The 217,033-nt window shown below is 43.6% G+C and overlaps 1 protein-coding gene and 1 long non-coding RNA gene across 6 annotated transcripts; one reads left to right on the top strand and one right to left on the bottom strand.

Moving 5' to 3' along the window:
* Positions 1–10,911: 10,911 nt before the first annotated feature.
* On the bottom strand, positions 10,912–15,989 carry LOC129048008 (uncharacterized). Its single transcript, XR_008509982.2, has 5 exons — positions 15,637–15,989; positions 14,243–14,367; positions 13,153–13,249; positions 11,924–12,057; positions 10,912–11,181 (listed from the first exon to the last, which is right to left on the bottom strand). It is a non-coding gene; the product is annotated as an uncharacterized LOC129048008 (long non-coding RNA).
* A 206-nt stretch (positions 15,990–16,195) lies between these two features.
* CDK5RAP2 (CDK5 regulatory subunit associated protein 2) lies at positions 16,196–200,484 on the top strand. 5 transcript variants are annotated; one of them, XM_009244813.4, is made up of 38 exons: positions 16,196–16,458; positions 20,621–20,688; positions 24,269–24,336; positions 41,556–41,666; positions 46,647–46,723; positions 53,272–53,395; positions 55,922–56,076; positions 62,286–62,448; positions 63,622–63,675; positions 64,491–64,610; positions 67,317–67,409; positions 74,594–74,812; positions 101,272–101,442; positions 105,315–105,458; positions 115,540–115,640; positions 121,094–121,224; positions 122,793–122,899; positions 125,017–125,154; positions 132,358–132,453; positions 134,407–134,579; positions 139,140–139,557; positions 144,860–145,091; positions 149,248–149,370; positions 153,048–153,621; positions 155,493–155,725; positions 166,752–166,800; positions 169,532–169,704; positions 174,216–174,335; positions 177,891–178,007; positions 180,052–180,241; positions 180,900–181,021; positions 182,123–182,359; positions 185,255–185,332; positions 186,295–186,560; positions 188,468–188,611; positions 194,706–194,832; positions 199,570–199,616; positions 200,067–200,484. In XM_009244813.4, the coding sequence occupies exons 1-38, from the start codon at positions 16,400–16,402 to the stop codon at positions 200,121–200,123; spliced, it is 5,679 nt and encodes a 1,892-aa protein (XP_009243088.4). In that variant the 5' UTR covers positions 16,196–16,399; the 3' UTR covers positions 200,124–200,484. The 5 variants fall into 5 exon arrangements, with proteins under 5 accessions (XP_009243088.4, XP_002820202.4, XP_054376515.2 ...); XM_002820156.6 differs by having other exon boundaries at positions 122,790–122,899; XM_054520540.2 differs by lacking the exon at positions 132,358–132,453 and having other exon boundaries at positions 122,790–122,899.
* Positions 200,485–217,033: the final 16,549 nt, after the last annotated feature.

Here is a 217,033-nt window from a genome sequence, read left to right as displayed (position 1 = left end):
AGCAATATTTCTCAACTCATCCTATGAAACCAGCATTACCCAAATAAAAAAAGAAGACATAACAAGAAAACTACAGACCAATGTCTCTCATGAATATAGACAGAAACATTTCTAAGAAAATTCAAGCAAATTTAAGTACAACAATACACTTTAAAAAACAGTACTTCAAGGCTGGGCGCGGTGGCTCCTGCCTGTAATCTTAGCACTTTGGGAGGCCAAGGCGGGCGGATCACCCAAGGTCAGGACTTTGAGACCAGCCTGGCCAACATGGCAAAACCCTGTCTCTACTACAAAAAATACAAAAATTAGCCGGGTGTGGTGGCGCATGCCCGTAATCCCAGCTACATGGGAGGCTGAGGCAGGAGAATTGCTTGAACCCAGGAGGTGGAGGTTGCACCACTGCACTCCAGCCTGGGTGACAGAGCAAGACTCTGTCTCACACACACACACACATGCACAAATAGTACTTCATTACCAACTGGGGTTTATCACATAAATGTAAGTTTGGTATAACATTTAAAAATCAATCAGTGTAATTCACAAAGGCTGAGAAAGAAAAATAATATGGTGATTACCTCAATAGCTGTACAAAAGGCATTTGACAAAATCCAATATTCATTCATGATAAAAATGATGTTGATGATGATGATGATGATGATGATGATGATGATGATACTCTCTTGTGTATTGTGATATAATAAGAAATATAGGCTGGGCACAGTGGCTTACGCCTGTAATCCCAGCACTTTGGGAGGCTGAGGTGGGTGGATCACTTGTGGCCAGGAGTTTAAGATCAGCATGGCCCAACATGGCGAAACCCTGTCTCCACTAAAAATACAAAAAAAAATGGCCTGGCATGGTGGCGAACGCCTGTAATCCCAGCTACTCGGGAGGCTGAGGCAGGAGAATCATTTGAACCCAGGAGATGGAGGCTGCAGTGAGCTGAGATTGCGCCACTGCACTCTAGCCTGGGCAACAGAGCAAAACCCTGTCTCAAAAAAAAAAAAAGAAATATATATTTTGGTCTTTGTCTAGCTCCTAGCTTTTGTACAAATTTCTAAATGATAAGAGCTGTAGTAGCATCTTATGTTATATTTGGTTTTTGTTCCTGGCTCTTGTAATAGGTCCAGGGTGATAAAGGTGAAAGGAACAATTTTTGTTACTTATAATAAGCCCCTGTTGACCACACCTGAGTTAATGAAGTGACTTTGGAAAAGCCCCTCAAGATGAGGGTGCTGGTTGCCAGAGGAATCAACTGTATGTTTGGAAGAGTGAAACGTTTAGCCCAGGAAGTATTTTTTTCGTTTGTTTTTAGAGAGGGTCTCACTCTGTTGCCCAGGCAGGAGTGCAATGGTGTGACCTTGGCTCACTGCAGCCTTGACCTCCCAGGCACAAGTGTTCCTCCCGCCTCAGCTTCCTGAGTAGCTGGGACTACAAGTGGACAGACTATAAGTGGACACCAGTACACCCAAATAATTTTTAATTTTTTTTAGAGACAGATTCTTGCTATGCTGCTAGGGTTGGTCTTGAACTCCTGAGCTCAAGCGATCCTCCTGCCTTGGCCTCCAAAAGTGCTGGGATTATAGGCATGAGCCACTGTGCCCAGCTAAGGCCAGAAGGTCCAGGCTGCAGTAAGTCATGATCTTGTCACTGCACTCCAGCCTGGGCAACAGAGTGAGGCCCTGTCTCTCTCTCTCTGTCTCACACACACACACACACAGACACACACACACACCCCTCACTATATGTTAGTAAATGAGTAAGTGAATCAGCTGTATGACAGTTTCTACACTCATAAGTACAATAAAGATGTGTAAGTATACTGCAGTCTGCAGGCTTTGAATTAGTGCAAACTTAAACCGAAATCCCAATAAACTGTTATTTTGGAAAGCATCAAGTCACTTGTAAGTAGGGATGTTTGTGAGTGACCCCGGGAACAGACAGCACAAACTTCCCTTCGATGGAATGGTGCTGATGAAGCTCATTCCTTCGGTGTAGAGAGAGATCACGCCCACAGACCTGACTGCATGTCCTCAAACACTGCGGCCTGTGCTGACTGAGTAGGAAGCAAACGTAGTCCAATATATGGATGTTTTTGGTGCCCTCCCCTTCCTGCCTTTTTCACTAGCCTGAAGAACCAACAGGCTTCATCTCAGCTTTTTAATTTCACTAAAAACATTTTCTAAATGAGCCATTGTTATCTTTAATCACCATGGCTAGGGGGGATTATCCAGCCTCATTTGAAGAAGCTATTTTTTGCAGAGATGAGATCCTTCCAGACAAGGATAAAGACATTAATATTGTCTATTAAGATTCTGCTTTAGTCAAGATAATAATTTTAGGGTAATTAAGCAAATTGTATAGACTCCAATGGGCCATTAATCCCCAGTGGAATTGTCTGAAATGGAGAGGCCTTTAAATTTGGAAACAAGGAATTTGGCAACAGTTACATTTTGAATTTCCTTCAGTTAAAATGAAAAGGTTTCAATGTTAACAGGTACTGTCCTGGGTAAAGAATTTTATTTATTTACAATCTGTATCTCAACTTTTTGTATTAAAAGGTAGAGATCATTAAACCTTTAAATTAAGAATGAAAGTATCAGTTAAGTATACTAAGGAGGAAGCAGAAACATACCAGAAAACCTAGGCTAAAGGCTAAGTTAGCAATTGGCACCCAGTTTAGCTATGAGCTGCCCAACAACCAACAACATAGATTATTTACCTGTATTACTGTCTAATTAAAAGGTGCATACTGGAACATCAACATAAAATCTATTTTTCTTGGTTCTAAAAGATAATAGCTTACAGTACAAAAAGCATCAGCTTTGAAAGTGATATGGACAGGAGACAGGGAAATACTGACTAGAAGAGGGCGGTCCCTGGCAAAGGCCCCACCCTCAAGCCTGGAGATCTGCAGCCCTAAGTGGGAACGGGCATTTCTGTTTTCGCGCCCAAAAAGTTGCCTTTTTGTCTACCACACCCCCTATCCTGTACCCATATAAACCCCGAACTCCAGGCTCCAGAAGCAGACAAGCAGGTGAGGAGATGAGATAGGCAGAGGAACAAAGGAATGATGCAGCAGAGAAAGAGAGATGAGGAGGAACATCCGAATGCCCAGAGGAGTTTGGCTGGGGGTGGTCAGAGAGGTGTTCGGCCACTGGATGGGCAGGCTCCAGGGGAATATCATCTTCCTATTCCATCCCCCCTTCCAGCTCCCCATCCATCCCTCTAAAAACCACCTCCACCACTCAATAAAACCCCACATTCATCCTTCAAGCCCGTGTGTGAACTGATTCTTAGAGGATGTTAGGCAAGAGCTCACAATACAGAAAGCTATCACACTGGCCTTCTGCCTTTGTGAAAAGGCAGAGGGTCCACTGAGCTGGTTAACACTCAAGCCGTCCACGGATAGGAGGGCTAAAAGGGCACAGTGTAACACATGCCCACTTGGGCTCCTGCAACTGTCTGTCTGTGTGCTCCCCCTTCCCTCCGGGGTTTGAGCAGCGGCAGTGACCAAACAGGCGAGCCACACTTGCCTTCACACGTCCTGCGAGAGGGATCAGGGAACTCTCCCATTTCAAAAGCAGAGAGATATGGGTTCTAGTGCAGGCCTCACAACTGTAGGATCTGGGGCAAGTTAACAGATGGCTCTTCGTTTTGTTGCCATTACCTATAAAAGTAATAACTTTTTAGTTATTACTAAACATGGGGTTTCGCCATGTCGCTCAGGCTGTTCTTGATGCTGACCTCTTAGGGTTGCAGCGAGGTTAAGTGAAAACCTTATGTGGAGCATCGCAGCACATGCAAGGTCTATAATGAATAGTTCGCTTCCTCTCTCCCTATTATTTAAGAGGTCTTTAGGCTGGGTGCGGTGGCTCATGCCTGTAATCCCAGCACTTTGGGAGGCCAAGGCAGGTGGATCACAAGGTCAGGAGTTCAAGACCAGCCTGGTCAAGATGGTGAAACCCTGTCTCTACTGAAAATACAAAAATGAGCTGGGTGTGGTGATAATGTGCCTGTAATACCAGCTACCCGGGAGGCTGAGGCAGGAGAATCACTTGAACCCGGGAGGCAGAGGTTGCAGTGAGCCGAGATCGTGCCATTGCACTCCAGCCTGAGCGACAAGAGAGAAACTCTGTCTTAAAAAAAAAAGAGGTTTTTAATAAAAACTTTACAAAAAATGCAATGTTTTTCTATCTCTAGTGAGTGGAGAATTGGATCAGGTACCAGCTGGTTTGCTTCCTGACTAGAAAACCAATCTACAACCCAGTATTTGAGTAAGGCTACTCTTGGATTTTGGGTATACTTAAATGAAATGAGACACCTCCCTAAGTTGAATTGCTGCTGTTTCTGCGTTTTCAGTGAGTGGTCTGTGGCCAGGACGGCATCCACAGGAGGCTGAAAGAAGCAAAGTGACATGTTGTTGGCATTCTATGGTTCCACAGGGATCCATGAAGAAATGCCATATTTGCCTATGGGAAATGGGTGGGAAGTTGGTATTGTGAAGTGAGGAGAGCACAGGCCTGGAAGTCTGCCCATTTTGGGTCTATTTTTGCTCTGCTATGCACTTGTAGAGTGAACTTGGGCAGGCTGCTGAATCCATTTGGATCTCAGTTTTTCCACTGGTAAATCCAAGAAGTTTAGTTAAATGTTCTCTGTGCGACCTTTTTAATTCTTGTATTCTATTCGGTGGAAAGATAAGGGTGTTCACAGTGAGATAATTAATTCTGGTTAAGATTAATTAATTAATTCTTTCCTCAGTATTTATTAAACACCTATTATCTGCCAGGCACTATAATAGACCAGAGGGTATAGAATTAAAAGTTCCTGCTCTCCAAAGCAGCCAGACACAAGAGTATGTACTGTATGATTCCAGTCCTAAGAAACTGTTGAAAGACAAATCTTGGCTGGGCATGGTGGCTCATGCCTGTAATCCTAGTACTTTGGGAGGCTAAGACTGGAGAATAGCTTGAGTCCAGGAGTTTGAGACCAGCCTGGGTGACATGGCGAAATACTGTCCGTACAAAAAATACTAAAATTAGCTGGGTGTGGTGGCATATGCCTGTAGTACCAGCCACTCGGGAGGCTGAGGCAGGAAGATTGCTGGAGCCCAGGAGGTTGAGGCTGCAGTGAGCTGTGATTGCACCACTGCACTCTAGCTTGGGTGACAGAGGGAGACCCTGTCTCAAAACAAAAACAAAAAAACAAAAAACAAAGGAAAGAAAGAAAAAAACAATTTTTTTGTTGTTGTTTTGATACGGCATCTCACTCTGTTGCCCAGGCTGGATGGAGGGCAGTGGCGTGATCTTAGCTCACTGCAACCTCTGCCTCCCAGGTTCAAAGGATCCTCCTGCCTCAGCTTCCTGAGTAGCTGGGACTACAGGTATGTGCCACTATGCCCAGCTGATTTTTGTATGTTTAGTAGAGATGGGGTTTCACCATGTCACCTGGGCTGGTCTTGAACTCCTGGCCTCATGTGATCTACCCGCCTTGGCCTCCCAAAGTGCTGGGATTACAGGCATGAGCCATCGCGGCCACCTCATGCCCCACTAATTTTTAATTTTTTCTTTGTTGAGATGAGGACTCCCTGTATTGAGTAGGCTGGTCTCGAACTCCTGGGCTTAAGCAATCCTCCTGCTTTGGCCTCCCAAAGTTTTGGTATTATAGGTCAGAGCCACCATGACCAGCCCAAAAAGACAAATCTTTAATGAGGAAAAATAGAACAGTGAGGCCGGGTGTGGTGGCTCATGCCTGTAATCCAAGCACTTTGGGAGGCTGAGGTGGGTAGATCACCTGAGGTCAGGAGTTTGAGACGAGCTTGGCCAGTGTGGTGAAACTCTGTCTCTACTTAAAAATACAAAAATCAGCTGGGCTTGGTGGCGTACGCTTGTAATTCCAGCTACTCAGGAAGCTGAGGCAGAATTATTGAACCCAGGAGGCAGAGGTTGCAGTGAGTCGAGATCGCGCCATTGCACTCCACCTTGTGCGACAAGAACGAAACTCTGTCTCAAAAAAAAAAAAAAAAAGAGGCTGGGCGTGGTGGCTCACTCCTGTAATCCCAGCGCTTTGGGAGGCCGAGGCGGGCAGATCACGAGGTCAGGAGATCGAGACCATCCTGTCTAAAACAGTGAAACCCTGTCTCTACTAAAAAACACAAAAAATTATCTGGGCGTGGTGGCAGCGCCTGTAGTCCCAGCTACTTGGGAGGCTGAGGCAGGAGAATGGCGTGAACCCAGGAGGCGGAGCTTGCAGTGAGGGGAGATCGTGCTACTGCACTCCAGCCTGGGCGACAGAGTGAGACTCCGTCTCAAAAAATAAAAAATAACAGTGATTTCCTGAGGGGGAAGGCAGATTGACTTGGACCGTATCACCAAGGAACCTTGTGGGGTGATGGAAATGTTTCACATCTATGCTAATACAGTAACCACTAGCCCCATGTGACTATTTAAATTTTAATTAAGATAAACATTTTAAAAATTCAATTTCTCAGTCACATAGCTACATTTCCAGGGTTCAACAGCCACGAGTGACTAGTGGCTATTGTATTGGACAGTGCAGATTTAGAATACTGTATTTCCATCATCCAAGAAAGTTCTGCTGGAGAGCCGTGTTCTATCTCTCTCTCTCTTTCCTTTTTTTGAGACAGGATCTTGCTCTCTTGCCCAGCCTGGAATGCAGTGGTATGATCTCAGCTCACTGCAACCTCCACCTCCTGGGTTCAAGAAGTGATTCTCCTATCTCAGCCTCTGGAGTAGCTGGGATTACAGGCACACACCACCATGCCCAGCTAATTTTTGTATTTTTAGTAGAGATGGGATTTCACCACGTTGGCCAGGCTGGTCTTGAACTCCTGGCCTCAAGTGATCTGCCCACCTCAGCCTCCCAAAGTGCTAGGGTTATAGGCATGAGCCACCGCACCCAGTCTGCTGTTCTGTATCTCTTGATTGTGATGATGGCTACATGAGTATGTAAGTTTGCCAAAACTCACCAGAATGTATACTTGAAGTAGGTACACCTATTTTGTGTAAATTCTATCTCAATAAAGTTGATTTAAAATATTAACATTGGCCAGGTGTAGTGGCTCACGCCTGTAATTCCAGCACTTTGGGAGGCCAAGGTGAGCAGATCACCCGGGTTGGGAGTTCAAGACCAGTCTAGCCAATATGGTGAAACCCTGTCTCTACTAAAAATACAAAAATTAGCTGGGCATGGTGGTGCGCACCTGTAGTCCCAGCTACTTGGGAGACTGAAGCAGGAGAATTACTTGAACCTGGGAGGTGGAGGTTGCAGTGAGCCGAGATCGTGCCACTGCACTCCAGCCTGGGCTACAAGAGTGAAATTCTGTCTCAAAAAATAAAATGAAATGAAAATAAAATATTGGCATTGCCTCTCCTAGCCTCAAGGAGTTCACACTGTGGCAGCCAAGTTAACAATTACAGACCTAAATGTCACAATGATGATAAGCTCAGGGTATTCTGGGAGTCCAGAGGTGGGACATCTAGCCATACTGGGTCCCAAAACTTTCTCTTAAACTGTCGTTTAGAGGACCCTAGGACTCAAAGAGAAGGGGAAGGAAGTATATTTTAGACTCCAAGAGTCACTGGCATGTATAGTTCTTTAGTGTGAATTAGAAAAAAGGCATCCCTGCTTTGGGATAAACTCACAGCTTGTCCAGCACAGCACGGACTCAATTTCAGCCTCCACTCCTCCTTTGGGTGGATATGCTTGTGTAGGGCACAGCCTGTGCAGTGTACTTCGTGGCATGTCACACAGACAGGAGGACACATGCAAGGAAAAGGGGACTGTCATTTATCCCTTTAAGGAAGGAGGCACTGCAGCTGCCGCAAGTGTCGTGTTCATCCTTCTCTAGATCCTGCTCTGTGCTCTCAATGTGAATTCACTGCATTTAAGGGAGATGCAAAGTTTACCGTCCCCTCCTACAAGTCACAAGACATTAAGTACTTCTTTTAATCTGCAAAATGTCCAGACAGTTGATTAATTCAATTATCCTTCTCTGCCTAGAGCTATCGCTGCTTTACATATTCAATGTGCAGTTGGAGAGGGTGCTTGAAAGCACTCTCTGGCATCCTAGGATAATTTTTCCAGCAGCTTTTAGATCTCTGTTAGCCAGACCCTGGATTTAAGTGGGTGGGGATGTGGCCATCATACTGAGGATGATCAATTTAGGTAGGAGATCTTGGCGTGGGACATATCTCTGGCTCCTGCAAGTTTCAAAACCTTAGGAGCCAGCTTTTGTGAATCAGGAAATGGAGGTCCAAGCTCCTCTCTGTCACTAGCTTGCTGTGCGACTTTGGGAAAATTGGTTCATGTCTCTGAGCCTCAATTTCCTTATCAGTAGAAGAATGATAACAAACTTGTCTCAGAGCCGTTGTGAGGTAGAATCAAGGGATGAAGAATGTGACATGGGCTTTTTAAATAGTTGCATCAAGTAGGGATTTTATTTGATCTCTGTGGGCCTTCAAACATGAGGAGCTAGTGCACATAATAGTATGTACAGGTTTTTATCCTGCTTTTGCAGGGCATAGGTCTTACTTGTAAAACAACCTTCCCCAACTGCTCAATCAGAATGACTCAATCCCTTCTGCGATCCTAGAATCTCACTGTTCTTTTTCTTTCTTTTTTTTTTTGAGATAGAGTCCTGCTCTGTCGCCAGGCTGGAGTGCAGTGGTGCGATCTCTGCTCACTGCAACCTCCACCTCCCAGGTTCAAGCGATTCCCCTACCTCAGCCTCCCGAGTAGCTGGGACTACAGGCACGCGTCACCACACCTGGCTAATTTTTTTTGTATTTTAGTAGAGACGGGGTTTCTCCATGTTGGCCAGGATGGTCTCGATCTCCTGACCTTGTGATCCACCTGCCTCGGCCTCCCAAAGTGCTGGGATTACAGGCATGAGCCACTGTGCCCAGCCCTGTTATCTTTCTTATATCAACAAAGTATTTAAAATGTTTTGCTTTGTTTCATAATTATGGATGTGCATTTTCACCAGCTTCTTGAGGACAGGTATTCAGTGAAAGGCACTATGGCCTAGTGGTTAAGAACATGGGCTTTTGGATGAATTCTGGGTTCAAATCCCATCTCCACAACTGAGCTACTTGGATGGTGTCGGGGCAAAACTTTCCATTAACCTGTCTGGTTCAGTACCTGAGGGTTCTGTGAATTAAATGGACAAAAGACAGATTAACAGGAGAAAAGGCATATTAATTTTTATTAATAGTTATGTGCACAAGAGTTCATAGAAAAGAAGTGAAACTCAAATAAGTGGTTAGGCTCAAGGGCTTTTACTCCATTATAACAAAAGAAGGGAGTGTTGAGCTTCAAGGCTGATAAATCATGGGGAAGTGATTAGGGAATATATGGGGGAAACTAATGGTAGACAGGGAGGAGGCACATCTTCACAAAGGGGAATTTATGTCCTGCTTCAGGGTAGAAAAGGAGAAGGCAGAAAATTCTTTCTGCATCTGTTGATTCTCAATTGTCTTCAGCTCAAAATAATCCTTATGCAAAAGGGGCATATGTTGGGATGGCATATTTTGATCCCCTTCAATGGCCAGGCAACTCTTTCTTCTCTTTGTACTTCAGTTTTGTCAACCATAAAGTTGGAGCATAATCAGTTCTTGTTTCATAAGGTTATTGTGAGGATTGAATGCAAAGTATATAACACAGTACCTGGCACATAGAAAGAGCTTAATAGATGGTAGCTAATTTTAGTTATTCATGGAACATCACAGCTGAAGGGGCATCAATGTTGTAGTGTAATGCACTCAGCATACAGATAAGAAAATAGGCCCAGAAAGTCGAACTGGGAGGTTGGTATTAACCTTATATCACGTTGATGTGTGTTACCATCCCTAGTCCAATAATCTATATTCTATTCCTTTGATATTTGGTATTTCTCATTCCACTTTCCATCTTGAGAAAAAGTCAGGACTTGGAGTTAATTTGACAAACTGGCATCGAGCATCTACTATGTGCACAGCCTTGGGCTACATGTTGGGCCCAGAAGGCATCACTGGCTTGATCACCCTGCTCTTCAGAGAAGGCAGTGGGTACTAATTGAGAACTGGTCCTAATAAGGACTGCTGGTGTTGAGGGTTGGTTGGTAAGAGGTCTTGGGAGCAAGGGGGCAGATGCGTGTCCCAGAAATACTGCCAACTGTGGGACCAGACAGGCATGGGTTTGCATCTCAGCATGGCCATGGTTTAGAAGGGCAGCTTGGGCCGGGCACAGTGGCTCATGCCTGTAATCCCAGCACTTTGGGAGGCCGAGGTGGGCAGATCACGAGGTCAAGAGATTGAGACCATCCTGGCCAACATGGTGAAACCCTGTCTCTACTAAAAATACAAAAATTAGCTGGGTGTGGTTGTGTGCGCCTGTAGTCCCAGCTACTTGGGAGGCTGAGGCAGGAGAATTGCTTGAACCCAGGAGGCGGAGGTTGCAGTGAGTCGAGATCGCGCCACTGCACTGGGGACAGAGCAAGACTCTGTCTGAAAAAAAAAAAAAAAAAAAAAAAAGAAAAGGCAGCTTGGCCAAATCTAGGACAGTTTGTGCAACAACTAATGATAGTAATGGATTATAACACATAAAATAAACCAATATCCATGACTCCATAATGACGTAAATCAAGAATTGAATAAATGAATAAATGGGGGAGAAGAGAAAGCTCTTCCTTACTTACAGTAGAATTCCAATAAATATAGAAAGGATAATGAAAATAGAAAATCACCAATTGGCAAATACTACTGTGAAAATTGTTTTGGGTAAGAATTATCAATAGATGCTAAAATTAGTGGGTGAAAGTATACAAATTGAATACACAGCTTCAAATATCTTTCCACAAGATTAGTATTAATTACAAAAGGAAAAACAGTAATTTTATTGCAGACACCACCTTAGTCAAGAAATAAGCGTTAACATCACTCATTAATGAGACATATTAACATTCTGTGCCTCCTGATATGCAACCAAGGAAGCGTATGTCACTTTTGTGGTATTCTTGCCAAAAGCACACAACCTGGGTTCAGCATGGTGGCTCACATCTGTAATCCCAGGGCTTTGGGAGGCTGAGGCTGGAGGAGCACTTGAGCCCAGGAGTTAGGGGCGGCAGTGAGCCGTGATGGTGCCACTGCACTTCAGCCTTGGTGACAGAGTGAGACTCTGTCTCTGAAAAAAAAAGTGCATAACTTGAATTTGATCCTGAGAAAACACCACACAAACCCAAATTGAAGAACATTCTACCAAATAACTGGCAACAACATTTAGAAAGTGCCAATGCTGGCTGGGCGCAGTGGCTCACACCTGTAATCCCATTACTTTGGGAGGCTGAGATGGGCAGATTATCTGGGTCAGGAGTTCAAGACCAGCCTGGCCAACATGGTAAAACTCCATCTCTACAAAAATACCAAAATTAGCCGGGCATGGCGGTGCATGCCTTGTATTCCTAGCTACTTGGGAGGATGAGGTGGGAGGATCACTTGAACCTGGGAGGCAGAGGTTGCAGTGAGCTGAGATTGTGCCACTGGACCCCAGCCTAGGTGACAGAGTGAGACTGTGTCTTAAAAACAAAAACAAAAACAAAAAAACAAAAGCATGTCAATGCCATGAAAGACAGAACTGTCAGAGACTGGATGAGAGTAAGGAGATGTAACAAGTAAATGGAATGTGGAATATTGGACTGGATCCCGGACCAGCAAAAGGGAATTAATGGGAAAATATTAAGTTTAAATAAGATCTGTAATAAGTAGTATTGTATCAATGTAATTTCTCATTTTTGACAATTGTGCTATGGTTGTGGAAGATGTTAATATTTTAGAAATTCTTTGTACTATTTTTGCAACTTTTTTCTAAGTTTGAAATTATTTCCAAATAAAAAGCTAAGAAAGAAGGAAAGAAAAAAAAGTGTGACCTTTGGGAAATCTCTGCCCCTCTCTGAGTCTTTAGTTTCTTCTGTAGAGTAGGGCGATCACCCCAATTCACTTCACAGCATCATGAGGATAAAATGGAAGAGTGCAAAGTAGCAGCATTGCGTATATATTGATCCTATAAAAAGTTATTCTTGCTGTTAGTAATGGCAGTTCAAGTGTCTTGATCTGTTAAAGCTTCAGGAGGGTTCTACCCAAATGAAAAACATCTGACTACAAGCTACTTCCTCCCAGCCATTTGATATGACCTTGTCTGAGGAAATAATAATGCCAGCTTTGTGGCTGGGTGGCTGTTGTCAAGGAGATAGCCCCAGATAGCCCAAACAGCTGGTGGTAGTGACGTCACCTCTAGGCTTGGCAGAAAGATCATGGTGAGACAGAGACAGGACAAAGGCCTCTGTCTCTGACCATGAAACCACTACAGTAGCAGGAAAACCAACTTCCAAATAGCCTTTCCTTTGTGCAATTGATTCTATTTTCAGTTTCTAGGTTCACTAAAGGGTTTAGCACGCAACCCAGGGACATGGTCATGCTGAACAAAGCAATGGACAAATCATAATGAGAGCTCCTAGGCTGGGCGCGATGGCTCATGTCTATAACCCCAGTACTTTCTGAGGCTGAGGTGGGAGGATCACCTGAGCCTGGGAGGTGGAGGCTGCAGTGAGCTATGATCACTCTTATTGCACTCCAGCCTGGTTGACAAAGCAAGACCCTGTTTCCAAAAAAAAAAATTAAATAAATTTAAAAAACAACTGAACTCCTCACAGGTTCTTTCTTCTTCAATAATGTCCAAGGTATTCAATTAGATGAGGCAACCATGTGAACTCAGCATTGTCCTCCCCATTTTACACATGGGAAAATCGAGGTGTAGCAAGGGGAAGGAACCCCAGGTTACAGAATAAATGAGAGGAGTTTCCAGAGTCAGAATCCAGGTGTCCAGACTTCCAGTTCTGTAAACTGCCCACACTAAGATTCACCTCTTAGCCACTTTGAAGCAGTTTCCCAAGGAGTAAAGTCTGGTGAACACAACCCTTAAATACTGTTGTCTGGATGTAGACCTCACCTCTTAATACTAAATTCTAAAGCAAAAGAGAAACCCAAATGGGGATGACAGGCTGCCTGAAAAATCAAGGTGTTGGAATTCAAAGGGACCTGGTCTCAATTCCAGCTCTGGCACTTACCAGCTGTAGGACCTTCAGTAAGTAGTTTTTACCTTTTGCAGCCTCAGTCTTCTCAATTGTAAGTCAGATAGCAGCGCCTCCTGCAGAAGGTTGTTGGGAGGGTTAAATGAGGTGGTGCATGTAATATGCCTGGAACAAGTGACATATAAGACATGCTCAAAATGTATAAGTTCTCTTCCTTGTTTATATTCTCAAGAGTTTTCATTGGCTGGAGATGCAAAGTTAGTTCCTTCATGTGGGAAGTGTTAGCCTCCCTCCCCAAGAGAGAGTTGGCTGTATGTTAGTAGCTTTGAAATAAACACAGAAGTTGGGCACAGTGGCTCACACCTGTAATCCCAGCACTTTGGGAGGCCGAGGTAGGTGGATCACCTGAGGTCAGGAGTTCGAGGCCAGCCTGGCCAACATGGTGAAACCCCGTCTCTACTAAAAATACGAAAATTAGCTGGGCGTGGTGGCAGGTGCCTGTAATCCCAGCTACTTGGGAGGCTGAGGTGGGAGAATCGCTTGAACCCAGGAGGTTGCAGTGAGCTGAGATTGTGTCACTGTATTCCAGCCTGGGCAACAGAGCAAGACTCCATCTCAAAAAAAAAAAAAAAAAAAAAAAAAAAAAGAAATGTAGAAATCACCTCCAGAGCAGTAACATCCTGAGAGACCCTGAGAGGTTCAGCCCTCTCATTTAACAGATGTAGAAGCTGAGGTCCACAGAGAAGCGATGGGCCAGGCCGGGCGGGGTGGCTCATGACTGTAATCCCAGCACTTTGGGAGGCTGAGGTGGGTGGATCACCTGAGGTCAGGAGTTCGAGACCAACCTGACCAAGATGGACAAACCCTGCCTCTACTAAAAATACAAAACTAGCCGGACGTAGCGGTGCATGCCTATAATTCCAGCTACTTGAGAGGCTGAGGCAGAAGAATCGCTTGAACCTGGGAGGCAGAGGTTGCGGTGAACCAAAATCATGCCATTTACACTCCAGCCTGGGCAACAAGAGCAAAACTCCATCTCAAAAAAAAAAAAAAAGTGATCTGCCAAAGATCACAGGGTTGGTGGCAGAGCCAGGGTGGGAATCCTGACACCCCAACTTCCCTGCTTTTGGACACACCTATCTCATGGGTTGAACTTACTGGCAAGGAGTATTGGTTCCTGGGCTTCAAGGACTGCCCCTTTCCTGAGGCAGTGCACCAGGTGTGCTAAGCTCTCCCTCTTTTTCATGCTTTCATCATTGCTAATTCTGGGTGTGGTTGAAGATCTAGGGAAAGAAGGGAGACAGGCAAAGAATCGTGGGCTTTGGAAGCCTCACTAAAGCCGAGAGAGAGAGAAAGAGAGAGAATGAATATGAATCTGGGATACACAGAATTACTATTGACTGAGCTCCTAAAAGTATCTCTGATTATTCTCACAAACATCTTGCAGGATAGGTATTGGCTTTATTTCCAGACTGATCGATTGAATCATTCATTCATTTAACATACATTTTCAAATAGCTGCTGAGTGGCAGACATAGTGCTAGGTGTTGAGGATATAGCAGTGAACAATTCAGAATGTAGTCCCTGCCCCATGCAGCTTCCAGTCTAGTGCAAAGAAAGACATTTAAAAAATGATTTTACACACACACACACACACACACACACACACAATTGCAAAATATGGTAAGTGCCACAAAGGAATAATTTGCATTGCTAGGAATACAAGAAGTGGCTTGATTTAGATTAAATGACTAGGGAAGGCTTCTTTTGAAAAGTATCAATAATTGGTTAATTACTTAACTGAAGAATGAGGGCCTGGTGCAGTGGCTCAGGCCTATAACCCCAGCACTTTGGGAGGCCAAGGTGGGAGGATTGCTTGAGGCCAGGAGTTCAAGACCAGCCTGGGCAACATAGTGAGACCCTGTCTCTATTTAAAACAAAACAAAACAAAAAGAATGAGGAAACTGAGGGTGAAAGGGGAATTGTTCAGGATTACTGGGAAAGTCACTATCTATCCACTTAGCAACCATTTCAAGTTATTTTCATCTGGCGCTCTCCCAAGGGCCTGCAGAGGAAGGAGCAACACTGAGTTGAGGACGGGAAGGTTGATTTCGTTGCTTAAGCTCTGCCAAGATTATCTAAGTGTTTGGTGATTGCTATGTGCTTTAAGAAAGGCAGCCAAGGGGCCGGTGCTGTGGCTCATGCCTGTAATCCCAGCACTTTGGGAGGCCGGGGCGGGCAGGTCACGAGGTCGAGAGATTGAGACCATCCTGGCCAACATGGTGAAACCCCGTCTCTACTAAAGATACAAAAATTACCCGGGTGTGGTGACGCGAGAGTGAGGCAGGTGAATCGCTTAAACCCGGGAGGTGAAGGTTGCAGTGAGCTGAGATCGCGCCACTGCACTCCAGCCTGGCGACAGAGGCACCATCTCAAAAAAAAAAAAAAAAAAAAAAATAAAGGCAGCCAGGGTTATGCAGAGAGCCCTCATCTAATTGGCAGGAGCCACGAACCCGTGTTCCAGTTGAAAGACATTGTCAATACTTAATTACTTTGGGAGAGTCCTTTCCTCTTGCTGGCCCTCAGTTTTCTGACCACAGGTGCCTTTGAGTCCTAATGGTAATAAAAGACCAATAGGTGAGAGACTGGAGTTGGGAGTGCTGTTGACCACTGGCTCGTGGGAATGAGTTATTTGCTTCAAACTAAGTCTGCAAATTACTGTTTGCCTTGAGATTCCGCACGTAGGATTTTTCCAAAGCAAGGCAGCACTCAGTTATTTGAGTTTCAACTTAAGGTCAAATCTCAAAGTTTTGGGGTCATTATTCTAGAAAAGCAAACACGAGGTTAGGAACTTTGAGGATTCCTGAGGGGCTGTATTCATTTCCATCTCCCGCGTAAATTAACGGACTAGGGCCCGCTTGGCCCTCAACAAAGATGGCACCCGCCCTCGCCTCTCCCTGACTGCCCTCACAAAAAATGGCAGCCGGCCTTTTTTTTCTCTTATTTTTGCTTGCATAAGCAAGGATGCTCTGCCCTTAGTTAAGATGGCACCTATCCCCGCTTCCCTGCCCGTCCTCTGGCGCCAGCCGGTCGGCTTCACTGCGTGCGCCGCGGTGACCCCGCCTTGTTTCCGTAGGAAGAAGCGCCGGGAAAGATGGCGGCGTCTGTGGTTTGAATTCCAGCGGCGCCGCCAGAGTCTGAACAAGAGCCGGGGTGGAGGGGGCGGGGACCCGGGGAGCCCAGCGGGTCGCTACCGCCGGGGGTACTAGTGGCGCCGCCGCCACAGACACCAACACTGCCGCCACCTCTGTATCCATGATGGACTCGGTGTTGGAAGAGGACGTCACCGTCCCCGGGACGCTCAGCGGCTGCAGGTGCGGCCGGGGCATTGGTGGTCGTGGTAACCGGGCCGGGGTTCCAGCTGATGAGATTTCGCTCTAACGCGGCCTTGGGGTTTGCTCTTGAGGGTGTCTGGCCAGGGGCAGTGTGTGGGGTGGGTTCCTTCGGAGAGGGTCTCTGGGGGCCCCACCAGCTGACACTCTTGGGGGCTGGGAGCCCCGACCTGCACCACAGTTGCCTGTAGCATGGCGCCACGTACTTTGTAGAGGGTGTGAAGAACAGGTAAGGGGTTTTCTGAAAGAGTAGGACGAAGGTGGGGCCGCTTGGAGTATCCCGTTAGTGTGGATTGGTGGAGAACAGGGACCTTGAGGGCACCTGATGGTTCATTGTGGTTTGAGGGTTTTTCATTATGGAGAGTGTGGCCTGTATGCCCAGACTTTGCTTTTTGGGTCACGTAGTAGCCACCTAGGAGGCAATGGAGTGCAATGATTAAGAGCCTTGGCTGGAGTTGAACAAAACTGGATTTAAATCCAGCCCTGTAAACTGACTAGCTGTGTGATCTTGGTAAAGTGATTCCACCGGCTTTCCCATCCGTAAAATGGGCTAGTAATATCCACCCAACAGATTTGGGGTGAGGATTAAAAGAGGTGATGCCTGTCGAGCCATTAGCTTGACAGGTGTAGTGCCTGCCACATAATCAGTGCTTAAAAAATGATCTTGTGTTGCCATTAGTGTTATTATTACTGCTGTCATCAAAGGTGATATGAATCAGGGAATAATGGCCAAGAGTGGCCTCCCATGGATCTGCCCCAGGAGACTGTGGGAGTCCCCATTGCTGGTGGAGCTGGGGTCTGGTAGGAAGGCCTAATAGAGCGCTACTGTGCTCCACGGCTGGCCCCTGTGGTTGTCCTGGACTCCTGGTTGGAGAGTGAGTAGAGGGAAGAGGAGGAGAGCCCTGACTGAGAACCTGCACTGTTTATCCAGCTCTACTATGGACAAGCTGCTGCTTTTAGTCAACAGATCCTGATTGAAGGGGTGATCATGGTATTTATTGTGCTAACTGGGACACTTTTAAGAGTGAAAAGGGCCAGGTGCGGTGGCTCACCTGTGTAATCCCAGCCCTTGGGGAGGCCGAGGTGGGCCGATTTCTTGAGCTCAGGAGTGTGAGATCAGCCTGGGCAACGTGGTGAAATCCTATCTCTACAAGAAATACAAAAATTAGCCAGCTGTGGTAGCATGCACTTGAATTCCCGCCCGCTCGGGAGGCTGAGGCAGGAGGATTGCTTGAGCCTGGAAGGTTGATGCTGCAGTGAGCTGTGTTCATGCCACTGCACTGTAGCCTTGGTGACAAAGTGAGACTCTGTCTTAAAAAAAAAAAAAGAAAAGTGAAAATAATTAATATTTATGCCCGGGCAGCAGACATAAATAGGGCCTATCTTGGGTAAACCTGGACAAATGGTTTTTCTGTTTATTGAGAACCTTCATGTATCAGGCACAGACTAAGATGCTTTGCAGTTCCTGTCTAATTGGGTCCCGTGATATCTCATCATGCCCTTTTCTATTTTATGTCCACTGCCCCCAATATATTGGGATTATGGCTTCTCTCCTGTATTGTCCTTTGCACCTCTAATAGTTTTTTATACTACAGTTTGAAAACTATTTTTTATTTATTTATTTTTTTGAGACGGATTCTCGCTGGAGTGCAGTGGTGCGATCTCGGCTCACTGCAACCTCTGCCTCCCGGGTTCAAGCAATTCCCTGCCTGAGCCTCCCGAGTAGCTGGGATTACAGGAGTGCACCACCATGCCTGGCTAATTTTTGTATTTTTAGTAGAGATGGGATTTCACCATGTTGGCCAGGATGGTCTCCATCTCGTGATCTGGTGATCTGCCTGCCTCGGCCTCCCAAAGTGCTAGGATTACAGGTGTGAGCCACCGCGCCCGGCGTGAGAACTAGTTTTTAAATATAAATCTGCTCTCCACAGTCTGCTGCTTTATAGTTTTAATGCTGCTTATTGCTGTTATCATAACTTCCATTATTATTCTCTTAGATAGCCATTCTCATTTCAGTGCTTTTTGGCCAGACACTTGGGTTTTGGGTCCCAGGCCTAGCTGGGTTTCAATCCCAGTTCTGCTACTTAACAACCCCTTGATCTGGGGCAAGTCACTCATCCTCTGTGAACCTCAGTGTTTATCATCTGTAAAAGGGGTTGGTATAAAGCCCTTGGTATAAAGCCTAGGGTTGGCATAAGGATTAAAGTGAGTCTTAAAAAGTTTAGCTCAGTGTCTGACCCAGAGTAACTGGGTGTGTGTGACCTTGGGCTTCTGGACCACTATCTGCAAAAGGTGATGTTTGAACTTGATTTTAGTTTTTAAAATTCAGTTTAGAAAATTGACTTTGTCCTTTTAGTGATGTTTATTGGAGGAAATTGAGAATTATATAACATTAAAAGGGAAGAAAACCTCTCATTTCCCTACTAATGATGATTTTTAATATTTTAGTGTATTTCCTTTGTCTTGTTATATATCTATAGCCCACCTATTTCCAAAACGGACTTGGGGTGACTTCAGTATTTATGTACTGTATATATTTGTTTTCGTAATTGAGGACATATTCTGTTTACGTTTTTTCATTTACCTTTATAGGAGACACTTTTTTTTCAAAAATTTTTTTTTTTTTGAGACAGAGTCTCACTCTATCACCCAGGCTTGAGTGCGGTGGCGTGATCTCAGCTCACTTCAACCTCTGCCTCCCGGATTCAAGTGATTCTCCTGCCTCAGCCTCTCAAGTAACTAGGACTACAGGCACCTGCCACAATGCCCAGCTAATTTTTGTATTTTTATTAGAGGTGGGGTTTTACCATGTTGGCCAGGCTGGTCTCGAACTCCTGATCTCAAGTGATGCACCAGCCTTGGCCTCCCAAAATACTGGGATTATAGGCATGAGTCACTGCACCTGGCCCGGACACATTTTTTTTGTGATCATTTTCTTGATGTTGGAATTTTATGATATTTCCAATTTTTTGCCTGTTTTTGATCTTGAAGGTACATTCCAACTCCAAAGTTTGGTGGTCAGGCAAAATTGTCCTAGGAGCACAATGAATTTGGATTTAGAGGCATGGAAAGAGCAAATTGCCAAGAAGTCAAGCGGAGTTTCCATCAACTCCTACTTTACAGTGTGGGATAGGGAAGTATTCATGGGGGTTGGACATAAAAGACCTGGCTTCTGGACCTGGCTCTCCACAGAACCGCCATGTGACCCTGGCTAAGACAGTAAAATTGTCTGGGCCTTGGGGCCTTCTTTTGAAAAATGTGTGCACCCTCAGGGAATTAGGCAATTCTAATGATGGTAAATCTTTTATAAATTGTAAAGCACTGTAGGTTTCAAGGCAACATGATATTTTGCTCCCATTTGTGGAGTACCCACAATATACTGGTACCTTGCTGTATCTTGTTTAATTGCCAATTACTCTGTGAGGTAGCTGCTGTTCTCCTTTTACAGTTGAAGAAAGTGAGGCTCAGAGAGATACATGGCAGAGCTTAGAATAGATCAGGGTAGTGTCTTTTGTGTCACACCACACCTCCTATTGTGGGTTAGTTTTCTGTCAATGTCTCCAGATCCTCACTGAATGTATTTATGTAATTCAACCAGGACAACTTCTTGGATCAGTGAATTTTGCATTGTTTGACATTCTTAAAACATCTAAATTGGTGTCTGATTCCCAGAGGTGGTGATAGGCATATTAGTAGTCATAATGATAATAGTAACAACAACAATAGTTGCCATTTACTGAACACTTACTATGTGCTTTGTGTTTATATACATGAACGAATTTAATTTTTACAGAGAGGGCATGGTATCCCCATGTACCAGATTAAGAAGGTGAGACTCAGAAACATAAGTATCTTGTACTTGTCACAGTGCCTGTGCCACTAGCACATATTTGGCACACAGAACATTTGATGTATGACTGAATGAATGACATTACTGAAGGTCACTTAGCTATCAAGTGTTGGAGCTGGAACTCAGCCCCAAAGCCTGAGCTCTTAACCTCTGTGTGCTTCATGCCACATAGGTAGCCCAGCTGTGTGCGTCCCTCCTGGCCATGGGATGATTGTCATGTGCAGTCCAGACGGTCTTAGCAGTCTCTGTTGTTCAAACATTAGCTCATCTCTTATCTCATGTGTTCTCTCCTAGTGGCCTTGTTCCCAGTGTACCAGATGACCTGGATGGCATCAACCCCAATGCTGGGTTGGGAAATGGTGGTAAGTACACAAAACCAGGCATTCTCTTGAGTAAAGAACATGGAAAGTAGACATTAGACCATGAGCATCTTGAGCTTTCATATCTCTGGGGCCCAGAGGCTTCCCTGAACTGGCACACAGTAGGTGCTCAGTATTTTTTGTATATATTGATTTGCTCTCCACCTCCTTTCATAAACACTGGACTAGAGGAATTGTTGTCCTTTTGGCCATACTTCATGAGTTTCATTTGTTGCTACTAAAGCTATAGGGATTCAGTGAGCATTTGCTGAACTGAACAACTGCACAGAGGCTGGACATTGAATTGGCGGCTAGGCCAGTGGCTGGAGGCCCAGGAGAGCTGCCATCTGGACTCTAGCATGCCAAGGCCTTCCTGGCAGGCTGCTGGATCCTGTTTGCCGGCTGAGGCCCCGCATTCCTACACGGGCCTGCCCTTTGGAGACAAATAGCTGGTTAGACCACAGGAGACGGCTCTGAGTAAATAAGTAGCGTATTGTGTTTAAGCTGGATTATGAGGAGACTTTGCAGTTTGGGTCTAGCTAAGCATTCTTCATAATTTTTATTTCTGAAAAAAGTGACTGCTTAAGCGTCTCTGTGGGTAGTGCTAGTTTTTGCAAAATATCTCTAAGATATTTTGACTTGTTTTTTTTTTTCTCTTCTCCACAGTGCTGAGATATGTGCAAAAGGAGGGAGATTTTGGAGCAGACAGGAAAAGAGTCCCAAGATTTATTTCTGGAAAATCCCTTAACTTACAGGGCACCTTCATGTTTTCCTGAGGAACATATTAACTTTTACTTTATTTTTACTTTTTATTTTTTTGAGACAGGGTCTTGCCCTGTCACCCAGGCTGGGAGTGCAGAGGTGCGATCATGCATACTGCAGCCTTGATCTCTTGGACTCAAGCGATTCTCCCATCTCACTCTCCCTAGTATCTGGGACTACAGGCGTGTGCCACGACACCTGGCTAATTTTTGTATTTTTTGTAGGACGGTTTTGCCATGTTGCCCAGGCTGGTCTCGAATTCCTGGACTCAAGCGATCCACCTGCCTCAGCTTCCCGAAGGGCTGGGATTACAGGCATGAGCCACTGCACTCATTGGCAGCTTTTACTTTAAATGCAAAATCCAACAAGTCTGATCTGAGATGGAGTCTCGCTCTGTTGCCCAGGCAGGAGTGCAGTGGTGCGATCTCGGCTCACCGCAACCTCCGCCTCGTGGGTTCAAGCAATTCTTCTGCCTCAGCCTCCCTAGTAGCTGGGATTATAGACACGCGCCACCACGCCCAGCTAATTTTTGTATTTTTAGTTGAGACGGAGTTCACCATGTTGGCCAGGCTGGTCTCGAACTTCTGACCTCAGGTGATCCGCCCGCCTCAGCCTCCCAAAGTGCTGGGATTACAGGCATGAGCCACCGTGCCGGGCCAGCCTATTTCTTAATTTAGCCGATAGTATACATTTGCTTCATGCCAGACTCTGGGCTCAGTGCTAAAATTCAACCTCAAACGTGGTTACTGTTAAGCTGAGAAGACAGACAAACCCTTATGAGAAATTGTATGGTCAGTGTCAGGAGCAAAGATGTATCAAGTGCTGTGAGAGGGGATTAAAGGGAGATTTCCTCTGATGTGGAGGTGGGTCAGGCTAGAGTTTCCCAAGAAATTGATATTGGAGCAGAGACCTGAATAAGTCAGATGTAGGTAAGGAAAAAGGAGGGGATGAGCATCCCAGACACAGGTGAGGGCATGGCCTGTTTGAGGAACAGGAAAATAAACTAGCGTGCCCTTCACAGTCTGCCCTGCCTACTCCTTAGCCTCTTTTCTGCTAAGTGGTTTCCAAACACCATGCCCAGTCCCGCCTCTGTGCTTTTGCCTGGGCTGTCTCTCCTTCCTTTTGTTCCTCATCTGCCCAGTGCCTGCTTGCTCCCACTTTAAGACTCAGCTCAAAGCTCACCACCCTTTTTGGCTCTCCCCAGGCTGACTAAGGTGTACTTTCCTCTCTCAACATTGGGTATTTCACTTCATCTCATCTCATTTCATTTATTCCTGTGGGCTACTTTTAAAGTATCGGAATCAGACTAGTTCTCACCCACCTCTACTCCTTCCATCCTACTCCAGACCACCGTGATCTGCGGCCTAGATTATCCCAATATTCTCCTAACTGGTTTCCCTGTTTCTCTCCTAAGCCCCTTACAGTCTGTTCTCAGAAAGGCAGCCAGAGGGAGCCTGTAGAAACCTAAGTCGAATCATCTTACTCCTTAGCTGCAAAACTTCCAGCAGCTCCTCAGAGTCCTTAGAAGAGCCTAAAAACCGTATATAGTCTGTCCCCGTTTACCTCTCTCACCTCCTGTCCTGCTGTCCCCCTTTGTTTATTGAGCTCCAGCCTATTGGCCTCTTGACTGTTCCCCAGACCCACTGGGGACCGTGCTTCCACCTCAGGCTTCTCCCTGAACGTGGAGAATTCTCCCCCAGGTAACTGGTCCTTTCTCTTCAAGTCTGCCCAGATGTCACCTTCTCATGGAGACCTTCCTTAACCACCTTCCCTAAAACAGCAGTCCTCACCCCATGCCTCCTATTTCCTATCCTTATCTACTTTATTTTTCTCCATAACATTTATCACCTTTTAACATATTATGCAGTTGTTCTTTTGTTTTGTTTATTGTGTTTCTTCCCTCTAGACTATCGGCTGCATTTGTTTGTTTCCTGATGTTTCCACATCCAGAAAGGGGCCTAGCAGAAAGTGGATTCTCATTGCATATATTTTGGAAAAATGAACTTATTCACTCAGTGCACATTTACTGAACACCTACAAAGTGCCACGGGCTTTATTCAGCCTGATAACAGTTAGTTTAGATCTCCATCCTGCCCACTCGATAGGGAACCTCTTGGATGCAGGATTAGTGTCTCCTTCACCATTGTTTCCTCAGCACGCAGGATGGGGCTTGGCACCAAGTAGGTGTGTAATACATGTTCAGTTAAAGACGCTGCGGAGAGATTTGGATATTGCCATAGTCTTTAAAACAGGTCAGCAGTTTCCGGTCCACTGCTTGCTTTTGAAAATAAACTTTTATTGGAACACAACCACTTTGTTTATGGATTGTTTGTGGCTGTTTTTGTGTGACAACAGAGGATTTGAGTAGTTGTGACAGATTTTAGGCTTTGTGTATGGCCCACAAAGCCTAAAATATTGTCTGGCGTTTTAAGAAAAAGTTTGCCAACCCCTGCTGTCAAGTCAGTTTGATGTGCTTTGTTGTAATTACTGACATGAGAAGATGACACTGTTCAGTAAGGTAATTTCATGAAATAAGGAAGTACATATCAGGACAGTCTGCTTTGTAAAATGCCTAAAGCGTTTGCTGGGTTCATCCTCTGATGTGTGCATTGTTACTTTGGGGTTAGTTTAAGTAATTTGTAAATTAATGGTTTAGAGCTTTCCCTGGAGTAAAATCAGTAAATCACAACAGACAGCAAGTACCAGCCGCGTGTACTGTGGAAGCAGTTCGTGTTGTTTTCCTCTCTGGGCTCTATTCCCCAATAGGAACACTGGGCAGTTTGCATGCTGTGACGTTTTCCTCTATTTTACCTTTTTACAGTGCTCCCAAATGTGTCAGAAGAAACAGTGTCTCCCACCAGAGCACGGAACATGAAGGACTTTGAAAATGTAAGTGGAAATACCAAATTACTGTCCCCAACAAATTGTGTCTGCTGCCACTGTCCAGCCAGACCCAGGAAAGCTGTGTTTCTTGAGATCTAAGTTCGGTGATGCCAGAGGCAGAGGGGTGCCATGTCTCATGGACATCTTCTGTGAGACTTTTACATACACATGCAGTCAGCCCTTTATACAAGGGCCAAATATAGGTTCTGACGGGATCAGCAGTTTTCAACTTTGGGTGAAACTTTTGGTTTTCAACTTTGGTTTTCAAGTTTGGTGTCTTTCTGGTGTCCTAAAGGTGAGGATGTTCCCATGTTGCACAGTTGAGGGGAGCTAACATTTGTCAAGGGCCTTACTATTACATAAGGGCACGTTATTTATGGTCCCCTATTTGATGCTCACTGCAACCTTTGAGATATTTTGTATCATTCCCATTTTACAGGTAAGGAATCTTAAGACTAGGAGAGACTTGTTTATGGTCATATAATACATAAGTGTCAGAGTTGGGATTTGAATCCAGGTTTTTATTAATTCCAAAGCCATTATTCTTTCCACTGCGTTGTGCCTCCCTTTGCATTTTGTAGACTTTATCTTTGTTGCTGTTGAATGAAATGTGAGTAGCCTGTACCTAGTACTGTGTAGTTTTCTTTCTGAGAATGGATTACTTGGTGATAGATTTGGCTTCAATGCTTAATGTCTTCCAGCATTGTGTCTTTCATTTATTAGCAGAGGGGGTTTGTTGTCAAGTAACAGGAAAATAAGGTTATTTTCCCAATTCCAATTCTCTTTAACAAGTTACCTGTTCAATGCTCTCATTTATCATGGGAAGAATTAGACCCTTCTTCTTTTGTAAGCAAATGAAATCCATACTATGCAAGACACAAGAGATATTTATCAGAGAGAAGATGGAGGACACAGAGAGAAGGACATTCCACAATTATGTTTCTTTCTCCCCGGTTGTCTTTACAGAACAGAGCAGTGCTGTCTCTAGATTTAATTTAGAATACTCATTACTGCTAATAGTTATCTGCAAACCACCAGTGACCAATTGAAGAAATGACTTGTCAGATCTCTAATGGAAACAAGTAATTTCTGAGCTTTGAGTTGTTGTAATTTCAGCTGTACAACTTGATCTATGCTGTGGGGTCTGGGGCCTCAAACGAATGAGATTTGATTATTCTACATCGTGTATAATTAAAATATGCTCTACTATTAAATGGTTGTTCCTGTTTTATCATAAGAGTAATAACAGCTACTGTTTATTGAGCTCTTGCTCTGAGCTGGGCACTTTAAGTGCTAAGCTCTTTGTATATGTTACTTTAATATTAAAGCAGCTCTGCAAGATAGTTATTTCATTTTTGAAGGGCACTGTTTTACATTTTATTTCTAAATTGGAGAATTTCACAGAATATTAGAATTTTGGTTTCACATCGTTTATCTGCTTATTGAACTGAAAGGAATCCTAGAATTGAACACAACCCTCTTTATTATATATAGGAGAAACTGAGGCCCAGGGATGTGATGTGGCAAAATTGTTCTCAGAGGCAGTCTGTGCTGCCTAAGGCCCATTGGCTTCTGGAGCCAGGCTGCTTGTTTGTCCACTTCTCCTGGGTGCCCTGTGGCCAGTCACTTAACCTCTCTGTACTTCCCTCATTTTAACAATGGGCATGATAACAGTACCTACTTCATAGGATCGTTAGGAGGATTGAATGAGTGAATATTTGCAAAGCACAGAATACATTCTATGTGTTTGCCGTCATTGCTTCTTCCTTTTCTTACTGTTATTGTTATAATTACTGTTATTTTTTTTCCACTCTGCCATGTGATTCAAGTTCCCCTTGTTCAGATGTGTTCTTGATGACCTAAATCCTGTTTTACTTGAAGGTGAGGGAGAGCCTTCTATACCAACATGTTTCAGGATTTATGTTTTTTTCTTTATGACTGTAGTCCTTTGGCTGCTGTTAGGTTTTTATGGCATTAATACTTTTATTGTAGCATTTTCAAGAGCAAATTCTGCAGCCGGAATTGAAATGGCCACACTGTTCTCGATGTCTCCCTTTCAGGTCTTTATGAGTCACTGAAATTTTTCATTTGGCCTGAGTTACAAAATGCATGATCTGTATGTAGTGGTAGTCTGAACTTTCTGTGGGATGCTTATAGGAAATGCTCTTGGCATCTAAAGCTAATTTTAAGAGCATGCATATTAAGGAGGAGGCTGAGATACTTTGGGTTTAAAGTGGAAACTCATGATTCGTCCTATTCTAGTCTCAGATGATTGATACCTAACGATCAGGAGTTGCATTTGGTTGGGGGCTGGCAACATATAGGTCACCTTCTGGTTTTCCTGAGAGTTCATCCATTTAATAAACATTTTTAATATATGCCACTGTGCCAGGCTGTCTGCCAGGGGGCATCTGCAGTGAATTAAGACCAGGTAAGTCCCCTGTCCAGAGGCCCACAGTCTGATTGGGAGGATGGATAGGAAAATAGTGCAGGGACAGAGGTAAGTCTAGGGTGCTGTGGGGCCACAGAGGAGGGGCTATGACTCGGGGTTCAGAGAAGCCTCTGGAGGAGATGTTGCCTGAGTTGGGTCATCAGGGACAGGTATGGATTGGTCAAGTGGGGAGAGCTGGGGAGCATCCCAGGCATGAGGACTCACATGTGCAAATGTAGAGAGAGGCATGACAGGGTTGGATGAGTTCAGGGAGCTGTAAGTTCCCTGAACTTACAGGCTGGAAGGAGGCTGTGTGAGGGGAGTTGAGAGAAGTGAGGCCGTTGAAGCAGGCAGGGGCCAGCTCCTGCAGGTTCTTGAATGTTACACTGCTTTGTTTGGTTTTTGCCCTGAAGATGAAAGGGAACCAGCAATGGATTTTAATCTGGGGAGGGAAATGACCAGAATTGTGCTTTCAAAAGCTTACCAGGCTGGTGACTATGAGAAGAGTTTGGAGGGGAGCAAGGCTGGTGGTAAGGTGATGAGTTAAAAGGCTGCTGTGGTGTTTTGGGCCCAAAGGGAGGAATGTGGAGCTAAGGGCATGGAATGAAGGGATATTTAGAATGGAGTTAATTTGAGAGCTGGAGGAGCTCTAGGAGTCATCTCTTCCAGTCCTTTCATTTGACATGTGGGGACTCTGAAGCCCAGACAGGGGTAGGGACTTATTCAGCTTTGAACCCAGGTCTTCTATCAGAGGAATTCCTATTTCATTTGACTGTTCTGTGCAAGTACTCACTCTGGCATGTGAAAACCACATGTCTTCTTTTTGGTCTTTAAACTGGTAATCCATTGTCTAATATCCTCATTAGCTGTGGGTATAATCACCTGTATGGCAGGCCTTATGGTAGGAAGTAGGTAAATCAGTTGCTCTTCTATGGGAGCCTGTCTTATTGGTCTTCCCTCCCTAGACCAGAGGAGGCCTCACGGAGGCAGCATTTTGTGAAGGCCTATACCTGTTGTGACTTGTTCTGGACACTAGTATCTCTCTCTCTCTTTAAAAAACATGTTTTTTGGGTGAGTAGGGAAGGCCCAGAATCTGGTACAACATATGCTGTCCAAGTAGCTATCTTTGTGAACATATGGAAGAGTTTAATCTTGGCTTTTGACAGGGAATGACATGGATAACTTTCCATTCTCAATACTCATGGATGGCATTATTATTGGCTGTGTAACATTAAATCAAGGCTTACTAAAAGGGATAGATTGAGCCATAATTTATATAACCTTACTGTGGGACATTTCAGGTTGTTTCTAATTTCTCACTTTTATAAACAAAGCTGTGATGAATTTCCTTGTGCATATATCTTTTTATAGTTATGTGATTTTTTTTTTTTTTTGAGACAGAGTCTCGCTCTGTTGCCCGGGCTGGAGTGGAGTGGCACGATCTTGGCTCACTGCAGCCTCCGCCTCCCGGGTTCAAGCGATTCTCCTGCTCTAGCCTCCCTAGTAGCTGGGATTACAGGCGTATGCCACCATGCCTGGCTAATTTTTTGTATTTTTAGTACAGACGGGGTTTCACTGTGTTAGCCAGGATGGTCTCATCATGTTAGCCAGGATGGTCTTGATCTCCTGACCTTGTGATCCGCCTGCCTCGGCCTCCCAAAGTGCTGGGACTACAGGCGTGAGCCACCACGCCTTGCTGAGTGATTTTTTTTTTAAGGGTACATTCCTAGAAATGAGATTTCTGGATGTCGGAGATATTAAGCATAACTTACATGCAATAAACAATAGATACTATGGAATAGGATTTGTTATGTCTAGCAGCTTCCTTTCTAAGGAATTGAAAGAATTCTTAGCCAGGTGTGGCTGAAACAATTGCTTGTATCCTATCCACACCTGGTCTCCTTATCTTTTGCTGTTCTTATCTTATACCCACCTGCCCTGAGATGTTGGCATTCTTGCATTGAGGCCCTTATTCCTGTTGTTGAAAATTCTTGGCCTCAGCCGAGGCAGTTGGTCAAATTTGAGTGTTTTGTTTATGGTTTCACTAGGAGGTTTGCATCTTTAAATTTGCTATAATATGTTGTGGGTTACTTACTACCAGATCATAGCTCCCTCACCTTCCACCCCTGCCCCACTTGTATGGCCCCGAAGCTTTCAGAAGCACCATGGTGTGTAGATACGACATGGATTTGAGAATGATGAGGACTGGGTTTCATGCTTGGCCCTGCCACTTACTGACCTGTGGCCTTAAATGGGTTGCTTCTAAAACCTCATGTGTAAAGTGGGGCTACTGCTGTCTTTCCTTCAGTTATTAATTAGGTAAGGTATGGAAAGCACCTAGCATGATGCTTGGTGCATAGAGGGTACTCATTAAATGCTGATGTCTGCTTTAATCCAAAGATTCTGTTGACTACAACCACTGCCCTGGGTTCTGCCGCCATCAGTGTTCAGTTTCTGTACATCCCTCTGTGATGTTTCTTTGACCTTGGAATAAAATCCCTAACCTTGGTCCACGAGAACCTGCCCTGTGTGATCGGCAGCTTCCTGTCTTTCTGAACTCAGCATACTCCTCTCCCCATTGTACACTGGTCTAGCCACACAGGCTGCTCTTCCTCAGCCACACCCAGCTTGTCCCCATGCCAGGGCCTTCATGCATGCTTCACCCTCTGTCTGGACACCCTTTCTCCCTTTCCTTGAGTGGCAGGCCCCTGGACCTTCTTGCCTCAGCTTGAATGTGACCTTGTTAGAGAGGCTACCCCTAACTCCCTTCTCAACTCATGATTCTGTCTTCTAGCAAGTACTCAGCATCCTGTCTCTCCCACCATGACTCTTGTGACAGTTTGTGATTATTTCTTTATTAGTGTACTTGCTTAACGTGTGTCTCTACTCAATGTCTGGTACTCAACGCTGAACTTAACAATATCGTAGGCACCTAATATTTGTTGGTTGAATGAATGTGTGACCTTGTATGGAATACTAAAGCTCTGAATTTTGGTTACTTTATCTGTAAAACTGGGAAAAAACGTTTATCTGAGGCTTGTGGTGAGGAGTTAAACAACATGCTAGGATAGTGCCTGCTATACCAGATCTTTAGCAAACAGGGCGGCTGCTGTGGTTATTGTTACTAAAGTGGCTGGAGAGGAGATATGCCTAGAGACACATCTAGAGGCAGACAGTTTATAATGAGGATGGGGGCATGCAGGGCCAGAGTCAGGAAAGCAAGCAGTAATGAGGGCAAGGTGAGGCTGAGTGGGAGAATGAGGGTGAACTTAGAACGTGGCAGGAGTGTAAGAATTGTGTGGGATGCTGCTCAGTGGAAGTGGCTGAAGACCAGGTCTGTAGCTGGCAGAGCGAGTGTCATAGCCACTTTCCACGGAGCTCTGTGCACAACATATAGCCTGATGGTGCTAGGGGTTTTTGCAGAGTTGAGTACTTGGAATCAAGTAGGGCTCATGGCTGTTGGGGTAAAAGTGTTAAGTACAGGGGTTCGTTTGTGTACTGGGATGGCCTGCTGGATTGAACGCTCTGAGTTCCCGTACCTCTCTCTGCACGTCCTGGCCATGCCCTCCAAAAACCTGGCCAGATGGAGGGCTGAGTAGTGTAAATTTTAACAATCTTTTTGAAGGCCATTTGGAAAGAGATTTTGATAGTCATAAATATAAAATTACTCTTGAGCCCAATAATCCATTTTGGGGAAATTGATACTAGGGAAACAACCCAGTAGAAGGAATAAAGCTCTGTTGATGAAGGTATTTGTTGCCACATTGTGTATAATTGTGAAAAACTGGAAGGAAGGGAAATTATATTTTATATTTGTTATCTCTTTGCTTTTGACAAGCGTGTGTTGAGGATATTTCACAGATGAGGAAGCTGAGGTTGGAGAGATTAAACAACTTGCCCATGAGCTTAATGTGATTGAGAAGCAAAAAGAAGGCAAAATTCAAGCCTGGTCTTTCTGATTGTAAAGCTGGTCACTTTCCATGAGAGCACACTGAGTCCATCAGTGCACAGCAGAGAAATGGTTAAACAGTTGACTGTGAATCACTTCAGCGCAATGTAGTGCAGTTATTTCAACTGATAGTTTTGTGTAATTCTGCCATAATATGAAAAATACTTAAGAAATATTAAATGAAAGCAATGGAATATGCAAATTCACTTATGTTATAATTCTGCAAAAATGTGTATTCATGAGCAAAGGTTGAAAAGAATATGAAAATAGTTGATTTCATAAGGTAGTTAAATTCCAACTGGTGTTTGAGATTCAGTTTTAAATTTCTGTTATTGAGGCTGGGTGTGGTGGCTCACGCCTGTAATCCCAGCACTTTGGGAGACCAAGGCAGGGGAGGGGGATCGCTTGAACCCAGGAGTTGTGACCCAGCGTGGGTCACAAAGTGAGACCCCATTTCTACAAAAAAAATTAAAAAGTTAGCTGGGCATGGTGATGTGTGCTTGTGGTCCCAGCTACTTGGGAGGCTAAGGTGGGAGGATTGCTTGAGCCTGGGGGGTTGAGGCTGCAGTGAGCCATGAATGCACCACTGCACTCTAGCCTGAGCGACAGAGAGAGAGACCCTGTTTAAAAAAAAAATTCTGTTATTTCTCCAGTATTATTTATAAGATACTTACCTAGTAACAGTTTTCTTGATGATTTGAAGACACCAAGGAGAGTATCAGCATCAGAAATTGATTCCAAAGTATCCTCCCCTCTTTACTACCTCACTTAGCTGCTGTAGACAGTATTATCTTACATGTAGTATTGTTTACTAGAGATGAACTTTGGGTAGCCAAGTTCATGGTTTTTGTTATGCTAGGTGAGGTCTAATAGTTTTTGTACTTTCAAAAAGGTTAAAAAATTCATTGTGGCCCAAAGATCTGCTTATTGAGGGCCTGAGAAGTGAATTTTTTTTTCTTTTTAAAAAAGGCTTTACTGTGTGTGTGTGTATACACATACCATTATTTAAGATAGACAATATCGGCTGGGTGCAGTGGCTCACATCTGTAATCCCAGCACTTTGGGAAGTCGAGGCGGGCATATCTCCTGGGGTCAGGAGTTTGAGACCAGCCTGGCCAACATGGTGAAACCCTGTCTCTACTAAAAATAAAAAAGTTAGCTGGGCATGGTGGCATGTGCCTGTAATCCCAGCTACTTGGGAGGCTAAGGCAGGGGAATCGCTTGAACCCGGAAGGCGAAGGTTGCAGTGAGCAGAGATCGCACCACTGCACTGCAACCTAGGTGACAGAGAGAGACTCTTGTCTCAAAAAAAAAAAAAAAAAAGACAATACCACCATCTATGTATGCAGACCAGAATACTTCCCTAGATGTAAAAATTTAAAAATTGATGACTTCATGGAGGAGAGATGCCATACTGTCTTCAGACTGTGAATGGGCTGGCAAGTGGAGCATAATCACAGGGTCAGCAACAGCCAGGATCGGCACAGACCATTCCTGGTCAATAGTGAGTGGAGAACACAGGCCTTGAGACAGCAATATGGGCGGGTTGGAGAAGATCTCTTCCCTTTAGCGGCTTGGTGTTGCCTTCACTCTACGTGATTTTTAACGCTATCCTGTGTTTCCTGCTTGCTAAGTGCAAGGCTCTGCCAGGTGCTTTAGCTCATTTAGTTGTCACAACACCCCTGTGAGGGGATTGACTTTATCCTCATTTTATAGATGAGCCAACACTGGACAAAGATGTTAAATAATTTTCCCAAGGTCACACAACGCAAAAGTAGCAGCTCTGGTAGTTTAGTCTGTTTCTGCTGGCCTGAGAGGTCTTGCTCTTAGCTCTTGCTGTCTTGGGTGGAAAGGTGATTTGGTAGGGTGAGCCTCAGTTTTGGAGGCCCAGGTTCTTGTGAGCCATTGAAACGGATAGCCAGAGTTAGGTGCACTTTGCTTAGATTTCAGTTGAGGTGGGGTGGGTTGGGGTTGCCCTGATTCCTTTTTCTGCTGTTGGTTTTTCTTCCCTTTTAGATGGAACTTCAGGCTAGACAAGGCTTTTGACAGAGAGAGGGCGTAGGAGGAAGCCAGAATGACTGGCTAGTAGCTCCTGCAAAATTTTTCCTGCCGCTAAGCTGGGGCCCTTCTCCAGTTTCAGAAAGTGCCACCCCATAGTCATGTTGAGATGTTTCCCATTTCAGATGGCTGCACTTCCACGGTAACACATGGCTTCCAAGGGCTGGAACGTGGCAAATACAGCCTTGCTTAGCTTCCTTTTGAGCATTAGGTTTCCAAGTCGTATTTGGTGGGTTTTATGTTTTGGGTATTTATTCCTACTGTATTGTAAGCTGTTTTCAGTTTTTCCACCTCAAGTTTTTTTTTTTTTTTTTTTTTCTTGTTTCTCTTAAAGGGAAAAGTACACATGAGAAAAACAATGTTTTAAGTTCTTCGTTTTGTTTTTTGAGACAGAGTCTTGCTCTGTTGCCCAGGCTGGAGTGCAGTGGCCTGATCTCGGCTCACTGCAAGCTCCGCTTCTCAGGTTCACACCATTCTCCTGCCTCAGCCTCCCGATTAGCTAGGACTACAGGCGCCTGCCACCATGCTCGGCTAATTTTTTGTATTTTTAGTAGAGACGGGGTTTCATCGTGTTAGCCAGATGGTCTCGATCTCCTGACCTCGTGATCCACCTGCCTCGGCCTCCCAAAGTGCTAGGATTACAGGCGTGAGCCACCGCGCCCGGCCTCAATGTTTTAAATTCTTATGTTGTACTAGGCACTATATTAAACATTCTAATTAATTTCTTTTAATTCTTAGACTAGCTTTTTGAGATGGTTATAATAATCCCTTTTTTATAGATAGAGGAACTGAGGCATGTAGGAAAAGTGAACTTCATTAAGGCCATACAGCTAGTAAAGTGGTCTGGGTTGTATTTATTCATTAATTTGTTCACTCATTTAACAATTTGTTGAACGTCTGCTGTGTTCTAGATACTTGTTAAAACCTTGGAGGAAACAGCCGTGAAAGATTAAGTGGATTATATTCATGTAATAAACACGATAATAATAAACGTGCAAAGAGATGAGACATATACAGATTGTGAAAAATTCTAGCAAGAAAGTAAGAGCTGTGCATTAGAGAGTGAGCTGGTTGGGTTCGTAGAGATGGGGCCCACTTTAGATGGTGTAGTTGGAGAGGCCCTCCCCAAGGCAGTGACATTGGAGCTGAGGTGGAAGGGATGAGATCGAGCCACCCTGGCAGACGCTGCAGAAAGAGCTTTGTAGGCAGACAAGGGCTTGGCTTATTTCAGGACTGGAAAGGAGGCCAGTGAGGCTGGAATATTGTGAAGAGGGGAGAAGATGATACCTGATAAGGTTGGAGAGGTGGACAGGGGCCAGATGATACAGCACTTTGTGGCTGTGGCAGGGAGTTTTATTCTAAGAATGATGGAAAAAAGAGCTAATAGAGGGTTTAACCAGGGAGTGATGTATACCAGATCTGTCTGAAGTCTAAGGAGGCTCTTAGTACATCACGCTGCCTTAAAGAAATTCTTTTTTTTTTTTTGAGACGGAGTCTCGCTCTGTCGCCAGGCTGGAGTGCAGTGGTGCGATCTCGGCTCACTGCAAGCTCCGCCTCCCAGGTTCAAGCCATTCTCCTGCCTCAGCCTCCAGAGTAGCTGGGACTACAGGTGCACACCAGTACACCCAGCTAAGTTTTGTATTTTTAATGGAGACAGGGTTTCACCATGTTGGCCAGGATGGTCTCGATCTCTTGACCTCATGATCCGCCTTCCTTGGCCTCCCAAAGTGCTGGGATTACAGGCGTGAGTCACCGTGCCCAGCCTAAAAATTTTTTTAAAAAGGAATTTCTTGTCTGGGCACGGTGGCTCACGCCTGTAATCCCAGCACTTTGGGAGGCCGAGGCGGGCAAATCACCTGAGGTCAGGAGTTCGAGACCAGCCTGGCCAACATGGTGAAAACTCGTCTCTATTAAAACTACAAAAATTAGCCAGGTGTGGTGGTGGGCACCTGTAATCCCAGCTGCTCGGGAGGCTGAAGCAGGGAGAATCGCTTGAACCTGGATGGTGGAGGTTGCAGTGAGCCGAGATTGCACCACTGCACTCCAGCCTCAGCCACTCGAGTAGCTGGGACTACAGGTGAGTGCCACTATACCCGGCTAATTTTTAAAACATTTTTTGTAGAGAAGTGGTTTCGCCATGTTGCCCAGATTGGTCCTAAACTCCTGGGCTCAAGTGAGCCTTCCGGCTCTGCCTACCAAAGTGTTGGGATTACAGGTGTGAGCCACCCTGCCTGGCCAAGAAATTCTTAAATGTGTCTGTCCATCTATTCTGCCAACCGTTGGCTATTTAGTAACCATCTGTTGGGTTATAGTCTAGAGTGCACAAGGTGGTTATGGAATGGGGGTGGTAGAAAGCCAAGTATCCAGCTAGGACAATGCAGTATGGTCATTGCTCTGATAAAGTAGAGAGTGTGTGGAAACATGAAGAAGGATCCCCAGTCCAGCCTGGTAGTGGTATTCAGAGAAAACTGTGAGGGAAGTCGTACTAAGCAGAGAACTGAACTGGCCATGGTGGAAAAGATGGTGCTTGTATTTCATTTTATTCATTTGGGCCTGTCTGTTGTTTGCTGTGACCTTCTAAAGCCGTATTTTCCTTTGCCATATACAAAAATTTCTTTACCTATAAATAGGACAAATATTCTTTCAAGTGTTGTTAAGAATTTTAGCATTGTGTACAATGGGGGCATTCTAAGCAACCTCCATAAATATTTTATTGGTAGCTGAGTAACAGAATAAGGTTTCTCTTTATAGGAAGCATCTGGCGGGTTAGTCCTTTTTTGTTTGAATGAATGTTTTATGTGCTGTTTCCTTAAAAGGAGGTGCTAATGAACCTACCAGTTGTTTCTTGTGCTGTTCGTATTAACCACAAAATTGAAACCTTAAGTGTTAACAAGAGGGCCAAGGGTAGATAGTTTGAAAATATACTTAATGTGAAATATGCTTATTGGTTTCTTTTATTCAGTCATAAAATTTTATTTATGGGCCGGGTGTGGTGGGTCACGCCTGTAATCCCAGCACTTTGGGAGGCTGAGGCGTGTGGATCGCCTGAGGTCAGGAGTTCAAGACCAGCCTGGCCAACATGGTGAAACCCCGTCTCTACTAAAAATAAAAAAATTAGCTGGGCGTGGTGACACACGCCTGTAATCCCAGCTACTTGGGAGACTGAGGCAGGAGAATCGCTTGAACCTGGGAGGCGGAGGTTGCAGTGAGCTGAGATCGTACCACTGCACTCCAGCCTGGGTGACAGAGCGAGACTCTGTCTCAAAAAAAAAAAGTATTTACTAAAAAGAATATGATATGCTATTAAAAATTATTTTTTAAAAAGCTGAAAAAAATATGTGATGAGTGTTTATGTGTGAAGATGTACTAGCATCCAAGTGTAGCTTTTCACATTTTGCCCTATTTCATTTTAGTTATTTTAAAAATCAGCTTTATTTTTACATAAAATAAAATGCACCAATTTTAGGTGTTGGATGAACTTTGACAGATGTATATTCCCTTGTAATCACTATTGTAATCTATATGTATGTATGTATGATTATAGTTTTTTATATGTGTGTGTAGTTCTTGGCACATGGAATGATCACCACAATCAGAATATAGAACAGTTCCATAATACCAACAACTTCCCTTTTTTTTTTAACTTCTTTGTGGTCAAATCCTCTCTTCACCCCAAGCCTGTGGCAACTAATGCCCTCTTCTCTGTCCTTGTAATTTTGCTTTTCCCAGAATGTCGTATAAATGGAATCATACAGTATGTAATCTTTTCAGACTGTCTTCTTTGCCGCAGCATAATGTCTTTGAATTTTATTCACGTTGTGTGTTTCATAGTTGCTGAGCACTATTCTGTCATATGGATGTCTACTGTATATCCATTCACCCTCTGAGGGACGTAAGAGTTTCTCCCAGCTTTTGGTGATTATTAATAAAGCTGCAGTAAACATTTATGTACAGGTTTTTTTGTGTGAACATAAGTTTTCATGTCTCTAGGATAAATACGTAGGAGTGGAATTGTTGAGTCACATGTTAAGTATAGTTTTTTTTGGAAGAAATTGCCAAACTATATCTAGAGTGTCTGTGGCATTTTGCATTTCCATCAGCAGAGTATGAGAACCCCATTTATTCTACATCAGTACTTGGTATTATCAATTAAAAAATTTTATTTTACCAGGCACAGTGGCTCACATATTCCAGCATTTTGGGAGGCCCAGTCCTCTCATTTAACAGATATGGAAGCTGAGGTCCACAGAGAAGTGATCTGCCAGGCCAGGCGGGGTGGCTCACGCCTGTAATCCCAGCACTTTGGGAGGCCAAGGCGGGCGGATCACTTGATGTCAAGAGTTCGAGACCAGCCTGGCCAACATGGTGAAACCTCGTCTCTATTAAAAAAAAATACAAAAACTTATCCGAGCGTGGTGGTATGTGCCTGTAATCCCAGCTACTCAGGAGGCTGAAGCAAGAGAATCACTTGAACCAGGGAGACAGAAGTTGCAGTGAGCCAAGATCGTGCCAAGCCTGGGCAACAAAGCGAGACTCCGTCTACCCACCCCTCCCCCCCCTCAAAAAAAAATTTAGCCATTCTAATAGGTGTGTACGGTATCTCATTTTTTGTAGGGACAGGGTCTTGATTCTTTTTTTATACCTTTGTTTCTCCACTGAGACTTTCTATTTTTCCTTTCATTTCAAGATTGTTGTCTTATGTCTTAGTACATGATTTTGCATGTTGCAAACATTTTAGTCACTTGACTTTAAAAGTTTCACATTTTGAGGCTGAGCGTGGTGACTCATGCCTGTAATCCCAGCACTCTGGGAGGCCGAGGTGGGAGAATCACCCGAGGTCAGGAGTTTGAGACCAGCCTGGCCAACATGGTGAACCTCATCTCTACTAAAAGTACAAAAATTAGCCGGGCATGGTGGCACATGCCTGTAGTCCCAGCTACTCAGGAGGCTGAGGCAGGAGAATGGCTTGAACCCGGGAGGTGGAGGTTGCAGTGAGCCAAGATTACGCCATTGCACTCCAGCCTGGGTGACAGAGTGAGACTCCGTCTCAACAGAAAAAAAAAAAAAAAGTTTCACATTTTGAAATCGTCAAATTCATTTATTTTCTTCTCTCAAAAACCTATGAGATTGATTTTATTATCCCTGTTTTAAAGTTGAGGAAACTGAGGCTCAAAGAAGTACCATGTCTAGGTTGCATCATGAAAGAGAGTTAAGATTGAACTTAATATTGTCTCCAAAGCCGCTGATCTTTCTGCCTTACCATTGAGAACTGAGCTTGAACAGTGACTTTGAGAATGGAAAGAGAACAACAGATGCATGAACTATAATGTGGACAGACACACTGCATTTAGTAAATACCATCAGCACTCGCTTCACAATTCAGAGAGTCTCAAAAAAAGATTGCATTTATCTATTATTACTTTAAATTTATTTTATTTATGGGAAATTTATATGGTACAAATATACAGTGTACTTCTAGATGCATACTATCATATCAAGTAAATAATTATGTATTCACATCCCCTGCCGTTTTAAAAAATAGTAACCTATCTATATAATGTTCCATACTATAGTGTTTTTATTTAACAATGTATCTTGGACTTAATTTCCTATGAGTGCACAATGTGGTCTCTCGTTCTTTATGGTTCTATCATATTCTATTGAGTTGACATACTATAATTTACTTAACCATGGACGAATTGACTTTTAATAATTCACATTAACCATAGACTAGTAGACTATTTGACTTTAACAACTTTAAAAAATGAGGCCAAGTGTGATAGCTTGCACCTATAATTCCAGCACTTTGGGAGGCTTACGTGAGAGGATTCCTTGAGCCCAGGAGTTTGAGGCTGCAGTGAGCTGTGATTATACGACTTCATTCCAACCTGGGTGATAGAGCAAGACCTCATCTTTAAAAAATAAAAAAATAAATAAACTTTAAAAGAAGTGTAACATACATTCAGGCATACCCACAAATCATATGTGAACAGTTTAATGAATTATCAAAAAAGGAGCATACCCTATAACCATCACCAAAGCCAAGACATGGGACATTGTCAGTGCCCTAGAAGTTTGCTTTGTGGCTCATTCCAAGCACTATGCACTTTTCCTCCCCAAAGGTAACCATCATCCTGGACTAATTTAAAGTCCCTTCCTAGCTTGTGTTTCTGTCACTCTCTTTATAACAGGGTAAGGAGAGGAATTTTTTTTTTCCCCCAAAGGCAAAGACTTAAAAATATATGAAACAGAGAGGGAGAACCTGGGGATGTTGGTAGGATTTTGGAGAACATTTAGCTATTTAAACATGGTGATAGAAACATACTAGGAATTGCTTTACTGTGTAGGCTAATATCTGTTCTTGAAGTTAAGTTAGACTGCACAGAAAAATTTAGGGGATGAACCAAACCAAAAAAATCAGGAATTTTCTCTATAGGCAGTGAGGCTGAATTGACAGATCATAGTTACTGGAGTCAGACAGCAGGATAGGAATCCCAACTCTTCCCCTACTGGCGTGATCTTTGATCATGTATATAGTGGAGGCAGTACTTTTGCAGTGTTACTTTAAGAATTGAGATATTGTATATAAATTATCTAGCTTGGTGCTTGTTTACATGGTAGGTTCTCAGTAAATATACTTTTTCTTAATATATTCTTTTTTCCCCCAACTTTTTATTGTGACAGATTTCAAGCGTATGAAAAGTTGCAAAATAGCACAGTGAACAACCATGTATATTCATCTAGATTCACCAGTTAATGTTTTCTGTATTTGCTTTATCTCTTTTTTTCCTGTCTCTACTCATTTAAGTTAATTGCAGACGTCATGACACAGCACTCTTTTTTTTTTTATTATACTTTAAGTTTTAGGGTACATGTGCACAACGTGCAGGTTAGTTACATACGTATACATGTGCCATGTTGGTGTGCTGCACCCATTAACTCATCATTTAACATTAGGTATATCTCCTAATGCTATCCCCCCCCCCACCCCCACCCCACAACAGGCCCTGGTGTGTGATGTTCTCCTTCCTGTGTCCATGTGTTCTCATTGTTCAATTCCCACCTATGAGTGAGAATCTGCGGTGTTTGGTTTTTTGTCCTTGCGATAGTTTGCTGAGAATGATGGTTTCCAGCTTCATCCATGTCCCTACAAAGGACCTGAACTCATCATTTTTTATGGCTGCATAGTATTCCATGGTGTATATGTGCCACGTTTTCTTAATCCAGTCTATCAGTGTTGGGCATTTGGCTTGGTTCCAAGTCTTTGCTATTGTGAATAGTGCCGCAATGAACATATGTGTGTGTGTGTCTTTATAGCAGCATGATTTATAATCCTTTGGGTATATACCCAGTAATGGGATGGCTGGGTCAAGCGGTATTTCTAGTTCTAGATCCCTGAGGAATCGCCACACTGTCTTCCACAATGGTTGAACTAATTTACAGTCCCACTAACAGTGTAAAAGTGTTCCTATTTCTCCACATCCTCTCCAGCACCTGTTGTTTCCTGACTTTTTAATGATCGCTATTCTAACTGGTGTGAGATGGCATCTCATTGTGGTTTTGATTTGCATTTCTCTGATGGCCAGTGATGATGAGCATTTTTTCATGTGTCTTTTGGCTGCATAAATGTCTTCTTTTGAGAAGTGTTTGTTCATACCCTTCGCCCACTTTTTGATGGGGTTGTTTTTTTCTTGTAAATTTGTTTGAGTTCATTGTAGATTCTGGATATTAGCCCTTTGTCAGATGAGTAGATTGCAAAAATTTTCTTCCATTCTGTAGGTTGCCTGTTCACTCTGATGGTAGTTTCTTTTGCACACAGCACTCTTAAGTACATTAGCATGTGTCTCTTTCTTAGGACATTTTCCTGTAAAATCATAATATTATTACCTAATATAAAATTGTTATTCAAGTTTCCCCAGGTATCATCATATGGTTGTTTTTGTAAAAAATTCAAGGTTCTATTGTACTTAGTAGTCATGCCTCTTCAACCTCCATTTATTTAGAAGAGTTCACCAAACATTTTTGCCTTAGGATTGCAATTAAGATTTTTGAAGAGTTCAGTTCTGTTGTTTTGCAGAATGTTCTTCAACTTAGATTTATCTGGTAGACTCTTCTTGATTAGATACAGGTTAAAGGTTATAGACAGAAGCACTTTGGATGGAATTCTTTGCTCTCATTGATTTATTTCAGGAGGAAAATGATGTTAGTTTATCCCTTCAATGGTGATAAGAGATGAATTTTTTTGGTTAAGATGGTGTTCGCAAGTTTTCTAAATTGTAGGGTTACCTTTTCCTTTTGTAATTAATAAGCCATTTGTGGGTGATATGTTATGACTGTCTGAATATTATGTTCTATAGTGATCTTTCATCTAATGCTTTTAGTGTTGCTGATTCTTACCTGAATCAATCATTACTATAGAGGTTGTAAAATAGTGATTTTCTGTTCCTTGTATTCTACATTTATGAGCTGGATTTCTTTTGAAAAGAAGAGATTATTCTTTTCCTTTTCCTCTTATTATCGGTGTGGAGTTTTGAATTCTTTCTTTATTCAGTCATTATTCATTCCTGTCATTATTCATTTTAATGCTCAAATTGTACTAACTTTGGCTAGTGGGAACCACTTAATTCTTCTGGGTTAGTAGAATGGTAGCAAAAATAAGCTTTCTCTAGTATTTAACATTTGAATCAGTTTTGTAGCCTCGTAATGTATAGGGACTAATGTATGTACTATCTGTTGGACCCTCTGTCTTTTGTTTGCTTTTGATGACCCTTCTGTGATATTTTTCAGCAAATCACTGAATTGAAGAAAGAAAACTTTAACCTAAAGCTCCGCATCTATTTCCTTGAGGAAAGAATGCAACAGGAATTTCATGGCCCCACTGAACATATCTACAAAACTGTGAGTGGCCCATTTCTCATTACTGTTCCTTGTGTCTTTTCTCATTGTCATTTCAAGCAGAAATTTGATTAATATTTGTTCTCAGAGTTAGCATGAATAGAGATGCTTTCATTCAATCTGAATTGATTATGGGAAGCATAAAGATATTAGGATGACTTTAATATTAAGCAAAGGGGTACATGATTAATTTTAAGAAAGTCTTTCACTCTCTTTTAAAAATCAGAATCCGGATTCACTACTTTTTACCTCAATTAAGTTTTTATAATTATGTGTTCTTTAGAAACAGGCAGTGGAATGGTGGAATGGTTTTGGAGTTGAATTCTGCTGTTACCAGCTAACTTGTGTAACTTAGGCAAGTCAGTTTAGCTCTTGGGGCTTGTTTCCAGAATTAAGTGATAATCTCTTTGTCATAGGGTAATTTGTGTGAATTAAAATGAGAAGACAGATGAAAAGCTCCAGCACACAGTCAGTGCTTGACAATTATCATCTTCTTGAGGCTTCCTTTGGCAGCCCAAAGTTAGGATTGTCAGTTTTTCTGTGAAAGGACTCTTCGGTATTCCTGTGTGCTTGCCTGTAACTGTCAGAAAAAAAGGCAATGCTCATTTGAAGGCTTGACCTGGAGATCTTTGTCTGAAAACAAACCTTGGTTCTGAAAACTGAAAAAAGAACTTGGCTTTCTTGAAAAGACATGAGTACAAACAATATTTCAGTGCCTGTTTCTTGGCTTTTTCTAGTAGATTAGCCCTTGGCCTGGGAATTATTCTGACTTTTCTCCTTTGAAGTTTGCACCAGTGGAAACTTTTGAAGGAGGAAAAAGAACTCTCCTTGAGTTTCAGCAGGTGAACTTAAATTGACTTGTCTTGAAGAGGGATTGTGCTGTACTTCTGAGCCTTTTCGAGAATTGAAAAGCTTCTTTGTCCCTTATGAAAGTTTTTTTCTTCACTCTGGGGGTGGAAAGACAATGAGGATGTCCCCTTTTCTGGAAGGGAGTGGTGATGCAATTACAATTTTAAAGGAAAACCAATAGCCTAAAGCAGTTTATATGTGAGTCTGGTGGTCATGCGTCTCAGAACCTCTTGGGTGTTAGGAATACAAAACGTGTCAATTGCCAACTCTATCAGGCACTGTCTTGGGCATCTGTACATTTGCATCTTATTGTAATTCTCATGACAGTCCTATGCCATGGAGTTTATCTTCATCTTACAGGGGAAGAAACTGAGGCTTATAGAAGATGAGTAACCCACCTGATGTCATATAGCTACTATGTGAGGTGGCTTTTGAGCCCAGGTCTTCCAACCTCATTGTACTATACCACTTCAGCTGTCTGACTAGATGACTTGATTTCATTGCCCCTTTCTTCAGTGTAAGTTTTCGGGTAGGTGCACATGGTTTAGAATTCAAAAACCCTAAGAGATATACACTGAAAAGACTCTTCCACCCTGTCCTGGCCCTCTAGATCTAATAAATAGTGATTGCTTATGTAGAGGAATTTTATGTATATATAGTACAAGGAAGCGTATGTTTGTGTGTGTGTATGTGTATAAACCCTCTTTTTACATAAATGCAAGCATGTTCTGTTCTGCACCTTATATTTTTCACTTAATGATATCTTTCTTTTTTTTTTTTTTGAGACAGAGTCTCCATCTGTTGCCCAGGCTGGAGTGCAGTGGCACAGTCTTGGCCTACTGCAACCTCTGCCTCCCAGGTTCAAGCAATTCCTGTCCTCAGCCTCCTGATTAGCTGGGATTACATGTGCACGCCAGCACGCCTGGCTAATTTTTGTATTTTTGGTAGAGATGGGGTTTCGCCACGTTCTCCAGGCTGGTCTCAAACTCCTGGCCTCAAGTGATCCACCTGCCTTGGCCTCCCAAAGTGCTTGGATTATAGGCGTGAGGCATTGCGCCTCACTTTACTTAATGATATCTTGGATATCTTTCTTTAATAGTAGTTTAAGAATGAATTTCTTTATTCTTTTTGTTTTTGAGACAGTATCTCACTCTGTCACCGAGCTGGAGTGTAGTGGCATGGTCATAGCTCACTGCAACCTTGAACTCTTGGGCTCAAGGGATCCTCCCACCTCAGTCTCCTGAGTAGTTGGGACTACAGGCATGCACCACCACACCTGGCATTTTTAAATTTTTGCATTTTGTAGAGATGGGGTCTTGCTGTGTTGCCCAAGGCTGGTCTTGAACTTCTAGCCTCAAGCCATCCTCTTGCCTTGGCTTCCCAAAGTGTTGGGACTTACAGGTGTGAGCCATTGCACTAAGATGCCTTTTTTTATAGTTTCATAATATTCCATTTTATGCTTTGAAGGTGCCCTGACTTTTGGTTTGGAAATTACAATTATGTATATAAGTTTATAACTTGGGATATTGGGCTTGAGAAAAATAGCTGAATGGACATGTTAGTATTCATTCTTTTAAATGTATTAAATTGGAGTGCCTGTTGGTTCATCAGAAAGTGAAGCATGTGGAGTATATTATATCAGTTCATAAATAGAAGCTCTCCACCCTTCTGAGAGCTGGAAAAAGAATCCACTGTTTGAAGGATGTTTCTGCATTTTTCACAAAATTACAGTTGAAGATATTATACACTGTCACCCAGTGTCCTTTTTGCAAAGATCACTTTCTTCAAGAAAAAGTTCTGCCTCATAGATGACTTCTTTAATTCTTGTTGTTTGACAGTGAAGAAGATAACCTATTTTGAGCGCTGTCTCCAAGGCTTTTCTCATTTGCTAGCTCATTTAGTCCTTAAAGCCCCCATGTCATGGGAGCTTTTATGTTTTGTTTTTGACACTTGAGGTATTGGAAAGGAGAAGCATTGCTTTCTCACCCTGTGGACTTATATGTCTAAGGACAGTTACAATATTGTGCTTCTAGTTTTGTATTCCACGTTAGCATGTCTTGTTCACTTCAGTGTCTTCTGTGGTTGGTCCTTCACAGGTGCTTGGTAAGTTTCTGTGACATGAAGGAGTGAGTAAGTGAGTAGCCACTGACTTTGTGGTCTCCTCCTGGTAGAGAGTAGAGACAGAATTTAAACCCATGTCCTTTTGTTCACACACCTATGACCTTACTGTCATGGCTGTACTTCTCAACCTGAAGTACTTGCTTCTCTAGGGCTGCTTGCCGGAAAGGAGGGAGGCATATCCTGTGAGACGGTAAATCTTACTGGAAATGATATATATATTTTTTGAGATGGAGTCTCGCTCTGTTGCCTAGGCTGGAGTGCAGTGGTGCAATCTTGGCTCACTGCAACCTGTGCCTCCTGGGTTCAAGCGATTCTTCTGCCTCAGCCTCCCAAATACCGGGGACTACAGGCATGCGCCACCACTCCTGGCTAATTTTTGTATTTTTAGTTGAGATAATGTTTTGCCATGTTGGCCAGGCTGGTCTCGAACTCCTGACCTCAAGTGATCTGCCCACCTCAGCCTCCCAAACTGCTAGGGTTATAGGCATGAACCACTGCGCCCGGCCTGGAAATATTTTTGTTTAAATAATACACATGCGGCCGGATGCGGTGGCTAACGCCTGTAATCCCAGCACTTTGAGAGGCCAAGGCAGGCGGATCACTTGAGGTCAGGAGTTCAAGACCAGCCTGGCCAACATGGCGAAACCCCGTCGCAACTAAAAATACAAAAAATTAGCTGGGCATGGTTGCAGGCGCCTACTATAATCCCAGCTACTCGGCAGGAGGATTGCTTGAACCTGGGAGGTGGAGGTTGCAGTGAGCTGAGATCGCACCACTGCACTCCAGACTGGGTGACAAGAGCAAGACGTCATCTCAAAAAAACAAAAAAACAAAAAACACATGTATTATGGAGTAGAATATAAAATTGGCATGGATTATTAAAATAAAAAGGAGGTGTAAGCCCAGTGCTTTGGGAGGCTGAAGCAGGAGTATCATTTGAAGCCAGAAGTTCAAGACCAGCCTGTGCAATATAGCAAGACCCAATCTGTAAAACAAACAAACAAATGAAAAGACGGGCGTGGCAGTGCACACCTATAGTCCCAGATACTCAGGAGGTTGAGGTGAGAGGATCCCTTGAGCCCAGGAGTTTGAGGCCTGCAGTGAGCTATGATAGTACCACTGCACTCCAGGCTGGGCAACAGCAGAGCAAGACTCTGCCTCTAAATTAAAAAACAAAAAAACAAAAGGGAGATTTCCAAGAAATTGTAGATTTACAGCAGTCTTCCACAAACGATGCACCTAAACCCCCATCTACTACATGAGTTCATCTAATATTCTGTCTGGGATACATTTGTAGATAAGTTTGAGAAGCCTGCCACTGTTCCACTGTCTCATATTGAATTCCATTTGCCCTGGATTCTCACGTGAGTTATAAGCCCAAGGCTGTGTGCGACTCCCTTTGTTCCAGTCAGTTAAGAGGAAGACATTTGGTTGGAGAACATTGTGGTGCTCCTTATAGACACCTTGCCTTATGTGGTTGTAGCTTTAAGTGAGAACCCTGAAGTCTTATATTGAAATGACACACGCCGTGATGTGGCCTCCTGTTTTCCATCCACATGTTGTATTTTTTTTTTTTAAGCTGTAACACGTTCCCACTGCTACAGCCACCACATGCATGATTGTAAACAACCACCAGTAATTGCTTTGGAATGGGAAAAACACACCGCAGAATTGCTGATAAATTTGCTTGGCGGAGGGCATACAATTTTTAAATCAGCCTTTCTTGTATGACATTTATGCCTTGATATTTGAATGCTCTGGCTGTTAGAAGCTTGGAGCATTTACATAATTGTTCCAAGTCTCATGAAATCCAGGTCTTTCTTTTGAGACCACCAGTGTTTAATAATTCCCTTTTCCCTGTGCCCTGAGGCTAATGAGGGTTTTTTGAATCTAACATCTGTCTATTACAAGCATCCTGTAGTCAGTCTGTGCTGGAAGCAGTTTCCCCATTGTTGACATTCATAGGTCCTGTATTTTACATTGTTTCTTTTCTTTCTTAATCTTGTTTTGTAGAACATTGAGCTCAAGGTGGAAGTAGAAAGTCTGAAGCGGGAACTCCAGGAGAGAGAGCGGCTGCTCATCAAAGCCTCGTGAGTACCATCATCCGTTGAAAGCTTGCAAGTCGCCCACACTGGGTTGGTCAGTGAAATAGAGCTGTACACTTTTCTAAGACAGTTGGTTTCCATCTGGACTCTGAGGACTGCGAGGAGGTTTTTGTTTTTACTCAATTATTTACTTTTCAACAAGCTTTTAAGATATACCATGCTTATAGAAAAATGAACAGATCTTAAGTGTACAGCGTGAATGTTCACAAGCAAACTCACCCGTGGAGCTACCATCCAGATCAGGAAACAGAACATGCCAGCCCCCCAGAAGCCCTCTTTGTGTTCTCAGAACTCACCTTTCTCCCCTAAAGATAACTACCATTCTGACCACTGTTAGTTCTGCCTGTTTTTAAACTTTATATAAAAGGAATTATACAGTAGATTCTCTTTTGTGTCTGGCTTCTTTCCTCAACAATATATTTGTGAGATTGATCTATGTTGTTAATTATATCAGTAGTTCATTCTTACTGTAGTAGAAGCCTGGGGTGATTTGAAGGGGTCCTGGTGGGTGAGGCAGGGAGACAGAGGATGGGGCTTCAGCCAGAGTAACTGTCTTTTTTTTTTTTTCTTTAAGATCTATTAAGTGTACTAGGGATCCTCGTAATATTTTACTTGAGAGAGGTTCTACTCCTTAAAAAACATTTGAAAAGTAGTATTTTCATTTATTCAAATATTGAACAACAAGCACAGTTCAGCAAATACAGTCTGTGAATCAAATGATTATTCACTCATTCATAAACATTTATTACATAGTAACTTGTGAAATACACAAGTATTTCGAATCTAACATCTGCCCGAAGATCTGAAAAGAGACAGCCCTCCACCCCTCTACTCCAAGAGCTCATCAGAGACTGGTGAGCTTTCCATCACACCTGTGAAAAATAACATGCCAGGAAGGTACAGTGATGGAGGGTGTTGTGGGTAAAGTGGCGACACCAAAGTGTGCTAAGTTTTGTTCTGTGACAGTGGAATAAGACTTTCCAGGGCTGCCTCACTGAGGATCCTAGCCAGAAGCTTATGTGGAAGTGCTTCATTTGTCCTGGCAATAGAGTTCCTGCTGGGTGTGGTAGGCCAGGACCATGGAGTTCTTGGTTTAGGGCACGGCTGCACTGCTCTGGGCCAGGCCAGTATAATTCCCTTCATTGCCACAGGGTCCAGCAGCTGGAAGCTGGCCTGCTGTTGGCTTTCAGCAGACTAGAGGATGCCAGGCCCAGGCTTCTTTTCCGGGTTATGCTGAACTTGCACACTTGGTATTTTCTGAATGAATGAGTGAATGAAGTAATAAATCTCACCAGATTAACAAGTTGTTGTTATTGTTGTTGTTGTTTTTTGAAGTACATTATTTTCTGGGCAGGGAGGCAAATCTGCTTTATCAAGCTTGAAGATCAGTAATGGAATTTGGTCTGTTTCATACTCAGTGCCCTGCCTGCTGTAGGTCTTGGCTTGGACTAGTTTTTAGTTAAGCTCATACACATGGAAACCTCAGCTCACAAAGGCTTGCGTACACTCCTCAATAGCAACACATGGGATTGAGTATTTTGGAGGCTTGTGCACGTGTTTATATGTGTATATTTCCCAAACTGCTCAGGCTTGTGTGGTCTGACTAGCTTTATTTGTTTATTCAGAAAATATTTATTAAGTGGCTCTTGTGTGCTGCAGTGGACTAGGTTCTTGGGGATATAGTGGTGATGCAAACAGATGCATGAGGCTCACATTCTAGTGGGAGTGATGGTGATAAAATACTTGGAGTAATAAATACATAAACACAAGTTGGGGAAAGAGCTATGAGGAAAAATAAAGTGAGCTATGAGAATTTATAGGTAGGGGAGTAAATATATATTATTATAATTTTTTGAGACAGAGTTTTGCTCTGCCAGGCTGGAGTGCAGTGGCGTGATCTCGGCTCACTGCAACCTCCACCTCCTGGGTACAGGTGATTGTCCTGCCTCAGCCTCCCGAGCAGCTGGGATTACAGGCATGTGCCGCCATGCTCAGCTAACTTTTGTATTTTTAGTAGAGATGGGATTTCACCGTGTTGGACAGGCTGGTCTCGAACCCCTGGCCTCACGTGATCTGCCCACCTTGGCCTCCCAAAGTACTGGGATTACAGTGGTGAGCCGCTGTGCCCAGCCAGGTAGGGGAGTGAATATATATATAGATGTGGCTATGTAGCCGGGAAGGTGTCCCTGAGGAGGTGGCATTTGAGATGAGATCTGAAAGATAAGTAGGAATTAACCAGGTGAATGGGTACAGAAACTGTTCAAGGAGAAGAGACTGTATAGGTCTGAGGGAATATGAGAAGTCTAGAACACTAGAGATTTTGATCTTTATCCTAAAGTCACATAGAAAGCAGTCGTGGGTTTTAAGCAAGTGACACAATCAGAGTTCTGTATCTGAAAAGGTCATTCTGGATGCTGGGTGGGAAGTGGATTGTGGAGAGAGTGCGAGTGGAAGCTGGGAGACCAGTCAGGAAACTAGTCCAGTGGTTGAGGTGAGAGGTGAGTGACAGAGTAGCTGGGTGAATCAGACATTTGGGAAGCAGAATCAACAGGCCTTGGTGATGGATGGGAAGGGAGATGTCATGGATGATTCCTGTCTGGGGTTAAGGTCATGAGCTCTGTTTAAGAATGTTCGCAATGACCCAACTGCTCCAGCTTCCTCTCTACCAACTCTATTCCAAACACAGTTCATGAATGCTAAAATGTTCTTGCTTTTGCTGCTCTAACTCTGCCCCAGCAGACCTCCTCCCCTCTCATCTCCTCCCAGCCCAAATGCCTTCCATTGCTCAGCCCTTTGTAAAGCTTCAGATCTGGAACCATGCGTGGCTTCCTCTAGCCCGCATCAGTCTCTTAACGGACTTCGCTGGTACAGAATGATAATACTCTATGTGTAACACTTTTAGTTTATAAAACACTTTCCATTTACATTCCATCATTGTTCTGGGAGCTGGGAAAATCTTGAGGAATACCCTCATTTCACAGAGGAGAGACTGTAGGCCAGGAAAAGGGAAGGGCCATGACTCCCAGCCAGGAAGGTCACATCCGGTGTTAGAACTCAAGTCTCTGACTTCTGGTTCAGCACTAGGTTCCATGTTCTTTTTAAATTTTTGTATGTAGATAACTGTATATTGGTATATGCACAGTATCTATGTATCTGCTCAATGACAGTATCTACCATGGAACCGCTAGGTGTGCCTATCTCTTTTTTTTTTTTGAGATGGAGTCTCGCTCTGTTGCCCAGGCTGGAGTGCAATGGCACAATCTCGGCTCACTACAACCCGGGTTCAAGTGATTCTTCTGCCTCAGCCTCCCAAGTAGCTGGGATTACAGGCATGTGCCACAACGCTTGGCTAATTTTTGTATTTTTAGTAGAGACAGGGTTTCACCACATTGGCCAGGCTGGTCTCAAACTCCTGACCTCAGATGATCCCTCCGCATTGGCCTCCCGAAGTGCTGGGATTACAGGCGTGAGCCACTGTGCCTGGCCATGCTTTTCTCTTTAACCCTAGCTTCCTAGCACCCAGCAGTATGTCTATGGTGGATACTTGTTGATGGAAAGTATCTATGTTAATATAATACCCTCAACTCCCCTTTTCAGTGTTAGGATTTTTGGTGGGGCGTGGGGACAGGATATGACATCTGCCACAGGAAAATCCCCTGCTTTTTCCTGAAGAACCATAATTAGAATGAAAAGAATCCAGGGGAAATGTGGAGGATTAAAAAGGGTAGTGAGGCTGGCATTTATAGAATCTGGCTTCCTTGTATTGGGTGGAAAGCTAGATGAAACCAGTTTCTCTCAGCCTTTCCTCTCCTCAGGTCTTGCTGCCCACCTTGTGTGTTAGCCCAGATTCTGCAAGGAAATAAAGGGTCGAGGGAGGGAGCTAACAATTATTGAGATCCTTCTCTGTTCCACATCCTGCATCTGGCGCTTGACAGGCTTTATTGCATTTGATCAGTTATGTGGGCAGTCAGTATTCCCATTTGAGTGGAGAGAAAACCAAGGTTCAAGGAGTGGGGAAACGTGTAGCGGCTGCTCTGGTTCCAGAGCGTGCTGTGCCTTGCTGTGAAATAAACATATTTGTTGACTGGTTTTCCATTGTTATATTTATCAGTTACAATAAGGGGACATTGAAAACGAAAGCAGTCGTATTGTTGCGAGTAAATTTTATCTCTGTAGCTTTAAAACACAAACAAAAATAATAATTCCATTAGCAGAGGAAAATTGTACCATACTACTGAGTATAAATTTTATTGCCACAGAAACTGTAAAACACAAAGATGATAAATGAAAAGTTGGAACATTTATTATTGGGAATATATTTTACTGGTATAACTAAAACTCAAACAAACTGAATAGTAATAGTACTTGTTAAAAATTGTAGTCAGCCTCTTGACAATGTATATGATTTAGACAGCAAAACTCAAAGGTTAGATCTGGGCTGATAGCAGGGAGACAGCATATTTGCACTCTGGTGGGCAGGGTGGAGGGGTAAGGGAAAGGGATAGCAGAGATGAGCCATTTTATAGAGGAGGCTGTATGAAGCCCCAGGCCTCAAACCTTGGTGAGCCGGTAGCAGAAATTCATTCCTGGAGAAATCCTGTAGCCAAGGCCCGGGAAGGGCTTCTCATCCAGAATTCTTTCGGCTGTATATAATGCTCCTCAAGGAGTGATAGAAATGATTGTGAATCACTGTGAATTCAAGACAGTGATTCAAAAATGAGCCCCGGGAGTGGGGGGTGATGGCATTCAATGGCGTTAATCAGGAAATGGAAATAGGCGCCTTGGCTGTGGCCAGCGGAGACCCCAGCAGAGGGTAGCATGAGGCCTCTCACAGCAGCTCAGCAAGAGCCAGCGCTGTGTGGGCCTCAGAGGCCAAGGGCTAGCGTGCAGAGCACTCTGATCAGAGAGGAACAGGCCCACATGTGTGAGCACATTAATTCTGAGAGGTAATCATCTCATTTTTCACATGAGGAAACTGAGGTGTGAGAGGTAATTTACTGAGGCTAGGTAATTCACCCAGAGTCACACTGAGGATATAATAGAGTAAAAATTTAGAAGCAGATCTGTCCAGCTTCAGAGCCCATGTTCTTTCTTTCCAGTTGTTCACATTGAATTCCATTAAAATGATATGACCCTGGGGCCTTCTGAAGCTTTATTGGTGAAAAGAAAAAAGATATTAATAAAGTCTTTATTTTCAGGCGACTCATGTTTGAGACTTGGACAACAAGTATGGCCCTCTTGACTTTCCATTGTTCTCAGTAAAAAATTCACATGGCTTGTACATGTGAGTGATCACATGGCTCTCAGTTGGAAAAATTTTATGTATCTTTAAAGTAGGGCACGGGAAGCTGGTGGTGAATAGATTTGTTCTGTTGCAGTTTTTCTGAGAAACCAGCCTTAGGTGGAAGCATTTCCTTTATTATTTTGCCTCCTGGAAACCTGCAATCATTTTAGAACTCTGATGAGGACTGCTTATACAGTCTTACAGAGTCATGTCCGACACTGTTTATCTTCTGGCATCGGTGGTTGTAGTCCTGCGTCTGATTTGGGCGTGCCGTTCCCACCGCTGCCAGTCATGTGGAGAGAATATTCCATGGTGCTCTAGCAGTGTGTACTCTGTTTTATGTTAGAGTAACGCGGAGTACGGGCTGCTTGTGTAACCTCCCCTTTTTATGCCCTAAGTGGTAGCTAGTGTGCAAACAGATTGATCCTGATGCATTTAAAATTCTTTTCCCTTCAGTTGGCAGAAGATAAAGTATACAGACTTCATTGCATACTGCTCCTTTGCACGTTGGTTTGTCAGACCAGCTCTCTGCCCTCCTTGCACCACTGGTGGAAGTCTACTTTGTTGGAAGCCCCTTGCTGAGAAATTTGGCAATAGCTATCCAGAATCTTAGCAGTGGGCTTACCATGTGACCCAGCTATTCCCTTTCTAGAAATCAGTTCTCAGGAAGTCACTGGATAGTAGACATACAAGGATGCTTTTATCATAACATTGCTATTACAGTAAACAGTATCACCAACATTTATTGAATACTTACTTTGTACAAGGCACTGTTCTCAGAACTTTGAGTATCGTCAGATACAGTGTGTTAAATGAGAAACAATTTAAATGTTGTAAAAATAGAGAATTGATTTAGTAAACTATAGTACATTTCATACATTGAATTAATATGCAGCCTTTAAAAATGATGATATAGACTTTTATTTATTGACACAAAAGAATGTTTATAGTATATTAAGTAATAAGATCAATTCACTGATGTGTACTAAATGGTTCTTTTTTGTAGAAAATGTCTGAAAGGCTATATGCTAAAATGTTGACTTAGTTATCCTGAGTGACAAGATTATGGATGATTCTTACTTTTTGCTTATCTGTGTTTTTAAATGATAAATATTAAGCTAAAGAAAAAGAAGCTCAGCACAGGTCTGTGGGAGAAATGACTAACAAATATTCCTTGTCTCTTTGGGGCTGTGAAATGACCATCAGACCATCACCCTAGCATGTTTTACCCCTGTGCCTCTTTTTGCAGCAAAGCAGTTGAGAGCTTAGCTGAAGCAGGTGGCTCTGAAATCCAGCGGGTGAAAGAAGATGCTCGAAAGAAGGTGCAGCAGGTGCAAGATATCCTAACCAAAAGAATACTCCTTTTAGAAAAGGCAAGTCTGGAAATCCTGAGGGCAGTGTATTTCTTATAGTGGGTTAATAATAGGCTGGCACAGTTTTGTTTCTTTTTTTATAAACCATCAGTTTCAGCAGAAACAATAGCCACCCTATTGTTTCTCAATAAGCATCTCCTGGATTGTAGCCCCATTTCAGGCATTTTATATGTATAATTTATAACCCCTTTACCCACAAACTGGCCATTGTGGTCCTCATTTCTGTGTAAGATCACTGAGATACAGAGAGAAGTACTAACTCATTTAATAGGCTTAACCTAATACTAATAGGTTTAATCCTGGGTTTAACTATGTGGATTTTAAAGCCCACGCTCTTCCTACAGCACCACTCTGCTTATTGTCTAGTTTAGCCCCATTATTTTAAAGATGTGGAAGCTGAGGGCCAGAGAAGGGAAATGACTTACCTAACATTAGTCAAGCCTGGAACCAGACTCTGACCTTTAGGCTACCACGTGTCCATCCAGCTCTGGTCCCTGGTATCCGGCTTCCCTCCAACCATTCTGCTGGTGCTCATGGAATGTCTTTTCTCTATTAGGCATTGCATGTCACTTCTTCTATTTACTCTCAGTTAGGTATTTCCTGTCACTGTGATGGGATTCAGGATGTTTCCTGGCTAAAAAATCCTGTCTCCTTATCTATTTTAAGCTAGTATTAAGTAATACTATTTAATTCTTGGTCTTTGTAATCTTTTGTTTTATCACAGTTTCTCTACCTGAAACTCTGGTTCTTTTTAGATATGGAGAGAAATGGCACCAAAAGCCCTTCTGGATACAAAGAGCAGGCACTGTATTTTGCAGTTTACAATTTTCCATTTATGATGTTCATATCAGCCCTTAAATTGTCCTCTTGGGGTTATGTAGCTATTAGGCCCAAAATACCTGTGTTTTAAACAGGATTGGAGAGGGTTAGAAACATAGTATAGGTCAGAAGTGGTAGAACTAGAACCACATGAAGGTTCTCCTGATCACAAATTCTGAATTTTAGCGAAAATGTAATTATGAGATCTAACTCACTGGTTCATTTGTTTTTCCCTGTAAGTGCTTTCCCATGTGTTGGGGTGACAGGTTTCTGCTCTATCACTTACTAGCTTTATCACCTAGGATAAGGTATTTGCCTACCCTGAGCTTCTGCTTCATCATCTGTAAAATGAGGACAGTGATACCTGGTTTGCGGTGGTAATTGTAATAATTGTGGTATTAACAATTTATTGTGGGCTTACCATTTCATTGTGTGAGACATCCTTCTAAGCTCTTTATAGACAGGAAGGTAATCTTTTCAATAAGCCTCTGTGAGTTGAATACTTCTGTCATCCTTTTTCATTCTTTTTTTTTTTTTAAACAGATGATGAAACAGGCACAGAGTGGCTAAGTCACTTGCTCAGGGTCACACAGGCAGTAAATATCAGGTAGTGTGGCTTCAGATCTGCATTCTAAACTGCTATACTGTACTGTCTTAGGATATAACTTTTTAGGGTTGGATGCAGATGGGAGATAATACGAATGAAGCTCCTTGCGCAGAGCCTGGCATTTAGTAAATAACAGGCTTTGCTGTTGTCTAAGAATATGATAAATGATTTTTTTCAGCTTTCATTGAGAGTGACAGGAAGCCCCTTGGGGAGACAGTGGTAGGGGCAGCACTGTGGAGGGCAAGGGCGGGGAGGAGGGAGCCAACATTTTTTTCTGAGCTTCCTGTGATGGAACAAGCATTTGATAGAGACTCATGGTAGCTCTTCGGTGGGACGGTGGTTATCCCTATTTTATAGATTGGGAAGTTCAGGCTCAGAGGGGTTTAGCAACTACCTGAGGTCACACAGCAAGTATGTGGGAGAGCTGGGTTTTGAACCCAATTCTGTTTGATGTTTATCTTTGTGATGTAATTGGAGGCAGTTGGTGTGAGTAGTTGGAGATTCATATCTACTCCCAGGTCACTTTCATGAACACAAGGGCCTTTTTCCCTAACACAGACACTGCCTGCATGATTTAGATAATTTCCTCGTTGGCTTCTCTGACCTCTTGGGAAGAACATACAGTTGGTTTTTTTTTTTTTTTTTTTTCCCAACTAAATCACCTTGGAGATATAGAAAATGTACTTTAGAATTGTTCAGTCATTATCTTAAAAAAATAGGGCGGTGGAGGTGTGTAGGATGAATTTGCATGGAAATTATGGTGACTCTTTGGAATTTACGTATGTTTATTATTGAGAGGAGCATTTCTCCTTGTTCTTCTTGAAGCTGTAAATATTGATCTGATTTTTCAAAACCAAAAATACAGTTCTTACAGAGTTGAGTCTTTTCCATTGGAAATGCCTGTTACGCTTCAGGATGCAAGAGGGAAAAATGGCTGGCAAATGTATTTATTACTGATTCTCTCCATGTATAGTACAATTCAGGGAGGGGAAATGTGCCGGAGAAAAAGTCATAAATATTTATATTTTAATCCAATTTCCTTTCAAAATGTTCCCAATTGTATTGAAAAATTGCATCAAATGCATTTAATTTAACTCTAGGATGTGACAGCCGCCCAGGCAGAACTGGAAAAGGCCTTTGCAGGGGCAGAAATGGAGAAGGCTCTTCGTTTGCGTTTGGAAAGCAGGCTTTCAGAGATGAAGAAGATGCACGAGGGGGACTTGGCGATGGCTCTGGTTCTGGATGAGAAAGACAGGTCTGGCTCTTGTCCCTGTCATACCCTGACATCACATTATCTGGCAGCGTGGGGAAAGAATTGTTCCCTTTTCTTCCCTTTTATCCCTCCCTTCTCCCCATGTTTCCCACAGGACTTGAGTGACTAACGGGAACAAGTCCAACACAGTTAGACAGAAAACTAGGGATAAAATCAGGAGGAAGAGAAAAGGAATAGCATAGTCATATGAGGTCAGAGATTGTCTACCGATAGACATTCATGCTAAAAAGTTCTACTCAGATACTAAAGTTAGCATTTGATTTTGCCCATAAGCTTCCTGGGAGCCAAAGGAAAAAGGGTAGAGACAAGATTCACATTGCAAATGAGGTAAAACAAGCTAGTAACTCAGGAGAAGCCCAGTTTTACTTGGCACTATCAGAGGAAATTTCTCTTGTGGTTCTTCCCAAAGTGAACAGTGAGTGACTGCCCCCACAGGAAATAACAGTGAGTTTCTTGTGACTTATATTCCATCATATCTTTTAATGCAGCCCAAGGCCCAAATGAGTACAGGGCAAGGTGTCAAAAACAAAACAGTGTAGACCAAATACAGAGCTCTTTGATGATCCACGATAAAATGGGTGCCTTCTAGTTTACTGGATAGTTGATATGTCCTTTAGGCAGTCTTTAGTGCCCGTCGTATTTTGCAACCAAACTTTTGGTAAAAACTTGTCAGGAGAAAGTTGATTTTATTCCTTACCATAAACCTTACATTTTGATACTCTTGTCTTATTTGGCAGTCACTAAGTGGAAGGTTAACTAAATATAAGTCCAACTGCTGGCTAACCTGTGACCTATCTGTTGAAGAGCTGAGCTTGTTTGGAGTTTGATAGAAATTGTTCTAAAGCAAATGATCTGTTTCGGAGGATACTGATTGGCTCCTTTTTCTTGGTCATTTGGTGCCTGCCCTCTGCACTGTAGAGCACTACTGTGTTGTTTAGGTGCTTGGCCCAACTGCCCGGTTCCTCAACTGTTGTCTGCTTTTACTTCTGCGTTGGTACCACCTGTGGAGATTGGAGTCTGTTGCTTGGAAAATCAGATGAGCAAATCCTAATCCTTGGGATAGGATTATCTGTAAAAGAGAAGTAAATAGACCCAGAGGGAGAGCCCGTGCCTCCGTGTAAGTGCCCTAGCTTCAGCATTTGGAGGTGCGAGCATTTATTTGGTGCTCTGCAATCTTTTCTTAGCTTTGATCTGGAAAATGAAAGTTTTATGATTCATAATTTCAGGGTGAGTGAGGAAACTGGGTTCCCCATGAACCTCAGTGGAGTGAATATGTATCACCTCAGTTTACCTATTTGAGACCTTGTGTTTTTCTTGACTTCGTGGCTAGGAAGAGAAACTTCCCTGGGATGTGCCCTCCTACTGAGCCTCCCGCCAGAGTACTGACCTTTCCAGGCACCACCCATGGAGCCACTAGACTGTGAGAATTCCACAGAATCATTTCCGTGTTCCCTTGTATCTCTCCCAACCCATCAGCAGTGAAGCCCTTAGAAGGCTTATGGGCTTGTCTTCCTGGAGGAGCTACAGGTCTGGAGCAGTTAAACAGGGAGTAGGGGACCCAGGGAATAGAGTATGTGAGCAGCCACCAAAGAAGAAAAGGCAAGCAGAATTCCTGGCGCCTGTGAAGGGGAAGGAGAGGGTTTGGGATAGGTTTGAAAAGAGGTCCTGGGACAGAGTGAATAGAAAAGGCCCCCTGAGGGTCCTGACAGTTGCTGAGCAGTCAGTTAATTGGTTCTATTGGATCTTTACGCCTTTTATTCAACAAATATTACCTGAGCATCTTCTACTCAGCACAGTGGTGATGAGAATGTAAGAAGGAGTGATACAGCCTGGGTTCCTCTCCCCAGGAATCTCATTGTTTGAGTTGAAGCTTATCATCCAGCAGGGTGGGAGGGGTGGAGGGAGGAGCAGGATGATAAGGGCTAAGTAGGATCAGTGCTGGGTTAACGTATTTATCTAATTCAGTTTAGAGGGATTAGGAAAAGCTTCTTGGGAGAAGTACTAGGAAGAGGAAGAATTACTTGGACAGAGAAAGGGAAGTAAAGGAACAGTGCGAGTGAAAGTCCAGAGAGAAGAAGGAACATGGCAGGATGCAGGTACAGGCGGGTGCATAGCCTGGCCTGAGTGCTGTGTTCTGGAAAGGAGTGGGGAAGAGGTGAGGAGAGGGAAGCTGGGGAGGTGACATGGACCTTATTGAAGAATTTGAGTTTTATCCTAAAGGCATGCAAGAAGCCACTGAAGAGTTAAAGCTGGGGCTTCAGGGAATGACAAGATCAGATTTAAATTTAGAAAGGTCTTTCTGCCTGCCCTTGGGGAATGGATTGGCACTGGGGCTGGGTAGAAGACTGGTTCTCAGGCTGATGCAGAAATCCAGGAAAGAGCTGATGGTGACCAAGGTGGAGGTGACAGAGCTGGGAATGGGGGAGAACAGGCTAGAAGGTAGAGTAGACATGATGGGCTTGAAGGGCTTGGTGACTGACTGTATCTGGGGGATGAGGGGAAAAGCTACAGTGACACACCCTTGCCCAGGTGTTTTTTTTTAGATGGAGTCTTAACTCTGTCCTCCAGGCTGGAGTGCAGTGGCGTGATCTCGGCTCACTGCAACCTCTGCTTCCCAGGTTCAGGTGATTCTCTTACCTCAGCCTCCCGAGCAGCTGGGATTACAGTTGCCCACCACAAAGCCTGGCTAATTTTTGTATTTTTAGTGGAGACAGGGTTTCACCATGTTGGCCAGTCTGGTCTTGAACTCCTGACCTCAGGTGATTTGCCGGCCTCTCAAAGTGCTGGGATTACAGACATGAGCCACTGTGCCTGGCCCTTGCCCGGGTTTTGAGCATGAGCAGCTGTGGGGTGGTGCAATTTATTGAATTTTGTGAGGGGAAAAGGAAAAAGAGGAAATGTTTTTGGGTGGAGGGAGAGGGAAGATGATACCTTCAGTTGGCACATGTTGGGTTTGAGGGCCTGTGAGCCTCAGTGAGTAGAGTCTAGGATGTGGTTGGGTGTATGGATTAAAGCTTGAATTAAAGGAAGTATAGATTCATTCCTTAATCAACTACTGAGTGTGGCCTTGGGAATGCGTGCTGGGAATGCAGGGCTGAACGTTGTCCTGCTTATATGGTGCTCTCAGTGTGGGAGGGGATAGATGTTAAAAAAATATATGTCATGATTGATGCTGTGATAGAGGTGAGCCCAGGGTTCCGTGCTGTGACAAAAGCAAGGTGTGATCAGCTCTGCCTGGGCGTGGAATGGGGAGGGCTTGTCAGACAAGGAGTCCTGCGAGTTGGGTGAGGACACTTTGCCAAGCAGAGAGAACAGCACATAAAGGTACAGAGCCTGGCACATTTTAAGGTGATCCTAGAGGAGAGTGATCCTGTTAGCATGTGCCACAGAAGCTTGATTGCTCATCTTTTTTTGGAAGGGGGATTTTGGGAAGGGTTAATGTGTATCAAGTACTTACTGTGTTCTAGGTGGTAGAGTCTCCATGGATGTCGGATCAGAGCTTTGCTAAAAGGCTGCATCTTCTTGGGATTTCCCATAGGTCTGACTGGAGAGGCACCAAAACCCAACGTGTCAGTCCTATGAATGCAGCTGTGTCTCAGGGATAGCTGAGTCCCAGGCGCACTCCCAGAGACCCGTGCAGCAGTCAGATGCCAGCTCTGGATTTTTGCTCAGGGTGTGGCCCTCTTTGTGGTGAAACTCTCCTGGATGTGTAGGATCAGCGTGTTCCCTCCCTGAAGGCAGGCCTGACTAGGAAGCTAAGTCAAGGTCAGATGGTTAGCAGAGAACTGGAGCCAGAGTCCTTGGTTTTGCCCTGGTGAGATGGATCCAGATCTGCGACACAGATTGACTCACTGTTGGGCAGGGCAAGGTATTGAATCTTTAGGGCCCAGGGACCCCTCACGTGGATGGACTCTGCCAATATCTTTCTGGACTCCCACCACCCTTTTTAAAGGTGCATGCTTTAGCTACTTTATTGCCTTCAATCTGGCCTTTGAGCTGCTCTGTGTCTTTAAGGCAGTTAATACTGGGAAGCCCTGCAGATCAAATATGCCAACAGATATGATCTGTTTGGATTACAGTATTTTTTAAAGTGTGAATTAGTTGCCAATATGTAAAAAATTGAATTTCATGCAGAAGTCTGGATTTCCACCTTCTCTTTAAAACCTAGGAGATTGGCAGCCCTGGGTATCATCTTGCTGGATTGAGGCTACCCCTCCCCTTAGATGGGCTTGGTGCTCCAGCTTGGCCACAGGAGTCCCCACCAGGCCTGCCTACTTTTTCTGTTCTCTATCTAGAACTTGCTTTAAGGTAACTAAAAAAAAAAAAATCAGTTTTATTGGTGTATAAATTACATACAACACAGTGCTTCAATTTTAAGTGTATATAGTTCGGTGACTACCTCTCCCATTGATTATGTGACGATTTCAAAGTTGAACCCCTAGAGGGCAATCTTACACCTCTTTTCAGGTTTTCTGGGGCATTGCACTGGTTCTGCCTGGCACCGTGTCTCCTAGTGCATTGCTAGGTGCTTTAGTTACCTTTGTCTCCCTCTTTACCTTCATCCCGGGAAGCTGTGCTTCACTAGGGCAGCTCTGTCTGCAAAATCTTTGTTCTTTCTACCAAACTAAGTTGCTTTCTAGGTTTAGCTACAGAAAGGCTATTCTGAGGGTCTTCTGACAAAATGCTAATTGTTGCATGTTTAAAAAAAAAGTAATAATTATAACAACTGTCATTTGTTGAGTTCCACCATATTCCAGGAGTGGTGCAAGATTGTTTTAAACAGCTTGTCTCTGGTCCACAATCACAAGTCACCCCTATTTTGTAGCTGAGGAGGCACAGGCTCAGAGAGATGGAATTACTTGCCATGGCCAGTTGATATGGGATAATTTGGTAATTATATTGTGTTATTTGATAACACAGCCCAGAGGGGGATGTGTTCAGCTGTTCCTGAGGGGGCCACTAGGGGTGCAGGTAACAAAGCTTCCTGGAGGGGAGGTGATGCTTAATTAGCTTTGGCAGGATGAATGGGTGTTTGTCAGGTAGAGGTAGGGGTGAGGTGGAGGTAGGATGGGGAAGGGCATTTTAGGTAGAAGGAATAGCATGAGCAAAGGCGTAGAGGCATGAAACAGTTTGGCTTCGGGAGAGAACTGGAAGTGAGGCTACTGAGTGGAGACGGAGAGGGCGATGGTTTCCTGTGAGAGATGAGACTGAAGCTGTCGGCAGGGCCCTCTGATCTGGTAGGCCCTAAGACCTAGGACCTGGAATGCCTGGGAAGGAGTTTCACCTTTTAAAATTTTTTTATTTTTTCCTTTTTTTTTTTTAAATTATACTTTAAGTTTTAGGGTACATGTGCACAACGTGCAGGTTTGTTACATATGTATACATGTGCCATGTTGGTGTGCTGCACCCATTAACTTGTCATTTAACATTAGGTATATCTCCTAATGCTGTCCCTCCCTCCTCCCCCCACCGGACAACAGTCTCTGGTGTGTGATGTTCCCCTTCCTGTGTCCATGTGTTCTCATTGTTCAATTCCCACCTATGAGTGAGAACATGCGGCGTTTGGTTTTCTGTTCTTCCGATAGTTTGCTGAGAATGATGGTTTCTAGCTTCATCCATGTCCCTACAAAGGACCTGAACTCATCATTTTTTATGGCTGCATAGTATTCCATGGTGTATATGTGCCACATTTTCTTAATCCAGTCTATCATTGTTGGACATTTGGGTTGGTTTTATCTCGAAAGTCAGTGTTTTTAAACTTTGCCCTGAGAAGCCTTGGCAAGACATGCCATTTTTTCCACACTCAACTGGAACAGTTCTGCTTCATTGGTTTTGTTTGCTTAGGTTTCAGTGACATTTCTTTTGGAGAGAGGATTTCTTGGCCAAAAAAATTAGTAGTCCACTGCTGTTGGTGGGGGCCGTTGAAGGTATTTGAACAGGAGCACAGCTTGGCTAGAGTCCAGAAGCTCAGAGTTGAATTGACTGGAGCCAGACTGGAGGCAGGCAGGGGACCAGTTAATGTCACACGAATTCTGGCACTTAATCTCCTACCTGCAAAATGTGATTCTGTTTGTGTTCAGCCATTGCATATGTCTACTTTGAAGATATCTGGCCCCATTTCCTTCCTCCTCCAGCTCCACTGAGCTAAGAGAACAGCTTAGAATTAATATTTAAATTTTGTTCTCTTTTAGACTGATTGAGGAGTTGAAGCTGTCTTTGAAGAGCAAAGAAGCTTTAATTCAGTGCCTTAAAGAGGAGAAATCTCAGATGGCATCTCCTGATGAGAATGTGTCATCTGGAGAGCTCCGAGGACTTTGTGCTGCTCCAAGGGAAGAAAAGGAGAGAGAAACTGAGGTGAGGTGACAGGACATGAAGAGGGGACTTTAATTAGCCAACCAGACTCCTCTGTGGGAGATGGAATGCGCATTCAGTACTCATGGTTCACACACAGCCTGCTTCTAAATATGAGTCCCCTGTCAGCTGAGGAGTGAGCAGAAACTGCCTTTGTCAGGGGCCCTGACGTTCTTTTTCCTTCTCAGCCTCCTGTTCCTATAAAGAGGTACTTAAAGAAAACCAGTTCCTACCTGCTTACCTCTGTTTTACCATGTGTTGATTTGTTGTTACCCTGGGGACTTTATTTTCATCCTTTGGGTTTTCTTAGGATACAGTTGTGGTGCATTGTTTTCCATCTTGCCTTTAGAAGTAGGTGTGAGGCCAACTTTGGTCTGCAACTTGAGAGGTAGGGTGGGAAGAGGACTAACTCGTATCGGGCTTGGCAGTACGGGAGGGGTTCAGTATACCACCTCGTTCAATCCTCCCAGCCACCTGGCAAAGTAGAGCTCATGGTCTCCTTGTCAAGTTTAGAAACAGGCTCAGGCTCAGAGGAATTGTTACATTTTTCCAGGTTCCAAGAGATAAGTTACTAGTAGCTGACCCCAAAGCCTCCCTGGACTCCTGCCCCCGCCCTAGGCGGCCTCCCCAGCAAGCTCTTTTGAAGAGGTTGGGCAGGCCAGGAAAGTGCAGGTAGGTCTTAGTCCAAGCCTTCCATTCTTGTTGGAGTAGCTGCTGCATGTGGTGTGTTAACATTGGGGATGTTCTGGTTGTTCACAGAAAGTCTTGGTTTCCTCATGGAGCAGGGCCTGTGCTCCTACCACAGCAGTGAATGCTGTAGCCTTGCCAGTTCGTTTTCATCTGTAATCCACAGTTGTCTCCTGTCCCTCCTCTTAACTCTTTCTCACTTCTGCGGCACGGCCCTCTAGTAGGCCTTCATCTTGTTAAGCAGCACTGTGGTTTACTTTCTGTGGGGCTGGTGATCAACCAGGGTAGGTTGTTGTCTTCACATTTTTCTTCATTCAAATCAGGCGAGGCTTTGGGTGGGGCGGAGAGAGGGAGGGGACGCTTGTTGTAATGAGTTCCACAGTAGTGGGGGAAAGTGAGTAAGTGACAAGGACGTGCTCATTCTAATTGTTCTGGAGAAGCTGTTGGATTGCACGTCCCTTCTTGACACCAATTAATGCCTTTTCTTAGGCTGCACAAATGGAGCATGAGAAGGAGAGAAACAACTTTGAAGAGAGGATCCAGGTATGTTGATACAATTTTAAAAAATGTATTGAAGATTTAGCCTATTCTTGCCTCTTGTTTTATTCTGAGTGCAACAGATAATTCTGTGTCACAGTAGCTGTCATTCATTGAATGCTACTGTATGCCAGTCAAGCATAAGGTACTCTAGAAAGGGTTTCTTAATCTTTGCAATAACTCTGTGAAGTAGGCATTCCCATTTTACAGATGTACCTGAGGCCCAGAGAGGTGAGGTCACTTGCCTAAGAGCACATAGCTAGGAAGAGGTAGAACAAAGACTTGGACCTGCCCATGTGCCGTGGTTCCTCTGTCACAGCAGGAGGCATTTGTGTAGTGCCTGCCAGCTTAGAAAGTGCTTTCATATCCATTATCCTGTTTGATCCTCACAACAGCCCGGAAGAGAGGCGGTGGTGATTATCTTTAGAAATGAACTCAGACTATAAATGTGTAGTTCAGTCTCCATCAAAAGGAATGAAATTAATGATCTGTTATTTCTCCCAAATAACCTGGTATGGTTTCAAAGACTCTGAGTGACTGTATTCAAATTCCAGAAGGCACTGGAATCCTTCCCATAGGAATAGCTGTCATCGTCTTAACTGATTTGATCCCCTTCCCTTCACCCAGCCCTGTTGCCGGGAGCGGTAACACAGTAACTTGGAGCTGATGCCACTATGTTCAGCTCCACTTGGAAACATTAATCACAGGTTGACAGGAATAAGATAGAATAACTGCATTTGAGTGTGCTCTTAAAGATATATTTACAGTGCATTTTGGTTGGAACGCATCAACTTAGTGAATCTTTTTCTAATCTAATTTAGGCACTTGAGGAGGACCTGAGAGAGAAGGAAAGAGAAATTGCTACAGAGAAGAAAAATAGTTTAAAGAGGGATAAAGCCATTCAGGGTTTAACCATGGCATTAAAATCAAAGGAAAAAAAGGTATGTCTGATACACTTGAAGTAAGATTTTTCTTTATTAGCTTCTATGACTGGCCTGTCCTACCCTGAATTTTTAGCTTTAGATAAAAAGCTTATAAGAGAGCTGAGGTAGTATAGAAAGTGGGGGAAATGATCCTCTAGTCAACCGGAAATTCTTTTGGAGTGTCTAATCCAGTGCTGTCCAATAGAAATATCATATGAGTTACATATGTGATTTAGAACTTTCTAGTGGCCACATTAAAAGAAGTAAAAAGAAACAAGTGAAATTAATTTTAATTATATATATCCCCCCAAACATAATCATTTCATCATATAATCAGTAAAAGTAATGAGATAGTCAACAGTTTTTTTTTTCAGAACTAAGTGTTTGAAGTTCAGATGTGTTTACAGCACACCTCAATTCAGTCTAACCACATTTCACATGCCAAGAGCCACATGTGGGTAGTGACTGCCGCATTGGACAATGCAGGTCTAATCTTTTGAAGGATAACAGAAAATTGAGATAAAGGAGTTTTGGGAAGCAAGGCCATGACTGTGAGCCAGTTAAAGAGCTACCTGAGTGTTGCCTTTGTAATCCAAGGTGGTAGCTGATTGTTGCCTTTGTGATCTAAGATGGTAGCTGATGGTTCTGTGCTGTTTTCTTGTCCTTACTATGGCAATCTATTGTGTTCTAGAAGCTATGCAAGGAACAGACAGACAGAAGAAAACCGAGCTCTGCTTGCAAGTCTATTGGGGAAGAAAGAGTGTTGAGGGTGGTGATTGAGGGAAGTATAGGGAGCTGGGGAGGCAGAGGGAAGGGGACCTGATCCAGATTAGGTGTGGATGTTGCGTGTGGGGAGCAGTGCTTAGAGGAGAAGGTGCCTGAGCTGCATCTTAAAGGATAAGTAGGAGTTAGTTGGGAAGGAAGGCAGGGACGGGGATGCCATTTTGGACAAAGGGAGAACATTGGTCAAGGCGTTTAGTTAGGAGAGACCCTATATGCACCACAGACAGTTTGGAGTTGTCAGAGCACAAAGTGTAAAACTTAAAGGAGGTGAGAGAAGAAGGTGAAGCTTCTTCAAGTGGCCAGCCGGTGGGGGTTGGGGAGACTAATCATATTAAGCTGCTTAAGTGGCACTTAAGGACACTGAAAACTCTTAAGCATATTTTCATTTTGGAGAGGTCTCTGGCTCTATCTAGAGAGTGAATTGCAGGAGGGAGAGAATGGAGGCTGGGAGACCAGTAGCCTCGGTGAGAGCCAAGAAAGGGTGAATTAGAGCAGTGGGCACAGCAAGTAGGAATGGAGGTGGAGGGTCTTATTTAAGAAATAAGATTCAAAGTAATTAGAAATAAGGTTGGGAAAATTTGAGGATTAGATGTAGGACTTCAGAGAAGCATAGTGAAGGAAGACTTCTAGGTGTCTGGCTTGCATGACTAGAGGTGTGGTGGTGCCACTGACTCAGTTCAAAGCGTTGATAATGGAGGTTGATGGCAAGATCTGGGACAGTGGTAGATGTGATGAATCTGTTTAGAAAGTGGTGACTTTCAGGAGCCCGTGGACCATCCAGATGAGATGTCCAGGAGGCAGATAATGTGCGTGCCTAAAGTTTGGAGAGAGCTCAATCCTGAAGAGGTCAATCTAGGAATCCCTGTTTACAGGTGTGAGTTAAGATTCTGAGAGTTGACCTACTTATCTAAGGAGAATATAGAGTGGGAAAGAAGAAGGTTGATGATGGTACTGCAGAGGACATCAGAATTTCAGGGATACGGAGAGGAATGCACAAAGGAGACAGAAGGAATGGTTGCAGAAGTAGGACACTAACCAGGAAACTGGGGGTGTTGCTAAGGAGTTTGAATGATCACCAGTGTCAGATGCAGCAGAGATTTGTCTCCTAGTGATAGTAGTCACGGTGGGCATGGTGGCTTACGCCTTTTATCCCAACACTTTGGGAGGCTGAGGTTGGAGGATCGCTTGAGGCCAGCAATTTGAGACCAGCCTGGGCAACAAGGTGAGACTGTGTCTCTAATAAAAATACAAAAAAGTAGCTGGGTATGGTGGCGTGCGCCTGTGGTCCCAGCTACTTGGGAGGCTGAGGTGGGAGGCTTGCTTGATCGTGGGAAGTTGAGGCTGCAGTGAGCTGTCGTCAGCAACTGCACTGTAGCCTGGGTGACAGAGCAAGACCCCATCTCAAAGAAAAAAAAAGTCAACATTGTATCATGTGTGGGGAGTTCTAGGCCTAACTGAGATCGGAGCCCTTCAGTGTGTGAGGACACTGGTGTCAGAGCTGCTCTGGGTGCTGGCAAAGTCCAGGGTGTGGCCACGGTGGTTCATGGCCAACTCCGGGGTATAGGAGAAAGTCACTGGAGGCTGAGGAATTTGGGTAATACCCAGCCTAGGTGTTGGGTAGGTCATCTATAATTGTAACAGTATGACCAAGGCATTGTTTTAGCACTGATGCACATTACCTCATTTAACCTTAACAACACAATAGCTGGGTGAGTGGTGGTATCCTCATTTTACAGTTGAGGAAATGGAGTCTCAAAGATATTAAGTACCTTGCCTGAAGTTATCCAGCTAGTAAACGGCTAAACTGGAAATCCCACTCGAATCTCTTCTGACTACAAAGCCCTTGATTATAAGCACGACACAATTGAGCCCACAATTGTGGGCTGTGCAGAGAGGAGAGCCCAGTTACATACTTGGCTGGTATTTGTTATTTTTCCCCAGGTTGAAGAACTTAACTCTGAAATTGAAAAGCTCAGTGCTGCCTTTGCTAAAGCCAGAGAGGCCCTGCAGAAAGCACAGACCCAGGAATTTCAGGTAAGTCTTCACTTGGCTTGAGTGGCTGTCTCTTTGATCCTGACCCCTGGTGAGGTGAGGACTTTGCAGCTGAAAGAACTTGGGTGATTTTAATAAGGAAAACTGTGGGTGGTCTTCAGTGATAGAATTTGCTCAGTCTAATTAAAGGGAAATTCTCTACCAGATTTGGGAGCTTTTCCAGCCCCCTCCTCAATATGATAATGATAAATACCTCCACAGTTAGGAGTGCCGAGTGTGCTCTGTGCTAAGTAATAATGCAAGATATGTGGATTATCTCATTTAATCTTCACCAGCCTGTGGGAAAGGTAGTCATCATCCCTCTTGTGTTTGTAAATTTTTTTTTTTTTTTTTAAGACGGAGTCCCCCTCTGTCGCTGAGGCTTGAGTGCAGTGACACAATCTCTGCTCACTGCAACCTCCGCCTCCTGGGTTCAGGCAATTTTCCTGCATCAGCATCCTGAGTAGCTGGCATTACAGCCCACCACCACGCCTGGCTAATTTTTGTATTTTTACTCGAGCCGGGGATTCACCATGTTGGCCAGGCTGGTCTCGAACTCCTAACCTCAAGTGATTCACCTGCCTTGGCCTTCCAAAGTGCTGGAATTACAGGAGTTAACCACTGCGCCCGGCCGTATTTGTGAGGTTTTGAGGCTCAGGAGGGTGTGTAACTTATTCACTGTCACACAGTTAGCAAGTGGCAGAGCCAAAATTTTAGTGTGGTAATTGCTAATAATAGCAAGAGACATTTATTGAACACATACTATGTGCCAAGGCCTGCTAAGTGCTCCCCATAGATTATCTCAGTTAACTGCACAGCAGCTCTATGAAGTAAGTACTATTAATATCCTTTTTTTTTTAAACTGCTGAGGAAATCCAAGTTAAGTTTCTAGAGGAAATCCAAGTTAACTTTCTAGTAACTTGCTCAGGGTCCCAAAACTGGTAAGTAATAGAGCTAAGATTTGACTCCAGAGCCAATCTGACTACAAAGACTGTGCTTTTACTGTCATCCCATATCTCCCTTACCTGGCTGCTTTGGTCCCAGCTGCTCCTTTCCAGGTTTCTTTTCCAGACCTTGATGTTTTTGACCTGCCTTTTCCCTCCTCCCTCTACTCCCCAATGTTGTACTACAAGGACTCCTGCTGGTCAGCCCCTCTTTCTTCCTCATTTTAATTTCGTGTTTTAAATTATTTTAACATGTTTCTCCTCATGTTTCTAGTTTTCCTATACAGCTTATACCTATCACTAAATAACTTAATAAATCAATAAAGTTTCATCATCAAAGTAAGTCCGTACTGCCTAAAGCCTCCTCCTCCCACCCCTTGCACTGATGTTGCTTTTGGTTGTAACATAGAAGTTAGAAGTTAAATCTGATTTAAGACTGTTTGATTCCTAAGATTCATATCCCATGCCTTATCTTTTGCAGAGCTTTAGTTCACAATAAGAATAATTGAAGTAATTTGGTTTAAATCATGGTACGTTAGGAACATAGACAAATCTTTGCTTTTGGAATCTCAGACTTGCCTTCTCTCACCGTTTTGACAGTGGTTGATGAAATGGAGCTAAGATTACACTTTAGACTGTTTCTCTTTTTCCTTGCCTGGAAAATAACAAGCTTCAGAAGCTGAATTCTTAGGAAAATTGTGTTTTCCATTGCTTGGGAAAAAATCTGTTGGCTGCTGATAGCCAGAGAGACCGGTATAAACATTGTGATATTTTACTTGTTATGATGGGCCTTAAAGGAAAGAAAGGAATCTTATACATTTAAATGTTACCCAGATTTATTACATACATTTAACTTAATAACCCCAGTCTTAGTCAAAAGACTTTAAGAATGAGTTTTGAGGTCTTACAATGTACAGTGTTGGTCAAGTTCTTATCGTGCAGCACACAGAGATCAGGAACTGTAGTAACTCTTCAGGTCATACGTGTCAGGTTGGCTTTTCAGAGGACCCTCATTTAATCCTTGCCCAACGAGGTAGCAGATTTACAAACCAGCGAGTTTTTGCAGGTCTTGAACTCAAGTCTGTCTTCAAAGCCTATGCTCTTTCCACTCCTCTGATTGTGTGTGAGTAAATGCACACAATACACCTATATTGGCTATCTCATTGTGAGGTCTACATAGTTTGAATGGTGCACAGATACTTGTAAATGCATTTTTTCCCCATGTATTGGGGTCTTTTTGCCAATTGCAGCATGAGTTAAATAGCCAGCGTTCACAGGGTTGGCATCAAGCCTGACACTGAAGCAACAGCAGGTGATATTTAAACTCTTGAAGTGATTGCCAAAGTTCAGAAGCACAGAGGTGTGAATTCTAATCACTGGTTTCACTGTGAAGGTGATAGTGTGGGCTGGCTGCTGCTACCTCCATACTCATTTTAAAAAAAACTTTCAAATTGGAAATGGCATCCTCCCAGCTATTAAAGTAAAAATGCACATTGTAGGAAATTTATAAAGTACTTAAAGTAGTAGTGAGAGGTTGATAGAAATCATCAGTAAACTCACCTCTTGCTTGACTCTGTGCCTTGACTGTAATGCAATGCATATTTATGCATATATACATATATACTTTAAAAAATTAAATAGGATCATAATATGTATTTTGTTCCATGACCATTTTTTAAAATTTAACATTCTTGCCATGGCAGTATATATAGACCTACCAAGTCTTTTATTTTTTAATTTTTATTTTGAGATAATTGTGGATTTTCATATACATTCTTTATACTCTTTACCCAGTTCTCCCAAAGGTAACATCTTGCATAATTGTGATGTAATATCACTGCCAGGACATTGACATTAGTGCAGTCCTTTGACCTTATTCAGATTTTTAGCAGTTGACATGCATTCATTTGTTTATGTATGGGGGTGTGTGCATATTTAGCTCTGTGCTACTCAATCTTTTTAAACAACTGAGTATAGTCCATTATATGGAGGTAACATATTATTTTTACTGGGAAGAACATGGAGTGGGACATGGATTTGAATCTTGACTCTGCTCTTGCTAACTGTATTAGTACATTCTCATGCTGCTAATAAAGACATACCCGAGACTGGGAATTTACAAAGAAAAAGAGGTTTAGGCCGGGCGCGGTGGCTCATGCCTGTAATCCCAGCACTTTGGGAGGCTGAGGCGGTTGGATCACGAGGTCAGGAGATCGAGACCATCCTGGCTAACATGGTGAAACCCCATCTTTACTAAAAATACAAAAAATTATTCGGGTGTGGTGGTGGGCGCCTCTAGTCCCAGCTACTTGGGAGGCTGAGGCAGGAGAATGGCGTGAACCCGGGAGGCGGAGCTTGCAGTGAGCTGAGATCGTACCACTGTACTCCAGCCTGGGCGACAGAGTGAGACTGTCTCAAAAAAAGAAAAAGAGGTTTAATGGACTCACAGTTCTTTACGGCTGGGGAGGCCTCACAATCATGGCAGAAGGCGAAGGAGGAGCAAAGACACATGTTACATGACACAGGCAAGAGAGCATGTGCAGGGGAACTGCCCTTTATAAAACCATCAGAACTTGTGAGACTTATTCACTGTCATGAGAACAGCATGGGAAAAACCTGCCCCCATGATTCATTTACCTCCCACCAGGGCCCTCCCATGACGTGGGGATTTTGGGCACTACGATGAGATTGGGGTGGGGACACAGCCAAACCATGTCACTAACTGTAACCTTGGGCAAGATATTTGAGCTCTTCCAGCCTGTTTGTGCATTGCAAAATCTAGATAATCACCCAAGGTTTAAATAAGAAAGTGTACCTGGGCACAGTAAGTGTTGTTAGCTCACCCTTAAATTAGGTGGTATTTGGACAAAAATAGAGTACTTTGGTCTGTTTTTCAAATTCTTGGTTAATAGTGTTATTATATATAGCTTTTGGTTTGTGGAACCTCTATTATTTTTTGATTGGGAATGAAAGATAATGGAGTAGGTAAAGAAAAGTAGAGCTAGATTTATTTATGTTGTACCCACTGAAATGGCACTTTATGTATCATATGATATATATGAGATATATCTCATGATACACTTTGTGTATCATATGATGTATATGTATGTGATATATCTCATGATATATCTCATGATATATATGAGATACATCTCATGATATATCTCATATGATATATATGAGATACATCTCATGATATGTATCTCATGATATATATGAGATACATCTCATGATATGTATCTCATGATATATATGAGATACATCTCATGATATATCTCATATGATATATATGAGATACATCTCATGATATATCTCATATGATATATCATGAGATACATCTCATGATATATCTCATATGATATATATGAGATACATCTCATGATATATCTCATATGATATATATGAGATACATCTCATGATATATCTCATATGATATATATGAGATACATCTCATGATATATCTCATATGATATATATCAGATACAGCTCATGATATATCTCATATGATATATATCAGATACAGCTCATGATATATCTCATATGATATATATCAGATACAGCTCATGATATATCTCATATGATATATATCAGATACAGCTCATGATATATCTCATATGATATATATCAGATACAGCTCATGATATATCTCATATGATATATATCAGATACAGCTCATGATATATCTCATATGATATATATCAGATACAGCTCATGATATATCTCATATGATATATATCAGATACAGCTCATGATATATCTCATATGATATATATCAGATACAGCTCATGATATATCTCATATGATATATATCAGATACAGCTCATGATATATCTCATATGATATATCAGATACAGCTCATATGAGATATATGATATATCAGATACAGCTCATATGAGATATATATGAGATACAGCTCATATGAGATATATGATATATGAGATACAGCTCATATGAGATATATGATATATGAGATACAGCTCATATGAGATATCTCATGAGATATATCATATATGAGATATATCTCATGAGATATATCATATATGAGATATATCTCATGAGATATATCATATATGAGATATATCTCATGAGATATCTCATGAGATATGTCACATACATATATGATATATCTCATGATAAATATGAGATATATCACATGATACATATATGATATATCATGATGTATGAGATGTATCATGTGATATATCTCATATGATATGTGATATATGAGATATATATATATATATATTTTTTTTTTTTGAGACAGAGTCTTGCTCTGTCACCCAGACTGGAGTGCAGTGGCGCAATCTTGGCTTACTGCAACCTCTGCCTCCTGGGTTCAGGCAGTTCTCCTGTCTCAGGCTCCTGGGTAGCTGGGACTACAGGCACGTGGCACCATGCCCGGATAATTTTTGTATTTTTGGTAGAGATGGGGGTTTCACTATATTGGTCAGCCTGGTCTCGAACTCCTGACTTCAGGTGATCCACCCACTTCAGCCTCCCAAAGTGCTGGGATTACAGGCATGAGCCACCGCGCCCAGCCTGAGTATCATATTTAATCTTCACAACGACCATATGAAAATAGAGACCATTTCTCCCAAAGTGTTGGGATTACAGGCAGTGAGCCACTGTGGCTGACCAAGGATGTGTTTCTTGATATGAGTGTATTCAGTTTGTGAACATTTGTCGAGCTATACACTGATGATTTGTGTACCTTTCTGTATATATGCTATATTTAGTAGAATGCTGGTAAACCAGCTTTCAGAAAAAAAAGAAGGAAAAAATAATAATTAAAAAAATAGAGGCTGTTACTTCCCATTTCACAGATGTGTATATATTTGATAATCATATGTATTTTCTTTAGTTAACTGTGTATTAATGAAATACCACATATTCTTGACTTATTTTGCCCATGGACTTTGCTGAAATTACAGTCTCTCAGGCTGGCCATTGAACTAGCACGCTGACCACCTTTTTTTTTTCTCCAAATGAATCTGGGTTTGAGCCATTCTGATGTGGATGAACATTGTAAGTGCTTAGATATATCTCTGCTTTTTGTCAACCTAAATAACAGAGAGAATCTCTCAAAAAGAAAATGATATTTATTCAGGAATAGGACATGGCAGTGGGAATACATGTGCCATAGCTATGTGCATATTCAGGGAGGTTAAGGAAGACAAAGATTTTTAAAGAAAAATGAGAATTACATAACCGTATTGAGGTACTTGTCCTTGGCTGCAAGGATCAATAACAAGGATGACACCAGTCCTAGGTTGGATGGGCAGTTGCTGGGCAGATGTCCTTGCAGAAGTACTTTTTGTGTAGGATTGCAGTGGCCTTTGTGCAAGGTTGTGGTTTTTACAGAGTCTTTTGTGATAGTTTTTGTTCTGAGGCATTTATGCCTGAGTAATCTGTCTTCATATACCCGAATCTATTTGTCAAGGTTGTTTTTTTTTGGTTTTATTTTTATTTTTTTAAACACAAATGACTCCATTCTGATTCTGACAACTTTCACGTTTTCAAATGAAGGTCTTCATTTTCTACCATTTAAAAATGACTTAAATTGTTTTTTAAACCATTTTTAAAGTAACATCCTCACTTACCTTAGAACATTTGAAAATACAGAGTTATGACGAAAAAAAGTAACTATAGTCCCACCCAACTAAAGACAGTTACTGTGAAAATTTGTGCTTTTCTTTCTTTTCTCTTTTTTTTTTTGAGACGGAGTCTCGCTCTGTCACCCAGGCTGGAGTGCAGTGGTATGATCTCGGCTCACTGCAACCTCTGCCTCCGGGTTCATGCAGTTCTCTGCCTCAGCCTTCCTGAGTAGCTGTGACTACAGGCACCCACTAACACGCCTGGCTAATTTTTGTATTTTTAGTAGAGACGGGGTTTCACCATGTTGGCCAGGCTAGTCTTGAACTCCTGACCTCATGATCCATCCGCCTCAGCCTCCTAAAGTGCTGGGATTACAGGTGTGAGCCACTGTGCCCAGCTGAGAATTTGTGCTTTTTTCCTGGTCCTTTAAGAAAATACTTCTTTCATACAACCATCCACATCATAAGAAACATTATCTTATGTTATTCCAAAATCTTCCTATTATTTTTGCTTTGGTTTCTGAATGTTGTCTATGTTAATCTTTTTCTTTTCTTTTTTTCCCCCACGGCGGAAAAGAGCCCAGGTTTCTTGGTTTGTTTCATGAGGTATGAAAATTAGCTCATCTTGCTTCTCTGCCTTCCCTTCTAGGGGACTGAAGACTATGAGGCTGCTCTATCAGGAAAGGAAGCCCTTTCGGCTGCGCTGCGCTCACAAAACCTCACCAAGAGTACAGAGAACCACAGACTGCGTAGAAGCATTAAGAAGATCACCCAGGAGCTGAGTGACTTGCAGCAGGAGAGGGAGAGACTGGAGAAGGACCTGGAGGAAGCCCATCGAGAGAAGAGCAAAGGAGACTGCACCATCCGTGTGAGTACCGCCCTGCCCTTCTGACACAGTGGACAGTGCTTTTGGGGCTATGTGGCTGTGTCTGGTTGTAGAGTGATATTCAATACAGAAGACTTAAGAAAATATTTCACTTATTATCTCAGTACCTAGAAATGACCAGCTTCGTTTGATCTATTTGGTATTTCAGTCCTTTTATTCTCCTTCTCTGTCACTCACACGCACATACACACACAGACACACACACACACACACACAGAGTTGTTGTCAAGTTGAAAATACAGTTTTGTATCGTGCTTTTTTAAGTTTAATGTTCTCTCTCTGGTTTGTTGCCATGCCATGAATGTTCTTCAAAAACAATTTTTTTTGTGCCAGCATAATATTTCATCACTTGGATGTATTACAATTTATTTGACTAGTTCTTTTTTGAACGGCATTTAGATTATTTTACTTTTTTTTTGCCTTATGACTTCTGCAGTAAACATCCTTGTACATAAATATTTATCCACCGATTCTTTGTTGTTTTTTTTGAGATAGGGTCTCACTCTGTTTCCTGGGCTATTCCTGAACTCCTGGGCTCAACTGATCCTCCCGCCTCAGTTTCCTGAGTAGCTGGGATTATAGGCACATGCCACCATGCCCACCTCACCGAGTGTTCCTGATAGAGGTATAATAACTGGGCCAAAGAGTATGAATATTTTAAGGACTGTTGTATAGATATATTCAAATTGTTCTACAGAAAGATTATACCAGGTTTCTCTAGGTGATCTTTTTTATGACTGTACTCTATTTACCATTGGGTATTAGCATTTAAAAATCCTCTCTGAATTTGGTAGACTTATTAAATTTCAATTATACTTAAATATTCAGTGTCTTTTAATTTAATTCCTCCTGAGAGTCACATCCAGATACATAGCCTTGTTGCAATCAGGTAGGATTGGGGTCTGGGTCTGAGTAATCATTGCCATGAAGGTTAATTGAATTGTCTGCCTGAGATCCTGGACCAGGCAGTCATTAGAGTAGAGGACTCAAAAGAGTACCAGTGGTTAGTTCTCTGGTGGCTGCTGCTGATAGGGACACCAGGATCCAGAAGGTGAAATCCCAGTGTTAACACTGAAGAAAGAATTGAAATGCAAATGTTTGTATATTTTAATAAAATTTTAACAAACATTAATGGAGCAATAAAGGAAATCTAGAAAAATTAGAAAAGGGTAGCTATAATTCCACTACCCTAGCAAAGTAACTCTTACTGATTTTCTGTACTATCGTTCAGTCCTGGTGCACCTGGGCTCCTCGTCTAATCAGAGGCTAAATACTGTTCTGTCTTTGATCACTTAGTCTATCATAGGCACCATCTCATGGTGTAGGCTCCAGAACGATCATGTTGAATTATGACGCATACCCTTTCACTGAATAGATTTCACATGATTTACTTAATAATGTCCTTTGTTGAACATTTTGGCTATTTAAATAATGCCACAATGAACATCTTTTGACATAAGGATATTTTCTCTTGAAATCCCTAGGATAGATCCTGAGGAGTGAGATTACTGGGTCAGATCATGCCTATGTATATATGTACATACATATTTTTTGGGACAGAGTTTCACAGTGTTGCCTAGACTGGAGTGCGGTGGCATGCTCATAACTCACTGCAGCCTCAAACTCCTGGGCTCAAGGGATCCTATTGCCTCACCCTCCTGTGTAGCTGGGACTTTGGGTGAATGCCACCATGCCCAGCTAATTTAATTTTTATTTTTTGTGGAGACAGGGTCTGGCTGTGTTGCCCAGGCTGGTCTCAAATTCCTGATCTCCAGTGATCTTCGCATCTTGGCCTCTGAAAGTGCTGGGATTACAGGTGTGAGACACTGCACCTGGCCAATATTTTGTTTTGTTTTGTTTTATTTTATTATTATTATACTTTAAGTTTTAGGGTACATGTGCACAGTGTGCAGGTTTGTTGCATATGTGTACATGTGCCATGTTGGTGTACTGCACCCATTAACTCGTCATTTAGCATTAGGTGTATCTCCTAATGCTATCCCTCCCCACTCCCCCGACCCCACAACAGTCCCCGGAGTGTGATGTTCCCCTTCCTGTGTCCATGTGTTCTCGTTGTTCAATTCCCACCTATGAGTGAGAACATGCGGTGTTTGGTTTTTTGTCCTTGCGATAGTTTACTGAGAATGATGATTTCCAATTTCATCCATGTCCCTACAAAGGACCTGAACTCATCATTTTTTATGGCTGCATAGTATTCCATGGTGTATATGTGCCACATTTTCTTAATCCAGTCTATCGTTGTTGGACATTTGGGTTGGTTCCAAGTCTTTGCTATTGTGAATAGTGCCGCAATAAACATACGTGTGCATGTGTCTTTATAGCAGCATGATTTATAATCCTTTGGGTATATACCCAGTAATGGGATGGCTGGGTCAAATGGTATTTCTAGTTCTAGATCCCTGAGGAATCGCCACACTGACTTCCACAATGGTTGAACTAGTTTACAGTCCCACCAACAGTGTAAAAGTCTTCCTATTTCTCCACATCCTCTCCAGCACCTGTTGTTTCCTGACTTTTTAATGATCGCCATTCTAACTGGTGTGAGATGGTATCTCATTGTGGTTTTGATTTGCATTTCTCTGATGGCCAGTGATGATGAGCATTTTTTCATGTGTCTTTTGGCTGCATAAATGTCTTCTTTTGAGAAGTGTCTGTTCATATCCTTTGCCCACTTTTTGATGGGGTTGGCACCTGGCCAATATTTTATACTGGTTAATCATGTTGCCAAATTGTTTGTCCAAAAGGCTGGACCATTTTATGCTGCCACCAGCAATGTTAGAGTGCACTAGTTTATTGCATGTTATTAAAAGACCTGTTTCTCATCTTTATTCAATGTTATTGAACACAAAATATATATGGTTTAGATACTGATGGAATTACAATACGTAACTCCTGAAAGTTTTATTTTCCTAAGGGAGATGAAAATATTGTACAAGACGAAATGCAAAACAATTTAAAATCCACACTTAATTAATATAACCTGTACTCAATGCAGAAGATCCTGTGTGATGTGGTAGTCAGGGAAATCTTCTAGGAGGGGCTGACACTTGAGAATGAAAGGGGTCAGATTTGAGTAGTGTGACTTTATATAGATGAGGTAAAGAAAAGGCTGGCCAGAGGGTCCATTTATAGAGCTGCATGTTTCATAGTCAATTCTTATATCCTTCACTATTAGATGACCTTTTTTTTTAGTTTAAAACAATTATCCCTCATCCCCTACTGTCATTATAATGTTTGTGTGGTAAAATTTGGATGGCCGAGGATGAGGGGGTGATACACGCACACACACACACACACACACACACACACACACACACACACACACACACACACACACACACACACACACACACTCACTCTCTCTCTCTCTGTCTCTCTCGATAATATATAATATGTAGTTTTTTAATATCATAACTTAGTCTTTGTAATCATTTGAAATTGCTGTATAACACATCAAGCATATACTGTAATTTTCTTAGGTATACCTCTGTTGTTAGACATTATTTGTTGGTTTCATAATTTACTTATTCATGTAAACTCTGGTGCTTCTAGAAGAATTTTGGGCTGCTGTGGATAAAAAGATGTATTCCTACATAACATGTATACGTCTTCATATGGAGGTATTTGGGAAGGAATGGAAGGGGACTATGATGGCAATAGGGCAGGGATTGGGGTGAGTATACTATGGGTAGGACTTTCTTGTGAGTGGTAGAAACCTAGCTTGAACTAAGTTTGGCACAAAGGGAACTTGATGGCCTTGTGTAACTAAACTGCTGGAAGGACAGGGGCACTGGAACACTACCAGGACCAGACTCTCTCTCTGAGAGCTGGCTTCTTTTTCTTGCATCCATACTACAGTTCCAAGTGGCTGGACTCATTGCCAGCCATGCTGGGATCACATCTTCCCGATTTACTGCAGAAGAGGAAGAACTCCCACACTGTGCTGCCCTGGCTGGTTTCTTGTCAGGATGGCCAGACGGGTAATGTACTGAGAATCCCAATTTGGGTCACATGCTTGTTGTGCCTTGGCAGAAGGGTGTGTGTGTGTGTGTGTGTGTGTGTGTGTAACATCACTGGCAGCCTCTCCTAGAACCACATGTTTGGAAGGGGATGAGCAGGTACCCAGAAAAAGTGGTATTTTGTTTCAGGGCACTGGGCAGACCAAAAGCAGCTGTATACTCTAAATGCTGTCCTCAGGTGAACATGCCAGTGACTCAGGCTTCCCGGCATCTCATTGTGACTACCTTTACACATCAAGTTACATACATGTTTCCAACAAGACAATTTGGCCGTGGTTTCCTTTTTTTGCATAGATATTGCATCACAGTTGTATCTCTAGTTAACTTTTGCTTATAGTCTAAGAATTTGGTATGTCCATCTCACATGACTGTTTTACACCAGGTCTTGGGAGTACTGGCTTACTCAGAGCCTGAGGAAACATGGTGGGGTGGTGTCTTTGCCTTATGGTGCTAGGATAAATGTACAGGTGGAGCATAACACACTAGCCTTGCATAGCTTACCAGCTTGTTTCTGGTAACTAGGCTCCTTATTTAACTGGAGTGCCTCCTACTCACCAGCTGCTACAGGTGTTGCTTTTGGATTGAAACAGACAGAAAAACCTGGACCTTTTAGTGGTCTCTGTTTCTGTCCTGGCAAAAGAAAGGAATCCATTCATACATTCAGCAACATTGAACACTTTGTGCAAGCCCTCTACTAGACAAGGAGAAAATTCCATAATAGAGACATGAACAAACAGCCACAGGAGCACAGAGAAAGGAAGTGGCTTGCAGGACCAGAGCAGGCTCCTGGGGAAAGTAACTTTTGAACTGGTTCTGAAGTTTGAGCTAGAGGTTAATAGATAGGCAAGGGAGAAGAGGGTTTTGTATAGAAGGCTAAGGTTTAGAGGTGGGAGAGGGTATGGTGATTTTGGGGAAGAAGAGTTTGGGGCTGCAGTAAAGGGTGGTTCCTCTAGGGATGTGTCAGGAGATTAACTCGAGAGAAGTTGGCTTGTGGAGAGCCTTGGATGCAGAGTTTGGGAGCCTGGACTTGAGGTGTAGGCAAGGGACCCCTGGTGGAGTAGGGGTTGGCTATGCCAGTCAGAGGATTGACAGGATCAGATTTGCAGTTTAGAAAGACTAGTCTGATGGATGTCTAGAGGATGGATTGCTGAGGGAAAGCCAGGAAACAAGATGGGAAAAGGCTTTTCCTTAACATGTAAGTCAGGCTCTGAGAGATCAGGGTTATAGGGGAAAAAGAAAAGGAACATGTTTCTCTGTAATGGGGATGCTCAGGTGTAGCTTCTAGGGCTTGACTTGGTGCGTATTCAATGCTTCATCCACGAGGACTCTAGGATGTTCAGCTTTGGGTCCCTCTCATGTTTACTCAAACTTTGCTGCATCCTACAGGTAGGATAAAGAAAACATTGGTAAGAACAATGTCCAAAACACAGGTCTTGTTCTCAATTCACATTCAGCTCAATCCTCATTGAGGATTTACCAAAGAGGTTTGGTAATGAAAACTGCTATTCAGAGTGGTAGAAATAAAGCAGGTATGATCCTCAGGTGTAGATTGTACTTTACAAAGATTGCCTGTATGCCCGCGTGATGCTCCCAGCCTTGGGTTTGGGCATAGAAAATGTTTTTCCCATTTTACAGATTAATCTGTGCCTCAGAATTTACATTGCTTGGCCGTCGTTACATAGAAGGTGATATATATGTGACATGGATTCAGGTCTATGGACTCTATCTAATTTCAGGACTTTGCTAAGATACTATGCTGTTGCTATGCCAAACCATCAGTAATTATGTTGAGAATACTGTGCTGTTGGCAGAAAGGAAGACTGGTATATTTTCAGCTCTTCAACAGACCAGAATAATACATTCTCAAGAACACCCAACTTGAAGTATTCTGGCTAATTGAAGCTGTAAACATTGTAATTTGTTCCTTTTTGTGTTTCAGAAATACTTGCAGAGGTTTATAGAAAGTCATAAGATTAAATGAAATTAAAAATAAAGGCTTTAGGGTTCAGGAAAAATAAAAGTGACTAGCAAAATGGAACCAGAGTGAGTATTTTAATTAATTAATTCATTTGAGACAGGGTCTCACTCTGTCACTCAGGCTGTTGTGTAGTGGCACAATCCTAGCTCTCTGCAGCCTTAAACCTTCAGGCTCAAGTAATCCTCCTGAGTAGCTGGGACTATAGACATGCACTACCACACCTGGCTAATTTGTTAAATTTTTGTAGAGAAAGGGTTTTGCTATGTTGCCCAGACTGGTCTTGAATTCCTGGCCTCAGGCAATCCTTCTACCTTGGCCTCCCAAAGTGTTAGGATTATAGGTGTGAGCCACTGCCCCTGGCCCAGAGTGGGTATATAAAAATGCACATTGTGGCCAAGCGCGGTGGCTCACGCCTGTAATCCCAGCACTTTGGGAGGCCGAGGTGGGTGGATCACCTGAGGTAAGGAGTTGAAGACTAGCCTGGTCGACATGGTGAAACCCTGTATCGACTAAAAATACAAAAATTAGCTGGGTGTGGTGGCAGACACCTGTAGTCCCAGCTACTTGGGAGGCTGAGGCAGGAGAATCACTTGAACCTGGGAGGCAGAGGTTTCAGTGAGCCGAGATCATGCCACTATACTCCAGCCTGGGTGACAGAGTGAGACTGTATCAAAATAAAAGAAGAAAGCATGTTGTGATATCTTTCACAGTGCCAAAGTGGGGGACTTACAATTCAATTGGTAGCTCCTGGCAGGGAAAGCAAAAAGAGAAAATCAGTTACAAGGTATGCAGTGTCTGTAAGATGAACATGTCAAGTAAAAGGACAGCTTTTGCTGGCACTGAGGCCCAAGGAAAGAATTGCCTCTGGTGAGCTTTTATAAAGAGTACTTTGAGCAGTTTATAGCATCTTCAACAATACCCCATTCAACAAGAGCAATTCTGCATGAGGCCAGATCAATGTTATCCAAGTCAGTTAGCTTTTAAGTAGAAGCTTTTCAGTCCCTGGGACTGTATCTAGCTGTTTCCCATTATTCTCTTGTCTTGGACAAGAACTACAAAATCAGTTGGAAATGCTGCAGCCCTGTTTTACAGATGAGCCCTGACCTAAAGCCTATGTACAGGATCCAGATCAAGCAGTCCTGGTTTTTGTAGCATTCCTTGAATTTTGATGGTAGGCCAACCATTACTCTTGGATGTGATCAAACCATCCTTTGCTCATGCCAACAACATTTATTGCCAGTCTCATTGTGCCTCTTCTTTAGCATTTTGTAGGGAGGCAATTCTTTTGCTGAAAATTGAGCTTGGATCAGAGGCTTATGCATTCACTGTGTCTGATTGTGCATGAACACTGAGAAGTTGAGCCCCGAGAGTCAGTTCTCCATGTTTGTTTGTTTTAATTGCCTGTGATTGCAGTGACCTAGTACCGGTTGACTCAGCATGTGTTGTAATTTGCAGTTTTTTATTTATTCAACACATTTATTGAGTACTTGTAATGATATTGTTAGGCTCTGGTGAATACAAGCTTTGGTTTTTACTTTGGGAATCTTATTTACAATGAAGAACGTCAAAAGTGAGGATCACAGATAGGTCCCCTGTATTGTAGTATACCTCCTTGCTGCCAAAGGGGCCCATATCCCTTCAAGGGAACTCAGGAGACCTTTGCAAAAACAAACAAAAAACCCAGTGTTCCCAAGTCTATGCCCTAACTGTGATGTTTAAAGTGTCCTACTCCTGAGATTGGTGACAAGGATGCTGCTTGAATCCTCACATCTCTGCCTTCATACATCTGAGTTTGATACATTGTCAGAGCCCAGAAACCTGGGCTCTCCTTTTAGTGTGTGTGAGTGTGCACATCTGCATGAATGTGTGTGTTTGGTGAAGGGTGAGAGAAATCTTTATTTTAGGTGTACTCTCTCTGGTTCAGGCGCTTGGTATTCTACTCAGGGTGGGTGTGGGAGAGAAGCAAGCTAAGATTTTTTTGTTTTCCTTTATTAGCAACATATATTAGACATTGCCTTAGCCATATTCCCCAGACTATTTCAGAATGCTTTCATCTGTTATGAGACCTGTCATCCGCTACCCTGACAAGTGTGTGCTTCAGTACCTGGGCGCTTAGCTCTGTGGGGATGCATTTGCTGGCTAAAGCCCAAAAATCTAATTAAAGTCGTACCTGTCACCCAGCTGGCTAATCCCATGTGCTTTGACAGGAGTGGGTTTAATTTCAGGGTAGTTCAGCCTGAACCTCCCAGTTCTCACACATACTCATTGATGGATATCTCCAAATGAGATTGTGACAGCATTTAGAACATCTTTTGGTAAATCAGAATCAAAACATGGCATTTGGAGACAGTGTCTCTACAGGCTGGTTGGTTAGGGCTAAGACCACAGATCTGAGGTACTATGTTTTTTAACTAACGGTCAAAGCTCCTCTTGCCCTAAAAAAAAATATTTTTATATATGTGTGTGTGTGTGTATTAGGTGTGAAGGTTTTGAGTTGGTATCTTTATAGAATAATGTGCAGTTTAAATGACCTATGTTGGAAGAAGCCTGAAGCCAGAAACACGAGTCAAACTGGTTTGGAGTCCTGGCTCCATTACTTACTAGTTGTTGAACTGTGAACCAGCAAATTTGCCTCTTCGAACCATAGTATGCCCATTTCTTATCAGAATAATAGCGATTAGTTGTTAGGTTTATCTGAGAGAGGGAGTGACCCTTAGCATAATACTTGACACATCATAAGTGAGCAATAATTGGTAGCTATTTTGATGATGATGCCTTGGCCTCGGGCACTAGAAACGTAGCAATTTCAGTGGCCATCTTTGGAATAGCGGAAAATAGTTCTCAACTTGGGTTGCAATCTCATCTTCACTTACAAGTGCTTAACTTCTAAGCCAACGGCTTAAACTCGTTAAACTTATGTTCACTCCCCTAAAGTGGGGTTGATTATATCTATTTTAGGATTAAACAAATGAATAGTAAAATGTAATGTGTGAGAAAATGCCTACTGTGGTTCCTGGCACAGAGAAGTTGATGCTCAGTGTATCCGATTCCTTCTTTTCTTTCCTGTTTTCCTGCTTTTAATTGTGTGGCAGGTGCTGGCTCAGGACTTTGAATGACAAACCATCACCTGCTAGAATCTACCAGATGGTGTTGATTAATAAGTGTTGTCTGCCCTTTTACCAGCCAAGTCACCAAAGCTATAAATTTCTTCGTTGATCAACAGTAACCTCTCCTCTGAAGAAAGTGCTTGTCTGTTCCTTTCCAGCCGATTGATCCCTATAGGAAGGGAATTGGAGCGCTCTGCTATTGAGAAACTCTGGAGAATCTCAGTGGCTCACACCTGGGGCTGCTGTTAAAGCTGTTTTAAAAGGCTGTCCCCAACAGTTTTCATATGGAATTGCTGTAATCTCCATGGGGCACAAACAGGGAGACTTTCCCTTATGTCACCCTCTCATTTTATCATTTCTGTGCCAGGCTCTGTCCTGGGCACTAAGAGTATAGGACTGAATCAAATCATACACAGTCTCTGAAGAAATCTAGTGAAGAAATAGCATAGAAATACAAAGAGCTAATTAAAATATAGCACGATAAGTCCTGATAGTGGAATGGACCGAATGCTTTGGAAGCACAGAGAATGGAACTGTGCTAAGAGACCAGAGAGGGAGGGAGGGAAGGCTTCACAGAGGAAGTGGATTTGAGCTGAGACTTGAAGGATAGGTAGCTGTTTGCCTGGGGGAATGGGAGGTGGGAATGCATTCCTGGTAGCAGGAAGGCCTGTGCCAAGGTTTGGGGTCCATGAATGAACCTAGCTCATGGGGAACAGTGAGTGGGGCTGGAGGAGGGGGCAACTGGTGAAAGCCACATCAAGCCCTTTGCTCAGAACTTGTGCAGTCATCACAGCACCATACTGTTAGGTGAGGCACATGTTTGTTAGTTCTCTATGCCAAGGACTGTTTCATTCTGGTGGCCTCCAAGTTTTTTTCCCCCAGCATATGAATTATTTGTTTGAATGAACTGTTATGGAGAGAAAACACAGAAGTGGAGCTGCTCAGGGTGAAGTGAGGTAGGAGGCCTGGCACCCACCTCCACGCATCATCTGTTTCCGCCACAGCCCCCAGGAGCAATGAGGCTCCACAAAACGTGGCTTGAACACTGCTCTCACCTACTAATTCTGGAAATTCTCCTTAAATCACAGAGTACCTCTTCCTCATTAAGATTGTGGAGAAATTTCCTTTGTATATTTAAAGGTAACCACTGAGCACTTTGACAAGCTTTCTCGCAGTGAAACCTGATAAGGTGGAAATCTGATGGATGAGAACCTTCTCATTCTCCATCTGGCCAGAGATAAAACAAAACTAGCTGGCTGGAGGAGGAAGTGTGAGGGGGCTTGGCTTTTCATTTCTAATGTGATTTTAGGATTTTAGGACATGTTATTTTTCAGACAATCCACTTTATATATATATATATGTTTTAATCAGCCAGTCTGCTCTAAGAGAGCCCTGCCATGCAGAGGCAGCTCTCAGCCCAGTGCTGGTCCAGAGTGCACCTGTGAATCTTAAGGGAAAATTGCCCATTAGTGTAGAAATTGAGGCCATTAGTTGACATCATCATACAGGTCTTGCTGTGGCAGCACTAACTTTAAATCAAGGCAGTAGTCTGGTGTAGGATAGGGTTCTTTTTTTTTTTCCTGTGTAAACCCTTTGTTCAGAAGCAAATAAAACAGATGCACCCAGGGGGGCTCTGCAGATTCCTTAGGATGGTGGCTTTTTTTTATTGAAATAAAATATAATTTTCTGTGGTCTTCCCTAAGCTACTGAGTCAATTTCTAGAGGAAGGCCCAAGAACATGTAGTTAGAGGGTACTGATATCCAGCCAGGTTTGGGTATTCCTAATCCTAGAGCTTCTTGGATTTGGCTTGTAAAACCACTGGTAGAGTAAAAAGAATACAGGGAGACCTGGTTTCAAATCCTGCTTCCACTACTTTTTACCTATGTTGCTTTGGTTAAGTTGCTTGAAGTCTTTGAACTTCAGTTTTCTGATTGGTAAAATGGGTATAATTAAAGTACAGACATCCCTCAGGAGATACTAGGGATTGGAATAAAGCGAGTCTTACGAATTTTTTGGTTTTCCAGTGAATATAAAAGTTATGTTAACACTATACTGTGGCCTATTATGTGTGCAACAGCATTATGTCTCAAATAACAATGTACATAACCTGAATTTAAAATACTGCCAAAAATACTAATAATCATCAGAACCTTCAGCTAGTTGTAATCTTTCTTGGTGGAAGGTCTTGCCTCAATGTTAATGGCTGCTGACTGATCAGGGTGGTGGTTGCTGCAAGAATGAAGTTTGCCACATTGATTAACTCTTCCTTTCACAAAATATTTCTCTATGGCATGTGATGCTGTTTGTAGCATTTTACCCACAGTAGAACTTCTTTCAAAACTGGAGTTAGTCCTCTCAAACCCTGCTACTGCTTTATCAACTAAGTTTACATAATATTCTAAGCCTTTTGTTGTCATTTCAACAATGTTCACAGCATCTTGAGATGGAGAAGATTCCATCTCAACAAACTACTTTCTTTGCCCATTCATAAGAAGTAATTCCGTATTTGTTCAAGCTTTATCATGAGATTGCAGCAATTCAGTCACATCTTCAGACTCAATTTCTAGTTCTCTTGCTATTTCCACCACATTAGCAGTGAAGTAAAGTCTTGAATTCCTCAAAGTCATCCATGAGGGTTGGAATCAAATTCTTCCAAACTCCTGTAATGTTGGTATTTTGACCCTTCTCATGAATCACAAATGTTCTTAAAGGCATTTAGAATGATGAATCCTTTCCAAAAGGTTTTCCATTTACTTTGCCCAGATCCATCAGAGGAATCACTCTTTACAGATGTATTTCTTAAAGACTTGAAAAGTTAAAATTACTCCTTGATCTGTGGGTTGCAGAATGGATGTTGTGTTAGCAGGCATGAAAACAACATTCATCTTCTTGTACATCTCCATCAGAGCTCTTGGATGTCCAGGTGCATTGTCAATGAGCAGTAATATTTTGAAAGGAATCTTTGTTTCTGAACAGTAGGTCTCAACAGTAGGCTTGAAATATTCAATAAACCATGCTGTAAACAGATGTGCTGTCATTTAGGCTTTGTTGTTCCATTGTAGAGCGCAGATAGAGTAGATTTTGCATAATTTTTAAGGAGTTCTGGAATCATAAGTGAGCACTGGCTTCCAGTTAAAGTTACCAGCTGCATTAGCCCCTAATAAGGAAGTCACCCTGTCCTTTGAAGTTTTGAAGCCAGACGTTGACTGCTCCTCTCTAGCTATTAAACTCCTAGATGGCGTCTTCTTCCAATGTAAGGCTGTTTCATCTGCATTGAAAACCTGTTTAGTGTAGCTACCTCCATCAGTTATCTTAGATCTCTTGGATAACTTACTGCAGCTTCTACATCAGCACTTGTAACTTTACCTTACACTTTTATGTTACTTAGATGACTTATTTCCTTAAACCTCAGGAACCAACCTCTGCTAGCTTCAATTTTCGTTTTTTCTTTTTGCAGCTTCTTCACCTCTCTCAGCTTTCATAGAATTGAAGAGAGTTAAGGCTTTGCTCTGGATTAGACTTTGGCTTAAGGGAATGTTGTGATTGGTTTGATCTATTGAGACCACAACTTTCTCCATATCAGCAAGGCTGTTTAGCTTTCTTACCATTCATATGTTCACTGGAGTAGCACTTTTAATTTCCTTCAAGCACTTTTTCTTTGCATTCACAGTTTGGCTGACTGGTGTAAGAGGCCTAGCTTTTGGCTATATTGACTTTTGACATGCGTTCCTCACTAAGCTTAATCATTTCTAGCTTTTGATTTAAAAAGTGAGAGACACGTGACTCTTCCTTTCACTTGAACACTCAGAAGCCATTATAGGGTTATTCACTGGCCTAATTTCAATTTTGTTGTATCATAGGGCATAGGGAGGCATGAGGAGAGGGAAGGAGACAGAGGAATGGCCAGTTGGTGGAGCACTTGGAATACACTTTTATCCGTTAAGTTTGCTGTATTATATGGGTGTGATTTGAGGCACTGCCAAACAATTGGAATAGGAATATCAAAGATCACTGATCACCATAACAGATACTAATAGTGAAAAAGTTTGAAATATTGCAAGAATTACCAAAAGGCGACACAGAGACATGAAATGAACACATGCTGTTGGAAAAGTGATGCTGACAGACTTGGTTGATGCAGGGTTGCTGCAGACCTTGAATTTGTAAAATACAAAATCTCTGTGAAGTGCAGTAGAGCAGAGCACAATGAAATGAACTATGCCTGTACCTGCTTCATAGGGTTGTGAGAGTTGAGTGAGGTGATGGGTAAAGTGCCCAGCACTCTCCTAAATGTCATAGAGTTTGTAGAAGAAAATGTTGGGTGGTATTTTATGAGAATGATTGTTGACAGCCTGAGTAATCAAACTGGGCCTTGTGGAAGAGGTGGCACTTGAATTGTGCCTTGAAGGATAGCGTGCTTTCTCTAGGTGGAACTGGAGGGAATTTGTACTTTTTCCAGGTGGAGGGGACTGGTAGATACAGGCAGAGAGCCTGAAAGTATGTTAATGAAGTGGTTGGATGAAGGGGACTGGTTGCAGATAAAGCTGAAATGTAAGCTGAAGCCCACTAGTAGGAGCCTTGAGTAGACTCCTCGTAGGGTAGCTTCGTTCTGCAGTTAACTTGGACTCACTGAAGGATGCCAAGCAGAGACGTAATGATCAGAGGTCTACATGTGGCTTAGTGGGGTGAACCCAGAAGCAGCGAGACCAGTTAGGAAGCTGTTGCAGCTGACTGGCTGGGAGCTGAGTTCTGAAGAAGGCAGAGGCAGTGGGATGCGGGGTAGGGAGCTGTCTGGTGGGAGGAATACCTTTCTTAGTACTGCAGTTTCTACCCTTCTTCCTTTCTAATTAAGGAAGGAGGAGTTACTAATCTGAGTGATGAGAGTTCAGGATATTTTGGGGGCCATCTTTGTTAATGGGTGAGTTATAAGAACCCAAGTTCCAGATTCTTTTGCTTTCCTGCTCCAGATGTAGCCAGGCCTAGCCTTTGCTGGGCAGGCCGACTCCCTCATTTCCTCATCAGTCATCTTTGTGCACTTCTACTTCTACTTGAGTAAGAGGACTTGGGCAGCTCCCTAAGCTGCATACACCCTCCCTTTTCCCAAACAATAACAACATCAACTACCCCAAACCCTTAATTTTATCAGAAAGCACTTATCTGGATATGAGATTGTCACAGAATTGTATTTTGATTCCCATTCTGCTATTGTTGTGTATAACTCCTTTGAGAACTCTGGGGATAGCCGGACTGATTGACAGGGCAGGATTTGGACACTCTTGGCCATGAAAAGCACCAAATCCTCGCTTTTCATCTCCCAGGTGCTCTATGTTGAGGGTGTGCCACACCTTAAGGCCTGGGTTAACTGTTGGATGACAAGGTGCCTGTGAGAGGGAGGGGCAAGAGTTGAACCTTGTGGTGGGGTGGTGGTGGTGGTGATGGCATGGCCATGTGAGGAAACCGGGTAGTGAGGATCAGCCTGGGGGTTGTATGTAGGGGCAGAGAGAGGTGAGACGGCTTCATTTGCTCTGCACTAGCTTCTGTGCTGGGCACCCATTGTGCATTCTCTCCTCCAGACCTCCAAGGACCCTGGGAGTTTGCATTATTATCTTCATTTACCGGAAAGGAAACACTCAGAAAGATTTAAGTTATTCATCTCTGGTCACACTGCTAGTTAGCAGTAGAGGCAGGATTCAAGACTAGGGCTGTCTGTTTTCACAGTCCAGGAATATCGAAGGAGGTTTGGAAAAACCACCCAACATGATCAATTTTCAGTTCTGATTGTTGTACTCAGGCAAGACATGCCATCTCCATGCCTCCCCAAAACATTTATTAGAACCCCACTGGTGGAAAGTGCATGAACCTGTCTGTCGTCTTTGTGTTGCCATGGCAGCCACTCTTCTTCAGGGCCACCTCTGCACACAAACCTGCCCTCCCGCTATGGTCATTTTACTTCAAACCTTCTTTGACTGCTCTTCATATGAGGTTGAAGGTGCTTGGTTCTGCCCCATTCATTAGAAGGAGGGCCTCAGTCTCAGGCTAGAGAGTCCATCAATCCAAGTCCTTAAGAAATGATAAATTAATTTCAGGTATTGAAATTATTGGCTAGTGGAAGCCTATGTCACAGAGTGGTTTTATGTTTTCTTTAGCCTTAACAATAGCACATTTGGGTGGAAAAAGCACAGAATTTGGGGTCACACTGACTGGGGTTTGGATTTCAGCGCTAGAACTTACCAGAGCTTTTGTAAAGCTTTGTGAAAATCTCTCAATCTCTGTGGGCCTTAGTTCTCTTTCTGTAAAAACAGGACTAATAATACTTACCACGTAGGCAGTCATTAGGGTTGGAGATGTTTTGTGTAAAAATGCCTTGGCCTGTGCTTGGTTCATAGCTCGTGCTCAGTAAATGGTGGTTTCCATAACTAATGAGTAAAATAAGAGAAGTGGTCTATACTCTTTGGTGTCCTAACTTTCCCCAAGGTCCTGATGATGCTGTGGGCCTTCTACCTGTCCCCCCAACCCCAAATGTACACGCACACAAATTTGCATAGGATCCCTGGCCCAGTCAATGGTCCTTAGGTTAAGAACTCCTAATCTTGGGGAATGACAAAACTACATGTCCTTTGTGGAATTCTGTAACAGGTCATTTTCACGTTGTCAACTCTGTTAGGGGATTTGTGGGAGAAATGTGGCATGTTAATAGCCCTTATTGCTTAAGCCATGTAAGACGTTCTTAACCTAGGTAGCTGAATTACAAATTAAAAGGAAATTAAAAGGAGAATGGGATAAATGGTTGCTGAATGCATATACATACACTGGAACTTGAACCAGACATCAAAATATGGGTCTGATAGTCGTTTGTGTAGAGGAGGAAACTGAATCTCGGAAATGAGGTAAGTGGACCTGTAATTACTGTGCACAGGAAAAGTGCACACTCGTTACTCAGCATGATACATGAACATTTTTAGAATTAACGGGTGTGCACGATCTTTCTAGGATGACATACACATTTATTGTGAATTTAAAGGTGTACCGAAATGGCTGGCTTAACACAGGTTTTATAGTTATTCTTCAAAGCATTTTTCAGAAGATTTCTAAAAGTGAGTGTTAGATATACATTAAGTGGACTGGGATCATTGCGTTAGTGAGTCATGCAAAAGAGATATAAACCACGGTGTGGAGGCGAACTGAGAAGATTTGGAATGAGAGAGACCTGGAATAAGGCAGGTGCTGTCCCTTGGTGACTGTGATCTTAGGCAAATTACCTGTCTCGGCCTGTTTCCTCATTCATAAAATGGGAGCAGTCCCATCCATCTCATTCCTTGATTCATTCAGTCATCCAACAGATGCTTATTGAGTGCTTTCCTGGGTATCTATTGCTGCATAACGAATTACCCCAAAACAACAATCATTTCATTATACCTCATGAGTTTGTGAGCCAAGGACTTGGGCAGGGCATAGCTGGGTTTTCTGCTCCACGTGGCCCAGGTTACTCATGGTCTTCAGCTGGTGGATGGGGTGGGCTGGAGAGTCCATGATTCTTCAGTCACATGTCTGGTACCTTGTCGGGGATGGCTGGAAAGAACAGAAACTGACACAGTGTCACTTCTGCCATATTCTTTCTCATGGTCACAGCAGGTGCTACGCCGCCCAGATTCAATAGGAGGGGACATAGACTCCACACCTCTTGATGGAAGGAAAGTCAAATAATTTATGGCTATGTTTAAACTGCCACAGTGTCTGCTATGTGCCAGGTACCATTCTAGGTGCTGGAGATACAGCAGCAAACAAAATACACAAAACTCCCTATCTTCATGGAACTTGCATTCTGGTGGGAAAACTGCTGGTGGGAAAACTGCAAGAAAAATACACATATAAATTAAATACCATATTAGGAGGTGTCATGGGGCACAATGGTGAAGGGAAGGAATATGGAGAATAGGGTGGATGGTCAGGGAAGACTGGTCTGAGAAGATGATGGTTGAGCACACACTTGAAGAAAGTAAGGGAGCAACCTGGAGAACTTTCCAGATAGAGCATCAGGCTTAAGGGCTCTGATCTGGTGTGTAAGAGGAATGGCAAGGCAGCCAGGGTTGCTGGAGCAGAACTGGTTGGGGAGAGCCACGGGAGAAGAGGGCAGCGAGGTCAGGGGGGTCCAGCTGGTGGGGGCCTTGTGGGTCATCGTATGTTGTGAAGAGTAAATGCGTCATTATGAAAGTGTCTAGCACCTTGCCTGGAACAATGATAGGCGCTTGACACACAGTAGCATCTATTATTAATAGAACTCAGATGTGGGAGCTCCCAGGTGTAGGAATTTTAAGGTATGGTAGTTCCCAGGCCCCCCCTTACTCCACTCAGTACCCACTCTTTAGCCACAGCTGCTCTTCTGGCACTGGTGGTATTGACTATTTCTGAGCAGTCACCGGCCAGCAAAACACAATCAGGAAGGCAAAAACATGATGATATCCATTTGAAAGGTGAACCCTCATAATCAGCCTCTTCTCTAATAGCATTAGTATGGTAGCTAGACCTTGCCCTGGTAGATTTTGTAATGTAGGGGGAAAATGAGCTTATGTGTGTATGTTTGTGTATGTACACCTTGGGTGATTCTTGAGAGATCAGCTTTTCATTATGACTCTCCTTGAAACTATTTTCATTCATGGCCCACAAGGACAATTTGTACAAGGAGAAATTCAAACAATAGTCAAATATATAGAAGCATGATTGGCAATCAAAGAATGCAGATTCAAACACTTGTGAAGAACCTTTTTATACCAATTAAATTAGCAAACATTTAAGAAAATATCAGTGCTGGTGAGGATGTGGTGAAACAAAAAACTCCCACTTGGTGATTGCATTTTTGCCACTGTTTTTTTGGAAGGAAGTTTGTCACTTTATAGAAAGAATCCTGAAAACATGCTTACCCTTGGGCCAGTAATTTTACTTTTGGGGATTTAGCCTAAGAAAACAAATCAGAATTTAGGAAAAAAAAAACTTGTTTTATGCTCACAGCTCTTCCTTTTTGTATTTTCTGTAGTAGCAAACAGTTGGTGACAGTGGGAAAGTAGTTAAGTGACCTAAGAGATATGCATTAAAATTGGTCAGCATAACGATCATGTGGTATCTTTCACTTTAGGCACTGCCTCGCCACCTGTCCTGCCTTTCCTTTAGACTAAAAGGATGAGCAGAGCCAAGTTGGAAGCTCCGTATTATAGCAGCCCTCTAGACCATCCTCATCTCTGTACTTTAAACGAAACAAAACAAAAAACTTTTCTTGACTTTATTCTCTTAAACTTTTCTTTTTGTTTAATAGTTCTTTTATGTCATCATTAATTAATTGCTCTATGCTCTTTGTAGGCCATATAGTATAATGGAGTAAAGTGAAATGGGGTAAAGTCCATACCAAACTTAAAACTATAAAAATTAGGGCTGCAGATGGACAAGAACTGAAAGGAGCACCTACTGTTTGAAAATGGTTTAATATATTGCCATGACTGGATTTTGGGGGAATGTTTTTATTCTTTAGCTTTAGAATTCTGTTAATGTTGCTTTAGTATCATTTGTATAATAATATAAAAAACCCTTTCTTTCCTTCTCCAGAACTGAATTTCTGTTTACTGACATTTATAATTCATGATAGGTTCTTGGCCTGGCTGTTTGGAGTAAAGGTTTAGGGCAATCTCATCATCATCTTTTTGCCCAAGAAAAAAATTAACAATTTTTAAAGCATTTTAAAAAATGTTACTTTACCAATTATGAATGTAGTGTCTGCTTAGTGTGAAATATTTTAAAATTGAGAAAAGAATAACACAATTAAAAAATCATCTATAATCATGTGTTCTGATACTTCTTGCAGGTTTCTAATAAGTACCTCAAAAAAAAAAAAAAGCCTGCTCATTATGGAAAATTTCAAATACCCACAAAAGGAGAGAGAATAGTACATTGAACCCCTATGTGTTTGTCTCCCAGCATTAGCTAAACTGAGAGCTAATCTTGTGTCATCTCTGCCCTCCCCCTCATTCCCTCCTTTTCAACACTGAATTATTTTAAGCAATTCCCAGACATACTACTTTATCAGTATTTCAGTATGCTTTAAAAAGTACCATTTTCACATTAAAAAGGGTAGTAAGCTCTTAAAATTGCCAAATAACCAATAAATGTTTAGGTTTCCCTGATTGTCTCATTAAAAACAATTGTTTGAAATAGTTTGTTTAAATCAGGATCCAAGGAAGGGTGTGGTGGCTCATGCCTGTAATCCCAGCACTTTGGGAGACTGAGATGGGAAGATTGCTTGAGCCCAGGAATTTGAGATAAACTTGGACAACTTAGTAAGACCTTGTTTCTAAAAAAAGATAAATCATGATCCAAACAAAGTATATACATTGCATTTTATTTACTTATTTATTTATTTATTTTAGAGATGGGGTCTTGCCATGTTGCCCAGGCTGGTGTCAAATTCCTGGGCTCAAGTGATCCTCCTGCCTTGGGCTTCCAAAGTGTTGGTATTACAGGCGTGAATCACCACACCCATCGATATATTTTTTTTTAAAAACCTTTTTATTTTGAAATAACTTTAAACATACAGGAAAGGTGCAAAAACAATATAGAGAGTTCCCATATATCCCCTAGTGTTAACATTTTGCATAACTGGCATGCTTACCAGTATCAGGAAATTAACATTGATGCAACACCATGAACTAATCTACAGACTCTATTTGAATTCTGCCAGTTTTCCCATGAGTGACCCTTTTCTGGTTCAGGATCTCATGAAGGATCCACATTGAATTGTCATGTCTGCTTAGTCTTGGCTAATCTGGAACAGTTGCTCAGATTTTGTCTTTTATGACCTTGACTGGTTTGAAGAGGACTGGTCAGTTATTTTGTGAAATGTTCTTTTTTTTTTTTTTTTTATTGTGAACAATTTTATTTATTTATTTATTTATTTTTTATTATTATTATACTTTAAGTTTTAGGGTACATGTGCACAATGTGCAGGTTAGTTACATATGTATACATGTGCCATGCTGGTGCGCTGCACCCACTAACTTGTCATCTATCATTAGGTATATCTCCCAGTGCTATCCCTCCCCCCTCCCCCGACCCCACAACAGTCCCCAGAGTGTGATGTTCCCCTTCCTGTGTCCATGTGTTCTCATTGTTCAGTTCCCACCTATGAGTGAGAATATGCGGTGTTTGGTTTTTTGTTCTTGCGATAGTTTACTGAGAATGATGATTTCCAGTTTCATCCATGTCCCTACAAAGGACATGAACTCATCATTTTTTATGGCTGCATAGTATTCCATGGTGTATATGTGCCACATTTTCTTAATCCAGTCTATCGTTGTTGGACATTTGGGTTGGTTCCAAGTCTTTGCTATTGTGAATAGTGCCGCAATAAACATACGTGTGCATGTGTCTTTATAGCAGCATGATTTATAATCCTTTGGGTATATACCCAGTAATGGGATGGCTGGGTCAAATGGAATTTCTAGTTCTAGATCCCTGAGGAATCGCCACACTGACTTCCACAAGGGCTGAACTAGTTTACAGTCCCACCAACAGTGTAAAAGTGTTCCTATTTCTCCACATCCTCTCCAGCACCTGTTGTTTCTGACTTTTTAATGATCGCCGTTCTAACTGGTGTGAGATGGTATCTCATTGTGGTTTTGATTTGCATTTCTCTGATGGCCAGTGATGATGAGCATTTTTTCATGTGTTTTTTGGCTGCATAAATGTCTTCTTTTGAGAAGTGTCTGTTCATGTCCTTTGCCCACTTTTTGATGGGGTTGTTTGTTTTTTTCTTGTAAATTTGTTTGAGTTCATTGTAGATTCTGGATATTAGCCCTTTGTCAGATGAGTAGGTTGCGAAAATTTTCTCCCATTTTGTAGGTTGCCTGTTCACTTTGATGGTAGTTTCTTTTGCAGTGCAGAAGCTCTTTAGTTTAATTAGATCCCATTTGTCAATTTTGGCTTTTGTTGCCATTGCTTTTGGTGTTTTAGACATGAAGTCCTTGCCCATGCCTGTGTCCTGAATGGTAATGCCTAGGTTTTCTTCTAGGGTTTTTATGGTTTTAGGTCTAACGTTTAAGTCTTTAATCCATCTTGAATTGATTTTTGTATAAGGTGTAAGGAAGGGATCCAGTTTCAGCTTTCTACATATGGCTAGCCAGTTTTCCCAGCACCATTGATTAAATAGGGAATCCTTTCCTCATTTCTTGTTTTTCTCGGGTTTGTCAAAGATCAGATAGCTGTAGATATGCGGCGTTATTTCTGAGGGCTCTGTTCTGTTCCATTGATCTATATCTCTGTTTTGGTACCAGTAGCATGCTGTTTTGGTTACTGTAGCCTTGTAGTATAGTTTGAAGTCAGGTAGCGTGATGCCTCCAGCTTTGTTCGTTTGGCTTAGGATTGACTTGGCGATGCGGGCGCTTTTTTGGTTCCATATGAACTTTAAAGTAGTTTTTTCCAATTCTGTGAAGAAAGTCATTGGTAGTTTGATGGGGATGGCATTGAATCTATAAATTACCTTGGGCAGTATGGCCATTTTCACGATATTGATTCTTCCTACCCATGAGCATGGAATGTTCTTCCATTTGTTTGTATCCTCTTTTATTTCCTTGAGCAGTGGTTTGTAGTTCTCCTTGAAGAGGTCCTTCACGTCCCTTGTAAGTTGGATTCCTAGGTATTTTATTCTCTTTGAAGCAATTGTGAATGGGAGTTCACTCATGATTTGGCTCTGTTTGTCTGTTATTGGTGTATAAGAATGCTTGTGATTTTTGTACATTGATTTTGTATCCTGAGACTTTGCTGAAGTTGCTTATCAGCTTAAGGAGATTTTGGGCTGAGACAATGGGGTTTTCTAGATATACAATCATGTCATCTGCAAACAGGGACAATTTGACTTCCTCTTTTCCTAATTGAATACCCTTTATTTCCCTCTCCTGCCTGATTGCCCTGGCCAGAACTTCCAACACTATGTTGAATAGGAGTGGTGAGAGAGGGCATCCCTGTCTTGTGCCAGTTTTCAAAGGGAATGCTTCCAATTTTTGCCCATTGAGTATGATATTGGCTGTGGGTTTGTCATAGATAGCTCTTATTATTTTGAGATACGTCCCATCAATACCTAATTTATTGAGAGTTTTTAGCATGAAGGGTTGTTGAATTTTGTCAAAGGCCTTTTCTGCATCTATTGAGATAATCATGTGGTTTTTGTCTTTGGTTCTGGGGGCAATGAAGTCCGTCGGAGTCAAAGGAATGAGAAAAGACAGTTTGAGAGAGAAAGTGGGACCAGGGGGCCATCGCTAAATATGGAGGCTGCGAAGGCCCGGAGCTCTGGAAGCCCAGACTATTTATTGGTGATCAAACAAAGAAACAGGTGGTGAGAATATGGGAAAGGGCAAGCACATTATCTACAGCTGTGACGGTTTAGCATTTCCTTTGTGGCATATGGAACATGTTCTGCTACTTGAGATAATGGAGAGCAGGTTCTTTTAACTCAAGATACAATCCATCCTGGGAGAGCAAGGAGCAAGGAGCCAGCAAGTCTAGACACATTCTAGAGCCACAAGGGATTTTATGCCCTGAGCCCTGGATTCTATCCAAGCCACGAGGGGTTTTATGCCCTGGGCTTAGATTATGGTGCGTCAGGGTAGCCTTCCACCCTTTAGTACAGAGCTTGGTGTTCCAAAGGCCACAAGGGGTTTTAGATCCTGAACCCCGGACATGTTCCAAGACTCTTTTACATTATGTCAGATATCAAGCCCTGCCTCAGCTTCTCCCAACACTCAGCTTTTCTCCCAACACTCTCATGATTAGATTGAGGTTATGTGTTTTTGGCAAGAATAGCATGGAAGTGATGTGGTCTTCTTAGTGTATTGTATTTGGAGGTGTGTAATGTCAATCTGTTACTATTGATGAGGTAAGTGCTAGTCACTTGGTTAAAGTGGAATCTTCTGGGTTTCTTCACTATAAAGTCACTATTTTGTTCCCTTTATAATTAATTTTGTGGGGAGATCTTTTGAGACTATATGAATATCCTACTTCTCGTCATACTTTGAAGAATTCTAGCATCCATTGATGATTCTTACCTGCAACAGCTACTACTGTGGTGTTTATCTAGTTGTTATTTTCTTTTTCTGTCTTTCCTTCTACTCTTATTAGTTGTAAGATTACCATGAGGAAGAACTGTCCTCTTCCTCCTCCTGCATTTATTATTTGTTTCTATCAGTATGGACTTGCGGATATTGTTTTACTCTATAAGTTATAAGCCATTACTATCATTATTTATTTTATTGTTCAAATTGACCCAGATTTGGCCATTGGGAGCTCCTTCGAATTGATTCCTGTGCCTTTTCAACATGACTCCTCATTTTTTGAGCAATTCCTTGCTTTCTAGGAGCACAAGATCTCCTGGGCTCATCTCATATTATATTTTCCCTGCTCCAGGCCTGGAATCAAGTATTTTCCCAAGAAACACTGGTTTCTCTTATTAGCAAATGATATTTAGAAACCAAGATGTGAATGATAGGTATCCTCATTACTACTGGAGTGTTATTGCCTCTAAGATTTGTCAGTGTACAGAGCTGAAATATGTGTATTGACACATGCATACAAACGTCTGTATTTCTATATCTTTCCAATTCTCTGTGTGTGTGTGTGTGTGTGAGTGTGTGTGATCATGAATTCAGACTGATTCTGCAGAGTTCATTCTTCCCTTTCTTTCCTTTTTTTTTTTTTTTAACTGAGTCTTGCTGTACCACCCAGGCTGGAGTGCAGTGGCGCCATCTTGGCTCACTGCAACCTCTGCCTCTCGGGTTCAAGCGATTCTCCTGCCTCAGCCTCCCAAGTAGCTGGGATTATTGGCATGTGCCACCACGCCCTGCTCATTTTTGTATTTTTCATAGAGACAGGGTTTCTCCATGTTGGCCAAGCTGGTCTCAAACTCCTGACTTCAAGTGACCTGCCTGCCTCGGTCTCCCAAAGTGCTGAGATTACAGGCCAACTTTTTAACTTACTGTTTAATAAGTAAGCAGGTTCTCCCTCCTTTTTTTAACCCCATGTAATTTATTTGTTGAATATGTTGGGTCGTATGTTCTTTAGAGTTTTTCACATTATGGATTTTGCTGACTGTTTCTGTATTGTCATTTGACTTATTTCTCTGTTGACTCTGTTTCTACTAAAGTGGTAGTTTAGATAAGATGCGTGGTCAAATTCAGGTTAAATTTTTTGGCAAGATTACATCATAAATGGTCATTTGTACTTTCAAATATTTGATAGTCCCTCTTTTTGTGATGTTACTAGCTATCGATCATTTGCAAATGATGATAATTTGATTTCATTATTCCTTCTTTTATAGCTGAATATGTCTATAAAGAGAAACTTGGTTTTTCATCACCTGTTTAGTTACCCTGAGGTGCAGCTCATACAGGAAAGTGAAAACAAGTTCCCTAGAATCCTCCAGTGGTGACTGTATTATTAGCTTTGTATTGCTGCTGCAACAAATTACCACAAACTTGGTGCTTCACAATACAAATCTATTATCTTGCAATTCTAGAAGTCAGAAGTCTGAAATGGGTCCCACTGGACTAAAATCAAGGTGTTGGCAGGGCTGCATTCCTCCTGAAGGCTCTAGAGGAGAGTCAGTTCCTTGCCTTTTCCAGCTCCTAGAGCCTACCAGATTTCTAGGTCTGAGTCCCCTTTCCATCCTCAGAACCAGCAGTATAGTTGCATATATGCAGGTGATACTGATTATGCTGTTGTAGGGACTATACTTTAGAACCACTGCTTTGAAGAACCCTGTTCTTTTCTATAGGAAAAGGCGTTTAGAGACTATAGTCTGAATACCAGGGAGGACACCAATTCTAGCCTTTTTTAGTGAAAGAAAGGAAACAACAGAAAATAGAAGTTCATATTGATATTTCAAAATCAAATTTAGAGTGACAAGTTTTAACTTCTTTTATGTTTGTATTTCTTTTCTACTTAAAGTTTTGGGTTTTATGACAATAACTGTTTAATAAATATATATGTTATATATACCCACACAGTTTCAGAATAACATTACCAATATCATTACTTATAACATGATTGCTAAAAACAGTTTAAGATTTTTTTTTACAACCTCTTTTGTGCTTAGAGAAATGTCCCACTAGGGGTGTAAAAATTATTCTGCTTCAAAGTTATTGAAATAGTTTCTGTCTGTTTGGTTAACCAGTTAACTGGTTACAAAGTTAGATTCATTTGTTTGTTTGCTCTTTTTTCAGTTTTAGGGGATTTTTATTTTATTTTTAAGATAATTGTATAAACGTTTAAATGATTGCAACGTCACATCTGTAAAATGAGTTCTAGTTTCTTTGTCCCTTCTACCTTGTTCTCTCTTATACCTTATGGGCAGTCATTTAATTTGTTTTATGGTTAAATAAATGGCAGTATGCTATCCATACTTATTTCTCTTGGGTCTCTGCTGCTGCCACACACACTTAACAAAATATTCTGTAGATTACTTTAGGGCGGTATATTTATAGAGAGAAAGAGTCCTCATTCCTTTTCCTTTATAGCTTAAGAGTGCTCCATTGTGAGAATGTACCATAGTTTATTCCTCTGTTGGTGGACATTTGGATTGTTTACAGCCTTTTGCTATTATGAATAGTGCTTCAGTATTACAAATAGTACATATTTAAAGGTAATCACAATCATTCTGTGTATGGTTTTTTTTCCTTTTACTATAACATGGGAATAACATGAACTTTTTTTATGTTATTATAAATTCTTTGTAAATGGTATTAAGACAGTTTTTTTCCTGATTATGAAGATAATACAGGATTATTTAGAAATTGTGGAAACTTAGAAAAATAAATAAGTAAAAAATCAATGGAAAATTACCTACAATTCCTCTAGTTAGATATACTGTTGTTGTTTTGATGTGTTACCTCATAGCCTTATGACATTTGTATTAACATTTAGAAAATAGAGTATCTTATTATCTGTACAGTTTGATACTCTGGTTTGTTTTGATTCATAATTGTGGGTGTCTGTTTTTTAAATACCGTACTCTTTATAATTATTTCTCTGTTGTTGACTCTCTAGTTTCTTTCTGGTTTTGCAGCATTTTAAATAATGTTGTGATAATCTTTTGCCAAATTTCAGATTATTCTTATAGTGGTTTTTGTAAGATTTTAAGTGAGAAGTATTTAAATATACACTTGTATATTCCCTTAAATACATCTATTATCTTGCTCTCTTGTAGCAGTAATTTAGCAAGTCAAACACATAAGAGATTGAAATTTTTGTCAAGTAAATTCCATTTTTTCATTTTCTTCTGGTAGGATCTTAGAAGTGAAGTTGAAAAATTACGCAATGAAGTGAATGAAAGAGAGACAGCAGTGGAAAATCGTTACAAGAGTCTTTTGAGTGAAAGCAATAAAAAATTGCACAATCAAGAGCAAGTGATCAAACATCTAACAGAAAGTACCAATCAAAAGGACGTGTTGCTTCAGGTACTATAACTTTTGTATTTAAATTTTTTAATTTGGCATGAGTTAATTTTTTTAAAAAAATAATTCTTTTGCAGAAGTATTTATGATTACAGTAATCATTGCTATGTTTCAGAATACTTTAGAGCTTTAATTATGTCATTTGGGCTTCAGCCACCGGGTAGGTAAGTGTGGTGAAACAGAAACTCAAGAGAAGGGAAGAAACATATCCTGGGTCATATGACGACTAAATAGCAGAGCCTGGATTCACGCTCTGGCTTGTTTTGCCCTAGTGCTCAGGCCACTTCACTGAGGTTCTTCTACTGCAGATACTTCCTGTTACTTATTTATACCATGCTCTTTCACTCCCCTGTACTTTTCCTCTAACTGTTCCTTTTTCTTTAGGAGTACCCTTCTTGTTTGATCATGTCGTGAATTTTTGAAATTCACCTCAGACTTACAGATAACCATGATGGAGTAAACATAGGCATTTAACTCTGCTTCCTACAGAAACCTCATTAAAATAACAATGAAAGAATAAAAAGGTATAAACCCACAGGGACTAACTAGGAGAATAGAAGCAGGTATAATAGCAAGTGTGAGTTGTCAACAGAATATTGGATAAGTGTGGCTTGTAGACAAAAGAGGTAAAAATTAAAAAAGAAAAAAAAATTGACCAAGTGGATGGGCGAGTGTTAAGGGCATAGGATTCAGCTTTCTCTACACAGCTACATGCCTTTGGGACAAAAAGCCAACAAGAAGCAAGCTGCTTTATGCTGCAGAACCCCAGAAAGGCATAGCATGCATTGGCTATACCTGGTAACTTTAAAAATGGGAGACTGGCTGTAATTCTAAGCAGTTATAGGTGACCCTCTCCTCACCAGCAGGAGATCTCTGGAGACCCTAAACCAGAGAAGCTCTGGCCATGGGGTCACCAGATGTAACTGAAAGCAGGAGTGACCACTTAAGTGAAAACAGGGAGGGAGTGGAAGTGTGCATGCCCAGCAGTGAGGTGCCTCGGAGGGGAGAAACAACTGAAAGATGCTGACAATTGGGGGTCCTCCAGCAAAATACCTGGGCCCCCACCTGAGCACCTCACTGTGAGGCCATCTTTGACAGGTCCTTTCCACACTCTCAGAGCTGCTGAGCACTTCTAACCCCTAAAAGTAGGTGGATGGCCTGAGTTTATCAAATAGGAGAAAAGAATTTAGGAGGAAAGATGGCCTGGCGTGGTGGCTCACACCTGAAATTCCAGCACTTTGGGAGGCTGAGGTGGGTGGATAACCTGAGGTCGGGAGTTTGAGACCAGCCTGACCAACATGGAGAAACTCCGTCTCTACTAAAAATACAGAATTAGCCGGGTGTGGTGGTGCATGCCTGTAATCCCAGCTACTCGGGAGGCTGAGGCAGGAGAATCGCTTGAACCCAGGAGGTGGAGGTTGCAGTGAGCTGAGATCGTGCCACTGCACTCCAGCCTGGGCAACAAGAGCGAAACTCCTTCTCAAAAAAAAAAAAAAAAAGGAAAGACAAAGGCCAAACAGAACAGAGGTACGTAGAGGAAATGGAAACATGCAAGGAGGAGGAAATAAGACAGCTTTTAAAAATCCAAACATTCAGGGCTATAACTCCTTTAGATCAGGCTCTGACAAAAAAGATATTTGGAAAAGAAGAATACCTATTGGAAATTGAAAGTATGATTGCAAATATAAAAAAGTTTAAAAGAAGAGTAAGAAAAGTTGGAAGATAAAGTTGAGTAAGTCTTTCAGAAAATAGAACTAAACAAATAAAAAGATGAGAAAATGGGAGAGAAAATTGAGAAAACTAGAGGCTTGATACAAGAGGTCCAAAATATGACTAATAGGAGTTCTAGAAAGACAGAACAGGCAAAGCAGAGGAAAGGAAGTTTTCAAAGTAATAGGAGAAAATTCCCCATAATGGAAGGACAACTATTTCTGCATTGAAAGGGCCTGCTATGTTTCTAGCACAAAGAATGAGAAAAGACCCATACCCCATGGTGTGTCATTTTGAAATTTTAGAACAGAGGGATAAAGAGAGGACCTGAAAGGCTTCCACAGAGAGGAGAATACAGGTCACATACAAAGAACCCATACTTGGAATGATGTCAGAATTCTCAGCAGCAACATTGGAACCAGAAGATGGAAGAGCAATGCTTTCAGATTTGGAGGAAAAGTGATTTCCAATCCAGTGTGTTCTGTACTCAGCCAAGCTGTCAGCAAGTGTGAGGGCAGAATAAAGGCATTTTCAGACATTTGGTGCCTACAGTCATCTGCCTCCTATGTACTCTTTTGCAGGAAGCTCTTGTAGGATGATTCCATATGTATAAAGGAATCACCAAATGGGAGAGAATAACCAAAAGAGACATGGGTTCCAGAAAGTAGGGAATTCACATGGCATGTGGTAAAGGAAAGTCCTGGGATGAGAGCTGAGCTGCTTATGTAGAAAGCCCAGATTTGAACTCTAGAGGAGGACTTCAGTTGGGATTTCTCTAAGAAACTAAAATGCAGATGGTCAATTTTTTGATGTGTGATCACGGAACACTGTATGGCTAAGTTATGAGCAGTATCTGCATGGCTATAATGTAAATGCAGAATATTGATTTAACTGAAATTGGGATATTATTAGGAAAAGGGTTGAGGGACAGAGGATGTAAGAGCTGAATCCTTAAACTTCTATGGCAGGAACCAGTAGGTAAAATCTAAACTTAAGAAACCAAGCCATGTAAGAATAGGAATGTAATATAGAAACATGGAGGTATATAGCAGAAGAAATAGCTAAAGAGTTGAAAGTTGTTTTTCTCTGGGAGTGGGATTTGAGAGGTGAGAGGAGAGGAGAGGGAGAGGACACCATTTTCCATTTAAGCCTGTAGTACTATTTGACTGTTAAACTATATATATCTATAATTGGACTTTAGAAAAATGAAAATGAATAGTGTAATTTAAGCACAACAACTGTATTGTGACAATTCTAGAAAGTCAGTATTGGTTATTTGATTCCTAGTTCTTTCTATTACAGTTCAATGGGTTTTCATAAAGAATTGCCTCTACTTTTTTTGTTTGTGTTCACCTAATTTCTTATAAAAATTTGAAAGGATAAATTAATTCTGCTAGGTGCTTAGGAATAAGATGTGGTTCTTACCCTTAACTTTTGACAAGAGTGGACAGAATCCTAGTTCAGGAGTTACAAGGATTTTAAATAGTTAGGAATAGATTCCATGCAGAAGACTAGAGATATGGTCTCCGGTCCTATTGTGTTGTTGGATGTTAGATCTTCTGAAGGGTTCAGCCAGTGCAATCGTACTGTGTGTGATCATGAAGGAGCCTTTCACATGTGACCAGACCCTAAAGCAATATTTGCAGTCTTGGCTTTTTTTCCTGGAAGTCAGATCTCCTTTTGGATATGGACAGTTCAAGTTTTATCAGATTTGTAACATTTCAAGAGAGACTAAGACTTCATTGGGTTTTGATGTGCAAGTCTTGTAATCATCCCCATAAGCCTGCAGGACTGGAAGCAGATCGCACCCTGAGCAGGATGCACGTAGGTTTGGAACCAGGTCTGTTGGGTCAGAGCTTGGCTTTGTCCTCCACACCCACTGGAAGGTAGTCACAGTGGTGGCGAGCGAGGACGGTTTGTAGCGACTGCCACCATCCTTGGCTCTGCTTTGCTGGCATTCAGCTATTCTGCAAGTTGTAATAGCATAGAAATGGAGTTGCATGACAGTTTTGTAATTGCCTAGTATTTTGGAATGATGAAAATTATGTAGGGGATATAGGAGTATTATGAAAAAATAAAATATTTTTCTTTAAGGAGTTTGGGACAGTTTCTTAATATTTTTTTTCTTGATGACAACTTCCTTAGAATTTGTTTTATTTCATTAGAAATTCAATGAAAAAGATTTGGAAGTAATACAGCAGAATCGCTATTTAATGGCTGCAGAGGATCTCGAGCTCAGGAGTGAAGGCTTAATAACAGAAAAGTGCTCTTCTCAACAGTCACCAGGCAGCAAAACCATCTTCTCTAAGGTGAGCTTGACTGAAATTGGACATTCACATGCGAATGGATTCATACAGTTTTTTGAAACATATTTGATAACTCCTTTGATCTAGAGATCCTCAAATGCCTTCTTGTTGGTAACTGAGCCTACAACAGGTAGGAGGAGGAGTTCTTAGCCTACCACGTTACAGATTAATATCCTTCAATGAATATTAGTCTTTGCACTGCACACGAAACTGAGAAATCATAGCTTGTTAAACCAGAAGCCTCATTTGCTCTATCAGGGCTCATCTCTTAAGAACTGTGTAATCCCAAGTGTTTCATAAGTGTTCCTGTTTAAATTCACACAGAAAATGGCACAGCAGGCCCTTCCTTATCTGGCCCCAAATCAACTTTGCAATCTCATTTTCTTTCATCTCCAGCAATAGCAAATTTCTTATAGATTCCTGAAAACACCATGTTTGTACCTCTCTGTGCCTTTGCGTATGTAGTTCCATCTGCCTGGAATGATTTTTCCGTCCTTGTTTACATGCTAACTCCTGAACATCTCTGCAGGTGCCATCTTAGTGTCACCTTCTCTCTGGAGTCTTTCCTGATCCTGCTTATTAGTGTGGTCCTGTTTTCCTCTGATTCACAGCCCTTTGCACACCCCTCCATCATGGCACTTACTCTGTGTATTGGAGTTACAGGATCCACCTTTCTGCTTCCCCTCACCTGGGCTCCTGTACAGCACCATGGGCAGGCACTTCTGGGGTAGGGAACTGGCACATGTTCCGAATCCCAATGTTCAGCCTGTTGCCTGGCTGTGTAAATATTTGTTGAGTGAATGAATGAATAATGCAACCAGGCAGCCAGATATGGGAAAGGAAAAGAATTAACTGTAGGCCAGATTTTTTTTTACTTTTTATTTTTATTTTTTAAAAGAAAAGCCTGGCTTAAATTAAGTTCATACATTTGGAAGATAGAGAACTCTTACGCAAATTAGTTTTCTGATGAATGGCTCTGATTGTAACTTGCAGGTTTGTGAAGGGTGATTCTCAAAATAATTAACAACTGGTACAGCATGGGCATCAGCCTTCAGAAAAGACTCGGGCACTAGGGCTGGAGTAGGGAATTGGAGGCCTGCTTCTGTGCCAGGCACCAACCCTGTAGTTTAAAAACTACTAGGGACCTCATGGGGAGGTCCCTAGGGAGGGACCAGGGCAGCTAGGGTGGTTGGAGTGGATGGACCAGGGTTTATTTTCCAACTGGTGTGGAAGTATTTCAGTATATTAGCAACCAGTACTAGCCACTGTGCTGTGTATCTGCTCAGTATCAGAGCTTGTCCTGGGGGTATCATTGGCTGAACAGTTGGAGCTGTTTCTTAATTCTGACCGTTTGTGTATTTGCATTTTGCTGTTTCTCTTGAGAGCGTCAGCATGGGCTTGTGGAGCCCTTGGGCTGGGCCAGCAATCTGGAGGCCTGGATTTCTCTCTGTCGACTCTGTCATTTCTCTTACGTAACCTGGGGCAAGTCTTATAACTAAATCTCAGAGGGCTAATATTTTGTGATTCTAACTAGCATTTAGTTAGATTTTGACCAACTTCAGTTGGCTAAGATTCACATTAACCTGTAATATAAGGCATAGTCTGTTTGACACCAAGATAGCAGCTCATCAGGTTATTTTAGATGGAAATATCTTCATTACTTTGAATATATTGAGTAAGTTAAACTAAAATGCTATTTTGAATCACATTTTAGTCATGTAAAAAGTATCTCCTGTAATCCCAGCACTTTGGGAGGCTGAGGCAGGTGGATCACAAGGTCAAGAGATTGAGACCATCCTGGCCAACATGGTGAAACCCCATCTCTACTAAAAATACAAAAATTAGCTGGGTGTAGTGGCGCATGCCTGTAATCCCAGCTACTCAGGAGCCTGAGGCAGGAGAATTGCTTGAACCTGGGAGGCGGAGGTTGCAGTGAGCCGAGATTGTGCCACTGCACTCCAGCCTGGCAACAGAGCGAGACTTCTCTCAAAAAAAAAAAGTATCTAAATGTTGAACACAATGTTTGTAAATTTATTGGACAGGTTGCATATTTTAAAATTTAATTTCAGTTTTATTTTGTTTTTAGTTTTTTTGTGCGGGTGATGTACTTCATATGACCACAGATGTAAAGTTACTGGCTGGGCATTTTGGTAATATTCAGATCCCGGTGATATTTAAATTACTGTGTCAACAGGAAGGGGAACATCACACACTGGGGCCTGTTGTGGGGTGGGGGCAGAGGGGAGGGATAGCATTAGGAGATATACCTAATGTTAAATGACGAGTTAATGGGTGCAGCACACCAACATGGCACATGTATAATATATATGTAACAAACCTGCGCGTTGTGCATATGTACCCTAAAACTTAAAGTATAATAAAAAAAAATTACTGTGTCAAATACCTAAGTATTTTAGCAAAGGCTTTAATTGTGTTCCACAAGATGAATTGCAAATTGTAGATAGAGATTTACTGGCCAGGCATCATAGCCCACACCTGTAATCCTAGCATTGTGGGAGGCTGAGACGGGAGCATTGCTTGAGGCCAGGAGTTGGAGACCAGTCTGAGCAACATAGTAAGACCCCAGAATCTACAAAAAAAAAAAAAAAAAAAAAAAAATTTTACAAAAATTAGGTTGGCACAGTGGTGCACGCCTATAGTCCCAGCTACTCAGGGGGCTGAGGCAAGAGGATTGCTTGAGCCCAGGAGTTTGAGGCTGGAGTGAACTGATTGTGCCACAGCACTCCAGCCTGGGTCACAGAGTGAGCCCCAGTCTCTTTATTTATTTATTTATTTATTTTTTGAGACAGAGTCTTGCTCTGTTACCCAGGCTGGAGTGTAGTGACATGATCTTGGCTCACTGCAACCTCCGCCTCCTGGGTTCAAGTGATTCTCCTACCCCAGCCTCCCAAGTATCTAGGATTCTAGGCATGTGCCACCATGTCTGGCTAATTTTTTTGTAGTTTTGGTAGAGACAGGGTTTCACCATGTTGGCCAGGCTGGTCTCAAACTCCTGACCTCAAGTGATCCACCTGCCTCATCCTCCCAAATTGCTGGGATTACAGGCATGAGCCACCGTGCCTGGCTGGGACCCAGTCTCTTTAAAAAAAACAAAACAACAGCAACAAAGGAATTTTAAGTGATCACTTAAGAATTGTAAATTTCTGGTGTCACTTTAAGAAATCCCAACTGTTGCAGCCTTACAGTCGTACCCCCCACTCCCCCGGCCCCAAAAAAGGTGTGCTTTTCAGACCGTAGTTGTTTCTTTGTAGAAAATGTGAATTTATTCTGCTGTGCCCTTGGCTATTTTGTGTTGGTTTAAAATTTATCCTCTGCCCATTTCTAGGAAGAACTTGAGGCTATGATCATGTCTCCATAGACTCTGGGCAGTCTGTTTTCCTTCTAATCATTGTGTGATCCTGAGAATCAATGCTAGATGACTAGGGAATTGAAGAATAGAGAGTGAAACACACTGACCATATTTAACTGACTGCAGTCGGAGATTCATAGCTTGGTTATTGGCATGGTTGGGACATCGCTGCTGAATTTTCAGAGTATTAAAATTAATGTCTTTGTTGCAGGGCTGTGACATAGCTACTGAAATAGACACCATCTATCTTCCAGGCCTCTAAATTGCCTTGATTACCAAGAAGTGATCCATTAAGCTTTCTCGTTACATGTCTGTTGTCTCTTTAGATGTGGGCTGCACATTACATGTGTTTCCTTCAAGTCATTAAGGAAACTATGGTAAAGTAGAAAATGCCTGGCTTTGGTGTCAGAGTGCCAGTCCTACTAGTCACTAGCTCTGTGATCTTGGGCAACTCACTTAATGCCTCTGAAACTCACTTTCCTAATCTGCGAAGTGGGCAATTACATGCCTGCCTTTTGAGAGGATTGGAAAGAATGGAAGTGGATTAGTTAAGATTCTTTTGGTTGCAAGCCACAGAACCCCACACTGGGTAGTCTGAGCACAACCACCATGAAAGGGAATGTTGATTGGGAGCAGACTTGAGGCTGTCACAAATGCCAGGCAAGACTTAAGCAGCCACACTTTGGGGAGGGTGAAACTGGGGCAGCACCATGGACCTCAACTGCAGAAGTCCCAGACTCTAGGGCTCTGTCGTTGACATGACACAGACCCAGAGACTCCCAGCTGTCTGGTGTCTTGGTTTAAATCTCTCAGTTCCTGGGAGAGAACTGTACTAGTTTAGCAAGTGGGCCCAGGGCCTGGCTCACAAAGGAGAGGAGTCTTCTGGGACTCACCCCTGTGTTTTAGGGACAGTTCTCAGGTGAGGCAGGAGAATGCAGTGAGCGGGGTGGTCATTCCAAGGGCCATGGAGAACACATCGCAGAGCCAGACACACAGCAGGTGTGCGGCAGTGATGAGTCTTCTCTGCACTGAGAGGCCTCCTGTCTGGGTTGCTTTTTGTTTGGAGGGGCGGGTGGAGAGGGGAGAGTGGGGGTTGGTGGCTGTTGCTGAGCAGGTGCTTCTCATGACTCCCCTTTGGGCAGCCTGGCCGCCTGCCCGTGTGCCGAGGAGATCTACTGGTTTGTCAGCTCTGCTGAGGAAGCCAAATGACTTCATTCTAATGGGGCATGATTCAACGCAGGGGAATAGGTGATTGATGAAATGGGACCCAAATGGCTTCAAAGAGTTCATTTATTTAACATGGGTAAGCAATTTGCTTCTAGGAAGACGTTGACTCACTCTGACTTCCATTATGCAAAATGTCCCCAGGAATCTCTGCTCTTAAGATTCATATCGGTCTCTGAGTTCCCCTCTTACCTACTTAATCATCAGTTTAGCAAGTATTTGTGGCAGCGTTTGATTTGTGCCAGACACTGTGCCTGGCTCAGGACACTGCTGCTTGCCCAGGAGCCCTCAGCCTTGTAAACAGGTGGCTGGCATGCCAGCTCTGGGGACTGGAGGAGGGCGTCTTTATCAGTCAAAGAAGGGCTTGCTGATGAGGTTTGGCCTGAGCAGATCCTGTAAAGTGCCCTGGAGTGTGCCAGTGGATAGTGGTAAATGACAGCACCGGGTCTCAGGGGATAGGCATTCCCCCTGGGACTCTGATGGAGGGATTTCCCAGTTCCACTGAGTTGCAAGGGCAGGAGGAAGGGAGGAGGGCAGGAGCTGAGGAGAGTGGTGGCCTGAAAATTCTGAGGAATCTTTGGAATAGCTGCCAGAAAGAAGAAAAGAGCCTGAACTGATATCCAGGCCCTGGTGTGGCAGGCAGTGGGCTGTTCTTCTCTAGGACTAAGAGCCAGCCTGCAGAGGTCCTGTTAAGATACTGGGTCCCCCATGCATACATTCCTGGAGTCTCTGTGCCATCCATCAGAAATCCATATTTATTGTTTTTTTTCCCCAACCTTTCTTGGTTGGCTTTGAAGTTACATACTTAAGCACAAATTCTGACTTTACCAGTTACTAGCTTAGTGGACTCAAACAAGTTACTTCTGCTCTCAGAGAGTCAGTTTCATCATCTGAAAAATGGGAAGTTCCCTGGAATGCTGTGGCAACTAGAGATAATATGTCAGTAGCTAGTATAGCACTTGGAGCATAAGAATAATAGTAACAGCTGACATTTATCAAGTGTTTGCTTCGAGCCAGGCATCATTCTGAGAACTTTGTCTGGATTAACTCATTTAATCTCTTTAACGCTCCAGGACATGTGTAGAATTATTACCACTACTTAGAGGTAAGAATATTGACATACAGGTCTGGCACGATGGCTCATGCCTGTAATCCCAGCACTTTGGGAGGCCCAGGCGAGCGGATTGCCTGAGCTCAGGAGTTCGTGACCATCCTGGGCAACAGGGTGAAACCCCATCTCTACTAAAATACAAAAAATTAGCTGAGTGTGGCGGTGTGCGCCTGTGGTCCCAACTACTTGGGAGGCTGGGGCAGGAGAATTGCTTGAACCTGGGAGGCGGAGGTTGCAGTGAGCAGAGATCGCGCCACTGCAGTCTAGCCTGGGAGACAGAGAGAGACTCCATCTCAAAAAAAAAAAAAAAAAAGGAAGAAAACAAAGAATATTGACATACAGAGAAGTTGAATAACTTGTTCAAGGTCGCAAAGTTCATAAAGTCACACACTCTTAATCATCACTGCCCCTCATGTTAGCAAAATCTTGCTCAAGAAACAATAGATTTTCTTATTTTGTCACTGGCTTTTCTTATTTTCTTTGGCTGGCCTTTATGTGGCTGACAGTGATGATGTTACCCTTGCCAAGCACCCAGATGCATTATATTTAAGGCATCTATTATGGGGCAGTGATGGGTGGGCTGAAGAGCATGGGCCTTGAAGCCCGCACCTGGCCTCACCATCCTGACCTTGACCATGAACAGCCTTGTGTGTCACAGTTTCCTCATCTCTAAAATGGGGAGTGTAGTAACACGTAAGCACATTGGGTCACTGTGAAGATTACATGAGAAAATGCCTGGAAAGCACGTAGCATGGTGGCTGACATACTGGCCCTGGAGAGCCTCCTTGGTCTTCATGTCCTTTTTAAATCCTCCCCACTCTTCTCTGAGGTCCTCTGGCTGCACATGTGGTTGTGTGCAGGTGGGAGCTAGAGAGAATCCCACGATACTGTTGTTGTGTACAAAAGGCATTTGGGAACTCCTTGTGCCAGTGACATGTGGCATGATTTACAAAAGGGCCTGACATTTCCAGCAGTCTGGATGACTAACTTATCATGACCAGACTGGTGGTTTAGCATTTAAAAGCTTTAATTGGCAGGGGGTGCCTTGGCCTTGTTTTTTCAGGATTGGAAGCACAACAGTATTCTCCTGGATCAGGGCTTCTTCACCTTTTTTGCCCTCTGCATCCTTTTGGCAATCTACTGAAGCCAGAGACCCCTATCTTGAAGAAATGTTTAAATGCATACAATATATGTGTAGGATACTAAAGGAAACCAAATATTTTGAAATTAGGTTATCAAAATATAAAAAAATTATGCTATGGAAATGGTGCTTCTTTATTAATATGTTAAATAGTAAGATATGGTGGTGAGTATAAGTAACTACCGTAGTTATGAAGTAGTGATAAGAATGAATATTTTGAGATATCTGTAACATATACAAAATAACTATTTCTTTTGATGACAAAGTCAAGGTAATACCACTAGTATTATTATGGTTTGTAGCAATAGCAGTATTCCTTCAATTCATAATTGAAGGTAATGCTAAATTTCAGTTAGAGGTTAGTGGAAATAGAGATTATTTTTTTTCCCTTGCTCATATTCCTTCAGCCTGTAAATTTTAATCAAGTTGAAAACCCCTGTTGTAGGTGGTATCTTAGCTTTAGGAGAAAACACAAGTCAATGTGAACTACAAAGGCTGTTTGCAGCCCCAATTTCTTCACGGACTGAACATCTGCCTCCAGCATTTAGAGAGCACTTAGTTGGTGTTAGGCATCGTGCTGGATATTCTGTATGCATTAACTTTATTTTAACATTTTTTCTTATTTTGAAATAGTTTTAAACTTGTAGAAAAGTACAAAAATAAAGGATTGTATTTTTTCTGAGCCTTCTGAGAGAAAGTTGCCAATGTGAAGCCTTGCCCCTCTGAATGTGCTAGTGTGTATTTCTTATAAACAGGAACATTCTCCTGTATAACCTCAGCCCAGCCACTACAACCAGGAAATTAGCCTGGACTGATTTCCTTCATTGCTACCTTCTAATCCTCAGACTCATTTGAATTTCATCAGTTGTCTCAATAACACCCTTTGTAGCGAAAGGATCCTATTCAGGATCATTCCTTGCATTTAATAGTGTTGATTCTTTAGTCTTTAGTTTGGAACAGTTCTAAAATCTTTCCTTAACTTTCATAACCTTGACACTTTTGAAGTGCCCAGGCCAGTTATACTGTAGAATATCCCTTCAGTTTGGGTTGTTTGTCTGGTGTTTTCTTGCTGATTAGATTCAGTTTATGCATCTTTGGCAGGAATATCACAGTAGCGATGCTATGTTCTTCTCATTGTGGCCTGTCTGATGGTACACAGTTGGATTTGCCCCATTACTGGCCATGCTAACTTTGATAACTTTATCAAGATAGTGTCTGCCAGGTGTCTTGACTGTCTAGTTACGCTTTTTTCCCTTAGTTTTTAATAAGTATTTTGGGGGAGGTGTTTTGAGTCTATGTAAACATCTTGATCTTCAAACTTTTACCTACTAGTTTTAGCATCCTTTTGTGTTTCTTGGCTGAATTATTTATTACTGTGATGGTTGGTGAAGGGTGATTTTTCTAATTCCATCATTCTTTCTACATTTATTAGTCATCATTTTTCTATAAAGAAAAACCTACTTTTTTCCCTCCTATTCATATCAGTATGGATTTATGAATTCCTATTTTATTTGGTGGGTTATAATCTGTTACTCTCAGTGGGTTATAAACCATTACTCATTATTTCAATGCTCAAATCATCCCAGATTTGGCTTGTGGGAGCCTTTCCAAACTGGCTGTGTGTGTCCTTTTGACAACATTCCATCATTATTTAAGCATTTCTTTAAACATTTTTTTCAGCTTTGAGTTATAATTGACAAATTAAAATTGCATGTATTTAAGGTACACTAGATGTTTTGAGAGAGAGATATATATATATATACACACATTGTGAAATGATCACCATAATCAAATTAATTGGCATATCTATCATCTCACATTGTTACCTTTTTTTGTGTGATGAAAAAACCTACGATCTACCCTCTTGGCACATTTCAAGTATAAAGTACAGTCTTTTTTGTTTGTTTGTTATTTCAGGGTCTTGCTCTGTTGCCCAGGCTTCAGTGCAGTTGCATGATCCTAGCTCATTGCAGCCTCAAACTTCTGGGCTCAAGGGATCCTCCTGTCTTAGCCTCCCAAGTAGCTGGGACTATAGGCGCATGCCACCATATCCAGCGAATGTTTTTCTCTTTTACTTTTTTGTAGAGATGGGGTCTCACTGTGTTGCCCAGGCTGGTCTTTAATTCCGGGCCTCAAGTGATTCTCCTGCCTTGGCCTCCCACAGAGCTGGGATTATAGGTGTGAGCCGCAGTGCCTGGCCAGGGTATTCTTGCATATAGTCATCATGCTGTGTATTACATCTCTGGAATTTATTCATCTTGCGTAACTAAAACTTTGTTCCCTTTCACCAACATCTCCCATATCCTCATCCCTCCAGCCCCTGGCAACCACGGTTCTATAAGCACTTCCTCATTTTTTGGCACAATAAAATGCTATACACATATCTTTTATTGTTCCTGATTTTCCTTGTCCTAATACAGGAATCAGCCATCTCTCCAGGTATCCTTGGTTCCTTACAGTACACAGTTTATCTTTCATCTGCTCCATCATTCCACAAGGCAGTGGTAATTGTCCACCAGTTTTACAGATGAGAATACCAAGGCTCCTAGTAAGTAACTTCCCAGAGTCTCAGAACTGGTAGGTGGCAGAACCAAATTTTGAACATTAAAAAATTTCACATTTGTGAATGTGAATTCATAAAATGACATCCCCATTTCATAAATAAGGAGACTGAAGCTCATAGAGTTTTGTTAAGCTACTTACCCAAGATCATACCTCCAGTAAGTGGCAGAGATCCAGCTCAGATCTCTTCATCATCACTGTGTTCTGGATGCCTCCCAAGAACACCTCAGTTGACCTCTTCTACTTGACTGTAACTAAATCCCCAGTCCCCAGTACTTGCCAGGTTTTGGTTTGTGAATTTCTCTTCTTTGGAGCAACAGTGAATATGGAAAGACATTTTTTTGTAGTGTTGTAAAAACGATGACCAGCAGCTCTGAGGGATGACAGTCTCATGATGGGCTAATCCCATAACTGATGCGTCTTCCTAGCAGCTGTTGGAAGCAGTATTGGAAGCTCAGCTCTCAGCTTTGTTCTGGGATGAGTGATGGGCAGTCATTCCCCACTCCTCCTGAAGGTGGTGCTCTCTGACTGTGGCCTGAGCCAGAGCCAGGCACAGGGCCTCTCACGACTTCATTTGGTTTTAAAAACCAGGACTAGCTACATATGTTTGCATAATATAAGGATGTACTCTTTCAAAATTCTTCTCTTAATGTCAAATGCCCATTGTCATTTCCAGGAAAAGAAACAATCATCAGACTATGAAGAGCTGATTCAGGTCTTAAAGAAAGAGCAGGAAATCTATACCCATCTCGTCAAATCTCTGCAGGAATCAGACAGGTAAGGGTTTCTGTCTGGACATCACACATGTGAATGTGATCACACACGCACGCATGCATGCATGCACGCACGCACTCACCCCTTCAATCAGTGCTGGTGATCTCTAAGCCAGCAAAGCCCTGCCAGTTTGCTTATGGAGCTTATAAAGCTTGGGTGGCGGTTGCCCTATTTAATAGTCACATGTATCTGTTTTCATCAAGAATTGTCTGATTTTTGGCAGCAAAATTGATTACTCAGGTTTTAAAATCATGATTACTCAGGTTTTAAAAATACTTTATTATATATTTAGAAAGTGCTTCTATGTGTATTATCTCATGTGATCCTCACAGCCTTTCTGTGAAGTAATAATAATGCTATCCCTGTTTTCTACAAGGTCATGAAAACTAAGATAGGGTAAGTGACTTGCTCAAAGTCACACAGATGTCAAGTGACAGAACCCTGGGACTCAAACAAGTCTCCCTATCTCTGCAGAATTGCTGAAATGAGTTGCTGCCAGCAAGGTGTGGTGGGGAGAGCCAACTCTAGGATAGAGGCCTTGTTCTAGCCCTGGCTCTCCCACTTTCTAGCTCTGTGTCCACAGGCAACTGCTGCTCTGGGCCTCTGTCCACGTATCTGTACACGCCGGGTTGGTCTCAGTCTCAGAATTGAGAAATCCTTTTTTTTTTTGAGACGGAGTCTTGCTCTGTTGCCCAGGCTGGAGTGCAGTGGCAGGATCTCGGCTCACTGCAACCTCCGCCTCCCGGGTTCAAGCGATTCTCCTGCCTCAGCCTCCCAAGTAGTTAGGACTATAGGCATGTACCACCATGCCCGGCTAATTTTTTGCATATTTAGTAGAGACGGTGTTTCACCATGTTAGCCAGGGTGGTCTCGATCTCCTGACCTCAGGATCCACCCACCTCCATCTCCCAAAGTGCTGGAATTACAAGTGTTGTTCACCACTCTCTACACAGTGGGATGGGTACAGTTGAAAGGATATGATGTCTGGGATTCATTTCCAAACAGTGCAGAAGCTGAGGAAGTGAGTGGGGATATCAAAAGAACAAGATTGGCCCTGGCTCTCTGATTGTTGGGGCTGGGGTATGTGTAGATGGGGGAAAGGTTCATTACAGTAGTTTTTTTTTTTCCTTTTGTATATGTCTAAAATTTTCTATAATGAAAAGTTAAAAAAGAATCACCCCTCATTTCTCCCTCTCGTATGTCCTCTGCTGTCACCATAGTGAGCTCTTTATCGTTCCTTGGGCTGTGTGTTCCTGCCTGTACCTTCACCTGTGTTTCATACCCTTCTATTCCCAACCTTTCCCCTACTTTGTCTCCTCCCCGTCCTTTAGAATTTAGCTTGAATGTTACCTTTGTCAGGAGGCCCAGCTAATCCCCAAAACAGTTGCCTCTCTGTGTTTCTGCCCTGCGTGGGGAGGTCACCTTCTGTAGCCGTCTGTGCCTGCTCTGCCTCCTCACCTGTGTTGGAGCTCCCTCAGGGCAGGGGTCCCACCTTACAGTCTCTGCTCCCCAGGGCCTGGTACAGAGTAGGCACTTGGGAAATGTTCTGTGCAGGAGTGCCCCTCCCTGCCATGTTGCTCTTCTAAATTATGAGATAATTTCCAGATTTTTTCATAGGAAATGAGTTTAGGGAAAATGAAAACATGCTGCTGAAATTCTGGGAGTAGGCGTCACTCTCTGAAAGTGAGTTTTTTCAAGAAACCTCAGCTGCTGGTCATTTTCGCTTGGCGAGTGGTGTGGGGGGAGGTGGGCGGGGGGAGTGAGCGGTGGGGGGCACGGGGGGTTGAGTCATGTGTGGAAACTCACAGAGGGAGTGGACACATTTCATTTCAATCGCGCAGCTTCTCTGGGTAGGAGCCAGGTTGATTCTGGGTACTGAGAGGACTTGTGGGTGGATATGGTTGCCCCTGAGTCTTCTCAGCTTCGTGAGGGCTCCCAAGTTTCACAGGCTCTTTCTTAATGAATGAAAACTTGGATGGGACTGAGGCGGGTCAGGGCTAACTCGGACTAACAAAGACTAACCAGAACTAACAAGGATTCTTAAAAGGCTTCCTGTTCATCTTCAGACTTGTAATACATTTAGTGGGAGACAGACCTGGGTCCACATCTCAGCTCTGCCACTCAGCAGCCCTGAGCTCTTGGGTAAGTAATTTCTCACCCTGAGCCTCAGTGTGTTTGTGAAATTGAGATTGGCTGATCTGCCTACTTACCTACCTACTTAGATGTCTACCTACTTTACAGGGTTGTGTTGAAACTAGAGAGGACACTGTGTAAAGACCTAATACTTCCTGGCATGTAGTAAGCACTCAGTAAATGGTAAGATTTCTTAAGAATAATGACAGCATGAAAAGCTTACATATGTCTCAATATTCCATCATGCATAAACTTAGTTTACAGGAGGTTTTTGAATCCTCAGACCTTGGCATATCCAGAGGGCAGAATGTGGGCTAAGGAAGGTAGAGCTCCCTTCTGTAACTCCAGCACTGTTCACTCTGGAAATTGGCAGGAAAGGTGGATGACCCTGAAGACAGATGATGTACTGTGATTAAAACTGGAAAGGGAAGTCAAGAAGGGAGGAAACTCATTGTGGCAAGAATGTGGCTGATCCTTTCACTTCTACTATTTATTCTTCACAGCAGCACTTAGAAGTTGGTGGATTATCCCCAAATTACAGAAATGTGCATTCTAAGACACCCGGTGTTCCGCAGTGAAGGATTATCAGTGCTTAGGTCGTCTTGGCTCCCAAGCCAGGTTCTTGCTGATACACTCCCCATCTTGAGGACTAGCACAGTTTCCCTGTAACTCAGGATTTCTCAGCCTCAGCAGTATGAGGCTTTGAGGCTGGATAATTTTTTTGTCATGAGGGCATGTCCTATGCTTTGTAAGATGTTTAACAATCCCCAGCCTCTACCATGGGAGGGTCAACACACCTGATCCTCCCATGCCAGTTGTAACAACCAAAAATGTCTCCAGACATGGCCAAATGTCCGCTGGCGGGTGGGGGCAAAATCATCTCCAGATGATTATCATTGCTGTAACTCATGAAAATCAGCAATCTTGGCTCGTAAATATTATCTTCTGTATGGGAGTTGTTGGAGTATGTGGAAGGAAGGAAATGATGTTTGTTGAGCATCTCATATGTGTTAGCCCCTGTCCTAACGTCTTTCCCATGTTAACATCTCATTTATTCCTCAAAACAATCACAAAGCAAAGGTATTATTATCCCCATTTTGCGTGAGGAAATCAGGACTCAGTTAGTTGAACTGGCTTGCCCAGTAGTGGTGGCGTGCTATTTTGAGCTTCGATCTCTCTGACTCCTTGTTTCTGGTCCTGTCTGCCCCGCCCAATTCCAGGAAGAGGAAGGTTTTTGTTTTTTTCTGAGTGAAGCACCTTTTGTTCTCCCAACTTCTCACACCTTGAAAAGATTCTCAAGTTGGGAAAACATAAATGACAGACACAGGAGCAGCAGCTGTGTACTTTTCACCCTGTCAGAAAATGGAAGAGGGAGTGAAGCAGTTAGCTTTCCCCAGCCCTAATCGCAGGAGCTTCTCTAAAACAGTCTCTTTTTTTTCTCCCTGGTTAAATGCCTCTGCAGCACGACTGCATCCAAGCGAGTGCTGTGCTGTGACACCTCTGTGAGGTTTTTCATCAGCCTTACAAATTGATCATTAGGGTTGTCTTAAAATGGAACTAGGTACAAGTTGCTAGTAGGGCCCTTTCCCTTGCGTGAAGACTGCTTCACAATGAACTGTCCTCAAAGCAGCAAGCATAGAAGATTAGACATAATGGTTTATTTTCCTTCCAATGTGTGTTGATTTATGTGTGCAGTTCGATGGATGGAGCTGGAAGTCTCTGAAGGAGAAGCGGGGCTTCTTTGAGGAGTCTGGCACACATATTTAGAGCAATTGCCTCTAACCATTCGGGGCTATTGATCCCTTTTGAAAAATCTGATGAAAGCTTATAGGCCCTCTCCCTAGAAAAATCCACATATTCATTCATTTTTTGCAGATAATTTCATGGCATTGATGGACGTTTTTAGGGAACCATAGATGCTGGATGGAGAATGATAGATCTCTTGGTATCTAAAAAAGAAGCCTTTCTGATTTGTTAATATGTTTCAGTAGTCTTAAAGATGTTCATATACTTTGACCCAGTAATTGCATTGCTGGGAATCTTTCTTAAGAAAATAACCTGGATGTCAAACAAGGCTTTAAGCACAGAGATGCACAGTGAAGCATTATTTATGCCATTCATATGTCAGCTGGGGTCTCCTTATTCTTCTGAGAGCTGGATTTAACTGGTTCTGATCACTGCCATTTCCACATCAGTAGGAGTCCAAAGCCATTCTTATGGATCCGCACTGTCCAGTTCAGTAGCCACTAGCCATGTGGCTGTTCACATTTAAACTTACTGTAAATTTAATAAAATTAAACATTCAGTTCCTTGGTACATTAGCCACATTTCAAATGCTCAATAGGCACATTTAGCTAGTGGCTACTGTAGTTGACAGTGAAGATATAGAACATTTCCATCACTGGAGAAAGTTCTATTGGACAGGGCTCCCCAAGATTAATGCACATTCTGGGAGTTGTGCATTTTCTTGGTCTCCTCTGGGTTTTGGGCTTCTAGTCCATGCAAACGCTCTGTACAGCTTAGCACATCTCCTCTCCCAGAATAAAAATCCACTCATACTATGCATTTCTGAGTGGTTAACCCACCACAGTGGAGTTTTGTTGGCCCCTAATAGATTAGTCCTTTTCTCCTTCTTATTGTTGACTCACTCTTCCTTTATTTTTTTCTCTTCCCACCTGTCCCCCCGACCCTTACTTCCAGTATGACTTTTTTGAGGAGTAACACAGCAGGAGTCCTCTGTCTCCCTTTCTTCTGAAGCCCGGGTGCCCAAGTGACACTCAGGCCCTGGGGAGCCTCCCTTTCTGTACCCAAGCCCTCTTGGGGCATTGTTCAGAACAGAGACACGTTCTGGACTGGAGAATTACATTATTTTCACCTAGTTACGCCTATAGTAAAAATTTGGAAATGACCCAAGTATCCACTAATAGGGGATGAGTTAAAGTAAGTGGTGGGACATTCACCTGGTTTAATATTATATAGTCATTAAAAATGATATTTGCAAATAATTTCTAAAATATAGGGAATTATGAAGTGAGGAATGCATATCAGCATTGTATGTCTAGTATTATTTCAGCCATGTGAATTACACATAGGGGAAAAGATTGGAAGGAAATACAGTCTGCTGTGTGTTAGTTGATAGTAGGAGCATGGTAATTTTTGTTCTCCTTATACTGTTGTATTTAAAATTATAGTAAACCTGTATTTACTTTTATAACCAGAAAAAAACACAAATGACATAAAAATCACAGGAAGGCTTTCTGGGCTTTGCATCTAAAAGTACAAATAGGTCTGTTTTAAAACTTCTGGTGTCTTGTTTTACCAAGTATCAACAACCTGCAGGCTGAGTTAAACAACATTTTTGCCCTGCGGAAGCAACTGGAGCAGGATGTGCTTTCATATCAGAATTTGCGGAAGACCTTGGAGGAGCAGATCGGCGAAATTCGGAGGCGGGAAGGTACACACTTTATTCTATGTGCTTCTCTTTGGTTTTTCCACTTGGAGGGCATGGACTGAACTTCAGGAGAGTCCTAAATATTTGTTAAGGGATGAAGCATACATGGGGTTTTGTTTGGAGATCCTTTTTGTGGTGACCATGCTGATATTAGCCTTCCTAGTAGAAGAGCCCAGTAAGTTGTACTAAATTCTGCAGAAGTTCAGGTGCAGGATTGCTTCCTTGCTGCCTCTACTGTTTTCTGCATCATTTGATACTTCTAGTTCCAAATATCCCTGGGCACTTGCAATCCCCTTTTTTGGGGGATTGCAGCCCTCACTACCCAGAACATCTGAGTACTGCCTACCACAGCACCTATTGCAGAGACCCCAAGGAAATCAGGACTCAGTTAGTTGAACTGGCTTGCCCAGTAGTGGTGGCGTGCTCACACATATATGGGTGAGATGCTGTTTCAGATTGAAGCACTGTTTTTAGTGCTGTATATGCATTAAGGGAGGGCTACAAGATGAGGGTCCTGTGGGACTTATGTTTTCTGTATTCATCACAGTAATATTAAGATTTGACCCACTCCCCTGGTAGAACTTGAGCCCTTTAAAGTTTGGGTTGGTATCTGATTCCCTTCTGTATCTCTATCCCGGTGCCTGACACATATGGTAAAAATTGGTAAAAACAGTGGTAGGTTTGACATCTCTTGACCATCTGCTGTGTACAAGGCACAGTTAGGCACCTAACTTTTCACCTGTGATCCTCACAGTCATCTCATTAGGTAGAGTAAGTATAAAGTTCATTTTACAGATGAAGAAACCAAGACTCAGCTGGGGGTTGACGTGCCCAGATTTCAGCCAGGGCATCTTCCTTTAAGTCTAGCTCTTTCCAGTATTCTACACTGTATTTTAGATGTATCAGCTCTTACATGTGTGTGTTAAATGAGATACTGTTTGTGGATATGCCTTGCTCAGTACACATATACACACATCTTCCCCCTGCCCCCCACTTCTCCCCTTCCTATTGGAATTGACCTTTGCTGCAAAGGAAACAGGTCCTTACATTGGTGACCAGAGATTCTTCTGTCTTAGCACTAGCAGGCACTTTCTGCACTTAGTGTGCTTGTTTCCCATGAGGGTTCTGGGGCCAGTAAAAAAAAAATGATTAGACCCTTTTATCTCCCTTGAGTTCTACCCTTGAGGGTCACATCTAATTTTTCTGCATTTTCCCCTAAACAGAATCAGTCCCTCATTTAAACTGAAATCACCATTTTCTTGTGCCATTCAGAATGGTCTCCAGGCACAATACTTGATATGCAAATTATAATTCACAGTTGGCCACAGTGAAAACCTACGGCCTAAGATGAAACCATACATTGAAATATCAGCCTGTTGAGAAAGGGAAAATTACTTTTGATCCAAAGGTGGTGCCTTAAGCCCCCTCTGTGTACTATGCTCCCTCCCGCCCCACCTCCCCCATTCACATTGCTTTGGATGGATTGCACTGGGATCAGTCTTGGGAGGATCTGTTTCTGATATTCTTTTTCTCCTCCCCCCCACCTTTTTTTTTTCTTTTTTGGGCAGAAGAATCATTTTCACTTTATAGTGATCAAACATCTTATCTAAGTATTTGCCTTGAAGAAAACAATCGGTTTCAAGTGGAACATTTTTCTCAAGAAGAACTTAAGAAAAAGGTATTGACCTATTAACTTTTAGTGTTTTTCTTTTCTTTTTGTTAGATTGTTTGTTGTATCTTGGGTTCGTCATGAGAGGTTAAGATTCTGAAGGCCCCTCTCCTTCCTTCCTGTCCCCTCTGCCTTGTTGTGTGTGCCCCTCCTGTGTCCGTTACCTGGAGCACCTTCCCTCATGTCTGATAAACTCCCCAGGCCTGAGAACCCAGCCAGGCTTGATGTCCTTGAGGAAAAGCTCTCTGGCCCCTCAGTTTAGAGTTAGCCACTTTTCCGTCAGGCTGTTCACCTCTTTTTTTTGTACCTAATCCAAATCGATGTCCTTCTCTTACTGATCTGTAATTATCTGGTTATTTGTCTATATTTCCTTGCTAGGCTGTGAACATCTTAAACTTAGTGATTATGTCTTACTTATTTCTGATTTCCCATTGCCTGGCACACATATAGGAACTAATAATAGATGCATTTTGAATGAATAACATTCCAGGTTTGATCAATAAATCTTTTTTTAAACTGGAAAGGTTCTTCAATGTGTTGATCAGTGACATGGTTAGAGTGGTTTAGTGTTTCAAGGTTCTGAAAAACATTGTTAGGAATAGGAGGTTTGAGACCGTATAGTTTATTATAAAATTATCATGTATGTGTGACTAAGATTCAGTTTCCGTCTTGGAATAATTTACATTCTGATAGAAGAGACAGGCATGTAAACAAGTAATTGCAATATGAGGTGCAAGGTTGCTGTATGGGCAGCTGTACAAGGTGTAGAAATAACAGAGGAGAGGCTAATTGCCTGTATGGGAGATGGCGGGGTGAGCTCACCTGATCAGGGGAAGCTTCTCAGCAGAAGTGAGACTTGAAGTGGGTTTCGAAGGATGAATTCGGAGTTTGCCCAGGTCTCCACTTTCTCAGCAGAGAAAGGGAAAACAGCTTGTTTAAGGCACAGAACTAAGAAATAGCAAGGAGAATAAAAATTGGGGTATTTTGGGAGGAATAGGGCAAGGAGTATGGAGGCAGCTGTTAGTTTTTAAAGATGAAGAAAATAGAGATGATAATAGCTGCTGCTAGTGCCTACTGGGGCTGTGGTAAGGCCAGGAGGTAGTTCACTTGGTTGGCACTTAGTAAATCAGAATGTCTTGTTCTTCCTACTAGAACCTCCTTGAGGATTCGATCCAATTTTTTTCATATTTTGATATATTGGATATCTACTATGTGTACTCAGGGTGGGAATTTCCATGTTATTTGAAGAGCTAATAATCGCTTCCATCAAGAAGCCTTGGAAACTTACTGGCCACTGGGATTTGAAGCCTGCAGGAAACCAATGTGGTGTCTGCTTGTCCCTTCTGTGTCTGGCCTCGCAAGACCCAGGCCCAACTCTGCCTGTGTAGAGGCAGCTGCTCTTTTGCACATGGTTAGGCACTTCGGCCATTGTTCTGTCTCATTTAGTTCTCCAGACACCCCAGCTGTGGGACTTCGGACAGTTAAATTTCTTTGTATTTCATGTCCTCATTGTAAAATGGAGATAGACACACTAGTCTGTTCACCTCCTCAGGATTTTTGCAAGGAATGATAGACTAAAGCTTGTAGGAGTATTTCAGTAGCTGTAAATTACTTCATAATTGACAACTGTTAATATTACTGGCATTGCCAGATAGGTGTACAAAGGAGGAGGTCACTAGTGAAAAGTAAGACTCTGATACAGTTTCAGAAACTTTAGCCTTGGGACACTTTTCCTCCAGAGGGTCTCAAGTGCAAGAGAGAGATAGTATTAGCTGTCATTGACTGAGCACTTAGACCGTGCCAGGGACTTTCATGCACTGTGACCACAATCTTGTTCAGTTCTCATAGTAACGCTACAGATGAGGAAACTGGGGCTTAGATTGTGCAGTTTGCCCAGGATCTTTTTGCCTTGAAGTGATGGCTCTGGGATTAAAATACTGTTATGCTAGGTGTTAAAGCCAGTGTTTTTGTCACTGTGCACAGAGTATCCTGAGGGCTAGAATCAGCCGGATTCCCCATAACTGTGGTGCCAAAGAGTCGCTTAATAGGGCTGTCTGGGGCTGTGGCCCCGGGAAGCTGAAGTCTCTTGCTGGGTAGACAGCCTTTTCCCTGTTCTTACCTCCTAGGTCAGTGACCTTATACAGCTAGTGAAGGAGCTGTATACAGACAACCAGCACCTGAAGAAAACCATTTTTGATCTCTCCTGCATGGGTTTCCAGGGAAATGGGTTTCCAGATAGACTTGTGTCTACAGAACAAACAGAGGTAAGAAACATTTTTGTTGTCATGTGGTGATTACAAAAATGTAACAACCGGCTTGGTATGGTGGCTCACGCCTGTAATCCCGGCACTTTGGGAGGCTGAGGTGGGAGGATCACTTGGGCCCAGGACGTTGAGGCTGCAGTGAGCTATGATTACACCACTACACTCTAGCCTGGGGGATAGAGCGAGACCCTGTCTCAAAAAAAAAAACCATCAAAACCATATATTCATATATATGTATGTATGTATACAAACCATATGTTTATATGTATGTATGTATGTATGTATACAAACCATATATTTATATATATGTATGTATGTATAACAACCCGAAAAGTTTTTCAAGACTGCATCTGTTCCTGGGGAGGTCTCTAACTGAAATTCCCTTTGTTGTGGACTGGGTATTGAGAGCCCCACTAGGCTGGCAGGTCTGTCCACAGGCTTCCTCAGGTTCGAGTCATGTCTCCACGGACACGTTGGATATACTGTGATGCTTTGACTCTGGTCCAGCCCTGGGACCTGTGCTGCAGATGGCACACATCTGGATGATCGATGTGGTCTCAGAGGGATCTGGAGAGTTTCCAAACCACCCAGATAATTTGAATAGTGTGGATACAGCCTTAATGAATACATTAACATTGAAAAACTGACATAAACACAACCCACCTGGGAAAAGAGGAAAGAAGCCTTATTCACCTTGATGACTTCTGGGTCTCAGTGCTGATCTTTGTGATTTGTTGGCTCTGATTTTCTGTTTGGGACCTGGGCTGCACAATGGGAGGATCCTGAAGTTGTGATGTTGTTTCCCTCTTCATTCACTACTGTGGCCTGACTCTCGTAGGAAGCACCTTGCTTCATGCGTGTGTTAGCATTGTTTCCGAAGACCAGAACTGCTGTCCCATGAAGTGCAGTAGTAGGGCCTTTTTGTACTTGGGTCCCTCACGTATGAAACTGGAATCTTCCTGGTTGGGGTTGTCTTCTGCTCTACCTGGAGTGCCAGGTAAATGGAGAACTCACATTCATTGCAACATCATTTCTTGGGGAAGATTTGTCAGCCTTAAGCTGTCTCCTCCTACCTTCAAAGTGGGAAATGCTCAAAGGTATTTATGCTGCGCTCTGGCCATCTTCTTTCTTTGTGAGAGGGAACATTATTGATCTTAGCCTCCAGGACTCTAGATAATTTTGAAAAACAAGAATATCTGCGATCCATTTAGGGAGAAACAAGTCTGATTTGCTTCCTCCAAGGCAGCATTCTTCACCAACTTCATTTGAGACACAAATGGTGTGTTTTGTTTGTTCATTTGCTCTTTAAAAAAAAATCTGTTAAATGTCCCATTATGTCCTTTGGAGAAAAAGGCTTTTTCCTTTTCCCACCCTAAGATCTTAATATCAGCCAACTCAGATTTGTTGAGTCTTTTATCATATTGTACTTCGATTTGATGTTCCCCATGGACAGCCTTGTTCTTTATAGCACAGCTCCCCATCATCTCCCAGAATGGGATGGGAAAGGTGATGTGCCCATTGTAATCTTGGGCTGAGGGAGTAGATGGAGTTAGGGTGAGGGTGAGATGGGAAAGAGCGGAGCCTGAGGTTCTCTGGGAGTATGCGTGGTTCTCCTTTGATGAGAAACAAAGCAGAAACAAACCAGAAATGCGTATATTGTCCACAGCATTTCCCAAGCAGCATGACTTGCAAAGTGAGGTCTGGATATGATTCCTGTTATCTCTAGGAGCCTATAAATCAGAAAAGGAGGGGGTAAAAGCAAGTATATTTTTATTTTTAAAATTCAGTATTTTTTCTCCATATTTAATTAACCCATAGCATTACCCCAACATTTGGAAAACAGAGAGAATAAATTACCCCTAATTCTGTCACTTTAAAACAAGCACACAGTTAATTAACGTTTGGAAGTGTTCCTTCTGTATTTGTGTGTATGAACATGTGGATGCACACATCTCTCCTGGAATGCAGCTTTGTCTCCTGTTCTTGCTAATTGCCATTATGTCATAGCATCTCATTCCTTCTTATGAATGTGCTGAAACTTAACTGCCTCACTGCTGTTGGACATTTAGGTTATTTCTAGTGATTTGCCATTTTTAATTCCCTAATGAATGTCTTTGGACACAAATCTTTTTCTGTGTTTAGAGGTTTTTTTTCCCTTAGATTCCCAGATATGTGTCATTAGTAGGTCAAAGGACAGATAGAAATATGCAATAGGCATAAAATTTATTTTCATTTATTTATTTATTTTCCCCCTCCCCCCAACAACTTTTAATGTGTAAAAGACTGTAAGTAGTTTGAAGGCCCTGATAGAGTTTGTCAGATTTCTTTCTAAGATGCTGGCCCTGGTGTAGAGCCCCACCAGCTGGGTACCGTGGTGCTCAGTTCCTGCCTGCTGGTAGTTCACATAGACACCACCAAACAAACAAAACACCAAGAACAGGTATCCTGTTGTTGCTGTGTGCATTTAAAAAAATCTCTAATGAGGTTGCATCTATTTTCTCATACGTATTTGCTGGTTTTTCATGCATTATAGGAGAATTAGGTTGAAAATCAATATAGAGGAGTGATTTCAGCAGAGTGTAGTCAGGACGGTGAGCATAGAAAGCCAGGAACTGTATAACTTGTGGACCTGCCCTCTGAGTGTAGGCTCTGTATAAAGAAAGCATGTGGCACAGGTCCTGGCACACTGCAAAGGCTCAAAAGGGTTAGTTACTATTATTATTTACTTACATTGTCATTATTAAGAATGGTTAGAAAACTAACTTTTTTTGACGTAGAGAGGAAACCTGGACAAAGGGGCATAATTTAATTGAACTCAAATATTTGTAGGGCTGTCATGTTGACAAGACATAGACCTTGTGTGACTCTAAAGGACAGAAATTGTTCTCAGAAGTAGAAGGTGCTTGTTAAATATTCTGTTAATAGTAACAATAAACCCGGTTTGTCAGAGCAGATTTAATTTCATTAAAAGGAGGAACTTTCTAACAATTTGACTTCGTACGTTATTATGAGTTTTACATGATTTATAAAGCCCTTGGCACAGTCCTGGCATGTGATAGGCACTCAGTAAAACAGCTATTTTAAGTTTATTTTTTTTGGTAAGTTAGTGGCAGAGATGGGACTATAACCCTCTTCTGACTCTGTGTAGAATTGTTTAGCAACACCATAGGGCAGTGCTTCTGAAGTTTAATGTGCACGTAAATTTCCTGAGAGTCTTGTTAAAATGCAGATTCTTGTCCAGTAAGCCTGGAATGGGGCCAGAGAGTCTGTATTTCTAACAAATTTGGGTGATGATGCTTCTGCTGCCCTAAGGAATATACTTTGAGTAGCAAGACCAGAGGTAATCCTGAAAACGACTTGTTTCTAGGTCTCGTTTTGAAAAAAGTCTTTATTCATTTGTTTATTTGTTCAGCAGTGTTATTGAGCGTCAGTCATTGATGTTAAAACTATGAGCACATACATTTCCCCACCCTGTCTAGGATGTAATCCAGAGAAGCAGAGGGGCAATTGCGGCAGAGTGTGGTGAGGGCTGTGATGGAGTGAATGCAGAGTCTCAAGGGAGTTGTAGACAGGTGCCCAGCCCTCACTTTGGGGATTAAGGGAAGTTCTCCCTGGAGGAGGAAGGGGAGCTGCCAAGCAGATGAAGAAAGAATAGCTCAAGAGGCAGGGGGAGAGGCAGTAGAGTGCAGAGTAACAGCGTGGGGTTTCAAGGAGGGAGTGTTTCATAGTGTCGAACACTCTGAGAAGCAAGAAAGAAAAAAGTACTGAGAACTTCCTGTGAGTCCCATGACCTGAGCGGTTTCATTAGAGTGAGGGGGACAGAAGCCAGCTTGTAGGAGATAGAGAAGTGATGAGAAGTGATGAAATGAGGGTAGAGCCAGTTGACACTTGGAGGTTGCTTCTTTAGTGGTGGTAGGGCTGGAAGCCGAGCCAGGTATAGTGACTCAGTTCTTTCTGACATCTTAGTTCTGTATCTTTGAAAATGGGTAAGTAGCATGTAGCATGAAGTACGTTTCTCTATGTCCATAACATTTAATTTCTTGACCATTCCTGGAAACCGAGAGTTTACTTTTAATCTTGACCAAGTCAGCAGAGGTAAAGAGAAATGAAAGTTAATTTTTATTTAACTGTATCAAGCATTGGCATGGTTGTGGTTCTGGAAATGCAGAATAACTTTGACACCTTTCATATTTCAACTTGGAATGATGTGTTAACGATACTTTCTTTGCTCAGCTAACTTAGGGGAAACCCTTCTCAGATCCACAGGAGTCTGGGAGGAGCTTCTCCGTGCCTCCTTCCTAACCCCATGTGGATTTCATCTCTCATTAATACAACAAGGTCTTTGGGGACCTTTCCTGGGCAGTAAAGCCACATTGCAGAAGGTGAGAATAGACCCCTTGCAGAAGCTTGGAGAGAGGCAGAGAATACTCAGTGGCCAGAGCTGTTGGGGAATCAGGGGGAGACTTTCGTTGTTGTTGTTGTTGTTTTGTTTTGTTTTTTGAGATGGAATCTCCCTCTTGTCACCCAGGCTGGAGTGCAGTGGTGCGATCTCAGCTCACTGCAAGCTCCACCTCCCGGGTTCATACCAGTCTCCTTCTCAGCTTCCCAAGTAGCTGGGACTACAGGCGCCCGCCACCATGCCCAGCTAATTTTTTTAATTTTTAGTAGAGACAGGGTTTCACCATGTTAGCCAGGATGGTCTCAATCTCCTGACCTCGTGATCTGCCCACCTCAGCCTCCCAAAGTGCTGGAATTACAGGCGTGAGCCATCGTGCCCGGCCCTGTTTTGTTTTGTTTTTTAAAAGATGGGAAAGACTTTCTCCTAATATTTTATTATGAAAAAATTCAGACACAGTGAATACCCATATACTCACCACCTAGGTTCTATTCACATTTCCCACCTGCCCATCATCACTCTGTCTCATCTTTCTAATAAATTTTAATTGAAACTGCAAAAACATCAGTATACTTCCCCCTAAGTACTTCAGTGTGCATATCTTCAATAAATGCTTATAGTTAAATGAACTATAGAAATTGTAAGCCTGTGTTCACTAAGTTTTACAAGTGTATGTGTCTGTGTAAGGTAAACCCCTATCAAGAGCCTGCATGTCCTCTGTTGTCCAAACCCAATCCCACCCCAGCTGCTCTTCTGATTTTGTCCCACTATGGGTTAATTTTGCCTAGACCTTCATATAAATGGAGTCATACAGTATATTCTCTTTTTTATATGTTCTTTTACTCAGCACTATGTTCTATGTTTTTGAGATTCATCCATGTTGTTAGTGCATCAAGTTTGTTCCTTTTTATTGCCAAGTAGTATTCCATTGCATGAATTACAGTTGTTTATTCATTCTGCTATTAATGGACACTTGGGTAAAAGGTGATATGGGCATTCATGTACAATTCTTTGTTGGGACATACTTTTTTTTTTTTTTTTTAATTTGAAGAGTACCTATGAGTAGAATTCCTGAGTCATAGGGTTACTCGTTTTATAAGAAATTGCCAATACTTTTTCCAAACATTTTATATTCCCACCAACAAGTTTGATAGTTCCAGTTAGTCTTTATCACTCGAGATTGTTATGGTAATGAGGGAAGAAGCCAAAAGAGAAAGAGGGTTCCTTACCCATATTTATAGACTTTTATGCCTCAGTAGGTATGTTTATGCATGTCTAGTCTGTTTCGTGCTTGATAGTGTAGTAGGATGTGGGTTTTGATCATCACTTCTGTTTGATCCTGATTGCAGATTTGGATATGGTTAGATTGAACATGTTCTGACCCTGGGAAGTTTCTATAAAAACTGAGCTCAGTTGCCTTTGTTTTGTTTTTCTTCCAAAACAAGGTTTTTCCTCTGAAAGGAAAAACAGAGAGTTGGGCTGGAGAGCTATGGGGATAATTGACTAAATGTAGGGATTCAGAAATAAAACTTGAGCTAGAACCGTAGGTATCTCACACGTACAACACGCCCAACAAATGATCCAATACTCTGTGGTTTCAGCATCTTTGGTGCAGACTATTTTGTTTTCGAGACAGGGTCTTACTCTGTTGCCCAGCCTGGAGTGCAGTGGTGTGATCACGGCTCACTGCAGCCTCGACCTCCCTGGGCTCAGGTGATCCTCCTGCCTCAGTCTCCCGAGTAGCTGGGACTACAGGCATGTGCCACCACACCCGGCGAATTTTTGTGTTTTTTGTAGAGATAGGTGTCTCACTCTGTTGCCCTGACTGGTCTTGAACGGCTGGGCTCAAGCAATCTGCCTGCCTAGGGCTCCCAAAGTGCTAGGATTATAGGTGTGAGCCACCGCACCTGGCCAGACTCTTTTATTGGTGAGATAAGGTTTGGTATAATTTTGACATAGCTTTGATTGATTCCTTATCCGGGAGTGGCTGGCCACCTTTTCTCTCATTTTTAATTTGGTTAATTCAGGTGCCCCATGACTAGACTTTTTGCTTTTGGGGAGAGCTGAGAACTGGCTTTCTTGAGAACTTTGTACCATCCATTTTGTAGAACTTGGAAGCTTTTTGGGATTTACACTTCTTTGAAGCATTAGGGATTTATGCAGTCTTTATAAATAACTGTCCTTCATTTCCAAAAGCATAAAGTTATCGTCAGGCAAGCGTGATACTCTTCTCATTAGAGATGAGGAATTTCTGTCAGCAAAATGACAGTGTTGCCAGGACTGTCCATCTCAGATGTGTGACAGTCCAACAAGAAGAGGTTTATGCCTTGTGCTAAATAGGAGAAGTGATGCATAAATTGGGCACACCATAAATTTCATTTATTACTTTCTTGCTGTTTGATATTTTCAATTCCATCAATAGCTATTTTCCAAAATCTTGTTAGTTTTATATAATCTGAAAGTGAATTTAGTAAAGGCAGGAGTGGCAGTGGCATAATAGATAGCATATTTAATTTACGGCAGCTCAGGAAAGGCCATGCAAGGGCAAGGGGAAATGCCTTTAGTTATTTTCTTGGGGAATTTGTCCTTAAATTATGCTTGATCCAGGCAGCTCTGTCTGATTTGCCACAACTAGCAACTCTAACTTTGGTTAATTTTTATTTCATGGCTTTGGCATTTGTTTCTTCCTTTTTTTTTGTTTGCCTTTTGTTTTGCATTAAAAAAAAGACATCACTGACTTATTCATACATATTCATGCTGCACACTTTTTTGGGTTGCATTTTCACACCATTCCATGCTCCATGTAGCTTCTGGCTAGCAAGGAGGACGAGGACACGATCAAAATTGGAGAGGATGACGAGATTAATTTCCTGAGTGACCAGCATTTGCAGCAGAGTAATGAGGTAGGAACCTTTCAGTTAACTCCTTATTTCATCTACTCCACTTTATGTCCAAATCAGGCTTCAAGTCTGGAATGAGTCCAGTGGGTTTTCTGTTCATTCTGCCTATATCGTGTACCTTTCATGTGCCGGTGGAAAGCAAAGACTAGGTCTCTTCCCTCTTATAAGTTACAAACTGGGTGACAGAGCCAGTCATGAAACATGAAAACGAGCATAAACTTGCAAATAAAAATGGGCTTGTTATAGTAGAATAGCAGGCATTGGATGTTTGACCTGGACAAATCTTTAGTGATCTAATCCAACCCATTTTATGAATTAGAAACTGAAGGCTTTGAGGACTGATGATTTATTTGGGGCACAGAGTAAGTCAGTGATAGAGTTGGGATAAGAACTCTTGTTTCTGGACTGTGTGAACTACCAGATCATTTGGTTGAGGTGTAAAGAGCTACTGATGGAACTTAGCTCCCCTTCCTAGGGGCCCTCTGCAATCTGCTCATCTGGAACCCACGTTACTGTCATTTGGGCATTGTGAGAATCTCACTCCTGTACACATAGAGCACTCTTCCAATCACATTGATACTGAACATTTGGAGCAAGCAGTCTCCAACCCTCTAATTCATAAAATAAGTAGGAGACTCCAAGCAGTCTCTAAGGTTGAAAGAACCCTAAGAGACTGGGATGTGGTGGGGGTAAGACGCTACAGATTTGGCATTTTTGGCCTTCAGGGTGTTCAAGTTTGTGGAGTCACAAATGGGAGATCTTAAAATGTAGATAGTTTTAGAAAGCAAAGTAATTGAAAGTGGGGGCTTTGCAACCAGATCAACCTCATTCGAAGTCTTAGCTTTGGCACTGCTATCTCTGTGGCCTTGGTTAGTTAGTGCTTAACCTCTAAGCCTGAGTTTACTTGTCAATGAGGATAGTAATACTTCCTTTTAGGATTATGATATTTAAATAGAAAGGCATGTAATAAGTGCTCAGTAAATAATAATTATTGTTTTTATTATTTTAGACGTTTCCTTCTTTGGAGGTTGCTTATTAGTTGGATTTAATAACTAGATTGGTGGCAAAGAAGACGCTATAAGTAACAACTCATTTGTGTAGGTCTTGTCTTCCATTTAAAAATCTTAATCATTTCACCAGTGTGGAGAGATGGGGGTGATGGCTAGTGTGTATATCACCAGCAGTAATGAAGTCAAGAGGAATTATTTATAGACTGATGGAAGAAATTTATAGCTTTGGATAGGGGAGAAAGAATGCTAATTGCAGCACCTCAAAGACATGCCCAGTACAGGCTTTAACTAGATGCGTCTTTGGTACCACTCCTCTGGGACCCTCAGTGACCCAAGAATGTGGATCCGTAAATAACATCTCCAGGGGAATTAGGAACTCTCTATCTTCCTAATGTGAAAGATCAAAGCCATGTTAAATAATATGTGTCTGAAAAGAGTAAGTCAGCTTTGTGATATATAATAAGGAGGATACATGGCAAGAAGAATGTAATAAGCACTCAAATCACAACATGGGTTCCATACTCTTCTTAGGAAGAACTTTCAAGGAGTGGGCCGTAGGGGTGGGAGAACACATTTCCAGTGTGCACCTGTAGTGAGTAAGACATGTCACATGAGGTGGTCTCATTTCATTCTCCTAACCACCTCGGGAGGTACCATTACTACCCCCATTTTATAGGTGAGGAAACAGGGTGAGGAGAAGTGATATAAACATCTCTGTCCTCTTTCTAGAACATCTCCCTGTGTTAAAGTGAGTATGTATGCACCTGCGTGCCTGTGTCTCTCTCTCTTCCTCCTTCTCCTCCCCCTTTTCTTTTCTGTTTCTCTCTGGCTCAGTGTGTCTGGCTTATTTGCACTTACTCACTTACTCTGCATCTCCATCCTCTCTCCACACACCCCATTCCCTTCCTCCTTATTCCATTATTTGACCAAATACTTTTATTTGCAGATTATGAAAGACCTTTCCAAAGGAGGCTGCAAAAATGGATACTTAAGGCACACGGAGTCTAAGATTTCAGACTGTGATGGGGCCCACGCACCTGGCTGCCTAGAAGAAGGCGCGTTCATAAACCTGCTTGCCCCTTTGTTCAATGAGAAGGCCACACTGTTACTGGAATCCAGGTATACATGGTCCTTTGTTTCTCTAGTTCTAGGGGAGAACAAACTAATTTTGCTAAATGGGTTTAGATGATGGTGCTGTGTAATTTACCTGAGAGAGCTCCTGAAATGGCTTGGAAGGAATCTTGCCAGTCATGCAATTAAGTAATTAGGCTGCATGCTAGTGGCTGTGAGGGGACGTCAGCAAAGCCTCATATAAGCCCATTATAAAGAGGAGAAAGAAAGCTTTCTTTGAGAATTATTCCTGGGAGCCCCAGAAAGGGCTGCCTTGCTGTCAGCGAGAGGAATCAGCCCTACCGAAATCTCTTCCAGTTTCGACAACAGCTTAAAAAATACCATTGTAGTTGTGATTCTGCTGTTTTTGTTGAGCTTGAATTAAAGTTCTCTTGTTATATCTGTTGGGAGCCATTCCTATGTGAGGAGATACTACAGGTTGTTTTCCTTAAAACAAAAAAGGAGAAACATTCTGTACATTTGTATTTTTTCAATTCATCCTTTAGGAGTAATTTTTCCCCCTTTCATATTCTTCCTAGTCCATCCATAACAGCTGCTTGGGCTTTGGAACCGAAAAGAGCTGTGGTTTTAATCTCTCAGTGCCTCAGTTTCTCTGATTACTTCTTAGGGTTGCTGTGGGGAGTAAGACAAAAACGTTTAAGAAAAGTGGCTGTCATTTGGTGTGGTGCGTGTTCAATAACAGTTTTCAGTTCTCCTCCCGAATAGATAAGAGAAATGGAGCAGTAATGATTGCCCATGACTCTTGACAAGAGCCAGGAACCCTAGTATTTCTTGTATCATTGATGGACTAAGCCTTATGGGCATTTCTTCAGCTAAAAAACGGGATTGAAGCATTCTGTTTTTGTGAGCCCAGCAAGGCTAACTCCTCCCCAATCCCTGACATCTGTCCAATATTTTTCTAGCTTGAGTCTTCTTGGAAGACATGCTCAGTGGCAATTCTGGCTTATTATCAGAAGTAGTTAGGTGACCGTAGTAGTTGGTGCTTGAGACATGGAGGATTTCCTAAACATCAGGGTCCCAAATTTTACTTCAGAGTTAAAGGACACTTTTTATCTGAGGGCCATGTGGGAATGTACTTGGGTGGTGTGAACCAGGGAGAGTGCAGTGGGCTGTGGTAGGAGCGTGGTGAACTGGGTGGTCAGGGGGAATGCTCCCTTCTGGCAACGGAAGCATTTCAGCTCCAGCCGATGGTTGGGAGTCAGAAAGGTCTGGAATCTCATCTTTGCTCTGACACTTGGTTGGGGGATCCTGAACCTTTATGAGCCCATTTCTTCATCTGTAAAATGGGCTTTTAAAAAATCCCCCTCTCACAGTCTTATTGTGAGGATTCAGTGTATTTAGAGGATTTGGCACATGGCAAGTGCTTAGGAAATGTGAGTTCCTCTCCCCTTATACCTTCTTCATGGCACAGATGCCCAGGAAGGGGATATAAATGATATTTGGGCTCTGAGAAGTCTCTTGGACTGAACCATAGAAAAGGTTCTGCTTATAGTGATAGCTTAATGAATCTGCTGTTCAGATTTCTAGCAAAATAACACTTGAAATATTTTATTTAGTAGCACCACCACTTTAGTATATTATAATGGCCTCTTTCACCACCTTTTACTACCCATTTGTAAAGTATTTTTCCTCGGTTTTATTGTGTTGTTTGGTGGTGAGTAATGGTCCTCCTTTGGCTAGCCAAATAACAATTGTCATTATTTTTTATCTATGTTAAAGAGGCGGAGGAAAGGAAAATTTAGTTTAACATCTCCTGAAGCTTGAAATGCCAGAAATATTTTAAGTCTGGGTTTACTATAGTTTGAGATTGTTTCTGTTGTCTAGATAATTTCACATTAGAGGTGAAAAATGTACCATACATTTAAATTTTGTTGTTAACCCCATTTTGGTGTGCTATAGCTATTTAAATGGAGTTGACTCTGCTCCCATCTAGATAATAGAAATCTGGATATGCAGAGGGCCTTCTCCCTCCCCTCAGAGGGCTCAGTGGGAAAGACAACACAGGGGTGTCTGTCATTGCCAGTGGCAGCAAAGATCGGAGGAAGGGAAGGTCGGAGTATGTTAAAGGAGTTGTAGAGTACAGCCTGACTGTTTCACCAGGTTTCTAGAAATAGAGCAGGTAATAGAAACCGCAGTGAGAGGAAAAAAGAACACCAATGAGGACCTTCTGTCCCCTTCTCTTTGCTGACTGCCACCACCTCACCCAGACCTGCATTTTCTTTATCCTGGGAGTTAGCCACAGCTTTCCAGCTGGTCTCTCCTCTCTACTTCCCCCATTTATTTTCCCATAATTTTCTGTCCCAGTTTCATAACTCCCTCTTATGAATTTTTTCCCTTTATTTTTTAGATGATTTAAACATACTTATTTAAAAATCTTCTTCCAATTGCTTTATTGTTTCTATTTCCTCAATTGTGAACTCTCTCATTTGTTAAGTTGTTGTCTTTTTAATAGCCCTCTTCTTGCAGCTGTGGGTTTTCTCCCCTGTTTCTGATCTTTGGATACTTTTATCTTGATTTTGAGCCCTATAGAGTACCTTACACTATTTTTTAGGTGTGCATATTTTGCAGTCATTCCTTTGTGATTAGACCAGCATGAGGGAAGCTCCTTGTGTACGAGGCCTCTCCGTCCATTCTCTATGCAGCAGCAGCGAGTCACTTTTCTTGATTTTTTTTTTTTTTTTTTTGATGCAAGGTTTGGCTCTGTTGCCCAGGCTGGAGTGCAGTGGTGTGATCTCAGTTCACTGCAGCCTCTTGGGTTCAAGCCATCCTCCCATCTCAGCCTCCCGAGTAGCTGGGACTACAGGCACATGCCATCATCCCTGGCTAATTTTTTTGTATTTTTTTGTAGAGATAGGGTTTCGCCATGTTGCCCAGGCTGGTCTCGAATTCGTGAGCTCAAGCTATCTGCCTGCCCTGGCCTCCCAAAGGGCTAGGATTATAGGCGTGAACTACGACGCCCAGCCTGGAGTCACCTTTCTGAAGCAAGTGTGTGACCGGCCCAGTCCATCTCAGGGCCTTTCAATGGCCTTCCTTTTTTTTTTTTTTTTTTTAAACGTGTTGTACAGGACTCTTCGTTTCTTCCCTCCCATCTTATCAGCCTCACCCCTTCTTGACTACTTGACTCTGTGCATGTTGTTTTCCACGCTTAGACTGTTCCATTTCACCTCCTTGAGGCTTGCCTCTCATTGATGTTAGAAGCCCTCAGCTGTCATTCTCCCTGCCACCCCCAGTCTGGGGCACTCTGGGATGGTTGCCCTGTAACCCTCATAGTTTGTTTACATATGTTTCTCTAAAACCAGTCCATGTCCTCCTGGGACAGTTTTGTATCCCCATTGCCCACTGCAGTGCCCAGCACAAGAAACACACAAGGGGCTCTTCTTGAGTTGTTCCACCCGAGCACCATTCCAGGTGTTTTACATGCTGGCTTAGTTTTGCTTCCCTGGAAAGCAGAGCCTGAGATACGGATTAGAGTGTAAGGGATTTATTTGGGATTTGACAGCAGGGAGCAGGAATGAGGGCTCAGGGAAAGTAAGACAGGAATGAAAGCAAAGCCAATAAAGGTGCAGTAATGATCTGGTTACTGCTGGGGACCCTCTGAGGGACTGTATATACTGTGCCTGTGTGGTCCGTCTGAAGCATGGGAGACTGCGACATTTACCCAACAGCTGTCTTCTCTCACTGGTTGAGAGTTTCCCCAGAAATGGAAACTGTTTCACACTTCCACACTGCTTTACTGGCTTGCTCACAGAGCTTTGGAAAAAGCCCCAAGGCAGCAGAGACGTAGAGGGTGTTTGAGGTGGGACTATGTCTATGGGAACTGTCCACACAGCAGCAGCTGAAGTCAGAGGTGGGCCAAGGGTATGTGGCAAGGGACATGAAAAGCATCTGCTGCCTATACACTATCTCGTTTAATCCTCATAGCTGTCTTGTGGAGGAATACTTATCTTCTTTTCAGAGAATTGCGGAGTTAGAATATGAAGGGATTTGTATCCATCTTCAAAGCCAATGCGCTTTCTACTATGCCTGTGTACAAATATCCCTTCATTAACACCTCTTTATTAAGCACCCATTGTGCACCAAGATGGATTAGGTCATCGATGGACCAGCCAGGTTGGCCAGATTCATCTAAAGCCATACTTGCCCCCGGATGTAGAAATGGGGCCAGGGCCAGGAGGTTGACTGGTGGGGTAGAGTCAGGGAGGACCCTGTAATTGTCATGGACACCTTATAATCCCGTTTGTTTCTACCTGGGCCCAGCCTGCATTCACATATTCATGTGGCCCACTCACTTGCTGTGTACCTTGTGTTAAATTAATTCTACTCTTCTTGTTCATGAAATGACATGGTAGTACCTGCCTTGTTTGGTTGCCGTGAGGTTACACAGGATAAAATACTGGCTGTGGGTCCTGGCACGTTGTGGGTACACATTATATTTAGTTTTGATGGAATCTGGGCAACAGTAGGTGGGGATAACTTGGGATACTGGCTAGGGGACAAGGCCTAGCAGAAAGCTTGGTTCTCCCACTTCCTTCCCTTTTGGAAAAACAGGCCAGACCTTCTGAAAGTGGTACGGGAACTGCTTCGGGGACAACTATTCTTGACACAGCAGGAAGTTTCTGGAGAACACCTTGATGGTAAAACTGAGAAGACACCTAAGCAAAAAGGTGAACTTGTACATTTTGTCCAAACCAACTCATTTTCCAAGCCACATGATGAACTGAAGTTGTCTTGTGAGGCCCAGCTAATAAAGGCAGGCGAAGTGCCCAAGGTAGGACTGAAAGATGCCTCAGTGCAGACTGTGGCCACGGAGGGCGACCTGCTCAGATTCAAGCACGAAGCAACAAGAGAGGCTTGGGAAGAGAAACCGATCAACACTGCACTCAGCGCAGAGCATCGGTCAGAGAACCTGCACGGGGTGCCTGGGTGGCAGGCTGCCCTCCTTTCCCTCCCTGGTGTTACCAACAGAGTAAGTTTTTCCATGTAATAATTATGTACTTACTTTATCCAAACAAAAAACTTTAAAAATCACCTTTAATCTAACCACTTTTTTCCCATTTATATGACGAGAATGTCCAGTGTCTCCCTCTGCTTGCACTTACCCTGGCCTCCACCCGGAGCTGCGTGTTCTCACTGACCTTCCCCTGCCTGTCCTTCCCCTCACTCCCTCTGTCTCTCTTCCTCCATCTCAGCCCTATCTAATTGATCTATATATTGTGACATTTATGTGTTTTCCTTAGAAAAAACACACGTGAGGTCTTGTTTATACATCTGTCTGTAGCTGTCTCTTTCATGTTATGAGGAACATCTTTCCTTGTAATGGCTACAAATGGTTGCATTGTGGAGATGTCCCAAAATTTATACAGTTTTCATTGTAATGATGAACAGTTGCTTTTGCAGGTTGCAGTCAAATTGTCATAACCTGACTTTAGGGGTAGGGATGAGAACCTAGGTTTTATCTTGTGCAGACTTTGTGTAGGAGAGGTATTATTCTGAGGGCTTCGTCTATATTCTTTTATCCTGACAACACTCATCAAAGATCTGGAAGCCACACCCCATGTTCCCGTTGTTAACCAGTGGTTAGGGGGCTGAGCTGCGACTCCCACTGTACCTGACTGCACAGCCACACCCTTTCCCTGGATCAGGCTACCTTCCAACCCGGATTTGTTGAGTGAATGTTGCATGTTGATTTTCCTTCAGCTTAGATACTGTCTCTAAGCTCTGCACATCCTATCAGATATGCCAGATTGTTAAAACCAGATTCTTTTGGCAATGTTTCATTGGACCCTTATGAAAATCCTCTTGAGGTCACGGCTTGACCCCCCCACGGCCAAGAATCCCTATAGAAGGGAGATGTGTTCTGGGAGAGAAGGAAATAGGTCGTGTTTCTAATAGTGGTTCAGTGAAGGCTGTTAATATTCTTGTTTCTGATGGGTGTTTTGTATTTGAGAAATCAACTGTATACACTGCTTTATAGCATCAGAATGGAAAATTAAGTTTATTTTCTGACCACTAAATTACTGCTTTTGCGTATACAAAAGAGTTAGATATATCATTAGCAAAATTGCTTTTGATTGTTTTAAATTATGCACCAAAACTGTAATTTCTAGAAAAGAGTTTTCTAAAGATATCAGTAGAGACCAGAGAGCGAGAGAGAGAGAGAGAGAGACTGCCATTATATTAACGGTACTAGAAATGCAAATTTGTGCAGTTTGGCTATAATAGAAATGCTCTCATCTGCCCCAGCTCCTTCAGTTTGTACCTGTATATCAGGAAAACTAGGTGTCTTTTGTTTGTTTGGTTTTTTGTTTGAATTTTTCATTGTGTGAGAGATGTTATTCTGTGTTCAGGAAAACTGGAGAATTGAATGGACTTAATTTCCCCAAATATATTAAAATATGTATTTTTTTAGTTTGAAATTATTCCTCTTGCTATGTCTTCAAAAGGAAGGAAACCATATTTGTTTATTATTATTTTTAGTATCTATTAGGGATTGTGCTAGATACTCTCTGTGTGTATATACATTATATATATAATATGTAATATATAATCTCATTTAATATTCTCAACAAGAGTATGAATTTGGTAGGTGTTACCTACATTTTACTTATGAAGAAATATAGGCTCTTAAAAGGCTCAGAAAACTGTCCAGAGTGATTTAGCTGGTAAGTGGAGTGACAGGGATATAAACTAAAGTCTGGTTTTAAATGCAGACAGGGATATTATAAACCTGTCTTTCTCTGGGAGAGAAGAGCCCTCCCATCACCACCATGGCCTCCAGTCTATGCAAAGTAGAAGGAAATTTAATGATATTTTTTGTAATCTTTGGTAGTTAAGGAGTTGATAATCCTATGGCTTACCTCTTCTAATAGGATACTCTGATATCCTGTTAAAAGGAACATCACTGCAGCCCGAGGGTGAGACAAGGAGACCAGATATCCTTACAGTCGTTTAGTTATAGAAACACGGAGACCAGGTATCCTTTCAATTGTTTAGTTACAGACAAGAGGATGGACTTTACTGATATACATGTGTTTGCATCGGGCCTGGCCACTTACCTGCTTTGAGCCTTTGGCAAGTGTCTAGTACAGTACCTTGTACATGGTGGGAGCTCAGAGTGCGTGAGTTCCTGTTTCCCTTCCATTCCCAAGGAAGAAATTCCAATGTGACATCTTTAATAATGTGGTAGGTGGGACTCTGTTTGGAGTCCATAAGGTAGCATTTTGTGTGGTGTTATTTTAGAACAAGCATTAGGTTGACTGACGGCAGTCTTCCAGCTTGAAATTGGCTTTGGCATTTGTGCACTTGCAGATATCTTTTCTGCTGCCATATGACACACAGATTTGGATCCAGGAATAAAGATTGGTGGAGACTGAGGACCAAGCAAATGATTGTTATTTTCCAGCCCTCTTTGCTGAGGCATCCATCTCCTCCCACGTGGTCTCCTTTTGCCACCTCAAACTGTTCTTATCCTTGAACCTGCTCTCTCCTCTTACCTGGAATTTCAGAGCAGAAAGCATCTCACTTTTCTGAACTGAGCACTGCACCCTGAAGAGCTAGTCTGAGGTCTGACTCTTGAACCTTCTTGCACTGTGACATTGGACTAGTTGTTTGACATTGCGGTTCTTCATCTGGAAAGTAAGAATGATAATGTCTCTTATCCTGTGAGTTCTGGGAATGCAGAGTTTACTTCCGGATTATGAGAAAGTGTGCTTGAAAGCATTTTATATCCTAGAATGTTCAAGAAGGGGCCCTTACTCTTCTTTCCTTCTTAAGAGACCTCAGTGATCTCATTTCTTGGGTCCCAAATATTTTCTGTTTTCCTCTTGGGTTCCTTCTCTTCTGCTATTTAAAAACTTTAAAAAAACACAGCCTTATTGAGATTTCATTCACATGTCATACAATGCATCCCTTTAAGGTATACAATTCAGTGGGGTATTTTTAGTCTATTCACAGAGTTGGACAACAATTTTAGAACATTTTCATCATCCCAAAAGAAACCTCGTACTCATTAACAGTCATTTCCCATTTCCCCTCAACTCACCCACCACAGCCCTAGGCAACCACGCATCTACTTTGTGTCTCTTTCAATTTGCCTATTCTGGATTATTTCATATAAATGGAATCATGCCATATGTGGTTTTTGGTGACTGGCTTCTTCCACTTAGCATACTGTTTTTGAGGTTCATTCACGTTGTAGCATGTATCAGTACTTCATTTATTTTTATTGCCAAACAGTATTCCATAGTATATCCATATGGATATACCACATTCATTAGTTGATGCACATTTGAGCTGTTTCCACTTTTTGTTATTAGAAATAATGTTGCTATTCATGTACAAATTTTGGGGGTGATAACGTTTTTATTTCTCTTGGGTATATACCTAGGAGTAGAATTGATGGGTAAGATGGTAACTCTATGTTTAATCTTTTTGAGGAACTGCCAGACTGTTTTCTAAAGCGCCTGTACCCTCTTTACATTCTCACCAGCAGTGTGTGAGGGTTCCAATTTCTCCACTTCATCAACACTTGTTGTTGTCCTTTGATTATAGCCATTCTAATAGGTGTGAAGTAGTGGTATTTTATTGTGATTTGATTTACATTTTCCTTGGTGACTAATGATGTTGAGCATCTTTTCACATGCTTATTGGCCATACACGTATCTCCTTTGGAGAAATGACTATCAGAGTTTTTGCTCATCTTATAATTGGATTATTTGTTTTTATTATTGAGTTGTAGTATTTCTTTAAATATAGTCTGGATTAAGTCCCTCTTCCCAGCTTTTGAATGTTTAAAATTCCCCAGTTGAAAGAGACCCCCATTTGGCCTCTTAAGTTATTGTTTATATGTTCATTCCACAAATAGTTGTTTAGTACCTACTGTGTACTAGTTCTTACGCTAGAAGCTATACAGAGAGTATGGCCAAGATATGCAAAGCCTCTTAACCCTGGAGATTACAGGTTGGTGCAGAAGACAGACAAGGAACAGATAATTGCACAGGCATTTAATTAAAATGATACTAATGTTCTCTGAAGGGATATGTAGGGGATAGTGAGTGTCTAATAGGGAGCCCTGCCTTGGTCTTGGAAATCAAGGCCCATTTTCCTGAGGAAGGCCCATTTGAGCTGAGTTTTAATGAATGCTATTTAGAGTTAGTCGGGGAAGTAGGAAGGAGTAAGTGTTCTGGGCAAAGGAGTCGGCATATGCTAAGGTCCTGAGGTAGAAGGAAGACATTTTGAGGAACCAAGGTCATTGTTGCTGAAGAGCAGGGTGAAGTGGAAGGGGGTATAACTCAGGCTGTAGGTCCTGCAGGACTTTGTAGGCTGTGGTATGGACGTTGACCTTTGTCTTGAGAGAACTGGAAAGCAATTAAAATAGTTTTAGGCGGAAGAGAGGAGTAGTAGGTTTGTCTTTTTGCTGTAGCATGGACAGTGGCTTAGAGAGGGCAAAAGTAAATGTGTGGAGACCACCCAGGAGACTGTTGCCATGACTTAGGTGAGAACTAACAGCATCTTGGAGTTGAGTGGTAGCAGTGGAGGATGAGAAGAGTTGAAAGAATTGAGAGACAGCCTGGGAGTTACAATTAATGGACCCTGATGAATAGTGAAAGTGGGTGGCAAGAATAAAGGGAAACTTAAAAATCATTGCCATGGTTCTAGATTGTGTAGTAAATGGATAGTCATGTGATTCACCAAGACAGAGATTGTTGAAGTGGCATAGATTTGCAGCGGAGACATGGGGTGATGGAGCTGAAGAGTTGAATTTTCAGTTGACTCTGTAGTGCCCGTGAGTCATTACGAATGAAGTGTCTGGGAGTTCTGAGCCTGGGAAATATCCGCTGGGTTGGCAACCTAGTAGCCACCAAAGTAAGGGGTGGTTCTGGGGGACTAGCAGGGGTTGATAGGCCAGACTAGATTAGACTGAGGAATGTTTGGGAAACGAGGAAATAGATAAGGAGCAAAATAACATTTCCCAGAAGATCAGATTGGAAGAAGAACTGCCATTTATGGAGTGTCTGGATTGTCCAGAGAGACAATAGGCCAGGGCCAGGAGGGTGGCGAGGAGAAGCTTGGCCCTTGATGATCAGAGGAGGGACCTGCCAAGATACAAGCTCTTTGGCTGGTGGATAAACATAGCTGCCATTATAGGAACGAGAAGTCTGGGCAGCCAGTTCGAATTCCATTTTAAAAGGCTGGCATGAGAATGTTGACTGTGCAACCAAAGGAAGCGTGTTCAAAGTGTATTCATTGTTGCATATGTGTGTTTTCAGGAGGCTAAGAAGTCCCGCTTGCCAATCTTAATAAAACCATCCCGGTCATTAGGAAATATGTATCGTCTCCCTGCCACCCAGGAGGTGGTGACGCAGCTGCAGAGCCAGATCTTGGAGCTGCAGGGGGAGCTGAAGGAGTTTAAAACTTGTAATAAGCAACTTCACCAAAAGTTAATTCTGGCTGAAGCAGTGATGGAGGGGAGGCCAACGCCCGACAAAATGTTGCTGAATGGTAAGCACCAAGAAAAATGTATTCCCTGTGAGCTAGACAAACAGCTCGATAGAACTGCTTGAAATGTCAGCCTTGTTGTTTAGAATTGCAATAAGTTTGAGTATAAATTTCAAGAATTGCAGTGATTAATCTTGACTCTTGACAAATGCACAACAGAGGGAACACAATAAGGAGAATGAATCCATTACTTTCATTTTATTCTGGAGTCTGGATAAAGGGAACTTGTAGTGCTCATAGGTCTGAGGGGGCACTGCTGCCTTCACTAAGGATTGTCTGCAGATGCCCCAGTTGTGTTTGGCTTTGTCTGTGGACGCCTCTGGCGTGTGGCATCAGAGGTATGCAAGTGAGGGTCCACTTTGCAGGGTTCTCTGTAATGTCCAGGCCAACTTAGGGCTAATTCTAAACCTTACTAACCTTGTGTCTTCCTCTAGAAGTAACCCACTTCCCCACCCTCTTTGAACCTGCTGGCTCTGCTCTCCTGGGAGGCAAGACAACAGCCCCTGTGTTAAAGTGTACCTAAATAGTTAGGATCCAGAGACTTGGAGGAAGTGTGTCTAGTGGCGTCCTCTAGTCTAGGACAGTGGTGCGTAGAGATTTTGGACCACTAACCCTTTGAGAATCTGAAGAAAGCAGAGGGCCCTCCCACAGAATGATGCAGCTGAGCATATAAGTAGCATTTTACATCATTTTCTCAGGGCTCATGATCCACAAAAGTGCATATGTTGACTCCTAATTTTGAACTTCTGTAAGCAGATGGCAGCAGCACCATAACAAGAACAAAAAAAGTAATCTTTTATTTATTTATTCATTTCTTCTGTGTGCCAAGCACTATTCTAGGCACTGAGGAGAGAGGAGTGACCAAAGCAGATGAAGTCTTTGTCTAGCTTACATTCTTGTGTGTGTGTAGGGTCGGGGGGAAGACAGAAAGCTGATAAGCATACGTACAACATGTGAGAAAATAAGTGCCGTGGAAAAGAACGAAGCAGGATTTGAGTGTGGGGAATGTGGAGGAGGGGCAGGATTTGCTCGTGTCATGAATGCTAGAGAGCCTCCATGGTGAAGTGGCATTTGAAGGGAAACAGGGGAAATGAGTGCACTAGTCATCTTGGGAAGAAGGAAGAAGGCAAAGGCCCTGGTGCTGCTGTGAACAGGGGAAGATGGATGAATAGTAAGGAGGCTAATTGTGTGGCTGGAGTGGAGTAAGGAAGAGGGAGAATTGTATGTAGAAGATGAGGTCTGGGAGGCAGCAGATCACGCAGGCTGTCAAAGGCCGTTCTAGGACTCTTTTACTTGGTAAGATTGGAAACTTTTGGAGGGTTTTGAGCAGCAGAGTCATTATTTGACTTAAGCCTTAAAGTAGGAGTTGACAGGCTGAGCGCGGTGTCTCACACATGTAACCCCAGCACTTTGGGAGGCCAAGGTGGGCAGATCACCTGAGGTCAGGAGTTCGAGACCAGCTTGGCCAACATGGTGAAACCCCATCTCTACTAAAAATACAAAATTAGCCAGGCATGGTGGCGCATGCCTGTAATCCCAGCTCCTCAGGAGGCTGAAGCAGGAGAATCGCTTGAACCTGCGAGGTGGAGGTTGCAGTGAGCAGACACAGGAGCGAAACTCCATCTCAAAAAAAAAAAAAAAAAAAAGTAGGAGTTGACAAACCACAACCTGTGGGCCAAATCCAGTTCACTTCCTGTTTTTGGAAATAAAGTTTTATTGAAACACAGCCACACCCATTTGTTTGCATATTGTCTGTGTTTGCTTTTGTGCTTTGATGGCAGAATTGAGTAGTTACCATAGAGACTCTTTGGCCTGCAAAGCCTAAAGTATTTATTTGACTTTAAGAAAGGTAGTCCAACCTCTGCTTTAAAGGATCACTTTGGATGTGAACCTTTGGAAGGATGGAGTTGTCATTCACTGAGATGAGAAAGACTGAAGACTGCATGAGAGGCAAGCATGAGGGGGACATTAGGGGTCTGGTTTGGACATGTGAGTTGCCTGTTGACCATCCCGGTGGAGATACTAGATAGGCAATTGAAGACAGATGAGTCTGGAGTCAAGGGTAGAGGTCTGGATTAGAGATACGAAGTTAGGAAATAGCAATATTTTGGTAATATTTGAAGCTATATGACTTGGAGCCATAGCAACCAGGTCCAGGAATTGAAACTGAGGCTCTCTTGTGGTTAAAGGTTGGACCAAGAAGACCAGCCAGTGAGGTAGGAGGGATCCAAGAGAGGGTGACTTCCCAGAAGCTGAGTAAGGAGGGTATTAGCAGTGTCAGATATTGCTATAGGACAGGTAAGACAAGGACTGAGGATTGGCTTTGGGATTTAACAATGTGGAAGTCATTGGTGTACTTGAAAGGAGCTGTTTCCATGGAGTGGGTGCAGCCTGATTGGCATGGGTTGCAGAGAGAGAATGCAGGAGAGAGATTGGAGACAGCAAGCATGGACAGCCCCGAGGAATTATAGCATAAAGCAATGTAGAGAAGGAAGGCAGTTAGGAGCCACATTGTCACCAAACCTCAAGGGATTCAGTGAATCTGGGGACCATGGATGATTACAGTAAAGTGGGGTCGTTGGTGGTATCATCTGGAAGCATGAGCTGCAAAAGTGGAATTTTCAGGGAAGAGAGAGAATGATCTAGAAGTGGCAGTGAGGAGCAAAGACACTTATACACTTTGGGCCCATGATATGAGAGTTAGGGGAAAGAAATGACCACAACTTTGAAGGCTGTGGGAGAAGCAGTGTCCTTGGGGTCATCCCAAGTTCACTTAGAGTGACGGGGAGAGATGAATGTTCAGAGAGGATATTGATGCTCTTTGGGACTTGCCAATGAAGGGAATGAGTACCAGGGCAGGAGGCTGCAACAGATTAGAGGATTTCCAGAGTGGGTCAGGGATTGGAGATGACTCTGGAGTCTTGGACATACTGTGGTATTAATAAAACAAGCACCTATTATTTACTGAGTCTTGCTATACACTCTAAGTACATGATCTAATTGGGTTCTCTCAACAGTCCTTTGAGGCAGATACAGAAATTACTACCATCTTATAGTTAAGGCAGCAGTTTCAGAGATAAAGTGACTTGGCTGCAGTCACACTGTGACTAACTTTTCTAGCTAGATGGGAATCAGCCTGCCTAATTTCAAAGCCCATGTTCTTTACTGTTTCACAAAGCCTAGTATGTGATACTTCTTGTAAGGATTTTATGAAAATCCATAGCCAAAGGTATGTTCCATTTAATTTTAGGTTTTCTTTTGGGTTTACCATAGTTGAGGTTTCCAGATAAGAAGACCTTTGGCAGAATTGCTCTTCCCTTACCACCTCCTTATCTGCCTTCTTCTAATCCATTCAACCATCATCCAGGCATCTTTTCATTCATTCAGTGAACATTCCCTGAGCACCTGCTATGTTTCCAGCCTCATGCACTGGGGGTAGGAGAGAAATAAATCAGATACAGTCTCTGCCTTCTGAGAACTCCCCGTCTGGTGCGGGCTGGGGGAGGTGGCAGTGAACTAAATCAATACAGGGTTGTGGGGACCTTCATGGAGGAAAGATTTTATGGCAAAGGTAACTCAGCTCAACAGAGGTCCTGGCACTTTGCCCATAGCTTGCCATTTTTTTAAATTCAAATTTAAATTTTTTATATTTTGTAGAGATAGGGGTCTTGCTATATTGCCCAGGCTGGTCTTGAACTCCTGGCCTCAAGTGGCCCCCCTGCCTCGGCCTCCCGAAGTGCTGGGATTATAGGCATGAGCCACCATGCTGGCTCCTAGCTTGCCATTTGCACTCAATACTGTTTTTATTTTTTACTGAGACACCAGGGTGCCTCAAATCCAGGTGCTACCTCAAACAGTTGCCCAGGAGACCCTAGGGCCTCTGTCTTCTTGAGAAAAAATGGGCACGAATGGATAGAATTCATTTTCTCACTCAGCTTTTTGAGAACCTGGACTTAAACCATTTCAGACAAGCTGCAGTATATTTATGCTTTTTATGTCCTGTTATGGCAGCTCGATAGATTAATTTTATCTTATAAATTGCATTTTGCCTCCCCAGTGTTTTTATTTTCCCTGTTGTATCTTTGTGTTCTTCTCAGTTGCTTAAGTTTCAGGTCTTACGGTTTTATTTATTTTTCTTTCTCTTTGTGATTGCCTGTAGCTCAGCCCCCTGTGGGACCAGCCTACCAGGACAGCCCAGGAGAGCAGAAAGGAATTAAAACCACATCTTCTGTCTGGAGAGACAAGGAAATGGACAGTGATCAGCAAACAAGCTACGAGATCGGTCAGAATTCAACCCCTGTGTGTATTGAACAGCTTCCATGTGCCAGGCACCATTTGGATGTTTTATCTAAAAATTATTACTAAGCCCATAGCAGCCCTCTCAGGGCATTATTATCATTCCAGTCTAACACATGGGAAGCTGAGGTTTTAAGAAATAATTGACCCAGGGTCACCCAGCTGGTAAGTAGGAGAAGAGTCAAGGTACAGTAGGATATCAGAACCCACTCGTCCATGCGTCAGCATGCTTCTCTACCAGGCAGTGGGCTGGGTTCTGGTGGTTCAACATGAAAAGACACAGCCTGCTCTTAGGGACCCCACAGTTCGGAGGAGACAACCATCGCAACAGCCTGTCAGTATTCAGCGCGGGGCTGCCTGTTGCTGAGGTGTGCTCGGTGTTGGTCCGTGTGCCCGGGAGGAGTGGGTCAGAGGAGAGCCTGAGGCTGAGACTGGGTTTGTGGGGTTTGCCAGGCAGATCAGTGGAAAAGGTGTAGAGATATGGGTGAGGGCACAGGCAAGTTGTATTCCTTTCTTTTTAAAATTATGAAGTATTAGAAGCATACATAAGCACAAAAGATAATATAACAAATACTCATGTTCTCATTCAACCAGAATGAACAAATGCCTACATTCTTTTTATGTTAGATATTTTTCCCCCTTCATTAAAAAAAAAAATCACTATTAATCCAGATCTAATTCACTCTGTTAGAAATTGTCCTCAAGAATCTTAAATTTGTCATGGGATGGCCATGGGGACACCAGTCTCTGGAAAAATACTGAGTTGTGGTATATACACTGTTGTATACTTTTGCAAGGTCCAGAGTCACTGCAGTGAATACATGATCACATGCTTCTGTGCGTTCTGGGCTTTGAGGAGAAAGCTACTCTACCAGGCAATAAATTCCCCCTTAGCTGAGTTGTGGAAAGTTGTAGAACTATAGTATTTCTTATAATGCAAATATTCATAAATGGTCTTGGGGACATCTTTTGATTTCTTCTTGATAGTTATTAATACAGACTTCTTAACTAATTGACAGCTTCCCTTTCCCTGTCAGTACTTCCCTTCATTACTGAATGTCTTTCATTTTTCTGAATGTGCTTCCAGAACTTTGTACATGAGTCACATCTGCCTGAACTTCCACCTTTTAATTGTTGCGCAGCTGAGGCTGGGTGCTGCGTGTGACATCTTCATTGCTGTTTCTTTTTCACAAGGCCCTTGACAGATACTTGGGATGTGAATAAAGGATTTTACAGGCATCTTGGCCTTCACATTGAGGGTTAAGAACTCTCTCTCTCTTTGCTCATGCACCACGGTACAGGAGATTCGATTGCAGGAGTGTTACTTCGGGAAGCAGCATTCAGAGTGTTAGAGGCAGACTGCCAGGCTTTGAGGAAGGGCTCTACTGCTTACCTACCCTGAACCCTAAGCAAATTCTTAAGCTCCCTAAGCCTCAACCTCCTCTTCTGTAAAATGGGGATACTAGTGATGCCTCATAATTACTTAAGGAAAGTCCTGGGAACTAATCTTTATTTCCATGAGTGAACACGCTTCTTGCCATGAAGTACAGGCCAAATTCTATTATCATGAGGTTATTACAGCAAAGATATTTTCTTGTCTTGGAGGGTGATTCACTGGAAAAAAAGCCTTATGGAGAGATATCTCCCTCCCCAGTTCCCCTTTCTTTTTCTTGTTCAGCCAGAAATACTTGCTGAGTACATTCTCTGTCGCAGACCCTGTGCCAGATACTGGAGAAACAGGCATGGATGACACGGTCTCCACCCTCAAGGCTCTTATTGACTAGTTATCATAACATTGTGTATAATAAAAATACTGTATTAGGAATGCTTCCTTTAGGTCAGGTAGCAGCTGCTTTCTGAAATGAAATGCCATACTTTATGGTATTTGCGTCATGAACAGAGATAAGAGTGTACCTCAAGTCACAAGGAGCGCATTGCAGAACCAGAAATTGGGACATGCAGTCTGACGAGGATTTGTGTGTGAATTTCTTTCTGAGAGATCTCCTAGGTCACCCAGTCCAACCCACGTTGTTGCTTTTGTAGCATTTTTCCAGGCTGGCCTTCACATGCACGCCTCTGGTGAAGGGCATCTCCTCCTATCTTGGAATGGTTAGAGGATGTTTGTGTTACTTGGATTCCTTCACTACTATGTGCCAGATACTGTGCTAGCCTTTTTTTTTTTCTTTTTGCAGATTTTGTTCCATATAATCCCTAAAAACAAACACATACACACAACTTTTCACAGTGATGTTCTTTCCATTTTACAGATAAAGCTACTAAACCTCAGAGAGGTCAAGTAACTTGCCTATGTGACAGAGCCAGAGTTTGAAACCATATCTGTTGAATTTCGAAGACAGGTTTTTCTACTACATTCCGCTGCCCCTTAAGTATTCAGACAGCTCTCTATATAGAACAGGACTTTCCTTGGGCAGCCAGCAGTGTGGCATAGTGGTTAAGAACAGAAGCTCTGGAGTCAGGCCTGAGCTTGAAGCCGCACTACAACCATATGAGACATCTCTTTCCACATTTTAGACACAGGGGAAACTGAGGCTCTTGGATAGTAAAGTCACTTGCCTCAGGCTGTGCGGCCTTCAAACCTCATATTCTTTTTGCTGTACCACTCCACTTCTCAAACAAGTTTGACTGCATCTCTAAGGGTTTAGGTATTGCTAGCTATAAGGAAATATTTCCTGGCAGTGTTGTGAGTGAGTGAAACACCTCACTAAAGGGGATGTCAGGGCATCTCCTGGAAGCCGTTAGACATGGAAATGAGAAGACTGTCACGTGTTGTGGATATTCAGAATTACCACTCTTTACTGTTGCTTCACAGAATCTCTCAATATTTCTCACACTGGCACTGACTTCTGGTCTGGGTTAGGTTCTGTACTAGACGCCGAGAATGTGAAAATGAAAGGCCACATCTCTGCTGTGAAGAAACGTGCAGTCTGGTGAGGGAGAGCAGCATTCAGATAACGAATTGCTATGTGAATCAATAAATAAGCCACTTATAATTTTTACTTTAGCACCCAGCACATAGTATATTTGTCTTGAGTAATATGCATAAGGTGCTACAGAACCACAGCGAGTTCTGACTTTTGCATAGTTTGGCAGTGGGCTTGCAGAGGAAGGAAAATTAGATCTGGGTATGGAAAGAGTTCATTAGGTAGGAGTAGAATAGAGGGCTGAGGATGTTCCAGGCAGAGGGCACGGCCCATGCAAAAGCATGGAGGCATGACACAGCACGCTGTGTGCAGGGAATCATGGTTAATTTTGTAGGAAATCTCCAGAGTGGTGCCAGAGATATTCCTGGAAAGGTTGCCTGGAACTAGATCATGGAAGGTCTCATGTAGATACTGGGAATGTCGACGAATTTTAGGGGGGGTGTGTGTGGGTTTATCATGGTTAAAATTACTTTTTAGAACAGTCACTCTGAGGAAGAGGACAACTGAGGGGTAAGAGGGAAAGACTAGGGCTTTTTGAGGGAGGCTTGTTAGGAAAGACTGGAGGCTTTTAGAGGGAAGTGTGTTAGGAAATACTAGGGCCTTTTTGAGGAAGGCTTGTTAGGTCACTGCAGTGGTCTTGGCTTGGCTATGGCTGTGAGGAAGGAGAGAGGGGTTGGATTTTAGTAAAAGAGATACTGACATAAATGTATTTGATTTTCAGACTCTGAGATTTGCCCACCTGATGACCTTGCCAGCTTGCCATCATGCAAAGAAAATCCTGAAGATGTTCTGAGCCCAACTTCAGTAGCTACTTACCTGAGTTCCAAGAGTCAGCCTTCTGCTAAAGTCAGTGTGATGGGGACTGATCAGTCAGAGAGCATTAATACCTCAAATGAGACAGAATACTTAAAACAGAAAATCCATGACTTGGAAACTGAGCTGGAAGGCTACCAGAATTTCATATTTCAGCTTCAAAAGCACTCCCAGTGCAGTGAGGCCATTATTACAGTTTTGTGTGGGACAGAAGGGGCCCAGGATGGCTTGAGCAAGCCCAAGAGTGGTTCTGATGAGGAAGAAATGACCTTTTCAAGTTTGCACCAAGTGCGATACGTGAAACACATGAAAATCCTCCGTCCACTGGCCCCAGAGATGATTGACGGCAGGATGCTGGAGAACCTCAAACAGCAGCTGGAGGAACAGGAATACGAGCTGCAGAAGGAGCAGAATTTGAACATGCAACTTTTCAGTGAGATCCATAATCTGCAGAATAAGTTCAGAGATCTCTCACCTTCCAGGTACATTCCACCTCTGCTGTCTCCCCATTTAAGCCTGTAGTCCCCCAGTATTGCCACTAGGTGGGAGCCCACGAGCTAAAAGAGAACGCTGCTCTGTGATGGGTAGAGTGTGTTCTGGGGAAGGCTTGATGGTGGGGTTCAGGCAGCCAGGTCCTGTGGAGAAGTGAGAGGTGAGGCCACAAAGAAGAGGAACAGCGACCACACATGTGAACGTCAGTTACGAGTCTTGGGTCCTCTGGAAATCTGCAGGGCAGATTTCGCCCTCCTCAAGTTGGGGGCTCAGGGTAAAGGTTTCATACCAGTCACTTGGTGAGTGATAGAGCGTTTGCTGAACTGCAGTGTGTACTCCTGGACTCTGTTACTGGCTTTTGCTGTGCTGTGAAACTAAAACTGATGTCTAGGCAAGGTAGGAGGAATATAAATATTTTCCATATCTTTACCCTTTAAGGTCATCTTAGAGAAATAAACTTGTGTTGAAAGAGAATTCTTAGGTCATGAAGATAGTGCTTTATGGGCATAGATATATACAGTTTTGCTTCATGAGATATGGCAAAAATGGGATCATTTGTAAAGCTGACCTTCATTTGTCACTAATTTGAGTCAAACACATTGTTCTGAATTGTCAGGAGCCAGGATGAATTTTTCAAGACTTCCCAAGCAGTGAGATTGAAGGTAGCTTGTAATTATTGGAAGGCTGTTGTCTCAGGCCCCTGGTTAGGCACTTTTCTTATCTAATCCTTAAAATCACCTGAGAAGGAGGTATTCCTAAACTAGTTATTATAGGTAAGGAAACTGAACCTCAAAGTAGCTGCAGTGACTTGGCAGAGAACATTCACAGAGCTGGTCAGAGCCATTGCCAGGGTTCAAGCCCACATTATCCCACTCCAGTACCCATGTTTACTCATGTTACTCATGAGTTACCCATGTTTACCGATGTTATTCCAGTACTCACATGATACTGGCCCCCACCTTTAATGCTGGTATCATGGAATCTGCATGTGCACAGTCTATGTTGAAGGTGACTGCCAGCCCATGTAGTGTTGTCATTTCCAGGAAGGAGAAAATTATGTTGAACTGAAGTGTCAGCATCTTTGCCAAGCTACTCTCTGTAGCAAGGTTATTGTGGCCAGTTTACATGAGTCACATTTCCCTTAACCTGTGTACTTCTCAGTGCCTTTCTTTTATGGGCTCACGTAGGAAAAGATGGCACATGACGGTAAGAAGGTAATATTGCATAATGATCTTCAAAGTGAGAATTGTGTTTGAATCCAAAATCTTTACCACTTAATTAGCTTTGCAATCAGTTTCTTCTTCTGTAAAAGGGGACATTTATACATTTGTTGGAAGACTGAGAGGATTAGATAACATATAAAGCACTGAATTCAGTTACTGACAGGTCGTAAACCCTCAGTAAATGGTGGTTAGCATCATAATCATGATTCAGTGATGTTTTGTTCGGGAGGAGAGAGTCCTGTCTTTTTTTCTTCGCAGTGCACTTTCTTTATCACACTTCATGAGAATTTTTGGTAGATCCTCTGACCCTTGGGGCACTTGTTTCTACAATTCAGAATAGTATTTTTGAAGATTGTATGGAAACTAATTGTTTGCCTGAGTCCTTGCCAATCTGTACTTTAATTGGGGGCTTTATAAGGTTAAAAATGTTGCAGAAGAATCTTTGTTCCAGCATTTGTTGGCTGTGTGAAATCAAAGAAGAGGTGACCTTGTACAGTTTCAATTTTTCTAAAAGTATATATACTTGTACAGCTGCAGGCTTTTAAAAATTGTACTCTGTCATTTTTCCAATTAGTGTTAAGGTCACAAAAATTCAATTCTAAAATGGTCCAAGTATTTTCTTTCCCCTCTTTTATCAGATACGATTCATTAGTTCAGTCCCAAGCCAGGGAGCTCTCCCTTCAACGGCAGCAGATTAAGGATGGCCGTGGCATCTGTGTCATCTCCCGTCAACACATGAACACCATGATTAAGGCATTTGAGGAGTTGCTGCAGGCCAGTGATGTGGATTACTGCGTGGCCGAGGGTTTCCAGGAACAGCTGAATCAATGTGCTGAGCTGCTGGAGAAATTGGAAAAGCTATTTCTCAACGGTAGGTAGGGTGAGGTACGCGAGTCCTAAGACATCAGTAATTGACCCAGGACTTCTTGGAGGGGCACAGGAGGAGCTAACTCCTTGGCCTTACTTATCTTTCACCCCTCTGCCTTGATGAGGTGACAGCAGAACCACACTGGCTGCTGCTTCCTCCCAGTGACCACTTCCACATGGCTTGTGGTCGGCACTGTTACAAACCAGGAGTCCAGTTTAGATGCCTCAGGGGCCGGGCTGGCGAGGTACATGAGTGAAGCCAGCCAGAAGGCACTGCCTCTCATTCAGCAGTGGCCACATGGTTGCCAGTTCTTGCATCTTACACGTTTTCCAGAAAAGATGGGATTTTTTTTTTTTGTGAAAACTGGTGTGTTTTAAATGTTGGCAAGCAAAAAATCCAGTCAACCAAGCAAAATTTTTGTCAGTTAAAAAGTATATCGAAGAGTTAAGGATGGCCAGAGGAAGGATGAAAGAAACCTTTGCTATGTGCTAGGTAAAATTTTTAAAATAATTTTTTTTTGAGACTACAGCAAAGAACTCCCATTTACTGTGCACCCAGCTTCATCTGTTGTTAGCATTTGCCACATTTGTTTTATCTTTCCCTGTCTGTACACACACGCACTCTATTATTGTCTTTCTGAGCCCTATGAGAGTGGATTGATGCTATGATGTTCGTTTCTCCCTAGATAATTCAGGGTGTAGTTCCTCAGACCAAGGACATTCTCGTGCATAACCATGGTATTGTTATCACAATCAGAAATAGTGTTGTCTAATATACTATTACCTAATATACAGCCTATATTTGAATTTTTATAATTAATTCAATAATGTCTTTTATGACAGTTTATTCTGGATCCTGATCCTGATCCGGGATCCAGTTTCCACATTACATTTAGTTGTCATGTGTCTCTCGTCTCCTTTAATCCGGAGTTCCTCACCCTTTCTTCTTTTCATGATGTGAACATACTTCAATAGTTCAGGCTGGCCCCTCACTTTGGGATTATCTGTTCTTTCTGCAAGACTCAATTCATGATTAGATTAGATTGGTTAGATTAGATTGGCTATGCAGTTTTGGCAGGAATGCTACATAAGAGATTATTTTGTTCTTATGGTATTTTCTTAAGGAGGCACACAATATTAATCCCATTTTTGGTGATATTAACTTTGATCACTTCCTTAAGGTAATGTCTGTCAGTTTTCTCCAGTGTAAATTATATTAACCTGTGTAATGAATGAGTAATTTGTAGAAGATACTTTGTTACTCTGTAAGTATTCTCTTCCTCTTCAAACTTCTACCATGAGTTTTACCGTATATTGATGATTCTTGTCTGAGTCAAATGTTCCTATGACAGTTTTTTTCTAACACTAACATTTTTTAATCACATTCCTTCTTCATTTATGTTAGGTGGCATGTACTAGAAGGATGCATTCTCTATTAAATTCCTTTTATTAATATATTTCTTGTTTGTTTATGATCAGCGTGGGCTTAAAGATTCTTATTTTATTCAATGGACTATTATCCATTCTGACATTCATATTATATTGTCCCAGATTTGGTAAGTGGCAGTTTCTTTTGACATGTCTCCATCTTTTTGGGAGTACTTCCTTACTTTCTGGGACAAAATAGATTTTCCATGCTCATCCTGTACTGCTCCTGCCCTGAATGAGCCATTTCTCCAAGAGCCTTGATTCCTTTTAGTGAGGAATGATATTTAACCACCAAGATTTGGCGGTAGGTGTGTTCATTGCTCCGAGGGTATCATTGTGTCTAGGCCCTTTAGCAGGCTGTGTGTGTGTGTGTGTGTGTGTGTGTGTAAATGTGTAATTTGTTTTTTAAAAAAATCATTACTTCACAATGGTGCCTTTAATTCCAGTCCAGACTCACTGGGTTCTTTCCTGTTTTTCCTGCTTCCACATTTTTACTTCCCTTCTCCAACAGTAAGAACCCTGGCTCTGACAACATCACCATATCTGCTGATTTGCTCAGTTCTGTAATATATGCACATAGTTCCAGAATTACTCCACCCTTTCCACTGTGAAAAACAAACCCACTGGAAGAGTTCAAGATTTGTTTATTAAAGTAGTTCTCTTTGTTTTTAGGCTAAAAATATATTATAGTATGTTCTTGAATTTAGAAGTTGTTTGGTTTCATTCTTTGTACAGCTGTTGTACAGCTGTACACAATTAGATTCATTTGTTTTTATTTGTATTCAATTTTAGAGTTTTTTACCCTATTTTTATTGATTTAATTTTTTGAATACGTATAACATTAATATGATTCCAGAGTCAAAACTGTATCCTTTTAAATTGCTCTGTGAAGTCATTATTTTTGTCCTTTTCCTTTATCTCCATTAGTATTGCTTCCCAGTTCCCTTTCTCTCTTAAACCCATTGGGACTGGACTCTGAGTTATCTCAACCCCTCCACTGAAACAGTTTGCCTGACACTAACAACTTCCACTTTGCCAAATCCAAGGATCAGTTTTCAGTCTTCATCTTGCTCAGACTGCAGCAGTATTTGACATGTTGATCCCTCCCTCCTTGGCTCACTTGGCTTCCAGACGATGCCACCGAGAGTTCAGTTCTCCTCTCTCTCCCTGGCTGCCTCTGTGTAGCTCTGCCTTCTGCATGTCTTCCATCCCTGACCAGTCCTCACGACCAATTATTGCTGCCACCGCTTCAGCTTGCCTCTCTTATCTCACCTGGATGCTGCAGGCCTCTCCTGTTTGGCCTCTGGGCTTCCATCCTTGTCTCACTGTAGTGCATTTTCCACACAGTAATCAGTGATCTTTTAAAATATAAGTTAGATCATGTCCCATCTCTGCCCCCAAATCAAAGCCTTTCCTTTTCATTCAGTGTAAAAGTCCAGATAAGGGCCTGCAAAGCCGTGTAGCATCGCCCTGGCCATACTCTCTCCTTACTTCTGCTGCCCCACCCTCTCCTGCTTCCCCTCCCCAGCTACTGACCCTGCAGTTTTTCTAGCATGCCCAGGCCAGCTCCTCCTTCAGGGGCTTTGCACTTTCTCTTCTCTCTGGTGTCCCTGATCCCTTCAGGCCTTGTCTCCAATGTCATCATATTAGCGAGGTGCTCTTTGACAGCTCTTTATGAAATAGCAAGGCACCCCAGCCTATCACTGACATTCCCTTTTTCCCTTACCCTGCGTTATTTTCCTTGGTTCTACCCACAACCATCTCGCATGTCATGTGTTTACTACCCATAACCATCTTAACCATCTTGCATGTTATATGTTTATTATTCTGCCTTCCCTGTAGAATCTAAGCCCTACAAGGGTGCATGGATCTTGTCTGTTGTGTTTGTTGCTGTAGTGCTAGGATATAGATAACGTTTGGTGTATGGTGGACACGCAACACATATTTTGAGAGAATGAATAAATAAATGAGTGAGTCAGTGAATCCAGTGTTACAGCTGTGGAGAGTGTGGCCCAGTGAGAGTAAGCAACTCATCTGTGACCATTTGTGGAGTGAATGGCAGAGCTGGGATTTTAAATCAGGTCTCTGGACAAAAAACTTTTCCTACTAGAGCTACTTGTATTATAGTTGGTATCATATAGGTTATTTGATTTAAACTTCACAATGACCTTGGAAGCACAATGTATTAGTTCAGTTTTATAGATGATGAACTGAGACATAGAGATATAACCTTATATATTTAAATAAATGGGCCTAGTAGTGAAGAATGCAGTCATTGGAGCTGGGCTGGCCAGATTAGAGCTCTGGTTTCCCACTTGTAAGCTGTGTACCTTGGGAAATGTACTTAGTTCCTTGCCTCAGTTTCTTTTTTCACCTGTAAACTTAGCATTCTAATACCCAATTGGTGGAGTCTTTGTAAGAATTAAATTATGGATGTGAAGCCTTGCTTGGCTCAATGCTGGGTGCATGGTTCTTATGTACTGAGTGCTTATTAGTATTTGTACTTTGTGAGTTGGGGCTTAATCCTCAGAACAGCTTGTTTTTCAGGTGAGGAACTTAGACTTAACAGATAAGAGTTTGTTGTTCAAAGTCACAGCTGACTTGGTGGAACCAGGATTTGACTCTGTTCCTCTTGTCTTCATATGTACGAAATAGATGGTTTGTGATGGCCCACATAGTTCATTTAATTCCAGGATAGAACATGGGATAGTTTACCCATCTGGGCCTAGTGAATGTTTTCCCCCAGCTTTTGCAAAGGGCCCAGCAGCTTAGACCTGCTGTAGACTGGTTTTGCTAATACCAGTTCCCAGGACTTTTGAGGACCAGGGTATATAGGAGTACCTGACTTTTCCCAGCTTTATAAAAACCTACTTCCTTCTAGCTAAGGGTATTCTAAATAAGCTAGTTTTCATTTTATTAGTGGAGAAATATCTGGGTCCTCATGATAAAGCCATATCTTCCAGGCCCAAGTCATTTTCTGTCAGCCTCTTCTTGAAGGCTCTCACTCTAGGCCCTAGGAAGTGGAGAGCTGAGAGAGGGTGCCTCTGGCACCAGCTGCCCTCCTTCCTTCGTCCAGCCACTCCCTTTGGTTTATTTTTAGTTACTTACCTTGACACGCCCAAGGAGAGCCTACTTATTCTTTGTGGGTTCTGCAGGCAGACGAAGCATTTTAGGCTTAGCAGATAACACAAACATAGAACTTGATTTTCTCCTACAAAAAGCATAAAAGTCCCAGAAACTTCACCACAGCTCCTTTTCTTAGGGACTAAAATGTAACACAGAGGTAGCTCTTTCTTGGATTCATATAAGGGGTCTGGCTCTTGAATTATTAAACAAGCTTATCATAAAACAGTTTTATATTTGAGGCATTCGCATAGCATGAGTTCTTAAAAATTTAAATATGGCCTTTAAAAAAATTAATACAAAGCAATACATATTTACTGTGGAATAAAAGATAAGCAAATACTCCTATAATTGCATCACACAACAAAGCGTGAATACCCTGGAGTATATATGCCCAGACCTTTTTTATTCATATGTGTATTTTTTATGGAAATGGGACTGTTTGCATCCTCTCCCTTTGTTCAGTTATAGATAATAAATATACATTGTAAGTTTTAGTGGCTGCAGGGCATTCTTTTGTATAAATGTGCCATAATTTATTTAATCATTCCCCATTAGATGAACATTCAGATTGTTGCCATTTTGGGGCTATTATAAAGAACACTGTATTGGAATCTTTGTGCGTATCCTTGCTATTTCTTTAATAATGTTTGGTTGGTAGGCTCCAAGAAGTAGGACGGTAGTGTGGTTTCTTAATGCTTATAAGGGGACTGTCCTTTGGCTCTATTAAACTAGGGATTCCACTGGGGATCTGGAAACCTGCAAGATTTTGTGAGTATGTGCATTTTTCTGGGGTGAGGGTCTATAACTTAGATTCCCAAGAGGGCTGGGATCAAAATAGATCAGGAACTGGTGTTGCAGCCAGAGTTTCCACTGTATCCTTGTTCTTGGTGCCTCCCAGGAGCAGTTGTATGAATAAGGCAGGTGGTATTTTGTCTGCAGGTATTTTTGAGTAAGCTGTGTTTGACGCTGGGAAAGGTACAAAGAAGACCGTTTGATCAGTGAGCTCACCACATGAACAAAGATAGCTCCTGGAATCCTTTGCCTTAGTTCTCTGCTGACAGAAGTGAACCTGAAACATTGGTTTCTTCTCAAGGCCTTCCACAGTCTGGAGGGGGCCTTTGCCAGGGGCCTTTGCCAGCTCACCACCCTCTGATGATGATGACGTTAATGAAGAAGTTGAAGGAGAAACAATGAGGAAGTGAGAAAGACTGATCTTTATTGGGTGCTTGCAATATACCAGGCATTGTTCTAAGCCTAAGAGGAAGTATTATTTATTATCCTCATTTATTAACAAGTGAGGAACAGAGAGGTTCATTCACTTGGTCTAAGTCAGACAGGAAGTGACAGAGTCTGAATTTGAGTCCATGTAGTTCACTTTCACAGTCTACCCTCCTAACCACCATGATATCGTGCTTTTCACACTCCTATCAAATGAGACGCACTGGTCAAACATTTCTGTGCGCCAGGCCTTGCATTTCCCCTCTTCCATGATTCCGTTCAAACCATTATTTTTTTCTGTGAGACTTCTACTCCCTTTCCACTTAGAGAAATTAGAGAAATTCTGCCTATCCTCCAGGAAACTTTCTTTGTTCACCTGAAGTGGAAGCAAAATTTATTCTTTCCACCCCCTCCCACCCCTGGTTTGTTTATAGCTTGCACTTGATGTTCACATCTGAGTTTGTGATAGAGGCTGTCACAAGGGTGTTGGGTTAGAAAGAACAAGACCTTTGGAGTCAGACAGACTGAAGTTCAGATCCCAGCTTTGTGGGTCATTTATCCTTTGAAGGGCCAGATTTCCTCTATGGGGAAGAGCAGTACCTGTCTTATAGAGATGTTTGTGAGGATGAAATGACATTATTTAAGCTTGTCCAACCTGTGGCCCACGGGCTGCATGCAGCCCAGGACGGCATTGAATGTGGCACAATGGAAATTCGTAAACTTTCTTAAAACATTATGGATTTTTTTGTTTTTTAAGCTCATTGGCTACTGTTAGTGTATTTTATGTGTGGTCCAAGACACAGTGTGGCCCAGGGAAGCCAAAAGATTGGACACCCCTGATTTCTTTCATTTTTAAATTTCTGGGCAAACAAAAAACCCAATAGACACTCCTGATTTGAAGGGTGTCATGCCTTGACAAGTAGGGGGAGGTCAGGAAGATACGTCAACCAAAATTAAAACTGTAAATCCTACAGCTGGCTGAGTGGACCATTCCCTCAGCTAAGGAACCCAACAAAACCTGAAAAACTAGTTCAGACCGTGATGGGAAAGTGGGGGGCGGTCAGACATGCCTCATTATACTCTCCTCCCTTTGGAGTTGGCACACAGCTGACCAGTATTAACATTAAAATAGAGATCTATTAGGCTGACCGAACAGACTCTGTAGCAATAAGAAACCAAATTCTAACCTGACTCCATTATAGCATCACATGACAGATAGCAGGACTCTGAAAGAAGTCAAAGTATTTTACCCCAAAATATATTTCTTTGACATGTTTTGAAATGGCCCTGAAATGCTGTCTCTTATAGGGAACACTTACATTCTATAGAGAATCCCCTTCCCTTTCCAGGTCTTTTTCTGATCCTGAAGAGATTGGCTGAGAGTCCAGCACCTTTTAAGGATCTGAATAGGAAACATTTGCCTCTGAGGATGGCCACCTCTGGGACTTCATCCACATAAGAAAAACCTTGGTCTCCATAACCCCTTACCTTAACTCAGACACTCCTTTCTATTAATTCCAGGTCTTTAGATAATAACTCTTTCAACCAAGTGCCAATCAGAAAAATGTTTGAATCCACCTATGACCTGGAAGCCCGCCACCCACTTTGAGTTGTCCTGCCTTTCCAGACCAGACCAGTGTATACCTCACATATGTTGATTGATATCTTATGTCTCCCTAAAACATATAAAACCAAGCTGTAACCCAATCACCTTGGGCACATGTTCTCAGGACCTCCTGGGGCTGTGTCACATGTCATGATCCATAACCTTGGCAAAATAAACTTCAAAACTGGTTGAGATCTGTCTCAGATACTTTTTGGCTTACAGTGACAACAATAATAATGGGGCACGCATGTCATGGTTAACAGAGTGATCCAGGCTTTCGGAGAAAATGGAGGGTTTTTCCTCCTAAGAATCCCTGGAACTGCCCTCCCCAGAGCCCCTTAGTGTCTTCTCACCTTTCTAAAGCAGTTCTTCCCTCCATCAAAGATAAGGCTCCACTGCCACCTCCCCTAAATGTTCCTTGATGGTCCAGGCCAGATTCTGTTTGTCTCCTCTGTGTGTCTTCCCACAGCATCCGTTGCAGCCCCTTATCACAGCACTGTAGTGCAGTTGTCTTTTGGGTCCACCCTTTCCACTCAGGTGAACTCACTGATGATAGGGTGGCTCCTCATTCATCTCTGTATCCTCAGTGTCTGGCACAAGAACCTGGGTGGAGCACTGTAAATATTAAAACAGAATTAGTTTCTACCAATTACTAGAGAAGTGGAAAGGAAGAAACATCTGGGTCATGTAGGAGATGCCAGGCTGTGGGATTTGAAGTTAACTCTGTAGGACTGATGGATTTTGAGCTGGGAACTACTGTTTCAAAAGAGGCTTCTTAAGCACTGTACAGAATGGATCAGTGCAGAGAGGAAACTGAAGTTGGGTCAACCAGTTATAAGTTTGTCTGGCATAATAGTCTTCTCTTGCATGAGATAACTAGATGTTTTTTATTTGAAAAGATGAAGTCCTCCTATTGCCTCACACTACACAGCTGTTAGGCATAGCAACAAGATTTGCCTGAGAGATGGGAGCAGCATCTTCATGACATGCAGCCTAAGCTTTTGAATAGCCAGACAGATGGTACCCTGTTACCTGTGTGAGGGCAGTTTCCACCAAGAAATTCAATGCATTAGTTGTTGTGATCTCCCTGTGAATGCTACAGTAACTATTTGTCACTTGGTTTTAAAGAATTCTGTTATAATAATAGGGGAACAGGTGGATTACAGTTGTTGAGTTGTTGCAAGCTCCTCGAGGGTCTGTTATTTGAAGGGGAAACTCATGCTGCTGGTGGCATCAGGGCACATCCTGGTGTGGTCATGGGTTTGGTTAGGAATGGAGGTGAGGTTTTTGATGGGTCTAAGATCTGGAGACCTGGAATGCTTAAAGCCTGCCCCAAACCAAGGGTCCCCACCCTGTGAAGTTCTTGAGGAAGATATACAACTAAAGAACAATGTGAATGTGGCCAGGAGCAGTGGCTCACACCTGTAATCCTAGTGCTTTGGGAGGTTGAGGCCAGGAATTCAAGACGAGCCTGGCCAGCACGTTGAAACCCCGTCTCTACTAAAAATACAAAAAAATTAGCTGGGCGTGGTGGTGTGTGCCTGTAGTCCCAGCTCCTCATGAGGCTGAGGCATGAGAATTGCTTGAACCCAGGAGGCACAGGTTGCAGTAAGTTGAGATTGTGTCACTGTACTCCAGCCTGGGCAACAGAGCAAGACTCCATTTCAAAAAAACAAACAAACAAAAAAAACCAAACTGTTAGAATGTGAAGCAGAATATCATGTTACTTTGTTTGCCTGGCTAGTACCTGAGTAAGTCCTAAGCTTTTTGGAAGGCTGGGCTGGCACTGATGGTCCATTCTCAGGGTCTGTAGGGTCAGTCTTATCTGCTGAATGTTGGTAAGCAGCCCAGTGCAGGTATGAGATGAAAAATGTTGACTAAGCTGTTCTTTTAACACACAGTTGTCCCTGTCCATTAGGGATGGTCTTACAAGCTGGTTCTTCCAGTAAAAGTCTTTAAATCTGACTCAGTCAGGTGTGGATTTCCCCCTTGAAGAGAATTGTAGAGGACAGAAATGTGGAGTCTTGAGAGCATCCACTGATGAAGGCCTGTCAACCTCTATCTACCTTTCAAGAAGCCAAAATATCATGCCATTTTTGGCCAGGATGTAACCAAGAGGCATAGGTTTGTGATTGAAGTAGCTATAAGGATATCTCCATCTCTCTTGCTTAACTATAAAATGTAGTAAAGTAAGGGAGAGTGTGATCAGACAAAGGGAGAGTTGAAACATTAAACCTCCTGTATTTCCACTTCTTTGCTTTAAAACAGAGGTACTAACACTGTGCTCATAGGATCACTGTGAGGCCTGAAGGAGATAGTAGATATTAGGGAGCCATACTCAGGCCCTGGTGCCTGGTCACTCAGGCCTGTGTGACTCATTTCTGATGGTGACAGTGCCCTGCCGTGGTAGGTGACTTTCTACCACTTAGCATGTTGCACTGACTCTTGGTGCCCAGGTGGCTGGCCTGGTGGGTGATAGGGAACCTGGATGGCCATAGCAGCCAGCCGTGTGAGTTTGTAGGTGGAAACTTCTAGACTTAAAGCAAATGTGCAAGGATTCAGTGATCTTTTCCTCTATACTGTGGTGTTTGAGAACTTTTCCTTTTAGGAATAGTTTTGAAAATTGCATGTGTGGGTGCAGTTTAATTATAGTCTCATTTTTCAAGTACAACTATAGAAGAGTTTGTTTTTTTCTTTAGCCACGCATCAGTTTCTTCAAAGAGCTCATCCCAGCCTGCAATTTCCAGGGTTCTGAAGTATTTTTAAAATAAAGTTGTTAGTCTCTTTGAAATCTAGGCTCATGTGCTTCCTTTCAAACAGCAAATGATGACATGCAGGAAGAGAGCAGAGCATCTTTTGCCCAGCTACATTCTGAGCTTTATTTTGTTTTCTTTTGTCATTTTTAAAAATCATTTCCCCTGCTGTAGACAGTGGGTTTTTTAACTGTACTCATGTACTCCTTTCCCTAGTTTTAATCCTACTTCTGAGACCCTTCCTAAGGAAATAGTTAAAATGCAGATAAAGCTGTATGCACAGAGATGCTTATTTTATTTGTTTGTAAAAGTGAAAATTTGGAAATGACCTAAGTGTTAAATAGAGAACTGGCAAAATTGTGGTAATGCATGCCTACAGTGGAATATTAGTGCAGGCATTAAAAATGATGTTTCGGAAGCAAATTTAGTAAGAGAAATGGCTATAATAATAATATACTAAGTGAAAAAATTATGTTGTAATATGGTATCTTCCATGCCAAAATGCATGAAAAAAAGAATGGAAAGAAATCCAGTAACTTGGCTGTGGGAGTGCCAGGATATTGATGTTTTTTTGATTCTGTTACCCATTTTCTGTAATGAGCATATATTCTGTTAGTATCAGAGTTTGAGAGAAAGAAAAAGAAACCTGCACCAGCAATACCTTGTGATTGCTTTTTAGATTCAGTGCTGTCACCTAGAACTAGTGTCAATGCAGTGATAAAGGAGAAGTCTATAGTCTGAATTGTACTCTTGGTAATCCTACTTTAAATATCCAGGATTGTTATAGAGTGTTTAAACAAGTGGAATAGTGCTTCTGTAAATGTATGAGCAGGAAATTATTAGGGAACACTTAAAAACATTTTTTTCTCCTCCTTTCTTGATGTTATTTCTGCTTCCAGGAAAATCAGTTGGAGTGGAAATGAACACCCAGAATGAACTGATGGAGAGGTGAGTGTGTAACATTTGTTAAGAAGACTTTCTAGGACTTTCTAGGTCTGATTTACCTGCCAGCTTTTAAAATATTTTGGCTCCTTCCCATTCTGTTTGTTTCCTGCTTCTTGTAAATAAGGTATAAACATCTATGGAACTGACAATGGCCATACAAAACCAAGAGCTCATGCCATATGTCCTGTTGCTTTCATTCATTCATTTCAGGTTACTTGTGTCATCTCTATCAGGTGATTTGAACCAGATGACATATTCATTTGTTGGCTCCCAGATAGCTGCAAGATAAACTCCAGACTCCTTAGCCTGGCATTTGAGGCCCTTCTCATTCTGACCCCAATTCTCTTCTCCCCTGCCCGTTCTCCTCGCTTCCCTTCCCCTGATGTACCCCATGTTTTAGTCCTATTTGGCTTTGTATTATTCTCCACACCACAGCTGTGCACTCTGCCTTCTTCCTCTTGAAGTTAGAAAATCATTGTTCAGAGTCCATTCAAATGTAAATGAACCTGGTTCTCCCCAATACCCTCCGTCTCCACCACATCCCAGCGTCAGTGATTCTTGCTGTAGCACTTGGACATAATTACCTTACAGCATTTACCACATGGTATTGTAATGCTTTCTACATTTATCTTTCTATTCCCAGAATTCCTTGGAAGAGGAAAGGAGCTAGCTAGTGTTCACTAGGTATTGGTATGTGTCAGCTGCTGTTGTAGGCATTTCACATTTACTAGTTCTCACCATATAAAGTTTGAAGTAACTATTTTAGGATGAGGAAGCTGTGGGTCAGAGTTGCATATTTGCCATTATGAGGCAGAGCTAGGATTTGAACTTCTGTCACACTCCATCCAATGCATGTCCTCTTCGTGTTATTCCACATTGTCTTTTGAGGGCAAAGCCTATGTCTTGAATATCTCTACCTGCTCCAGCTCCAAGTTGCTGGCATGTAGTTAGAGATCAGAAAATATTCATGGAATAAATGAATTGTATAATTTCTTAGCTTGTGTCTATGGCCAACTGAAAATGCCAAGGTCTTGCCCTCCTTTATTTAGTCGTTAAAGATTCTGAATGCTATTAATGTTGCTGTGTACTTTCCTCTTCTTTAAAGATGTGGTCCTTTGGGCTTCTGGGAATGAAATAGATACCAGTCTAGGGTGCAGACTTGTAGATTTTATTGGCATCACGAAGGGCACTTGCATCATTAGAGCGAGTAGGCAGAGAGGTATCACAGCTCACAGGAGGACGTTTTAATCAGGGCTTTTGCAAATTTAAAAGAAATACTCTTCTCCCACTGCAGTATTGTCAAAGATCCCTCCCAGTTCAATCCTCCACTTCCATTCTTATAATAATAGATCACATCCCACTGGCATGCTTTAGAGAAGGCAAGGAAGGCTTCCCAGAGTGGGACCATTCTTAGCTGAGATCTAAAGGGTAAGAGTCGAAGGGGCTGGGGGCTGTCAGGAGAGTGTCCAAGCCTGAGGCAAAGGAGACAACGGTTCCTTTGAGCATGTAGCTGGCACATAGAGGGTCAAAGCTGGAGAGGCATGCTGGGTCTTGTTGGGCTGGTCCTCAAATGTGTTAAAAGTCCAAATGCTATTCTATAGGAAGTGTAGGGAGTCTTCGAAGGAAGGTAAGCTGGGACTAGACATGATCACATTTGCCATTTAGGAAGACTGCTGGGGTTGCTTGCAGAAGGAGTTGGAGTGAGGGATGGAACCTCTTTAGCCTCCTCAACCAATGTGCCGCTCCTTTTCATTTCTGACAGATTTGTTTTTTTCCTTCTGTTTTGCCTCTCTCAACTGTAGTTTAACACGGGCCACTTCTAAGTCAATTAAGTGGGTGCCCTTGGCCCATGCTGCACTTCTGCAAGCCAGCAGCAAGCCTGTGCATCCATCACACTGGGCAAAGTTGCATCAGGTGTTTACCTGTTAATGAATGCATTGCAGCCTTGGAGTCTTTGCTGTTGTCTGAGCTCATGAATAATGAGACTGTGGCTGTTGACAAGAAGTAATAGGAAAATGTGGGAGAAAAAAAGAGCATCAATTAAGGAGTTTATCTCTAATGGAGATTCATGTGGGCTTTTCACAGTATTTGGTTTTTTTTTTCTCATGGCTTAGGTGGTCCTTGGGAAATACAGGTTAATAACCAGATGATTGCTAGAATAACGACATTGAAACCTGCTTGGGAACCATGAGGGTTTTGAGGTTTTTTAATCCATAGGCCATCTCACGGTTTTGGGCTGGGCTCTCACATTCTCCTGGGGCCTTGGAGCCAGGCAGGCCTGGTTGAAATCTAAACTGTGCCTCTGACCAAGCCGTGAGACAGTGGGCCAGTTTATGATGAGCCCCAGTTCCCCCACTCTAAATGAGGATAGTAATCCCTACCGCAAAGGGTTTCTGTGAGGCCCAACTAAAATCTCAAATGCATGGTATAGAGAGGTTATTTGGTAAACAGCTGCCGTTGACCCAAGTCCTCTTGGGTCCCTCCCTTGTAAGCAAGGCTGTGGCGCAGGCACAATCCCCTGCTTCCCCTTGTTGGCTCCAAACTCAAGCACACTGAGCCTGTCTTGCTTTTAGAGTGTCATTGCTTAATGCTGTAGGGAAATAAAAGGTCTGACTGAAGTTGCAAACATGGGGGAGTTACTAAGAGTAAAGTAATCTTAAGTATTCGTAAGTCATAGTCCTGGCTTGGGATTTTAGCATGGGACATGATTTATCTTTCAATCTCAATGGTTAAGGATTGAGGAAGACAACTTAACCTACCAACATCTTCTACCCGAATCTCCTGAGCCTTCAGCCTCTCATGCGCTCTCTGATTATGAAACGTCTGAAAAGTCCTTCTTCTCACAAGACCAGAAGCAAGATAATGAGACAGAGAAGACTTCAGTTATGGTGAACAATTTTTCTCAAGGTAAGCTAAGCCTCATTAAGCGTTTTAAACATGGCCTGATTAAAACAATAATTTGCCATCTTACCTTAGTAAGCAGAGTGTGGTGACATTTGAATATTTCTCTGATGAAAGGAGATCCTATTAGGGCCAGTGCTGGTCATTCAGAGTATCATTTATCACTAGAGAAAGCTATGGTTGTTGAAAGTGTTGGTGATTGGGGAAAAGTCATTTTTATTGTTTAAATGACGACTTAATATGTGACTTGCCATTTCCTGCAGGCTGTGTGTCATTGAACTTGTATGTCAGTGCAGATTTGGTTAATTTCCTATTGTTTCTTTCAAACTCATCCTAAGGCAGGGTCAATTCAGAGACTCTTCTGCTTTGAGTTTCCCAAGAGTATCTAGCCCCCTGTTCTGATATTTTTATAGAAATACAACATTTGTGATTGTAGGAATCTACTTTGTTTTCCTTTAGTGTGACCCATGGCCCGTTGGGTCAGGCCTTTTGTCTTAGTCTATTTGGATTGTTGTAACAGAACGCCATAGAATGGGTGACTTATAAACAGCAGAAATTTATTTCTTACAGTTCTAAAGGCTAGGAAGTCCAAGATCAGGGTACAGCCAGCATGGTGAGGTCCTTCTTCCAGGTTGCGGATTCCCATTTTCTGGTTGTATCCTCACATGCAAGAAGGAAGGCGAGAGAGCTGGGGTCTGTTTTATGAGGGCACTGATCTCACTGTGAGGGCTCTACCCTCATGGTCCTACCATCTCCCAAAGCCCCCACTTCCTAATACCATTATATTGGACTTAGAGCTTCAACATAGGAATTTTGGAGACACAAGCATTCAGTCCATAACACCTTTGCTCTGCCTCCGACCATGGACTGAGTTAGCAGGTGAAAATTTTCACAGCGGCCCCATGCAGTGTGTAAAAGAAGTAAGTGTGGTGCCTTTGTCCCGTGGTGGCCTCTGAGTCTTCTTGAGGACACTCAGGACTCAGAGGAGCCCAGTTTGAAGACAGAAGACATACCTAGGGTGTGAAGTCCGCATTGTTGGCATAACTGAGGTATCAGCTGGGGTCCTCCAGCAGCGTCATCTAGCCCTAGTTTCTTTGGATTTCTGGCTGTATCTCTCTGCAGTTTTTGTGAGTTTCTGAGTACTTGGTTTTTCTTGGTCATTTCCGGCTCTGCATTCTGCCTTTCCCAAATTTAGGTCACACCACGAATTGTTTCCCTGTCCCTAGTGCCACTTCTTCTGTATTGTATCCATTCAGTGTGTAACTCAGTGACTTGCCAAGAATCCCCAGAGACCACTCCCACGAGGACTTTGTGCAGACTTGATTGAGGAACCAGAAGGAAAGTGGTGTTTACAATGCAGCAACCCAAATTATTTAAACGGGAACTCTTGAGATCCCTATTCTTTTCACTAGGCAGTTCCCTCTGCTCCCTCTTGGCTGCCCCTCTTTTTCCACCCTTCACCCTGTCCACCACCCCAACCTTGTTCTGTTTCTAATGTAGAATCTTTTAGGCATTTCTTCTATTTCTTACTCCTCTGTGGACCCATGACCTTGGGCTTATGATGCCCTCTTAGTGGGTTACCTGAACTGGGGCAGTGCTCCCTGGAGTCATCCCAGTAAGCCCACCATCATCTTTTTTGGTGTGTCTTCAGCCTTTTGCTCTCTGCATCTAGTTTTTCTTTTGTCTTTTGTCATATTTATGATTTGGTAGAGAGATAATTTAGTATTTTTCTCACTTAACGTTCTGTCATAAGCTTTCCGACACGTTGTTACATAACATCATTTTTAGTGGCTTTAGAATAGTCCATTGAGTGGCTGAATTGCAGTTTTCCTTCTGTTCCCCTGTCGCTGAACATTTAAGTCATTTCCAGATTTCACAATTGTAAACAATGTTGCAGGGGATATCTGTGAACATGAAGCTTTTCCCTTATTTGGGGACTTTTCTTAATACAGATTCTATAAATTGGAACTGCTAGGCAAGAGATACACACTTTTTTTTGTGGTTGCTTATTGGATTTACGTATTTAAAAAATTAGCATTTGTCAAAAGGGCATTATTCTAAGAGAGAGAGATTTTTCTCCCATTTTGTAAAGGCTAGTATAGTGTTTCCTTCTCTTCAGTTTGGCTGCATAATTAATAAGTGGTGTCCAGTTCAACTGGGAATGTTTCCTTAAGCCCAAGTGATGATTCCGCCTCCTGGCCAAAGACTCAGTGGAAGATGGCATGTTTCGATTGCTGCTAAGCATTTATGGCCCCTTCTCACAGTCATGAGTGTGTGACTTGGATAAACCAGCAAGGAAGGTTGCAGTCAAACAGAAAAGTTCCTGACTGACTCCGACCTGACTAGCTGCTGGAAGAAGATTTGCAGGGCACCAAGGCAGGAGCAAGGAGGTACAGTGCCACGGGTGCCAGATGTTTAAGGAGTGCGGAGGTGCAATGCTGTGGGCGCCTGGAGTTTAAGGAGCGCGGAGGTGCAATGCCTGGGCACCTAGAGTTTAAGGGGCGCAGAGGTGCAGTGCCGTGGGCGCCAGGAGTTTAAGGAGTGGGGAGATGCAGTGCCGTGGGTGCCAGGAGTTTAAGGAGCGTGGAGATGCAGTGCCGTGGGTGCCAGTAGCTTTTTGCAGACAAGAGTCCTTCCGTGCTGTGCTGCAGCGAGAGCTACGACATTCCACCAAATTACTTGCCACACTTCTGGCATTAGCAGGAGATAGCTGAAGGTCTGGGAATTAAGTCATCTCATAAACATTCAAATTCATGGTAAAATTACTATTTAATTAGGAAAAGATCTGTAACATTGTGCTACTTTTAAATGAAAGTCATTTTGGAGGAATTAAAACTGGGTCATAACATTAGTGTAATGTTTTAAAACAAACATTACTAAGATATACTGAGTATACCCTAATTGATAAATTAAAGACATTAGTTTTGCCTTTGGATACTTAATGTGTTGATGCTTTAAACACTGACTCTAGAAACCTACCCCTGGATTGGAATTGTGCTTTCTTCTTTCTTTGTTAAAGTGAGATGTGGCAGAGGCTGAGCAAATACATGCTCATTTTGGAAAATTTAAAATGTTATGTATTATTAAGTATTATGTTAAAATGTAATATAGAATTTTTGAAAAATCTAAAATCTGCCACCTAAAGGCAACTGCTATTAATATTTAGATATATTTCCTTCTTTCAGATATTTGTGTCTTTCCTTGTCTGTACAAATTTTTAAGTAGTGTTCTGTGATATTGTGAAGTATATATTTAGTCTTCCTGGCAGTATCCTTCGTAATGAACCAGTAAACATAAGCAAATGTTTCCCTGAGTTTTTGAGCTGGTCTAGCAAATTAATCCAACCCCAGGAGGTGGGTGAGGGAACTGAATTTTTAGTCAGTTGGTCAGAGGCACGGGTGAAACAATTGGGGGCTTGTGATTGGCATCAGAAGTTGTTGGAGGGGGCAGTCTTGGGACTGAGCCTCAACCTGTGGATCTGATGCTATCTTCAGGTCCAACTGAATTAGAGGACACCTGGCCGGTGTCTGCTGCAGAACTGTTTGCTTAGTCTGTGGGGGAAAAAACCCTCACATTTGGTCACAGAAGTCTTCTGTGTTGATTGTTGAGTGAGTGTATGGGAGAAACTTAATTTTTTTTTCTATAAGTTGTGATTATGTTATCAATCTTGAATCTAAGATTTAGTATGATATATTTTTTATGATATATATAGTCTTCATAACATAATTTTAATAGCTATGTAATACTGCATCATCATGAATGTACTACAGTTACATTTGGAGTTACTTCAGTTCTTATGGTTACATCCAGTGCTAAGGTGAACCTTTTCCTCCATTCTGGCAAATGCTTGTCGGCATCTCTGGTGGTCTCTTTAAATAGAGTGCTAAGAGTTGAATTATTTGGTAAAAGACATTGGAAAATAACTTTTCTAAGGCTAATTATAGAAGTAGCCCCAAAAGGTCATACACATTTATACTCATGCTAATAAGATGTTCTCTTGAGATCACTTTTCTTATTACCATTCTCACTAGCATTGTTTTGCTTTATGTAAGTCTTAAATTAGTAAATGATAAATGGATAACATATTCCTTTCAAAAAATTAGTCTCGAAAATATCTGGATTCATTATGAAGGTAGTTTAATCAACTCTCAGGCAATTCAAGCAGACTTGAAAGTGATCTGTTAGTTTCGCCATAAGGAAGATTTTAAATTAATATTTGATATTTAGAAGAATAAAAGGCTACATTAGAGTTAGCATTAAAATTTTATGGAATATAATTTTTTCTATGTGATGTAAAATATCTTCCTCATGGAGGGCTGTAGAGAATCATTACAGAAGTGTGTCTGTGGGCTGTGGGAAATAGCTCACCCTCCCCATGCCTAGGAAAGAATTGCCAGTTGCTAACCATCTTAATACATCCAATACTGTTTGGAATTTCAGGATCCCTGCATAATCCATAAATTATTCAATTTGTTGGGGGTTCAGACTTTAAATTAAAAATGGCTTCCTTCCTGTAGACTTACTGATGGAACACATACAGGAAATTCGAACTTTGAGAAAGCGTTTAGAAGAATCTATTAAAACAAATGAGAAGCTACGGAAACAGTTGGAACGGCAAGGATCTGAATTTGATCAAGGTAAGGAAAGACCTTCCTAGAGGACTGTACATGTCTGTGAGTGCTTCACTGTGATGCATTTGCCTGAGTAAGCATCTGTGTACAAAGCAGGTGCTTGATAAATGTTCATTTCTCCACCTTGGAGAAGTCTGCCAGCCTCTGGCATCCTGAATTGTGACTGGCATCTCATTTAACTTTGGAAGCTGGAGAGAAATAGATAGGAATTTTAAGATAAAACAAAGCAATATATTGTCTTTTCATCTATAATGGATTATAAAAATATCAGCATTTTAGCAATCTGGTAAATTTCACATGCCAGTCTAAAGATCACACATATTCCTGCATAAACACAGTTAGCTCCGAATAGAGTGATCGTCCATGAAGAACTTAAAAATATTCCACGCCCCTTCCCCCCGCCAGCATAGGTAAGACATTCACGTGCTTCAAAAATTAAAAACTCCATTCTTTACCCATTAACCCTGTTTTCCCTTCCTTCTTCTCCACTTTTTTCTTGTTTTTCTTCTGTATCCTTAAAAGTGTTTTTTAAAATGCAAATACCAGCATATATTCTTACTCTTCTCTTCATCCCAAAGGTAACATACTCTATATCCATGATTCTGTCCATTTGTCATGGAGCAGTAAATCTTGGACATCTTTCCTTATTGCTCTAGAGAGAGTTCCTCATTCCGTAAAGCATGTATCTTGAAAGCAGCTTGGCGCACTCAGAAAAGCCCGAGTTTGTCTGGTTGAACTGGCCGGAGTGTGGACCCTGCTGTCCCATTTATTAGCTTTGTGACTTAGAGCAATATACTCATCTCTCCCAGTCTTAATTGTTTCATAGAACAGGGTCATTGCGAGATTAAATGAGGCAATGTTATGAGTAGGGCCTTGCTCAGTGCCTCACTCAGTAAATGGTTGCCTTTATCATCATTATCAATTTTATTTTACTGTTTTATTCTGTATAACATTGCAAAGCTCTGCAATGGGCAGGGACTCTAATGTCATTACCATTTTTAGGGATGGTAGAATTGAGTTCTGGAAAGATAGTGCTCCATGGCAGCAGCACCCGAGTCCTTGGACCCTTGTCCAGGTCTCATTCTTCTCTAGCCATCATAGCTACCAGCCGGGAGGGACATCTTTCCCAAATACTGTGCATGCTGCAGCTTGCAAGGGAAACCGAATGGCTCCATCTCGCCCTCTCCCTCTCTCCTCCCTCCCTCCTCCCTCCCTCCTCTCGCTCACCGCGCCCATTTCCTGCACCTACCCCCCTCACCCTCAGGGAAATTGATTGATCTGAGTTATTAGTTGTATCAAACACAGGAAAGAAATACACGCCTGGGCCCTTCACATTCACTCTTGGTAATGCCTGAATTAGATTCATTCTGTTTTACATTTTCCCTGGCAAATCCAATTATAGAATTATTTGGGGGCTCAAATGGCCACCAGCTACAATGGAGCAGACAATTGCTCTGGAGAGTAATTCACTCTGACGGGAAGGTTTACAAAAGCATTCATGAAGTATTTACACTGGTGGAAAGACGTGCTGTTCTCACCATGTTGTCACAATGTCTGAAAAGACAAAGGAATAAAAGTGGCTCCGCCTCCCCCTGCTGTGAAATGTTTACCTTCGGGAGCAGGCCTGAGAAAGGTATGGCTTCTTACGATATCGAGGTGGAATATTGTTAAAAACCGGCCTCTCATGTGTTAGGGATTCCAGCTTGTCACCAGTTGTACAGGCTGATAGTGATGACCCTCAGAGGAAAGACTGGCCTCCTAGCATTGGAAGTGGACCTCACTAGCTCAGGTTTAGGCCTGTCAGGAACTGTTCTTTGGCCTATTTCTTTGCCAAGAAATACTGCCTCCAAAGCTACCACCTTAGCTTTGGTCGTGGTAGACTTCTGTAGATTTTTTCCTGCTTGTTCATATTACTTTTTGGTGCTATTTTGGCTTCAGTCTATCATTAATTGTTTTAGTAATACAAATGGTAATAGCAGTAACAATAACATCAATCATTTTTATTGAGTTAATAGAGACTTAGGGAAGTGATGCGATTTGCCTGAGGTCATGCAGCTATTAAGAAGCCAGAGCCATGGTTCAAACCCAGGTGTCTCTGAAAAGATACCAGAGTTCACAGGGGAGAGTGGAGGAAGATGGTCGGGAGAGACATAGTGAGTATAACAATTAGATAACATTGCGGTAAATGAATCATTAACATGAGAAAAAGGTAGTGCTGTAGAGTGGAAGGACTGTCAGCTCCTTGGAGAACTGATGCCGTACCTTCCCTACAAGGAGTTTGAATAGGATAGGTATTCAGTTGTGTGCCAGGATGCTTTCAGCTGCAGACAACAGAATGGGAGTAGCAACTGATGATAACAACAGGGATTTGTGTTTTCTCACGTAACAAGAAACCCAGAGGCAGGGAGTTCCAAGGCAGGTTTATGGCTCAGTGACAGCAGAGTTTGGGTTAGTATCTGTGATGACTGCAGTAGTTACAAGCATTCCAGTCTCTCAGACAGTGTCCAGAGCATGGGAAAGAAGAAGGTGGGGCTTTTTCCTGTCCTTTTTTCATCCTGGTAGAAAATCTTTCCCAGAAGGCCCCAGCAGACTTCCTGTCAGGCCCAATTGACCAGAGGTGGCGCGTGACCATGTCCTCACTGCAGGGTGGCTAGGAAAGCAGGAATCTGGCATTTTGGCTCTGTGATGTAGTAAGTGGACTCAATGAGTGTGGAGGACAGGGAGGGAAGCATCTGCCTGCCACATAGAGAAGGCACCTTGCACACAGTAGGTGCTTTCCTGAGGGTGGCCGTGAATATGAATGTTATCTATGAAACAGGTATCTAGACTGAGAAGTTGGCCCTTGTGTTTTGTTGTGTGATTGTCTTTTGCCATGATGGGCCATCAGATATTTTTGAGTAGAGAGTAACTTAAATGGAATTTGTTTAGGATAGTAACCCCATTGGCAGAATAGCAGGGAGGCAAGGTTAGAGAGCAAAGTGATAAGGCCTGAACTTTAGGACGGAAAAGAGTAGGCCAGTGTCGGAAGCATTTTGGAGGAAGCAGCAGCAGTCATGATTGCTTGATTGGGCAGTGGAAGAGAAATGGGTTTAGGATGGCTTCCAGCTTTCTAGTTTAGGTTAGGGATTGTGGTGATACCATCTCCTGAGGCAGGAAACAGGTGAGAGAGAGCAGGTTTGGAAGGATAACGAGTTCAGCTTTGGCTCTGTGGACTGAGTGACAGAGCTGCCTCAGTGGTGAGGCCCGGCAGGCAGCTGGATATGAATTTTGACCTTGGGAAAGACATCTGTGAAGGTGAAGACTCTCACTCACTCACCCGACTCCTGGCCCAGGTCTTCTGCTTTGTTCTCCCTTAGGTAAGATGTGGGGGAGCCCTTCCTGCCCCCTCTTTCAAGCTTACTCTCATTTCTCTTTGGCCTCTGGTAATTCCTAACATAGTTAACAGGAGGGATTTTCATTGTATGTTGTGTTAACTCTTTGTTTAAAACTGCTTTCTAGAAAGTTCTGTCTATACTGATCTGGAGACTGTTTATAAATCAGTCTTTATGTGTGTTTTTATAGGTTCTACAAACATTTTTGCTTCTGGTTCAGAGCTTCATAGTTCTCTAACATCAGAAATTCATTTCTTGAGGAAGCAGAACCAGGCCCTCAATGCAATGCTCATTAAAGGATCCAGAGGTAAGAATTAAAGGAGTCACTGGAAGTCTGGAACGCCAAAGCCTTCTGTGTCATGGAAAGAATGCAGGCATTGGAGTCTGACCAACCTAAGTATGAATCCTGTGGCTCTGTGATGGCTTTACACCATTTAATTGCCTCAGCAGCCCTGTGAGGTGTTTCTATTTTATAGCTGAGAATACTGGAATCAGAGAGGTTCAGGAATACCTCATAGGGCTGTTGTGACAATTGAACGGTGTAAATCTCTCAGCACAGTGTCTCTAATAGGGGCTCAGTAAATGTTACTTTATTTGCTTGTCACTCATCTCCCCTATAGCCACGTGTCTCTCATCCTAGTTCACAGTGGAAGAAAGAAGGGCTGGAAATATAATACTGCCAAAATCTCAATTAGTGATTTCCTACTGTCAGCAAAGTTTATCCTGTACTTCTTATAAAGATCCCTTGTCTTAATTCCTTCTATTTGGAGCTTGGCTCCCAAAGAGCTTTCACTTACATTATCTTTCACTACTGAAAACAGTTCTGGGATGAGGTATCATTAGCCCTATTTGACAGGTGAGAAACTGAGGCCTAGGGACTTGCCCGGCCTGTGGTCACAGAGCTAGAAGGTGGTAGAGCTAGAACTTGGGCCAGCTTATCCCACTTTTCCTAAAAGGATATTGATGCTCCTTTTGGCTTAAGAGATGAAATTGAGGCCTCTGTCAGTCATTCATTCACTCAGCAAACATTTCCTATCTCCTGTGTTACTTCAGGGCCGTGTAGACTGTGATACAGAAATGGATGAGATTTCATCCCTTCCCTCAGGGAGCTCATAGTCTGATGGGAGAGACAGCCAAACAATCTTGGCAGGCCAGTGTGAACCTCAGCCACAATAAAGTTAGGCTCTGGGAACTGCAGGACCCTGGAGAAGGCATCCTGACTCAGGAAAAGCTTGCCTTCAAGAATGGAGGATGAGGAGGGCTTAGCGAAGGTGCTGAAGATTGAGAGGAGCCAGGGCCTTTTAAATAGAAGGAAGAGAGCAGACAAAGTCCCAGGGGTTAGCGATGAGGAGAGTCTAGGCCGTTCAGGAAGGGTAGGCAGCATGATGTGTCTGGCGCTTGAGGGAGGAGGTGAATGCTTGCTTAGAAATTATCTTGTTGTGGTTAAGAATGGAATCAGACTGAATCCGAATTCTGGTTCTGCCACCTACTGGCTGTGTGACCTTAGGGAAGTTTCTTATCTGGAAAATGGAGAATAATAGTGCCTGCCTCAGAAGTCGGCCCTGGAGATTAAATAGGGCGATGCATGAGAAGGCCCTAATGTCCCACCTGCACAGGTAGTGCTGGTGCAGGTCAGCTGTTACCACCACCAGCACTGCTGGCAACTCGTCCTTATGGAGCTTCCAGCCCCCAGAGTGCTCCTGACTCCCTGTGATAAACCCTTTATAGATGGCAGCTCAGTGAATCCACACGATAACACATGTAAGGAAACAGGCGTGGAGAAGTGAAAAGCCTCACTCAAGGTTATGAAGTCAGTAAATGGAGAAGCCGCTCTTGAATGTGGCCTCTCTGCCCCCAGCCCCTGCTTTTGACCATGGTGTCTCTTGTGCCTCTGGGTGTATTTTATTCCTCAGGAGAGGTGCTGTCCTCAGCCTGAGGAGTGAATGGGCCTCAAGGTGCCATCTGCACAGCCCTGCCGGCCTCCTGGTGCTAGGCTGGTAGAAGGCCTGAGGCCAGGCCAGCACCCATTCCCAGAGTTCTGGGCCCTGTGTTTTCCTCTGTACTTCCTACCCACTGTTTGCTCTGTGAAGGCAAAGTAACTAGGTTTGCATGGCCTGTTCTTTAATAGAAAATTAAACAGGCCCATTTTATCCCAGTGACGTTTAATCTGCAGCCTTGATGTTGACAAATTTATCTGCCCAAAGTGTGTAAGATAATTGGAATGCCAAAATCATAAATGCCAGATCGAATCTCATTCTTCTTTGTATTCTTGAAGTGCTGTATTTATATAATAAGGTTGGAAAAAACAAATGGTGGCCCTTCTCAGTGGCAGCACCTTTTTGTGTTTGCAGATAAACAGAAGGAGAATGACAAATTACGAGAGTCCCTCTCCAGGAAGACCGTGAGCCTGGAGCACCTTCAGCGGGAGTATGCCAGCGTGAAGGAAGAAAATGAAAGGCTGCAGAAAGAAGGCAACGAGAAGGAGAGACACAACCAGCAGCTGATCCAGGAGGTCCGCCGCAGCGGCCAGGAACTGAGCAGGTAGTGGCTGTGCTTCCCTGGTGGCCTGCTGGCCGTACCACGCATGCAGACACTGGGCTGCAGTCGTGGAATCAGCACGCAGGCCTCTGCCTTAGTGCACAGTGGCAGGCAGTAGACACAAACACATTGTACGTCTGGTGGGCCTGCAACATATGGAGAAAGATCCTGTAAGGAGGAGAGGGCTTGGCAGTGGGTTGCTGTTTTTTGTCGAGGGTGAGTCAGGGAAGGCCTTTGTGAAAAGATGCCATTTGCTCAGAGAGCTGAATGCAGTGAGGAGGTGAGTGCTGCAGCTACCTGGGAAAGATCATTTCAGGCAGAATGGGCGCAGGCCCTGAGGCAAAGTGGCTTAGGCCTGTGCCGGACAGAGCACGGCAGTGCGTCCGGAGAGGGGGCTGGCAGGATGCCAAATCACATCGGGCTGCAGAGTCAGTGTGAGGACTTTGGGTTTTCCTCTGAGTGGCATGGGAAGCCACTGGGAGATTCTGAGCAGAGGAGTGGAATTAGGATTAGAGAGCACATGGAGTTCTTAACCATGCATGTCACTTCTTGGTCCACACTCTTGTGACTGAGGGTGGAATTGGCCTGCTCTGTGGGGTTTGAATAAGTTACCCTGAGGTAGAATTAACCTGTCCTTCTCATGCCTGTGGGGCCTTCTCAGGGTGCAGGAGGAGGTGAAGTTGAGGCAGCAGCTGCTCTCACAGAATGACAAGCTATTGCAGTCCCTCCGAGTGGAGCTGAAGGCGTATGAGAAGCTGGATGAAGAGCACAGGAGACTGAGAGGTACTGAGGACTTCACCTTGAGGCTACTGTGCTTTGGGCTGTAAGACCACCCGACAGCTGGCTGTAGGCACAGGAGGGCAGAGCTCAGCCCTCTCCACTCTGGCCTCGTGGGTAGAGTGGATGGGTGTTGAAGCTAGCGCTTTGACCCACTCTTCTTCTGAAGGAACAGCAGGAAACATAGAAGGACTGAGGCTCAGCACCCAGGCCAGCCGAGGTCTGGGTTCCCACTCACTTGTTCCCAGCTATGTGACCCTCAGTAGGCCACTTCACCCTTTGAGCCCATACCTACCTCTGTAAAACATGTCTCTCAGCACCTGTTGTGTGGAGAATTGTGTTGAAAATTGAATGAGACCATTTATTGAAAGCATCCTAGGAAGATACCTGACATGTAGTAGGCACCCAGGAAACGACTTTTATTATAATCGTCCTGCTAGTGTATGTTACTTTTTGCCCATTCATTCAGCAAACATTTATGGACACCTCTCATGTGCTGGGCATTGCTCTGGGGATGGTTGTTGGCCTCGTTGCTCTCTGTATCCCAGGAGAGAGACCAGCTCAGAGTGCTTCAACTATAAGGTCTAATGTTTCAGAATCAATTTTGAGGTGTGGTGAGGTGTTGTTTTTTTTTTTTTTTTTTTTTTTTACTAATTTTCCAGATGGTTTCTCTCTATTGAAAGTTTATCTAGAAAGGGGTCATCTCACAGCTTTTGTTTTCTCCTCAACTTGCTTTTCTTATTCTTGCCGTTGTGTCTTTTTAATATAGTGTGGCTCTTAAAATCATCCCCTTTCATTCTATAATTCTAGCCCAAATAGATTTTATTACTACTAGACATAATTTCGGGGTTTGGTGTGCAATTTGCTAGGCTTTTATGGCCAGAAGCGAAAATTAATTTCCAGCTCTTATTTAGCCTGTGGAATAGCAGCAATTAAGTCTGCCAATATTTTTGTTTCTAAAGTCAAGTTGTTATTTTAAACTCTACCTAGTTCTTAGGAAGGGGGAGGGTGATGGTGGTGGTGGGTGTAAAATGCGATTGAGTTCCTTCGATGGCTGACCCTTTGGTTGTGGAAGATGTCAGGGCTTCTCTTTGCACATGTCCACAGAGGCGTCGGGAGAAGGCTGGAAGGGGCAGGATCCTTTCAGGGACCTGCACAGCCTCCTGATGGAGATCCAGGCTCTGCGATTGCAACTAGAAAGGAGCATCGAAACCAGCAGCACTCTGCAGAGCAGGCTCAAGGAGCAGCTGGCAAGGGGGGCAGAGAAGGCACAGGAAGGAGCCCTCACTCTGGCTGTCCAAGCCGTGTCCATCCCTGAGGTGCCCCTTCAGCCTGACAAACACGGTATTGTCCCTGCCTCTCCCCACTTGCTGAGAATGCAGCTCTGAGCATCTGTGTGTGACATGTGAACTTCTGAATGATGCCTTTGCCCCACAGAGGTGTCTTTCCATTGATAGCTGACACGCTGTACCCTAGGAGCCAGGGGACCTGACTGCTAATTAATTAGCCGTCACCTTGGGCAAAGTGGCGTAATCTCCATCTGAGGCATCTTGATTCTCAGGGAAGTGGAATTTGGACTTCCAGACACCCTCAGTGCCTCTGGCCTTGCTCCCTCCTATCCATTTAGTCCTGCCTGCATCACTTTGATGCTGAAATTTCTTTTAGTTTCTCTTACTACGTTTAGAAGGGAACCTAAACATCTTAATCTGGCTTTCAGTGTCTTTCAGGATCTGAAAATCATCCTGATAGGTTTAAAAAGTGGATCTGTTTTGCATTTGCATGCAGGTTAATTGCCTAGCCCTGGAGAGGCTGTGGGGGGTGCCAGGAAGAGGACCAGGCACCTCTGCCACCCGCCCACCGCAGGGCGTGGAGCAAACCAGTAAATGGTTAGACTCCAAGCAATCAGGCAGCCTGTCCTCTTTGCTCTAGAGATGAAAAACAAAGGCCCAGAGAGTGGATGGGGCTTGCCCAAAGTGGCACAGCAAGTAGGCAGCAGAGCTGGAGCTAGAAACCATTTCCAGCTTCGAGTCCAGGGCTGTTCCTAAACCCCACTGGACTCTCTGGAGCCTGGGGTATCCTGGGATTATCATCCTGACACCCATAGGGTAAATGTGTGTATTCAGTGGGATGAGGAATGCCAGCCTGCTTTAAAAGCAAGTATTGTACTAAAGTTTGGACTGACTTTTACTTGGATATCTCTAGTTAAAAAAATAAAAATAAATCTCTTAAGGAGCACCTGGTCGATCCGCCTTAGAACTCGTAGTGATTAGTTCATTGATTTCTCATTGACAAGGATCTTAAAATTTAATCAAGAAGATGATGTAATAATATGAAAAAAGTGAACAGAGAAAAAAAGCTCATGATTCTACACATTGATCATTTTTTAAAATTTGCATATTTCTTTTCATTTATTAAATATGAGCATGAATTCATATTTTTCAAATTGGATTTTGTGTCATTCTGTGTCCTTTCTTTGTTTTTGCCCAATATTACATCATACATGTTCCCTGTGCTTTCACATGGGCTTCCTAATGATTGTTTGCAGGCTATTCTCAGTCATCAATCCATGACCCCGTTGATTATTAAAGTGGTCTCTGATTTGGAGCCATAATAGACATCAATGTTAATATGCTTTTTGCTGTTAAATAATATTCTTAGGAGAAAACCCTACGAGGGGAAACTCATAAGTTTGGAAAGGTGTCATATTGCCACCTTCTAAATAGTCTGTACATAAGCAGTGTACAAAGGTAGTGGTTCTTGTGTGACCTCAGCATTGGGCATTACTATTTTCAACACAGGTCTGCACCTGGCCCCTTTTAAGGCTTTGAGGAGATGGGATTCAGGAACTTGTGGGGTAGGCTAGGTGAGATTGAAGCAGGGAGAACAATTCTGTGCTTGGGGTACCCAGGAAAGGAGAGTTGGGTAGCTGAAGTGAGGAGGCCATCAAACAGCCTTTACCTGCTTTTGAAATTTGCCGAAAGCAGCCCTCATCATGCCTGGCAAGAGGCATCCAGGAGAGCATTCAGAATTCACAGTGCTGCCTCAGTAGAAAAGTTTTCTAATTTCCTTGAGTCAAGATCAGAATTATAGGCAGCAGCATTTCTTCCTTTGCAACAGACTTCTCAGGTCTGTATTTAAGTGCATCTGTTTTAAAAATTCTGTTCTAAAGGCTGATGTCTTTCACTGAGAGTGATTCCTCTCGGGGCCAGCTCTGTGGAGCTGACCTCCTGGCTCCTTGGCCTTAGGAACTGTAGCACACCCCTGGGAAATGCTGGAGTGCAGTCAGCCCACCGTCCAGTGGTGCGGGAGCTCGGAAGGGGAATCCTAAGCCCTGGGCTTGCTTGCTCTGTGCCACTGACATGCTGGGTTATGCTGGACAGATCACTTTCTATCTCTGCCCCTTGAAATCTGAATTACAATGTGTTTCACCCACTGAACTATTGAGTCCAATAGCTTTTCATATGAGAAAGTGCTTTCCAAATTATAACGTGTTGCACAGGTCATCTGTACAGCATCTATTGGTTTTGCCTCCTTACAGTGTTGCAGATACATCACCCCCTAGATCCTATTGTGGGTTACTCTCATCTCTAGCTTAGGTTAGTGTGGCAGCCTCCAGACTTACTCTTCCAGTACAAAATACAGACCTCAGCTCGACATTGCCTTGCCCAAAGCCCTTGAGTGGGCCCCTCAGTCGTCTTGGTTCTGGCCTTGCGTTCTACTTTGTCCTTCCCTGCACCCTGGGCCTTGGGTCTATGAACTGCTTATTTCTCCCTGAGTGATGATTCTACTCTTTGTCCCACTGTCTGCCTCTCACCTGCCCATTGTGCTGCCTGGCATTTCTTTCCCTCCTTCTTACCATAGGTCAGTCACAATAAGTCTTAAAACATAAGGTTTTAAAACAGGTATTAGCCTTTGGGAAGCCAAGTTGCGGGTAGTGCCCCTCACCTGAGCCCCAACAGCCTATGTTTCCCTCCCTTGTCCTTGATCACACTAAAATAAAATGGCTTATTTACTTTTCTGCTGAGAGTTTTTCTAGGAAAGGGACTGGGCCTGGTCACTCTTTCTCCCTGGTGTCCCACAAAGGTGGGCCTGGCAGGACAGAGGCCCAGTGAAAACTTGAAGGAATGCTGTGTGTGTATGGATAAGTGAATGCGAGGGGCTTGACTGTATTCTCATTCAGTTCTCTCTTGAATGCCGACAACAGTGAAACTAACAGTTCTCGTGTTTTGCATTTTGTAGATGGTGACAAATATCCCATGGAAAGTGATAATTCATTTGATCTGTTTGATTCCTCCCAGGCAGTGACACCAAAATCAGGTACAAAGCTGAAGTCTGGGTAACTGTGGCAGCATTGAATGTGACAGTAGGACTTTTTAACTTGCAGAAAAGGGGGTCCCTGGTCCCAACTCAGGAGGGTATTTGGCAAGGATTTGGGATTTCAAGTTCTCAGCATCCCCAGCTGGTGATCTCCTCCTTCAAGCCAGTTAATCCACTCCTAGGTGTTACCAAGCTTAGAACATCATTGGGTCCCTGTTGCCTTAGATTACAATTGTGACCACCTTTGTGAGGCTTTCAAGGCCCTGCAGGATCCAGCTCCAGTGGGCCCGTCCAGCCTTCTCCCTTACCCTGGTGTAGCCACACAGGGGTCACCATCCTGCAGACAGGCCCACACTTTCCTCTCACTGTGACTTTTAGACCCCCTTTGTCCCACTCTTTGCCAATAAAAGTCCCATTTCCTCAAGACTCATCATGAATGCACATTTCTCTGTGACATGCCTTTGCTGCTGTCCTTGGTCAGAATGACTCTTCATTCGTGTAATTCTTGCTACTTGCTCAATCCAGCTCAAATGCTGCTCCTTCTCAGAAGCCTTCCCTGTTCTCTCCCTCCCTGCACAGATAATTGTTTTTCCTGGTTCTGGCCCTTCATCACTCTGCTGTTGCACCTTCTTCAGTGTCTGTGTTCTGATCAGACTGTGGGCTACTGGAATGCAGGCACCAGCTTGAGTCATCCTTGTGAATCTGGGGTCTTCTGCCGAGTGGGTGGTTGATAAGTGTTGGTTGAGTTGACTTGAGCCTCTCCTACAAGATGACTCGTAAGCCCAGTGTGGGGTAATATACAGAGGTCCAGGAGCCATGCCTCTTTTCCCCTCTGGGCTTGTGTTGGGTGGCATTTGGGCACGAGGGCCTCTCCTAGCCCTCCTAGCTAGCTTCAACATCATAAGCGTCTTGAACGCAGTGTTACCTGAAACAGATTTTACATCCTACCTCTCATTTTACAGTTTCAGAGACTCCTCCACTCTCTGGGAATGGCACGGACTCCCTCTTCTGCGACAGTGGCAGCTCGGCAACTAGCGCTCCGTGTGTGTCCCGCCTGGTCGCTGGCCACCAACTGTGGGCCAGCAAGAATGGCCGCCACGTCCTGGGCCTGATTGAGGACTATAAGGCCCTGCTCAAACAGATCGGCCAGGGACAGAGGCTCCTTGCTGAAATGGACGTTCAAACCCAAGAGGCTCCCAGCTCCACAAGTCAAGAGCTGGGAACAAAGGTAACCTGACCACAGAGCTGGTGGGCACAAGCTGCTCCCTGGGAGTGTCGGTGGAAGGGGTAGGGGAGTCAGATGGCGCAGCTGTCCTCATTAGGACCCTGAGAAGAGGGACCAGGAAGTGTGGCGCCAGAGAGCTCAGAGGTCAGGTCCAGTGTGGGGGACTATTGGTGGTGGCTGTGTTTGGTGGAGTTCATGCCTTGTATTCCTGCAACTGCTTCATGGGCTCTGCTGTCTTGCTCCCATGACGGCCTCTGTACATCTGGTCTCTCATCCATCTGCACCCTAGTGTGTCTGTCCATTCATCCGCCCATCCATCCACCTGGCTGTCACCCATTATGAAGTGGAATTACTAGTTCAAAGGTTGTGAACTTCTTAGGGCTCTTGATGATAACTGTTGCTCCATTACTTTCCAAAACAGTTCTATCTCTGTTCATGAACGTTTGTCTCACTACATTTTTGTCTTTGTTGAGGTTTTGTTGTTGTTGTTGTTGTGTTTTTTTTTATTTTGAGACAGGATCTAGCTCTGTCACCCAGGCTGGAGTGCAGTGGCGTGATCATGGCTCACTGTAGCCTCGACCCCACCTCCTAGGCTCAAGCAATCCTCCTGCCTCAGCCTCCCAAGTAGCTGTGACCACAGGCGTGTACCATCACACCTGGCTATTTTTTTAATTTGTTTTTAGAGACAGGGTCTCACTCTGTTGCCCAGGCTGGCCTCGAACTCCTGGGCTCAAATAATCCTCCCACCTTGGCCTCCTAAAGTGTTGGGATTACGGGCGTCAGCAATCGTGCCTGGCAGTATATATATACATTTTTTTTTTTTTTTGAGATGGAGTCTCATTCTGTCGCTCAGGCTGGAGTTCAGTGGTGTGATCTTGGCTCACTGCAGCCTCCTCCTCTTGGATTCAAGTGATTCTCCTCCCTCAGCCTCTTTAGTAGCTGGGATTACAGGCGCCTGCCACCAGGCCTGGCTAATTTTTGTATTTTTAGTAGAGATGGTGTTTCACCATGTTGGCCAGGCTGGTCTTGAACTCCTGACTTCAGGTGATCCAACTGCCTCGGCCTCCCAAAGTGATGGGATAAAGGCGTGAGACACTGCGCCCAGCCCAGGTATTTTCATTTATAATGATTTTTTTGTTACTTTGGTATCTAAAAAGGGTGTGTCTTTTTTCTCTCTTTTTTTTGAGACAGGGTCTGGCCATGTTGTCCAGGCTGGGGTACGTGGCATGATTATGGCACACTGCAGCCTTGGCCTCCTGGACTTGAGCAATCCTCCCATCCCAGCTTCCCGAGTAGCCAGGACTACAGGTGTGCACTGCCACACCTAGCTAATTTTTTATTTTTTGTAGAGATGGGGGTCTCACTATGTTGCCTAGGGTGGTCTCGAATTTCTGGGCTTGTATTTCCCCTTTTCTGAGTCACATACGTAATTTTCTTGTGCCCTTGATACCTCCCAATTTGAGTTTGCTCTGCCAGCAGTACAAGGCCCTGATATCACATTCACTACAGCAGGGCCATTTAACAGGGACCAGTAAAGGCAAATCGTTTATTGCTTGCTGTTGGTGTCATTTTCTCTGGGCAGGTCTCTGTGGGCCGCCAAACAGTAAGAATGGCCCTCCCACAGACCCTTTACTTGGAGTAGTAACTATAGTTAATGCTGGTGGTTATTAACCATGGTGGTTATTAATCATGGTTATTGCTTGGGCTAAAATCACCACTGAAATTCTCTCATAATCTACGATTCACCAGTCTTTAAGTACAATAAATTGGTGTTATGTGGTACGAGGCTTTCGCTCAGCGTGTGAAACAGAAGCCCTACAGTCTGGAGATTTATGCTGCACGTTAAGGCTTGCTTGTCTAAAATCTTTTTCAAGACTGCACGTAACAGCCTTCATATCCCCCCTGTGTAGGGTCCACACCCAGCACCACTGAGCAAGTTTGTGAGCAGTGTGAGCACAGCCAAGCTGACCCTGGAAGAGGCCTACAGGCGGCTGAAGCTTCTCTGGAGAGTCTCACTCCCCGAGGATGGCCAGTGTCCCCTTCACTGTGAGCAGGTAGGTGGTGACACAAGTTTCAGAGGCTCAAGGATGCCACTGGGGCCTGTGTCTCAGTTTCCTCCATGCCAAGCAGGGGCCCACAGCAGATGTGCCAACCATTTGGGGTATGTATTAGGGAGGAGATGAGATGGCACTGTTTGCCATGGCTTCACTGTGTTCTTACTTGATCCGTCCCACACTCCTGTAGCCATGACCCGTCTGAGCATGTCTTTGTTGAGTAGAATCCTGTCTGCATTCTACACCTGAGGAAACCAGGACTCAGGGAGCTGAGGCACTTAGTCAAGGCTAGAGCTTGTTTGAAAGCATAAATATTGGAACCCAATGTTTATTATTTTATTTTATAGGCTTTAAGTCCCAGTTTGTCCTCATGGACTAGCTCATTCTTTTCTACTCATCATCTCTTTTATTTTAGGTGCCTTTTCTGGACCTTCTCATTCCTATCGACAGCTTTCATCATCATATTTGAGTGGACCTTGTTCAAAATCTGTTTTAACTACTTAGGAATGACAGGCTGCAAACCAGGGGTCAGGCAGAGTAGAAGCTGTCCTCTGATTTCTGTGTGTGGGATACATGTGGTGTCATGACAAGGTGAACGCCCACTCTGGCTAATCAGAGAAACCTCCCTGGAAGAAGGGACATGCAGGTTAAGGAAGAGTTAGAACTCTCTGCTTGGTGGCATGATAGATATTTCCCCCTTTGTTTATCTAACCTATCTGTTCTTGCCAAAGGCCAGCAGGAAGGCAAAAGGGAAATTTACATTTTTTGTCATTATCTCATTTACTTAAACCCCTTTTGACAGCTCTCGGGTCTCTCAAACATGACCATGAAGTAGCTGGTGGAGCAGCTCGCTCTACTCTGAAGGTTCTAATGAGCCTGTCCTAAGATTTCACTTTTGGGATCCTGGGGACAAAGTTTGGATACACTAAGCTTGGGGAAGTTGATAACTATTCATTCCATAGAAAAATCGTTTTTTGGCCCACGTTTAGCTGGTGGCAGTATCAGGTGGGAGACAGAGTATCAGGGAGGAAGGCTGAGACTCACCGGGGTCCAGCCCCACATTGGTCTTTCCCTTCTTCTAATCCACCAAGTCCTGTTTCATCTTAGGCTTAGGTGACACAGATGGCCTGACTGCCTGGAGTGTCCCATGTCCTGCTTCTGGCTGGCTCCTTCTCACCTTTCAAGTCTTAGCTTAAATATTACCCCAGAGTCAGAGAGAGCTCCCTGATTCCTCCATCATAGCATCCTCTTCTGTTTCATCATAGCCTTTCAACAAGTTATAATTGTATATTTGTTTAACGTCTGTCTTCCTCTATTTTCCTTCAGAGGACAGTGTCTGTTTTATTTATATTTTTTGAATGAACCAGTGATTTTTTTTTTTCTATACACCCAAAGTAGTACCTGCCTCATATGATTTTCACATAAACACGTCTGAACTAAACAGTTGACCCTTAATGCAACGTTTTTATCCTTAGCACATCGTAGTAACTGTTAAATAGACAGAAATACAGCTCATACACATATATAAAATATATATGCACACAAAAAAAATCATAGCCACATTGATTCTTCCCTACTTGCAAATCATTCCAGGAGTGGTTGGTGCTCCTGAGTACCCCTTTCCTTCCAAAGGTTTCTCGAATAATTGATTATGCTCACTTTGATGTCATGGAATTGTGGCGCCAGAAAAAGGACCTTTGAGATGCTCCGATGTGTTTGCTGGGGTACATACCTGCTGTGTAGTGTTAAATTGCCTCTAGCCACTTTTCTGTCACTGCTGTGTTTCATACAGTGCCTTTGCTTGGTGTGAAATGTGCGTAATGCTGATTTCCATTTCCAAGTTTTCACCAACAACCCAGGGGTTTTTGAACTACCTGGTTTTCTCTTGAGTGTTATTAATTGCCTTTTACATTTAGTATACCATCCCATGTGGTCTGGACTGCTCTGGAAAGTGTGTATCATGTGTACCAGTTGTGTGGAGGGATACAAATGTACACACGTACTTGTTTATAATAATTTTTTTAAATGGAGGATAAACAATAACAAACCAGGCTACATATAGTAATGGGAGGGGAGAGATTGGAATAACAGATAGAAGGTAGATTTCTCTGAATAGACCTTGTTTTGTAGATTTGACTTAGCAAGTATATAAATGCATTACATAATTATAAAAAAATCAAAATGAGAAAACAGTTTCTAAAAATTCTTGGCAAGATGAAACAAACCTTACTGTATATGGCAATGTAGGCATAACAACACAAAAAGGAAGCATTTCAATGACTAAAGCACAATAATTTGACCACACATTTCTAGTAGAAATATTCTAAGGGCAAGAAAAAAATTTAAACTCTTGTTAATGTTTATATTGGTAGTAATAATATTGATATTCGTATTCTGAATTATTATATTTCTATTATAAGATAAAACAAATAACTGTTAATTTTATTGGAAACTGATTTTTTACTGTAAGGAAAAAGAGATATGAAATCAAAGAACCCTGTAATCCTAAATTTGAATAGCACATATCAGTATTAACTTGTGATGTATTATCATCCATTAAAAGAATTTTTTGAACTTTCTCAACATACAAAGCTTTAGAAACAATGTCTGTTCTAGCACCAGTGAGTGCCCTTGATGCCCAAATTATGGTTTCTAGATAACTTTGCCCGCTAAAGGGAACTAGGGTTCCTTGGAGAAATGGCTTGCTGCTAGGTCTGGGGCAGGAGATGTATAGTATGAGCCTAGAACATATTTCATCCTAGTAAGAAAGGATCCCGTGTGGGGAAAGAGGGAGAGAACCCCATGGATTTACAGTGGTTCCCGTAAGTGTGGGCCCTGGACCTGCAGCATCTGCATCACCTGGAAACTTGTCAAAAATTCACCTTCTCAGGCCTCACACCAAACCTACTGAATCAGGAACTCTGAGAGTGCGCCCCAGCAGTCTGTTTTTACAGCCATCTAGGTAGGTTTGAGAACTACTGGATTTAAAGAAACTCAAGAGATAATCAAATGCAAAACATGGATCTTATTTGCATCCTGAATTGAACCAATTGTTTAGAAAAGAAAATTATGAAGCAATCAGGGAAATGTGTTCACTGACTGGATGTGGTGATACTAAGGAATTACTGCCTTTTTTTTTTAAGGTATCATAATGATACTGTGTTGGGCTTTTTGTTTTTTTTTTTTTTTAAGAATCTTTTTATGGCCGGGATGGTGGCTCGTGCCGGTAATCCCAGCACTTTCAGAGGCCAAGGTGGGAGGATCACCTGAGGCCAGAAGTTCGAGAGCAGCCTGAGCAACATAGTAAGATGCCGTCCCTATTTAAAAAAAAAAAAATCTAGAGACATCTAGTAAAATATTTTATAGATGATACGATTGATTGGGTTCTAGGGTTGGTTTCAGAATCATCTTGGGGAGAGGATGCGCAGGAATGTAGTAGAGATAAGTATGGCCATGAATTGATCATTGCTGAAGCTGGATGGGCACTTGGGCGTTCATTATCCACTTCTTTCTGCTTTTGTAAATGTTTGAGATTTTTTTCACCATAAAAAGAAAACAAGCAAAAATTCCTGTCCCCGAAGTCAGGCAGAACACTGACGAGGAAGCCTGAGACCTCCTGGGAGGGAGTGGCTTCAGCGCTGCAGCTCTGTGGCCCTCAGGAAGGGTTGTTCTGGTGACCTCCTGCAGACACTGGGCATGCTGCTTACACCCAGCATCTCATTTGATCCCTTGCGGAAATCTTGAGGGAGTTAGCTGTGATTCTTCCCTTTTTCCAGAGGTAGGAATGGAAACTCCAAGAGGTTAAGTGACTTGCTTCAGCGTCATATAGCTGGGGAGTGGTGGAGCTGTACTTTGAGCCCCTGCTGTTGCTACCATGGAATATTCATCCTATAAAAATGAAGATTTGAATCCAGGGGAACAACAGACATGTAAACAATTAAAATTGCCTGTTGTAAGTACTGGATAGAATATATACAGGGTGTTAGGAGAGCACTAGTGAAAATTAATCCACCGTGAGTGGGTAAATGGTGTCATAGCACCTACTCTGCGCCAGACACTGGTGGTTAGAGGGAGGAAATGAGTGTGTGGTCAGTACAGGAAGCAAACAAGTAAAGGGCCAGTCACTCCAGTGTGCCATGGGCAGGGATGGGGAGACACTGAGCCCCGGGGCACCCAGAGGAGCAGTAGCCAGCCTAAAAGAAGTGCCAGGTCAACTTCCTGGAAGAGGCAAAACCTGAGCTGACTTTAGAACAAGGAATGGGTCAGCCAGGCCGAGTTGGAAATGATCATTCCTGCCGTCTTCCATTATCTCATTTGAGTCTCACTCTACTGCATTGTGATAGCTGGGTCAGGGATGATTATTCCGATTTTACAGATGTGGGACTAAGGCGTTGACTGTAGAGAGACTTTGTCCTGGAATGTGTGGCCTCTGGAGCCATGACCAGAACCTAAGCCTTTGTGGGCTCTTAGCCCCAAGGAAAAGAATCAAAGCAAACCTAATGTTTAAAATTAGGATCTGTTTGGGAAGAACTGTCAAAGTCCTTGTACCTGACATGACTGGTTAATCTTAAAAGTAGGTTAAGTCAGGGAATCAAAAATGATACGTACCTTAAACATTTTAGTTTAACTTAAAACAGACAAATGTACATTCATTTGCCATTCTTTTGATGTAGGGCCAGGGCCTTTTCTTTTGAATATGGGTCTGCTGATTGGAGTTTCACATCTTCCCTCTTTCATAAACTGCATCTATAATGTATGTCTGTCACTTCCAATTTCTGTTTCTTTAAGATGAAGAGAAAACTTAGACACTTGCAAAGCAATTTGAATATAGAATTCTTCTAGACTATGTTCCTCCCACATCTTTTATAGTTGTCTCACCCACACCTAATTTGCCAGAAATGTGTTTTTTAGTGACTTGCTTTTATCAAATCTTTCCTGAAGCATATGTTAGTTTTCATACAACCAGTTCTCTCTTTTAATACACATATTTCATGGGCTTACTTAATATTTAATTAAATTATGCAATTTGATTACAAGTACAGCTACCATAAACAAGTTTGGGAACAAACTAAAGTGACTCTTCGTGAGCTGACAGCTCACCATCTCTCCTGTTGGAAGCAGAAGTGTTTTGACGCAGCAGAGAGCGGCCTGTGCCACGGTGCTTTTCTGACAGAAAGGGAGTGTCCTTCCCCCTGGGAGCTGGTTTGCTGGAGACTGGCTCAGAGGGCTCCGCCGTGCGTGTATTTCACCTCGGAGCACTGGGGACTCTGGTTTTGCCACCCATCCAGAGTTTACTCTGAAAAACCAGAAGAGTTTCTTCTAATGGAGCATACTTTCCTAGTAATACTTTTATATGATCTTTTGAAGATTTAAACATTGAAAAGTTTTTAAAATCAGCATTATAGTTTTTGTAAAAGAAAAAGATCACGCAATTTGAAATCATATCTCATGGAGAGAATTGTTAACATTTTGATGACATCTCAATATACACATCTATGGATGTGGGCGTTTATATTCAGTTTTGTGGAACAGGAATGCCTTGTATACAGGACATGTTGTTCTGGGCTCTTTTGTCACTAACTGATCATTTTTTGGTATCAATACATAGAGCTCTATAACATCATTTTTAATAGTTGCAAAATTATTGTATTATATGTAAGTACCATAATTTATCCAGATCTATACTGAAATCAGGTTATTTTTTCCTACCACGAACAATGCTGAGACGAACATCCTTGTACATAGGCATCGTTTTGTGCTTATGTTCTTATTCCTTGGGGGAAATGCCAACGTGTAGAATTGCTGGGGCAAAGAGTTAAGCGCCTCTCAGTTTGGTAGATCTTGCCAGGGCGTTCTCGCTGGGCCATGCCATCCCGCACTTCCACCAGAGGTCACGAGGTGCTTTCCCCTTACCCTCAATGGGTTTTGTCCAATTTTACCTTTTCCTGGTTGTCAGGAAAAGGCTTCTAGTTTCCATTCAAATATTTTTGCTAGTGAGGTTGAGCGTCATCTTTTTATATGGCTTTGTAATTCTTCCTATGTAACATGATGTTTTATGTTCTTTGTTCATTTTTCTAATTTCTCTTCTCTTTAGATTGGAGAAATGAAGGCAGAGGTCACCAAACTACATAAAAAATTGTTTGAACAAGAAAAGAAGTTGCAAAACACCATGAAGCTTTTGCAGCTGAGCAAGCGCCAGGAAAAAGTCATCTTTGATCAGTGTGAGTGAGTGTGGGGGTGGCCGCTATGCCTGACCACTTCCTGCCTCCGAGGGCTCCTGGTTCTGCCCTGGATTACCCACTTTGGAGTCCAGATGGTTTGTAATCATGCCTCCTATCTGTGGGCTTCTTTTCATACTCCATCCTTTCTGACTCACATAGACAAATGTATTCACTTAACACACCTTTGTAGAGCGGCCCCTTGGTGTCAGGGACTGTCGTCTCACTGGGAGACAGTCTTGTGGCCTGTGCAGTGATGGGAACATGCAGAGCACTGGGGTGGGAGTTGGGTGGCCATCACTCTGTCCCGGCGAGGTGGGCATCTTAGACAAAGTGACCACCTCACTGAGTGTGAAATGAAAGCAGACGTCGTCACATGGAGCGGGGAGTGGCAGTCCCTCAGGGAAGAGCATGGACAGAGGCACAAAGGCAGGAAATAAGGTTTTGTATGTGAGAAACCAAAACCAGTCCCTGTGGGGTAAAGGCTGCAAACAGTGAATTAAGGTGGGAGGGATTGGGGTCAGGGAGTACTTCATGAAAGACTGTAGGTGGCAGGCTCAGGGCAGAGGATTGGCCTGTCACTTCTGTGTGCAAGAATGGCTCGCTGGTGGCTGCTCCACCAGTGAGGGGGAGGCTGATTCACTAGTCAGACAGGAAAGGTGGCTAGGATGCTGGGGATCCAGAGGAGGGCATGGATTTGAGAAATACTTCTCAAGGCAGATGCCGAGACTCAGGGTTGGCGAGGTTAAGTAACTTTTGTAAGGTCAGTCCCAGTTCTGATCTAGCCACTTTGGAGATTGATTGGGAGCAGCTCCGTTTCCCGGTTTAAACCCTCAGCACTCCCTCCCGTTGCATTTAGAGGAGCAGGCGGTAGCTGAGTTTCCATTAGTGCCTGTTGGCAACATGGCCCTGGCCAAGCCTGCGCTGTCTGGGTGTCAATTTCCCTGTCTTAGGAGAGCTGCTGACTGCAGCACTTTTTCTCTGGAGGTGCCAGCCTGCCTTGTGCGGCTCTCCTGTCAAAGTCCAACATTTCTGGGGCACTTCTGAGAAGCACAGAACAGAGATTATTGCCAAGTAGGAGTTCTCCTTAGCCACCCCGGGAACCTTCTGAAAATAGACTCTATGAGACTGGCAGTGTTTGGACTGCAAAAGAGAGGAGCTCAGCCACTGAGCAGGCACTGAGTTCCTGTTCTTTGCCTCTTACGCCAGGCCCTGGGGACAGAGATGAACTAGACAGTCTTTGCCAGTGGGGATCGTGGGCTTAATGGGGGAGACACAGAGCTTAGCTGCAGGACGATGTGCTGAGTGCATCCTAGGAGGCCTGAGAGGTGGTTCAAGACTGACTGGGTCTTGAAGAATGACTAGGAGTTTGTCAGCGAAGGGGCAGGAATAGGATTCTGGCAGATGGCCCTGTGGACTTGCTGGTGTGCTCCCAGGGGTGAGAGAGAACTGAGTGCTCAGGGATATGCTTAGGACGTGCAAAGGATTTTCCTCTGAGAGATGAGTGAGAGCGAGAAGCAGGAACCAGGTTGCAAGGAGCCTTGTGGACAGGACTCCAGGACGAGCAGCAGGGACTGGCGGGGTCCATGCGTGTATTACAAGATCCCATGGCTGAGCTTGGAGGGGCCAGGAGGCTGGGAAGACCTCTTTGGGGGCTGCAGCAGTCCCCTAGGTGGGCAGTGGGTCAGGACTGTGGGGGAGAGGGGATGGTTTTGAAAGATCGTAAGGAGGTCAACCTGGCAGAATGGTGAATGTCTGTGGGGTTCTGGTTGAGGGTTTTGTGTCACTCGTAGAGAAAAAGAGCACCGAGGGGAACCTGGAGAGAGATGGTGCCAGCTGTGGTCCTGTTAAGACAGCTGTGGAATATTTGGGTTAGACTCTTGGAGCAGCAGTGGGGTGGGACGCGATGCTCTGCATAGATCTAGAGAAAGGCAGAACTCTCTGCATTGGCATCTCTCCTCCTCAGCAGCCTTTGGCCCTGAACAGTCACAGGGCAGGTAGCTAACCCTATTGACAGGTGAGAAAATTGCAGAAGTAGGTTTGGATGGGTTGAGTACTGTGGTCGGTCAAAAGGACAGAACTAGAACCCAGATCCCCTGTGTCCTAGGTCAGAGAGCATGGAATTATGGATTGAGCACAGTTCAGATCTCCACTCTCCTATGTGACCTGCATTAGACTAAAACCCTAAGCTTTCGATTCCTCATCTCTAACTGGAGACGTGAGTTCCAAAGGACTCAGACTAACTAGTTGGGCCCGGGTTCAACAGCAACTTTATAAAAAGCACCCCAGTTTTCTCATCTGTAAAATAAGGATGATAACGCTACCTAAACTGTATTGTACTTAGCACAGTCTCGGGGGCAGAGGAGATGCTCAACCAGTCCCTCCTCTTTCTTTCCATTAGGCCAGACCAAATCCTATGCATGGAGGTGGCAAATCATTCATAGTAAGAAGAGCCGCAAATGTCTCATAGCACTTCTCCTCCTGAGCTGGTGTTGTCCATCTCCATGTCTCCTAGGCCTGGCACAGAGCAGGCTCCGCCAGAGCAGGGTGAGGGGCTTGCTCCAGGCAGCATAGCTGGTGGCTGACCCGGGCCTGCAACTCCTCCTTTGCGAGGCTCTGCAGCTCATCCCAAGGAGTCAGGTCCTCGGAAATTCTCCAAGCCCTGCGGACTTCACAGACCTGCTCTGGGTCTAAAGGGACTAGGTGAAAGTTGGCATAGCACCTCCTCTTCCTCCGTCCCCTCATGGTGATGGGGAAGAGCAAAGGCCAGGGCTGATTGCTGCCTGGTCAAACTGACACCATACCTTCTCAGAGTCTACAGGGGAAAGTAAGGAAAGGGCATCCCAGTGGGACCCTAAGAGTCCTGATGCCCTGGGGCCACGCACTGGCCGTGTGACCTGGAACCAGCTGCCTCAGTTCCAAGCCTCAGGTCCTCATTTGCAAAGCGAGGACAGTAGTTCTGCCCCATAGGGTGGGGGAGTATTCAGTGAGGCCACAGTTGGAAATCACCTGTCACCAGGTCAACACTGCTCAGCTCAGGTTGGTACCTTCTTCCCAAGCACTCTGCTGAGGTGGGAAGAACCGTGGACTGAATTGGGCAGGCCCGCGTGTGAGTCCCATCTCTGTGCTGGGGCCAGTTTAGATTTGGGACGAGTCCTTTGTTGCTGTGTTCCTCGGTCTTCTCCTTGCAGTGGGGATTTCTGTGCTTTGGAACGTGGCAGTGCTATTGAGGTGTAGGGGTCCTCTCAAAGCTTGAGCCAGGTGATCCTTAGTTCTTCTGCCATGAGCTTTGTTCTCTAGGGACATGGAGTGCTCTTTCACAATCATCTTTAACCTCCACAGCTGTGATACTTAATCTTTTCTGGGTCTTAGGCCCCTTGGTGAATCTGGAGAAAGCTGTGGTCTCTCTGTGGAAAAATGCAGACGTCCAGATACATACCCCCATTTGCACACAGTGTCGGAGGATTTAGGACTGACCCCCCAAACATATCCAGGGCCCCATGTCAGGAACTTCGCCCTGCAGCAGGAGGTCAGGTTGGGGGTAGAGGGGCGGTGGCCACCTCTGAAAGTCGTTTTGCTTGGCTAAAAACAAAGTCCACACCGTCTGTCCCGTCCCCAGTGTCACAGATTGCAAATAAACTCCATTACCTCCAGATGGAAATTTTCGTGAGGCAAGAAATCAATATTTTCTCAAGGCCACCACATGACAGACACCTATTCTAAAGAAGCCACTGGGGAGTCGGGCTGTGTGTGTTGGGCGTTGAGTCTGTTACAGCCTCTGGCACTGTTGGCTAAAGGCGTGGCTCCAGAAGCCTTTGGTATTTCCAACGTGGGGAGTAAGCTGATCTTACCCTCACCAAGCCCTGTTGAGAACAGATTCCCCGTCAGGCTCAGAACTCTGATCAAGAGGGGCATTCTTGCCGCTGCTGGAGTTTGTGTTGGACAAGAAAAAGCCTGAAGGAAGACCCACCTTTACAGTTGCTCCTGAAAGCCAGGGCTCGCCTGCCCCTCCCGGGAATTCTGATACACGGGGGATCTGTCTAGTACAGTGGTCCCGGCGTCAGTGCCAGCAGGGACCTCTGAAACCATCCCACCCAACCAGCTCCTGTCCAGGCAGAATGTGACTTGCCCAGGGGAATCAGGCTGGGCTATTCCACCAGCTAAAGGGCAGGCAAAGGAGAAGCAGCATGCCCATGGTTTTTTCTTCCAGGCCATTTGGAGCTGGTTCTAAGAGCTGCTGGGTAAAAACCTGGCTTTGTAGAACTTGGACCGTCATATGTGGGTCTGCCTGATCGGGGCACAGTCCCTTCCCACAGCTGCTTCCCAGAGGGCCTAGGAAACTAAAGAGTGCTGGGTAGGCCCAGGCCTCCACCCTCCCAGCGCCATTGCCCTCCCTGGCCCACAGAAGTGAGCCTGAGGGATACCTGGACAGCCAGGTGGCCGTGCAGAGCTGTAGTGTCTTCTGTGAACCGGCATAGCGTGCTGTAGCCTCTGCATCGCTGTCAGGTGGTGGCTTAGCGGGGCCTCAAAGAGGTGTTGTTGATGCGTTATTTGGCCCTGGGGTGTGTGATGGGTCAGGTGGGCCCTTCGTACCTCCCTCTGGTCTGGATGCTTCAGACCTCATGTTGTCTACATGTCTGAGCCCTTTGGGGTGGGGCTCATCCTCCCTGCACTTGGCTTTCACACGGCTGTCTTGGATATCCATGCCCCTAATCATTGCATTCTTTGCTCTCTCCTCAGTGGTTGTAACCCACAAAATCCTTCGGAAGGCCAGAGGAAACCTGGAGGTATGCCCTTTGAGTCTTTTCACTGCAGGCCAGTGGAAGGTCAGGAGGGGTGCAGGGCCAGAAAGGACCTCTTGAAAAATGAAGGTGCAGGTGGAACCAGGGGACGTGTCCTCCTCAGAGAGTTGTTTCTGCCAGCGGTGCATGAAAAGTTGTGTTTTGTCATGCCCTGTCGCCAGTGGGGGTTCTAAGTTTTAAATTTGTATGCTATTTTTACCAGTAAGAAATACAGCAAACAATGCTTGGCACATAGTAGGCATTTGATGAATATTTCTTGAATGAATGAATACAGTATGATCTCATCATCATTTTATTAGGTAAATATTTACTGACCAAACTATGTCTTTGAAAGCACTTTGAGAATAACAGTCTCGCTTTTACCTCTGTCAGGGGTCTTACTTCAGAAACCTCCTTTGGACTTAAAATTCTCCTTTTTTTTCTTCCTTTTCCTAGCTTAGGCCTGGGGGAGCCCATCCAGGAACATGCAGTCCCAGCAGACCAGGCTCCTGAGAAGAACTTTCAGCCAATAAAGCTTGTGCTTCCCCCACCGAGCTCACGCTGTCTCTTTGTTCCAAGTGTGGTTCCTATTTATTGAGGAAGAAAGAGCTGTCTGGCCAAAGGAAATCTATTTTTTCCCTTCATGTTTTCTCTCTGAAAGTTGGCTTGAGAGTTGTTGTTAGAAAGGTGCAGGTGCTCCACAAACGGGTGGTAAAAAGGCCTCGAGCTCTTGGATGTTGTATTTCAGATCAGGGGCAGGCACCGGAGCTGAGTCTGTGCGCCTTGGTGGGCTTCACGTCTTCCCCTGGATTTGCTTAGTACTCAGCCAGTGCCGCAGTTTGAAGATTCTCATTAAATGATTCATTTCATTTCACCTTGACGATTCTGTTGTTTTGTGTGGAGCCTCAAAGCCCAGGTCCCAAAATCCCAAGTGGGACAGGCCAGGGTTCCACGAGTCACATGGCTCACTGCTGAGCTCATTCAAGTGTCCAGAGAAGAGCACCTCCGTGCAGCGTGCCCGTGGGCACTGGTGTGTGCTCAGCATCTCACAGTCCGCTGGACAGCAGCCCTTGCAGTGGTGCCATTCCCGATTTAGCAAAGAGCAAAGTGAGGCCCAGAGCTGGGATGTGGCATTTGCATTGTTCCCGTGATGACAGGGGTGTGTCATCAGCCATCCACATCGCTGCCTCTGACCACGATGCCCCTAGCCAAAACACTTTAGCGGCTTCCCACTACCCTCTGATCCAAGCCTGAGCCCCTAACAAGGTTTACAAGCCTTGCTCCTTGCCCATCTCACCTCCGCCCGCTCCACTCTGTGTTCCGGGCAAACGGAACAGTGTTCTCCCTAGTCTAACCCAGGCTGCGCCCTCTTGGACATGCTCCTCCCACCCTTTCTTTTTCTAGTTAGCTTTGAATGGTCCTTTAGAGATATTTTTTCTGCCCTTGGAGAAGCCTCTCCTGACCCAATACTAGGTGAAATGCCCCACCTGTGCTCCCGCAGCCCGCACACCACTGTGCCAATCCTCTGAGTCCCTGGAGAGCAGAGGCTTGTGTCGACCACAGAATTGCCAGCACCTGGCCTGGTGCCCAGCTCCCCAGACACGATGGTGAGGGGAGGAGGAGATGGGATTGCACTTGCTGGAAGCGTAGGGTGCAGCAGCCTCGGCTGGGAGTCCGGGGAGTGGCCTCATGCCACTTTGCCTGTCTCCCCATCCATTAAGAGAGGGGCGGGGCAAGTCGGCAGTACAGACCCTTTCTGTTTGGGTTCCTGCCATCTGTGCTCTTCCTGAGAAATATTTGCACAGATGTACCTCGGTAGAATACGCACCAGTGTATGAAAACTCAGATTGAGCCATAATGTCACTGGAGTGCCTTTTGCAAGCAGTCACAACAGTTGACTTCCTAAATGGAAGCTGGGTTGGCCGAGGCGCTGGGTCGGCGTGGCGCTGTGGAGCAGGAGGCCTGGTTCCAGTCCCGAGTCTCGTGCTTCTGTAAATGAGAGTTACTCTTGCCCAGTACTGTTACAGAGTTCGGAGCCTCAAATTTTGGAAGCAGCTGAACAAGGCCCTTTCCACAAATCGGTGACGCTTCTTCAGTGTCTCAGTTAAGTTAACTTAAGCAAGTTTTAAAGTACTGTTTTAAGTTCTATGGCTGTGTTGTGCCAAACCCCTATTAACCTCAGTAGGGGAGGCACCAGGTTCAAGAGGCCTGAGAAGAGACCCACAGAGCCAGCAGACGGGATGTGGGCTTTATTAGGGGCTCACATACAGGGGAACAGTCCAGAGGCGGCAGGCTGGACAGGAGAACTGCTTTTCGTATAGAAACGGATGGTTCGGTGGCAGCAGCTGAACAACACAACCCATGGCCCAGGTGGGGCAGGAAAACCGCCACCACTTATAAACAGCATGCAGTTTATATAGCATTTTCACTTAACCTTCCCCCAAGGACCTCTACCTGGGAACCTTTTTTTAATCCAAAACTCAGGGCCTCAGTTCCCTGTACAGCCCATGTCCCATGAGACGGGCTGGGGGGCTCAGATATTCCTCACAAACAAGGAACAAATCTCCGGGTTGGCCACTCCTAGATTCTCTAGCTCAGAACAACATTAAGACGCGTCTGCCATACAGGGTCGTTCTAAGGGTATGCTTAAGCTATTGCTGTCAGAGCGTTTACCCTCCAGGCAGATGTGCACAAATGTAAGCATGTGTGGTTGCGGGGGCAGTGGGGAGGAGGGGAGTAGGTTGTACAGTGTGGTAGATATAGCTCAGGCAAGGCCTGGAAGTCAGACGTGGGCTCAGATGTCCCCACAGGGGAAGAGTCCTACCTTGCCTGGCACATGGTCAGTGCACAGCCCATGGGAGCTGAACTTGGTCATTGGCAAGAGCTTGAGGTGGAGGCATTGGAGGAGAGATCCACATTGGATTCTGGCACATCCCAGGTCCGTCTGGTTGGTGAACCCAGGCATGCCTGGAGCAGGACCTGCAGAGGAGGGGCTCCAGGAGCCCAGCTGGCCATTTGCTTCAGGTCACCCACAGCTTTTCAGGAACACAATAATCTAAAACGAAGTGCATTTTTATCTGCCAGTTTAGAGTCACATAAAATACTTTCAACCTTGGGCTAGTGAAGACCCTCCCTCTTCTGGGAGGTGGAGGAGCAGCCTGGTTTGTTTGGGCTGGATTAGTGCCAAGAACAAACTCTGCAAATAAGACAATTTGGACCTTGGAAAAAGCTCCATTGTCCCTGGTGAGTTAATTTTACCAGCAGCTGAATTCAGGAGGCTTTGAAGCAGTAATCAGAAAATGCGTCAATTTCCCGTCAGTGAAATTAATCACCACGTGTGCTGGAGGAGCTGCACCTGAGAGAAACAGCTGCAGGGACTAAATATATAGTGAGAGAAGGGTTGGGAGACAGGCCCAGGGCCCCCTGCTTGCCCTACCTTGGAAATGGTGCTTTGATCTCACTTCCAAGGCCCACCTCCCCACGTCCCTATCAGGATCCTGGAGAGTAAAATCCTTGCCCCTCCGGCCGGCGCTCACCTGGGTGGCAGTAGCCACACTGTGCATCTCAGTAATCTGTACCACCTCACCCATTTTACAAATGAGAAGACCGAGGGATGTAGCCAGAATTTGAACCTGAGTCTGTTAAAACCTGATGTCCCTTGGATTATCAGTATTCCCCCAAAATGCTATCTTTTCGAAAAACTGCAGCATTTCCCTGTTACAAATCGAAGTATTCTCACTCTACCTTTTCCAACAAAACGTCTCTGGCTGACCAGAGCAGGGGCCCAGAGACCCACAATTGAATTCCTCAACACAGCAGCCCTGAGAACTGCTTGTAAATGGGTGGTGGAAGGGAGAAAGAGTGATCTTGTTAATAAGTTCTCAGCATTGTGGAAGCCGAGAAACCTGCCTGGGGGATCCAGCCCTGCCAAATTGCCTCTTCAATCTTGGCCATATTTTAAGGCTAACTCAAAAATGCAATTATCAAAATTACTCATCCCATCTCCTGAGAAGCCTCGGACTCTGCCTCAGGGGCTAGACCTGTTTACCTCTTGCCACAGATGGTTGCCAGGTAGGGTGGGGGTGAGCAGATCCAGAGACCCAGGCTCCCCAGGTAGGGCCTTCTAGTGGAACCAAGCCTCAGTTTCCTTATTCACAAAAATTATGAGATGTGGAAAGATATACAGTGGCTAACTGTGAGGCCCAGACATGGCCAAATTGCTGGGGTTCATCTGTTCACCTCAGTGAAGGGTCTGCCTCTGGCCAGCAGCACATGCTAGAGACATCCTTGCACCTCCTCCCTCACCCTCCATATCCCATCCATGATCTGAGCCACTCTCTCCGCTTGTATCTCCCAAGGCCATCGCTTCATTCATCTCCACTGCCACCTCGGTTCAAGTGACCATGAACTCTCACCTGGACAGCTTACTGTAATAGCTTTCCAGTTGGCCTCCCACATCCACCCACCCCTCCAAATGTCTGCCATACCACAGCTAGAGTGATTCTTTAAAAGGCAAAGCAAATCATATTATCCCCCTTGTTTAAAATATGGGATGCCTCTCACCACACCTAGTGTGGTCAGCAAGCCCTCAGTTCCCTGAGCCCCCCTGTCCGCCCTCTTGGCTCCCTGTGCTCCAGTCTCTTAGGGCTTTCGTCTCTGTCCACAGGACCTTTGCACATGCTGCACCCTGCCTAGCATGCTCTCACCTTGGCTTCTCCTGCTAGTCAGAGATGGCTTCCCAATCAGGAGCCCATATTCTGCATGATCAGAGCGTGATGATCCCCCCTCACTGGCACTTGGCTGCTGTGTGACTTTGGGTTCTTCCTCTCCCTGTCATTGACCTGAAGCTCCGTGAGAACACAGACCTCATGTGATTTGCTCACCACACCAGCCCCGCTGCCTGGGACAGGGCCAGCAAATACATTCACTCAGCAAACATTGCCAGAGCTTCGCCAGCCTCCTTCTGGAGGAACTCAGGTTGGTCGGGCGAACAGACAAGTAATATAGTGAATAGGAAACATTTGCTTAGACCTGGGATCGTAGGATCCTGGGGTCCTGGGAGCCTGGCTGTCTTTGGAACATCATCATAGGCAGTCATCGTGACAGCCCTGGGTGGGAGGGACTGCTTTTTTCATATGAAGGACTAGGGCACAGAGTGACCCGCCCAAGATCACACAGCTTCAGATGGAGCCCCACAGGCTGCAGAGCCCAGCTCCCTGCCACTGCGTGCGAGTGCAGTTTAGTATGGCGAGTGCCCAGGTGGCTGGCCAGGCTGGAGTGCAGCCCACATTGGCAGCGTCTGCTTCCACTTGTGGCCCACTCAGGTGGTTCCTGCCAGTGATTCAAAGCCCAGCCCTGCTCCTGGTGAGGCCCAGAGGGGCCTCATCCTCACTGGGAGGCAGGCAGTTGGAGTTGCTTCTGACTCAACCTTTTAGACCTCTTTGTCCTCAGGGTTGCCCAAGTCCCCTGGGAAGCCGCCGGCCCTGCCTGACCCGAGAGGGCAGCACTGGGCAGGGCTCACCCCTCCAACTGGATCACAATGGGACTAAGTGCATGGTGGTTACCAAGCGCCCTCCCACACGTGCCTCTCTCAAATGCGAAAGCACGTCCTTGTTAACAGGCATTCACGGGAGAGCTTAATTACATGTTTTCAGGTCTAAAACGATCCTTGTTTGTATTAATGCCACTTTCTCGTTCCAAACAGAACAGCATGTGGTCCCAGCTCGTGTGTGACACTGGCCGACGGTGTGGGCAGACACAGGGAAATAAGAGAACGAGGTCGCCCTCGCCTCGCCCTCCTCTTTAGCCAAAACGATGGTGGGGCTGGGGGCCACCGACAGACAGTGATCAGGCCCAGGGCTCCTTTGTGGTGGAAGCCAGTGGCTGGGAGCCCACCTGGAGAGTGCGGAGTGGGTGTGAGAGGGAGACACAGGTAAGCGAGGTGTGGACACTCAGCATAGGAAGGTATTTGGAGACAGAGTTACACACTCAACATCTGCTGGCACCTACCCAAGCCCAGAGCTCCCAGAGCTGCCAGAGCCCCACGGGCCCCCGAGGCACTCCCAGTCAAGCATGGGAGACAGGCCAGCACACAGGTGATCCGTGGTCGTGATAAATGATCACAAGGGGCCGTGGGCACCCAGAAAATGAGCTCCTACTCGGCCTTGGAGGTGAGCAGGGAAGGTGTCCTGGGGTGACCCTAGGTGAGCAGTAAAGGCCAACTGGGAATTGTGGGGTGGAGAAGGGGTGGGGGTGGTTCTCCTAGGCAGAGGAAACAGCAGGGACTAGGGTCTGTGAGTGGTGCATTGGTCTGGCTAGAGCTTAGAATTCAGTCAGTGGCACAGGCAGTGCCTCCAGTGGCAGCTTGAGGTGGGTGGGTGTCATCGGGAGCAGCAGGGGAGGCACAGGTGGGTTTTTGGGAAGGGATTGGGGGACGTTGCCAAGTGTCCAGGGTGCAGGCTGGAGTGTCCTCACCTGGTCAGGGGCCGGGAACAGAGAGGCAGGGTAGATTTGGGACACTTATGAGGACCTGGGGACCTGTGTATGTGTGTGTGCGTGTGTGTGAGTGACTGTGTGTGCGCCCTGGCGGCAGGGGTGAGGAGGAGAGGGTCTATGCTGCAGGTTTCTGGCCCAGCCAGTGGTGTGGGCACCTCCACAGAGAAAGAGCAGTACGGAAAGTATGGAACAGTATGGAATGCCAACTGCACCCATCTTTCAAGGTGGGCAGAATCTACAGGGTTGGGGTGGGGGAGGAAACAGCCTGTGCAAAGGCATGGAGGCCACTGAGGGACCCATGGTAGTGGAGTGTGGCCGGGGCATGAAACACGAGGTTGGATACAAGGTACTGGAGATTTGGGCCTTTTTTTTTTTTTTTTTTTTGTGGCATTGGGAAAACAACGGTGATTATTCCAGCAATGAAGGAGAAAGCCCTTGGAGGAGGCAGAAAGAAAACTCTAGACCAGAGGCCAGTCAGGGGAGGGGGTGAGGGACTTGGTCATCTCCCAGGCAGTGAGCCCCATGGCTGTGAGGACACAGAAGTCCACTGTCTTCTCGCTGCTGTTGCAGGAAGGCTGATGGCAAGAAAGGAAGCCAGCCTTCTACTCAGATGGGGCCATGGGGGTGGCCTCCCCGGGGACTGCCTGCTCCTGTTTTACATGCAGTCTCTGGGCCCCACCCCTAGAGTGAGCCAGTGACCCAGCCGCAGGCAGCTCCTCTGTCTGGAGACAGGACAGTGGTCCAAGCAGCTGCCTAGCAACGGGCTGTGCCACAGAAACAGGTGATTTGAACTCTCCCAGCCTCAGTTTCCAGCCTCACCTTTAAGGTGGGGGTAACAACACCTCCTTTCTTCTACCCAAGCCTCCTCCTCCTGGAGAGTTCCCTGTCTTTGAGTTCAGAGCTCCTCCAGGCTCTGCAACAGGCCATCCTGTTCTCTCCCTAGCCCAGCGAATTCTGCTTCCTTCCTCTCTCCACTCTGTCCTCTCCTCTCCATGTCCACCTCCTCCTTATGCCGCTTGCCTGCAGCCAGCCTGGGCGCCTCTGGCCTGGGTGAAGGCAGCAGTCTTCTCACGGGTCTCCCTGTCTCCTGTGCATGCCCCCACCCCTCACTGTCTCTGCCTACATCCAGGATGATCTTGTCAATTACAAGCCAATCATGTCACTTCTCTGCTTGCAAACCCTCCCAAGACCAAGTCCCCCACTCCTCCATTGCATCCAAGCCTCCCCATCTGACCTTGGCCTTCATCTCCCATAGATCGGGGCTTATCCTTGGTGATCCCCCCCACCCCCATCCATGAGGTTGCTATTCTTGCCACACTTCTTGCAGGCCCCTGAGGGCACCTCCTCGGCATCCTGCAGCTCTGGGCTTTGCACCTGCGTCTACTGTTCTGAAATGTCTGTCTCCCACATCCTGGGCCTAACTCACTCCCACTCATCTTTACCTCAGGCAGCACCTCTGGGCCTTCATCCTTTATGCCGCAATTTGTCTCCCTATAACAGGGGTATGATCCCTTGTAACTGGAGATGGTCTTAGGGTCTTAATTGACTACAAGCAACTAAGTTAACTGAGACCAAAGAAGAAGTCTAAAATGCTAATGATGCCTTGGCTGCATTAATAGAGATACAGAGTCCAAATAAGAGAGGTGAATTATCTGGCTCTTGTCACACCTCCATGACTTGTGCAACTATTCTGTGGGCCTTGCGATCATTTCCTGTGCCTTGCTTTAGGAAGGATATTGACAAAGTGGATCATATCATTGATACTTTCACCTCAGTTCATTGAATTTGTTTGCCATTTGTCAAACATGTATATGCCAGACACTACAGGTGTATAGTCACATTTAATGCCATAAAGCATTATGATCTCCTTTGTACAGATGAAGAGTAAGTGACAATATGTTAGGTATTGTCATGATAAAATAGCGCCTGTGGTAGGCAGAACAACAGCCCCTAAAGATGTCCATACTCTAATCCCGGAACCTGTGAATATGTTATTTTATATGACAAAAGGGAATTTACAGAGGTGATTAAAGTCAAAGACCTTGAGATGGGAGATCTTTCTGGATTATCCAGATAGGTCCACTCTAATTCCATGATTCCTTAAGGGAGAAGAACCTTTCCTAGCTGTGGCCAGAGAGAGATGTGACACCAGGGAAAGGATCAGAGAGTGGCTGAAGACAGAGGGAGGGGCCACGAGTCAAGGAACATAAGTGACTTCGGGAAGATGGAAAACGCAGGAAACAGAAAACGCAGGAAAACGCAGGAAAAAGAGCATAGTCCTGCCTACTCCTTGATTTTAACCCAGTGAGACCCATGTCAGACTTCTGCCTATGGAACTGTAAGATGATAATAAATGTGTGTTGTTTTAAGCCACGAGGGTTGTGCTAATTTGTTACGACAGCAGTAGCAAATGAATCTCGTGCCTCAGTCAGTACAAGTTGGATCATATGAATTTAGAGATGATATGCATATGCTTGTAGTGTGTAATTTCCTAATGACAGGGGCCACTGAATAGATAACCTGTGAGGTAGTGAGCTCCCCATCCCTGGAGATATGTTACAGAGGCTGCCTGCTAGCTGTTGATGATGTTGTAGAAGGGATTTCTTCTCAGTGGGCAGGTGCTTGGACCAAGGACTTCCTCCAGAGAGACTCCAGAGATTACAGTGAGAAGCCATGTGCAGGGCTGGAGGAGGCTGTGCTTCTCCCTGCTGGCTGGGAGGCCTGTCACCACCCACAGGGTCTCCCTTTAGGCGCGTTATTATATATGGTTCCAGGACTCTATTACTTCAGAATGCTTCTATGTAATGTATTGAAGGAATTATTGAAATGTGTAATTACGGTGTGCATTGTAATATAAAACAAGTCTATTATATTCATTTGATGGAACTGTGCTCCATAATGTCTATTCTCATATAAAAGACTCCGCCATTAGAGTGTTATATTGTGTGATGGTAGTTGTCCTTCAGCAGACACTGTCTGCTGTCTTCACCCAGTTCCCTTTCTTCCTCCTAAAGCTCCTGCTACCATGAAACTGGAATACCCCAACTTCCCAGGTGAGAAGGCACTTTGGGGTGATTGGGTCCACCCCACATTAGACAGATGGAGAAGGTGAAGCCCTGAGGCCAGAGCTGGTAACGCCAGCATCTCCCAAGTCCCAGCCAGTGTCCAGCCTGTGGTTCCCAAACACCTGTGAATTGGAACTGTTTGTTCAAAAAGAAATCTTGTGTGGAACCCCAATATACAAAGCAGATGGGTCAGCTCTAGGGCAAGCCAAGATGGGCACCCCAGGGTCCTGAGTGCTTGGGAGCCCACTAAGCCTCACCCCCACTCTGAGGTCCCTCTACCAAACATTAGGGCTTCAAGGGACATCCCGTGAAAACCAGTGCCTCAACCCCTTCCTGGTCCAGATGGGAAAAATGAGTCCCTGAGTGTGGCAAGTGCTTGCCCGAGATCACACCCTGAGTTGGAGGCAGAGCTGGGATCAGCACTCGTGTCTTCTCAGCCTGCATCTCTCCATCTCAGTTGCATCGAGAACCCTGGCTGTTCTCAGCTCTGGCTGCGTTGGAATTACCAGGGACTCGTCAGCATGAGGATCAGAATCCTGGTCCCACAGACTGCGGTGTGATGAGTCCGTGGCAAGGTGCAGGGCTTCTTGTTCTTGAAAGGAGCCCCTGAGGCTCCTGCTGCACAGAGCGAGTTAAGAATGTCTTCCTCCTGAACATTGCTCTGGTTTGTGCTCCTCACTGCATCTCCCTGCCCTGCCCCATCACCTGCAGTTGTCATCTTTCCACAAATATTTACAGAGTAGGCACTGTCCTGAGCCCTTGGGATAAAACAAAGACCTCTGCTTAGATTTTAGCAGTGGATGCCCGTAATAAATAAGCCCATGGTCTCCTCTGTTAGAGGGGAAATGTGTTATGGCAAAAAGGGCTGGAGTGCGGGGTAGGGGAGGGTGGTAGAGGGGAGCTGGTGTTAGGATCTAACTGGGCGGGGACAGGACAGGGGATCCTAGTGGAAAGGGGATGTGAGCAGAGAAAAGTCATCCCAATACCTCCATTGCCTGGATCTGTGCAGTAGCATATTGAGAACAGAAAATGAGAAAATACTGCTCTCCCAGGTTGCCTGCCTTGTCATTGGGTTCTGAAGCCACCCTGCTTGGGCTGGGTTATCACAGTTCCTCTGCCTTCTGCCTGCAGCCTTGAAGTGAACGGCGGTCAGATCTAGGCCTGGGCTGGGCTGGGGACAGTCTCCTCCTGTTTCCACCCCAGAGCCGTGGAGCCTCGGCTTCATCAGTCTTTTTCTCCAAAGTCCTGCTGGCCATGAGATTAACCCATGTAAGCAAATGCCTCTGGTTCATTGGAGGAGTCAGACATAGAAGCTCGGATTGCAAAGCTCTACACACAGTCTCAGTTCTTACAACATCCCTGTGCGGCTGGGTTTAATTCTCCCGTTTTTCAGAAGAATAAATAAAGCTCAGTGCGGTTAATCCACTTGCTTAGAGTCATGTACCCAGTAAATCGAGGAGCTGATAGTGGAACCAGGTCTGTTTGACTGTTTCTACTACGTCATGTCACCTCACTAAATGTTTGCTGAACTGCTGAGTGGAGGCGTGGAGTATTAGGCTGTCTGAGTTAGAATCCTCAGACTGGCAATTTAGTGCGTGTTATTCAAATCCAGCCGACTCCTGTTTTACAGTAACCATCATCAAAGGCTGCTGTTAACGGGAGCCTGCATCTTCCTTTGTGCATTTGAAAAAAATCCATCTCAAAGCCATCACGTCCGTGCAGTGACCACGGAGGAGTGAGTGGGAATTAAATCTGAAGCCAGAAACAGGAAGAAGTGAGAGGAAGGTCATCTTTTGAAATGACAAAGAGGTGCTGTTTTCTCAGTCGGGTAGGCCCAGCTACTGTAGCACCAACTGGGCCGCGAATTTTAATTCCAATCTCTGCAGCTGCTAATGTGCTTGTCGCTTAGAGAATAGACACTAATTGACAAGCAACTAAATAAATAACGTGTAACATGAAAGCAAACACAAGCTTTAAAAGAGAAAAAAATAGCAAAAAGGATGAAATTAAAAATGCGGGGGGTTGAACAGTGTTTTCCACACTCCATTAAAGTGACATCAAAAGGCTTTTCAAAATATTTGTTTTATGGTGAAGATACAGTTAGGAATCATCTGAGCTCCTGTCCCCACGCTGCTACGCTGGAGATCAGAGGTGGTGCAGTGAGAAGAGGAGAGAAGCTTTTTCAAAAGGAGCTGGACAGACGCAAGCTGCATGCCTGAGGGATGACATGTCAGCCTCTTGGTCTTACAAGGGGACAGACCGAGGCCCAGAGAGGCCCAGGGGAGCACCAGAGTCACCCATTGGGTCCCTGGGAGGTTATGCCTCTGGTATGGATTGAATCGTATCACCCCAAAAGATATGTTGAAGTCCTAACCCCTAGTACCTCAGAATGTGACCTTGTTCGGAAATGGGGTTGTTGCTGATGTAATCAGTTAAGGTGAGGTCATACCGGAGCAGGGTGAACCCTTGGTCCAGTATGGCCGGTGTCCTTGTAAGAAATGGGAGAGACAGGGGAGAAGAGCACCATGTGAAGATGCAGACACAGCAAGAAGATGGCCACGTGACCACAAGCCACGAGGCAGGGACAGATTCCACCCCGAGCCTCAGACGCAGCACGGCCCTGCTGACACCTGGGTTTCAGACCTCTGCCCTCCAGAGCTGCAAGAGAATAGACTTCCGTTATTCCAAGCTGCTGGCGCTTTGTTCCAGCAGCCCTAGGAAACGAATCCAGCCTCTGCCGCCTGTGCTCCTGCTCCCCTCTCTGCCCCCAAGGTGGACACGAGTCCCGCATCCTGGCTGGAGACACTGCTTCTCCGAACTCCCCTGATGTCCTCCCACCAGCTGTGCTCTGATCGTATAGCCATGAAATTTCACTGACATTCCCCCATTTTCGTTATTCATGTAGTTCTTGCTACCTAGACTACAAGAATCTTTTCAAATTTCAATTCGATTTGTTCAAGAAGAACTTCTTGAGCTTCTTAGCCAAATATGCCTGCCTTTCCCAGGGGCCACCAGCCCTTCTCCCCTCCTTCTCCACTCCCTCCAGACTGGCCGTGGGGCTCCCTTGCTTTTCCCTAAGCATGCCCAACATCCTCTGCTTCAAAGACTGGCCGCTCTCTCTGCCGGAATCCCCTTTCCACAGACATCCACGTGGCCTCCTTGACGTCACCGTCTCAGTCAGGACTACACTGACCTCCCATCCCTATTCATAATCCCAGCCTGCCCCTGTGTACCTGACGCCACTTAGCTGGCTTCGTGCTGTGTGAATTTTGTATGTGTTATGCTTATCCTTGGTCATGTTTTTCCACCATAGACTATAAACTCCATGAGGGCAGGGACTCCTCTACGTTGCTCACCTAGAATGGTGTCTGCTGCTCAGTAGATATTGGTTGATGAGTGACACTCTGCCTGTGCTAGGCCCAGGGCTGGGCACTGGGGAGGCTGATATGTGGTCCTTAAATAGCTCACAGCATCCTAGGGGACTAGCATGTGCTGACAATTCCAGCTCAGGTGTTACGAGCAGCAATAGGCTGACTGCCACGGCAGACCGAGGAGTGGTGAGTCCAGTGGGGTCTTCCAGAGGAGGTGTTGTCTATAACAAGTAGGCAGGTGGTGGTAGGAGGGGCTGGCCTAGGGGCCCAGTATGCAAAAGCGTGGAGGCAAGGAGAATGGTGAGATCCCATCCCCACGAGACATGACAGGGTGCTGTGGTGAGGCTGTGCGTGAAAGATGGCAGGGTGGGAGATGAGCCCAGATGGGCCTGAGCCTGACTGAGGGCTTCATATACCCATGGCTTCATCCTGGGGTGAGGCAGGGACAAGTCATCTCCAGGTTGCAGAACATCCCCTTCTAGCCCCTTCCCCCACCGGGCTTAGCATCATTCCACTGGAGACAGTTCCCGCCACATCAGGCTGAGCTCCTCTTTTCTCCCAGCTCTATGAGCCCAGTCATACCACTTGGAACTCTTGGGTAACAAGTGACAGAAACCCCATTCAAAGGAAGTTAGACCTTGAAGGGGCTTTAAGTGTCTTGTGTAACCAACTGGGAGGGGCAAGGGTGGGGCAACCTCAGAAGGGGCTGGAAGCAGGACCTCTCCATGCCACTCAGTGCTCACATCTCTCCTAGGTGGGCTGGGAGTGGGGGCCACACTAGTGGAGGAGCATCCATACTCACACTGTCTTCTTTTTTATTTTTATTTTTTTGAGACAGGGTCTCCCTCTATCACTCAGGCTGGAGTGCAGTGGCACAATCTCGGCTCACTGCAACCTCCACCTCCTGGGCTCAAGCGATCCTCCCACCTCAGCCTCCCAAGTAGCAGGGACTACAGGCGTGCCCCACCATGCCCAGCTATTTTTTTTTTTTTTTGGTGTTTTTTTTGTAGAGACGGGGTTTCACCATGTTGCCCAGGCTGGTCTAGAACTCCTGAGCTCAAGGAATTCACCCACCTCCCAAAAGTGTTGGGATTACAGATGTGAGCCACAAGGCTCGGCCCATGCTCACACGTTCTCAGCTTCATAACCAGTGAGGAAAATGCTCTCTGCCTGCAGCTGTGAGAACAATCCCAGGGAAGGAGCCAATTGGCTCCAACCGAGTCATGATCCTACCCAGCAAGCACCCCCGTGGCTGAGAGTAGGGTCCTGGGTGAAGCGAGCACCTCTCATTTGGACTCCTGACAAGGGCAGGGTGTGGGGAGCTGAGTTAAGGGGAGCAGATCCCCATACAAGGGTGGGAGCGGGGAGACATTTACCAGAGCACTGGGCAGACTCAAATGGTGTCATGTAGGACCTGTCCAGGCAGCATCTAGGTCTTATCAGAGGCCTCCAAGTCACCATTTGCAACAGACCCCATCTAGGTACCAGGGTGAAGATCTGGAGTTAGAGCCTGGGTTGGGAGCATTTTTTCCAATATGTCCTAGCAATTTCTCCTCTGTGAGCCTCAGTTTCCTCACCTGTAGAGTGGGGAAGACAGGCTTGGCTTTAAAAGGGTTTTTGTGGGGGGGTCCATGCTATGAAGAGTGCAGAAGCCCTTGATAAATGCTCGAGGGCTGTGCATTCATGAGGCCACAGGCCTCACGTAGATCCTGCGATGGAGGGAGGGATGGGCTCGTGGAACCAGGTTAGTGCCACGCATTCATTTCTCATCGTGGAGACTGAGGCCCAGGATGGGGAGCAGCTCATCTGAGGCCTCTGGTGCCTGCTCTGGGAGGTCTGCCACAGCCCCTCGAAGTGAGAGCTGACGTGACAAAGTGGTGCCGAGGAGGGCGCCTGGCATAAAATGAAATTGCTTATCAGAGAAATAACGCTAAAAGTAAAATAAATTAGACTTTGCACTGACGTCGTAATTTTAAAAATTAATTAAGAATAAAAAGAAGATGCATTTCGAAGGAAGGGAGAAGTCTAATTTTGACAGACAGTAATTAATTCCTTCGTTCAGGGATTCATTAGCGAGCCTGAAGTACAAATTGCTCCTTTGCAGGGCCTGAAATCCCCAGGGGCCTTTGCAAGGCAGTGCCAGGTCTAAGGGCCCATGGCAGGGAGGCTACTTCTGGGGACTTGTGTCTGGGGCCCCCCAACACTGACTCCAGGCTGGACTGCTCTGAGTTTTGGAGTGGGTGGTCCCCATGGAGTGTGACTATGGGCCTCCCATCCCTAACCCTGCCTTGGTCAGGCTGTGGGCTCTTAAAACTGAGCACCTACTGTGTGCTATGCTGGGGCTGGCTGGGTGCTGAGTGCCTGTGGGGAACTAGATAGGGCTTTGGCCCTTGCAGGGCTCACAGTCAGATGGAGGAGATGGACCCTCCTTACAACATGTGCTGCTTGCTGTGCTGTGATTGGGGAAGGAGAGGGGGTTGTTGATACATGGGATGTGGAGGAGGTGGCTCCTAAGGTGAGTCTCAGAGGTTGGTTAGGGATTCTCCAGGAAAGAAGGGGAGTGGGGCATTCAAGGCAGAGCAAAATACAAAGGGGAGAAACAGCACGGCCTCCGGGAGCTGCTTGCATGGGCACTGTCTGGAGTGTGAAATGTTAGAGGGAACGCACGAGGCAGGCTGGGTGCTGTCCATAGGGAGGGTCTGGTGAACTTGAATGCCAGGCTTAGGAAGTTGGGCTTTATCCTGAGGACAGCAGGAGTCATTGAAGGGTCTAAGGCAGGAAGTTGGTTTGTATTTTAGAAAGAGACCACAATGTCTGAAGTCCCACCGTTACGTCTACTCCTTTGTATCCTGAGTGCTGACCTTCCAGAACAGAGTTTCTTTCCTTCATGTCCCTAGGGCACATTGCTTCTTTTTACAATAGATGTCTTAATTTTGAAACAATCCTAGACATACAGAAAAGTTGCAGATATGGTACAAAGAACTTTCTATTCCTGAACCATTTGAGAATTATGCGCCATCTGATACCTCTGTACACCTGAATAGTGTGTCTTTCATACAAATATGGACATTCTCCTACATAATCATATAATAATGGGTAACTGTATTAGTTACCTATTGCTGTGTAACAAATGACCTCCAAAGTTAGCAGCTCAAAACAAAAAGCATTGATTGTTTCACAGGCACAACTTAATCAGTGGCTAGAGGTCTCCCATGAGATGCAGTCACACTGTCGGTCAGGGCTGCAGTTGTTCTGATCTGACTGGGTCTGAAGGACCCACGTCCAAGCTCACTGAGCTGGTCATTAGGAGGCTTCAGTTCCTCCTGGGCTGTTGGGCTGAGGACCTCTGTTCATCACTGTGATGGGAAAACCTTAGGGCTTTCCACAGTATAGCAGTCAAAAAGACCACAGTCTTTTTGGAACCTACTCGTGGAAGTGACTCCCCATCTCTTCTGCCATATTCTCAGTCAAGGGAGTGAATACAGGGGGTGAGGTTCACTGGCGGCCATCTCAAAGTCTGCCTACCACAGCAACCATTGCCATCGGAACATTCATATTGATACGTTACTACTGTCTAATTCAGACTCCACCCAGGTTTCCCCAAACATCCCAATAATTGTCCTTCACAGCCAAAGGGTCCGGGATCAGTATCATGTGTGTTGCACCCAGCTGTCGTGTCTCTAGTCTCCTTTAGCCTGGAAACAGTTCCTCGTTCTTTCTGGGATCAGTATCACGAGTGTTGCATGTAGCCATCTCTAGTCTCCTTCAGCCTGGAGCAGTTCCTCACTCTTTCCAGGGTCAGTATCACATGTGTTGCATGTAGCCATCTCTAAGCTCCTTCAGCCTGGATCAGTTCCTCACCCTTTCCAGGGTCAGTATCACATGTGTTGCATGTAGCCATCTCTAGTCTCCTTCAGCCTGGAGCAGTTCCTCACTCTTTCCAGGGTCAGTATCACATGTGTTGCATGTAGCCATCTCTAGTCTCCTTCAGCCTGGAGCAGTTCCTCACCCTTTCCAGGGTCAGTATCACATGTGTTGCATGTAGCCATCTCTAGTCTCCTTCAGCCTGGAGCAGTTCCTCACCCTTTCCAGGGTCAGTATCACATGTGTTGCATGTAGCCATCTCTAGTCTCCTTCAGCCAGGAGCAGTTCCTCACCCTTTCCAGGGTCAGTATCACATGTGTTGCATGTAGCCATCTCTAGTCTCCTTCAGCCTGGATCAGTTCCTCACTCTTTCCAGGGTCAGTATCACGAGTGTTGCAGCCAGCCATCATGTCTCTAGTCTCCTTCGGCCTGGAGCAGTTCCTCACTCTTTCCGGGGTCAGTATCACATGTGTTGCATGTAGCCGTCTCTAGGCTCCTTCAGCCTGGATCAGTTCCTCACTCTTTTCTGAACTTTCATGACCTTGGCATTTTTGCCATTATTTCCCACAATGTCCCTTCATCTGGGTTTGCCTGATCATTCCCGCACAATCAGATCCAGGTCATTCTT

This window comes from Pongo abelii, chromosome 13, assembly GCF_028885655.2.
Source record: "Pongo abelii isolate AG06213 chromosome 13, NHGRI_mPonAbe1-v2.0_pri, whole genome shotgun sequence".
Taxonomy (NCBI): domain Eukaryota; kingdom Metazoa; phylum Chordata; class Mammalia; order Primates; family Hominidae; genus Pongo; species Pongo abelii.
Note: the sequence above shows the minus strand (reverse complement) of the source record. Positions and strands in the feature narration are given on the sequence as shown.

Bases quoted from the DNA above. Each gene is read 5' to 3' on its own strand.
- CDK5RAP2 (XM_002820156.6), top strand. From the start codon at position 16,400: ATGATGGACTCGGTGTTGGAAGAGGACGTCACCGTCCCCGGGACGCTC. The intron at 101,443-105,314 runs GTACTATAACTT...TTATTTCATTAG, and splicing joins AAAAGGACGTGTTGCTTCAG to AAATTCAATGAAAAAGATTT. The intron at 185,333-186,294 runs GTACAAAGCTGA...CTCATTTTACAG, and splicing joins GGCAGTGACACCAAAATCAG to TTTCAGAGACTCCTCCACTC.